The 214,790-nt window shown below is 61.7% G+C and overlaps 7 protein-coding genes and 4 long non-coding RNA genes across 41 annotated transcripts; 7 read left to right on the forward strand and 4 right to left on the reverse strand.

Annotated features, from left to right (window-relative positions):
• The first annotated feature begins 3,150 nt into the window (after positions 1–3,150).
• SNAPC4 (small nuclear RNA activating complex polypeptide 4) lies at positions 3,151–26,779 on the forward strand. 12 transcript variants are annotated; one of them, XR_015136122.1, is made up of 23 exons: positions 3,151–3,267; positions 4,285–4,425; positions 5,363–5,415; positions 6,497–6,664; positions 6,786–6,911; positions 7,270–7,348; positions 7,645–7,726; positions 8,414–8,518; positions 8,599–8,671; positions 8,887–9,051; positions 12,258–12,405; positions 12,565–12,671; positions 12,755–12,849; positions 14,688–14,782; positions 19,216–19,295; positions 19,557–19,943; positions 20,692–20,932; positions 21,365–21,467; positions 21,976–22,080; positions 22,682–22,709; positions 23,211–24,787; positions 25,716–25,839; positions 26,190–26,779. XR_015136122.1 is itself a non-coding variant. In XM_086324322.1 (23 exons), exons 2-22 carry the CDS (start codon positions 4,296–4,298, stop codon positions 25,830–25,832), a joined length of 4,032 nt encoding a protein of 1,343 aa, XP_086180448.1. In that variant the 5' UTR covers positions 3,151–3,267; positions 4,285–4,295; the 3' UTR covers positions 25,833–25,839; positions 26,190–26,779. The 12 variants fall into 12 exon arrangements, 11 of the variants coding, with proteins under 11 accessions (XP_086180448.1, XP_086180449.1, XP_086180451.1 ...); XM_086324322.1 differs by having other exon boundaries at positions 21,397–21,467; XM_086324323.1 differs by having other exon boundaries at positions 21,397–21,467; positions 26,596–26,779.
• A 1,510-nt stretch (positions 26,780–28,289) lies between these two features.
• On the forward strand, positions 28,290–35,406 carry CARD9 (caspase recruitment domain family member 9). 4 transcript variants are annotated; one of them, XM_086324337.1, is made up of 13 exons: positions 28,290–28,371; positions 29,553–29,738; positions 29,931–30,068; positions 30,602–30,906; positions 30,976–31,155; positions 31,234–31,377; positions 31,487–31,612; positions 32,320–32,511; positions 32,879–32,920; positions 33,194–33,239; positions 34,463–34,539; positions 34,988–35,070; positions 35,156–35,406. In XM_086324337.1, the coding sequence occupies exons 1-13, from the start codon at positions 28,365–28,367 to the stop codon at positions 35,253–35,255; spliced, it is 1,626 nt and encodes a 541-aa protein (XP_086180463.1). In that variant the 5' UTR covers positions 28,290–28,364; the 3' UTR covers positions 35,256–35,406. The 4 variants fall into 4 exon arrangements, with proteins under 4 accessions (XP_086180463.1, XP_086180462.1, XP_086180460.1 ...); XM_086324336.1 differs by having other exon boundaries at positions 30,976–31,377; XM_086324334.1 differs by having other exon boundaries at positions 32,879–33,239.
• A 173-nt stretch (positions 35,407–35,579) lies between these two features.
• DNLZ (DNL-type zinc finger) lies at positions 35,580–37,368 on the forward strand. The gene is made up of 3 exons (XM_086324338.1): positions 35,580–35,821; positions 36,236–36,375; positions 37,104–37,368. The coding sequence occupies exons 1-3, from the start codon at positions 35,621–35,623 to the stop codon at positions 37,270–37,272; spliced, it is 510 nt and encodes a 169-aa protein (XP_086180464.1). The 5' UTR covers positions 35,580–35,620; the 3' UTR covers positions 37,273–37,368.
• A 3,709-nt stretch (positions 37,369–41,077) lies between these two features.
• On the reverse strand, positions 41,078–82,339 carry GPSM1 (G protein signaling modulator 1). 6 transcript variants are annotated; one of them, XM_086324331.1, is made up of 16 exons: positions 82,066–82,339; positions 81,715–81,828; positions 75,697–76,057; positions 63,052–63,273; positions 62,124–62,259; positions 61,308–61,450; positions 60,958–61,081; positions 60,453–60,568; positions 59,967–60,122; positions 58,822–58,930; positions 57,726–57,849; positions 51,830–51,900; positions 50,967–51,146; positions 44,015–44,171; positions 43,504–43,712; positions 41,078–42,516 (listed from the first exon to the last, which is right to left on the reverse strand). In XM_086324331.1, exons 4-16 carry the CDS (start codon positions 63,270–63,272, stop codon positions 42,310–42,312), a joined length of 1,953 nt encoding a protein of 650 aa, XP_086180457.1. In that variant the 5' UTR covers position 63,273; positions 75,697–76,057; positions 81,715–81,828; positions 82,066–82,339; the 3' UTR covers positions 41,078–42,309. The 6 variants fall into 6 exon arrangements, with proteins under 6 accessions (XP_086180457.1, XP_086180456.1, XP_086180454.1 ...); XM_086324330.1 differs by lacking the exons at positions 75,697–76,057; positions 81,715–81,828; positions 82,066–82,339 and adding an exon at positions 70,393–70,614 and having other exon boundaries at positions 61,308–61,399; XM_086324328.1 differs by lacking the exons at positions 75,697–76,057; positions 81,715–81,828; positions 82,066–82,339 and adding an exon at positions 70,393–70,613.
• LOC147362332 (uncharacterized) lies at positions 70,633–71,761 on the forward strand. Its single transcript, XR_015136125.1, has 2 exons — positions 70,633–70,826; positions 71,501–71,761. It is a non-coding gene; the product is annotated as an uncharacterized LOC147362332 (long non-coding RNA).
• An 83-nt stretch (positions 82,340–82,422) lies between the features above and the next one.
• Positions 82,423–136,922, forward strand: CCDC187 (coiled-coil domain containing 187). Of its 10 annotated transcripts, none has more exons than XM_086324306.1 (25): positions 82,423–82,561; positions 90,060–90,565; positions 91,338–91,430; positions 94,483–94,578; positions 99,958–101,120; positions 101,321–101,415; positions 104,968–105,530; positions 105,851–105,938; positions 110,243–110,355; positions 115,077–115,129; positions 115,466–115,579; positions 115,791–115,912; positions 116,000–116,091; positions 119,424–119,503; positions 120,087–120,274; positions 121,761–121,848; positions 122,981–123,127; positions 124,029–124,186; positions 126,478–126,641; positions 128,557–128,645; positions 128,829–128,904; positions 130,450–130,589; positions 130,927–131,045; positions 131,555–131,631; positions 131,889–136,922. In XM_086324306.1, the coding sequence occupies exons 2-25, from the start codon at positions 90,100–90,102 to the stop codon at positions 133,739–133,741; spliced, it is 6,237 nt and encodes a 2,078-aa protein (XP_086180432.1). In that variant the 5' UTR covers positions 82,423–82,561; positions 90,060–90,099; the 3' UTR covers positions 133,742–136,922. The 10 variants fall into 10 exon arrangements, with proteins under 10 accessions (XP_086180432.1, XP_086180435.1, XP_086180434.1 ...); XM_086324309.1 differs by having other exon boundaries at positions 131,892–136,922; XM_086324308.1 differs by having other exon boundaries at positions 130,930–131,045.
• Positions 98,040–107,051, reverse strand: LOC147362334 (uncharacterized). Its single transcript, XR_015136126.1, has 3 exons — positions 106,831–107,051; positions 99,432–99,603; positions 98,040–98,322 (listed from the first exon to the last, which is right to left on the reverse strand). It is a non-coding gene; the product is annotated as an uncharacterized LOC147362334 (long non-coding RNA).
• On the reverse strand, positions 136,317–137,955 carry LOC147362335 (uncharacterized). The gene is made up of 2 exons (XR_015136127.1): positions 137,661–137,955; positions 136,317–136,940 (listed from the first exon to the last, which is right to left on the reverse strand). It is a non-coding gene; the product is annotated as an uncharacterized LOC147362335 (long non-coding RNA).
• A 4,315-nt stretch (positions 137,956–142,270) lies between these two features.
• On the forward strand, positions 142,271–167,135 carry QSOX2 (quiescin sulfhydryl oxidase 2). Its single transcript, XM_086324339.1, has 12 exons — positions 142,271–142,652; positions 151,435–151,535; positions 152,949–152,997; positions 153,521–153,626; positions 153,761–153,851; positions 154,592–154,737; positions 155,923–156,057; positions 156,296–156,425; positions 158,616–158,738; positions 159,651–159,801; positions 162,930–163,118; positions 164,849–167,135. The coding sequence occupies exons 1-12, from the start codon at positions 142,319–142,321 to the stop codon at positions 165,391–165,393; spliced, it is 2,100 nt and encodes a 699-aa protein (XP_086180465.1). The 5' UTR covers positions 142,271–142,318; the 3' UTR covers positions 165,394–167,135.
• A 1,232-nt stretch (positions 167,136–168,367) lies between these two features.
• LHX3 (LIM homeobox 3) lies at positions 168,368–177,266 on the forward strand. 3 transcript variants are annotated; one of them, XM_086324342.1, is made up of 6 exons: positions 168,368–168,628; positions 172,921–173,092; positions 173,679–173,881; positions 174,612–174,763; positions 174,878–175,049; positions 175,764–177,266. In XM_086324342.1, exons 1-6 carry the CDS (start codon positions 168,541–168,543, stop codon positions 176,180–176,182), a joined length of 1,206 nt encoding a protein of 401 aa, XP_086180468.1. In that variant the 5' UTR covers positions 168,368–168,540; the 3' UTR covers positions 176,183–177,266. The 3 variants fall into 3 exon arrangements, with proteins under 3 accessions (XP_086180468.1, XP_086180467.1, XP_086180466.1); XM_086324341.1 differs by lacking the exon at positions 168,368–168,628 and adding an exon at positions 170,476–170,707; XM_086324340.1 differs by lacking the exon at positions 168,368–168,628 and adding an exon at positions 171,061–171,623.
• Positions 177,267–196,422: 19,156 nt separating this feature from the next.
• On the reverse strand, positions 196,423–199,026 carry LOC147362338 (uncharacterized). Its single transcript, XR_015135707.1, has 3 exons — positions 198,598–199,026; positions 197,905–198,061; positions 196,423–196,788 (listed from the first exon to the last, which is right to left on the reverse strand). It is a non-coding gene; the product is annotated as an uncharacterized LOC147362338 (long non-coding RNA).
• Between the last annotated feature and the right edge of the window lie 15,764 nt (positions 199,027–214,790).

The raw sequence follows: 214,790 nt of genomic DNA on the forward strand, positions 1-214,790 counted from the left end.
CTTTGAGTTGCCTTCACCCACCGGCCCACAGGCCGGGCTGGCTGGGCAAGAGGCAGGGCGGCTTGAAGTGTTCCACAGTAAAAGAAGAAAAGAAAACCTCAGATGACAATTCACACTGGCTTGACTTTGTTGACCAGGTGTCTCTGCCTGTGGATCTGAACTCCGTGGGGGTCCAGACCTGGGCTATCACGTGGGTGCTGGGCGAGCAAGGGATGGACTGGCAGCTCTGCAGCCCCATCGCTGGCTCACCAGAAGGGCGTGGGCGCCCACCCATCCCGGGACTCTGGCCACGGGGAGGCAAATCCCAAAGAAAGGCAAAGCCAAAGGATGCTCAAACTACCACACAACTGCACTCATCTGACACAGTAGCAAAGTAATGCTCAAAATTCTCCAAGCCAGGCTTCAGCAGTACGTGAACCGTGAACTACCTGATCTTCAAGCTGGTTTTAGAAAAGGCAGAGGAACCAGAGATCAAATTGCCAACATCCTCTGGATCATGGAAAAAGCAAGAGAGTTCCAGAAAAACATCTATTTCTGCTTTATTGACTATGCCAAAGCCTTTGACTGTGTGGATCACAATAAACTTTGGAAAACTCTGAAAGAGATGGGAATACCAGACCACCTGACCTGCCTCTTGAGAAACCTATATGCAGGTCAGGAAGCAACAGTTAGAACTGGACATGGAACAACAGACTGGTTCCAAATAGGAAAAGCAGTACATCAAGGCTGTATATTGTCACCCTGCTTATTTAACTTCTATGCAGAGTACCTCATGAGAAACACTGGGCTAGAAGAAGCACAAGCTAGAATCAAGATTGCTGGGAGAAATATCAGTAACCTCAGATATGCAGATGACACCACCCTTATGGCAGAAAGGGAAGAGGAACTCAAAAGCCTCTTGATGAAAGTGAAAGAGGAGAGTGAAAAAGTTGGCTTAAAGCTCAACATTCAGCAAACTAAGATCATGGCATCTGGTCCCATCACTTCATGGCAAATAGATGGGGAAACTGGAAACTGTCAGATGCCAAGGTCCAGCCCCAGCTGATCCAGGGTATTCGAAGGAGAGACGGCCTAGGCGACTATTTATATGCTAATTAGAGATATAAAGAATAATAGAATGAGGATAGCTCAGTAGGAAAATTCAGTGGAGAAAAGAGGCTGAGTAGCTTGGTTTACGCGGGAGACCAATAAAACTTTAAGACAAGAAGTTTGCACCACTTACGTAGGCCGCAGGCGCCCTCTCGAATAGCGGAAGGTGCCTCACCCTAGACTCCTTCTCGAGTGGGTCTTAGAAGCCCAGGCATAATTAGTAAGCGTGGTGGGTTCCGCGCTCCAGATGGAGACTCAGCTGGAAGTTAAAGGGAAGAATGACATGGGGAGACCAAGCATTGGTGAGCAAGGCCCGTAGCTTTATTTTTAACAGGGGCTTTTATACCCTAAGTTACACATAGAGGATAATAGGGGATGCAAAGTCAGCAGTCTTTGATTCTTATCAAAAACCAGGGTTTCTTTCCTGCAAATTTATCATATACAAATGGTTTAGGTGATTTACATCATCTTCTGGCCAGAAAGCCTACTAACATTTTATGACTCTTGACAAGGACTTGTCAACAAAGACTTATCTTCTCTAAGAGTAATTATTTTAAGGTTTAGCGCCATCTTCCAAAGATAAAATTGCATTCCTATAGGGCGGATGTGTAATGGGTTTACAACAAAGGAAAGAATTTATTACCTTAAGGGTCTAAAGTTACTAACACCAAGGCCACTACTTATTTTTTCTACATACCAACTATATTAATTAATACACATTCAAGGATACAATTCAGGGGATGTGAAAACTTGGCAACAAGCATTGGCTCATCAATGAAATCCTTTACTAGTTTATTCTGACAGTTTCTAACTCTCTGAGAGGTTCTAAGCTATTTGAATATCTTAAGCTTCCCGTGCCTCTCGAGGCTGGGAGACTGTAAACAATCGTATGCATAGCTGTAGGAGTCCGGGTAAACTTGTCAGGCGAGTTAGAGAGCCATCTGAGGGGTTTGGATTTAAACACTCCTAATTGCCCAGGAACTTTATTAATTGGAGCTGTAAGTTAACTCTTTGACAGAGAGAGCGAGATGGTGGTAGGGGACAGCCCCCAGTAAAGTCAGAGGTGAGAGCACAAAGCAATAAAGTAGGCAGACTCTGGTTCTTTTGGGGGTAGATGCTCGAGAATATCCGGGCGGACTCCTGAGGCTCGATCCCGCCTTTGCGTATGCTAAGCCTCCTTCCTCATGACCTTTGTCACGAGTGGAATGCCTCACCAGCTCCCAGCAGTCAGACTAATTTTAGGGGGCTCCAAAATCACTGCAGATGGTGACTGCAGCCATTAAATTAAAAGACGCTTATTCCTTGGAAGGAAAGTTATGAGCAACCTAGACAGCATATTAAAAAGCAGAGACATTACTTTGCCAAAAAGGTCCCTCTAGTCAAGGCTATGGTTTTTCCAGTGGTCATGTATGGATATGAGAGTTGGACTGTGAAGAAAGCTGAGCTCCGAAGAATTGATGCTTTTGAACTGTGGTGTTGGAGAAGACTCTTCAGAGTCCCTTGGACTGCAAGGAGATCCAACCAATCCATCCTAAAGGAGATCAGTCCTGGGTGTTCTTTGGAAGGACTGATGCTGAGGCTAAAACTCCAATACTTTGGCCACCTCATGCGAAGAGTTGACTCATTGGAAAACACCCTGATGCTGGGAGGGATTGGGGTCAGGAGGAGAAGGGAACGACAGAGGATGAGATGGCTGGATGGCATCACCGACTCGATGGACATGAGTTTGGGTAAACTCGGGAGCTGGTGATGGACAGGGAGGCCTGGCGTGCTGCGATTCATGTGATCCAAAAGAGTCGAACATGACCGAGAGACTGAACTGAACTGAACTGACGTGGCCATGGCCAGGACAGTCCTGAGCACTCGGCGGGTTTTCTCCTCGGTTCCTCTACCAAAACCCTGGAGACAACTCACGGAGAAACAGCACAGACAAGCTCGGGGGCGGCTGCAAGAGGTCCCACCCCCGGAAGCGTGACCAAGGCACCCGGGACCCCAGCCGAGTGCCGGCGGACGCGGGCAGTTCCAATGCTGGCCGCGCGGGGGCACCACCGGCCCGTCCCGAGAGCCCGATCCCAACGTGCCTTGCGTTTCCGTCGCGGCCTTGGAGGCGGGACTTCCGGCCCGCGGCGACGTAAGGAAGCGTGTGCGTGGAGGCTGAGGGGCCGGGTCCCAGTGCAGGTGAGGAGCGGGCAGGGGAGGGCCGGGAGGAGGAGCGACCCGGGAGAGCCCGGGGGCGGCGGGGGAGGAGCGGCGAGAGGCGGCATGCCGGCCGGCTGAGGAGCGGGGTACGCGCAGGGCCTTGTTATCGCCCGGGCCCCGTCGGGGGCGCGCGGGCCGGGCGGCCGGACTACGCCGCCCGTCCTGGAAGCCTCGTTCCCGCTGCCCGCGAGCTGGGGGCGTTCCGGGTGGCGGCGGCGGCCCTGTTTGCCGCTCTGGAGGCCCCCGATCGCCTGCACCGGGGGGGCGTTGCGGGGCGGCCACGGGTGGGAAGGGGCTTCTCCTGGGTGTTTTGGCCCCTAAGTCTGAGCCTGTGTTTCCCTGGCGTTCCCGCTGCCGCCGGTTTATTCTCCCACTTGTTTATTAGACGTCCCAGACTGTTGTTTCCAAAGGAAAAGAGGTACCTGTTCCTTTCTCAGAGGCTTGTTCAGGCTCAGTCCCGAAAGCCAGGTGTTGTGCTGGGGCTTCAGCAGGCCCTGCCCTCCCGGAGGGGGCTTCCACCCAAGGCTGTGGACCCTGCCCCCCGGTGGGTGTGTATTTTATTTGGTGCCCGATGCCCTCTGTGTCCAGCTCTGTGCTGGGGGGCGAGCGGATGCACCTCGGGGTTATGGGCCTCGTCCTTGTCCTCTAGTGACTTTGCCACCACACTTTGCTTTTGATGCATTGGGTTTTGTGGTGGGAAGACAGACCGGGCAGCTGGGCGGTGTTGCTATCCATCACTGCCCTCCCGCAACCCCTGCCCCGGTGCTGGCTGCAGCCTCAGCGTGGCTGACAAGGCAAAGAGCAGGAGCTCACAGGGCCCTGGGGGTGCCAGGTAGGCCCAAGGCTCCCCAGAGATACCGTCGTCACGCCTGGGCTTCTCGGAGCCCGGTGCCTGCTCTGGTCAGGCTTCTGCCGTCCCCCTCAGGGCCGAGCGTCTGAGGGGCAGGTGGGGTTCCCGCGTGCTCTGGGTTTCTGACATCTCAGGATGTGTTGCAGGCGGGGCTGTCATGGATGTGGATGCTGAGAGAGAGAGGATCTCCAGGGAGATCCAGCAGCTGGAGAGGATCTTGGATCCCTGCTGCTCGAGCGTCAGCATGGACGTCTCAGAGTCCAGTCTCAACTCGGATTCAGATGCAGGTCAGCACCCACACTCCTTGGTCAGAGCGGCCGTGTCTGCCCTTGGACCACGGTCAGCCACAGTGCGTCACACCGCTGGGTCTTTAGTCCGCTGGCCAGCATCACCATGCTCTCTCATCAGCCCCTGGCCCTGCGGGCATGCATGAGCACCCTGCCTCTTGGGGCCGCAGGCTGTCCTGGGAGGGGGGCCCTGCTCTCCTTCTCAGGATCGGAAGGCTGCTGGCCTCAGCCCCCCGGCTTGAACAGTCTGCCACCGCTGAGACCCCTTGGATCTCTTCCTGGTGCTCAGGCAGCTGCCCTCTGTCGGAGGCCCCCGCTGCCAGGGCTCCCCTTCTGCCCACCCCATGTGCTCCCCTGGGCCCCGAGCACCCCTCCCGGCAGCTCTGGCCTGAGGTCTGCCTGCACAGACCGAGCCATCCAGGGCCCAGCCTCCCATCCCTCAGGCTCAGGGGCGGCCCTAAGGCTGAGCCTGTCACGGTTCCCAGCTACACGGGCCTTCTCTCACCTGATCCTGGGCCTCTGTGCGTGGCCCCCCTCCCCGCTCTGACCAGCTCCAGTTCCCCAGGGACAGAGCTGTCTCGCGTGAAGCCTGCCCTGGCTGTCCCTACAGTTCCTGTTCGCTCCATGCCTGGGGAAGCCCCACGTTAGGCTGACATCTTGTCTTTCTGGCTCATCCTACCCTCAGCCCAGTGCCCACTGCACACAGAGGGCTGTGCTCAGCCCCCCGGGCATAGGCGGGGGGTGGGGGAGGTCCACGCAGCGTGCATCCCACCCCAGGCCTCTTGTCCCCTGTGGACCTCCTCGCTTCAGCACCCCCCCCCCCGCCGCCCCCCAGTCTGTGGCTGCACTGGCCGGTTGGTTTCAGCACCTGTGGGGTGCATCACCAGCTGCTGCGTCCAGCGCTGGGCACCGACACCGTGTGCTTGCATTCCTGCAGATTCGCTGCCCGACGAGGACTTGGACTCGGACGCTGCTGGCCCACTGCTCTCGGTAACCTGCGGCCTGAGGTGGCCGTGCTCGCTAAAGTGGACACACCACCCTTCCAGTGGGTCTGGGGAGGGGGTGCTTGGAACTCACCTTGGCTCTTCTGCATTATTAAAGTCTCACGGATGTTGTCAGTCAAGAGAGAAGGGGTGTCATCAGAAGTACACACGTCCCTAGAGATAACCGTCATCACAGCTGGGCGTTCACTCCTCTCGCCTTCTCTTAGCTCCTGCCGGCCGCACTGACCTCAGCCAGACATGACTCGGGGGAGGCTGAGCGTGCTGCCTGGTCCTGCCCCGTAGTCACCGCTCCATGCGTCGGGGGCAGTGGCAGCCCCGGTCGGTGCGCGCGCGCTGGAGCCGAGAGCAGCAGCTGGGAGCAGAGGGAGCGCTCGGGCCTGCCGCTCCGTGCCTGCCGTCTGTGTATCTTGTGATTTTCTGTTAGTTTGGGAAATTTTTATAATTGCTTTTTGTTTTTCCACTAAGTCAATAGACATGGATTTGCTTCCTCTTTGTAGTAGCTGGGTGGTGCCCTGATACGGACTTACTGTAGTTCCGCAGCCTTCAGACGCGCCACCTTGAGGTGGCTGTTTGGCTCAGCTTGGTTTCAGTCTTGCCGGCGCCGTGGGGCCCACGTTCCCACTCCCTGCGTCTGCCAGCAAACCTGTTGTACAGCGAGTCCGAGTTTCTCGGGAGTTTTTACTGTCGACGGTGAAAATTGCTCATTTCCTCATTCTCTCACCTGAGGTGTATTCTTAGAGATGGCATATGAATCGGCTTTGTTTTTTAATCATTTTCTTTCTTTGTTTAAATTTATTCATTTTTAATTGAAAGGTAATTGTTTTACAATATCGCGTTGGTTCCCATCACACATCAGCGTGTATCAGCCATACATATCAGCCATACACATGAGCCTCCCTCCCACCTCCCGTCTAAATTGGACCGTTGTAAACTAGGAGACGTGTCCGGGCGCTGTGTGGTCCACGGTCAGGGTGGCGTGTCACCGGCCCAGCGGCCAGACCGCAGCTCACCTGCAGCCCTGCGTGTGCGCGTGTCTCCCTCACCTGCAGTTCCCCGCTTGTCTCCAGGAGGAAGAGAGGTGGGGTGAAGCCAGCAACGACGAGGACGACCCCAAGGAGAAGGCGCTCCCTGAAGACCCGGAGACCTGCCTGCAGCTGAACATGGTCTACCAAGAGGTGGTCCGGGAGAAGCTGGCAGAGGTCAGCCTGCTGCTGGCCCAGAACCGGGAGCAGCAGGTCAGGCGGGCCTGGCCCGGGAGGCGCTGCTGCCCGGCCCCGGGGCACCGGGCCCTGGGTCCCGTCCTCCAGGGGAGCCGCTGCTGGCCGACCCACCAGCGGCCCTGTGTGTCTGCTGCAGGAGGAAGTCATGGGCGACCTTGTGGGCGTCAAGGGCCCCAAGGTGAAGGACGACAGGAACCCACCCCCAAACCTGTACCTCGGACACTTCATGAAGCCCTACTTCAGGGACAGGGTCACGGGAGTGGTGAGTGGCCCGCGCGCTACTCGCGTCCCCGCGACCTGCCGTGGGCATCGGGACTTCCACAAATTCTCAGGAGCGTGTTCCCCGGCCTTGCTGAACTGAAACCCTGCCAGCCCCAGGAGGGAGCGGCAGGCCTGTGTCCTTGGGAGGGAGCAGGTGGCTTCGGCCCACGGACAGGCGGCGCTGAGTCCTCCCCGCGGGGGCAGCCCCCTGGCCCTGCTGCAGGTGGTGTCCAGAGCCGCTCCCCAGGCTGTGCTCTAGGGCCGGGCGTCCACGCACACTGGGGGCCAGGGTCCTGAGTCCCGGCGGAGAGCATGCTTGGCTCTGCCCACAGAGTGATCCGCCTGCCATTCTCCGACAGGGGCCTCCTGCCAATGAGGACACGCGGGAGAAGGCTGCCCAGGGCATCAAGGCTTTCACGGAGCTCCTGGTGACCAAGTGTACGAGCCCCGCCCCAGGAGTCCGCCCTGACCGCTGGCCTGGCCCACCTGAGGGCCTGCCCTTCCCCACTGAGTGGGGTCACGGGGTTGGTTTGTGAGGGAGAGACCGGGCCTCCCCGGGCTCTCTCTGTGCTCTCCCACCTCATCCCTGCTCCGGGGTGTGTGCTGGGGGTGAGTCCCGGGCGGCCTCCCGCACGGTCACTTCCTTGCCACGGGCTGGACAGGGTGGGCTGGGGGGTCGTCGCTGACAGGGTGTGACCCTGAGTTACCCCGTCCGCATCCTCATCTCTCTGCAGGGAAGACCTGGGAAAAGGTCCTGCTCAGGAAGTCGGTGGTGAGCGACCGCCTGCAGCGGCTGCTCCAGCCCAAGTTGCTCAAGTGAGTGCGGAGGCTCCCTGCCCTGGGGCGAGGCCCGGGCGGGCTGGCGGCTCCGTGGCCAGAGGCCTTGCGCGCGTCCTCCGCGGCAGCAGGAGCAGCACAGCCCCTGGCCTCTCCCTTGGGGGGGGGGGGTGTGAGGGCCAGCCCGTCGTCCGTGAGCCGTCGGCCTGGATTGGGCTGCGCTGAGAAAGAGAACTGTTGGCAAGACGGGCGTCCCACGTGTGCTGACAGGGTGGGATCTCCTGACCACGCTGCAGCACCTGGGGTCAGGCCAGCGGTCCCTAGGGCCGCCTCCCGGCTCAAGTGGGTCCGGGCTTGTTTTGGGGCAGTGGGGTCACGCCTCGGGTCCTGCTCGGCTTGTCCTGGAGGTGGTTGTCTCTGAGGGTCAGCACGTTTGGAGATCGGACGACGTGCCGGGTGCCAGTCGTGTCTCCTGTGTGAGCACCGCCGTGTGCACTGCCCGCGTGCCCGTCACAACAGCTGCACACAGGGCTGCGGCTTTCTCTCCGGGTGTTTGGTGGGGAGGGTCAGCCTTTGGAGCCTGTGCTCCCCACAGCCGTGCCGCGTGGCGTGCTGGCAGGAGACCAGCCCCGCGGGTGCCTGCCCAGATCCGTGGAAACACCAGGCCAGCTGGCCGCAGGCACAGCATCGCCATCGGTCCCACAGGCGCCTTTCCCTGCCTTTCAGGCTGGAGTACTTGCAGCAGAAGCAGAGCAGGGCCACAAGCGAGCTGGAGAAGCAGATCCTGGAGAAGCAGGCCAGGGAAGCGGAGAAGGAGGTGCAGGACATCAAGTGAGCGGTCCTGCCGGGGCGGGCATGGTCTGTGGGGAGCTGAGGGCTGGCATGACCCCGTGCCCCCGCCCTCTCTGCAGTCAGCTCCCGGAGGAGGCCTTGCTGGGCGACAGGCTGGACAGCCACGACTGGGACAAGATCTCCAACGTCAACGTGAGTCCCAGCGGCCAGGGCGGGGTCAGCACCGGTCATTGAGGCCACGACCTGCGTGGCCACTAGGCCTGCTGGGACTCCCTTTGGTCACACGCAGGTCCAGCAGCATGGATCGCTTTGGGGGCTTCCCCGCCGGCACTTCCCGGCAGCCTGGACAGAGACCCCACTCCCCGCGGCCCACTCCCACACAGACAGGTCTGTTTGTCTGTCTGCAGTTTGAGGGAGGCCGCAGCACGGAGGAGATCCGCAAGTTCTGGCAGAACCACGAGCACCCGAGCATTAACAAGCAGGAGTGGAGCGAACAGGAGGTGGCCCAGCTGAAGGCCGTCGCAGCCAAGCACGGCCACCTGGACTGGCAGAGTATCGCCGAGGAGCTGGGGGTGAGGGTCACGCTGCGTCCAGGGCCTGCCCTTGCAGCCGCCAGAGGGTCTGCTCGGGCCACTCGGGAGGGCAGCTGGAGGGTCTGCTCGGGCCACTCAGGAGGGCGGCTGGAGGGTCTGCTCGGGCCACTCGGGAGGGCGGCTGGAGGGTCGGCTCGGGCCACTCAGGAGGGCGGCTGGAGGGGTTGGCTCGGGCCACTCGGGAGGGCGGCTGGAGGGTCTGCTCGGGCCACTCGGGAGGGCAGCTGGAGGGTCGGCTCGGGCCACTCGGGAGGGCAGCTGGAGGGTCTGCTCGGGTCACTCGGGAGGGCAGCTGGAGGGTCGGCTCGGGCCACTCAGGAGGGCAGCTGGAGGGGTCGGCTCGGGCCACTCGGGAGGGTGGCTGGAGGGTCTGCTCGGGCCACTCGGGAGGGCGGCTGGAGGAGGTCAGAGGTTGCTTGGACCACACCACCTCCCACGGATGCCCTCCTGAGCAGCCTCGGTGTCCCGCCTGCTTGGTCCCTTTCCCGAGCCTCACCTCCTGCTCTGGACCGTGCTCTGGTGGTCTGGGAAGACTCTTTACCTGGTTCCTTTGGGTTTTGTTCTTTCTCGTCTCCTAAGGCAGGGACTGAGTTCTCACTCACCTCTGTCTTTAATGAAGATGGTGTTTGAGGTCCAGTTTTCTGAGAACAGCGTGGTACAAAATGTCTCTTTTTTATCGGTTTTGGAGTGACTATGGTTTTCATTGCCGCTTTGGATCTTAAATTATGTAGAAGTATGTTGTATCATCTTTAAACAGTGAGGTTTCTTAGAAAGCCTTTTATTCTTCAGTTTGAATTTTATGGCAGTTTTAAAATTTATTCTCGTTTTATTTATTTTTTTGGCCACTTCACGTAGCATGCAGGATCTTAGCTCCCCAGCCAGGGGTCAGACCTGCGTCCTCTGCAGTGGAAGTGTGGAATCTTAACCACCAGACCCCCAAGGAAGTCCCTAAAATCTCCTCTTTTTAATTTCTCACTTTTGTGACCAAGTGCATGGTTACAGCAAACTCAGCTAAACTTAGCAAAGCCATTTAAAAACCAAAGTGCATCCTTTGTCCTGAATCTAGGAGTCTGTGAAAGCCTGTTAAGTAGAGTTTGTTACATCTGTGAATTGTGCTCTGAAATAGTTGTGTTCATGCGACTAGGCTGGAACCTGGCCTAACAGTGCAGACAAGTCCTTCTGCCTTGTGTCTCTGTCTTGCGATTGCATTTAGATGCTGTGCAACTTAGTACGCACTCTTTTACTTACTTGGTAAATGATGCTCTAAAAAGTCATTTTATGCCCTGAGTCCTAATGACTGGACCACCAGAGAGTTCTTCCCTTGTCTCTACTTCCTCAGTCTGTCTCTTTTATTATTCATTTGATACTGGCTGTGTTGGGTCTTCGTCACTGCGTGTGGGCTTGCTCGAGGTGCAGTGCGCGGGCTTCTCGTTGCAGCGGCTTCTCTTGCAGAGACGGGCTCTAGGGCACACGGGCATCAGTGGTGTGGCACACGGGCTTCATTGCTCCAAGGCATGTGGGATCTCCCCGGATCAGGGACCGAACCCATGTCTCCTGCATTGACAGGCGGATTCTTTATCACGGAGCCACCAGGGAAGCCCAGTGTTTTTAAGACTGTGTTTTTGTTTTGTCTTGGCTGCACTGTGAGGCTTGTGGGATCTTAGTCCCCTGGCTAGGGATCGAACCCGCGCTCCCTGCAGTGGAAGCGCGGCGTCTTAACCACCGGACCACCAGGGGTGCCCAAGGCTGGTTTTTTTTTTTTTTAAAGCTGTTTTAGGTTCACAGCAAAGCCTGAGAGGAAGGCACAGGGCTTACTCACACACCCTTTGCCTCCCCATGGACACAGCCTCCCCTGTTATGAGCATCACTCACAAGACGGAGATTTTTTTTTTTCTTTTTTACCAGAGATAGATCTACGCTGACTCGTCGTGGTTCTCATCGATACGCATTTAAGGTTCCTGCATGTCTTTTCGTGGCTTGATGGTTCTCTTCTTGTTCACGCCGATTAACATTCCATTGTCTAGATGGGCGAGAGTTTTCCATTAACCTACTGAAGGGCATCCTGGGTGCGCTTACAAGACTTGTCAATTATGGGTAAAACTGCCAGTAACACCCACATGCAGGTTTCTGGGTGGAGGGACGTTTTCCTCCCTTTGGATAAATACCTGGGAGCACAGCCGCTGGGCCACGCGGTGCGGACGCGCTCAGCTTGTGAGAAAGCAGCTGGCTGTCTCCCACAGCGGCTGCGCCGCCCCGCGTCCCCCTCATCTGGTGCGTAAGGGTTCTGCATCTCGGCTGCTTTTGCAGTGTCTTGGGTTAACCTGCGTCTTCCTGGACGACTGTCCAGGGGGCACTTGTCCCCACGCACCTATCTGCCTTCCGTATGTCGCCCTTGGTGCGGCGTCTCCTGAGGTCTTGGCCTGACTTTTGGTCAAGCTGTTCACGTTCTGATGCTAAGTCATACGTGTGCTCTGTGTGACTCAGGTAACCGTCCGTATCACATGTGCCTTTTGCAGTTATCTTCTCCCAGTCTGGGACTTGTCTTCTGATTCTCTTGCCATTGTCTTTTTAACTTTGGTGAAGTCCAGTTTAGGAATTCTTCATTTTACAGATCCTGCTTTTGATGTCTCAAAAGACATCGCCAACCCCTGTGCTCTGTAACCAGAGAGCTTTCTCTGGGAGAGAAGACACGTCACGTCACCGCAGGGGGCTCGTGGAAAACCGCTTTTCCACAGATGAGTGAGGGGGAGGACATGCACAGAAATGTTTACAGTGGGCCCCGGGGGTCTGTGAGCTCAGCTGGAAGCTGGGGGGCCTTTACCTCGGAGCTCTCCCTGAGAGGGCGTCCCTGGACCCAGGCGCCACCCCAGGGACTCTCCAGCACCACCCTGACACGTGCATCTCTCAGCCACCCCTGAGGGGGGCTTCAGAGGGGGTGCCTAAGGGCCGAGGCCCGGCCTGTAGTGCAGGACGCTTCGCCGCAGTCCTGGCCAAGCAGAGGCCTCCCTTGGGAATTTGTGCTTGCGGTGATTTTGGTGTCACATCAGGGAGGCGACGTTTGTGGGCACACTTCGATGAGCTGATGTCAAGGGCCCTCTTCAGTGGCCCTGGGCCTTCTGTCGGGGTGCCCTCCGCCAGTCCCCCAGGGCGGCCTGGTCAGCCCCTGCCCCGCTCTGGCCCTGCAGACGCACCGCAGCGCCTTCCAGTGCCTGCAGAGGTACCAGCAGCACAACCCGGCCCTGAAGCGCAGGGAGTGGACGGAGGAGGAGGACCGCATGCTCACGCGGCTCGTGCAGGCCATGCGAGTCGGCAGCCACATCCCCTACCGGAGGAGTGAGTCCCACACCTGCCGGGCAGGGCCCTGGTCCACTTGGGGGGGCGGGGGCGGTGCTGTGACGTCCGGGCCACCTGCGGTCAGTTCTCTGTGGTCAGCGTGGCTCCTCTCTGGGGGACCCAGGAAGCACGGCGCCAACCAGCCCCCTCTGTCCGCAGTTGTCTACTACATGGAGGGGCGGGACTCCATGCAGCTCATCTACCGCTGGACCAAGAGCCTGGACCCCAGCCTGAGGAAGGGGCTCTGGGCCCCAGAGGAGGACGCGGTGTGTCTGGGGCCTGGGGCCTGGAGTTCGGGCTGGACTGGGCTGGGCAGGTTGTGACCGGCTCTGCTCCTGTCTCCCTGCAGAAGTTGCTTCAAGCAGTTGCCAAGTATGGGGAGCAGGATTGGTTTAAAATCCGGGAAGAGGTGCCAGGTAGGAGCGATGCCCAGTGCCGAGATCGGTGAGTGGGACAGCTCTGGGCAGAGGAAGGCTTGCTGGGGTTGCTTCCAGGTGGGCCACCAGGTGGGTAGGGAGACTGGCCCAGGGTGGCCTGCTGGCGTGGGAAGAGGGTGTGGCCTTGGGGGCAGGGAGGATGCGGATGGACCCGCTCAGGAAGCAAGATCGTTTCTTTTTGAAGCCAGACGTGTGCACGGGCTCCACTGGACATCCTTTGAGATCCCCAGGTGGCAGTTTCCTTGAGTTTTTTTTTAAGCAGTATTATTCATAATTCACGTAGAAACCATTCATTTGAAGTAGATAGTTCTGTAGGTTTGGGTGTATTTCTTGAGCCGTGTAGCCATCATCACAATTCTAGAACATTTTGATCACCCCACAAAAGAAACACTATTCCCTACAGAAAAAAAAAAAAAAAATTCAAGAATGGACCAAAGAGACTTCCCTGGTGGCCCAGTGGGTGAGACTCTGTGCTCCCAGTGCCGAGGGCCTGGGTCCCTTCCCTGGCCAGGGAGCTTGATCCTACGGACCACAACTGAGACCCAGCGCAGCCAAATAAAGAAATAAATACTTAGGGGAAAACAAGGCACAATGGGCTTGAACGCACGTTTCTCCAAAAGACGCATAAATGGCCTTGAGCACGTAAAGAGCGCTGGCGTGGTCATTACGGAAATACAGGTCAGCGCCACCGCAGGGTGCCGCTTCACGCACTTCAAGGTGGTGCATGTTTTATAAAAATGGGAAATAAGTGTCGGAGGGGATGCAGAGAAATCAGAACCCTTGTACACTCTTGGTGGGATTGAAACAGGGCAGCCGCTGTGGAAAAGAGTTCAGGGATTCCTAAAAAGATAAACGGAGAATTACTGTATTATCTTGAAGAAGGAACTGGCAACCCACTCCAGTATTCTTGCCTGGAGAATCCCACGGACAGAGGAGCCTGACGGGCTGCAGTCCATGGGGTCACGCAGAGTCAGGCACGACTGAAGCGACTTAGCACAGCATGTTGTCTAGCAATTCCACCCTGTACCCAAAAAATGGAAATCAGGGACTCAGACATTGTCCACCCCTGTTCATAGCAGCGCTGGGCACAGCAACCAAAAGGTGGAAACGAGCCACGTGTCCATCAGCAGATGAGCAGATAAACAGGCGCGATGCTGACGCTGCATGGACACTGAGCGGGGCTCTCGCGCGTGCCGCGCCGGGACTGAACCTTGGAGGCCGCGTGTCCGCGTGGCTGTGCGTGCTCGCTCTTCTCAGCTGTGCCTACGAGTGAAGTCACGGGGTCATGTGGGGATTCGGTTTAACCTTCCGAGGACTGACCATTTTCCAGAGTGGCTGCACCACCTTCAGGGCATCCCCAGCAGCAGAGTAGGAAGGTCTCCGCGTCCTCGCCGGCTCACACTTCATTTTTGATTCAAGCCACCCTAGCGGTGTGAGGCGGGATCTCTGCAATTCCGGTCTGCTTTTCCCAAAGGGTGTTGATGTCGAGCGCCTTTCTCGTGTGTTATTTGGCCATTTCTGTGTCTTCTCTGGAGAAATAGCTATTTCTGTCCTTTGCCCATTTTTAAACTTGAGTTATGAGGGTGCTTGGTATATTCCAGGAACAAGTCTCAGCAGACACATGATCTGCGGACCCCCTCTTCTAATCTCTGGGTTGTCTTTCACTTTCTTGAAAGTGACCTTTGAAACACAGAAGTCTGTAACTTCGTGCAAGTCCAGTGTGCCTGTGCTTTCCTTCTGGTGCCTGTGCTCTGGGTGTCACGGCTTAGAAATGGCTGCAGGCGCCAGGACAGCGGCAGGAGCGCGTGAGCTTCTAACGTCCCTTTGTTTTTATGTCGCCTTCAGATATCTCAGAAGGTTACATTTCAGCTTGAAAAAGGGACGATGGAATTCCAAAGAAGTGAAGAAGTTAATTGAATTGATAGAAAAATACGGCGTTGGTAAGCCCGGACTCCCGTGTTTGCGTACCGTTCACTCACGTGGTGGTGGTAACGTTTGCCCGTGTCATGAAGTGACCCTGCGTCTGGTGACCGCCCGTCCCACACACAGTCACCATAACTTACTGACCGCGTTCCCCACGTGGTGTGTCACATGCCGGGGCTGATGTAATTCTGTAATTGGAGGTCTTGCCTCTTAGTGCCCGGCGCTTGGGCTGTCCCCTGCCCGCCCTGCCCCGTGGCAGCTGCCCGCCCTGCCCCGTGGCAGCTGCCCGCCCTCCCCCGTGGCACCTGCCCACCCTGCTCCGTGGCAGCTGCCCACTGCTGCTCCATGCGCCCACTTTCTGCTTGTTTGGTGTACTCTGTTTTTCGTATTCCACGTGCAACTGAGGTCATACTTTCTCTGTCTGACTTACTTCACTGGGCATCACACATTCTAGATCCATCCATGTTGTTGCAAATGGGAAGGTTTTTTTTTCTTTCATGACTGAGGAATATTTCATTGTGTATATGCGGAATATATGTTACTTATTTTTCTTCGTCCATTCATCTACCAGTGGACACTTAAGTTGCTTCCATGTATTATTGTAAATAATACTGTTGTGGACGTTGGTATATTAACTCCTCTTCAAATGTTTTGGAAAAGTCACGCAGTCATCTGGTCCTGGACTGTTGTTTGTTTATAGAGTTTTATTATTATTGTTGTTGATTCAGTTTTCTTCCTGGTAATCAGTCTGTTCATAGATTTTATTTCTTCCTGACTCAGTCTTCAGCTCAGTTCAGTTCAGTCGCTCAGTCGTGTCCGACTCTTTGTGACCCCATGAATCGCAGCACGCCAGGCCTCCCCTGTCCATCACTAACTCCCGGACTTCACTTAGACTCACGTCCTTCGAGTCAGTGATGCCATCCAGCCATCTCATCCTCTGTCGTCCCCTTCTCCTCCTGCCCCCAATCCCTCCCAGCATCAGAGTCTTTTCCAATGAGTCAATTCTTCACATGAGGTGGCCAAAGTACTGGAGTTTCAGCTTTAGCATCATTCCTTCCAAAGAAATCCCAGGGCTAATCTCCAGAATGGACTGGTTAGATCTCCTTGCAGTCCAAGGGACTCTCAAGAGTCTTCTCCAACACCACAGTTCAAAAGCATCAATTCTTCGGCACTCAGCCTTCTTCACAGTCCAACTCTCACATCCATACATGACCACAGGAAAAACCATAGCCTTGACTAGACGGACCTTTGTTGGCAAAGTAATGTCTCTGCTTTTCAATATGCTATCTAGGTTGGTCATAACTTTCCTTCCAAGGAGTAAGCGTCTTTTAATTTCATGGCTGCAGTCACCATCTGCAGTGATTTTGGAGCCCCAAAAAATAAAGTCTGACACTGTTTCCACTGTTTCCCCATCTATTTCCCATGAAGTGATGGGACCGGATGCCATGATCTTCGTTTTCTGAATGTTGAGTTTTAAGCCAACTTTTTCACTCTCCTCTTTCACCTTCATCAAGAGGCTTTTTAGTTCCTCTTCACTTTCTGCCATAAGGGTGGTGTCATCTGCATATCTGAGGTTATTAATATTTCTCCCGACAATCTTGATTCCAGCTTGTGTTTCTACTCAGTCTTAGGTGAGTACTTTTCTAGGCGTTTATCCATTTCATCTGGATTGTCTAGTTTTTTTTGGAAATACAGTGTTTTGTAATCATCTTACCTTGCTATTTAGTCACTCAGTTGTGTCCAACTCTCTGCGACCCCATGGACTGTAGCCCACCAGGCTCCTCCGTCCATGGGATTCTCCAGGCAAGAATACTGGAGTGGGTTACTACTTCCTTCAGGGGATCTTCTTAACCCCTCGGATTGATCCCACCTCTCCTGTGTTGCAGGCGGGTTCTTTACCGCTGAGCCACCCAGGAAGCTCATGATGGTCTTACACGAGCCTTCACATTTCTGTGGTGGTAACTTCTTTCCATTTCTGACTTTAGTGATTTGGGCCTTCTCTTTTTCTTGATGAGTCTGGCTAAAGATTTATCAATTTCGTTTATCTTTTCAAAGAAGCAGCGCTTAGTTTCATTGAGTTTTTTTAATCTCTAAAGTCACTTTTTGTATCTGCTTTGGCCGTGCTGGGTCCCCGCTGCTGCGTGGGCTCCTCTAGCTGCAGCAAGCGGGGTCCCTGCTGCTGCGTGGGCTCTCCTCTAGCTGTGGCGAGTGGGATCCCCACTGCTGCGTGGGCTCTCCTTTAGCTGTGGCGAGCGGGATCCCCGCTGCTGCGTGGGCTCTCCTCTAGCTGTGGCGAGTGGGATCCCCACTGCTGCGTGGGCTCTCCTTTAGCTGTGGCGAGTGGGGATCCCCACTGCCACGTGGGCTCTTCTAGCTGCGGTGAGCGGGGCGTCCCAGGTCGCCGTGTGCAGGCCTGTTGCTGGGGTGGCTTCTCTTGCTGTGGGGCACGGGCCTCAGTAGCTGCGGTGCGTGGCCTCAGAAGTTACAGCTCCCAGGCTCTGGAGCACAGGCTCCGCAGTTGTGGCACGCAGGCTCCGTGGCACATGGGGTCTTCCCAGACTGAGGATTGAATCCGTGTTCCCTGCATTGGAAGGCGGATTCTTAACCTCTGGACCACCTGGGCAGCGCCTGTGTGTATCTCTTCATTCCATCTGGTCTCGCGTGTTGTTTAAGGCAGTGTTTCCTTATTGATTTTTTGTCCAGATGGTCTGTCCATGGATGTAAGCGGGATGGTAACACCCCCTACTGCGCCATGTTACCGGCAACTTCATTTTGCCCAGTCCTCTTTGTTTATTCCTAAGCATTAGATCAGTTAGGTCTCCCAGTCTTGGCGAAGTGACCTTGTGTAGGAGCTGTCCTCTGGGCCCAGCAGCACAGTCTTCTCTGGTCACCAGAGTGCTGTGCTCTGGGCGTGCCCCTGTGTGGGGTGTCTGGCAGGGTTGACTGCTGAGGTGCTGGCGGGCAGGGCTGGGCCTTGGTTTACTGGGCTGCAAGGCTGCGCCTGGCGCAGTGGCTCTGGGTCTGCTGCAGGGCAGGGCAGAGTTCCCGTGGGGTTGCCAGCACACCTGGGGTGCGGGTGGGTTGGTGTGGGACTCCTGCCAGCCGCTGGTGGACAGGGCCATGCTTCTGGAGCTAGGAGGCTAGACAGAGAGTTCCAGAAGGGCACCCACCCACCCTGGTGTTACCACGGCAGACTCAGCCCCCGGCAATGGCTGCTGCCAGTGTCTCCACGCCAGGGGCGTCCTGCTGCCTCCCGCCTCCGAGAGGCTCTCCACGGCCAGCTGCGTGTCTGCCCCAGGCGCCTTGCAAACCACTGTCTCAGGTCTCACGTCAGACTGTGTGCAGAATGGAGCCTCTGTCTCCCGCAGCCCTCGGCTCCCGCGCACGCCCGCCCTGCTGGTCTTCTCTGAGTGGCGCTAACTGTGAAGTGTCAGCGGGCGCAGGCAGGCTCGCGGTCTTCCCACTCCAGTCCCGGACACGCTTGCTGCCTGGGTTTCTCGCAGCTCTGAGGCCCTGGTTTGCGGTGGAGGCTGCCTCCCCGGCCACGGGCTCTCCTGCTCCACATGTGTCTGTGTCTGTTCACTGTGCCACGTGGCTTATGGAATCTCAAGTCCCCAGCCAGGGACTGAACCTCAGCACTGAGCTCACAGAGTCCCAGCCGCCAGGCCACTCAGGTTTATTACAGGAAGCTTGGGAGTGGAGACGCAGGAGAAGGAGAGCAGCACAGCGCCCCCATCCCTGGAGGCGGCTGCTGCCCGCGCCTGTCCGGTCCTCCCCGCGCAGGCGGCTCTCCTGGAGGCCAGCTCCTTTAAGCTGTCTTTCCGCGTCGCTGAGCAGCCAGGTCTCACTTTGCCACATGCCGGTACGCTGTCTGTTACCAGTGTTTCTCGTCTCTACCTGTCCTGCATCCTCGTCTTCTCTTCCACGATCACACGTGCTTTCTTGAGTACTAGCACGCAGGTTATTCACCCTGTCTTCTGACAGTTGACTTCTGTTGCTCATTTTCTGTTAGAGGGGTGGAATGGGCTAAGGGTTCAGTAGCTCTGTCTTTGCTTATGTTTGTAACATCTCCTTAGAGTAGACCCTGAGCTGTCACATGGCCAGGTTTGAGGGGCCTGTCACATGCAGGCCGGCCGCCCCAGCTTGCCATCCCACCCGCACGGTGTGGAAGAAAAGGCCAGATAACCTGAAACATCTGCCTTAGAAGCCTGGGCACACAGCTACTCCAGGGCCAGTCCACGGAAACTGGGGTAGCTCTTGAGTTATGGTTGTGCGTTTGCTAGAACCTCCCCTCGGGGAGTCAGATGCCGGCTTGTCATCACCTGCGCGGGCTGGGGAGCCCGATGCAGCCTGCGGAGGAGCTGCCAGTACGCTGCAGAGTGGAGACTTCGGACCAGTGTTGTCGAAGCCCGCCTGTAAGAAGTAACATCGTGTTGTTTTGCTCTCGTAGGTCACTGGGCAAAAATAGCCTCTGAACTGCCCCATCGGTCAGGCTCCCAGTGCCTGAGCAAGTGGAAGATCATGGTCAGGGTGAGGCTTTACTAAAAGTTGCCCCCCAGCTCCCCGCAGACGGGAAGCGTCTCCCCAGGCAGGACGAGGGGACAGCAGCTGGTGGGGCAGGAAGGAGGGACATCTGGTCCGGCCTTGGTGTCTCTGCTTCCGGGCACCCGAGCACAGAGAGACCTGGCCTCTTGCGGGGCGGTGGGGTCCAGCCCCGCCCCTGGCTCCCTGCAGGCGCCCCTGCTGAAGGCCTGCCCCCAGCCCCCCCTCACTGAAGCCCTCCCTTCACAGCAGCGGCAGCGGGCCCGCCGCAGGGCGCGCTGGAGCCCCAGCAGTGGAAGCAGCAGCAACAGCAGCTGGGAGGACTCAGAGCCTGAGGGGGCCCCGGAGGATGTCCCGGAGGGGGCCCCGGCGGGCGGCCCGGAGCCGCCGCCAGCTCAGTACGCCGTGCCGGACATGGACTTGTGGGTGCCCGCCCGGCAGAGCACAGAGGAGCTGCGGGGAGCAGTCGCCGGGGGCTGCCCACGCCCTCCCGAGGGCCCTGACACAGCCCAGGCCACAGCCCCGGCCCCCACAGGGCAGCTGGCTTCCAGGAGCCGGAGCGCCGACCCGAGGACCGTCGGGTGCCTGTGCCCAGCCACCGCTCACCGCTGGAGCTCCGAGGGGCTGCTGGGCAAGGTGGGTTCAGGGTGCAGCACGCCCCTGCCCGGGGGTCACCGGGGCTGCGCCCAGTGGCGGCAGCGGCCTGGGTGTGGGGCAGAGGCCTCCCCATTGCACGTCACGGCGCCCGCTCCTGGCCCCTGAGAGCTGCCCTGGACAGCTGCTGACTCCCTGGAGGCCGGCCCCCTCCGTCTCCCCAGCTTGCTTGCTTTCTCTTTTTTTTTTTTTTGCCCCATTCACAGCCTGTGGGATCCTGGTTCCCAGGAGTTGAGTCCGGGCTCGAGCTGTGAGAGCGCAGAGTCCTCACCCCAGGCCCTGCCAGGGAATCCTCCAACTCATTGGCCCTCAGCGCCCCAGGACAGAGCTGTTGGATGGCCTTAGGGACACACCGCCCTCCTCTGAGGCCACCTTACTGCAGGGGCCGTTTTCCTAGCAGCCTGGGTGCAGGGTGCTGTGTGTGCCCAATGGCAGCCAGCTTCGCGGGGGGTGGCTGTTCAGGGCACCCCTGGGGACGGGGCCGTGGGTGCTCGGGACAGGCCTAGCTACTGGTGCCAGCCGCAGCGCCCCAGGCCGCCAGGACCATCCTGACCCCTGCCACCCGCCTGTCTCCCCTCCCTGCCCCTCCCTGCCCCTCCTGGCCTGGGTGTCCCCCCGCCCTCTGGCTCCCGGCGTAGAGTAGAGGAGTAGAGGACAGTGCGGGCAGGCACATGGCAGCCCCACAGCAGAGCCCAGCCCGCATGCCAGAGACCTTTCTCTCTCCAAGCAGGAGAGGCTGAGGCAGCCTCACCCGCCTGGCTCAGCCCCAGGGCTTAGCCCTGGCGGCGGCAGCAGGGACGAGGCCAGGCCCCGCGTGCAGCCACAGTGGGCCAGGACCGCGCAGCGGCGCCAGGGACACGCCCTGCAGAGGAGGCTCCTGGAGCACAAGCTTCTGACGGCCGTGAGCCCGTGGGTGGGAGAGGTCGACCTGCTGTGCGCTCGCCCGAGGCCCGCCATGCGGCCCCGTCGAGGTACTGCCCGGGGTGCCGGGGGCAGAGGCAGGGGGCTGGGCACCTGCCCTGGGGCCACGAGGGGGAGGAGAGGCAGGGGGCCGGGCACCTGCCCTGGGGCCATGAGGGGGAGGAGAGGAAGGGGGCGGGGGACCTACAGGCATACCTGCCTGCCTGGGAGGGAGGGGCAGGGCCCATGCACGCAGTGTCAACCTGCAGGGGTTGCTTCCGCCTCCTCCTCTGTCTCGCTCAGCACGTGGCAGCTGGCTCTGGAAGGGGCCCGAGGCTCACCCTGGCATTCCCAGTGCGCAGGCGCCCACGGGCGGGGCATATGCTCCAGGGGGCGGGAGTCTCGGGCTCAGGAGCACCCGTCCCTGGCTGCCGCCAGCCTGTCCTCAGGGCCCTCAGCCCCTTTCTGGTTGAGTGCAGCGGCCGCTGGTGTGCTGTCTCCAGGCGGCTCTATTCACGTGTCCGTGTCCCTGCAGCTGATGGTATCAGGAGACAGCTCCAGGGCGCCCACCTGGCCAGCACCCCAGTGTTTGCCCTCCTCATTCAGGTGAGAAGCCCCCAAACACAGCTTTCTTCTCTTGTTCTTTACTTTTTGGTGGAGTTCTGAAGCCTGTGGTGGATTCACGTCTCCAGGTCCAGGCTTTTTAAGGCTGTGAATCCTTGAAAGTGGTCCTTCCGAGGCCCGTGACTCTCAGCAGTCGAGTCAACGAGGGAGGGGCAGCCTTGGGGTGTCCGTGCCACCGTCCCTGTGTGGGAGGGCCTGGGACTGAGGGGACAAAGGTCCTGGACATCCCACAGGGCTGGGCCAGGGCAGGGGGTGGGCAGCAGGCAGCCGGGAGGACCCAAGTCCAGGCTGGGCGGGAGCCACACGGCCATGGCCTCCGGGACTGTGCAGCCGGGCCAGGCCCCCCGGGTGTCAGTCTGCTCTGAGAGAGCCGCTGTGATCAACACTGGCCTGAGTCCCTCCATGGACAGCCTCGTGGGGCGGGGAGCCTCAGGACGGCGGGAGGGGCCTCCTGTCACGCGGTGTCAGCCGTGTGCCCTGCACCCCTCAGCTGTTCCAGATCGACGTGACTGGCTGCATGGAGGTGGTTCGAGAGAGGAAGGCCTGGCCGCCCGCCCTGCTCCAGGCTGGTGCCGGGGACCCGCTGCCCCTGCAGGTGAGGACTGAGTGAGTGCCTGGGTCCCCAGGTGCCCGCCACCCTTCCCTCCCATGCAGTGGGGGAGTGAGGCATTCCCAGGTCCCCGGAGGCTGGGCCAACGCCCGAGAGCAGCCCATGCCCATTGCTGGGAGAGTCTGCCAGTCTCCAGGGTGGGCCTGGCAAGTCCAGGGGGTGCAGGGCTCCACGGGCACTCAGGCTCGCCTGGCTCCATGGCATGTCTCTCCCTGGTGCCGTACTGCCCCTGGGTAGGGGGGTGGGGGGGGCCATTAGGCGCGTGCTGCCCTGGGCACTGGCATCCTTGGGCCAGGTCCCTGAGCTTGGTCACTGCTGGAGGAAACAACAGCAGAGCATTGCTGGCCGGAGGAGCAAGCGCGGTGCTGTGGTGCCCCGTCCAGGCCTGGGGCCCCCTGCCCTCCCGCCTAAGCAGCTGGACCCCCTGCCTCTCCTTGACCCCACCGACGCGCGTGCTCCCAAGGATGCCTTGGCATGGCCTCGCGGGACGAGGGGCCGGGCAGCCCTGCGTGTGGGGGCGAGAGGCGGCCTTGGGCGGCGTGGGGGTTGCCCTGAGGCGCTGACACCGCTCTGCTTTCTCTTCCAGGAACCCTCGAGTGCCCACAGTGCCCCAGGTACCGCTCGCCTGCCCCTCCCTTTGGGTGGTGTATGTCTAGACCTGTTCCAGGCTTTACGTTCCAGCGCCTCGTGGCGGGGGTCTCTGAATCCCACCTTGGGGTGGCCTGGCTGGCATGAGCGGTCAGCCTTTCCCAGCCTGCCGGGAGCAGGGGCCCCCTCTGGGCCCAGGCGTCGGGCGCAGCCTCTCCTTGCCTGTCCCCACGCCGGCAGGATCGGGCAGCGGTCCCGGGTCCTGGGAGGTGACCGCGGAGGGCAGGGTGACGGTGCCGGCAGTCCTCATGTGAGGGTGTTGGAGGCGCAGGTCATCAGGGCCTTTCCGCCGGGCCTGCCCTGGATGGGGCAGAGCATGGGAGCGAGGGGCGGTCTGGGGTGTGCAGGCAGATCGACAGCCCTCAGCCCGGATGCAGCCCCAGCAGCCGCCCCCGCCCCGCAGGCCCTTCCCTGGGACACAGGGCCCGTCGCCAGACGCGCTTCAGCACGCCTTCCGTCCTCCCCAGGCTGCCTCACCCAGAGCGTGCCAGCCCAAGGGGCTGCAGAGCAGAGCACCTGCCCTGAGGGAGGCAGAGGGCCGCAGGCCTGCTGCGCAGCGTCCATGCCACGGGCAGCCGCCCCGGCTCCATGCAGACCCCGGCCCAAGCCCAAGACCGTATCTGAGCTGCTTCGGGAGAAGCGGCTGCAGGAGGCCCGAGCCCGGAGGGCCGCGCAGGGCCCCGCCGTCCTCTCGGCCCGGGTGCTGGTCTCCACGCCTGTGGTCCTCCAGCCGCTGGCCCCCCCAGGCGCCTCCATCTCCAGAGTCGTGCTGTCTGGGCCTGGAGGCCCTCCAGTGAACAGTTCCAGTGTTTCGGGCTCCTGGGCACCAGTCAAGAATGAGAGAGCCCCGACTCTGCACGCCTTTGCCCTCGGCCCGGCCACCTCCAGGGCCCCTGGCCAGGTTCCTGCGAGCTGCCCGCTGAGTGCTCTTGGACAGTCTCAGGCCCCTGCCACGTCCCGGAAACAGGGCCTGCCTGAGGCGCCCCCGCTTCTGCCCGCAGCCCCTAGCCCCGTCCAGCTGCCTGTCCAGCCCCTCAGCCTGACGCCAGCCCTGGGCATGCCCGCGGCAGCCAGCACCCCTCTGCCCGTCACCTGGGTCCTCACGGCACAGGGGCTGCTCCCTGTACCCCTGCAGGCCGTGGTGAGCCTGCCACCGCCGACAGGGGCTCCTGACCCCACGCAGCTATCAGTGATTCTGCCACCCTCGCCCACTGAGACTCCAGCCAGCGGGGGCCCCAGGCTCCCTGAGCAGAGCCATCCTGGGCCACCGGCAGCCAGCACAGACTTGGAGCCAGAGCCTCCCTGCAGGACGGAGCCCTTGAGCAAGAGCCCCACAGAGGTGGCTGAGGCCTGTGGCCTCGCAGAACTCACCTCCCATGAGGAGGAGGCCCTGGTGTCTGGGGAGACGTCTGCACCCAGGACTCCCTCCCAGGACACACCCCTGGCCCACCACCCAGCAACTGGACCCCCCAGCTCCAGCCCGCAGCCCCTGCACGGGGCCCCAGGGGCTGCCTCAGGGCCCAGGGAGCCCCAACCTCTGGACCTGGAGGAGCCCCTGCTGCCCTGGCTTGGGCTGGAGAACGGACCCCTGGACTTGAGCCTCCTCTCCCAGGAGAGCGAGGTAGCCACGCAGGAGTGGCTGAGGGGGCAGCAAGGGGTGCCTGTGCCCGCCCTGGGGAGCCAGCTGGCCTACCAGCCGCCCACGCTGTGCAGCCTGCGGGCGCTGTCCGGCCTCCTGCTGCGCAAGAAGGACTTGGAGCATGGGGCCGCGGTCCTGGCACCGGGTGGGCCGGCCGGCACCCTGCAGGCCTCGCTGGGGCGGGTGCGCGAGCGGCTTCACGACAGCCCGGCCTACCTGCTTCTGCGGGCACGCTTCCTGGCTGCCTTTACCCTGCCCGCGCTCCTGGCCACCCTATCCCCCCGTGGCGTCCCCACCACCCTATCAGCAAGCACTGGGCCTGACCCCGAGACGGACAGTGACGACTTTGACCCAGAGGAGCCGGAGCTCACCGACAGCGACGGGCAGCCCGGGGACCCTGCCCAGGTAGGCTGTAGTGGGCACAGAGCCCTCGCCCACCCAGAGCAGGAGAAAGTCACAGCGCGAGGTGGCGGCTGATCTCAGGAGGAAGAAGCCATGCCACGCCGCCCATCACTTGTGGACTCCGGGCAGCAGGAACCTCACCGCCAGCATGGTGGGGTGAGGGGCCCACCGCCCCGGCCTGTGCCAGCAGGCAGTGGCCTGTGCCCATTCCCCCTGCTGCACACGCACGCCCCACCTGTGTTTTGGGGAGGTCAGTCCACGTGCCCATTTCGGCATGCCCACGTCTGCAGCCTTCTCAGCTGCAGAAGCCGGGCCGCTTTTGTTTCCAGACTAGAACCCAGATACAGACACAGGAAAGGGTCCCCTGCTACTGTGCGCTCAGGGAGTCCCTGGTCCCCTCAGGACACGGAGGGTCCTCGGGTCCCTTGCAGGCATTGATCCTCCCAGAGAACCCCCAGGAGCAGCCCGTCCCCATCATGTGGGGGTGACCACAGCAGTGAGGCTCGCTGCTGGATTTGTGGCCCCCCAGCCCCCCGCAGCTCGGCCCAGCCCACTTCCCTTCCCAGGGGCACGGCCTTAGGAGTCCGCAGGGTCTTCCAGGCTGAAGCAAAGGGCAAGCTCTGCTGGCCCCCGGATACTGAGGGTAGGAGAGCCGCTGTCCCCAGCAGCATGGGCAGCTTCCCTCAGGCCCTGCCCCCTGGCTCAGCTGGGGGAACTGTGGTATAGCAGGCTGGCTCTCGGGGGGCTTCTCAGCAGGGATCGGAGTCCCCAAGTGAAGGAGGGGTCAGCAGAAAGTCAGCCCCACGTGGCCCCAGGAAGACAGCACCTCCCGTCCAGCCCCAGTGAGGGGACACACTCGAGGAGCTGCCTGCTCCTCGCTGCCTGTCCCTCCGGGCTGGAGGGTCACTCTCGTCCTCTGCCTGGACTTCAGGGAGCCCCGGACCCCAGCCAGGGCTCTGCCCCTCCCTGCCCAGACAGCCCTGACAACCTGGACGTGCTGCAGACACGGCGCTCGAGGCACGTCCGCAAGCGGCGGCGGCTGCAGTGACCGCGGGGTGAGTGCCCGGGTGTCCCCAGCTCCCCTTGGCTGCAGTGCTGTCGTGAGGGGTCGGGCGTGGCACATGGGCCTCCCCTCGCCCACTCCCCTCCCCGGCTCTGCACCCCCGCCTTTGCTGCTGCCCTGAGGCCGGCCCCCCTGTGCCCCGGGGTCTTGGCACTGCCAGCTGTCTGCCTGGCCCTGTCCTCTTCCCATCTGTGAGGCCTGTCCCTTCCTCCATCTGGCTCTGCTTGGTGATCCATTCCTCAGACGCCCTCCCGGACAGCAGCCCCATCCTGAGGCCCAGCCATCCTCGTGGTGCCTGTCCTTCCCTGACGTTCATTCGTGTGGGTCCATTATCTCCCCCAGGACGTGAGCCCTTCAGGCAGGTGTAGGGTACCCCGTGACCAAGTAGGCGCAGCCTGGTGGGTCTTCAAGAACTGAGACTCGAGCCCAGGACGATGTTCGCAGAAGCAAGAACTGCAGCCTCTGAGCAGCGTGGACATGTGCGGGAGGTCCTTGGTCCTGGAGTGGACAGACAAGGGTGGCACACGGGGCCCTGGGTGGGTGGGGACTGCAGAGGGGCTGCCTGCACTGGGCCCACTCAGGCTCCAGGGTGTGTCCTCCACGTGGCCCCTCCACAGACTGCAGGCGGGCAGCACTCCTCGCTCCTCCCCGCCCGGCCCCCCAGGGCAGCACTGTGCCTTGGCCTTGCCGGCCGTGGGGCCCAGCTGGGGTCGGAGCACCCTGTCACGAGGGTCCTCGTACGTTCTAGGACTGCTCAGAGCTGGCCAGCCGATGCAGCTGACAGGCAGGGGGGCCCGTGCTGGACTCAGGCGAGCCCACCCAGGAGGGGGGCTCCGCCAGCAGTGAGCGCGTCGTCCTGGCTCGGCTGGTCCCCAAGGGCACCCAGAATGTTGGAAGAAATAAAGAAATGTCCTGTTTGTAATTAAAAGCAATCCATGGACTCCTTATGGTCTCGTCCAGTTCTGCACATGCTGGCAGTTAGCCAGCTGGGCTCCGAGGTCCACGGAACAGAACCCCTGCCCCCAGGGCCTCTGGGGCCTGGGATGGGGGAGCAACAGGTCTTCCTGCTCCTGGCTCCAGGCAGAGGGCAGCCCCTACCCACCCAGGGGCTCGGGGCTCTCCTGGTGCCACTGTGGGCAGGGCAAGCCCACTTCCTCCGCCATCCAGACCACACAGGCGGGTCCCAGAACCTGTGGCTGCCCGGCTGCCCACAGGCCCCCCCCGGCAGCCTGCACGGTGGCCACGGGCCAGCACTCCTGTGATTTCGTGCAGGCATTTCTTTGGCAGGAGCTTTGCGCCCCTCTCTGCTTCTCCGTCTGAAGGAGCTCGGGTTTGGGGGTCTGGTTATACCCTCCAAGGCTCTGGTTTCTCCCAGGGGCTCTGTTCTCACACACTGCTTCCTTTTGCTTTCACTTATCACGGGCGGTTCCCACGCAGAGGAACGGGGCCCCCGCCCCCCAGACAGCAGTCCCCGGGGTCACCTGACTCCCTTTCCTCCACGCCCAGACCCCACCGGTCGCGCAGCCACGGGCTGACTCACCCGCCCAGGCGTGTGCATTGGTGCCTGGTCCTCAAGTCACCAATTCCACTTTTCCTTGTGACTTCCTCTGACCTGGGGGTTAAGACGTTTGTTATTTGATTCCCAGATACTTAACTTTCAAGCACACTGTGAGGAAGGTCCCTCCACAGCCCCGCTGCACAAAGTGAGAGCTGTGGCTCAGCGAGGGCCTGGGCCCGGCGTCCTGCCTGCCACCGGTGTGCAGGGCCAGGGCGCAGCTCACTCCTCTCCTGCACCGGGAGGACCCCCCACCCCACCCCTGAGCACAACTCCCCCAAGGGGAGCCCACCAGGACTTCCAGGGATTAGCCTGCTGGGCCAGGAGGCAAAGGAAACCCCGGGGGCTGAGGCTCAGGACCCCCAGGAAGCGAGCACAGGAAGCCAGCAGCCGTGGTCAGGCTGCTGCCCACCAGCTGCGGCCCCTTCCCGGAGCTGGCGCTCAGCCCGGCAGCAGGCAGCTCTTGGTTCAGCCAGTAGGGCCGGCCTAGTGGGGCTGGGGGCCAGGCTCCGCGTCCCAGGGCCTGGCTGTCACCGTCCCCCATGTTGTGGAGAAGGGCTGCTCCTGGGAGTGGACGAGGCTGCCCAGGGGCTGGCAGGGATGTGAGGTGAGTGCGGCGGCTCCAGCCCTGTACCCGCCACAGATGCCAGGCTGCAGTCCTCACGGGAATACAGTGGGCTGGATGGTGGCTTGGCCTCGTCCAGCCCCGGGGAGAACCTTGGCTGGCCCTCCCGCCCGGTGCTCCCAGCAGCTTCCACTTCCCTATCCCCGCCTCCCGGGGCCGCCCTGCTCAGGGCGAATCAGGAGGCTGCGGGGGGAACGGTCCCCCCTGCCTCTGGGGTGAGTTGGGCCCGTCAGGAAGTGCACCCTGGGCTCTCCCCCCCCAGCTCTGCCCGCCTCCGTCCTGGCAGCCGGCACGGCACTGAATCCGACAGACAGGCGTGCAGGTGCCCCCCAGGCGGATGCAAGGTAGGCTGACCCAATGCCCTTCCCTCAGGTGGCGCCCCAAGCTCGGGCCTGGAGCAGGGGACGGGGTGTGGGGCAGACCCAGCGGGGCACCAGGGAGTCCTGGCTATGTGGCCTGTCCCTGCTCCACGGCCACCCTGTGCCGGCCTGTCGCTTCAGCAGAGGGAGCCGTGGGGGTCGGCAGGTGCAGGATGCATAGACGTCAGGGTGGGCAGGCAGGGGCCGGCCCGGGGGTGCTTTCATTCAGCGCCTCGTCTGCCCCGGGCAGGCGGTGCAGCCCGAACCTGCCGCCACCCTCGTCCCTAGGAGTGTAGCCCGTTCCCTGTGAGCTGGAGGCTTGTCCTTCTCTTGCCGCCACGGATCGGAAGCTTAGTGGGAGGTGGCGGGGTCAGGGTCTCCATCCCCGCTGCCAGGAGGAGGCAACCCGCGGCTGCCCCCAGCTCAGCCTAGCCCTGGAGAGAGGGGCTTCTGGACATGGAGCAGGAGGGAGGTGCAGTGGGCCGTTCCGGCGTAGGGGGGGTCTCCTGGTGGAGAGCTGGCTGGGCAGCCCTCAAGAGCGAGGCCTCGTCCGGGAGGTGTAGAGGAGCCCTGACAGCTAGGGCCCAGGGCCCGGGAGCCCACCCCTCCCAGGACACCCAGGCCTGCACCCTCCAGCGGGCCGTCCACAGGCACCCTTCCTGGAGGGCACCGCGTCGCCAAGCCTGACCCGGGCGGGAACGGCCCAGTAGCTGCTGGGCAACTGTTGCATCACCGGAAGAAGGGAGGCTGGGAGGATTGGACGTGAGGGCTGCTGTCCCGCGGGCAAGGAGGAAGTCCCGAAGCACAGCCTGGGGCCCGGGTGCCCGGCACTGGCCCCCTCCCTCACGTGCCTCCCGCCAGCCCCCACAGCACTTGGGGTGTCCTGGGGGGTCGGGCAGGGCCAGAGGAGGGCCGCGGGGCTGGCGACTGTGTCCTCCTGGACACCACCCTGACCCTGGAGCATCTCCACGCCACCCCTGACGCTTACCAGGGTCCCTTGGGAGAGAAAGCCCAGGGCGCCTGGAGGGTCGGCAGCAGGGCCTGGGGAGGCGAGGGGAGATGCTGGGTGAGTCGACGGCAGCAGGGGGCTCCCCCCGCCACGGCCGAGACGGCTGGCCTGGGCCCCCGCGGGCCCGCGGCTCAGCAGCGGCCGCCCCCCACCCCAGCCATGTCCGACTATGAGAACGAGGACGCGTGCTGGAGCGCCCTGGAGGGCTTCCGGGTGAAGCTCATCTCTGCCATCGACCCCGCCCGCGTGACGCCCTACCTGCGCCAGTGCAACGTGCTGAGCCCCGACGACGAGGAGCAGGTGCTCAGCGACCCCAACCTGGTCACCCGCAAGCGGAAAGTGGGTCAGTGCCACGGGCGGCCGCACTCTGCCCCCCACCCTGGTCCCCCGACCCTCACCCTGCCTCCGCCCCGTCTGCCTGCCACTATGCCCGCTCCCCACACGGCAGACGCCCCTGGGAGCGCCCCAAGGTGGGGCCAGGCTGGCCCCCTCTGCAGCCTCGTGGGCCACCACATGCGTCCTCTCTGAGTCACAGGAGTGCTCCTGGACATCCTGCAGCGGACGGGCCACAAGGGCTACGTGGCCTTCCTCGAGAGCCTGGAGCTGTACTACCCGCAGCTCTACAGGAAAGTCACGGGCAAGGAGCCCACCCGCGTCTTCTCCGTGATCATCGGTGAGCGGTGGGTGCAGGCCTGGGAGCGCGAGGGGCAGGGGAACCTGGTCCCCTGATGCGTAAACCGCCGGTGAAAGGAAAGGAGTGAGCCTCACGTGGGGGCTGCCAGCTTCCGGCCCTGTGTGGGCGTCCCTCCCATCCCGCCGGCCTGAGCTCGTGGAGGGGCAGAGGCTGCAGGAAAGGGAGCCCGAGCCCCAGGGTGGGGCCTGTGGGAGGGGGGAGGCACAGGCTGATGCTTGGCCCAGAGCCCCTTCTACCCAGAAGGCCCTCTGACCTCGCCGAAGCCCTGCCCGAGAAGCCAGCGGGGTCACGTCCTCCCACCTCTCCACCAAGACAGAATTAGAGAGGGATGGACGCCCAGACCCCGGGCTGTCCTGCCCTGGTGGGGTCGGTGGGGTGGGTGGGAACAGGGCCCGGAGGTGAGTCCGCGCCTCAGTTTATCCCCCGGGCGGGGAGCTGACCCCTTGGCCAAGCCGCCCCGGAGCCACTCGGTCCTCGAGTGGGGGCGCCATCTGATCCCGCCCGCTCTGCAGACGCCTCTGGCGAGTCAGGCCTGACGCAGCTGCTAATGAGCGAGGTGATGAAGCTGCAGAGGAAGGTGCAGGAGCTGACGGCGCTGCTGGGCTCCAGAGACGACCTCGCCGAGGAGCTGCGTGTGAAGGACAGCCTGCTGCGCAAGCTCCAGGAGCGTGTGCAGCGGCTCAAGGAGGCCTGCGAGGCGGGCAGCCGCGAGCTCCAGCGCTGCAAGGACGAGAACTACGACCTGGCCCTGCGCCTGGCCCGCCAGAGCGAGGAGCGCGACGCGGCCCTCACGGGGCACCGCGGGCTGCTGCTGGAGGTGCCTGGGGCGGGGGGTGGGGTGGGGCAGGGCCCCGGCCGACACTGACAGCACCCCCGCTCCCCGCAGATCGACCGGCTGAAGCACAGCCTCATGAGGGCGGAAGACGACTGCAGGGTTGAGCGCAAGCACACGCTGAAGCTCAGGCACGCCATGGAGCTGCGGCCCAGCCAGGAGCTGCTCTGGGAGCTGCAGCAGGAGAAGGCGCTGCTGCAGGCGCGCGTGCAGGGCCTGGAGGCCTCGGTGCAGGTGGGCCTCCGGGCCGGCGGCGGCGGGCTTGGGGGGAGCCGGGCCCGTCCCCCCACCACCCTCTCCCTTCACCCACAGGAGGGGAAGGCGGACCCGGGCCGCCCCCACGTCCAGGTGCCAGAGGAGGACTGGCAGCGGGTGCAGCGGGACCTGCAGCAGCAGGCCGCCACCATCTTCTCCCTGCGCAAGGACCTGCGCCAGGCCGAGGCCCTACGCACCCGGGTAGGCAGCGGGGCCTCGCGTGGGGGTGCTGTCGGGGGGCCAGCCGTGGCCGGGAGCTGCCCTCCAGCCCGGCCACTGGGGCTGGCTGTCTAGCTGACGTCTTCCGCAGAGCGCGGAGGAGAAGGAGACGTTGGAGCTGCAGTGCCTGGCCCTGCGGAGGGACTCCAAGATGTACAAGGACCGCATCGAGGCCATCCTGCAGCAGATGGAGGAGGTTGCCATTGAAAGGGACCAGGTAGGGCCATGCCAGCCTTTCGGGGGAGGCGGTCGTCAAGGCAGCCTTTAATGAGCTCCGACAGAAGCGGTTCCTGCTCCTTCAAAGCCATGAGCGCTGACACAGGGGTGTGTGGCTTAGCTTCAGGGATCATTGCTGGAGACAGAGGGTGGCTTTCTCCAAGTCTTCCTGCAGCCGCGGCCTCCCTGGCTGGTCACTTCGGGCCAGCTGCCTGGGCTGACCTCAGCGTCCCCATTGAGGAGGGCGGGCGTGAGAGCACATGGGGTGTTCACTCTGAAGAACATCACACGGCCGTCAACGATTGTGTTCTCGGTGCCAAGTGCGCCCGTGAAACAGGAAACGCGGGAGCAGGGTGGCCGGGGGCACTTCGGGGGAGGCGGTCATCTCCTTTGTTTTCTGAACGGTCCGCACTTCCCGTAGTGAACCTGGGTCGTGTTTACAAACGCCCCAAACGTGAGCGCTGTCCTCAGGGAAGAGGGGAAGGGGCCGCCGCTGGCCCTGCCTGGCCCCTCCGCAGCCTCGTTGCTGGAAATTCTCCCGGGAGCGTTGCTAGAAATCAGACTGTGCTGAGAAGTGAGAGATCGGGAGGGGAAATGAAAGCCAGGGGGAGGTGTGCGTGTGTCCTGGGGCGTGGGGCCAGGCCACGCTCACAAGGAGGCTCAGCAAGGGTCCCACCCTGACGCTTGCCCTGCCCCCTCTGCCTGCAGGCCACCCTGATGCGGGAGGAGCTGCACGCGCAGCATGCACGCAGCCTGCAGGACAAGGACGCGCTGCGGAAACAGGTCCGCGAGCTGAGTGAGAAGGTGGACGAGCTCCAGCTGCAGCTGTTCCAGCGCGAGGGCCAGCTGCTGGCCGTGGAGGGCAAGCTCCGGCGGCGGCAGCTAGACGCGCTCATCCTGGTGGGCCTCCGCAGGGTCAGCCCTGCCACGGGGGTGCTGGAGGGGGGCGGGGGGTGCAGCCACGCAGGAGCAGGTGTGTCCTGGAGGCCACAGAGCCCCGGGGAGGAGCCGCCAGGGGTCCCTGGCCCTTCCTGAGCCCCTCCTCTCTCCGGAAGGTTGGCTCCTCGCCGAGCCCCCCTGGAGGGTTGCTGCAGGGCTGGCGCAGCTCAGGGCTGGGCACGATGAGCGGGCAGGGAGGTACATTCTGGCCAGGCCCAGCCGGGAGGGGCTTCCTTGGTGGGGGGCCTGGCCCGGGACCCCACCCCACGCCCAGGAGTGGCTCGGTTCCCTCACAGCCTGCTGACAGACCCCTATTCTGTGACCGCAGAGCTCTGATCTGGAGGACAGCTCACCCAGGAATTCCCAGGAGGTGAGCATGACTGCAGGTCAGGCCCGCGCGGGCTTCACCGGACGCTCTGGGCCACAGCCTACGCCAGACCACAGTCCCGTACGCGAAGCTCTGGGAGCTTGGCTGTGCACTGCCTGCCCTCTGCTCTGTGCCCACCTGGGCAGCATAGGTCCCTCCCTGAGAGGCTGGCACCGGGGGACGGTGGTGGGGACCGCAACCCGGGGTGGGCAGCATGGACCATCAGGTCCGCTCCCGGCAGGGCGGCGGTCTGATCGCCCCATGTCTCTTGGGAAGTTCTTGCCCCCTCAGGATCTGGAGGATACCCAGCTCTCAGACAAAGGTGAGGACACCCGCCACCTGTCCCGGAGGAATCTGACCAAGGCCTCCTCGTGGTGGCAAGTTGGCTCCTGTCTTGACCTTCAGCACACACGCTGCATGATGCTGGTGCCGGGGGATGCGCGCCCCAGCCCTGGACCCATGACCTTCATGCCTCATTTCAAAGATGGGCACATTGGGGCTCAGAAGGATGAGCAACCCCCAGAAAGCGGACAGGACCCCCCTTTGAGCCTGGGGCCCAGGCTCGGTCAGCTTCCGCTCGGCCCGGGGATGCTGAGAGGAGGGGGACCCGCCCTCTGGAGCAGAGAGCGGGGCAGTGGCCACTGCCCGGGTGCAGCCTCCCAAGAAGTGGGGACAGACAGGGAAGGGGGTACAGCTCCGGGTGACCGCAGTGGGGGCTTCAGGTGGCGGAGGCGGGATCACTCTGCCTGCCTAGACACAGGGCGTGGGGTGGCCCCGGGGGGATGATGAGGGGCTGGCTCCGAAGCTGGGTGTCAGATGGGAATTTGGGAGGGTGGGGGCGGGGTGGGGGGAGGGGCGCTACCACAGAGGTAGCGTGTGAAGCCAGACAGACTTCCTCAGCGTCAGACCCCAGCTGCTGGGGGGGCGCCGAAAGAGGAAGAGGCAGCAAATGGAGAAGTGAGGACTCGGTCCCTGTGCTGCCGCCCAAAGACGCAAGCTTGAAGCCACCGAGCCCCCACGGGGGACGGGCAGGAAGGACCCACAGGCCACGAGTCGGCAGTGAAGGCCGCTGGCCAGCCTGGGAGCCCCAACCCTGGGCTGGCATGGCGCCTTGCAGGAGGTGGGGCAGGGTCCAGGGTAGAGGCCAAGGAGGAGGGAAAGGTGTGAGCTTCAGGGGAAGACCTGGGCCTGGGCCGCCCCCACCCCCATGTCCCTGAGACCTGGGATCCATACCCGCCCCCCACTGTGGACAGTTCTGGAGAGCCAGCCCATCAGAGCACTTTTTCTGAGGGTCCTGAGCCTTGGGCCCTTCCAGATATGGAGGGAGCCCTAGGACCCCAGCCCCTGCTTCCAGGGCACCTGAGCCGTCTACTCGGGGGGTTAGAAGTGAATGTTGAGTCCCCGTGTCTACACAATGGGAATCCTGGCAGGTCCAAGTGAGGACCCAGGAGGTGGCACAGGGCTGGCCCAGGTTGAGGAGGTAAGAGGTACCAACCAGTGTGAGCCTGGCAGCTGGGCAGGACCGACAGGCACTCTCCCTTCCAGGCAGCCTGGCCATCGGGGAGAGCCCGGAGCAGCCGTCTGTGGCTCTGCAGGAGGAACAGCTTTCACTGACCCCAGAGGTAAGGCTGCCTGGGGTCCCTGGGAAGCCCCTGGGGAGGTTCTCAGCCTGGACACCGGAGAGTGACTCCTCCACCTGGACACCCGGGGGCTGATCCCAGGCTCTGCCCACGGGCTCCTGGGGTGTGGGTGTTTGGAAAGTGAGGTGAAGCTGAGGCTCCCCCATTTGTGGACAAAGCTGGGCAGGGGGCAGGGAGCAGGCCAGTCTTCTGGACAGGGCTCAGCGTTAAGTGAGTGGAACTCGGCCTCCCTTTCCATTGCACTGAGCCCGACAACAAAAGGGGTCACCCCAGACACTGTAGTGGAAGGAACCCTGGCCTGGAGCCGTGGGCCCCCGGGCCCGTCGTGTCATCTGAAAAGAGGGACAGCGCACCCAGCCGACCTGGTCCCCAGTGCGCAGCCCCAGGGCCGGGAGTGGGGCCCACAGGCCGAGCCTCGCCCCTCCTCCAGGACGCAGGACTGAACGGCCGGGAGCCCCCAGAGAAGGAGAAGGGCCGGCGGCGCCTCAAGGAGAGCTTCGAGAACTACCGCAGGTGGGCCCGCGTGGGCGGTGGGTGGGGCTGCGGGCGGGGGCCTCACGCGAGCCCGCGCCCGCCTGCGCTGTCCGGTCTCCCGCAGGAAGCGGGCCCTCCGGAAGATGCAGCTCGGCGCGCGGCAGGGGGAGGCGGACGGAGAGAACACCACGGGCAGCGACAACACCGACACCGAGGGCGCCTAGCCGGCCCCCCGTCCAGCCCTCCCCGTCGCGGGAGGAGGCGCGGCCCCCCCAGGCCGCCTCTTCGTCGGCGAGCATGGGCGGGTTCTGTGGGACGCGCACACGTGCCGCGACCTTAAAGTGCAACCTTGTCAATAAACTACCGCGGTCCGGACATCGCCGCCTCCAATGGTCTCGGTCCAGCGCGCCTCTTTCGACGCCGCGCCAGCCGGCACGCGCCGCCGGCCGCCAAGGGGCAGCGGAGCTCACCGCCGGCCGCCAGGGGGCAGCAGAGCACTGCCCGCCACCGGCGCCGGAAGCCGGGGAGGGTCGCTTCCGCCGCTGCCCGCTTCCAATATGGCAGCGGGGCGGGGCGGCCGGCGGGAGGCATGCTGCGGGCGGCGTTGAGCCACGTGCCGATACTGTTGAGCTGCGCGCGGCCCCGCGGGCCCAGCCCGAGGTGGCTGTGGGATCGCCGGGCCCGCCTGCAGGCCGCGGGGACAAGGCGGGCCTGGGGGTGGGGCTGGCGGCGCTTGAGCTCCGAGCCGGGACCCGGGCCGGCGCACTACCAGCTTGTCTACACCTGCAAGGTGGGCCCGTGGCGGGGGCGGTGCCGGGAGGGAGGGGCCCGGACCCGCATCTGGTGTTGCGGAACTGTGACGGAGGGTGGGGCCATCCACAGGGGGCGGGACCTCCCTGAAGGGGTGGGGCTATCATTCGGGGGAGGATCCATCTGGGAGAGGGCGGGGACGCGCGAAGAGGTGGGGCTACCAGTGGGGGCGGATCCTTCCGGAGGTGGGGCTAAGATGGGGCGGGGCCTTCCAGGAGGGGTGGGGCTATCACTTGGGGTGACAGATCCTTCCAGAGGTGGGGCAAAGATGGGGCGGGGCCTTCCAGAAGGGGTGGGGCTATCACTTGGGGTGACAGATTCTTCCGGAGGTGGGGCTAAGCCTTCGGGGAGGGGCGGGGCCGTGTGGAGGGCCTCACTTTGGAGTCTCCCCAAGGTCTGTGGGACCAGGTCCTCGAAGCGCATCTCCAAGCTCGCCTATCACCAGGGTGTGGTCATTGTGACTTGCCTGGGCTGCCAGAACCACCACATCATCGCCGACAACCTGGGCTGGTTCTCAGACCTGGATGGCAAGAGGTGAGGCCTGCCTGGGCAGGGCTGAGGACAGAGGCCTGTATCCCCCGGGCTAGCCTGGTCCATCCTGAGTCTGTGGCCCCACCCACCGTCCCTGGGGCACCGCCCTTCTAAATGAGATTACAGAGCCCAGCTTCCTTGTCAAGAAATGCATGGTTGAACTTGAAATTCAGATGAACCATGATAACTTTTTGGTGGAAGCATGCCCCAAGTATGCGATCTTCTGCCCTAGGCCATCCCCCTTTGGCCCTGCTTCACTGCCTGACCTCTGCTCTCAATACCAGCCTCAGAGGCAGCAGGACCTGGTGACATGTCCCCCTACCCCCAACAGGAGGGATCAGACTAGGTTGACTCTTAAACAGCTTACCTTTCGCTTTGTGGTTCCTTCCTTGACCCTACAAGGCGCTCCTTCCTAAGTATCTGCTATGGGGTGGGGGTCCTAGCATGCACATTTCTGTCCTCTCTGAGGCTGGCAGGCTGCACCAGATGGGGCAGATGTGAGCTAGTGTGGTCCGGGGCTCTGGTCCTGCAGGTCAGCCTCGCCCCCTTGTGGAGAGCAGTGTTCAGTGAGGGGCAGCGCGCAGTGAGGGACTGTTCAGGGGCCTCTTGACCGGGTGGTCCTGATGCCACACCAGTGCAGGACCCACACACTTGAGCTTGGCCTGGGGTGCCCTTGAGGGCCCGAGACGCAAAACGGCCAAGAAGCGTTACAGCACCTCCCTCTTTCTCAGGAATATTGAAGAAATCCTGGCAGCCAGAGGGGAGAAGGTACGCCGAGTGGCTGGCGATGGGGCCCTGGAGCTCCTTTTAGAGGCTGCGGGGCCCCCCAAACCCACCACTGCTGCGGAAGGGGCTGAGGACCAGGATCCCACCCAGCCCAGCAAGACGGAGGCTAGCTGACCCGTCTTCTGCCTTGGAGAAGGGTGCTCCAGCCCTGGGCTACTCTGGACGTGCCTGTTTTCCATCAATAAACAGACTTCACTGCAGAGGCTGGGACCTGGGGCTCTCCTGTCATCCCTGCCTCTGGAGTCAGAGTGAGTCACAAGCACGCTGGAGGCCGCATCTGAGTGGGAGGGCTGGATGTTGCAGTCTGAGCCCTACCCCACCCCCACCCCCAGGGCTGCACTGTGTGGCCTTGGGCCGGTCTCTTTGCCTCTCTGAGCCTCTGTCTTCCTATTTTCTGATGAAGATGCTCACAGTGCCACCTTGTCAGGAGTTACAGAAGGAAAGACAGGACTCAGGCACAGGGTGGGTCAGCCTTGCCCCAAATGCCAGGACCCAACCGTGATGGCCAGTTAGCCACTGTTCTCCCTGAGGGGCAGAAGCCCCACCATGGGTCCTGTCCCTCTGGCCTTACACAGGAGGCCCCACAGGTCCTTCTGTGCCACCTAGACGCACCTGTGAGCCGGTGCCAACCTCAGCCTTGACCCTTGGCCATCAGCCAAGCAACGTCAGCCAACCAGGCTGCTCACTGTGGCCACAGACAAGCTGGACAGCTGTGGTGGCGAGCGGTTTGGGGGCTGGGGCTGCCGTGTGCTTGTCCCCCCGCCCCCAGGCTGTGTGATTTGTCTCCCAGCCTAGCTTGACTGCTTTCTCAGGATGTTCCTGTGTTTATGAAAGCGTGTTTATTTCCAGAAGTGTTCTGGGCTGTGTGACCTTCAGCATTAATCACCAGCCACAGTCTTACCGGATCCCCACAGGATCCGAGCTCCTGACAGCCGCCCCCGTGGGCACGGGCCTGGGCATTGTTCTCTGGGAGCTGGCAGCCCATGCTCTGTCTTGATTACCCACCCTGTCCTTCCCGTGGCGAACAACCCCCTATTATGCTGCCCAGAACCTCCTGTGACATTTGCGGAGTCAGTCCTGGAGGCTGAGCCAGCCCCCGGGCCTGCTTCTCCACAAAGGCCCTGAGGGATCTCTGGCCTTGGAGCAGCAGCGTGGGGGCAGGGCTTTGCTGCCCACGGAGGGTTGGGGGCCGATCTGGGGAGGCCCAGGGAGCCGACTGGACGGTGAGAGCGCACAGCATCCCAGGAGTGCCCCCAGCACAGACCTTCCTTCCCTGGGCAATTTGGACGTGTTTGCTTGCCATGCCCTTTCCTGTCTGCCTTCCGACCCTGAGCTCCTCGGTCTGAGCCTGGAGGGCGGGGCAGGCCCTGGGGACAGTAGGGCACGTGCACCCAAGGCAGGCTCCGGACAGCTCGTGGTGGCCCCCGCGCCCAGAGCCACTGAAAGCCTCCGCACCGCGGGCAGGCCTGTTGGTCCTGTCTCACTGTGCTTCCCCCCCGGAAACCCCAGGAAAAGCCCCTGCCCTTTTCCTCCCCCCGCCTCCTGACTGACCCCGGCACCCCCACCCCCCCCGGGTGGCCTGTGAGCATCAGCGGCTCCGAGCAGCCTTGTCCCCGGTCACTGGCCTCACCACAGTCTGGTCACCGCCACCCTGCTGTCCCTTCGCAAGGCGCCTGGCTCTCTTCCCTTCCTCATCCCAGGCCAGGACCTTCTCCAAAGCCTCAGTTAGGTTTCCCGCCTTGCAGGCTGATTCTTTACCAGCTGAGCCGCCAGGAAAGCCCCAAAGCATCACACTAGGGAGTCGAGTGTCTGGGCCACCCTCTGGTGGTCCTGTAATCCTCCAGGTGTGGTCTGGACGTAGAAAGCCTCTGAGGACAGCTGGCTTGGGAATGCTGGCTTCCAGGCCATCAGACAACCTTGTTCCTGCAGGACTGCCCAGAGCCTTCAGCGTTCTGATCTGGCTGGGAGCTGCTGAGACTCTGTGCCCCTGTGTTCCTGCTGGCCGAGTACCAGGCTTCCTGGGCACTGAGAACTCTCTCGGAGTGAGGGAGGGCTCGCCTTTCCCCGTGGGGGCCTCGCCATCCCCCTCCCTGCATTTTCTCCTCCATCAGAGTGTTCTGACCCCACCCTGCAGGCTCTGCCCACACTTTCCCCTCCAGCCCGGTTCCTCCTAGCCGACCCCAGCCTCCCCACCCCTGTGGGTGCCCCCCTTGCTGTCCAGCCTGCTGTGGCCAGTGTAGCGGGGCAGGGAGCAGCAGGTCACCGGGCTGAGGGGAGAGGCTTCTCGTGCCCGCTCCCCGGTCCCCAGGCCGGTTTCCTCAGTGGCGCCTTCCCAGGCCGCTTCGCCAAGCTGGCCTCTGCGGTGGGGGGCGTGGCGTCGGGTCTGCTGACCTCCCTTGCTCTGAGGTGGCCGTCGGGTGCTGGGCAGGTGGGCCACAGCTCTGCAGGCTGCTGGAGCCTGGATGGGAGCGGCCAGCCCCTGCCTGGGAGCAGTCAAGATGGAGCCACAGCACCTGGTGGGCTGGCTGGTGCCCCCGAGGCTCGGCCGGGCACCATGCTGCTGGCGTCCGAGGCTCGGGTGCTCTGCTGAGTGGGCAGTCTGACCAGGCCCACCTGCCCGTCTGCCCACCATGCAGGTGGGCACTGGGGTGGCTGTACCAGGCTGGCACCACCTGGTGGTCTGGGGCCCTGTCTGGGGCGGGGCCTCCTGCTGGCGCACTCTGCTGTTGCTGCTGCCTGCACTGAGCGGGTGGCCGGGCAGGCCTGCTGCCGTGGCCACGCCCGTGGGGAGAGGGCTCCTCTCTCCACGAGGCTGGGGTGCAAGACCGTCCTGTCCTAGCTCCCGCCTCCTGTGGTCCTGGCACCCACAGCTTCAGATGTGGCCAGAGGAATGGATGCTGTTCCAGGTCCCTGCCGGTGCCCCTCTGAGTGCCGGGCTCCAGTGCCCAGGGGTCTGGTGTTCCCCCCTCCCACGAAGCCTCCTGGACGCAGCCTGGGACCCCTCAGGCTCCCCCGCCCCCAGGGGATCCCATCGCTGGAGTGTTGTCAGGAGCACCGGGGCGGGGGGTCCTCTGTGTTCCAGGGTGGGTCTGCCTTTCCCAGCTGGCACCTCTCGGGCAGAAGTCTCCTGTTGCTCCCCGGCCTCCTGCTCAACCGCCCCCCCAGGTTGGCCCTCGACCTTGGCCTGGTAGACAGACCCCTGCCCTGGCTCTGGGAACACTTTCTCCCTCTGAACGCCAGAGGAGACCACACGGTTACCTCCCGGGCGTGGTCCCTGAGTGGACCGAGGTGGGGTCTCAGCTGGGGGAGTGGGCCCTAGTCAGCCTGGCCTGAGGCCTGGGTCCTGAAGGTTCCAGAATACCATGTCTGTAGCCAAGACTTAGGGCCCAGAGATGCAGGCAGGGAGCCCGGCAGGCCCCCGTTTCCATCTACCCTTGGTCAGCAACCCCTCCTGCATGCTAGGAGGTGGTGGGGCTCCCAGCAGGGCGCTGGGTCAAGGCCGGGGGTGCAACACACACCCAACCGCCTGCCGCACTATGTCCCCAAGACCTCTCCCCGTCCCCCGGTGGCACAGAAGCCCCAGGGCTTCACCATGTGGACCCGCCAGACCATCCTGGTCAAAGTGGCCTGGAATGAAGCCTTCTGGGCAGGGCCCGGGCTGCCTCAGCCCAGGAGAGGCCGGAAACACCTGGGCTCCAACCCCAGCGTCCCCACAGGCCGTGTGTCCCTGGGGCTGCTGCTTCACCCCCCTGAGCCCTGGCCCCCTCAGTGATGGGCACAGCAGGGACAGAACCCATGGCAGGGGTGGGTGGGAGGAGGGGCAGCCTGGGTGGGCCAGTTTGCTGACCCAGGTGAGGCCGCCACTGGGCCCCCAAGAGGACAAAGACCCTCGCCAGCTCCCATCCCAACACAGATGACATCCACTTGGCAGACTTTTATTTTTTCAGGAAAAACAAGAACAAATGTACCTTTTGGGTTGGAAAGGACCCGTTAACATGGCAAACACACGTGTGAGCAATAAATACGCACCTACGTTCAGGTGTGAGGGTGGCCCAGCCCTGTCCTCTGACCCCACATCCGCCACCCCACCCTCGCTCTTGGAGGCCCCCTGAGCTCCCCAGGCTGTACAGAGCGGCAGGGGTGCAGTGGCCTCCTTGCACTCACTGAGCAGGACCCTGGGGCTGGGTAGGGTGCCAACCAAGAGAAGGAGCCGCCTCGTGCCCGCAATGGTCACGGTCTCCCAGGGGGCCTGTCTTCTGCCCGATCCCTAGGGCGGCCCACCCCGCAGGAGAAGGGGGTGATGTCACTGGCCCTGCGAGGTGGGGTGGGGGCTAGTTGCTCCACCCGCCCTGCTGATGGCCGGTGGGGCGGACCTTTCCCAGCTGGTGTGCCCAGAACCAGGCCGGCTCAGTTCCTGGGCTCCTGGGCTTGGAGTTGAGGAATGTGGCAGGCCTCCCGGCCCCGCAGGCTCATGACGACATGCCTGGTGGGGCCCGGGGGCCTGTGTTGGAGGAGCACTGCCCTCTCAGGCTGCAGGCTTTCCGAGTCTGCCTGTGTCCTCCTCCTCCAGCCCCAGAAGGAAGCAGGGGACAGGGCCTGGGAGGGGAGCCCTCCCCAGGGGTGAGGCTGAACTGGGGTGAGCACGCCTGTGCTCAGCATACCAGGGACAGCTTCCAGAGAACAGAAATGCCTGTCACTGGTGGCCCCAGACAGGAGGCTTCAGAGACGCCTCTGGGGGTTGGGGGGGTGGTGGGCAGCAGGGCTTCACATTTGGCCGGGCGGGGGGCAGGGAGAGAGTGGAGAGGATCCGGACAGCACCGGGGCTTTGGAGCCGACATGCTGAAGCCCGGCCCGGGGCAGGGCGAGGGCGAGGGCAGGGCTGCAGGAAGCCGCGTACCACGTGGGGCGAGCGCGGGATGGGAGCGAGCCCCGGCCCGAGCCCGCTGCCCTGGGTGGGGGCACAGAGGGGGCTGGGTGCCCGGCGTCCGGCGCAGTGGGCGGGGCCGCGTGGCTCAGAGCCTGCCCTCAGCCGCGGCCTCAGGAGGCTTCTGGGGGGGAAGGGGGTGTAGGCATCCTGGACGTTGGTGAGCACACCCCACCCCAACCCCGTCCAGGACTGAGGGGTGGGGGCCAGGCCTGGCTGTGGGCGCCTTAGCTGGCACCGGGCTGGCACTGCTGCCGGGACTCCGGGGGCCCGCCCACCTCCTGCTCCGGGCTCCCGGCAAGGTCCACCCGCTGTTCGTCCATCCGCTTGGCCTGGACCCTCTGGATGAGGCTGAAGAAGTCCTCATCGGGCATGGTGGGGCCGCGGGGCGGCACGTCCGGGGGCGGGCAGCGCTGGTCGTCGATTCTGGAGGACTGGGCAGATACACACGTGCAGGTTGGCACCTCGCGTTCCCGCCTTCGGGGCCCCGGCCCAGGGCTCAGGCACCTCAGGGACCGCTCCAGGCGGGGGCCACTGTCCAGTGGCAGTGCCCGCTCAAGCCTGAGAGCCACTCAGGCCACCTTGGGCCTCCCTGGGCATCAGCTCCCGGAGGCAGACCTGGGAGCCAGGACCCCAGAACGGCCTTGCAGGGAGCCACAGGGTGTGACCGGGCCGGACACGGGGCGGTGCAGGCAGCCTCCCAGGTGTGCTCCTGGGGCCCCCAGGCCTGGGGTGTTCTCGAGCGGCAGGGACAGGGTAGGGCAGCGTGGAGCTCCCCAGGGCCCCGTGGAGTCAGGGGGCCCAGGGGGCAGTAGGGCTTCTCTGCAGGGTCTGGCGCAGAAGGGCTGGGAGCCGGCGCAGTCCCCGGAGCGCGCGTGCGTGTGGGCGGGGGGCTCGGGGGTTCTCGGAAGGGGCTGGTTTGGAGGCTCCGCGGACTCGCCCAGGGCGGTGCTGTCCTCTCCTCTGTGGGGATGAATGTCACACTGGAAACTTCCCAGCTTCCTGCATGGGTGGGTGTGGACGGGCGCTGTGGCTGCCCCCTCCCCAGCCACCTCCCCGGGGGTTCCCAAACCCCTGCCTGGACACATGGGTCAGACCCCTCGTGTCCTCCACACTCCAGGATACAGCCTGGCCCTCGGTTTTCTCCATCCAGAGGTGGACGGCTGGTGGGGTACCCCAGGCCATGACCCCGGGGGCCCGGTGATTCCTCCAGCTCACCTCCTGAGCTCGAGGGAGGGCCGGCCCGAGGTGCACAGGGCTGAGCAACCACGGGCACCTGGTAACACCAGCTGAGCCAGCCAGGGGAGGCTGGTCCCCCAAGACACCCTGAGACAGAAGGACCAGGTCCCCAGCCAGGAGGGGGCCTGGACTAACCCGGCCAGGGGCGCAGATGGGGCGGGGGACCCGGGCTGCAGCCCCACCTGGCACTTGATGAGCATGTTGAAGAACTCATCCCCCGGCTCCTGGGGCTCCCCGTCACCACGCAGGTGGCCCAGGTTGTTGTGGGTGATGCGCAGGCCGGGCAGGCTGCCCACGCTGGCACGCTGGTCGTCCAGCCGGCGGCTCTGGGAGCTGGCGATGAGGTCAAAGAACTCCTCGGTCTGTGGGGAGGCTGTCAGCGAGGGCTGGGCTGCAGGGCGCCAGAGGTCAGGCCGGGGAGGCAGGGACCCCGCCCAGGGGCCCCCAAGAGCGCCTCTGCCGACCCCAGACCCCGGCTGCTCTCAGTCAGCCCTGCAGGGGCCCCCACGGGGAGGGGGGAATGCAAAGAGCCCAGCCTCCCACGCCTGTTCCCTGCACGACCCGGCGTGTCCCGGGGGACGGGAGGGTGACAGGTTACCGAGGATTGCAGCCCAGGGCTCCCGGTGACGGGGGGCACTTTACAGCTGGCCCGCCCCACCCTCGGAGCCTGCAGCGGGGTGGGGGCCGACTCACCGACCCTCCCCTCCAGGGCTGGGGTGGCTGTGGCTTCGGCGGCCGCGGGCTGGCCGTCCTCCAGCGGGCAGCGCTGGTCGTCCATGCGGCTGCTCTGGAACTTGCTCAGCAGATCGAAGAAGCACTCCTCGTCGGGAGACGGGGCCCGGGGGATGCCCTGCGGGCCGGGCGGGCAGTCAGCTCTGGCTCCAGGCCAGCCACAAGGTGGTCCTGCTGTCCCGCGGGGACGCCCGGACACGGCCGGGAGGCTGCTCGGCTCGGACCAAGGTCCGGACCCTCCTCTCTCGCCTGCCCCGTGCCCCCAGCATTCTCCCCGACCTCTCCCCTCCCTCAGCCACCGCTCTGTCCGGGTCTCCTTCAGCCTCCCCAGATGCGACACTGGTGTGCCTCCCCGCACTGGCAGTCACCACCACCCGCCAGCTGCCTCCCTGTGCCCCGGGCCCCCCTGGGCACTCGTGTCTGCTTCCTGCAGTGAGCACCACCCGTGCCTGTATGCCTCTGGAGCCCTGGCACCCAGCCTGGCACTCACCACTGTCTGTTAAATGAACAGACGAGCAAGTGGGTGAGCGACTAGGCCCTCAACAGGCAGGAGCCTTTACAGCCGCTCCACACACTCCAGATGCCAGGGCCCTGCCAGTGACCCAGGAGGTGCCAGCCCCAGAGGCAAGGAACCCGACCTGGGGGAGCTGAGGGCGTGTTCCACCCCAGCCTCACTCTGGACCCGTTTATAAAATCTCCGATCAGTGGGCAGGCCCGGAGGACAGCTCAGGTGGGGACCGGGACCCTGGGCTGGGGCTGAGGTCAGGCTAGAGGTGTGGCGCCATCATCCCCGACCCCGTCCTCCGAGCACTGGCCAAGGGGTGCATGCAGCAGCCCGGGGTCTGCTCTGGGTCGCTGTGGCAGGGCGAGAGCCAGGACGCCAGGCTGGAGTCCTGGGGGAGATGCCCGCAGTGGGCATCAGTGTGCACTGGCGAGCACCAACGCTGGGGTGAAAAGGCCCCCCCGGTGGGGTCGGGATGGGAGGGCCGGGGCCACGGTTCTGGGCTAGGGGGTGGGATGAGGTGGACAGGCATGAGACCAGGTCACTGAGGCAAGCGGAGTCCCACCTGGCAGGGGGTGCTGGGCAAGCCCACTTCCACTGGCCTCAGTTTACACCCTGTGGAGGGCATGTCGGAAATGCAGGACCCCCAGTGCTCTGGACAGCCCGTCGCCCGCCCCTCTCATGGGGAAGAGGCTCGGTCCTGGAGTACAGCCAGGACTGCTGAGACCCGGGCTCTGGCTGTAGGCCCATGTCGGCCTCCACTGGCCGACGTGAGCGCGGTGGGGCGGGGCAGGAGCCGAGCGGGTGGCTCTCGAGGAGACCCCGCTGAGGCTCAGGCTCTCAGATTACCCGCTTCCTTACCCCCTGCTTGATCAGGGCAGGCCCAGAGCCAAGTCTGGGGGTTACAGTTCGGAGTCCTGCCTTGCAGGGTTCTGCTCTCCTGTGGGTGCCCACGGAGCCTGGAGGGAAGGGACAGCCCACGCCAACCAGCCCAGAGGGGCCCTGGCTGGGGGACTTGCTTCACCTCGTCAGGGCCTTGGGGACCTGCAGAAAGCGGCTGGGGGCCGGGGGCCGAATGTGAACTGGAGGGGGTTCCGCACAGGGCTCTGCTTGCAGGCCAGTGGGGGCCCCGGGCTGATGGGTGAGGGTTGAGCACAGCCCCGCCCCACTTCAGGGGACAGCTGGTGCTCCGGGCCCCCAGCCCGCCTCTGGCCCCGGCTGGGGTCTCCCAGGTGAACCATGGGCCAGGCCCCTCCCAGGAGAGGGGTGACCCGGGGGGGGTCCACGTCACTCGACATGTGTGCCCCAACACTCCTCCAGCCTCCTGCGGGCTGAAGCTCAGACTCCAGGTAGGCACCTGGAGTGGGCAGGTTGCTGAAGGCCCCTCCACTGTGGCCAGGGCTGGGCTAAGAGGGGCCCCCTCCCGGCTGTTCCATGGCGCCATCCCAAGCTGGGCTCCCCAGGCGCCGTGCCAGAGCCACCTCAGCCCAGAACCCGGGACCAGCCCGGGGCCTGGCAGCTGTCCCCCCCAAGAGCCTGGGAACACCTGTGAAGGGTGGGCGCCTCTCGAGCTGGACACTGCTGGACTGAGGCCACAGGCGGAGGGGGAGCCCGTGCCCTTCTCCCGGGACAGGACCCTGCACCCCAGCAGGACGCACCTGGGGACCTGGGCGCCCCACGCTCCCCCGCCCTCTCCTTAGCCCCACTCGGTCTTTCTGTCCAGAAGTCAGGGCTCCTTGAGGCTCACTCCAGCCCCTCCTGCAGAAGCATCAGCCCACCTTCTCCCTGGGAGGAAGGAGCTGGCCCTGGTGGCGCGAACCCTCCCCACCCCCAGCCCGGGTGGCCCCCTCCAGCTGCCACCTGCCCAGGACAGAGGGCGGGGGCCAAATGCCCTGGACTTGCCCCACGGTGCTGGCCCCCCGGGGAACTGCACTGGCTGACCATCCACCCGCCCTGGCCCCCAGGCGGGAACGCTTGGCCACCTGAGTCCGGTTCCCACAGGCCACGAGCCTCCACCGCGCTGGGGACCCCACACTCACGTGGATCCACAGCCGCTCCAGCGGCGGCCAGGTGGATGGGGCGCGGGACCACGTGGAGCCTGGGCAGGAAGCCAGGGTCCCTGCTGGGCAGCCCTGCCCGCAGTGCCCAGCGCTGCCTCACCGCCCAGACCCACCCAGCACTGTCAGCCTGATGCTTAAATAGGCCCCAGGGCGAGGGCACCTCCCCGTCCCCGCCCACCCCCGCTGCACGCACACACAGACACAGACACTCTCTCCATAAAAATTCAGAGATGGGGCTCGAGCGCGCGCACACACACACACACGCACACTCTCTGTAAACACTCAGAGATGGGGCATGCGCGCGTGCAAACACACACACGCACACTCTCTGTAAACACTCAGAGATGGATCTTGAGCATGTGCACACACACACACGCACACACATGCACACTCTCTGTAACCACTCAGAGATGGGGCATGGGCGCATGCACACACACACACACATGCACACTTTCTGTGAACACTCGGATCACGTGCGCGCGCACACACACACACTCTCTGTAAACACTCAGAGATGGATCACGTGTGCGTGCACACACACACACGCACACTCTCTGTAAACAGAGATGGATCTTGTGCATATGCGCACACACACACACACACATGCACACTCTCTGTAAACACTCAGAGATGGGGCATGGGCGCGTGCACACGCACACACACTTTCTGTAAACACTCAGAGATGGATCGCGTGCACACACACATGCACACTTTCTGTAAACACTCAGATGGATCACGTGCACACACACACACACACACGCACACTTTCTGTAAACACTCAGAGATGGATCGCGTGCACACACACACACACACACACTTTCTGTAAACACTCAGAGATGGATCCCGTGCACACACACACACACACGCACAGTTTCTGTAAACACTCAGAGATGGATTGCGTGCACACACACACACACGTACAGTTTCTGTAAACACTCAGCGATGGGGCATGGGCGCGTGCACACACACACACACACACGCACACTTTCTGTAAACACTCAGAGATGGATCCCGTGCACACACACACACACACACGCACACTTTCTGTAAACACTCAGAGATGGATTGCGTGCACACACACACACACACGCACAGTTTCTGTAAACACTCAGCGATGGATCCCATGCACACACACATACACGCACACTTTCTGTAAACAGAGATGGATCATGTGGACACACACACACACACACGCACACTTTCTGTAAACACTCAGAGATGGATCCCGTGCACACACACACACATGCACACTCTCTGTAAACAGAGATGAATCACGTGCGCGCGCACACACACACACTTTCTGTAAACACTCAGAGATGGATCACGTCCATGTGCGCGCACACACACACACACACACACATGCACACTTTCTATAAACACTCAGATGGGGCATGCGCGTGTGCACAAACACACACACACGCACACTCTCTGTAAACACTCAGAGATGGATCACGTGCGTGCACACACACACACGCACACTTTCTGTAAACACTCAGAGATGGATCGTGTGCATGTGCGCACACACACACACGCACACTCTCTGTAAACACTCAGATGGATCGCGTGTGCACACACACACACGCACACTTTCTGTAAACACTCAGAGATGGATTGTGAGCACACACACACACACACTCTCTGTAAACACTCAGAGATGGAGCGCGTGCATGTGCGCACACACACACACGTGCACACTGTAAACACTCAGAGATGGGGCATGCACGCACGCACACACACACACTCTGTAAACACTCAGAGTTGGATCGCGCGCACACACACACACACTCTCTCTCTGTAAACACTCAGAAATGGACCACACGCACGTGCACACACATGCACACACACACTGTCAACAGAGTTGGATCGCGCACACACACACACACACGCACTCTCTGTAAACACTCAGAGATGGATTGCGAGCATGCATACACACACACACATACTCTCTGTAAACACTCAGAGTTGGATCGCGCGCGCACACATACACACACACACATACTCTCTGTAAACACTCAGAGATGGATCTCCCTGAGCTTGGAGCCTCGGGCGGTCACTGCAGCGGGGTAGGGGTGGGACCTGTCTGGGGAGCACCTTCCCGCGGACAGCAGCCCCTGCTTCCTGCCTGAGCTGGCCCAGCGTGGGGAGGAGACAGAGGGTGGGGTCCTTCCCTGTCCTGGGCTTTGGGGGCCCCCTGCACAGTCGCCTCCCAATGCAGCAGACCCCTCGACCTCTGCCTGGCCTCAGACTAAGACCCCTCAGCCAGAGCAGACTCCTGGGCCTCCAGCTGCCCCAGGAAGCGTCCCTTTCTGCTTTTGGAGGACTCTGGGGTCAGTGTCCGCCTGGCCTGGGGTTGACCACCCAAGGTCTCTTGGGGAGGCAGCTGCGAGCCCCACAGGAGAGGCGAGGATGGGATGGGCACACCAGAGCGCCTTCCTGGGCCCCTCTGTCCAGCCCCCTCCACCGAGGGCTCAGAGCTGCTGCGGGGACTGGCCCTCCGAGGCTGCCTCTTTTTAGGTGCCTGCTGGACACGAGGCTCAGCCTATCGGGGTCCAGGCCTCCAGCCCAAGAAGCCAGGCTCTGAACTCCGAGTCGTGGGATCTTTCTTCAGGGGCACCGACTCGGCCTGCAGCCCCACCTTCTCCTCTACAGGGCCCCGCCTAGGGGTGTCAGGGGCCGATCCTGAGAAACCCCAGCCCACCATTCCCCGCTGGAAGCCCTCAAGCCATCTCCTTCCCTCCCAGGGGCTCAGGTCCCCTCCAGGGCTGCGGTGAACGGGCACCCGTGACACCCTGCCCCTCGGCGACCACCTGTCTGGCAGAAGGGATCCCCGGACTGCAGGCGTGCGGAGCGGCTGGACCAGTGGACAGGCAGGTCGGCTGGGCTGTGTCTGGGCGGCCTGTGCCCACCTCCTCAGATCCTGCCTTCGGGGCCCGAGGCTCAGGGGCCCCACAAGGGAGGGTGGGGTTTACGGCTTTGGCTCAGGTGCCTCCTGGGGACGCCTTCCAAAACTGCCCTTGTGCAGGGAGGCAGGTGTGGCTGAGGGTTCGCGAGTCAGACTAGTCTCTGCACTTCCTGCTGCAGGGGCGGGGGGTGCTGCTAAGCAGCTGGGGCGCAGGCTCTGCCCCCCACTCAGCCCCCGTCTCACAGCACGGACAGCCATCAGCTGGCACGCACAGTCCTGGGTGAAGCCAGGCAGTGGGGCAATGAGCAGAGGCCAGGCCTTCCTGCTCCTGAGCCCACTGTGGCTCCCCGGCACCCTGGCCAAGTCCTGCCCTGCCCAGCTCTCTCTGGCTGGGCCACTCCAAGATGCCCCCAACCTTCAGGGCTGACACGGCCCTGCTCCCAAACCCCTGTCCCAGGACAAATACTCAGTCCTCTCAGACCACCTAGTCAGACCCCGAAGTCGCTGCTGCGCTGGGGACAACATCCTTGCACAGCCTGGGCCCCAGGGGCCGAGGGGAGGGCCAGGGCCGGCCCCTTTCCCATGGGCAGCATCAGCAGCAAGCAGGCCCTCTCATCTGGGGCCCAATGGAGCCCCAAGCAGGAGTCCCAGCACCTTCCCCAGCCCCACACCCTTCCCTCATCCCACTCCACGGACACAAACTCTGGCCATCCGCCAGCCGTCCAGTGGGGCTGGGGTGAGATAGGGTCAGCGGAGGCCACCCCAGGCTCGTGGGAAGATGGGTGCAAAGCATCTAAGAATACCCAACACAGCACCCACGGCCTGCGGAGGCTGGGAGGTGCTGACTAAGCCCCTGAAAGAACTATTTTTAGACTAATTCTCAGAGATTTGGACCCAGAGGTTCTGCAAGGGGGGAGGGCTCCAGGCTGACCTCTGAACCCGCACGCATCGGGGCATGTGCCCCTCTGTGCCCCCTGCACCTTGACCAGACCCTGAGGCCCTGGAGAGGCCAGCTAGGCGCCTGGGCACAGTGGAACGCCTGCTCAGCAGCAAGAAGCCCGCCCCTCCCCCTGCGCCCCCGTCTGTCTGCCTCCCCCATCACCCGTCTGTCTGCCTACCCCATCACCTGGCCCGTCCATTCATCTCTGCACACTGTGTCCCCAGGACGGGGCTGCTGACTAGGCCTGAGGACCTGAGCGGCACCCTGAGCTGTCCTGCAGACCCTTCCTGGGCTGCCTGCAGTCCCTGCAGTGAGGCCTCCTTCCGGCCAGTGAGTCAACACTGCACTGAATGCCCTGGCCTTTCAGCAGGACCTTTGTCCACCAGGAGCCAGGGGTCAGCAAAGACCCACGACCTCAGCCCCTGGAGAGACCCCGGCCTGGCCTCCAGGCGGGCGGGGCAGGGTGGGCGGTGGAGCCCCCCACCAGCGCCCGGGGAGGGGTCACCTACCGTGCGAGGCAGCTGCACCCGGACGTCTGCGCTGTCCAGCGGGGAATGGCTGCCCTCCCGCGGCCTCCTCTCAGCCGTGTCGGGCCCTTCTTGGTACTTCCTGCTCCTCACGGGGAGAGGGAGCAAGTCCCTGCTGGGCCCCCGCCAGTCCCCCGCGTGGTGGCTGTCTCCATTTTGCTCCTGAGGGGGCAAGGCTGGGCATGGCCAGTGGTTCGAAGCAGCACTCCCCAGCACGGGATGCAGAGGGTCGCCGACCCAGGCGGAGACACTCAGGTGCCCGAGGGAAGATAACACGAGGGGCCTGGGTGGCCGGCAGGCAGGGAGAGGCAGGGCGGTGCTGCAGGAGCTCAGATTCCCCCCTCAAATGTCCACCTTCCCAGGCTGAATGCTGGGTGACCGTGGGCGGCCCTGAGCCTTGTCTGCAATGGAGACCAGCGTCCAGTACACTGTGGGAACCAGAGGCTCCGAGACAGCAGGCCATGGCTCCAGGGCCACACAGCACCCTCCCCTGGGGGGGTCCAGAGCGCCAGGGCCCACTGTTCCACCCGAGCAGACAGGGATGGGGGCTGGCCAGGCCGTGGGGGTTCTGCCACATTTAAGGACCGTGGTTTGACCCTGGGGGGTGTCGAGCCTTGCTGGCCGGACCAAGGGGAGGGTGAAGGGAGCCCATGGAAGCCATGGGGCCTCCGGGGGCCTCTCTGGGCAGGGGGGGCCCGTGCAGGGTCCTGAGCCGCAGAGGGCACATCGGTCTCCCTTGGCGAGGACCAGATGCGGGCATGAGTCCCAGCGAGTGTTTATAAGCTCAACACACACCCCCAGGCTGGTCACGCCCTGTCCCTCAGCGGCCACAGGTCCCTACTCACCCGCTCCAGGGGTAGTCTCAGCAGGTCCCAGGTCTCCGCGCTCAGCCTCTGCGTCCTCTTGGGTCTGGCCCCTGCAAGAGAGCAGGCCCGGTCAGCTGGCAGCAGGTCCAGGCTTCGAGATCAGCCAGTCTGGGGGCCAGGGACCACCAGCTCCCACCTCCTAACCCACGTGGGGGCCAGCGCAATGTCCACACAACCTCTGTGCCCCGCCTGGACAAGTACCCGGGTGTCCAGAGGGCGCTGACCGCACAGGGGCCAGGCAGAGTCTGGCTCGCCGGCCCATCCCACGCTCCAGTTTCCCACCGAGTCCTGGGCCTGGCTCTTCCCCACCGGCCTTTGCGTCCGCTGTTCCCTCCCCAGGACGCCCTTCCTGCGTCTGCACGGCCGCAGGCCTCAGCCTCCGCTCTGTGGCTCCCGCATCCTGCACCCTGCCCACACGGCAGAAAGCCCAGGTCCTCCCGGGGGGGCTGAGCAAGCACGCCTCTGAGGGCCCGGCTGGACAAGCCCAGGAAGTGCAGGGCGAGGGGCAAGCAAGGCCTCGGGTGGTGGTGGACACTCTGGGGGTCCCGTCTCTGGCCTTGGACCTGTTAACACCCTGTGGAGCTGGGCGCCCTCCTCCCCTTCCACGGTCAGACGGGCGGGCCAGCATGTTGCCCACCCCCGTGCAGGGGAGCCGTCTCAGATGCCCACTGAGCCGCAGTCATGACGTGGTGGGCTGCCCTCCGAGCCCCACAGCACCCGGCTCCCTGTGAGGCTGAGCTGCCCTGCGGACACCTGTGGCGAGGCGAGGGGAGCTAGACTCAGAGGCCGCGCCGTCCAGCCCCTCGTTGCGGCCAGGCGTGCACGCCACGGCTCATGGCCACGGAGGGCAGGGCGGGAGCCCCCAGCCTGGCACCCCCGCCCCCAAGCCTGGGCCTGGCTCCCGCAATTGCACCCACCGTGGGGGACACGGTACGCAGAGGGGAGCCGATTCTGGCGGCCAGTCATCCAGACCAGTCCAGACTGAACAAACGGAATGTCCGGAGCCTCACGAGGATGCGGCAGGCGTCCCAAAGCAGCTGGAGGCGGCGGCTGGACTGCCGTGCCCTCCTCCCCGCCCTGGCCCCCAGGGCTGGAAGAAGCTACCCCCATGCCCCACCCTCCGCTCCCCAAAGGCCGAGTAACATGCCGGCCAGGCTGGGGACACCAGGGGTCCTTGGAGGAGCATCTGTGGCCACCGTCCCAGAGCTGGGGAGGGAGTGGCTGCCGCAGCCCGACCAGCCGTGCCAAGGTGTCCGCAGGCCTAGGACCAGGCCGGCTGCCAGCCCCCAGCCCTGCTGCCCAGCCCCCATGGTCAGGCCAGGCCTGCTGCTGCCCCCGTGGAAAACGGCAGCCGGCCGGTGGGCCTCTGCCAGGCACCGAGCCAGAGGGGCATAGCCTCGGCCCACGGCTGAAGGACAGGAGCAGAAAGAGGGGACCCCGGCTGCCCATCACGCCCACACAGGGAGTGAACAGAGCCAGAGGGACCCCTGTCCCATGGCGCCTACTCACCCCAGCCGGCAGAGCCTCCTCTCAGCTGCCCTCACCCGACCCCCTCGAGGCCCCACGAGGCTTCCCCAACCTGGACGCCGGGCCCCAGCCCCGCACGGCTGCTCCTGTCCCGCCCTGGCCCCCACCACCAACGGCCCCTCTGAGCCGCACCCGGCTCCAGGGCGGGCCCCTCCATGGCCCATGTGGACGACAGGCGGAGGGCCCTCCGGCTGGGCCGGGCTAAATGCACCCTCTGTCTGCACAGTGCATTCTGAACCCGGCACTTCCAACGGTCCTAGGGCTGAGCCGGCCCTGACTGGGGACATTCAGGCGCCGCTGGCTGCCTTCCTGCCCTGCCCACCCAGGGGTCGGGCCTGGAAACTTCCCGAGGACCGCCCACCACCACCCAGTCTGAGCCCCTCACCCTCGTTTCTGTCCCTACTGGGCATCTCGACACACCTTGTTCCAACTCGCGGGCCTTTTAGCTGCCCAGCCCAGGGATCCTGCTCCGTCCTTGCGTCCACTCCCCGCTCCTGGCGGCTCCACCTTCGGAGTCCGCCCGGAACCGCCCTCCCAGCCCTGCCCCATGGTCCCTCCTCCATGCCAGGGCCCGAGAGGTGCCCGAGTTCTGGGCTGGGTCTTCCTGCTTGTGGGACCCTGCGGGACACCCCAGCTATGGGGGTGGGACTCATACACAGTCCACAAGGCCCCCGCCCCCTCCCCTGCTGCGGGGCCTTTGCACGGCTGTTCCCTCACCCAGGCTGTGGTTCCTCCCTGAGCTCCAGGCACCCTCCCTGCCCTCCTTCACGTCTTCACTTAAATGTTGTGTACAGATTGAAAGTCTGGGTCCCCCAGATTTCATATGCTGAAACCCCAGACTCCTAGCCAATGGTCCAGGGGGTGGGGCCTGGGAGGTGATGAGGGTAACTGAGGCTCACAGAAGACAGAGAGGCCCTCGGGGGGCACACCCCCTCCACACTCTCAGCCCCACCCCTACCCGTCTGCGATGCAGGACAAGGCCCCCCACAGGACCCCACCACATGGACACCCTACTGCTGGACGCCCAACCCCCAGAACCCTGAGAAGTAAGTGTCCGCCAGCAGGCCACCCTGTGTGTGGGCTTTCTTACGAGGCTCGAGCTGGCCGTGACAGCGGCCTCTGCGTGGCTCACCTACTGCTGTGTTTACGGCTACCCCCGCCCCACCCCAGATCCCTAGCCAGCCCCAAAGCACCTGTAACATGACTGGCTTTCTGCACGCGTCACTTTTTATCGCCGCTGCGGCCCTCAGACTCGGAGAGAACCCGGCACATAGTAGGTACTTTAAGAATGGAACAGGTAGCAAGCATTTACTGAGCGCCTACTGTGTGGGGCCGTGGGCAGCTTCACGCGCTGTCCCCTCTGGGCCGTCCCCAACAAAGAAGGTCCCGGCCATGGACCAGGACGTGGACACGTGGGCTCAAAACAAGGCAACAGCCTGGAGAAGGCCACAGAGCCCCAGGGCGGGGAGCCAGAGCCAGGATGGGCCATCAGGCCACAGGCGGGCCTGCATGGGGCAGTTGATAGGGCAGGAGGGCCAGGCTGAGAGGAGCCGGAGAGGAAACAGACATGGGGACAGGTGGGCACCCGTGGCCCCACAGCCCTGGTCTGTCCATCACGGGAGCCTGGGTGGGCTGCAGGCCACTAGCTGAACGCACAGACGGACAGAGGGCTGGTCTTCAGCCTCCCAGGACGTGAGACATGCCCTTGTCCCCACCCAGCCACCTTCCCGGGATGACCAGCCGGCCTGCTTCTCAGACGTGGACACGGTGGCTCAGCGAGGTTACCTGGTCAGCCAGGGCCAGAGCCCGCAGCCTAAGCACTCACTCAGACATGACACCAACATACACCCCCACCTCCAGAAATGGCTAGGCGTGGTGTCCAGGGACTCCAGGGGTTCTGGGGCCAGGGCACCCCGAGCAGGGCCCAAAGGGTGAAGGGACTGTGGTGGGCACAAGCTGGGGCAGCGGGGCGGATGGGCGTCCCGCAGAGGGGGCGGGCGGGCAGCTCCCCAGGGCTCGGGACTGACTCCCTCATCCTGTGCACCAACCATGCCGCCAGGGGTGCAGGAAACTGTCTGGCACGCCCCGCCCCCCGGGCGCCCTACTGGAATGGGCAGGGGTGGGCACACCAGGCACCTGGGGAGGACAGACCCTGACCAGGGGCACCGGCGGCAAGGAGGTGGCCCCGCCCACCCAGACTGGCTCTGGGACCTCTTTGCTGGGGTGGGGGCAGCGAGGGCCGTGAGGGTCACGTGCACTGAACCCAGCTGACCCTGGGTCCTGCAGCTGCACAGTGCCCCGGGCTTCATCAAGGCAGGGAGGAAAGGCCCTGAGGCCTGGCCCCCAGCCGGCCAGTGACCACCAGGCCTGGCACCACCACGGGCCTCGCCGGTGTCACGAGGCCATGCCCACCACAAGGGCTGTGGCCGGTCCCCCCGACCCTCCTCCTGGGAGGACGCCCCTCCACCAGGGCTGGTTACACCTCCCCTCACTACCAAGCTCTGGGTTTGCAGCTGTACCCCCCCAACACTCCCCATGCCCAAGACAGTTCCCAGAAGACAGTCTCCCAGCTTTCCGGAAACTGGGCCAGACCACCGCCGGCGCTCAGCATGCCCCGGAATGAACCGGTGAACGAATAAATGAACAAACGATGCCACTCCTGCAGACAGCGCTGCCACGGCCCCCGCACCCCTGCCAGGCTCACCGGACCCGGGGTATCCTCCGGGGCTGCCTAGACTCAGGGTGCTGGCCTGCCTCCAGCAGCGGCATCCCCGGGCCCCCAGATCTGCCTCTGCAGGCCTGGGCCCTGCTGCCGTCCTCCCGAGAGGACAGCCTCATCCAGCGTCTGCTGGCAGCCGGGCGCTGGCGGCCTTGGGGGAGGAGGCTTCCGGGGGCCCTGGCGGGGAAGGATCTGGCCCTGGGCTATGCAGAAGAGCAGGCGCGGGGAGGACAGAGGCCGCCTTGTTCCCGCCCCACCCCGCGGCCCCCTCTCCTCTGCCCGCCTGGAGGAGAAGGAAAACACCAGGAGAGCAGACGGCCGCTGGGCCGTGCCTCCGGGGGAGTCCTTCCAGATGCTGGGCCTGGCCCTGCCCCCACCCGCTGCTGGGGTTCCCAGAGGGCGGTCCCATAGAGCAGGCATGCCAGGGGGCTCTGGACAGAGCTGCCACTCTCCGGAGACCTCGCCTGCGGAGAAGATGTCAGCGTGCACAGGTTGGGATGGGGTGGGGAGCGAGAGGAAGGGGGGGCCATACTGCATCCCACCCTCAGGGGCCACAGTGCCCCCAGAATGAGGGCGGCGGAGGGTCCCAGAGCTTCTGCTGCTTCCCTTCCATCGCAGAGGGTGACGTGTGCCCCCGGCTTCCAGACTGGCCACTGTCACAAACCCGCCAGTGTTACAGCCCAGAGCCCCAGAGACCCGACACGGCAGCCAGACGGGCCAGGGGGCTTTGGAGGCCGGGGCAGGCGGGCCCCCAGGGAGCCCAGCCATGAGGGACTCAGGGCTGGACTCCCCGGAAACTTGAGAGCCACGGGTGGGGGACTCCGTGAGCTGGACGGGAGAGGACGGCTAACTGCCTGTCCAGCTCCCGCCCCACACCCCCTGCAGTGTGAGAGGAGCATGGGGCCACCCCTCCCCCTGCCTCTCCCCTCCCCCCTCCCCTTCCTGACCCCCCAACACACACTTTCTAATCTATCTACCTGGAGAAGTGTCACTGACCCACACGGGGCGAGCCCACCAGTGAGATTACAGGCTCTACAGCGATCAGCCAGCCTCAGCTGATTGGCACCAGGCCTCTGGCCGGTTGAGCCCCCCTCCCTCCTTCCAGCAGCCCCGACCCCGCTGTCCCTACAAGAAGCCCTCCCCCAGGCCCAGCCCCCCTCCCTGTCCTCATACCTGCCCTGGTGATAAACCTGGGGGGCTCACTCAGGGTGACCCCAGGCCCTCGCTGCCCCAGAGGCAGAAAGGACCAGCCCCGGGCCCCCTTGCCCCGCAGGGACCCTGTCTGTCTGTCACCACTTTCCATCTCTGGATCCACCTTGCCCCCAGCACCCTATCATTTCACCCACCCCCAACTGTGAGCTCCAGAACAGGCAGGTTCCGTCAAAGGCTGACGCCCCCTGGGCACAGGGGCTCAACACCTTCTGAGGGACCCCGTCCCTAACCTGGCAGCTCCGTTAAACGTTCTGCAGTCTGGGGGTAGACCCCACCGAGCCCCCCAGCGTGAGCCAGTGCCTACCGACTGCTGGTGGCCAGCCCGCCAATCCCTGCCCTCCCAGGCCCCTGCACCTGAGCTGAGGTCAGAGCCTGGGGCAGAAGGCATGGGACCTCCCACTCTGGCCCGTAACTCACCTTGGGCCTCATAGCCGGCCAGGTCTGGCTTCTCCGCGGCCGCCGGGCTGGCCAGCCGGCCCAGAGCCAGCTGCAGCTGCGCCACGTTCATGCGGGCCGTGAGCTCCCCGCTGCGGTCCCCGATCTGCAGCCAGGGGGGCTGGGTCAGTGGGCCCCCATGGGACCGCCACCACCCCAGGGCTCCAAGGGCACCGGGCCCCCCGCACCCAGAGGCTTGGTCTCCCGGGGTACGTACAGGAGCCTTCCCGTGAGCTGGTGGCCTTTCTCAGCCCCGCATCCCCGAGAGCCCTGGCGAGCACCCTCGTGGCAGGGAGGCCTCGTGCTTACCCGGAAGCAGGACACAGGAAGGGCAGGCGGGGGGCCCGAGTGCAGCTCCAGGGCCCCCCCAGCCAGGCCCTCCCCTGACCTGAGCTCCCCTGCCCGCCCCCCACCTCCTGGGCACCTGAGGGCCTTGCTCGCCCCTGGACACAGGGCGGTGGTGGGTTTGGGCAGCACTGGGGAGGGAGGGGACCTGGCTCTGCGCCTGGGGCTGCTTCCCAGGGGAGGGGTGGGGGCCGAGGAGCGGGAGGGGTGAGGCGAGGAGGGGCCGGCCGGGAGCCAGGGCCCACCCGTGCCCACCGACCCAGGGGCGACCCTGGTCACAGTGGGAGGGCCTGGGTGGACAGGCTCACTTCCCTAGGAAGGTGCCTGGTTGAGCGGTCCCAGGGAAAGACCCTCCCCACAGGGTGGCCGTGCCTTCATGCCCGGGACTGCCCCTGGCAGGTGACTTCCACTCGGCTGTTGGGCGCAGGAGTGCCGCGGCCCAGCCTGGCGCAGCTCCATCAGGGACAGGAGCAGCGGAGAGTGGCTTTCCAAAGGCAACACTAACACTCGGAGGGGCGAGAACGGGCCCCCGCTGCCCCCTCCTGACCATCTGGCTGCAGGAAAGGAGGGGCCATCAGGCCCCTCACGGGGTGCCGGGGCCCCTTCACAGGAGATGGCGACCGCCAGGAAAAAGTTCAGGGCACACAGAGGCAATGTCAGGAGCGGCTGGGGGAGGGCTTCAACGCTGGCGAAGGGCAGACTCAGGGCTGAGGGCAGGGCAGGCCCGGCTCACCTCCTGGGAGATCTCCAGGTGCTTCTTGGCAAAGGTCAGGGCCTGGGCCGGGCTCCCCATGGATACGTAGGCGTTCCCCAGGCTCCAGCATGCCCGGCCCTCGCCCACTCTGCCAGGGAGGGAAACTGAGTCCATGTCTGCCCACCAGGCCCGCCAGCCTGCCCACTCAGGCCCACCGTCCTGAGCCCCCAGCCTCCAGGTGGTCAGGGTCCCCACCTTGGGAGGTGGTGAAGGATGGGGAGGGTGGGTGGTCCAGGTGTGGCCTTGACCACCCCCTGGTGGCCGGTGAGGCTCTCACCCTGGTGGCAGCAGTGACTTCATTCCCTTGGCTCAATCGTGTCCGATTCTCGACCCCATGGACTGTAACCTAACATGCTCCTCCATCCATGTGATTTTCCAGGCAAGAATACTGGAGTAGATTGCCATTTCCTTCTCCAGAGATCTTCCCAACCCAGGGATTGAAGCCGGGTCTCCCTCATTGTAGGCAGACGCTTTACCATCTGAGCCACCAGGAAAGTCCTTGTTAATTTTTAAATTGAGGTAAAAGTAATATAACCTCAACCCCCGTAAAGTGCACGATTCAGTGGCTCCACGTACATTCACAACCTACAGCCCTTGCCTCAGACTACCTCCAAGACATCGTCACCCAAAAGTAAAACCACAGCCCCTTGTGAAGCCTCCTGGCAGGGCAGCTTTTTGGAAGACCCTTCCTCTCCTCCAGCCACGAGGGGCTCTGGCCTGTGGACTCTGAGCTTTCTTGCTGTAGCCACTACCCCCCAGACCTGCACGCACGGCTGTGAGCTTAGGGGTCTTGTCAGTCAGTCTGTGTCTCCGCAAAGACTGACGTGCACACAGATGTGGAAAGAGGGAGGCTGGAGGGGGGCGGGTATTGTTCAAGGGGGCAGCGAGCTGCGGACTGGGGCCCAGCCAGCCCAGCACCCAGGGGTCTCCCCACTCCCTCCCGGTGGGCAGCGCGGCTGACCTATGGAAGAAGACTGAGCCCCGGGGGGTCTCCTGGTGGTCAGAGGCAGAGCGGGGCTCAGACCCAGACCAGCGAGCCAACAGGCTGCTGTGGTCAGCCTGGGGCCCGAGGGGGCGGTCGGAGCCCTCCGTGGGCCTGCGCCGCCTGCGTCCCCGCTGCACACCTGTCAGCCAGCTCCTGGGCGATGAGCAGGTGCCGGAGGTGGTACTCCGCTGCACGCTCGTAGTCCTGCAGCAGCGTGTACGTGTTGCCCAGGCTGTAGCAGGCCTGCGCCTCCACCGCCTGGTCCTTGAGCTGCCGGGACAGCTGCAGCGTCTTCCTGGGGGGGTGGGGCAGCAGGAGTCACCCAGGAACGGAGGGGGGTTCAGGATTCCCCTCCGTCAGGGGCCGGGGCATTGCTCGCGCTCCCCAAGCCCCCTTCCAAGGGGTAGACAGGGGTGGGGGATGCGGATCCAGCCCCAGGACCCCACGAGGGCATCTCTCTGCCCCGCTGTGGGGTAACACAGCACTGCCCCCTCAACCCACGGCCCCGGGGAGGCCGGGCGGGCAGGCCTTGTGGGGGGCGCCTCCCTGGCCTGGTGTCCACGCGCCCTCGCCTGTGCCCTCCCCGGCCCACCCGCTCCCCAGCCGGGCAGTGGCAGCTGCCTACTTGTAGTACTCAGCGGCCACGTCAAAGCGCCCCAGAAAGATATGCGCGTTGCCCAGGTTGCTGTAGGCTCTCCTCTCTGCCGCTTTGTCTCCAAATTCCTTAGCGATGGCCAGGCGCTGAGGACGCAGATGCAAGGCCTGGGGTGGTCACGGGGCAGCCCGGCACCCGCCGCCGGTGGCAGGGCTGCACACCCGCCCGGCACAGCCAGCCCGACGTCCACGTGCCCAGGGGGCAGCCCAGGAGCCCCGGCACCCAGCCCAGGGAGAGCAAGGAGCTGGGGGCAGCCCCGCCACCCTGCCCAGGAGCCCCGGTACCCAGCCCAGGCGGAGCCAGGGGCTGGGGGCAGCCTGCCGCCCTGCTCACCTCCTTGGGCAAGCCATGGCCTCTGGGAAGCTGCCCAGCAAGGGGCTGGGGGCAGCCCGCCGCCCCGCTCACCTTGTGGAAGGCCATGGCCTCTGGGAAGCTGCCCAGTGAGGGGCTGGAGGCAGCCCGCCGCCCCGCTCACCTCCTTGTGGAAGGCCGTGGCTTCTGCGAAGCTGCCCAGCAGGTAGTGGGTGTTCCCCAGGTTGCCATAGGCCCTGCCCTGGGCCGCCCGGTCACCCAGCTCCTTCACCAGGGACAGGTTCCTCCTGGAGGCCCAGTGCGTGTGAGCCGTATCCCTGCCAGCAACACCCCGCTGCCCGCCCAGGCCAAAGGATGCTGAGCCCGTGGCCCCCAGGGGTGATGCCCCCTAATGGGGGCAGCTCAGTGCTGAGCTCAAGGACTCGTTTTCGGGCGCCGAGGCCCGTCAGGCCGAAGCCAGGGGTGGGTGCTGTGGGGAGGGGGGCCGCCCGGGGCCCCGCCCGCTCTGCTCACTCATAGAACTCGGAAGCCCGGCGCAGTGTCTCGCGGACGGCAGGCGGCAGGTGCCCCGGGTCCTGTGCGGCAGTCCAGGACAGCTGCTTGCCCTTGGCATGGTACACATTGCCAATGTTGTACAGAGCCCTCGCCTCCCCGACCTGGGGGTGACACCGAGACTGGGGCTGCCTCCAAAGCTGCAGTCCCAAGGAGCCGGGCACCCAGACCCTGCACGCACACAGCTGGTGTTCCCACGGCCTGATTTGTGGTCCCCCCTGCCCCTGGGGCTACGAGTGCAAGGGCATCACCTTGTCCAGACACTAAGGTAGGGGTCACGAGGAGGGGTCTGTCCCTCCCGGGTCACCCCTCTGATACTCCAACTAAGGGCTCCGGCTCTGCCACCTCCAAGGGGGCCCAGGCCGAGTCGGTGACCTCTCTGCGGTGGAGCCCTCCCACAGCAGTGATGTCATCCATACAGAGGAAGGGACGCTGACCCCACAAGGTCACCGGAGGACACTGAGCAGCCGTCAGGGGCCCAGCAGAGCCTCTCTGCCCAGGCTTCCTCCCAGAGCCACTTCCACCCCCGCTGCCCCCTGGCCCAGCAGTGACAAGCACTGTCGGTGGACTCAGCGGAGAGGTCGGTGAGAGGGGAGCGGACGTGGAAGACGGGGGCCCGGGACTCAGCCCCACGGCCTCTGCGTGAGCCAGAAGCACCCTTGTTTCTGAACAGGGACCGTCCCCCGTCTTCCTCCCAGCTAGGGCGCCCGGGACCCTGGGTGGTGTCCTCTGGGGCCCAGTCCCAGCCGGGGCGCCTGGCCAGCGCTGCCTGCCCACCTTGTCCCCCTGCTCCTGGGCGATGTCCAGGTGCCGCTGGCAGCAGACGACAGCCTCGTCAAAGCGGCCCAGCACCTTGAGCGTGTTGCCCAGGTTCCCACTGGCCTTGGCCTCCCCCATGCGGTCACCAATGGTCCTGGGGGGCAGAATGGAGTGAGGGGCTGAACCGAGGACTGAGCCCAGCGTAGACCTGCGTGAGGGCCTCGGAGGACCGGGGTGACCCCTGCAGTCCCTGGGATGGTGCTGGGCAGGGGTTCCGTGGCGGGCGGGCCAAGCCCAGGATGGACCCTCCACCAGGCCAGGTCTCGGTGAGGCCCTGGTAAAACCCGGTTTCAAGGCCGGGAACACCGGGAGCCTCGCGATGGGAATTCACCCTGTGGCAGCTCTGTTGGCGCACACGACCTCGGCTGGCTGGTCCCGAGAGCAGGGCTCAGGGCTGGAGGCGGAGGCCTGTGGCCAAGGTGCTCGGAACCGAGAAGCCCAGCCCCCGCCTAGGAGGTCTGGGGGCTGGGGTGGGGGGTGGACAGGGAGGGTCAGCAGGCGGCGGGGCGGGGCGGGGGGAAGCTCTAGAAGCCAGAGGAGAATGGAGCCCCTGGGAAAGGGGGGCGTGTGGGAGGGCGGGGGTGGGGCCGGGGCCTGAAATGGGCGGGGCCGGCAAGGGGGCGGGCCCCCAGGGGCAGGCCACTCGAACAAGGCGGGTGGGGGTGGGGCCGGGGCCTGAATGGGCGGGGCCGGCAAGGGGGCGGGCCCCTAAGGGCAGGCCACTCGCACGGGGAGGGCGGGGGCCTGAATGGGCGGGGCCGAAAAGGGGGCGGGCCCCACGCGGGAGGGAATGGGGGCGGGGCCGGGGGCTGAATGGACGGGGGCGGCAAGGGGGCGGGCCCCGAGGGTCGAGCCACTCGCGCGGCGGGTGGGGACGCCGGCTCACCGGGCCAGCAGCAGGTCGTGCTTGTGGTACTCCAGCGCTCGCGCGTACTCTTTCAGGTAGAAGTAGGCGTTGCCCAGCTGGCTGTAGATGGCACTCAGCGTCTTCAGGTCTTCGGTGCCCACCTGCACGGCGGCCTCAAAGAAGGCCACGCCTGCCTTGAAGTCGCCCGCCTTGCACAGCCGCTCACCCTCCAGGGCCAGCTCTAGGCACGAGGCCTCCATCCTGGTCAGAGAGGACGGGTCAGGGGTCCCAGCGGGCCCCTTAACGCCATCAGGCCGGGGCCCTGGCTCCTCCTCGCCACGACGGGGCCCCCCGGACGGCTGGGGCCCGGCTCCCTTTGGATGAACGCGCAGAGGCAGCTCTGGGTGGGGAGGCGAGCCCACCCCCAGGCCGGCACGCTGTGTGGCTCGCGGTGCCAGAGCCTCACTGCCCTTCCCCACCCGCCCCATCCCCAAGCCCGGGCCCCAGACTGCCGGGAGAAGGCATGAGTGCAGCTGCAGCCGCCCCTGCAACCGGAGGACACGGCCTCCATCCCGACTCCTGGCCGCTGGGCGGGGGGGCTGCCCCTGGGCCGGGTGCCACCCGCCACCCTCCAGAGGGGCACAGCGGCTTGGGGCGGGCCCTGATGCCCGCTGAGGACGGGAGGCTCACGGGGTCATGAGATGGTCGGGGCCACATCAGTGGGAGCTGATCCCAGCCCCTTCCCTGTCCTGCGTCCTAGAGTGGGGCCCAATCTCCAAGCTCTCGGAGGGAACTAGGCTGTCCCTGTGCCAGCCTCCTAACCTCTGGAGGCAAGGCTGCATCTGAGCCGATGTCCTGTCCTGGGGCCAGAGGGGGATGGGGGGGTGGCAGGCACAGAAGGAGTCTTGGTGGGGGGCCTGAACAGAGGGTGGGGACTCCTGCCGCCCCACCCCGCTGAGACAGCCCGCAAAAGTGCGCCCCGGAAAGGTGGGAGACAGCTCAAGAACCTGTCCCCGTCCCCTTACTCCCACCGCCTTTGCGTGTCGCCAGAGCTTGTGGAAGAGTAACTTAAAGTGTGCTCGCCAAACAGCCCGCTGCACCCCCGAGCTCATCCCTGCCTCATTAGGACTGAGCAACGACCAGGAGTTACCGGGGGAGCCAACGTTATTTCCCTAAGAAACAGGCAACATTTTCTAGGCCAGTGCTTCTCAACCGCCCTATCCAAACACCTCTCTGAGACAGATCACAGCGCCCATTCGCGCTGCCCCTGGGTCGTCGAGAAAACCAGGTGACGCCTTGAGAACAGGCTGGGACACAGCTGCGAACCCCCCGAGAAGCCGAGCCCTGTGCCCTGCACCCCACAGGCTCAAGGCGTTCCCCGGGCGGCCCCCCACATCGGGGTCACTGATCCTCCCCTCCCGGAGGGTGCAGGGCCCACGCCTGGGGACCCCAGCCTCTCCGAGACTCAAGCAGAGCCCTGCAGCCTCTGAGAGCTGGAGGTCAGGGACCCGGCCTTGAGACCCGGCTGTCAGACTCGTCAGCGTGTCCCGCTGACAACACGCCCGCCTCACCGAGCGCCCTGCCCTCCAGACGCCACATCACTGCCCACGGGCAGCGGCACCCCCACAGCCAGGGCCATGCATGGGGCTCCTTAATTAAGGCCTGCTCATCCCTGCCCAGCTGCTCGCCACACAGCCAACTGCCCTCTCCTTCCCGGGGACTCAGGGTCTAAAACGTGGGCGTTTCCAGAGCCCCGCGGGCACTGGCCCCAATCTGATCACAGGAGCCGCCCCCTCCCTGCCCAGACATGTGGCAGCAGTGGCTCAGAGCAGAGGTTTCTGGTGCGGGCAGGACCCTGGGCCTAGGCGTCAAGGGCGCAGGGGTGCAATGCCAGGGTGTGTGGCCGTCTCTGGGAGCGCCAATGGGGGGAGGCCTCCCCCTGGGGAGGCGCCAGGCAGGGGGTCCTGGGAGCCCCGCCCCCACCCCTGCAGGTGCCCGCCTGCCGCACCTCTTCCCCCGAAGGTCTCGCATCTTCTGCACGTACAGCCACAGCTCCAGGCCCACGGGCAGCAGCAGCGGGCGCGGGCGTGGGGCACCGTACACCACCTTGCACACAGCCTTCTCGGCCAAGCTCAGGGCAGCGGGCGGGCCCTCCGGGGCAGCAGCCGGCATGCTGGGAGCTCCGGGCCTCCTCCCCGGCCGGCTGCGGGGTCCCCTGCCCGCCCCCCACCCTGGCCCCAGGGCAGCCGGCTCCCACGGACCCCCCAGGTCTCTGGCAGGTTCTCCGCGGCCTCCCAGGGCCTGTGGCGGATCAGAGGATCAAGGGCGGCTCAGAGCTGGGATCAGCACCGTCAGCAGGGCGGGCGGGCGGGAGCCCCGAGGGAGCTTGTCCACACGCTCCCCTCAGGGGCTGGCACACAGCCGGGGGGGGTGCACAGCACCAGCGCCCCCCACCCCCAGACTCTTACTGCCCCCCAGCCCTGTGGCCGGTTCGGGGCCAGAATCCGGCCACACAGCACAAAGGAGCCTGGAGCACCTGGTTGGTTTGTGGGAGCACCGAGGACCCAGTGCGGGTGGCCCCCACCCCTGCCCCCAGAGCTGGGATGGGCAGGGTCTTCACTTGGCCTCACTTCGTCCTCCTGGACCCCTGCCATGTCCGCCCCCGCGCCCAGCCTGGCCTGCGGCAGGGTCAACGGGGGCACAGGGTCCAGGTCACCCTGTTAGTCCCCCGAGCCTCCGGGACGCTGCTGGGTGACCAGCACCTGACCGTCGAGTGAGCTCCAGGCCTCGAGTGTCCCCGGGTGCAGGGCCGGGAGGAGCCCGGGGCTGGGACTTGAGATGAGCAGACACCCTCCAGCCACCCCAGAACCTTTCCTGAAAGCTGCCGGCCCCTGGGCCGCCTTGGCAGCGCGCTCCCAGTTCCTCCAGCGCCGTGGCTGATAAGGAGGCTGGAGAGACCCTCTCTGGGCAAAGGGCAGAGCCTCTGGAGGAGCAGCGGTGGTGGGGGGCGCTCAGTGCCGAGGCCCAGCCCCAGGGCTCGGTTGGGCAGAGCAGCGGGGAGAAGCCCGAGGCCCCTCGGGGCACCGCAGTGGCCTACCCCTGCTGGGCGCTCTGTCCCCCCCACCATGGGCAGGCCCTCCTGCCAGGTCGCTCGCCCATCTCAATCATGGGCCTCGGCCGGGGAGGAGGCCTAGTGAGGCTGCAGCAGGGAACCCGGGACAGGGAGGGAGAGGCTGGGTTCAGGGGCAGTGAGACCCAGGCTGGGCCCTGACCCCCAAGACCACCTGTGTCTGAGCAGAGACAGGATGCGGGGGTGGCGGTGGGAGGCCTGGGGCAAAGCCGCCCGGGATACTGACCCAGGCCAGCATCAGCTCACCAGGGTCGGCAGATGCTGCTGCTCTGGCCGGGGCAGGGGGTGTCTGGGAGGGCGCTGGGCGGGTAGATCAAGGGTGCGAGGATGAGGACCGAGGCCAGCCGCAACCCGGTCTGCACCGGACCCTGCTTCTCAGGGGGTCCAGGACAGGGCACCCTCCTCCTGGCCCTGAGGCCTCTGTCAACCCCCGGGACGGCTCAGCTGAGGGGCAGGACAGGGCCTGGACCATGTCTTCCTTGCCCAGCTCCTGCCGATAAGCTGAACCCCCAAACTCTGCACCTTCATGTCAACCCCAGGCCCTTCCTCCGCCTCCTGGGGTAGCAGCCCCCCAACACCCACACCGCAGGCCATCCTCTCCCCTCCCCCACGAGACCGCCCACCCTGGCCAGGCCCACTTCCTGGCTCAGTGAAGAAGGCTCTGGAAGTCTGTCTCCCCACACCACCTCCGCAGGCCTGGAGGTATCTGTGGGAGCCATGTCTGCTGCGGAGGCACGGGAGCTGTGGAGCCCCGAGGCCACCGTTCAGTATCGGCCTGCCGAGCCGGCCTGCCTGTCCCTGTCCACTGCCCAGGACGCCTAACTGCAAGACGGCAGGGCCTCCAGCAGGCCTGTCCACCCAGAGGCTGCTGGGGCACGAGACGGGGGCTCCCTGGGGCCCTGGGCCAGACTGGCCAGGGCTTTCAGGGCCCGGAACTGCGGTCTTAGTTCCCCCTTCGCAAGCCTCACCCCTCAAACCCAGAGAGGGGCAGCCCATACACCTGGGATTTGCCACATGGGCTAAACAGGTCCCTAACTGCTAACCGACAGTCCCCCACAGCCTGGGGAGAGACCGGGCCCCCAGCCTCAGAGGCCTCAGGGACCACGCTGCCTGCCCCAGCCGGGCCACATCCACCTGTGAGATCCGCTCTCCAGCACCAGTGTGGCCCAGAACATCTCTCCTTCAAAGTGGCTGACCAGGGTCAGCCTTCCCAGCAGCCAGACCACAGTGGCCAGGAGGCAGGGAACCGTCTGCCAAGCTCCCGCCACCTGCCCACTGGCTTACCAGTTAATGAAGTGCTTATTGACCGCCCAGCGGCCAACCTTGCTGTTCCGGCCACCACGTCACCCCCGATACCTCTCCCACCCGTCCTCGGCGTCCGAGAGTAGCCGTCAGCCCTGGCCCCTACTGCCCTGCCCTCTGCCCACACAGGCCCCCATCCACCTGTCTCCCCAGACGGCCCAGTGTCCCCTGGGGGCCATCGCAGAGGCTCACCAGGCGGGGGCTGGGTCCCCATCGACCCCTCTCTGATAAAGGCAATCATTCCTGTCCAAGGCCGTCACCCACATTCTGGGTGCCTGGGCAGCCGCCCCAGGGCCCCCGCTCACCCCATCCTGCCATCCCCAGAGCGAAGCCACACTGACTCCCCTTCAGTCTTGGGGGTGATCTCAGAACAGCAGGGACAGGCGGCCTGGTGGGGGCAGGAATCACTGAAGGGGAGAGGCGTGTCTGTCACGAGCTTCAGAAAGCAAGCGCCTGAGGATCGCACGTCCAGGGAGCCCAGTGGCATGGCATCCCCTTCCGGGAGCCTGCTGATGGGGGCACCTCTAATGAGCCCCCTACCCCACTCTCCCCTCCCAGCCCCCACCAGGAGCACTCAGCTGCTGGCCTCACAGAAGGCAAGAGTTCAGAAGAGGACAGCCCACGGCTCCCCACTTTGGGGGCTTCTTGGCTACCCGCCCATTCTCCCCGGGCCCTCCGCCCCACACCTCTGCCCTGGGGAAACAGGCCCAGGGGCAGTGCACCAGGGTTCTCAGTATTAATCGCTCCTGTGAGACCCCACCCACTTCTGCCTACCTGACCTGGTCCCCTCTCCAGGGCCCCCTCGGGACATGGTGGGCTTGTGGACACATTCACGCTCAGGCTCCTCTCAGTGCCAGTTCAAAGCCCAAATCCAGGACCCACTTTGTAAGAACCGAACTCATCTCCCCAGGTAGGAACATTGGTGTGGGAAGGGGAGCCACCAGGCTGCACGGGCAGTGGGGGGGAACAAGGCAGAGGAGACCCGACCTGGTCCCAGGGAGCCCCCCACACGCTGGGGTTTCTGGGACAGCCACCCATGGAGTGCTCAGACACAATGGCTCCTGTCCGTGGGGCATCCACGTGCCCAGCTGCAGGCAGCCCTGTGCTCCCACACCACAGCGGGGCTCCCTGGACATTCAGGCTCCGAAGGGACAGCTTTCTGGCGGCCTCTGGAAGCCGGTTCCGAGCAGAAAGAACCCTGCGCACACCCAGCCACGCTCAGGTCCGACCCCCATCCGCATGGGCCTCCTCACAGGCCCTGAAAGCAGGCTCCTGGCCATGAGCTCGGACTCTCTGCCAGGTCTGCCCCCCCAACCTCCACCCAGGGCTCAGCCTGCAAGGAGTCCAGGCGGGACCCGGGGGCCTCTCGCGTGTTCGCTTTGCGCTCTGCTGCCCTGCCCACAGACGGCTCCCCCAGGCCACTGGTCCTTGTCCCTGTACCCACCCACACCCCAGGCTCCCGGGTCAAGCCTAGGGGGAGGCTAGCACAATGTGGACCGCATGCTCCGCCCGCGGGGTCTCCCAAGGCTAAAGCGCCCGGGGCCCCCTCCACCCACAGCTCCCCTGCACACACATGCACAGCCAGATCACCGCCTGTCATTCTTCCAGAACGTGGCCTCCACCGTGGGCAGACGTGGCCCGTAGAGCCCCCCATTCCCATGGGGGCAGGGGGTAGGGGGGTTTGCCATGCAAGAGTCCTCAAGGACAGGCCTCCGGGGTCAGCTGTCAGTAAACCCACTGGCAAGCTCCTCCCCCTGCGTGGGGCCCAGGAGTCAGGCCAGGGGCTCAGCGCTCCATTCTGAGACCACACAATGGGGGCTGTGTCTCCAGCCAGCAGCACAGACCAGACAGAGGTGGGAGGGGCCGCCAGGGCCTCATTCCACAGGTCGGGGTGGGGAGGGGTGACGGAGGGGCAGGGGGGGCACCCAGCGGAGGTTTGCGGCTGGGCTGGAGAATCCGTGTAGGCCACACTAGGCCCCTTGAAGAATCAGAAGCCCCCCAGGTCTTAAGGATGGCTGGGGGAACTGGATGAGGTCACTCCAAGGCAGGGGCCTGTCCAGACCATGAGGAGCCAGGCCTGCCTCTGGGATCCACAGCCAGGAAGCAGGCCCTGCCCAGCACTCGTGCCGGCCCCGCTCTGCCGGACACCTGCACATGAAGGCAAGCCCTGAGAGACCTGTGCCCTCCCCACCCCAGGTCAGGCCCAGGGCGTCAACTTGTAGCACACCCTTGACCAGCAGGGAGTCATGAAGCAGGCACGCGGCCCAGGGGCAGAGCCACCCCGTCATCCCTGATGGGCGCAGGGCGCAGGGCCCGGGCCGCTGGCATCACCCGGGAACCCGCCCCAGGCAGGCACCTTTTCAGGCAGGCACACACCCACCCAGCTGCCTGGCTCTGTAACCCCAGCCCAGCTGCAATCTGCTGAAGCAGGGGCACCTGGTGGGTGGGGGGTGACCGGCCCCACCCGTGACACACCCGTGGTCCCCTCCCCACAAGTCCTGTGGCAGTGGGAAGGAGGTGCCAGGCTGGGGAGAGAAGTCCTGGCAGCCCCCCACCACACACCTGCTGTCCTAGAGGCCAGATGCTGGCAGGGCAGGGCTGGAGTAGGGGCCCCTTTCCCAGCCCTGGACACTGTGGTGAGAGGGGCCCATCTTGCCCATCCCCTAGCCGCCCCTCCCTCGCCGGTTTCCAGGGGGTGGGCTGTGGCAGGCCCAGCGCCCCCAGCCTCGGACTCCCCTTCCTCCGCCCTGGGGCACCCTGAGCCCCCGACACCCTCCTTCGGCACCCCGCGTCCCCCCACCCCCGCCGGCCCACTGGGAGGGGCGTCCCCGCCACGTTGCGCGCCAGCCGCCGCCGCCGCCTTTGTTCCGGGCCGGCCGCTCCCGCCTCCTGCGTCGGCGGCCCCCGCCGCCCGGTCCCCGCGCGTCCCCGCCGCTCGCCCAGCCCACCTGGAGTAGAGGCGCCGGGCCGGGCCGGGCAGCTCGTCGGCGGCGGGAGGCGCCGGGCCCGCCATGGGGTCGGGGGAGCCGAGGGCCGCGGGCCGCGCACCCCACGCTCGCGCCGGCCCCCCGCGCCCGTCCGCGGGCCGCGGGCCGCTGTCCACCGCCCGCCCGTAGTCCGTCCGTCTGTCCGTCCGCGCGGGCGGGAGGCGCCGAGGAAGTGATGCGCGCGACGCCGCCCCTCCCGCCGTGGCCGTGATGTCACCGCCGCCCGCGGGGGAGGGGGCGCGGGCCGAGCCGCCGGTCCCTCCTCTGTTCGCGCGGGTGGGGGAGGGGAGACAGCGCCGGGGGTGGGGGCCCCCCGCGGGGCGGGGGCGGGGCAGAGCCTTGGGGGTTCCTCTGGCACCGGCCTGGAGGGTGCGCCCCCAACGACCCCCTCCACGGTGAGTGCGGGGGAGGGGCTGGCCGTCAGCCTGGCTGCGGGGGCTTCTGGGGCCTGGGAGGCCCCTTCTTCCACCCGGTTGGAGGCCCTCCTGCCTTTGTTTGGCAGGTGACCCCTCCTCCCTTCGGTGGTCCTCTGTCTTTCCTCTGGACCAGCCCCAAGGTGCCTCGGCCACTTCTCCAAATGGGCAGTGGGTGCAGGGCACCCCGGGGGTGCCCTCCGCACACTTTGGCGAGGCCATCCCCCACGTGAATTGGGGCACGTGGGAGTGTGGAGCAGCCTCAGGCAGGGCCTGAGTGTGTGTGTGTGTGTGTGTGTGTGTGTGTGTGTGTGTGTGTGTGTTGGGGGTCAGCTGGCCTGGGAAGGCAAAGATTCTGCAAGCCTGCCCACCACTCTGCATTTCTCACTTCTGAGACCTTGGTTGGCAGCCTCCCCACACCCAGCCTTGGTCTTCTCCGCTGTCTGTGAAAACCGAGGAAGGCTGCAAGGAGAGTGGCTGGCTGCCCACCCACCTGAGCCCAGCGTCCCAGCACCGGGCCGCCTCCTCTCCTGGGGATTCCTGGGGCCCCTGACGGGTGACGTGGCCTCGCCTCCACCCCCGGGTTCTGACTGCTCTGGGGTGGGGGTGGTCTCACAGGTTCTGTCCTAGACCCTTCTCAATCTCCGCCCTCCCAGTGCAGTCAGAGAACTCCAATCCTGGAAAAGTTGCTGTGACCCAACGGGACAGGGACGAGTCTGGGGACGGGAAATGGGCTGCTTTCCCCTGGGGGCACACTGGCCCCTTCCCGGAGCACTGCCCTAAGGTCAGGAAGATGCCAGCCAGCCAGGCCGCTCCAGCCAGACCTTCCGCTTCAGCCAGGACCCTCGGCAGAGTGCAGCCCACAGGACCCTGGCTTCAGGCAAAGGCAGCGTAAATAAACACGAGATTAAAAAAGGGCTCTTGGCCCCGAGCTGGTCTGTTTTTCCTGCGGAAGAGGCAGCGAAGATGAGAACCATCTGTGCCCAGAGCGCAGCGGCCGGCGGCTCAGCCCACGCACCCTCCCCTGGTGACCACAGGAGCTGGGCAGGGCCTTGTTCTCAGGCCTGGCTGCGGCCCCCAGCTGGCCCCTACGGAGTGCAGGGTGCTGAGGGCAGCTCCCCAGGCCTGCCTCCTTGGGGCACCCCTGGGCTGGCGTCAGAGGACGAGGGCCCCCTTCCTGTGCCAGGCCTGCGCTCAGTGTCCCCAGGAGGCCACCGCTCTGGCTCCCTACGGTCACCTGGGTGTGCAGCCAACTGCCGTGTGTCAGGAAGGCTGCCCTCATGGTGATGTGCTGTGGGGGCAGATGGGGGTGGTCCCTGCAGAAGGGTGGGGTGGGTATCTTCTCTCTTCCTTCCTGGGAAGGGGGAGACCCGTGGGAAGCTGGAGTCCCTGGGCTGGAAGGGTCTTCTATCAGAGCTTCCCCAGGGGAGCTAGGACCATCTTGGGGGTGCTGGGCAACAGGCCAGGCTCAAGCTGGCCTGAATCAGGCCCTGCCCACCCCAACCCTGCTGGGTGCCTGGCACAAGTTGCTTTCCCTGTCTTGAGTTTCCATTCTGCCCCTCAGGGTTCAGCGGCCCTATGCCGCTGGGGTCGGGAAGGATCGTGGGGCCAGACAGTGATGGTCACGGTGCTGGGCGGCAGTCAGAGCTCAGGGTGCCTACCGTTGGGACTGTGCTTCTTCCCCTCTGGGCCCCTGCAGGCAGTCCTTGGCACACGGCACGGAGGTGTGTCTTCTCCCGTCCAGGGACCCGACCGACTCTCGTGGAGAGGACCCAGGAGGAGGGTGGAGTGTGGACGGGCAGCACGTGGCCACCCAGGTGTGAAACTAAGTGTGCCTCAACTCCACGGAGAGCAGGGGGCTGCCGGGAGTCAGGTCTCGGGGAGGAGGGGTCCTGGGGGCAGCAGACCTGGCTCACTACCCTCCCATCCGTTCCGCTCACCCTCAGGGCTGCTCCTCCTTCCCCCCGGCCTCCCAGGGGGTTGGGGAGGCAGAGACCTGCTACCTGCACACACCTGCGCTCTGCATGTCCTGTCGTGTAAATTCTCCCCTGTGACGCTCGGAGTGCCCGCCCTGGCAGAGTGTTCCGACAGGAGGCCGTGAGCACACCCCCTCCATCCATTCCCGAAGGAGTGTAGGGAAGAAAAACAGTTTCCCACCTGGATCCTCCTTCCAGCCCCAGTTAACAGGTGGCAGCAAGACGATGCCGTGGGTGGCGCAGGCAGCGATGCTGGATCTTGTCCCCAGACGCACCACCGCTCTCGAGCCGCGCCCCCCTCCCACCGCACTCAGAGTACCAACCCTGCTGCTGGCGGCTGTCAGCAGCGCCGCCTCCGCCGGGGGGCAACTGCCGCGTGCCTGTCCACCAACACTCAGCCCTCCCTGGCATCCGCTTCATCAGCACGCCCTTCCCCTTGGTGAGCAGACCGGACACTGATGCCCTAGGTCACCAAGCTGGGTCTCAGGGGAACTGAGGTCAAGCCCGGTTTCCTAACTGACCCCTTCCTGGGCCTGTCCCCGAGACAGGCCAGCAGGGAAGTGATGCTGGACAGTTGCAGGGGTCTGGCTGAGCCTTTGGGGGTGGAGAGGCCTTGGGCCTCTGGAGAGAGGAGGGCACTCAAGGCCGACATGGGCCTCAGGTGAAGACCAGGCTGGGAGAAGGTGGTCAGGCTGCCCGGGGCCATCCCTGCACAAAGAACCAGCTCCGAGGCTCAGGCAGGACATGCGAGCTCTGAGACAGCCCCCACCCCCAGGTGTTTGCTGGGGCGGGAGGCAAGCTGAGGATGACCTGGTGGCCGGCGGGACAGCTCCCAGTCCCTGCCTCCTCCCACCCCCCCATGCCCCCCTTCCCCACTAGACTGCTCCTGCAGGGCCCAGGGGGGCCTGGGTCACCCCCAGGTACCACCAGCAGAGATGCCCAATCTGGGACCCGAGGCAAAAGGTAAACGGGGAGAGGGGAGAGACCCAAACACACAAATGCACGCACACACATGCGTGCACATATGTGCTTAGATAAAAAGAACACACATTTTTACCATCATTTCCAATAATCTCATAACCCTGAGAAAGAACTCGCTCTACTGCACAGCTCTGGGGTACATGCCATCCATTGCCCCGAGGCCCCCAAGACACCACCCGCCGCCACTTCCTCTCCTTGAGGCCTCGATGTCCCTGGAGTGGGAGCTCTGGGTGGGCAGTGGGTTTTTGCAAGAAGCCCGGAAGGAAACGGTCTGCCCACCCCAAGGTCCTGAGGGCCTCACGGGGAGAGGACACGCCCAGGAAATAGCTGGAGGTGTGCTCGGAGCCGCACGCCACCGCGTCATCCAGTGACACCCGGCCACACGGCATTCCTGGGCCACCGGCTGGCAGCTTTGTCACCGGGTTTGTGGCCCCGGGCCCTGTGGGGAGGAGGCAGGTGCCCATGGGGCAGGCCCGTGCTCACCTGTCCAGAGCGGGCTCACCCCTGGCTGATGGGACCGAAGCTCCCGCCCCCTGCCAGTCTGTGCCCCCAGGCCTGGCAGACACTGTGAGTGCTGGAGAGAGATGGAGGGAGAGAAAGAGAGGGAGAAACAGAGACAGAGAGAGACATAGGGAGAGACGGAGAGACAGAGAGTCAGGGAAAGAGATGGAGACGGAGAGAGGGGAGTGTATTTGGGCTCCAGGTTCTTCAGGTGGCTCCAAGCCCCCCAGGCCTTGGGTGTGGGGTGGGAGGGGATATCTTTTATCATCAGCCTAAGTGTGTTAGTTGGTCAGTCATATCTGACCCTTTGCAACCCCATGGACTGTAGCCTCTGTCCCTGGAATTCTCGAGGCAAGAATACTGGAGTGGGTTGCCATTTCCTTCTCCTGAGAATCTTCCAAACACAGGGATCGAACCTGGGTCTCCCACATTGCAGGCAGATTCTTTACCATCTGAGCCACCAGGGAAGCCCACCCACATCTTCGTAAACCAAACAGAATTAGGAAGTCAAATCCACTGCTTCAAATAAATGCTCGGAAGCCCCCAGGGGAACAGAAAGTGCGGTGGGTTTCTTCTGTTGGTGGGGTTCTACGCCCACCGGCATCTCTCCATTCCAGCAGCGTGACGGTGGGTGGTGGCCCGAGACCCTCTGGGGAGGGGAAGCCAGGCCAGGCTGGGTTTAACAGCCCAGATGCCTGGGTTCACTTTGGACCCGGGCCCACCTCTCTAACCCTTACCTCCCACACTGGGACAGTGACGGAGGCCCAGTCAGCGCTGGGTAAACACAACCTTATGGGCCGTGGCCTCTGTGTAGTCTCCTAGGGCTGTGATGACAAATGACCACAGCTGGGTGGCTTCAAGTGGCAGAAATTGTTCTCTCAGCTCTGGAAGCCGGAAGAATTTGGGTGCTGGTGGGGTCCCGCTCTGTGTGAAGGGTCCAGCAGGGGTCCTCCCTGCCGCTTCCAGCTCCTGGAGCTCCAGGTGTCCCTTGGCTTGTGGCCGAGTCCCTCCCCTCGCTGCCTCCATCCTCACGTGTCACCCCGCTTCCCCCTGTGTCTGTGCTCTCTGTCTTTCCTCCTGAAAGGACTTGCATGGGATTTAGGATCTTAATTTCACCTGCAAGGGCCCTTTCTCCCAAACGAGGTCACGCTTACCACTGTAGGTGGGTGTCTCTTTGGGGACCACCCTTTACCCCACTGCACTCACATCTCAGAATTGCACTTACAAGGCTTGCCCACAACGTGGGTCATGTAACACATGTAGTTCTGTAGTTTTCTGCTCTCAGTTAACATTATGTTGTGAGCATCATGGGGACATCATAGATACGGTCAGAGGTGGAGGCTGAGTGACATTCACCCTGCGGCTGTGTCACTGTCGCGTAACCAGGTCCTTACCCGTGGACACAGGCCGGGCAGGGTGCCTGTGTGCTCCAGGTGGGCAGGGACCTGCCGCGATCGCTGCAGCTCCTGGTGCGGGGCTGACGCTCAGGTGGTCACTGATGGAGAAGAGGCTTCTCTGTGCTGGGACCCCTCCCAGCTACAGCGCAGGGTGAGCGTGGGGCTTGGGACGCAGCAGGGCTGCTCATGAGCTGGGCCCCAGCCCTCCTCTGGGCCTCTCTCTTCTCCCTCAGATGGGAGCCCGGTGAATGAGGTCTTGCTGGGAAGCCCGTGGCACAGCCCTGGAGCACGGCAACAAGAGTCTCGTATATGGGGCCCATGGGCCGAGGGTTTGCCGGCCCCTCTGAGACAGCAAATCCTTAAAAAGACAAAAAATGTCTTCAAGAGATGGGAATACCAAACCACCTTACCTGCTTCCTGAGAAACCTGTATGCAGGTTAGGGAGCAACAGCTAAAGCCGGACATGGAACGACGGACTGGCTCCAAATTGGGAGCACAACAAGGCTGTGTATTGTCACCCTGCTTATTTAACTTATATGCAGAGTACATCATGCGAAATGCTGGGCTAGATGAAGCACAAGCTGAAATCAAGATTGCTGGGAGAAATATCAGTAACATCAGATATGCAAATGATACCACTCTAATGGAAAAAGCGAAGAGGAACTAAAGAGCCTCTTGATGAAAATGAAAGAGGAGAGTGAAAATGTTGGCTTAAAATTCAACATTCAAAAAACTAAGATCATGGCATCTGGTCCCATCACTTTATGGCAAATAGATGGGGCAAAAATGGAAACAGTGACAGACTTTATTTTCTTAGGTTCTAAAATCACTGTGGACGGTGACTGCCGCCATGAAATTAAAAGATGTTTTCTCCTTGGACGGAAAGCTATGACAAATCTAGACAGTGTATTAAAAAACAGAGACATCACTTTGCTGACACAGGTCCATATAGTCAAAACTATGGTTTTTCTAGTAGTGTATGGATGTGAGACATTAAAAAAGGCTGAGCACTGAAGAATTAATGCTTTTCAACTGTGGTGTTGGAGAAGACTCTTGAGAGTCTCTTGGACAGCACGGAGGTCAAACCAGTCCATCCTAAAGGAAATCAATCCTGAATATTCATTGAAAGGACTGATGTTGAAGCTCCAACACTCTGGCCACCTGATGTGAGGAGCCGACTCATTGGAAAAGACCCTGAAGCTGGGGAAGATTGAAGGCAGGAGGAAGCGGAGAAGTAGGCGACAGAGGATGAGATGGTTGGATGGCATCCTCGACTCAGTGGACATGAGTTTGAGCAATCTCCGGGAGCTGGTGATGGACAGGGAGGCCTGGCGGGCTGCGGTCCTGGGGTCACAGAGTCGGACAGGACTGAGCAACTGAACAACGACTGGGGCAGATGCTCCGTTTGGCAGCAAGGCCAGGTGCCCCTGGGGCCACGAGGCTGCCGTCAGGAGCTGGCCTGCTGGCTGGGAACATGGAAAAGCAGCTGGAGCTAGAGGAAGGTCTCTGAGCCCTGGGCCCTGCAGCAGGGGCCCTCACCCTTCACTACCCCTGCCCACATTCTCATTTCCCTTGACCTTCACCCCTCAGCACTGGTGCTCATCACCTATGTGTCACATGCCACGCCAAGAGTGTGGTCACAGAGGCTGGAGGACGCCTGGTTCCCATGATACCCGCTCACCCCTCGAGAGCCCCCTCATCCACCTGCCTGAAGGCCCTGCCCACCGCCAGGTATGGAGGAGGAGAGGCCCAGCCCCCACCCTTCCCCACCCTCAGACACCATCACTCTCGGGCAGGTCTGGGCTGCCAGGCCAGCTGGAGGGGGAGCGTGCCACCCCAGATCTGGGCCAGAGCCACATCAAGGGAGAACTGGGGCGCTCAGGGGATGTGTGGCGGCTTCCCGGGAGGAGGGGAGGGCGGGGTGGGCAGCAGGCAGGGCTCTGTGCTCACACGCACCCAGCCCTGGGGGCGCAGAACTCTGGGCAGAGCAGGGCAGCGGCCAGCTGCTCAGGGCACCCCGCGCTCCGGGAGCTCTTCACAGGTGTTCTCAAGAGGTGCTGATCACCCCCCGCCCATCTCCGGCCACCCGGGAGGCGGGTGAGGCCTGAGGCAGGCGTGCAGTGGCTGGAGGAGCTGCTCCCCTCAATGGAGTCCTCGGGCAACGTCTGTCTGTCCCAGCCCTGATGAAACAGACGGAAAGGAGAGTGGAACCACACCCTTGCCGTGCCCCACCCCCCACAGGGCTCCAGCCCAGGCAGCTCATGGTTGCCATGGAAACCCCCGCATCCCCCGGGCGCCCTCTCCTGGCTTTCTGCTCCTCTCCTAACCCTGTGCGCCCTCAGCCCAGGGTTAAGCAGTAAGCAGGGGGGGCGCTAGGGACCCTTCTCATGTGTTGATTCATCATGGGGACCCTGGGACAAGGACAGCGGGTCCTTTTCCTGATATCCGAGTCATCTGGTCAGGACCCCAGAGTGGGGGTGGAGAGGGAAGGACCCTAGGGACACCAAGCCCGATGGCCGTGCATGGTTTTCAGGTTGCCCTGGGGGTGGGGCTTCCGTATCTGTGGCCCTAAGGAATCCAGGGCTAACGGCTCACGTGTACAGGGGCAGCCGTCTGTGGAGCAAACCCGGTGGCCGCCGTGTGAGGCCCTAGGAGCCCCTGGTAGGAACAGCACATGGTCCTGCCACCCACCCCACTCCCCGCAGTCGGCACGGCCCTCCTTCCTTCAGACCGCAAACCTCTCAGGACGAGAGCATGGACCTTTCCCCAGAGAACCGCATCAGGCCCAGGGCAGCTAGGTGGGCAAGCTGCAGGAAGGAAGGAGAGGCGGGGGCGGGGCCTCTCTCCCCAGGGCCCAGCATCCCTCCCTCTCTCTGCAGGGCTGGTCAGAGCTCAGGATTAGGGCAAGGAGCTGCTGCGAACCGTCAGAAAGCCCCCTTGTGGGCTTACCTGGTGGTCCAGTGGTTGGGAGTCCACTTTGCAATGCAGGGGACATGGGTTCGATCCCTGGTCTGGGAGGATCCCACATCCGGCAGATCAACTAAGCCCATGTGCCACCACAACTGGACCTGCGCCCCAGAGCCTGGGCACTGCAGCTACTGAAGCCCACGGGTCTCGAGCCTGCACTCGGCAACAAGAGAACCCACTGCACTGAGAAGCCTGTTGTTGCTGTTCAGTCGCTCAGTCATGTTCGACTGTGCGACCCCATGGACTGCAGCATGCAGTCCTTTACCATCTCCCGGAGCTTGCTCAAACTCATTGAGTCCATCGAGTCGGTGATGCCATCCCACTATCTCATCCTCTGTCGTCCCTTTCTCCCGCCCTCAAACTTTCCCAGCATCAGGGTCTTTTTGAGTGAGTGGGCTCTTGCATCAGGTGGCCAAAGGATTGGGCCAAGAGTAGCCCCTGCTCTCTGCTACTAGAGAAAGCCTGTGCAGAATGAAGACTAAGCGCAGCCAAACAAAATAAATGTTAAAAGAAAAAAGCCCTCTTGGGCCTGCCTGGGTGGGCTCACCGGGCCCAGCGCCTGAGGGCTTGGAGCCTGGCCCGGTGTCTGTGTCAGGGCCCAGTAAGCGTGTCTCTTAGTCAGCTCGAGCTGTGTAACGAAACATCACCGAGTCTAAGATCGAGGCCCAGGCAGACTTGGCTCACGGTGAGGACCCTCGCTGTGTCCTCACGCGACCTTTCCTCTGGGCGTGCGCATGGGGGCAAGGAGAGAGTGGGAGCCCCGGGGTCTCCTCTTATAAGGACGCTGGATGCTGTAGGACCAGCCGCTGCTTCCCCATGACCTCACTTAACCTCCATTCCTTCCTTATCCAGACACAGCACCCAGGGCCCCGGGGAGGACGCAGAGCTTCAGGGCCAGGCGGGTGGAGCCCCTCCTCCGATGGCATGCCAGGGTGCGGAGCCCCGGCCCCACCAGCTGGGGCCCCTTTCCCGTTCCGGACCGCCCTCCAGGCCAGCGGCCTTCTGCACCACCTGGGAAAGGGCCAGAGTGCATCCCTGGAGGTGCGCCCTGCTTTCTCCAGAAGCCAAGAGGCTGGCGGCAGGAGGTGTGAGATGTAACCACTGGGCCTGGGTTTGGAGGGCACGCCCAGGAACGCCACCCTTCCCTGGACCTCTGGGACGTTCATGGTGCAGCAGTCTTGTGGTCTTCCCAAGTCCTGGCTGTCGTATCCGCTTCTGCCCGAGGCCCACCTCTAGGGTGTGCGTGTCACCCTGGGTCTGATCGGCCAGCCCGGCAGCATCGTGCCCCCGAGAGGACGGGCGGACGTGACGTGTGTGGCTCAGGGCAGCGGAGTCAGACAGCCCTGGGCAGGTCTGCAGCGGGCGCTGTGTGCCTCCCACATAGGCAACGCCGTCCGCCTCTGATGGGGCCGGAGACCGCCCCGCACCGTGGGGCCCTGTGTCCCTGGGGCCGCGTCCCCCTGCCCCGGAGACTGTGGTCGGCGTCCTGGGTCCACTGCATTTCAGCAGGGCCTGGACTAGCCAATGAAACGGAGGTGCGGGGACCGGCCTGCATCCTTCAAACCCTCCAGGAGGGCGCCGGGAGGCGACGCTCGTTTTGTTTCACTCTCTGGACCTCAGAGGGGAGACTTTTCATACCCTTGACCTTCCCACCACGATCACAACAATAGCTCCTAGCCCACAGAACATGGATCCAATGTGAGGGTGTCCAGCTCTACATCCACAGACTAGGGAGGGGGCCGATCACGGGAATCTGTGACCCCGCAAACCCGCTGTCAGGTGGGCCCCGGGCAGCACCCTGGTAACGGCCTGACAGGGGTCCGAGGGCATCAGTGTCTACCCGGCCCTGTGTCCCGACATCCTGATGGTGGCTGCCATCCCCCTGCCCACCGCACTCACTGCAGGTGCCTCTGGGGAAGGCGCTCACAGGTCACAGCCAATGAAGACAGATGACTGAGGCGCCCAGGGTGGCTGCCCTGATCAAAAAAAAAAAAGCCATGGTCACTGGCAGGGGTTTTGGCCCTGAGCCGGTTTTCAGGCCTGGAATCCACGCACTGAGGAGGTGGCCTGGTGGCTGGGAGACTTGTCTCAGCGTAGGAGCTGGAGCGTTTCCTTTCAATAAGGGGAAAAAAAGTGGTTTGTTTTCAGCGGTGGTGATCTGAGGTCTGCATCTCAGAACCCCTGAGGGAGGTGCTCTGCGCAGGCTGGTGCGGCCGCTCAGGGCAGCGACTGGGCTGGGCAGCCCCAGGCGGTGCCAGAGGCCCGGGGGCAGAGTCCGGACAGCAGGTGTGCTGCTGTCTGCCCCCCGCCACCCCCCGCCCCGGGTGGTGTCAGGGTCTTGTTTGCTTAACTTGGGATCGGGGGGAATGTTCCAGAAACTCCGAAGGAGGAACTTTGGCTCCTCACAGGCTCCAGCCCCCTTGCCCAGCCCTTGGGCCAGGTGGCTTCCCCCTGTCTCTCTGACACTGATGGGCAGAGCCCACCTGTGTGGACATGCCTGAGCCCATCCGTCTTCTGGGGCTGGGCTCCTGGGGCCCGAGGAGGCCCAGGCACGGCCGCAGGGCTCGCGCTCCACACCCGCCGGCCACAGGGTCGGCCCCTCTGGACCCTGAGTCCCAGGGACACGGCCACCTGCAGGGCGGTCTTTCCTGGAGGGTCCAGCTCCAGTCCGAGCTGGTGTCCGTCGGTGTCCAGCTCTCCCCGGGGGCCGAGCGGCTGTGGCTCCCGCATACCGCCCCCAGAGGCGGCAAGGGGCACACATGCCCCTGAGTATGTAAGAGGCCAGACTGCTGCAAGTTCCTGTCCCCTAAATCCCAATTTCCTGAACACCAAACGGCTTTCTTGGCAAAAGACTACTTTCTAGAGTTTTCTGGGTGGGGAGAAACATAACTGTGGGGGTGGGGTGTGGCAGGAACATCAAAGCCCTGTGGGACACCGCCCCACCCCCCGCCCCCCGCCGCACCCCCACTATGATGGGGAGAGGGCGCCACCTGCTGGCACTGCCCCATAGCCAGCCAAGTTGTTGGCAGGGGAGAGCTGGACACTTACCGGGCAGCCCCCAGGACACTTAGGCAGCATCCTGCCCCCACAGGCCTTCAATTGGAGCTGGACAGGGTAGGGATGGGGGGCTGGACACACCTCCCCCTCCACTCACCAGTGCCCCTAGTTGGAAAACCAGCATAAGGGCCACAGGAAAGCGTCAGATCCCAGCCCAGCCACCCACACCCCAAGACCCATCCGCACGCGGGTCCATCTTGTACAGGTCCCCAACACCCCCCACCACCTCCGGCCATTCCGGTGGGGCTGCCATGGTGACCCCAAGACCGTGAGGGGCTTTGTGGGCAGTGAGTGTGGTGTGTTGGGACCTCCCCTCCCCCCTACCCCCCTGCCCCCGCCCACCTGGTCTCCAGGCCTGGAGGGCTGCTCTGGAGGCGTGAGCTGCCCGAGGACCCAAACCTGCTGTCCTGTGTCGGAAGGGATGCCACCCGTCCACCTCCAGGGCTCCTGCTCCCAGAGCCCCGCGTGGGGGGTGGGGGCTCTGGGGAGGAGGGAGACAGCGGGCTGGATGGGCCCGCGGCCACACAGGCGGGGCTAGGGCAGTTCTGGGCCGTGGGGAGGCTGTCCTGAAGGCCCGCCTGCCTCTGCCCAGGCAGGGCGCTGGCCCAGGTGAGGCCCCTGGCGCCTGGCACAGGTCCCCAGGCTTCGCGCCTGGAGGAGGAGTCCCAGTATCAGACGGATGCCAGGGTTTCTCTGGCAACATCAGGGCGGCTTCCCTCCCAGCCTGGCACCTGGCCTCCTGAGGGCCCGGAGGCCTGGGTGCCCTGGTCCCCACGCTCCGCTTGCTGCCTGCCTCTGGGCCACGGCCGCTGCCCGGTGCCCTCCCAGCTTCCAGCGGGTGAGTCCTTGGGGGCTCCGCCTGAGCCCCGCCTGGCCTCCCCAGGCCCTTCTCCCTGGGCTGGGCCCAGTGCAGACCAGCCTCCCTCCCCCGCCCTGCCCCCAGGAGGGATCTGCGTGCCTGCGGCCCTTGCGGAGGGCCGAGCCAGGCTGGGCGTGTCTCGTCCACAGCCTCCTGTCTGCCGTCGCTGGTGCTCCTAGTCTGGGAGGGAGGTGGCGCCCAGGGCAGGCCTCCGGGCTGTGTGGCCGTGGGCAAGGTGATAGTGCCAGCTCACCTGGGGGCACACCAGGCCTGTGTGGGTCGTGTGTGTGCCGTGTAGGGTGTAACGTGTGTCTGTGTGTGGTTGTGCGGTGTGTCTATGTATGTATAGTGTGTTGTCTGTGTGTGTGTTATGTTGCTCGTGTGTGTCTGTGTCCCTTGTGTGTCTGTTTGGTGTGTGTGTGTGTGTGGTGTGTCCACGTGTGGTGTGTGCTGTGTCTGTGTGTGGGGTGTGTGCTGTGTATCTGTGTGTGAGGTATATGTATTATGTGTCTGTATGTGAGGTGTGTATATTGTGTGTCTATGTGTGCTGTGTATTGTATTTCTGTGTGTGAGATGTGTGTATTGTGTGTGTGGGGTGTGTTGTGTGTCCATGTGTGTGGTGTGTGCTGTGTGTCTGTGTGAAGTGTGTGTATTGTGTTTCTGTGTGTGAGGTGTATGGTGTGTATGGTGTGTGCTGTGTGTCCGTATGTGAGGTGTGTGTATTGTGTGTCTGTGTGTGTGGTGTGTGCTGTGTGTGAGGTGTATGTATTGTGTGTCTATGTGAGGTGTGTATATTGTGTGTCTGTGTGTGTGCTATGCATTGTGTTTCTTTGTGTGAGGTGTGTGATGTGTGTGGTGAGTGCTGGTGTATGTGTGTATGAGGTGTATGTATTATGTGTCTGTATGTGAGAGGTGTATATTGTGTGTCCAGGTGTGTGGTGTGTGCTGTGTGTCTGTGTGTGAGGTGTGTGGTGTGTGTGGTGTGTGCTGGGTGTCTGTATGCGAGGTGTGTGTATTGTGTATCTGTGTGTGGGGTGTGGGGTGTGTGTCCATGTGTAAGGTGTATGTATTCTGTGTCTGTGTGTGTGCTGTGTATTGTGTTTCTGTGTGTGAGGTGTATGTGTTGTGTGTCCATGTATGTGGTGTATGGTGTATGTCTGTGTGTGGTGTGTGCTGTGTGTCTTGTGAGGTGTGTGTATTGTGTGTCTGTGTGTGGTGTGTGTCTGTATGTGAGGTGTGTGTGCTTTGTGTCTGTGTGTGTCTGTGTGTGAAATGTGTGTTTTGTGTGTCCATGTGTGTGGTGTGTGGTGTGTGTCTGTGTGTTGTCTGTATGTGAGGTGCGTGTGTTGTGTGTCTGTATGTGACGTGTGTGTTGTGTGTCTGTATGTGATGTGTGTGTGTTTTGTGTCTGTGTGTGTTGTGTGTCTGTATGGTGTGTGGCTGTGGTGTGTGTGTGTCTGTGTGTGAGGTGTGTGTGTGTTGTGTGTCTGTATGTGTGTTGTGTGTCTGTATGTGAGGTGTGTGTATTGTGTCTGTGTGTGGTATGTATTGTGTGTCTGTGTGTGTGTGTGTCTGTATGTGAGGTGTGTGTGTTGTGTGTCTGTGTGGTGTGTGTGTGTGTGAGGTGTGTCTGTTGTGTGTCTGTGGTGTATGTGTATCTGTGTGTGAGGTGTGTGTGTTGTGTGTCTGTGTGGTGTGTGTGTCTGTGTGTGAGGTGTGTGTATTGTGTGTCTGTGTGTGGTGTGTGTTGTGTGTCTGTGTGGTATGTGTGTCTGTGTGTGAGGTATGTCTGTATGTGAGGTGTGTGTGTTGTGTGTCTGTGGTGTATGTGTGTCTGTGTGTGCTGTCTGTATGTGAGGTGCGTGTGTTGTGTGTCTGTATGTGACATGTGTGTGTTTTGTGTCTGTGTGTGTTGTGTGTCTGTATGGTGTGTGGCTGTGGTGTATGTGTGTCTGTGTGTGAGGTGTGTGTGTGTTATGTGTCTGTGTGTGTGTTGTGTGTCTGTATGTGAGGTGTGTGTATTGTGTGTCTGTGTGTGTGTGTGTCTGTATGTGAGGTGTGTGTGTTGTGTGTCTGTGGTGTATGTGTGTCTGTGTGTGTTGTCTGTGTGTGAGGTGTGTGTGTTGTGTGTCTGTGTGGTGTGTGTGTCTGTGTGTGAGGTGTGTGTGTTGTGTGTCTGTGTGTGTGCTGTATGTCCGAGGGGACACGTGTGTCTCTGAGCCTCAGGGCAGGCTGTCTGCAGGTCACTTCCCGAAGGGCCCAGGGCCTGGCTCAGCCTCGGGCTGGCCTCCTGCAGCCTCTTGGCCCCTGGCCCTCAGCCCCCCAGCCTGCTCCTGTGGAGACGCTCGGGCCCCGCGTCCCCAGGCTGGGCCGGCAGGCGGCCGGCGGGTGCCGTGGCGACGCGCAGGGCCGTGCCCACTGTTGCTGCTGTGCCTCCTCTGTGGTCTCTGCCGGGGGCCCCGGGGGCTGTGGGTGTGGTGGGCCGAGGGCCGCAGCCTGCTCGGGCTTGCTCGGGCCGGCGTTCCTGGGGACGCGGCGGGGACAGTAAACAGCGCAGCTGTTCAGAGCAGAGCCAGGCCGGCTTCCAGGAGACAGCGCCGTCCCGCCCTCTGCCAGCCGGCGGGGCCACCTGTCACGCCACAGCGGGCTGCGGGGGCGGTGGCCCCGGCCAGGGACGGCCCCGGGTGGCAGCGAGGGACAGAACCAGCTGCTCAGGCGGGGCACCGCTTTCCGGCCTGGCTGTGGGGGTCAGGCACGGCAGGAGGCCTGGGCTGGCCCGAGTGTGGACAGAGGCGTCCGCTCTCGTTTCTCACCGGGTGCCCGGCCTGGGGCGGGCACTGAGTACCAGGTGTCTTCTGACACTCATGAGAGCCCCACCGAAGGAAGTTGCTGTTGTGCCCACTCTCCTGATGAGGAAACTGAACGCCCTCCCCGAGGTCACCAGGGGGTACCTGGCAAGCCTGGAGTCGGGACCCCACCACGGCACCCACCAGGAGCCGGGCAGAGGGACCCGGGGACGATGGGCTTGCTCTTTGCACCAGCCCCTCCCAGCCGAGAACCCTGTCCTTCATGAGCCTACGCTGCTCTGATCAGAACCAGCGTGGCCCTGGGGACCCATGGGTGCTGTCTCTCCCAGCTCCGGGGGAGTGGCCGGCCGAGAGACTCCTGCCCGGCTTCCGGTCCTGCCGGGGCCAGGACACGAGACTGCGGCTGAGCCTGTCTGAGCCACCAGAGTGGGGCTCCTCCCAAGGGACCCTCAGTGGGACAGCTGAGATGAGACCCCCCACTCCTCCACACGGGGCCCAGCTGGGCTGGGGGCTATGGCTGCTGCTAAGTCGCTTCAGTCGTGTCCGACTCTGTGAGACCCCATAGATGGCAGCCCACCAGGCTTCCCCGTCCCTGGGATTCTCCAGGCAAGAACACTGGAGTGGGTTGCCACTTCCTTCTCCACTACATGAAAGTGAAGGGAAAGTGAAGGCGCTCAGTCGTGTCCGACTCTTAGTGACCCCATGGACTGCAGCCCACCAGGCTCCTCGGTCCATGGGATTTTCCAGGCAAGAGTACTGGAGTGGGGTGCCATTGCCTTCTCCGGGGGCTCCTGCAGCCATCTGCATCTGCATTCAGGCCACTGCTACCCCGTAGTCAATCCTGACCTGGGGGAGGGAAAGCAGACAAACAGGGCCCCGCTCCCAGGGAGGGGAGGGGATCTTCCTTGGAGAGTAAATCACGCCGGCAGGAGCCGGGAAGGGGTCAGGAGGGCGGGCTGCAGGCCCCACACCCGCTGGAGGGGTTCAGCTGAGATGCTGCGGGCACACCTGCAGGGGGGAGGGCAGCTGTCCGCCCCCCACCATCACCTCTGCCCAGCGGCCTTCTTGGAGCCGCGCAGAACGTGACCCCGGGGGGACCCGACTCTGCCACTCGTGGCCATCCAGCTGCAGCCCGGCTCAGAGCCAGGTGGCCGCCCCGGTGGAAACTAACAGTGTGGCGTGCAGGGGTGGCAGGAACGGGGGGCCCTGGGCCAGGAGCGGCCTGACTCCCGGGTGAGCGGCTGCGTCTGGAAGGGGCTCCGCAGCTGGGTGGGCAGGAGGAGAGGGAACTCGCTTGGGGCTTGTCAGAGCTCACAGGGTGACAGAGGCCATTGGGTCTGATTCCAAGTTCGCCCCGCATTCACGTCCAGGATTGTGCTTTTATCGCCAGTAGCCCCAATGGCTCGACAGGTAAAGACTCTGCCTGCGAAGCAGGAGATGCAGGAGGTTCGATCCCTGGGTGGAGAAGATTCCCCCGGGGAAGGAAATGGCAATCCATTCCAGTGTTCCTACCTGGAGAATCCGAGGGACGGAGGAGCCTGGCGGGCTACACTCTGTGGGGTGGCACAGTCGGACGCGACTGAGCACGCACACGCATGCAGCGTGCACACGGAGGGTTTGAAGTGACTGCCCCGCCGTGTTTGTGGCCCAGCTTCTTCCTGGAGAAGTCGGTCTCTGCTGACTGCTGGGGGCAGCTTAGTCCCTGCTAGGAACAAAGGGACACCAGGCTCATCTGTTAGGAGAACCTTCTCGTGTTGGGGCTCCTGCCACTTGCCCTCAGAGTGACCCTTTCTCTCTGCCCTCCAGAGGGGGCTGGGAGTCCAGAAGATGCTGGGAGGATGCCCCCCGCCCCAGGGACCCCAATTGATGGGGAAGCCTGAGGGCCTAGCGGAGGGAAGTCGTTCAGAGGCCTGGGGTCAGGCCTCTGCTCGGGTGTGTGATCCTGCGGCCAGAGCGAAGGAGGGGCGGGAAGGACTTTCATTCTCACCAAGGTCGCAGGGGGATTTGCCGGGGGGAGTGAAGGAGATGGAGCTGTCTGGGGGTCCTCTCAGCTGTCCAGACTCTAAGGGCTGTGTGGGGGACACCGTGGTCATTCCTGATGATGTCCCCCCGCCACCCAAACTTGCAGCCACGTCCTAAGACCTGCTGCCCCCCCTGCGTGTCAGGCACCGTGCCATGACACGCCGCGTCCCCTGTGCAGACCGGGGTCAGTGTCCCAGGGCCCGAGCCACTCCCAAACACCCTGAATGTATTTCAGCTTCACCAGGCGACGTCCCCAGTGGAGCGGGCCAGCCTGGGCAGGGCGGGACTCCGGGCCAGGGGCAAGGGGCAGAGCTGACCCCATGGTGCTGCCGACTGGGGAACCTGACCGCAGAGGGGCACCGTCTTTCTGGGTCACCAGTGTGTTTGAGGGCCCCAGGGCCGGAGGCTGGATCTGGGGTCCGGGCGGCTCTGTACCTGCCCCAACCCGGTGCCAACGGTGGGGAGGTTGAGTCGGGGCGGAGTGGGGCACCAGGCAGGGTCCGTCCCGGGCCGCTCCCGCTCTGACTGGCAGCGAAAGCTGGGGCTGTGTCCCAGTGACCAGAGCCCTGCTCTGCGTCCTGCCCAGACGGCAGCACCTACAGGCATCCCTGGCTCCCCAGGGGGAGTCCCTTAGAGGGAACCTCTAGGACAGGTCTCCATTCTCCATGCCTGCCTGGAATTACAGGGTCTGGGGTCTTTTGATGCAGACCCCCCCCCACTTTCTTAGGGGCCATTCTGGAAGGAGTGCCTTCAGGGCTATTGCTAACATTGATAAATATCACAGCCCCTGAGCTACTCCCAGACGGACCGCTGGTGAGTGCTGGCCGCTCTGCAGGGCCCTGCTGCAGGGGTGAACTCACCAGAGCTCACAATACCCAGGGGCGGGGGTGGGGTCCCTGGTTGCCCAAGGTTACCCTGCCGGCTAGGGCGGAGCTGGATTTGAACCAGCTCTCCTCCTGGGGGACCATGCCGAGCCCAGGGCCAGCAGACCGCAGAGCCCACGTCCTCCCCACCACGCTGCCCTGCCGGGCTTGTCGAGCAGGTGATGGGAAGCCCGCTGGAGGTGGCCAGGTGGGGACGCTCAGGCCTCCACAGCGACCATTTCTGTGGTCAAAGGGGTGTGCTGAGCCTGTGCCAGGGAGTGGGATGCCAGGCACGCTTCCCCGGACCAGTTCCCAGAAGCCAAAGTATCAGGGCCGAAGCTCTCAGCCCCTCGTCCAGCTGCTGGTGACTTGCCCTGGGCTGGCTCCTCTCCTGTGCCCGGACCCTCAGGCTGACCCCAACCCGGAGCTGAGCCTTGAGCCCGACACCAGTGTGCGGCTGAGCCCATGCCTGCCCCTGCCCACCCCCGGCCCTAGCCCCTCACATAATCCCCACTCTGGCCCAGGCCGAGCCTGACCCCAGCCCAGGCCAGCTCACCACGTACGGCAGCCGCTGGCCCCGGTGCCCTAGGAGGACCGGGGTGGGCGTGCTGCCTGGGGGCCCAGCAAGAGCTGCAGGCCCGGCTCTCTGCTGCTGCATGACACGGGGTTATTATGCTGTCATGAGGTCACCCGGAATTCTCACCCTCCACTGAGGGTCAGTGCATTGGGAAGCCCCACCGTCCCAGGCTTTTGCCAGTCCAGGGCCTGGCAGCCCACTGCACCCACCCCGTTTCCGTGACTGTCCTGAGAGTTTCCAGCATGGGCCAGGGGACCGGGACAGACCAGCACCGGGAGCCAGGCAGCGGCCAGCTCACCTTGAGCTGGGGAGGACGCCAGGCGGCCGAGCATGAGGCTGTGGGCCCACGGCTGCCCGTGAAAGCACCGTCTGGGCCAAGGGCAGGCGGTGACGGAGGCTCACTGGCTCCGCCTTCGCTCTCAGCCCTGCTGCCACGGCCGCCTTGGCCATGGTGATGCTGCCCGCCTGCGGGGGGACGTGATCCAGCCCCACCCCAAAGAGAGCCAGAGGCAGTGCCCCGTCTCCCTCGGGGCCGCAGGGGGACGGGCGTTCCGGAGGGCCAGCGCCAAGTCCAGGCCGTGTTTATGCCGACTCAGGTGCGCGTGTCAGCTCGCGGATGTTGAGGTGCCGTCAGGGAGGTGGCCACGCCTTCCCTGGGGGGAGCCGAGGTGGTGTGGTGAGCGGGGTCACGGGCCAGGGTGCTTCTGTGTGCCATCTCCCTGAGTCTGTAAATTGGGCTGACAGTGGTGCCCACCCGAAAGGGGTGTGGTTGGGATCCGAGAGAGAGCGTCGCTGCACTGCCACCCATGGAGGGGGCTGCATTTTATTGGCCCCTCATCCCTTTCTCCAGGGATCGAACCCCTGGTGGCTTAGACAGTAAAGCGTCTGCCCACAATGCGGGAGACCTGGGTTCAATCCAAGGGTTGGGAAGATCTCCTGGAGAAGGCAATGGAAACCCACTCCAGTACTGTTGCCTGGAAAATCCCATAGACGGAGGAGCCTGCTGGGCCACAGTCCATGGGGTCGCAGAGAGTCGGACACGACTGAGCAACTTCACGTTCACTTTTCATCCCTGTCTCACTCTGAGACAGGAAAACGGAGCGGGAGCGTCCTGGAGACAGTGTGTGGGGACGGGGTACTGGAGACGTGTTGCTCAGCACCTCCACGTCTCTGCGCCTGACAGGTTGTGTCTGCCTCTCTCCCCCAAGGGAAGACAGGCTCTGCCCACTGGCAGCTGAAGATGACACCATGGCGGCTGTGAAGTGGCCCGAGCCCCGCCGGCAGGCCGGCGCCCCGTGGGGATCTCCCGCTGCGGCCTGGTCTGACCACACTGAGGAGCCTGGCCGCCGGGGGCAAGTCTGCAGCGTCCCCATGTGGTTGACCGACGAGGAGGCCAAGGATGGGGACAGCTCCGTGTCGTCGGGCCGCCTCTCCGGCTCCTCGGGGGGCCACGAGTCGTGCACCCCTCCCCACAGGACTTGGACCGAGAGGGCCCCCCAGGTGCCGAGGCCACCGCGGCAGCCGAGAGAGAGCAACCCCCGGCTGGAGCAGCTGAGGGACAAGATCCGGGCCCAGGCCCAGCGGCAGGCCAGCTGCGCCTCGCTGGGCACCTCGACACCCTCCAGCGCCTCATACCTCTACAAAGCCCCCGCACCAGCGCCCCGGAGGAAGGCCCGAAAGCCGTCAAACCCCCCGCCAGCCCCGGCCTACCCAGGTCAGTGGGGCAGCTCTCTCCAGGGACAGGCAGGAAGAGGGGAGAAAGTGATGAGATTGGGCCAATGCAGGCCGGGCCCCGCCTGGGCTGGTGGCCCCCTGGGAGGCTGGGGCGGTGCGCCCCGCAGCCCTGGAGGGTCTCGGAGCCTGGGAAGCTGAGTGGAGATAGAGCCCTCCCGGGGCTGCGTGTGAGCTGGGTTTAAGCACGAGGAAGCATTGACTCATCCGGGACATGGAGACCGCCTGGTGGAAACAAGAAGGAGGGTGGGTGCAAGGGCAGGCACCTGGAGGCTGGAGGGTGTGCGAGGGGCATGGACAGGAGGAGGCCAGCAGAAGGCCCCCGAGGGGAGACTGCACTCTCAAACCAGGGGCTTTTGAGCGGCGGCCAAAGGAGGACCTTTCCTTGGACACTTCTTCACAGCCTCACCGTCCTCACAATGCCCCTTCTCCTGCTGCACCAGGCTCAGGCAGACTGTCTGCGCTGTGCTCAGTCGCTCAGTCATGTCCGACTCTTTTTGACCCCATAGACTGCAGCCCTCCAGGCTCCTCTGTCCATAGGAATTCTCCAGGCAACAATACTGGAGTGGGTTGCCATGCCCTCCTCCAGGGGATCTTTCCAACACAGGGATTGAACCCAGGTCTTTCGCATTGCAGGTGGATTCTTTACCAGCTAAGCCACCAGGGAAGCCAAGGCCTTGGACATGGACTCCGTAGTCCACGGGGTGGCAAAGAGTCAGATGCAAATGAGTGACTCACTTTTACTTTCACTTCAGGCATCCTGAGTGGAACTGAAAGTGGAGTTGAAGAGAAGGCAACCCCTGGCCAGGGGCGCGAGGCCTCCAGGGTCTCCCTGAACCAGATCTCAGGTGAGTGGCCCTGTGGCCAGCCATCCCAGCACCCCCCACCCCCCTGGACACTCAGACCAGGTGTGGGCAGCATGGTTATGGAGCCAGCAGTCTCCAGGCAGCCTCTCTCTCACTCTGTGGGATTGGCTCTGTTACCTCCCCTCACCGAGGAGGATACTGAGGGTCAGAGAGGACCCCAGCTGTGAAGGGCCCAAGCAGGGATTTGCTCTCAGCCCACCATTCTCTAGAGCCCACTTTCCAGTCACCAGGGAAGGAATCCAGATGGGCTCTGCAGGGCAGGCTGGGGCTCAAAGCACAGGGGCCCTGGGCAAGGACATCTGCTGGCTGAGCTGCTCTGCACAGCATGGTCACAGGCCGGCCACAGTCTGGGCTTGAGGCCGTTCAGCTTCCGTCAGCTCCTGGGCTTGCCGGTCCATTCTGCAGGCAGAAGGCATTGCTGACCTGTCCCACATATGACCTTGCCCAGCCTGGGAGAAGCTGAAGGGTAGACACTAGGCTGGCAGACTTCCAGATGGGGGAGGAAGGGTCCAAGTCCCAGAGAACCAGTAGACTCTGGCTCACTCAGCAGGTAGGAGGGGTGAGTCTGAGTTAGGGTGTGGGGGGCAGACTGGAGCTGCTCCCAGGGCTAAGGAACCTTGGCATCACCGCCGTAGGATAGTTGGAAGGTTCTGGGCAGGGAGACCTTGGCAGGTCTGGGCATTGACTGCTTGCTCAGTTTGTGGGGTGGGCACCGGGTGGAGGGGCCGTCTCTATAGTTCAGCAGGATTCTGGAGACCCCAGAAAGGGGCAGGGAAAGGGCTCAGGAGCTGAGGTCAGGCTGCCCTGGAGGCCCGAGGCTTCGGGGGTCTCTGGCCAGGGTTTTTAAGAGTCAGGCCCTCAGGATTCCATCACCTATCCTAGCGGTGCTGTGGTGGGTAGGGTGGGATGAGGGTTGGTCGACATTTGAGTCTACATCCTCTGGCTGGCAGCCACAGACCCACTTCCGGTCTGCCCAGCCAGAGGTGCAAGCCAAGTGCAGCCCCAGGTAGAGTGAGGGGTGCCAGCCGTGTGAAGCCAAGAAGCAGAGCCTCTCTCTGACCCAGCTCTGGCCTGATCGTGGACCCTGGCGGCTCCCCGGAAGTGGCGGTGGCCCGCGTGAACTCCCTGGTCTCTCCCCTTGGGGATAAAGGACCTCGATGGCATTGGCTCATCCCACAGGTCATTGTCCCCGTCCCCCCACACGGAGGCTGCTGGGACCTCTCGGCTAAAATCACGACCCGGCCATGGTCTCTCAGGGAGCTCAGTGCCCAGTGGCATCAGTCACCAGCCCCTCCTCGTTTTAGAATCCTCTGGAAGCCGGGCATGGGTCAGGGCCTGGTCTTTTTTTTTTTTTCAATTGTGGCAAAATACACATAAAGTTTAGAGATGAAGATTTGATCACTAGATTGGGAAGATCCCCCTGGAGTAGGAAATGGCAACCCACTCCAGTACTCTTGCCTGGGAAATCCCATGGACAGAGGAGCCTGGCGGGCTACAGTCCATGGAGTCTTAGAGTCGGACACAACTACACACACACTGAGTTTACCATTTTTACTATGTTTATGTACAAAGTTACTTTGTTTCCAGGGGTTTGACCCCTCTAGGGACTTCATATGAGTGAAATCCAACGGGGTTTGTCCTTTCGTGAGAACCTAGGGCTCAAGGCTGCTCCTGTCGAGGCCGGAGGGACGGGCCAAGGCCAGGACCCAGCTGCTCTGCAGAGGCCTGGGAATCCCTGGGGCCTGACTCCTCTCTTGGCATGCTCCCCAGGCCTCCTGGGGACACGCTGGGCTGGGCTGGGCCGGGCCGGCTCTCACGGCTCACCAGCTGGGTGGCCGTTTGGTGTTTCCCAGATGCCGCCCCCACCCAGCAGGGTACAGAGACGAATGAGGCCAAACAGAGCAGGGCCAGGCCGAACACTGGCCTTTGGGCAGCCGGCCCCCGTGCCTGCTGCGGGACTTGGTTCTCCTGTCCCCGCCCATCCAGGTGGGGCAGCCCCGCCGTGCCAAGGCCCCTCTGGGTCTGGTGCACACTGCTTTCCCTGAACGTTCAGGAAACTAAGATCATGGCTTCCGATCCCATCACTTCATGGCAAATAGATGGGGAAACAGTGGAAACAGTGGCTGACTTTATTTTTCTGGGCTCTAAAATCACTGCAGATGGTGACTGCAGTCATGAAATTAAAAGACGCTTGCTCCTTGGAAGGTTTGTCTATGACAAACCTAGACAGCATGTTAAAGAGCAGAGACATCACTTTTCCAACAAAGGTCCGTATAGTCAAAGCTAAGGTTTTTCCAGTAGTCATGTACAGATGTGAGAGTTGGAGCTTAAAGAAGGCTGAGTGCCGAAGAATTGATGCTTTCGGATTATGTTGCTGGAAAAGACTCTCAAGAGTCTCTTGGACTGTGAGGAGATCAAACCAATCAATCCTAAAGGAAATCAACCTTGAATATTCACTGGAAGGACTGATGCTGAAGCTGAAGCTCCAATATTTTGGCCACCTGATGCAAAGAGTTGACTCACTGGAAAAAACCCTGATGCTGAGGGAAGGAGAAGGAGGCAACAGAGACTGAGATGGTTAGATAGCATCACTGACTCAATGGACATGAATTTGAGCACACTCCAGGGGATAGTGGAGGACAGGGAGGCCTGGCGTGCTGCAGTCCACGGGGTCGCAAAGAGTCGGACACGACTGAGCGACTGAACAACCACCTCTCCCCGATGAGCCGATGTCCCATCTGGCTAGCTGCCTGCCACAGCTTTGCTTGTGGGCCTATCCAGTCATTTATTCACTCAACAAACACAAGTGCTGTGGGCCAGCTCGCATGCCAGGGGCTGTGCTCAGGGGCTCTGGGGGCTGGTGCACGGTCAGGGCTGTGAGGGAGGGTGAGGCGAGCCCAGCCCTGCAGGGGATTTCCCCGGGGGGCAGGGGGCGGCATGCTGGGATAGTCAGGGGCTGGAGAGCAGGCTGATCGTGTGCTGTGTCGATACTCAACCTTCTCTCCCTTGCCTCCCTCTCCTCCTCTCGGTGAAGCTGCACAGGAGAAAACCAAAAGGATGAAAAGTAATTCTTGCAAAACAGAGAAGGCACCCAAGCCGCCTGCCCCTAGGAGAGCTGCCAAAGACACAGGTAGGGTTGGCCCCCGCAGGGCCTGGCAGGGGTTGGGGACAGAACGTTACGGTCCAGGCTCAGGAGGCGGGCGTGTGGCTCGTTTCCAGAGCCCAGACAGCGGGTGCTGCACTGGCTGCACCTTGGAAAGGCGGGCGTGAAGTGGGGGCAGGCAAGGTGCTGCTGATGGACGTGCTTGCTTTCTCGTGACTCGGCATCGCCGGACAAGCCGTGGCCATTTTGCTGCCATCAACGGCGGGAAGCATGACTGAGGGATGAGTCTCCCTGTCGCCTGGTTTGGAATGTAGACACTAGGCAGTGAGCCCAGGAGGCCGGCTTCCCCCTGGGGTGCCTGGTGGGAGGAAAGGCCAGGCAGTGCCCACCTCCCACAACCCCTTGGGGAGGATGCGTCAGCTGCCTGGGGGTTCTGTGCAGGGGTCGTGGTGGTGCTGGGCCGCTCGGTCGCAGAGAAATTCCTAACTCAGAAGTCTCCCCTGAGGGTGGGTCATGAGGTTGTGTCCAGCGAAGACCCAGCTGCCCAGCTGGCCGGTTCGTGGGCTTGTGGGGTGAATGAGTTGGATGTGGGCTATGGGGAGCGGAGCGGGCAGCCTTCTTCTGGGCCTGCCTTCAGAACAGCCTGGGTGGGATGGGGTGACACGCTCAGGGCTGGGCTCCCTCTGCCCGTGTGTGCCAAGCACGCAGGCAACACCGGCTCATGTAAGTCCTCACAGCTCTCCTCGGAGGCAGACAGGCTTGCTCCCATTTTGTAGATGAGGAAACCGAGGCTCAGTTTCCTGCCTGCCTGGGGTCACACGGGCCAACCAGGCTTGGCTCTGGCCCTGTGCTCCCTGCCTGAGACAGCCCAGCTGTGCACACTTGGACCCGCGCCTGGAAACCTGCAGGCCCACCCTCAGGGCCTGGGCTCTGGGACCACCGCACCACAGACTTTGGGGACACCAATTGAGAGCCCCCCCAGGTGGGGAGAGCCCTGGGGGGCTGAGGTCTGCTCTGTGGGGACCCCGATCTTGCTCAGAGTCAGCAACACTGGTGTTGGCACTGTTTTTCAGCATCTCTGTGCCTCAGTTTCCCCCGGGCACGATATTGCAGTCCTGGAGGGGAGTGCCAGTGTGAGGTCTGCCCATGTCTTCAGATACCTGCCTCTTCTGCCCTTGGGCAGACCCACAGTTCCAGCGGGCTGAGTGACTGTCCTCTTTGCCTCAATGGAGGTGGGCCCAGAGAATGTGGGGGCACGTTGGCGAAACCTCCACTGGATAGAGTGAGGGGTGCCAGGAGACAGGCCACCGAGCAAGCACAAAAATAACAATTTTCCGCATCATGTTCCCCCTGCTCCTGGACTGTGGGGTTTGTTTTATTTTAATGGCTCCTTTGAAAAATGACCTGCCTTCTGCCTGACACTGGGTCAGAAGGGCGTGCCACGGGCTGCATTCATCACCGTGACCGCCGCGCCGCCCTGCCGGAGCTGACCATTAGTCTCTGTCAGTGATGAAGTCACAGCTGGGCTAAGAAGAGATGAGTCTGGGTTCAGAGGTCAGAGCCACAGGACTTGGGAATTGGATGAATTAGAAATTTGCTGTAGTTAACAAAAAATTAAATCACAATAGTTATAAAATATTCATCCATCCGGGCTGAGGGAAAATGAAGCCTGATATTTAATTTCAGATTATAGCACCTCACTTTGCATTTTTTATCATAGATTAGGTTGGCCCTGGAACTTTGACAGGACACTTGGGGACTTCATCCATTTCCACAGATTAAAAATCCTCTCGTAAAAAAATTAATTGCCATTAAACGGCTCTGCGGAAGGAAAAACGTGCCCACCAGGGCCCATTTATTGACCTGGACCCCTCTGGCCAGCTAATGGGGAAGCCAGTGATGTCGGGGCCTGCGGGTGGGGGTGCTCAGAGGGGCCTGCGGCCCCCTCCTCACCCAGCGTGGTCCCTGTTCAGGGCCCCACCCAGTGAGTGTGGCCTTTTTTGTGCAGAGCAACAGCTTTGGGATTCAGGATGCAGGACCCTCGCTGGGGAGCCCACCTCCCAGGTCCCCCTCATAGGTCAAACGCGGCAGGCAGGTGGGCAGTCCCGGGCTCAGCCCTGGTCAGCAGAAGCCTGACCTTTCTGGGAAACTTCTGCAGTGGGGGTGACTGCTTCTCTTTTTCATCCTTGTGGAGAGATGCATACAGATGGGGAAATTGAGGCACAGGGAAGTGGTCACTTGCTCAAGGCCTGTGGCTGGAGAATGGAGGAGCGGGGATTTAAATCCATGTCTTATGGCTCAGCTGGTAAAGAATCTGCCTGCAATGCAGGAGACCTGGGTTCGATCCCTGGATCAGGAAGATCCCCTGGAGAAGAGATAGGCTACCCACTCCAGTATTCTGGCCTGGAGAATTCCATGGACTGTCTAGTCCATGGGGTCACAAAGAGTCAGACACGACTGAGCGACTCTCACTTTTTCACTGGTTGGACAGGGGCTTCCCAGGTGGTGATGTTGGTAAAGAACCCACCTGCCAATGCAGGTGGGCCCGATCCCTGGTCGGGAAGATCCCCTGGAGAAGGGAATGACTTCTCACTCCAGTATTCTGGCCTGGAGAATCCCAGGGACAGAGGAGCCTGGCGGGTTATAGTCCATGGGGTCGCTGAGAGTCAGACAGGGCTGAGAGACTAACACTTTCCCTTTCCTGGGACTCAGGACACCAGCGTTCTCCTCCTCCGCTACCCCAGGAGCCTGGGGCGGAGGGCGTGGTCGCAGAGGGGGGCGTGTCTTGGAGGACTCTTCCAAGGGCGTGGCTTTGCAGAGGGCGTGGTCACGGCCTCGCTCCTTCCTGGGGCTTGGCCTCTAGGAGGCGTGGCCTCTGGGGGCGTGGTCTGCGTCGCCCTTCCCTTTCAGGGAGCTCAGTGCTCAGGCCTGTGTCCCAAGTCTGAGTCTGGGCTGGGGAGGGCGCCGAGTCTAGGGAGCAGGGTGTGCTAGGTGGGTGATCTCTGCGGTGAGGCGCCCTCTTCGAGCAGAAATGCCCCCAGGACAAGTCTTGGTCTGGGTAGTTTTGTTTTCCTGGGGCGCTGCCTGGGCTGGCTCCCTGCCGTGTGTGTGTGTGTGTGTGTGTGTGTGTGTGTGTGTGAGCGTGTGCGTGAGTGCTCAAGGTCAGCCACTGCTTCTGCCTCTGCCTCTGCCAGGGCCCTTATGGTTGGGTTTGTGATGATGGTGGGGCTGCTAATGGCATTTGGTGAGGGTGATTTGGGATTACGAAGTAAAACCTTGATAAATGATGTTTATGACGTGATGGCATTTATTAAAGAAAGTGTTTATGTTTGGGATGTGGCAGCTGTCTGTTTCCACACACTGTCCGGGCCCCTCATCCTGCCGCCCTGGGTGGCTTTGCTGCCGCCAAGATCTTAGCTTTCTCTGCCCAACAAAGCCTGGGCTGGGGAGGGCGAATAAAAAAGCCAAATAGAAACAGATGGAGCCAGTTTGTTTGGAGGAAATGGAAGGGTGGCTTTAATCCTCCGTGGGAGGAGGCGGGGAACACAGTAGGTCTGCGCCTCGAGAACTGTGCCCCACTTCCATGAGGAATCTGGGGATCGCATAGAGGAGGGCTCACAGTCAGGGGTCGGTGCTACGGAACAGAGACGTGAGGATCCTGTATTCTTCTTCCTGTTCCTCTTGCACTGTTTCAAGACCCGTCACAGGCTGGTGTCAGTAGCCCAGTGGCTGGGCCCTTTGTCCTTCGTGTGTCGTACTGTGACCTCCTTCCTGTAATGCAAAAAGAGACCTCCGAGAGGTGGTCTGCGAAAGAGTGCTGTAAAGGGGAGTACCAGGAACAGGAGATGATCAGCACAGCGTTAAAGGATAGTAGGGCTTCCCTGGTGGCTCAGACAGGAAAGAATCTGCCTTCTGCGCAAGGGACCTGGGTTCCATCCCTGGGTCAGGAAGATCCCCTGGAGAAGGGAATGGCAACTCCCTCCAGTATTTTTGCCTGGGGAATCCTGTGGACAGAGGAGCCCCGTGGGCTACAGTCCATGGGGTCACAGAGTCAGACACGACTGAGCGACTCACACTGTAGGATAGTAGGTTCAGAACGAGCTCCTGCGGAGTCAGAGGGCAGAAAAGCAACCTCGGTTACAGACTACAGTCTAGGGACAGCTGAGAACGCGGAGTGATCACGCCTGCTCACTGTTCTCTTCATCTTCTTTGTTCTCAGGAAAGGAAAGAGAAGTTCAGCCTTCTATTTCCCCTTTTCTCGGCAACAGCTTCCTTGATTCCCACCCTGATCCCCGCTCTCACCAGATTAAAAACAAATTAGTTTCCTCTGGTTCAGGGCAAGTGATTACCGACAGTGCCGCCCCCGCCCTGCGAGCTCTGGGTGTGCAGAGCAATTGTCTTTGCTTCTGACCAGCCTTTACAGAGCGCGTGCGGTGCTCGAGGGCCTGTGTTCTGTGTTTTACAGAGAAATCCATAGGGAGTACGTTTTATTACCCCTGAGGGCCAGAGAAATCGGGTCACACGTCCAGGTCATCCTGAGACTCAACTTTGCCCAGGATGCTGGCTAATGGCTGGGGTGTGGCCCAGCGCCAGAGTGGCCTGGACCCAAGTGTTTTCACCCTGTCCCCTCCGGGAGCGTGTGACCTGGTCTCCTGGCTCTGTGAGGAGCTGCCAGCCTTCCCCTCTGGGCCGGCACGCGGAGGGCCCCGGGCACTTGGCTGTATATGTGTTTTCTCTTTAAGATTCTGAGTTGGTGGGTATTCATGCCTGGAGGAAAGGACAAGCCCTGGTGAGGGTGTGCTGGGGCCCCCGCCCGCCCTCCCCAGGCTCCAGAGCAAGATCCCCTCAAGAGACCAGGCCCCTGTCGCAGAATTAGGTACCTCGTGCCTCCGCCTGGACTCTGCTCCGCTCCGTGTGGCATCTTGGGGGTGGGCGCCGGGGTAGAGACGCCCAGGTGGCAATGGCATTGGGGTGCAGGTGTGGCACCCATTCCCCCGGAGACCTGTCAGACACCCACCAAACCCACCAGCATACGGGGGCTTCCGGGACTCGCTGCGTTTAAAAAAAACCAAAAAGAGGGTTTCTGTCCCTGAGAAGCAAATTTCTGCTCCTGGAAGGCAGGGCATGACCACCAGGCTGTGCTGACCTAGAGAATGCAGGCCTGCAGCCACAGTGGCTCCCAGGAGACATCTGTTACCCGCACCCCCCGACACACATACTCAGTTTTCGACATGTTCAGAGAGGGTGGCTCTGTGCCAGACGCCTGGGCACAGCTGTGAGTCACCCAGACGTGGCATCTGCCCCCAGAGGGCTCCTGCGAGTGGATGTTGAGAGCAGAGCCAAGACAGGGGGTCTCTAGGGGGGCTCTGCGCCTCCTGGCAACCCCGCGACTGCCTGTCTTTGCAGATCACGGGAAGAAGGTTGGAGCCACTGAGAGCTCCCCTGTCCACCCCCAGACGCCAAGTCCAGCCTCTGTCCACAGTGACCTGCAGATGCCCTCAGACAACGTGCCCACCCTGGCTTCCCGCGATCCACCCGTGAACATCCAGGCTGCTATGGCCGTCCTTCGAGACCTCCGCCAGCAAATCCAGGCTGGGCTGGAGCTGGCCCGGACTCGCCACACGACCCGAGGACTGGAGCTGCATGGCCTGGCAGGGAGGAGGCGGCCAGGCCCCTGGAAACCCCCAGACGTCAGGGGTGCCTTCTGGAAGAGCCCTGGGGCCCCGACGGACAGGCTGCCCACCTCTGAGAGGGCTGGGAGCCTCCCTGCCGCACAGCGCTGGAGCCCTGTGGCCGGGTGGGAGTCCTATCCACACAGGACCTGGGTGGCCCCAGGACGGGACACCTCCTTCCAGAGATGCGTGAGCCCCACCGAAGGGCCGAACTCCTTCCCGCAGCGGCCCTGGAGCGCCTCGGCCAGGCAGGCCTCCTGCCCACCGAAGACCTGGGCTTTCCAAGGACGAGACCCCTACTTGCAGAGGCCCGGGAGCCCCCCCGAAAGGTGGGTCCCCTTCCTGCAGCGGTCCTGGAGTGCCTCGGCCGGGCAGGCTTGGGGTCCACAGAGGGCCTGGACTGCTTGTGAAGACGCGGCAGACCCCGCCCCGAGGCCGTGGAGCCCTCTGGAAAGGCCGAGCCAACCCACCTGGCGGCCCTGGAGCACCTCCTTCACACAGGGGCCCAGCCCCCTGTATCAGGGCAGGGGTCCCCTGCGGACCCCCTCGGGGGCCAAGCTCGCCTGGCCGAGGCCCAGCCAGGGTGCCCTTCGGAAAGCGCCTGAGAAGGAGAATGAGGTGCGGCCACCTCGGCCTTGCCCCAAGCCCCGGGGGGCCCTGGGCCCCCTCCACGGCTCCGAGTCCCTGCGTGAGTTCATGCGCCAGAAGACTGCAGCCTGGCGGCGGCAGGCCCTGGAAGAAAAGGCCTCGGCCATGCGCTCGCTGGAACTCAGAAACCAGAGGCTGCAGGGCGCCCACAGGAAGCAGAGGGAGGCCGTGCTGGGCAGAGCCGTCCCCGTGGTCTCCCAGACGACCCCTGGCATCGTGACCTTCGTCCCGCACGCGGCACAGTCCAGGGTATGTGGCAGCTCAGACACCCGGCTCCCCTGGCCTCCATGGGGCTTTGCGGGGACCCCATTGCCTCTGTCTCTGCCCGCCCTCCCCCTAGAAGGGACCAGCCTGTGATTCCCGCGGAGGCCGGGGCCAGCTCCGAGGCTGAGACAGGGTCTGGGGTCTTGTGGCTGGGCTGGGGCTGACAGCATCCTTCTTTGCTTTAGGATCTGGAAGCCGCTGCTGGGCCGGGGGCGCCGGTGCTGCAGTGGAGCAAGGTGACTTCCGGTATGGTACTGGGGGACCAGGAGGCCCCGGGCAGGTGGGTGTGAGGGGCCAGGGCTGGGCTTCCTGGGGGGCTCTCCTGGGCAGGGGTTGGCTTGCTCTGTCCAGAGCTGCACAGAGCCTGTGATCAGGGCTGTGCTGGTTTCCACTGAGGTGAGATTGCTGTAATGTAAAGTTAACGTTTATAAGCTGAGCTATTCAGGGGCCCTTAGCACATTCACAATATTGTGAAACCAACCACCACCTCCGTCTAGTCCCAAAACATTTCATCACCCAAAAGGAAACCCAGTTCCCATTCTCAGTCACCCCTCCCACTCCTCCCCTGAGCCCCGAGGCCCCTCCATTCCTCCCCTGAGCCCCAATCTGCTGTTCATCCTTATGGATTCACCTGTTCTTTCTTTTTTTCCCCCATGTACTGTACAGGAGGTCCTTGTTGGTTATCCATTTTAAATACAGCAGCATGTACATGTCCATCCCGAGCTCCCTAACTATCCCTTCCCCTCATCTTTCCTCCGGGCAACTGTAAGTTCATTTTCTGAGTCTGTGCGTCTCTTTCTGTTTTGTAAGTAAGTTCCTTTGTGTCATTTCTTTTTAGATTCCTCATGTGAGGGATGTCACACGATATCTCTCCTTCTCTGTCTGACTGACTTCACTCAGTGTGACAATCTCTAGATCTACCCGTGTTGCTGCAGGCGGCATTATCTTACTGTTTCATGGCCGAGTAACATTCCATCGCATATACCTACCACATCTTCTTTATCCATTCCTCTGTCGATGGACACCTAGGTTGCTTCCGTGTCTTAGCTGCAATGAACACTGGGTTGCATGTATCCTTTTGGATCACGTTTTTTTTTCCAGATAAATGTCCAGGACTAGGGTTGCCCAGGACTACGCTATGCCCAGGACATAGGGTCATATGGTAGCTCTGCTTTTAGGTTTTTGAGGAACCTCCATACTGGACTCTGTAGCGGTTGTACCGATTTACATTCCCACCAACAGCGGAGGAGGGTTCCCTTCTCTCCACACCCTCTCCAGCATTTGTTGTCGGTGGATTTTTTCATGATGGCCATTCTGGCTGGCTGGATTCACCTCTTCTGGTGTCTCACATCAGTTGAGACAGCACAGGGCCTCTGTGCCTGACTCCCTCCTCTGAGCGTGTTTTCCAGGTTCATCTGTGTTGCAGCCTGCGTCAGGACTTCCTTCCTTTTTATGGCTGAGTAATATTCCACTGGGGCATCCCCCACATTTTGCACACCCGTAGTCAGCTCATGGACTTGTGGGCTGTTTCCCCCTTTCGGCCGCTCTGATTGAAACATCTAAGCACCTGTTTTCAGCTCTCTTGTGCATGCACCCAGGAGGAGAGTTGTCCGGTCACGTGGTACCTCTGTGTCTCACTCACGGAGGCACTGCTGGGCTGTATTGGCTGTGACCACACCATTGTGCATCCCCCCGAGCAGCGCAGGAGAAACCGTGTCTCCCGTCCCCGCCACACCTTCCTGTGCTGCCCCCTCGCTGATACTTTCTCTTGGCTTTCGCTGCAATGTGCTTTCCTTTCTTGGCGGCAGCTGTGCAGGCGGTGCCTCCCCTGGCAGCATTGAAGTGCAGGGTGGGAGCCCTCCCGCCGCCTTTCTGGGGGACTGAGCGTCCAGGCTCCCCGGAGGCTGCCCTTCCCAGTGCTCGTCCCCACGGCGAAGGGCTGTGGGCAGTGCCCTGGGGGCTTCCGGCCAGAGCCAGCCACTTACTGGCCACCTGCCTGGTGACAAGGGGAGGGCAATGTGACGAGGAGCTCACAGCCGGGTTCCGGGAGTGTCATCCACTTGTGGCCGGGGGGGAGGAGCGGACCCAGAGGGGCTGAGGACAGGGTTCCCCGCAAGGCACCGCCCCACCAGGAGCTGCCTGCCCTGGGCTCACTCTGAACCTGCGTCCTGGGTGTGCCTTTGGCAGCCAGCGTTCTGGGAGGGGGCTTTGGGCTGAACCCCTTGGAGCTCAGCACCCACCCCTCTTTGCAGCCGCTCACCTCAGTGGATTGGACACCCTCCCCTGACCCCTGGCTCCTGGAAGTTTCTCTCTCTGGCTCCTTTTCGCTTCATTTGTTTTAAAAGTGCACGTCCCTGAGCCACATCCCCAGATTCAGGGTCCACAGGGCAGCCCGGGGCCTGCATCTCTTTTTAACTTCTCAGGGTTGGTGTCTGGTCACACCCAGACGAGGACACAGGTGCAAAGTGAACATGCACACTGAGCGTGCGTGTCGCCTGCTGCCCCTCGGGCAGCCCCCACCGGACAGGCTGCAGGGGTCCTCGCTGCGCGGCTCCTTCAGCTGGACACGACGCTGGGGGATGTCCATCTCCATGGGCGGGGCGGCTCTAGGTCCTTCATCTTGCTTTGCTGTGTCCTTTTTTTTCATTTACAAACATTTCACTTAAAATACACATAACATCCCCTTCATGGACCACAGCCTTGTCACGGTGAAGAGGCTTGCAAAACTCAGTGAAGCTATGAGCCATGCTGTGCAGAGCCACCTGGATGGACAGGTCATACTGAAGAGTTCTGACAAAACGTGATTCACTGGAGAAGGGAATGGCAAGCCACTCCAGTGTTCTTGCCTCGAGAACACCATGGACAGAATGAAAAGGCAAAAAGATAGGACACCAGAAGACGAGCTCCCTTGGGTCAGAAGGTATCCAATGTGCTACTGGGAAAAGGCAGAGGGCAATTACTAACAGCTCCAGAAAGAATGAAGTGGCTGGGCCAAAGCAGAAACAACGCTCTGCTGTGGATGTGTCTGGTTGGTGAAGGTAAAAAGTCAGATGCTGTAAAGAACAATATTGCATAGGAATCTGGAACGTTAGGTCCACAGATCAAGGTAAATTGGACGTGGTCAAGCAGGAGATGGCAAGAGCGAATATCAAAATCTTAGGCATCAGTGAACTAAAATGGACAGGAATGGGAGAATTTAATTCAGATGACCATTACATCTACCACTGTGGGCAAGAATCTCCTAGGAGAAATGGAGTAGCCCTCATAGTCAACAAGAGAGTCTGAAATGCAGTACTTGGAGGCAACCTCAGCAACAACAGAAAGACCTTGGTTCGTTTCCAAGGCAAACCATTCGATGTCACAGTCATCCAAGTCTATGCCCCAACCGCTGACATCAAAGAAGCCGAAGTTGACTGGTTCTATGAAGACCTACAAGACCTTCTAGAACTAACACTATAAAACGATGTCCTTTTCATCAGAGATTGGAATGCAAAAGTAGGAAGTCGAGAAAGCTGTGTTTTCATTCTGTTGATTGGGTCTTTTGACACATACATGTTTTTAATTCTGAAGTAGCCTGAGTTGCCTATCTGTTGTCTTGTTACCAGTGCTTCTGGGGTCATATCCAAGAAATCATTGCCAGCCAGGCTCCTTCCTTCTAATAGGTGTGCGCGGTCCGTCGTGATCACCACGGTCACAAACGGATGAAGTGAATAGACATTGAGCCTGGCCCGGAAGCTGCTTCCACATGCATCCCTGCACACGCGTGTCTCCCACGCACATGGAAATGATCACCCCCCTCCCAGGCTGACCCCTGTCCCTTCTCTCCCTGCAGCTTCTGCCTGTGTTTGAACAGAGCCTTGAACCCCACCAAGACTCTGGAGGTGGGAGGCCCCCAGGATGGCTGGGAGGGCGCACCCTTGCTGATGCCAGCCAGCTCCTCCCTGGGGCCCCTGAAGTTCCAGGACCTGAGTACGCACTGCCGGAGCCCGGGTCTCTGCATTTACCTGGACCCTGAGGAGTCGGAGCACCTGGGCATGCCGGGCCCCCTGCACTTCCGGTACAAGCAGGCCCGGCTGCAGGCCCTGGAGACCATGGCCAACATCCTGAAGCAGCGGATTGATGTCCTGACGGACAAGCTGCGCCGCTCCGAGGCAATGGACGCGCTGGTGGGGCCTGGCCCAGGGCTGCTGCCCTCCAGCTCCAGCACGCCGGCCTGCCCCGGAGCCCTGGTGCCCAATGTGGGCCAAGGGGTGCCTGGGGACTGGGCAGAGCTGCAGGCCAGGCCGCTTCTCTGCACCCCTGGCTTCCTGGACACGGAAACCGTGCGCTGGAGCCCTGGCTGGGAGCGGCTGCAGAGTGCGAGCCCCAGGACCCGCCACATCAGTGAGCCCATAGGTAGGGCTACCCCCAGGCCCTGCCGGCAGCCAGGGGACCCCCACTTTCTCCTTGCCCCGGGTCTCTTCCCCTCCCCAGCAATTGTCCCTCTGTGCCTGCTGTTGCCCCCTTGCCTCTGGAGGGGGAGGGGTGGGCCCCAGTCCTGAGGTTGATGTCCTGCCCCCTCCCCGCCCCGGCTCTGCAGAGGGGCGAGAACGCAGGACTCCTGTGCCTCCTGCCGTGGGGATGTGGGGGGACCATCTCACTCCCTGCAAAGCGGCAGCCCCTCCCCACCCTGCCGGCCTGTAGGAAGTGAAGTCCTGGTGCTTCTCTCTCGAAAGGTTTCACGGACAATGGACGCTCCGAGCTGGATGGGAGGCTGGCAAGAAACGTGGCTTCTTTCCAGGCCCTCAGCCCTTTCGCAGGGAGGTAAGGCTGGGCGCTGCCCTCAAACGCCCTTGTGCCCCTGGGGTGGGCGCAGCCGGGCCGGCAGGGTGACACAGCTCCTGGCCTGTCCCGGGGGAGACGCGGGCCTCGGACACCTCTGGCTGGGCTGTGCGCAGTGGGCCACGTGGGCCCCCAGTCGCCCAGGCGTTCCCGGGTGGTTGGCAGGCTGGTCGTGTCCGGGGCGTGTGGAGGCAGGGGGCCCTCCATCTAGGTCTCTTGCCAGTGTCAGATCCTCAGGATCACCTGCCTACAAGCCCTTGAACAGGCCTGTCTCCAGCCCTGACCTTCTCTGGGGCCACTTCACGCGGGTCCCTTTTCATCAGTGGTTACGGACGGATGACTGGCCGGGGGCAGGGGCACCGGGGGCCCTCAGCAGCCCCGCTATCCACCCGGCCAGCCCAGCCCGGGCCCATGAGGCCGCCTTAGCAGTCACCGTCCCGGGGACGCTCTGCTGGGCCCAGCCTCACAACCAGGCCCCCCAGCTGTGTGGCTGTGGCCACCCCTGGCCTCTCTGTCCCCCAGCTCATCGCTCCCCCCAGCAGCCAGTGTCGCTGCCCAGTGCCTTCAGCCCTGGGGCCATTGTTGGCCCCTGGACTTCACTGAGCAGCTGTGCCCCATCTCCTCCTGGAAGGACTGCCCGCTCCCACCCCAAGAACCATTCCTTCAGCCCCACTGCCTGGCAGTTCCCGCAGGCGTGGGTCCCTGATCAGCCCTCCTCCCCGGCCAGCAGTGCCCTCCTGACCCCCAGCCCCACTGGCCGCCTTCCCAGTGCTGCCCCAGGAGGGTCTCAGACACCCTGGCCCCGCCCCTCTGTCCTGGGGCAGCCATCCCCCTCCCGCCCCACCGGGCAGCCCCTCGCAGGATGCCCCCTCACCTCGTGCGGCCACAGGTCCTCTGTGACTTCAGGCTCCACGGCTCAGAGCCAAGGGGGAGAGGGAGTTCCAGAGGGGGTCAGGCCAGTGGCGGGGGGGTTCCCAGAGGTCTGGCCAGAGACACGGGGAGGGATCCTCACCACCCGCTTCGCCAGGCATGTCCTGGGCTCGGTGCCCGGTTTGGGGCTTCAGGGGGCCGCCTGGGAGTGCAGTGCTCGTGAACAGAGAGGACAGTGGAGGGTGGAGACTGTGGCCATGGTCAGAGAGCCAGGAATCCAAGTGGGGCGGGGGAGGCCCTCGCACGGGGCGGGGGGTGGTCAGCGCAGATCCCAGGCCTGTGCTGAAAGCACACGCCACCCCCAGCCTGCGTCCTCCCTAGGAGGTGGGGGCTGCCCGTAGCACCCGATTCCCCCAGCGCTGCCTCTCCCCTCCCTTCCCCAGCCCAGCCTCAGTCAGGTTGTGACTTTGTGCGTGTGCTCAGTCGTGTCCGACTCTTTGCGACCCCGTGGGCTGTAGCCCGCCGGGCTCCTCTGTCCGTGGGATTCTCCAGGCAAGAGCACTGGAGTTGGGCTGCCGTGCCCTCCTCCAGAGGGTCTTCCCGACCCAGGATCAAACCCAGGTCTCCTATGTCTCCTGCGTTGGCAGGCGGGTTCCTTGCCACTAGCGCCCCCTGGGAAGCTGGAATGGAATTGTGGCCACCAGTAGGGGTCAGCATTGGGCCAGACTTGGCCGCCTTCAGCCCCTGCCCTTCCCTCCTGCTCCTGTCTAGACCTTGAGAAGGGGAGGGGGGATGGGAGGCTCCAAGGTGGACAGCCTACATCTGTACGTCCCCGCTGCTAGATGGCCAGCAAGGTCCTGTGGGCTCATCAAAGGTCTCAGAGCCGGGGAGCCTGGGCACGTGGCACCCCCCAAGTCATAGAGCCTTCCCACCAGGCGCACGGTGCCCCCTCCCCACCACCTCCTGCAGCCTGCCCAGGCAGGGAGAGACCACAGAGGTGGAAGTCGTTCAGAGCCATGCCCTGGACGGCCCAGCGCCCTTGGAGCCCAGGATCGGGGCCTCCTCAAAGGCCCCTGGCCCGGCCCTGCCTTCTAAACTAGCCACTCACCGCTCCCCGGGGGCTGCTTTGCAGCCGTGCCTCTGCCCACCTCCGTCGGTGCCCTGTGAGTCCTAGGCTGTAGGGCACAGCTCCGCTCCCCAGGGCCTGGCCCATCCTGCCGCCTCTCAGGCCTGTTCCTGAGTCGGGGTGGATCTCCTCCACCAAGTCCTTTCCTTGCTGGGACCGCAGTGCTCAGTGGCTGGGTGGGGACAGAGCTTGCTACCAGCATCAGGCGGTGGGGACACTAGGGCTTCCCGTCCTGCCCCTCAACCCCCGACGGAGCGGGGGCCCCTGATGCCCACCGGTCCACCCCCAGCCCGTCTGGAAGGAAGGATGGGAGAGAGTGTGGCCCAGCTGTGTGCCCGCCGTCACCCCGCAGGCCTCCCTGAACCTCAGGCACTTCTTTCAGCACCCTGAGGGGTGTGTGCTCATCCCTATTTTACAGATGGGGAAGCTGAGGCTGGCGGAGGAGCAGTGACCTGCTTAGGGGGAGGACAAACCGAGGTTCAGACCCAGGGCTTGGACTCCAGAGCCCGTGGTTTTTCCGCTACACCTCCTCCCTGGCCAGTGGTTCTCAAATTGTTCCTCGGGAGCTCGTTAGAAAATGCAGCGTCTTCCATCCCATCCCGGCCCTCCTGAGTCTGATATGCTGGGGGTGGGCCCCATGATCAGGTGATTCTGGTGAGAACCACTGCCCTAGAAAAAAAGCTAGACCTGTGGTCAGCAAGCCACAGCCCCCAGGACCCACCAACAGTCTTTGTAAATAAAGTTTTATTGGCGCGCAGCCACACTCATCGTATTTACACAGCGAGCGTGGCTACTTTCCTGCCACAAAGGCAGAGCTGAGTGGTTTCCGTGGAGACAGAGACCCGGGGGCCCACAGAGCCTGAACACCGATGGTCTGTCTCTCTGCGGGAAATTCTGCAACACGTGATGTAGATAATGGAGGGTGACTGGCTTAGGGACTGATGGCCTTGGAGGACACGGCTCCGTCCTGCCCTTTGCTGATCCCAGGTGGGGGTTACTGCACCCCCCAGGTACTGGGTTGGGAAGGAGGAAGCAAGAGAGTCTGGAAAAGACCCTGCAGCCACCTTGCCCCCCATGCCTCCATGCCCACACATTCCTGGAGCAGCCCCTGTCGCCACTCCCTCTAGGAATCCTCCTCCCCTGACCGTCGGAGCCCGCGGTCAGTACTCCCGCCCCAGCACCGCTGGGGCCATCCCGGGATCAGCCCCTGGGCCAGCCCCTCACCTTCGCAGCGTCTCTCGTCTCAGTCCCAGGCCTGCCGCCTCTTGTGGAACAGTCTTCTTATGCTACCTCCCCTGCAGGGTCAGGGGCTAAGCATGGCAGATGCTCCGCAAACACCTGTGACTGTGGGCCCGGCGGGGCTGGAGGAGGCCGCGTCTCCATGGCCCACAGGCGTGGCCGTGTCTTTAGTCACTCGAGCGGGTCCTGGGTTGGGTTGCAGGAGAGAGAGGCACATACACTGATGAGACGTGAAGTGAGGCGGGCTGTCAGCACCACATGTCCGAGCCCAGCACACGCGTCTGAGCCGCAGGCCCCTAACCCGGGGAAGCTGCCGCCCACCTGTGCTCAGCGGCTCACCCGCCCCACCTGGGCTGCTACCCTCTCAGGAGGGGCCCAGGCCACGCCTTCCTCCTCTTCCCGTGGGCAGACGTGCCAGGCAGCTCGCCCTGATGGAGGGCAGGTCTCTGACTCCAACCAGACCAGTTTGACTCCAGCCTTCTTGGTCGCCCGGCCGGCTGAGGTCCCTCTCCGACCAGGGCGGCAGTGCAGGGCGCAAGAAGACGGTGGTGGAGTTAGAGCTCAGCTGTGGGCCCTGCTCCCCGTGGGCCTGGCGGACAGTGCCCCCTAGCTGATGGCCAGTGGGGCGAAGATGAAGGACATGCCCGTCATGAAGCAGATGAAGGACTGTGCCTGTCACCCCAGAGCAGGCACTTTGAGCGAGCAGACCGAAGACAGGCGAGGGCTTTTGGGCAAAGGACATTCAGACACGGGCCCCAGCCCTGGACAGTAACCGTGGACGCCAGGCGCTCCTGCCGGGAGCTGATCCCCCCGCAGGAGCGAGCACTGAGCCCCAAGTCACTGCTCACAGATCAGGCCCTGCTGAGCCAGGGGATCCTGCGGGGGCAGCCACCCCCTGGGCCTCCGGTCCCAGCCCCAGCCCCTCTTTGGGCCTTAGGTCTCCCTGGACGCTGGGCCTGCAGGAGCCCAGCCTCCTGGCCCTCCCCCAGCCCCCAGCTGTCTCCTGCCTCGAGGGTGTTCACTGCTCACACGGGTGTTTGTGTATCTCCAGCTCACTCGGGGTGCCGGCCACGCCGGACCCCCGCGGCGGCTCCCTGCGGCTGGAAGAGACGCACTCGGCCAGAGGGGCAGGCTTGGTTGCGCCCTGGACCCTCCGGAGCTGTGGTAAGGGCGAGCCTGTGGATAGGCCCTGGGCTAGCTGGTCAGGTGGCCAGGGAGGTCCTCTGGGGACCCCCTCCACTGCCTGATGCTCGGCGAGGCTCTGGGTGTAGAGGTCCTTCCTTACATGGAGCATATCCACGCGTCGGTATTAAAGCTTTCTGGAGGCTTTCGGGGCCGGCCGCTTGCTCTGTGCTCCTGCCACGCCTCTGTCCTGACTTGACCCTTGCCCTCATGAGGGTTGAAGGCTTGCTTCATCCACAGCTCTGCTCCTGGGGCCCAGCCTTCTGCCTTCTCTTCTGCCGCCAGAGGGTTTTTGTTTCTGGTTACAGCTGAGACTTGCCCAGAACCCTGGAGCTGGTGCACAGCTGGGGCTGTGGGGGTGGGGCGCCCGCCAGGTACCCTCCTGGGTTCAGGCCTTCGTCCTGGCAGCGTGCAGAGTAGGGCATGAGCCGGCCTGTGGGATGCTCTGCCCAGTGGGGCTCAGGGAGGGGGACAGATGGAGGGCTCTGGCCTGGCGCTGGGGACCAAGCGCTGTTTGGAGAGGTCTGGGATGTGCATCCGTTTTATCCTTTTTCAGTTGGTTTTCTCCAAAATAAGAATAAGACGTGCTCACATCTGTAGGAGAACTGGGCTCCTGCAGGTGCATTCAGAGTGAACCCCGACCCCTGCCCTGCTCAGGAGCAGCCCCAAATAAAACCTCCTTACGGGCCTAGCAGAGTTGCCCGTCTCACAAGGAGGGCGGTGAGGCCTGTGGGGTCCAGTGGCCTGTGAAAGGCCTGGGGGTAGTTAGCAGTCCCCCAGACCTCCCGGTACCCGGGGGAGAGGCGGGCAGGAGGAATTTCAGCCTTGCGCTTTGGCGTCCCACCGTCCTGGGCTCAGAGCTGCCACTAGGCAATGGGGGTGTGGAGGACCCCTCATGGATGAGCAGCTTCCCAAGGCGTTACCCGCAGCGGTGCCTCCAAGAGACACCTGCCCCTCCCTGGAAGACAGAGAGCCCCTGAGGCCAGGCTGGGCAAGAGGCGGGGAACAAAGCCCTCTGCGGACCAGGGGTGGGCACGTGTGAGCGCGTAGATACGTGTGTGTGTGTTGGGGGTCCCGGGCCCTCTGAGAAGGAGGGCTCTGTGTCACTCCATCCGGCAGTCAACCTCCCCCCACCGGCCCAAGGTCTGGGAGACCCTCCCAGCCTGGGGAGGGGGCTGCCCAGGAGCTCGCTAGTCTCTTGGCTCACCCTCCCTCTGCTCACTCAGCACCAGCTCGCTGAGGACCTGCCAAGCCTGGCATGGACCGGGCACCAGGCCCTGCTCTCAAGCAGCCTGCCTTTTAGGAGGTGGTGGGCAATCAAAAGATGCCCCAATGACCACTGCAGCTGTCAGATCCTGGGCAACCAATGCCCAGGGGGAGAGTCTGCCCAGAAGTGGGTGGACGCTTCCAGCACCAGTTTCCAGGAAGTGTGGCCCAGTGAGGGGCATGAGCTGTCTGGGTGCCCAGGACGGGCTGGGACCAGGACTTGGGCTCAGATGCCAGCTCTCTGTCCACCCCTCTCCGTCGTCTTGGCCGAGCAGGAACTGGGAGCTGGGGTGCCTCTGACTCGGGCAGCCCTGGCCCCTTGGGACCATCAGCTGTGCCTGGTCTGTCAAACGGGGTCACACTGGGACTCAGGGCCCGAGACAGAAAGCAGTGGGCTAGGCAACAGCAGTGCCCTTGGCCTCCACTCCTGCTGGTCTGCAATGCCAGCTGATTCTGTCCTCTCGGGCTGCACAGCCCATGTGTGCCCTGTACTTGTGTCTGCCCATGCAGGGTGGGCCATGCCTGGGGTGGTGGCAGGGAGGTGGTACAGTGTCTCTGGGGAGAGGCAGACCCACCCAGATCCCATGGGGAGGGCAGACAAGGGCATCCTCCTCTCAACATCCCAAAGGGAAGGGCCGTCCGCTGCTGGTGGACAGGACGACACGCCTGGACCGTGGAGCACATGTCAACGGTGGGAACGGTGCGAGCTTTCCCATGAGTCACCACTCGAGTGGGTAGCCTGGGTGGGGAGCCAGGGGAGGGCAAAGGAAAACAGATCAGCAGCTCCTTTGTGCCAAGCTACCTCTTCCCCAGGGGTGCCTCTCAGCGGGCAAGGGGCTGGGCCACAGACCTCCCGAGGAAGGAGGGGCCTGGCGCGAGGGTGCCTGGCTGCAGCCCGCCAGGGGGCCCCCGCTCCCCCGCTGTGCCCCCCAAGTAGCAGAGCCGAGGCAGGTGCTCCTCCCCAGCCCGCCCCCTCCCACAAAGACAGCCTCCTGGAGCCTCTGAGGTCTGTGTGGGCAGAGCTGTGGGCCAGGCCCCCATCCCCCACTTGGCTGAACCCCAGCAGGCCAGGTGCCAGGCCAAGTGCCGGGTCTTCCAGAAAAACCCGCTCCTCTCCCAGCTCTGCCTGCAGGCCGCCTTGCTGGGAGGCCAAGAGCCAAGCAGGATCTCGGCAGCCCACCACCAAGCAGCGAGCACAACCCAGAGTACAGGCGCTGTGCACTCCCACCAGACGCCTCCTCCAGGAAGTCTCCCGGATGACATGGGCTGGGTCGGGTGCTCTGCTCGCCCGTCTCAGCGTGCTTGGTGGGAGTGAAACTCACGTGTGTGCCTCTGTCTCTGTGGGCCACGAGAACCTGAGGGTCCGGCTCTCCTTGCAGCCCCGGCTCCTGCCTGGCCAGGTGCTCTGGGAATATTTGCTGAATGCGTGAATGACTTCCTAAAGGCCCCGAGGCCCCCTGGGCCTGTCTGTGTCACACATGGCAGCCCACTGGTGTCACCCTGCCTCCAGGCAGGTCCCAAGCTCATGCCCCTGTTCACGGAAGAGGAAGCCAGTGCCCAGAGAGGCATAACCCCCACCGCCTGACAGTGAATGGCAGAGCGGGGACTGGGGACCAGCCTTTCCCACTGGCAGCAGCGCCAGCCCAACAGAACTTTCTGCAGTGACAGAGATGTTCTAAGTTCTGGGCCGTATGATCTGGTGCCCAGCAGCCACGTGTGGCTGTGGGGGCCTCTGGGACACGGCCAGAGCTACTGAAGAGTGAAGTTTTACATGTTTGTTTCCTCTAAGTTTAAACGTGAGCAGCAAGGGAGGCTTGCCATCGGACAGCAAGGTTCCGGCCCCCAGGCACGGCAGCCTCTCGCCCAGGCAGGGCCCCGTCGGCTTTGTTTTGGTTTGAGGCCGCGGGCCCCCAGCCGCAGTGCGGTAGGGAGAGCTCACCTGGTCCTCATCGTCCCCGTCGCCGTTGGCAACAGTAACAGTTGCCACGTATGTGTTTAATCGTCCTGTTGGAGCCACAAGGCTGCCAGGCGCTCTGGGGTGGCAGGTCGTGCTGGATTCTTGGGGCCACTCCCCAATGGTCATCAGGAGTTGGGAAGTGAGGCCAGTACCGTCCTCTGCTCAGCAGGGCCAGCTGCTCGGCGGCCCGGGCCGCATCCGTCTCGGGGAACACTTGCTTTCTCCCGGATCGCAGCTCAGAGCTCGGGGACCCACAGCCCGGGGTCTCCCTGGTGACCTGTCGGGGTGCTGGCCTGGCCAAGAATAATCAGGAAAGGTCTGCACCTCTTGGAGCAGCAGCTCTGGGGGCCTTGGCTCTCTGAAGCTTCCAGGCCCCTGGCAGAGGATCTGCAGGAACTCAGTGGAGGACCGGGGCACCTTCTTTCCAGGCCACAAGCAAAAGCAAAGGAGTGGCCCCTTCTCCAGGGAACTGCCAGGCAGCTGGGAGCATGGGGGAACATGCCAGGCATCCCCCAAGTGCCGCGCATGTCAGCTGGCCGGAGCCCCCGCCCCTCCCCTGGGCTCCGTGCTGCAGAGAGTCCTCAGCGGCCGTGGAAGCGCCCGGGAGCCGGCTGGCTGCTGTTTACAGCTCTTTGGCCGCTCTAATGTGGGATGCTGAGCTGCTCTGTTCTGGGAAGCAGGGCGCCATCCTCCTCTCTGCACAGTCACTAGGGATGAAGCAGGAGCTCGTCCAAGAGCCACCAGGAGGGCTTGCCGTCCACAGACACGAGGCCTCTCCCCGGTGGGGAGCCCCCATCCTCCGTGCTGCCGGCTCTCACAGGGGTCCTGCCAAGAAGATGGAGGGCAGGGCCAGAGGAAGCAACGCTCGCTGCCCCCGCCTCTGACTACAGTCACCCCCCGCCACCCCAGGCAACCTCCGAAGGGCCAGGCTGGGTCCCTGGGGCCCCCACCGGGAACCAGAAGCCCTCGGCCACCTGGGGAGCCTGAGGTTTCTGAGCCTGCACTCTGGACAGTCTCAGGGAGGCCGCAGGGCTGTGCCCTGTGGCCTAGGTCACCGCACACCCATGGGGCTGCGACCCTTATTAGGGCAGCCACTAGGTATCAGAGCATCTTACCACGGGGTGTCCCCGCAGAGGCGTTCATGGACTAGCGCTTTTTCCAGTGCACCCAGCGAGTGAGTGATGAGCCAAGGCCTGTCTGGCAGCAAAGCCTGTGTTCTTGGCCCCAGCCGTGTGTCTGCAGCCTGGGGTCCCTGCTCCCAGGGGAGGGTGGCCGAGGTCAGGCAGGAAGAGCCCCCCAACCCCCGCGGGAGTGGGCAGGGTACGGTAAGGCAGCAACCTGTCTCCTTGCCCCACAGGCTGGGGGCCCTGCCCACCCTCCCTGGACGCGCAGGGAAGGGGTCCTCTCCCAGCGCGTGTCCTGCAGGCCCAGGCCAGGCCAGGCCAGGCCGCCCAGCCACCGCTTCTTGTGGTTTCTGCAGGTCCACTATCCGACGTCCAGCAGAAGTCGCTGAGCTTCCTGGAGTCCCTGAAGGTGTGTAATCTTTAGGCCGCTTCTGTTTGGGGGTCCACCGGGAGCAGCTTTCACCCCCTGAGGCTGAGTGGCAGGGGCCCCAGAGTTGAGATGGAGGGAGGGGAGCCTGGAGCAGGAAGGAAGGCCAAGGCCCCGGCCGGGCCGAGGCGGGGAGGCTGCGGGCTGGGGAGCAGGGTGGTGGGCTGCACGGAGTGGTCCTCCCGGGGGGACGCTCTGTAAGGGTCCAGTCCTTGGAGGTGACACTGCCTGCCCTCTGAGGCGGGGGCCTTGCCAGGGAGTGGGGGCAGCAGGCGGGGGCCCCGGGGAGTCCTGAGGCTGCTCCTCTCCTCCCTGCAGCCGGACTGGCGAGAGCAGGGGCAGGCGCTGGCCCTCCTTAGGCGACAGGCGGAGCTGGAGGTCTGGGAGACGCAGAAGGCCCTGGGGGAGCTGCTGTCCAGACCCAGGCTGGAGGTCAGCAGGCCAGCCTGCCCCCTGCGGCCCGGCCCAGCCTAGGAAACGCTGGTGGGAAGCGTGGGTCGGGTCAGCTTGGGGAAGGGGGCTGTGGGTCCCGCCCAGGCCGAGGGCCTCCGAGTGCAGCTGCCCTCAGGGTAGGCCCTTTGCTCTTCCTGGGACCCCGCCTGGTCCACCCTCCACAACACCCGCCTCCTTCCTGTCCTCACAGCAGCTGAGGGAGGAGCACTCGACCCAGGCCAGGCCAGGGGCAGCCTTGGAGCTGGAGCGACCGCAGGTGCGTGTGGATCTGGAGGCGAGGACGTCTCAGAGTGCCGCGGCAGCCAGACCCAGGTGTGGCCTCCTCCCAGCGTACGATGGGGCCGGGTAGGGGTCTTGGGCCACATGGCTCACAGTCTGCAGCGCTCTCTCACCTGGCAGCTCACAGCCACTCCCAGGCCAAGATGTGGCCGCGCCCTCCCTGAGTCCCCAGGACGGAAAGAAGAGTTGGGCGGATGCGTCAGCTCACGCGGGTGAGTGGTCTCAGAACCGACCCTCCAGCCACCCAGACAGCACAGCTTGTGCCCCGTGTGGGCCCCAAGGGGGCGGCTGGGTCAGGTGCCCAACAGAGGGGCCGGGGAGGGGGCGACCCGCCCATGGCCTCACGGGCCGGTGGAACTGGGGTTTGAAAGTATTCCGGTGGTCATGCATGGATGTGAGAGCTGGACTCTAAAGACAGCTGAGTGCCGAAGAATGGATGCTTTTGAACAGTGGTGTTGGAGAAGACTCTTGAGAGTCCCTTGGACTGCAAGGAGGTCCAACCAGTCCATCCTAAAGGAAATCAGTCCTGAATATTCACTGGAAAGACTGATGCTGAAGCTCCAATCCTTTGGCCATCTGATGCGAAGAACCGACTCATTGGAAAAGACCCTGATGCTGGGAAAGATTGAAGGCGGGAGGAAAGGGGGATGACAGAGGATGAGATGGTTGGATGCCATCACCAACTCGATGGACATGAGTTTGAGTAAACTCCGAGAGTTGGTGATGGACAGGGAGGCCTGGTGTGCTGCAGTCCATGGGGTCGCAAAGGGTCGGACACGACTGAGGACTCAGCTGAACTGACTGATGCCACAACACACCATCAGGTATCACTGCCTCCTGCTCGTTAGGGCAAGCAGGGAGCCAGGGAGCCAGTTAGCAGACACATCACCCCCACCCACCCAAACCGGGGGGCAGTGAGCCTGGACTACAACAAGAAAGCTTTCGCTTAGATGCTGAGTGAAACAACCCAACAGCGCGGGGCGTGGCCAAGTAAGGAGGCGTGGTGGGCGGGTCGTCCAGCCCTGTCTGTCCTGCTCTGGTCACCTTCAGGGTGACTGTCACCCTCCCACTGAAATCCTGAATACAGCCCATCTCTGTCCCTTGGGGAACAGGAAAGCCCACACCCTTCCCAGGTCTGCCAATATGCCCACCTCTGTCCCTCTGAGTGGTCACTCCTTGAGGCCTCTCAGGTGCTGGCCCCGTGCATATCCAGTTGGATACTGGATCCTGTGTTGGCAAACAGAGTTCCCTGTGTACAGGCTGCAGGGATAGCCCAGCACAACCTCTGGGAGTTTGAGCTGTGGCTGGGCTGGTGGCGGCAGACTGACCATGCTCCCTGGTGGCATATGATGGACTTATTTGCTCCTATGATGGACTTATGGTTTAATTTCCTCATGGTTAGTTCAGTTCAGTCACTCAGTCGTGTCTGACCCTTTGCAACCCCATGGACTGCAGCATGCCAGACCTCCCTGTCCATCACCAACTCCTGGAGTTTACTCAAACTCACGTCCATCAAGTCAGTGATGCCATCCAACCATCTCATCCTCTATCATCCCCTTCTCCTCCTGCCCCCAATCCCTCCCAGCATCAGAGTCTTTTCCAATGAGTCAACTCTTCGCATGAGGTGGCCAAAGTACTGGAGTTTCAACTTTAGCATCATTCCTTCCAAAGAACACCCAGGACTGATCTCCTTCAGAATGGACTGGTTGGATCTCCTTGCAGTCCAAGGGACTCTCAAGAGTCTTCTCCACTACAGTTCAAAATAATCAATTCTTCAGTGCTCAGCTTTCTTTATAGTCCAACTCTGACATCCATACATGACCGCAGGAAAAACCATAGCTTTGACTAGACGGACCTGAGCCCAAATATGTAGAGATGTGGATCTATCTTGGTGGATGTTCCGTGAGCTCTTGAAAAGAAGCCCTGGTGTTGAGAACATCATCATTTGGGATTACCCTGGCCCTTGGTGGACCCACCCCTTTAAAACTCCGCCCTCACGGGACAGCCCTCTGTCCCCAGCGACCCGCGCTGCTCCGCGGCCTGCTGTGTCTGATCCAGCCACTCCTGCGTCCCCACAGCTAGCATCAGACAGTCCAGCCGGTCTGTCCTCTCCATCCTCCCACTTGTAACGAACGTGTGTTTTCCTATTTCAAGTGTGTTTCTTGGAGGCAGCCCGTAGGTGGATCTTGCTCTTTTGTCTTATTATACAATCCAGCAATCTCTGCCTTTCACCTGGAGTGCTTAGCTATTTCCATTGAACAGAATTATCATTACTGTTAGAGTTTTTAAAGAATTTTTTTAATGTGGGCCATTTTTTAAAGTCTTTATTGAATTTGTTGCAATATTGTTTTTCCTTTGTTTCTGGAGTTTTGGTCACAAAGGCCTGTGGGAGGGATTGAAACCGCGTCCCCTGCATTGGAAGGAAAAGTTTTTTTTGTTGTTGTTTTGTTCCTTTCTCTTTTTTGTTTAGATTTTTTTTTTTTTTTTTTTGGAAGGCAAAATCTTAACCACTGGATGGCCAGGGAAGTCTCAATGTTGTTAGGTTTTGAGTCTATCATCCTGCTATTTTCTTTTGTCTCAGCTGGCCTTTTCTCCTTTCTTTTTCTGCGTTCTTTTGGGTCAAACAAGTATTTTTCTATCATTCGATTTTCTCTCTGTTGTTGGCTTCTGAGCTGTAATTGGCTTCAGTGGTTGATCTGGGATTTACAACAGCGCCTCTGGTGTATCTGCACGTGACATTCCACCGGCTCACCCAGAACAGGAGGACCTTACAGCCCTCCATTGCTTCTCTTCTGGACTTTAGGCCACAGTAGTCATGCATTTTACTTTATAACTCCACAATACATTGTTATGTTTGTAAACACTCAAGAAACTTTTAAATTTTATGTATCTATGTATCTACACAGACATACACACGTATGTATACCCGTATGTGTATATATGTGTGTATGTATACATCAGTTCAGTTCAGTCGCTCAGTCGTGTCCAACTCTTTGCGACCCCATGGACTGCAGCACGCCAGGCTTCCCTGTCCATCACCAACTCCTAGAGCTTGGTGAAACTCATGTCCATTGAGTTGGTGATGCCATCCAACCATCTCATCCTCTGTCGTCCCCTTCTCCTCCCGCCTTCACTCTTTCCCAGCATCAGGGTCTTTTCCAATGAGCTGGTTCTTCGCATCAGGTGGCCATAGGATTGGAGTTTCAGCTTCAGTATCAGTCCTTCCAATGAAAATTCAGGACTAATTTCTGTATTTTCTTTTCTGATTACATTTATTCTTTGATTAAAGTCTTTTTTAGATAAAGGCAGGTCAGGGACATGACTGGGATTGGGGTGTATGTGGAGGGAAGAACCATACAGTCCTGCTCCGTTTCATGGCCTCTTGAAGATTTGGCTGAACCTTTGTGTCTGGGTGGGGAGGGTTGTGCTGTGGTGGTGGTGGTGGTAGATTAAGTTGCCCAGACACCCTAGATTGGTGAAGACTTCCTGTAAAAAAGGTCCCTGGAACCTTATATGACCAGCCATGCCTGTTTTTTGTCCTCAGAGCCTATGCAGGAAGGGAGACCAGCCCAGCGCCCCTCCCAGCTGCCTCCAGCCAGGCTCTGGGAGGAACTCAGGTTCCAGGTACAGAACCCCAGGGAAGGGACTCACAAGTGGGCCCCAGGGGAGGCACTGGCAGGAGGTAGGGGACGCAGTTCTCCGTGCCTGGGGACATCAGGCGTTGAGACCCACCCCTCCTACAGCCTGCACCCAGGGGGACTCCGCTGCAGATCCTGTGTGAAGGGAGGCTCTCCCTGCCACGGGTACCACCCACCCTTCCAGCCAACATCCGCTCAAGCCCCTTCCTCAGGGCTGGGGTGGCAGGTGACATGGTTTGGGGCAGGGCTGGCCCAGGCAGTGCTGACTGCACATGTCAGGGAGGGGCCCAGTCTTTCCTAATCCATCCAGAGCACAAGCACGTGGCCGGCTTGAGTGCAGGGCCAACAGGGCAAGGACCCCACCCTGCCTTCTTCGGGAGCCCCCAGTTGGGAGGAGGACAGTAACGTGTCCCGGGGAAGAGGGGCACGACATGGAGAACACTGGGGCGGCCAGTCCGGGAAGGCTCCCTGGAGGCCGCAGCCTCCTCCCGGGGGAGTTGGGTGCTGCTCCCACTCGGAGACACTCAGCGGTGGTGGTGACACGCCCCGGTCGGCCCGCCCCACCGCAGGGGAGCCGGACGAGGCCCCGGAGCGCGGCGCCGGTACCCTTCAGCCGCTTCACGATCCAGATGCTGGAGCAGAGCCTGCGGGAAGAGGACCTGCGCGCGCGGCACCAGGCCGCGCTGCTGCGCCTGCGCGAGAAGGCGCTGGAGGAGAAGACGCGCGCCGAGCTGGCCTGGCTGGAGCATCAGCGAGGGTGAGCGCGTGCGCGCCGCGCAGGGCCCCCGCCCCGCTCCCACTCGGTACCCCCAGGGTAAAGCGCTGCTACCTAGGGTCATGGGCGTTTGGAGAAAGTTTGATGCGACCAAAAGTACCAAAAGGTGAATACAGTGGCTTTGAAACCTCCCCTAGCCCCACATCTGCGAGATCATCTCTGCCCATTTTCCAGGCTGTCTTGGCAGATCTTGTTAAGGGAGATACACAGATAGGTATTTAAACAGCATTTGGAATAGACTGCTGCTGCTGCTGCTAAGTCGCTTCAGTCGCGTCGGACTCTGTGCGACCCCACAGACAGCAACCCACAGGCTTCCCTGTCCCTGGGATTCTCCAGGCAAGAACACTGGAGCGGGTTGCCATTTCCTTCTCCAATGCACGAAAGTAAAAAGTGAAAGTGAAGTCGCTCAGTCATGTCCAACTCTTAGCGACCCCATGGGCTGCAGCCTACCAGGCTCCTCCATCCATGGATTTTGCAGGCAAGAGTACTGTAGTGGGGTGCCATTGCCTTGGAAATCAGTCCCGAATATTCATTGGGAGGACTGATGCTGAAGCTGAAACTCCTATCCTTTGGCCACCTGACGCGAAGAACCGATTCATTGGAAAATACCCTAATGCTGGGAATGATTGAAGGCGGGAGGAGAAGGGGACAACAGAGGATGAGATGGTTGGATGGCATCACCGAATCGATATGGACATGAGTTTGAGCGAACTCCGGGAGTTGGTGATGGACAGGGAGGCCTGGTGTGCTGCACTCCGTGGGGTCGCAAAGAGTCAAACACGACTGAGCGATTGAACTGAACTGAACTGACACGCCGTTGTAACTTGAGTTTTCGTTTAAAAGTCAAGAAGCCCTCTCCCTGTCCCTGCACGAGCGTTACAACACTCAGTGCACCCAGCGCAGAGACAGCAGCCCCCTTAGCCGCCCTCTAACTGGGCCTCTGGGGCGTCTCCAGCTCCGTGCCCTGAGTCCTGAACATCCCAGAGAAGAATTCCTTAAGGTGGATTTGTGGAAGTGGAATTCATGTCAATGAGGATGCGTTTTTTACAGCTACTTGTTATTCCCATGTTGGTCTCCGAATAGCTCATTCCAGTTAAGATTACTGGTGGTTTACAGTTGTGCCAGGCTGGGGGTCTTCTATTCCATGATGACTCCCACCTTCCCAAAAGGGCCCTCTGGCTGGGCTGGGGTGCCAGCATGGGAAATACGCTGTCCTCCCTTCCTCCCTCCAGGCCCAAAGGTGGTCCTGAGGGGATGGGAAGAATGAAGTCTGGACTGGGGCCACTGGGCCCCTCGGGGCTCCCCCGCCTGCCCACGCACGGCCATCTCCTCCCGATGGCCCTGCCGTGAGAACCGGGCGTGCCAGGTCCACCTGGATGGCTAGGGCTGGCCAGGACTGTGGTTTTCCACACCCACGGGCAGGCCCCAAGGTCAGCAGTCAGTCCAGTCAAGCCATCTCCTCTGCCAGGTATCTGAACAGCATTGGCAGCTACGCGGCGCTGGTGGCCTTGGCAGAGAAGCAGCACCAGGCCCTCAGCTACCTTGAGCGGGAGCTGGTAAGGGCGGGCTCCCGGCGGGCGACCCCCAGGGGCTCCTGCTGCTCTCCGGGGGCTGGGAACGCGAGCACCCCACCACAGAACTCCTGGGTGCTTGGCACCCTCCAGGGCTGCTCAGGGCTGCAAGGGGAGCGTTCAGAGCTGGTGGGGGCAGCGCGGTGCTCTGACCATTGCAGTCTCTGTACAGTGGCCGGGCCTCTCCAAGCCTCATTAGGGGAGAACTGCAGCCGTGCGTGTTTCGATGGGGTTGTTGGAGGGCTTGGCCCAGCTAGCATGGACCTCTGACCTCAGAGGGGACTCGCAGCTTCTCTGAGTGCAGTTTCCTCATCTGGGGTCAGGGGCCACTGTGCTGCTGTCCTTTGATTTCGGTCTCCAGACAGCCCTGTGTGGAGTGGGAGCTGGATGAAGAGACTGAGGCCGGGGCCTGGCGCTTGTCTTTCCTGGGGTCCCTCAGCTGCGACGGGAGGGGTGGTGGTGGGCTTGACCTCCATCCTGTGGGACCTGTGTGGACCAGGGAGGTGGGGTGGTAGGTGTGGGGCTTCCCAGGCGGAGGGGCAGCAGGAGGAGCCCAGGAGACCGTGAGGAAGGGATGGAAGGGTTCCAGTTATCAAATGAGGCGGGGACCCTGGGGTCCCTTGTTGTGGGTGGAGACGTTGGTGGCCTCTGGGTCAGGGCCCTGCCCACTGGGGCGAGGGACCCAGCCCTGCCGAGCCTTAGTTTCTTCCTCTGACCTGGACAGGCTGTTGCCTCCCCTGGGGGGGTGCGGTCCCAGCAAGGTGGTTCTGCCAAAGGGTGGCCATCAGAGATGCAGCAGGAGCCAGGGGACAGTCAGGGATAGAGCCTGGGACCTGGCGAGTGGGAGGGCGGTGGGGGATGGCAGGGGCACAGCCGGCTTGTGCCAGCCTTGCTTGGAGGTGCCCAAGGAATGAGCACCCCAGCTTCCCTCCTGCCTCCTGCTGGAGCCAGCTGATGGCCAAACCCAAGCGACAGGGGAGGCCAAAGTGTGGGGTTGGGAGGACCTCCTGACTGAGCAGGATGAGAAGGACAGGGACATCTGCAGGGGCCAGGGGTCCCCAGTGCCAGAGCTGCCCCGCCCCATCTCCGGGTGCCAACGTGTGCTCCTCTGGTTCAGAGGGGCATCCGGTACCTGCGGACCCTTCACCTGTCCTCTCACCGGGAGAGGAAGCTGCTCCTGCAGCAGCAGAAGGACATCGTCTCCGTGCAGAGGTCCGCAGCCCTCCTGCAGCAAGAGCTTCAGGACCGGACGCGGCTGCCTCAGGTAGGCATTCTCACCCAACCTGGGGGCTTGGCTCATGGCCAGAAACGCTGCTTACTGGCCGCTTCCTGGGCACGTGCAAGTCCTGTGTAAAACACCCGTGATCCAGGGTGGGAAGGGATTCGGAAGGGTCGGGCGGGAGGGGCAGCAGCTGCTACGGGGGCCAACGGGACTTTCCTGGCCTGGGCTGCCTGGCTGGGCCCGGAGGAGGAACCAGACTCCCCGGGGTTGGAAAGTGCTCTGGCCCGGACGTGGGGAGCTTAGTGAGCAGGGTTGGGGCAGTGTGGAGGAGGCTGGTGGGGCTGAGGTGGGGGCGAGGCAGGAAGGAGGGAGAGGCCCAGGCCCCTTGAGAGGCCGGCCCCTCGGGAGCTGAGTGGTGGTGTGTCCTTGCTCCTGCGGCCTGTCCCCACATCACAGGGAGAAGGAAGGCGGTGAGGACAAGCTCAGGCGCCTGTCCCCAGGCCGAGCGTTTCTCCCGCAGGTTGGGGATGGCGACTGTCTCACCGGCGGGCGGCGGAGGGTGGTGGACTGGGTTCTGCGGAGCAGCTGGGGTAGTTTAGCAGTCACCCCAGTCATCCCAGGCCAGCCCGCAGGAGAGGGGCCCAGGGCTGCCGCATTCCACAGCCGCCACCTCTGTGGGTTCCAGCCCGGCGACCCGGGCAGCCCCAGGCAAGGGCTCCCCCAGCTCTGGGCCTCTTGTCTGCACCTGTTGGGGGCTGTTAGCAACGGACCCTGGGGCTCCCGCGAGTTGAGGACCCCTGTTTCAGCCAGCCCGCTGCTGCCTCACGGGAGCCGGCTGCCTGCCGAGCCGCTGGCCGCCCTGCCGTGGTGGCTGCTACATGAAGCCGCCTCCTGCTTATCCTAAGGGGAGATGGACCAGCTCCCTCTGTGCTGTTTCTCTTAGAGTTCCAGCCCCGAAGTCAAGGCCAGGCGGGAGGAGGGCACCGAGACAAGCCCCCAGCAGCCGGAGGGGCCGGGCCAGGGCTCCTCACATGCCTGGCACACGCCTGGCAGCCCCCTCGGCCAGTACCCTCAGAGGAGCGAGAGCCCGCCAGTCCCACAGTGAGTCTTCATGGGCAGCCCTGGCCCTGGCACTTGCCATTAAAAGCCTTGCCTGCTGGGTGGCCGTGGTGTCACAGCTGCTGGGCCCTGCGCACCTGGCCACAGGGAGGAGAGGCGGGGATGCTCGGGGACTGGGAGGGGGGTCCTGCCCCACCAGCTGGCCCACGGGGCTGGCAGCTGAGGCCAGAACCTCCCTGGCCCGCTGGGAGAAGCCTGGCCCTCTGGAAGGAGCGCAGGGATTCCGGCTCATTCCCAGCTGGGCCACTGGCCGGGGCGTGTCCTCCCGCTCGTCTGCTGAATGGGGAAGGGGTGCCACCATCCCCAGGGCTGCGGTGGGGCACAGTGACACAGGGCACGTGGGCCTTCCTGGGTGGCTGGTGTGTGCCTGGGACCCCCTAGCTGCCAGGCACCCCCTTTCGAGGCTGGCACGGGCTGTTCCCCCAGTCGGGGCAGCTTGGCCTTTTCTGAAAGCCTGGATGCGGGGCCACTGGCCTCAGCTTGCAGCTGAAGGCTCCCGGGGTCGAGTCGTCAGGGGCAGGGGCCAGAGTCCTGGCTGTGGGTGGAAGCAGAGTGTCCTGATGACCCCGCACTGGGACCCCTCCTCCTCTTCTGTCTTCATTCAAGTGGCCCTTTAGAGTCCACGAGGCCCCCTTTCCTCCTAGCCAGCTCCCAGCTCCTCCCCCGAGGGCTGGCGGCCCGCGAGGCTCTAACCTCAGCGCCTCCCACCCAAAGCCGCAACCTGGGGGTGAGGCTGCAGAGGTGACCCCCAACCCTGGGAAGCAGCTGGCCCCTCAAGAGTGGCCTTCTCAGAACCCCTGCCTGCCCTTGGGGGCGCCTCTGCTGTCCAGCGGCCCCTTCCAGCAGCGGGGCACATTTTCATGCCTCTCCCAGGAAAGGGGGTCATCGCACACTCGGCCCCGGGCCCGAGCTCAACTCTGGGCCCTCTGAGAGCGCTTTTCACGTGCTGATCTATGGTTCACCTGACTCTTGATCGCCCAGCCCAGGAACCTCTGACAGGCCTCCTGGCTGACCGGACCCTCTTGGTACCAGGAATTTGTTTATGGAGCTGGGGCTGGCTGCTCACTCCGAGGGTGGGGGGTGCGTCCTGGAATCGAGCCCTTGCGGGGCGCGTGGCTCCTCATCACACCAGCGATGCAAGTCAGAAGCCAGAGAAGAGCTGTGTCTGCGAGAGAGGCTTCAGAGGCCTGGAGCCTCCCTGGGGGGTCCCGCCACGTGGAGGGACCGCTTCGTACTTTCCTTCCCTCAAGAGAAGCTCAGCAGAGCGCTGAGCTGCTCAGGGCCAGGGCGCATCCCTGATCCGGGGCCTGTGGGGGCCCTCGATGCCCTGGCTGGGGGCTCCGGGCTGAGACCCATGTGTACTGGGGAGGGCTGGGAGGGACGGGATGTCTTTAGGGAGGCAGGGGGCGGGGCCTTCCATTCTGGCCAGTTCGGCCAGGTTCTGGGCCGGGCACAGCCCCTCCCCGTCCTTTGCATCCTTGCTCTAGGGTGGGCCGGGCCCTGCATCTGGACACACTGGTGCAGACAGGTGCCTGCTACTTCTTGCCCCGCAGGTCAGAGCTCTAGCCCCCCGAGATGTCTCCTGCTTCAAAAGCCCGAGAACCGGTTTCTCGGCTAAGACAGCCCTCTGACCCCGCTCCCCAGCCCACACCCCCCCATGGGTGTCAATCCAGGGGAGGGAGACGCTCAGGGCCGCCCTGGGGGAGCAGCAAGCTGTGCCCAGTCGCAGCGAGTGCCTGGGAAGAAAGGGAACAGAAGGAACTCCCTGCTGCCCCTGAGAGCGGGAGAATGTTCTAGAGCAAGGCTCCCCGTGGGCATGACCTCAAACCCAGACGGGACCGGGAAGCCTGGCAGTCCTGTTCCCTGCCCCCTGCCTTGGGGCTGCGATGGGGGTGCTTTTCCTGCCGTCCGTGTGCCCGGAGCTCAGGTGGGACCCAGGCACGTTGAGTGCTGCCTTCGGGCTGGGGGGTCGGGCTCCACACAGACGTCCCGAGGGAACAGGGGCATAGACAGAGTCCCCCTCCCCGCACGTCCCCCGCCACCCCCAGCAGCGGCCCCGTTTAGGGGTGCAGGTCCTGCTCGAGAAGCTGCCCGGGCAGGGAGGGGCCAGGGCCTGTCTTCCTTCACCCGGTGCTGACCGCTTGGCCACTGCACGCAGCTGTCCCCTGGATGTGAGGTGGTGTTGCACTGGTGGAATGTTCTGGTCAGGGCTGGCCCCCTGGGAGTGGAGGGCAGCCGGGTGAGCAGTCACCCCACCCTGCACTGCCTTGCAGCCTGCTCAGCGAGCCGCAGGATGGGACACCCCCTCCAGCAGCTTCGGCTGCGGATGGTCACCCGTGTCCTCCGACGCTGGCGTGGGACAAGGATGCACCTGCAGTGGCCGGCCGACCTGATGCCAGAGGCCAACCCCCAGAGAGCCACGGCCGCACGAGCCAAGGTAACCGGGTGGGGTGGCAGTGGTGGCAGCTGAGGACAGACGCCACCCCCTCGGGGGCCCTGGCAACTCATGCCCGCTTCGGGCTTGCGGCCGGCTCAGGGTCAGACACACGTGTGTCCTGCTGGGCCTGGCTGGAGCTGTGTGCTGGGGGCGACCCGGCCTCCCTGTCCCTGAGTCTGGGCACTCAGGAGGGCTGCCCTTCCAGATGGCGGGGCCTGGCCGGGGTGGGAAAGGCCACGCAGACTGGCCGCTCCTCCTCCTGATGACGCGACGACTCAGAGCAGCCAGCCGGGCTACGGACGGTCGCCAGGCTGGTCCCCAGAACCTCAGACCTGCCCGAGGACACCCCAGGACACGCTGCCCGGCTGAGTCTAGATGTTTGTGATGCTGCCTCCACCAAGGGTGTGAGGAAGGCTCCTCCAGGCCGGCCCTGGGCTCAGGGCTGGGCAGGCTCTTGGATCACTCAGGCCTCCAGGCAGGGGACCTGTGCAGACAGGGAGCTGGACGTGCCCCCAGACTGTCCCCATCTCCCGTGCTGTACCCCACCCCAGCCCACAGACACCCTGGGGAGCCCCTAGAGCAGCTGGTGTGGCCCCCCCGCCTGGCAGGGTGCCCCAACCGGCTCCTCCCCAGCCCCTCTGTGCAGTGAGGGGCCTGTGGCCTGACAAATTACCCAACATCAGTGGCTTAAAAGGACAGAAACTTCCTGTCTCTCAGTTCTGGAAGCCACAAGCCTGAAATCCCCCATCTTTTCCAGTTTCGGGGGCCTCCAGGCCTCCTTCGCTGTGGCCTGTCTGCATCTGCAAAGACCCTAGTTTCACATAAGGGTTTGCAGGCGCTGAGAGTTAAGACTTGGACCTGCCTCTTAAAGGGACAGCCTGCCCTCCACCCCATCCCCTAAAAAGCCCTGCTTGCTGATTTCTCTGCACTCTCCAGGCAGCGATGCTAATGCAGAGGAGGTTCTATAAGCAGACAAGAAGGGGTGAGGGGATGGAGGGCGAATGCAGGGGGGCTCCGAGGCCCTGCTCACTGAGCTCCTCCGGCCCCCCAGGGTCACCCTGGAGAATGTCTCGGAACCCCAGGGTGCCCTGGAACTCCGTCTGGGAAGCACGGGGAGTGCTGAGGGGCCTGTGCAAAGAGACATGCTGGGCAAGTGAAGGAGAAGAAGGCGAGGAGGGGCTAGGAGCGTGGCACTGGGGCCCCAGGGGAACAGTGGGGCCTGGGCGTTTGTGGGACTGGTCTCTGAAGACGGAGGGGCAGGAGGACTGGAGCATCTGTGAGACCCTTCCTCGGAGACCAGCTCTGCTTGCTCTGCAGGTCTGGGGGCTCCCCCACACTCTGGAGGGTTCTCTACAGGTTCTGGGGCTCCCCTCAAGTACTGATGGCTCTCCCCAAGTTCTTGGAGGTCCCCTCGAGCACTGAGAGCTCTCCCCAGGTTCTTGGGGGTCCCCTTGAGTACTGAGAGCTCTCCCCAAGTTCTTGGGGGTCTCCTCAAGTACTGAGGGCTCTCCCTAGGTTCTGGAGGTTCCCCTTGAGTACTGAGGGCTCTCCCCAGGTTCTGGGGACTCCCCTTGAGTACTGAGGGCTCTCCCTAAGTTCTTGGGGCTCCTCTTGAGTACTGAGGGCTCTCCCCAGGTTCTGGGGACTCCCCTTGAGTACTGAGGGCTCTCCCTAAGTTCTTGGGGCTCCTCTTGAGTACTGAGGGCTCTCCCCAGGTTCTGGGGACTCCCCTTGAGTACTGAGGGCTCTCCCCAAGTTCTTGGGGCTCCCCTTGAGTACTGAGGGCTCTCTCCAAGTTCTTGGGGGTTCCCTCAAGCGCTGAGGGCTCTCCTCAGGTTCTTGGGCTCCCCTAGCTCTGGAGGGCCCTGCCTGAGGCCGGTGGAAGCCACAGTGTATGGGTTTGTATGTCTTTTAGAGCCAAGGGGGCAGCCTGGTGTCCCTCTGCCGGGCCTTCTGCAGGCGACCTCCCTGGACACAGGACGGCCACCAGGCCCAGCCTTTCCTGTATGCAACCCCCCAGAAAGCCCTTTCACCTCTTTGCCCACTTGGGGGGACCGCCCCTGTTCTTCCCACCTGCACCTGATCTTGGTGGGGCCCCGGGCTCAGTTCCTGTCCTGATGGGTGGTCCTCAGCGCCCTCCCTGCAGGTGGCTCCTGCGGAATGGCTGTCTCCTGTCCCCCCGTGTAGACACAGGCGGGCGACATGGAGGGGAGCCTCCCTGCTGCTCAGATCTGGTTCCTGCCGGTGAAGGAGCCGCCTCCGGGTAAGTCCTCCCTTGCGTGAGACTTGCCAGAAGCTCCCCCAACTCGGTGTGTCCCCCACAAGGCGGTGCCAGCCCCCAGACAAGGACAGGGAGGCCTGGGGGAGACCACTCGAAGCCTGGCACAGGTGGGAGACACCCCCGCTCTACGCTTCTTGGGGCGGCATGGCCCCTTTCCTGCTGAAAGGGGAAGCTCTAGCCTGCTCTGCTTGTTGTAGTCCCAACTTGGTTTATCTGGTACAGACCTTTAGTGACGTGGGAACCGGCGTGCCGGAAGTGTCTTCTTAGCTAAAGAGAGCTTTTTGCACGCACCAATTTCCAGGGTGGAGCAGACTCATTCATGGCTCTGGGGAGCCCCAATGGTGTGTTGGGGACAGCAGGCTGGACAGCCCAGAGGGGGGTGCCCTGGGGCCCTGCCTTGTCTCAATGCCTGGGTGCCACCTCGGAACTCTCCTTTCAGGCCTGAGTCCATGCCTCAGGCTCAGAAGCCCCTCTCAATAGCCACCCTCGGGAGCAGCAGATGTTGTTTAGACCAGCCAGTGTGTGTAGGGGGCTCCCTGTGGTCTGGCCTGGGAGAGCGTCCTCAGGACAGATCAGGGCGGATGGAAGGGGGATGGAACCACTCTGGGGCATTGGACTGCCTGGAGAGCTCGTGGCGGGGGTCCAGGGCTGGCGCTGACTCTGTCTGACCTGGCACTGAGCCTGCGCAGGCTCCCTGGGTGATGCCCCATCACAGTCCTTCAGCTCAACCCACACAGCACCTTGCCCTTGTGGCTTCCCGGAGGCTCAGTGGTGAAGAATCCACCTGCCAAGAGGAGACGCAAGTTTAATCCCTGGGTCGGGAAGATCCCCTGGAGAAGGAAATGGCAACCCACTCCAGTGTTCTTGCCTGGGAAATCCCACGGGCAGAGGAGCCTGGGAAATCCCACGGACAAAAGGGAGGCGTTCCCGTCGGTGGAGCTTCCACACATCTAAGCTTCAGCCAAAGAGCTCTGGTCCCCTCGGGCCTGTGGCTTTGGGACCGACATGGATCCCCGGGCCTTGCTGTCCCTGCCGGGTCCCAGCGTGGAGTGAACGTGTAGGAAGATGGTAATTCCCTGGGACTTCTTGGCAGAGACGCCACTGCAGCACCCCGTCCCCACTTTGCCGACCTTGCAGCTGTGCGGTGGTGACCTTGACACATTCCACACCTCCTCTCTCCCCGCCGGCCCAGCCCCCAAAGAGTGGACGAGGAAAAGAGCAGCTGGGCAGACGGTCTGCAAGCTCCACCCAAAACCACCATAAAGAGGGCTTTAAAATCTACATTGTAAACGCTGTCTCTAAAGTTCTTTCTGAGTCTTCACATCCGTAACTATCCAACAAGAGGGTAATTTTAGGAGTAGCTAACCATGTATTTTTCTGTTCTCACTCTAACCGAACACAAGCAGGTGTGGTGGCTGTTTGGGACGCTAAGGCTGTTTGCACGGGGCTTCGGCGTTCTGGGACCCTGTGCCCGCTGTGTCCTCTGCCTTCTGTGCCCGTAATGCTGATGGTCTCCGTGCTCCCTAGGAGACCCCCAGACCAGCCCCAGCCCCCGGCCAACAGAGGAAAAGGCCCAGGCTCTGACAGGAAGCCTAGCATCAAGCTTCCAAGGCCAGAGTCAACCCTCCCTGAGCGCAGGGCCTCCCCACAGCCCCCAGGAAGCCCATGTGAGTCTGGGCCTGGCCCTGTGCTGTCTGCGGGCTGGGCGGGGGCCCTCCTGCGTGGCTTTGGTGCGGGGACCCCTCGTCCATCGGACACAAGCTGTTGATGGGTGGGACCTCTGAGCTTTCTCGGGGATATCTCGTCTGCTGACAGGTCTTCAGAGCCCACTGGGAGGAGGGATATCTGATGGGTGGATCTTCGTGGCCCTCTTCGGGGGATGGCCTTTGTTCCTTACTGTGGTCACAAGAACACAGGGGCTCTGTCCACAGCTAAGGGACACAGCCTGAGGTCGAGCAGAGGCGGCCCCACCCTGACCGTGGCGTTTCTCCAAACTGTTTCCAGCAGGTGGCTGAAGGCGGCGGGCGTCTGGCAGGGCCGGAACCGGGGCTGGACTTTGCCAGCAGCTCTGCGGAGGGGCCTGCGGCGATGGAGGCTGCTCAGAGCTGCTCAGGAGAGCAGAGGTGTGGGGTCCTGGAGGGTGGCTCGGGCTGGGGGGGCACCCTGGGGCCTGGAGACAGTTTGGCCAGAGCATCCTGCCCTCTTGCTGGGAGACACTCACCTGCTCCTGGTGCCCTTCATGCTGGGCGGGGGCCTCCATGCGCCCCAGCCCACCCACATGCCCTCTTGAGTCTGACCCCCATCTTAGGAAACAAAGACACCCCCTGGTATGTCGGCCCAGGATACGGGGTGGGGCAGCTGTGGGGGTTCCTCGAGGGAGTGCTGCCTCTGGGTCTCTCCGATGGTGACTCCCAGCTGCCTGATCCAGGGGGCACTGAGGCCAGAAGCCCCTGAAGACAGACCTTGCTGGGGGAGTGCTGGCCTCTTCCCCTGGGGGACAGACAGCTGGCAGGAAGGTGTTTTAAGCATCCGCGGTGGCTGAAGGCCCCCTGCGGAGACTCTGGGCCTGAGGGGGAAGGTTGGAAGATGGGGCTCCCTCTGGGGGCACCCTAAGACTTCACGCTGTTTGCAGGGTAGAGACCTGTCAGCAGGAGAACCCCCACGCCCCTTTCTCCTGCCCAGAAGCTGCCCCGCTGACCATGTCTCCAGGTGATGCTCCCACCCCTTCAAGGGCCCCCCCCTTGCGTGAGGCCCAGGTAATGGACCAGTTTTCCAGTCAGAGCCAGCCCACTCCCACAGCCCCTGCCCTCCCCACCGCCTGGGCATTCTGTCTCCGCCTAGGGTCTTCTGCTTTTGATCCTTCGGCTTGGGGGCCGTGGGATGTGGGTTGTATCCTTCCCAGGGTTGGTGGAACGTCCTCAGCGTAGAGGTGGTGACATTGTCCCTAAACTCTCCTTTCTCTGCAGCAGCTGAGATGGCGGCACCCCCAGCCCCGCACGAGGGCGGCCCCCCGGCCCAGCTCGTGGCTCTGTGGGACCTGGGCTCCGAGCCTGAGTCCACCCCCAGCGCCTGCTCAGGGCCGTCTTCTCCACCGTCCACAGCCGCCTCCTCGGGGAGCCTCCCGTCCTGCCCTTCTCTCCAGGAGTTTCAGAAAGCATCCGCCATCCTGGTCCAGCTTTCCGAGAGCCCCACCTCCCTCTCGGATAGGGAAGCCGGGGACACTGTGGACACAGATCTCAGCTGGGCTGGGGGGCTCCCTGCTCCAGACTCCTGGGGGTTCCACCAGGGCGGAGGGCCGGAGACCTGGGAGGGGCTGGAGGGTACCGAGGCCCTTTCCGGGCACGGCTCTGGCACTGGGGCAGGTGGCCTGGCTCCGGCAGGAGGTCTCCCCGTTGCCCAGTCTCTGTGGTTGAGGTCAGAGCAGTCCGAGCTGTCCAGCGAGGTCTGGGGCCGGGAGAGCCCGCGGGACCCTGGCGCTGGTGCCGGGCCAGCCCCAGAGCACTGCTCGCCCGCAGGACGCACATCCCACTTGGAACAGGCTGGGGTGCCCCTTGCCCTGCCTCCCTTCCTGGGCCCAGGGGAGGGGCGGGAAGATTCTGGAACCAGTGGGAGCCCGACCAGTGGATCAGACACAGGAAAAGCCCAGCGGAGGTCCCGGGAGGCTGCAGGAGCGAGGCTCCCATCCCAAACCTCTTCCTCAGGTGATTTCCACCTGACCCTTTCCTTCCCCTCCGGGACCTCGGCCTCTGAGTTTCGCAAAAGAGGAGAGACGGGGCCTCCGCAGGCCTCAGGTGGCTGCCCAGAGGGGCCCTGGGGCACTCACCCGAGTCCTTCCACTGATGGGAAACCTCTACAGACCTCCTCTGAGCCTGAGGTCCTCTTGATGCCAGGGGCTCCTCCTGGGAACCTGGGTGGGCAGGCAGCCCAGACAGCTGAGAGCCGGGCCCCTGGGCGCGGGGGGAGCAGAGTGCCCCCTGTCCTGGAGGAAGCCTGCACTTCTCTGGCCGGCGGTGTCTTGCCTGAGATCCTATCCCCGGTGGACGAGGCGCTGTCCTACAGCAGCTTCGACCTCCCATCCTCCACCCAGAGGGACTCTCGCCTCCCTCCTCTGCCTCCCATCCTCCCAGCGGACGGGGAGGCCGACCCTGCCAGCCCCCACTCAGAAGACTTCCCCACCCCGCCCGAAGATGCCATGTGTCCTGGGGGCTTGCTGGACTCCCCAGGGGAAGTTGCCTCCCTCATTATGGGAGAGTGGTCCTCCCTGTCTGGGGAGAGTCTGTCTGAATCACCGTCCCTGGGGCCCCAGGAGGAGGCTGGGCTCTGCCTTGGGGTGGTGGGACAGGGCAGAAGCCTTGGGGGAGAATTGGGTGAATCAGGTTCTGTTGGGAGGGACCAGGCCACGGACAGCCACTTGTCTGAACCGGTCAGCTTGGGGTCTCCCTGGTGTGGGGGAGCAGGGGATGCCCTGGGGCAGCTCCCAGTGCTGTCAGCACAACCCCTGACCCTGTCCAGAGTGGCCTGTGCATCTGTGGGGAGTCTGGTGGCTGGGGACCCAGGGCTGCCTGGCTCCGGGCAGGGGGACCCTGCTCCGGCTCTGGGCGCAGGACCGCGCACTGCCCTCCAGGGCGTGGAGAGAGCTGAGGTGGTGGACCTGCTGTCCGCCCAGCTCAGCAGCAGGATCCTGAGGGACACCCTGGCCGTGCTCTCGGAGGCAGCCCCAGCAGGCAGCCTGGTGACAGAGGGGCCCGCGGGGGCCAGCCGGGTCACACGGGCTCACACGGCGGCCACTGGGCGGTCGTGGGAAAGCCTGGACTTCTGAGAAGACGGGGCGGTGGTGGGGGGCTGTGGGGACACAGACGCTGTCTGTGAGAGCCCCCTGCCTGGCTGGCTGTCGAACGAGGCCTCCTAGACACAGCAAGGCCCCGGACACGTCGCCACGTGGCTGTGCGTGAGCGTGTGTGTGTGTGTGTGTGGGCGTGCCGGGGGCCTCAGGAGAGGCCAAGAGGAGAGTGCGGCTTTGTGGGGTCGGGGAGGCCAGATGCTGAGGCTGGGGGTTGCGTCTGCGCTGACGCGCCCTCTCGGATTTGCCTCGCTGGGAAACCTTCGGCGGGGATGTTTGCCTGCCTCTGATTTCTGAAGGGTAAACCCGGCGCCTCCATGACATCCAGCTGGCGACTCCAGGCTGGGAGGTCAGTGTGCGTCCCCTCGTGCAGATTAGGAGGCGGCAGCTCGGGGAGAAGGTGATTTCGCCTGCAGCCAGGTGACCCTCCACCCGGCCTCTGGGCTGGAGTGGATCCCCGCCTCCCCGAGGGTGTGCAGGAAGCCTCCCAGAAGAAATGAGAGCCCCTTGCCAGGCTGGCTGTCGAACTGGCTCTCCTGGACGCGGCAGGGCCCTGGTGGGTTCCAGAGGCGGCGGCGTGTGGGCGCCTGCAGGGACGGCCTCGCAGGCATCCCCTTACGAGAGCACCTGTCCCCCTCAGCACCAGACTCAGGTGGGCGTCCAGGAAGTTGATGCTGAGTCAAGCATGAAGAGGGGTTCCCGTGGGAAGGAAGTGGGGAGAGGCTGAGACTGGGTGAGACAGCCGGGCGCAGGCCCGCAGGGACACGGGTCTCAGTAGACTGGGCAGGGACCACCTCGGGGTGAGACCAGGGCAGCTGACCTTCAGGGTCAGGCCACTGCAGCACTGACCTCTCCCCGCAGCAGCCACCCCACGAGCCGCTGATGGGCTCTGAGGGGTCCCTGGGGCCCCCTCCTCCCCCAGAGCCCTGCGGAAGCACCACCGTCGCCAGGGCACAGGCAGGTTCAGCCCGCCCCCCGCATCCTGTCGCCAGTTTCAGAGCGTTTTCTGCACCCACAGTGAGGGCCTGCGCCCCACCTTCCCCAGAAGGAGCAGAAGGCTGCATCGTGCGTGTGCGCGCGCGCGCGTGTGTGTGTGTGTGTGTCCGTTGGTTCTAATGCGAGAGCGCCTCTGAGCTTGTGCTCCAGGGAATTCACTGGGAACCAACACGGTGTCTTCTCAGCGCCCCTGCTCTGTCCCTGTCTGTCCGCGTGGGGCTGTTTCATTTCAATATTGTCAGTCTTTCTCTCCTGAATTATCATCTGAGCACTTGGAGGAGAAGTAGCTTTTCAATGAGCCCAACAATCAGCTCTTTCATAAAAGGAAGCAGGGACGTCCCTGGTGGTCCAGTGGTTAGGGCTCTGCACCTCCACTACGGGGGGTTGGGTGGGGGTGTGGGTTCAATCCTTGGTCGGGGGACTAAGATCCCACATGTCACACAGCGTGGTCTAAAATTAAAACAAATAAAAGGAACCAGCTTTCACGTCAGCTTCTAAACTTGTGACGTGGTTAGGATTTCTTGACTTAAGGCTCACTTACGCTGTGCTCAATCTCTCAGAAGTCACTCTCCATGTCCTACAGCAGGCTCTCTCCCCGTCTGTCATCTAAACCGGCCATCAGTTATCCGTATGGGCTTCCCAGGTGGTAAAGAATCTGCCAGCCACTGCAGGAGACGCGGGAGACCCCGGTTCAACCCCTGGAAGATCCCCTGGAGAAGGATGTGGCAACCCACTCCAGCATTCCTCCTGAGAAATCCCACGGTCAGAGGAGCCTGCCAAGCTACAGTCCATGGGGTCACAGAGAGTCCGGCGTGACTGAGCGCACACATCACGTGTCTACTGTCGTCTATTTATTGTCTGTCCCTCATCTGTCATTTATAGCACCTATCGATCGTCTGCCTGCATCAACTAGAGCATCCACCCAGCCATTTCCAGTTCTCAAACTGGAAAATATCTGCTGGACAGGGAGTCCAGAATCAAGCAGTTGTCGGCATGTTGGCCTAAGGGACATCGACGTCCTGGTGCTGGTCCAGGATATGACCTCCATGAGACCCTGGGAGGTCGGCTGTCAGGTCAGAGTGACAGGAGCCCGTCTCCTGCAGCCCTCACTGCAGTGCGGGGAACTCATTCACTTAGCATTTATAGGACCCGGGGGGAGAGACCCAGACTTCCCAGCACTTGTCGATGAGAGTGGGCGGCGTCTCCAAAGCTGGCCTGGCAAAGCCCCCAGTGCTGCCTCTCAGACCCTGGGGAGCCCTGCAGGCCAAGGCAGGAACCGCCTACCGTCGTCACCAGGCTCCAGCCTCTGGGGCAGCCACTCTGAGGGCCCGCCTCACCAGCCCAGCCAGCATCACACACCAGCTCACGCAGGACAGGATCACGGTCCCGGGGAGCAGCAGTCACGACAATCCATGTTGATGCGACGCCCGATGTCCCCAAGCCCGCCTGAGCGCACAGGAGAGGTTTGGGTCCACTGGGGGGAAAACGTGTGCATTCTCCATGTACGCAATTTCAGAACAAATTTTGAGCTACAGCTTTCTTATTGATTTCCCCCTAGTTTTCTGAACAAATTAGTCTGTGATTTTTTATTTTTTTTCTCTATTGCTGACCCTTTTGGATTTACGAGGCCGTGTGAGAGGAATTATGTATTTTACACACATCACGTTCGGTCATAAATCTCCCACATCGAAACCCGGCAGATTTGCCTCAGATTCAATAGTCTTGGGTCTGGCTGCTACGGGTGGGGGCTGGTAGCTGAGCACCAGACACGGCCATGCCCGCAGCTGGACTCGGGGCCCCCTGGGTGCCCAGCAGGCGCGTGTGTCTGGAGTCACTTTGTGGCCCTGTGGCCCCTCACCCTTGGAGGGAGTCTGGTCAAGGAGGACTTGTATGAAGACCCTGGCCTTCTCCTTCCCATGACGGCTGGATCTAGGGAGCTTGGGGTTATCCAGTGACCGGCCAGAGGAGGAAGACTGTCCACCAAAGCTGTCGGACACGCTTAATCTCCGCTGACGTTACGTGTGTGGAGCTGAGGGCTGTGGCGTTCAGATATATTGACCCGAAGCAAGACTTCAATTTCAAGATTGCTCCCTTCAAGGTCTCACCGTGCTCGCCTTGGCTCCAATCCCTGTAGCCTCTTGGGCCAATAAATCTTGATACCAGCCTCCAGAGAAGTCATTATCTTTCATAGAAAATGATTATTTCTCAGTTAAACCCCGCACGGAATTTTCCCATGATCTGTCTCCATCAGCCTCCCCGCTCAGACGTCCCCTCCTGCGTCAAACGCCCAAGACCTCACCCCCAGGTGAGGTAAATTCCAATCACCAGACGAGCTTTACGAGTACTTCTGATGCCTGGCCCTGTGCAGCCCTAACAGCCACATCATAAAATACAGACGAAGGCCATGGCAGCCAGCTGGGGCAGGCCACACGCCTGCAGGAGCACACAGGTCCTGTTAAATGGTTCAGGGGCACCTGGCCCTCAGGGTGGGAGGTGAGCACGCTGGCCTTCCGAGGGAGCTGGGGCCACCGGGTCAGGTTCGCCTGCAGCTGAGGGACAAGGCCATCCTGTGACTGCTCGACCAGCCGCATCTTAACACTGGCTCCCCTGCAGCAAGAGGTCCCAGAGGGTCTGCAAGTCCCACGTCTGTCCCCAGTCCCATGTCCTAGCCGCCCACCCCACTCCAGCTGTCAACTGCCAGCCTGCTCCTCTGCCTTGGGCCCCACCCAGCGGCCCCCTTGCCCCCAGCCCCGTCTCTTAACGCCCGCCAAGCACAGCGAGGAGTAGAAGTGTTTGCAACACGTGGCTGCAGGCTCAGGGGCAGAGCAGAATCATACATGCACCCGGCACCCCAGCCTCCCTCGGGGGCTCCCTGGGCCCCCCAACCTGTCCTGCCGCTCACCTGACAGATTAAGGGGCTTCCCCTCGGCCGTGTCCATTCAGGTGGCGACGTGGACATTTAACAATGCTGGGGCCAGCTCCATCTGTCCCTGGGCGTGTGGCGGGGACGCCCACCCCCGCGCCTCCATGACTACAGTCCCTGCCCTCTTCACGGCGTCATCGTGAGAACACAGAGGCCTGTCCCAGCCAGGCTCCGTCCCTGGCACGTGGCAAGCACTCAGGAATAATCCTCCTGTAAATTTGCTGGAGAACGGCTCGTGTCCTCAACCAGCTGAGCCTGAAACCAGATGCCAGCTGAGGCGTGTGGAGGCGGCACCCACTCCGGGGCCGGGCTGCAGGTGGAGTTCGCCTGTCCCTTCGTCCCCCAACCTTGTGCAGAACCTGCCCCGTGAGGGGGGGCTCGGAAAAGGAACAGTCAGCCCTGACCTCCAGGGCTCACAGCCACCCAGCTGGACACCAGCCGGCCTGACCGGGACGACTACCATGGGGGAGACTCGGGCGGAGGGATGAGAGTTCTGCCTGTGTCCCGGTCAGGGGCATCAGAAGAGCCCCTCGCAGGTGTTGGAGGCACCGGGGTTGGAGGGTGCCTCTGCCACATACACTCCATGGGTCCTCAACCACTGCTCTGGGCCTCCGACTTCCCAGATTTCCTCTCCATGAACAGAATGTGCGTGCGTGCTAAGTCACTTCAGTCGTGTCCGACTCTGCGACCCCATAGACTGTGGTCCGCCAGGCTCCTCTGTCTGTGAGATTCTCCAGGCAAGAATACTGGAGTGGGTGGCCATGCCCTCCTTCACGGCATCTCCACGACCCAGGGATCAAACCCATGTCTCTTACCTCCCTGGCGTTGACAGGTGGGTTCTTTACCACTAGCGCCACCTGGGAAGCCCCGTAAACAGGAATACCAACACCTCACTTCATCAGCTCTAAGATGCAAAACTTCTCGACATTTTACTCCCTTTGAAGTCAGCATCCATCTCACAAACCTGAGAATTTCCTCTGGTACCTGCCGACCGCCTGGCAGCACAGACAATATGCCAGGTGGGTCTCAGTGTCCCGAGAGCAGGCACCTCTCCCGCCGGGAGGAGGGGCACATTGAGGAGGGTATGGGGTGGGGGCACCCGACTTCAAGCGGGGAAGTGGGGCCTGGCTAACCCATGGACGGAGAAGGCAATGGCACCCCACTCCAGTACTTTTGCCTAGAAAATCCCAAGGACGGAGGAGCCTGGTAGGCTGCAGTCCATGGGGTTGCGAAGAGTCGGACACGACTGAACAACTTCACTTTCACTTTTCACTTTCACGCATTGGAGAAGGAAATGGCAACCCACTCCAGTGTTCTTGCCTGGAGAATCCCAGGGACGGGGAAGCCTGGTGGACTGCCTATGTCTATGGGGTCGCACAGAGTCGGACATGACTGAATTGACTTAGCAGCAGCAGCAACCCGTGGAAGCCGGTTCTCAGACACAGCCCACCACCTCGTCTGAATGCTTCTGCGTGAGGCTGTGGCTGCATTTCGTAACCGAGGCATGCTTTTCCTAAGAACTTTTCATTAAACCAATTGCGTGCTGAGGATTGGAGACACTGGGGTGTTGTTTTCAAGGTCAGCCTCCCAGTGCTGGGCTAAGCCAGCACATATGCCCACTGGCTGCCCCAGAGAGCCAGGGTCCCAGAGATGTTCCCTCACCCTCCTCAGCACCTGGACGGGGGACACAAGAGCCCTAGAGGAAGAGCTGGGAGTGACAGTGGGATTACACCTGGGGCTGGGAAGGGTCACAGTCCTTCCAGGGGACTTGGAGTGTCTGCTAAGGCCTGAACTGGATGGCATCATCGACGTAATGGACGTGAGTTTGAGCAAACTCCGGGAGATTGTGAAGGACAGGGAAGCCTAGCGTGCTGCGGTCCATGGGGTCGCAGAGTCAGACAAGACTTAGCGACTGAACAACAGCAGGGCCTGAACTGTGTCCCCCCCTCCACCCCACAAAGTCCTAATCCCGACGGGATGGCGTTAGGAGGTACCTTCAGGAGGCCATCAGGGTTTGATGGGGTCACGAGGGTAGGGCCCTCACGATGGGGTCAGTGACCTTATGAGATGAGACCGTGGAGACCCCTTCTCTCCACATGCAGCACAGAGGAAGGGCCAGGTGAGCACAGGCGAGAAGCGGCTGGCCATCTGCAAGCCAGGAATTGAGTCTTCACAAAAAACTGACCATGCCCGCCCCTGATCTTGGATGTCCAGCCTGTGAGAGATATTAATAGATGCCCGTCTGTGGTTTAAGCCGCCTGGCCTGCGGTGTTCTCTTACAGCAGCCTGAGCAGACGGACGAGGTGTTCAGAAGCTAAGCCCCTCCTGCAGAGGGAAGCAGGTGTGCAGGTGAGCTTAGACTCCCTCCCGACATCCCAGCCTTGACCGCCTTTACCAACCGTGTGACCAATCCTGGTCTATCTGCCCGATAATCACCATGTGGCTTGTGGTCATGCCTGTGGTCAGTGGTTGGGAGGGAGGACAGGGAAAAAGAAGCCTGGGCCGCCAGGGAGCCAACCACCCTTGACCCAGACCAGGCCCACTCACCGCGTCCATCCCATCCTGGATTCTCGGTCTTGATCTCTACGTGTCCTTCCTTCTCCCACTGCCCTCCCACCTCTCTGCTGCTCCTTCCCGCTCCCTCCTCACCTCAGCCCTGCATCTGGAGGCCCGGGGCTCAGTGTGTGGCCAGCCTTCTCCAGTCCTCACTTACCGTCTGAGCCCCATACTCACACAGCCAACCAGTGGCCTGGTGCCAGCTGCAGATGGTGCCAAGGTCTGCGGAACTCAGCAGGTCCAGGTGCACCCTGGCCTCCACTCTCAGCCCTGCATTGCCCTCCCAGCGCCTCCCCTGCAGCCTCTCATCTCAGCGAGGGCGGCTGCACAAGCCCTGCAGCAGATGCGACCTCCCGTCACACGCCTGTCCCACCTTTACACACACGCTAAGTCCCGCCCTTCTCACCAGCACCGCCACCCCCGTCTCGGGGGAGCCCCGCCATCTCTCGGAGGGCTGTGGCAGCCTCTCGGGGGCGCCCCCTCCCGCCCCTTCTAGCCGGCGGTCAGAAAGGCAGACCACACGACCCTGCTCAAAACCCTCCCTCGACCACCTTCGCACTCGGGGCCAGGGCCCTCCTCTAGGGAGGCCTTGTGGGGTCCTGCTCTCAGCTGCTTCTCCAGCTCCATGCCCCGCTCCACTTGCTGTCCTTCCAGCACACGCGCCCCTTCTGCCTCAGGGCCTTTGCACGTGCAGTCCTCTGCCTGGGCTGCTTACCTCTCTTCTTACCTCTCACCCGCAGTCTCCCTCTCTGGGAGGACTTCCTGACCCCCTGTATACAGCAGCTCCACCCTACTCGACTGCTCTTTATAGCACTTATCTCCACCTCACAGGCTTGTTTGTTTTGGGTCTTTCTCCCGGCCAAGTGACACTTGGGCTTGGCTTTGTATCCAGGGCTTGGGATGTAGCAGAAGCCCAGCAAGTGTTAGTGAAGAATGAATGAGGAGGGGGCACACGTGTCTGCACCAGGGGGCTCTAGTTTGGATCCCCTTAACCAGGGTTTTCTAACCTTCGAAACATAAACAACAAAACCCTTTTCAGACAAAATCTTACACACCATCCCACAATGCAAAGAGCAGAGGGGTGACTGCTTGGCTATCAAGTAGCTTGTGTTCAAATCGTATCATTTGCGTATGTAACTGTCGATCCCCTGTGATAGCGAGGTGGCCTGGAACGTGGGAATCTGAACTTCCAGGCCCACAGAGGACGGATGCTGACTCATGTCCGTTCTGTGGTCCACTTCCTTTCTTTTCTGTTTTCGGTCACACAGTTCAGAGAAAATCTGATATGCACAAAACAATTAGGAATAGCAATAGAAAAAACAGGTCTCGCGTTAAATTAAGCAAACAAATCATAGGAAGCTTTCTTTCCTAGGTTTGCAGGGCAATCAGTCGTGAAGGTTCTCAAGTTTAGCTCTGTAACACATCCACGGGGTTTGTGCGGTAAGTTTTGCAAGTTTTCCAAGAGTCAAAAATCTCAGATTAAAAAAAACAAGGTCAGGGTTGCAGATCCTCCGAAGCCCCAGGTAGGGTTGCCAGATTTAACACAGGAAGCCCAGTAAAATGTGAATTTCAGTTGAACAGCGAAGCGTTTTTAGTCTAAATGAGTCTCATTAAATTTGCATTCCAGGTATGATACATATTTAGACTTAAAAACACCTCGCTGCTTATCTGAAATTCACATTTAACAGTGCTTCCTGTACCTTCATTTGCTAAATCTGGCGACCCTAACCCGGAACGGGGTGGGGCGACGGGCGGTTTGAGAGGTGTCTTAGCAGCCCGTGAGGGTGGGGGCGGGGGCGCGAGGGGGGCGGAGCCTGTGTCTCGGAGGCGGACGTGAATGGGCGGAGCCTGGCCTCGATGGGCGGGGTCGAGGGCATGGCCATGGCGGGGCGGGGCAGAGCCTGGAGCTTGGGGTCCGAGGCCGAGGGGCGCCTGGAAGGCGGGGCCGAGACGCGCGGGGGCGGGACCCGGCCGCCAGGGATGGGGGCGGGGCGGGGCGCTGGAGGCGGGGCCCGGCGCGCGCGGCGCTCGTGACGGCGGTTGCCAGGGTGAAAGGTCAGGCGCGGCGCGGCACTCCCAACATGGCGGCGGCCAGGACGGCGGCGTCGGCAGCGCGCAGCCCGGGAGCTCCGGCGGCGGCGGCGGCGGCCCGAACCCGGCGCCCGCCCTCGGGGCGGCCCGCGAGGCTGCCCCCGCTGCTCGTGCTGCTGGCGGCGGCGGCAGGGCCGGGCGCGGGCGGCGCGGCGCGGCTGTACCGCGCGGGCGAGGACGCCGTGTGGGTGCTGGACAGCGGCAGCGTGCGCGGGGCCACCGCCAACAGCTCGGCCGCGTGGCTCGTGCAGTTCTACTCCTCGTGGTGCGGCCACTGCATCGGCTACGCGCCCACCTGGCGGGCCCTGGCCGCAGACGTGAGAGGTGAGGCGCGCCTGGCGCGGGGGCCCGACCCCGGTCTCTGGCCTGCCGCCTACGACCCCCGGATTCTCTCCTCAGGTTCCTATCCCCTGGCCCTCTGGAGGTGCTCCGCCTCGGCGGCCGCTGGCCTGCACCCTGGGTTCATCCCTCGTATGACGCCCCCCGCCCCAGTGGAGATATGGGAAGTTGGCTGTCAAGTCAGGATGACAGGAACCCCTCTCCCGCCACCGCCCTCACTCAGCTGGGGACACAGAGGCCTTCCTCGTTTGTCCAGCCCTCCAGACCCTCTTGTTGAGTCTCTGAAAGCTTCAGCAACCACCTCCGCCCCAGGTCTTTATCCTAGCTGTGTCCTGACGTTCATCTCGTCCTCAGTAACTCCACCCGGCTGCCTGGAATCCCGGTTCTTTGAGGCTCCCGTTCCTGTCCCGGGCTGCTTTCCCTGTAGGTCGTTCTTCATTCTCCTTTGGTTTGGAGAGCTGAGCATATATGGTGGCTACTCAAAGAGGTCCAGCTGTGCTGGAGACTTCTCTGTGGAAGCAGAAAAAGACCTTCCCGCATTTCATTGGTTGGTTCCTTGTGCGTGGTCACGCAGCCTTGGACCAATCTGACACCCACCAGACTTCTGGTCACGTTCCCACACTTTATTGATGCTTGGCACTTTCTCATCCCGGTGCGAATTGCTAATCAGCCACTAAGTTCTTGGCGTGCTGTACATTGCACAGTTGTAGCCGTTTAAGGGTTTTGCAGCAGTCTTCCTACAAGCTGGCAGCGCTTCAGAAGAGAACACGAATTGCTCTGAAGTGGGGGCCTGTCCCCAACAAGAGCAGGGTTTGGCAGGACTTTGCTGAGGCTGAGCTGACCTCTAATTATATATTTCAGAGGGCAAGAGAGTAACAAATGGGCTCTTTTCCTGAACTGCAGTTTTACAGCCAACCCTGTTGGGATTTTCTCATATCTAGACAGATTCGTAAGGAAACTTAAAAAAAAAAAGTCTAAATCGGGCTTTTGTATGTGATTGTGATTATCTTTAGCGGCTTCTCTTGCCTCAAGGTATTGGGACTTCTTGATTGTAAAGCGTCTGTTCTTCGATCTAGTGTTTTCTTGAGCCTTCGCCGCTGGTCAGAACTGAAGTCAGAGACTTCGTGAAATGGACGGTCTGCTCCATAATAGGTGTCCTTTAAGCCTTTGCTGTGCCATCAGGCAAGTACTTTTAATAATAAGAGGACTTGGCAGTTTTCTTTTGTCATTGGGAGGCAGCAACAGATACGGCAATTTTCACGCTCGTCGCTCTGGCAAGATGCTGTCATCACTTGTTTTGCACATTTTGATTTTTTTCAGCTTAGTGTGTGAAATACAGAAGTTGTCAGTAGGATTTGAATATTGCAAACCATTGCATGGTTCAGCCAGCATGTGAGGAGCCTTGGGCATTGTCCCTGCAACTCAGAAGGGAAGTTATTTTTGAAACAGAAACTATTGGTTGCTGAAAAAGTTCATTCAGGTTTCTCTGTATGTTCCCAGACACACTTTTTGGCCAATCTGGTAGTAAAATCTATTACCTAGTGATGTGATTAGCCTAACTGTTGGCTAAAGAAGATTATCTTAAGAGAGTTGGGGGTTTCCCAGGTGGCACTCGTGGTAAAGAACCTGCCTGCCAGTGCAGGAGGTGTAAGAAACGCTCAGTCCCTGGGTGGGGAAGATCCCCTGGAAGAGGGCATGACAGCCCAGTCCAGTATTCTTGCCTGGAGAATCCCTTGGACAGAGGAGCCTGGAGGGCAATGGTTCCTAGGGTCGCAGAGTCAGACATGACTGAAGCAACTTAGCACGCATGCCAAGTTGGGCGTTCTGCAAGTGAAGGCAGGAAGAGCAGGCCTGAGACAAAAGGAGATGTGACTGAGAGTGAAAAACAGCTGTGGCTCCAAAGACGGGGGGGAGGACGGGGGTCCTGAGAGCTGGACTGCCGGGGGCTCCCTGAGCACGAGCTCTGACTGGAGGCAGAGCCTGGGCACTGGGCAGTGTCCACGTCAGGTCCCCAGAGAGAGCTAACCTGGAGACCTTGTGGGCCCAGGCTGGGCAGGCGGAAGCAGAAGCTCTGGGCGTGAGGCCTGGCCTGTCAGCGTAAGCCCCAGAGGTGGAGGATCCCTGTCTTGGGGCCACTGACCACGCCAGGCACCTGCAGGAGAGGGCCTGAGGCTCGAGGCGGTGCAGGGACCCCACCCCCCACCCCCCGCCATGGCTGTCTGCACATAAGAACGCTCCACTAGAGGAACCTGCTACTCGGATCCTGGGCTCCCGCCTGACTGACCCAGGGTCCTTCCCGTGCCTCGTCTCTGTGAAGTCCCTGAGGAGCGTGTTGAGAAGAACTGCCCACACCCTCGATGAGGAGGCTAGTGCAGCCCCTCCGCCCAGCGCCTTGCTTCTGCCAGGGGCCCTCCCGCAGGGGCGGGGGTGCCCAGCGCCCACACAGTCCAGTCTGCGCGCAGTCATTGCTCCACTCTCACGGCTTCAGGCCCAGTCAGCCTTTTGTGAACAGGGGGTTCAGTGAGCCCCTGGGGCACGCAGACCTTGGCCTGGGCCCGTCAGATGCCTCTTCCCGTCAGATGCCTCTTCCCTCCCCTCTTGAAATGCCCTGTCCAGCCCACTCAGCTACTGTACCCTCCACTGCCACTCTCGACAGCAGCATGGCTTCTAGAAGGTGGCTGCTTACAGTACAGCCCCGGCTCCCTGACTTGAGGTTGCTGGCTGGGGCTGGTCACTGAGCTGGAGGAGCGCCTGCTGCTCCCCGCCCCAGCGCCTCCTGAGTGGCCTCCTCCACTTGCTCAGAGTGGGCAGGGGTCTGCAGGGGGCCAGGGCTCCTCCCCTTGGCGGGCCCTCTCTGTACACAGCGTCGGGGCACCTTTGTTTTCCTAAAAGATTTGGATTGAACTTGAGCTCTTTGCTGACATTTTTAAGATTTTGAAAATAATTGTTTTTCCTTCTATGAAGGTGGCTTAACAAACAAAAGAGGTGCTGTGGGTGCAGCCAAACGTCCTTCCAGCGTTTGTGTAGATCTGGCTTAGGCCTGTCACTTCTGAGTCCTTCACAAAACAAACCCTGCTGTGCCCCTGAAAATCCTCTTGCCTGGAGCTGTGATGTTAGCGCAGTCTCTGCGCCACCTCCTTTTGAGCTGAGAACTGAGACACCTGGTGGGGGTGGGCAGCTGCCACCTGGAGACGCCTTCAAGACAGCCACGGAGACTTCCTCAAGGCCCGAAGCGCCCGTCGGGGCTGCCGGGTCCTGGGCGTCTGTCTCCCGTGTCTCCTCCGCTCCGTCTTGGGGGGCACAGGGGAAGGTGTTCTGTCATTGGCCCCAGAATGGTTTTTTTTTATACAAGATCGTTCTTTTTTTAATGTAATTTTGTTTGTTTATTTCTGGCTACCCTGCGTCTTTGTTGCTGTGCAGGCTTCTCTCTGGTCGCAGTGCTCGGGCTCCTGACTGCAGCGGCTTCTCTCGTTGCAGAGCACTGGCCCTCGAGCGCAGGCTCAGTAGTTGTGCACAGGCTGAGTTGCTCCATGGCCTGTGAGATCTTCCTGGATCAGGGGTCAAACCCATGTCTCCAAGCAGGCACATTCTTTACCACTGAGGCACCAGAGAAGCCCACCCCCAGAATTCTTGATGAGAGACTCAGACGAAAGCAGGACCTGGCAGGCAGCACCACCGCACAACACCCATGTGGCCACGCCGTCGAGTGGCAGGCCGTGGGTGCCAGGGCCCCGCGGCACGTGCCTGGTGCATCCAGGGCTGGCCAGGCCCCCGCTTGCCTCACACCCACCTCAGTCACCAGCTAGTCTCCTCATTCGCATGGCTGCAGGCTTCATGCACGTGAACTACACCAGCTGATGGTCCCCACAGCCGCTCCCTGTCCTCTGGGAGAAGCCGGGGGGCTGAAGGGGGCAGGGTGCTGATGGAGCAGGACCCCACCTGGACCCTGGAGAGGCAGGTGGGCGGGGGCATGTCCCCCCACGGGGGCTCTGCCGCACTGAGATTTGTCTGTGAGACCCAGGCTTCACTGCAGCCGGACCCAGAGGGACAGCGCCGCCGTGTGCCCCTTGGGACACTGAGCAGAGGAGCCCTGCTGGCGAATGTTGCTGGCTTCACGGGCGGCCGGGGGACCCTGATCTCAGGGTGGTTCCCACCCGCGGCCTGTGCTGCGCGCCCCCGCCCCAGCCCACAGAGCCGGCCAGCACTCCCACGTGTGCTGTGCACAGTGTGCGTGCCGCAAGGCCTGCGGGACCACAGACGGTGCTAGCTTAAGCACACCTGCGTGCAAACACACCTGCGTGCAAGCACAGGGATGAGACAGCCCTGAGACAGTCGCGGCCCTCTGCCCCCGGAGGCTGACGCAGAGCGTGACTCCAGGCTGCTCTGGGGGCTGGTGGAGAAGGCGCGCTCCTTAGCACGAGGCTTCCTCTCTGCCCGGGCCTGTGCGTCCTGAACTTGGAGCTTGCCTGAAAGGCCCTTTGCTCTGCCTGGAGGGGCCTCACGGGGGCCAGAGCGCCCTCCAGCGGCGCCAGCGTGGGAGCCAGCGTGGCCGCCTCACCCTGATGGCCGGCCCTCCCTTCCAAGGGTGAGAGGACCAGGAGGCCGCAAGGAAGCGAGGGGCGGGGTTCTCTGAAACCCGAGGGGTTAATTAATCTGAACTGTAACCGTTTTCTTCAAGTGATGGATGCTTTACCATAAGTGTGACTTGTATAGACGTTCTATTAGAACTTGCCAAGTAATGGTGGGAAGTTTAATTCTGTGAGGATAAATAATATAGTTACTTGACAAGGAAACTTGAGATAAATTGTAAATTGTAGTTCTCTGTGTAGACATGCTTAGTTAAAAATAGATGGGCTTGTGAGCGGAAGTGAGGAGTGGCCCGGAGCTCACCGCTGCTCCCTGTGGAGGCCCCGAGCCCGGCTGGCAGCTGGGGGTGGCTGGCGCGGGCCTAGTCCTGAAAGCAGGCGATTTGCATTCAGTTGAGGGCGCTTCCCTCCTTTGTGTGTGGAGTCCCGACAGGTGGGAGAGGCAGGAGGAGGGGAGGGCACCAGCTGAATGAGCGCAGACCCTGAAGCTCACCCTTTGAAACGGTTTGCATTCTCCCTGATAAAACAGACCGGCTCCCTTTTGTGCTGCTGTGAAAGCCGCCCATCTGCCGGGATGCCTGTGGTGGCTGTTGGTGCCCCCGTCACTGAAATCTCCCTCATCTGCCTCCTTCCTGCGCTGCACAGGCGGCCTCTTTCAAAGGTGGTCAAGGACCACGTGAGGCGTCAGCAGGCCGGGCACCTGGCCCTGCCCCGGGCCGCCGCCTGGATGGGGTGCACACGTGCGGACCCCAGAGTCCTTGGCCCAGCAGGAGCTGTCCTGTCCCCGCCAGCTTGTGGTGACCTGTGTGCGTCTCAGAACACTCTCTGCGTGCGTTCCCTGTCCGCGTGGACCCCGTCCTTCAGAGGGGAGGACAGACAAGGCGCAGGAGTGCCAGCGGTGTGAACAGCTGGACGTGGGGGCAGGTCCTAGGAAGGTGAGTGGGACGCTGGGGTTGGCGCCCGGCAGGGCCGCTGGGCGAGGGGCCCGCCACGTGGAGGGCCAGCAGGTGCCGTGTCCAGAGGGCCCAGCCCCGACGGCCACACGAGCTGCAGGAGTGGCTTCCAGCAGAGGCCCCTTGGCCTGGTCTCTCCGTGGAGTGTCCCCGGCTGCTCCCTGCAGGACTGAGGCCCAGAGACTCGCTGGCCAGTGGGGGTGCTTGTGGGGACGGGAAGCACCCCGTCTCGCTTCGGTGGGGCGGGCGGGCTCTGAGGGGTGTGGGGGCGCTGGCTTTCCGGGACCGTCGGCCGTTGAGAAGCTGGTGTCAGCTTGTGAGCAGGAGGGACAGCCCTCCGGCTGGCTTGCGCCCTGGGGCCGATGACCGGGCCAGGTTGACCCCGAGCCGTCTGGGCTCCGGGGACGCGGCAGCCGGCCCTAACCTCACAGTCGTGCTGCCTTCCAGGGCACTGCCGTGACTGCCCCTGGCCGGTCACCGCCCGGGGGCTCGTTTTCTTCTCATTCTCCTGTTAGGACACATTTGAAACTTGAGCCGAGGTGGGGCTCGTGTCCTCTCAGTACCACACGGGCCTGCTCCCCAGGCTCCCCAAGCTGAGTCCCCAGGGCTGTGCCTATGTTGACTTTCGCTTCATGACCATTAGTTAAGGGCTCAGACCCAGGCTGCAGTGAACTCACAGACCTCACTGGGGAGCGACTCAGAGCGCTTCTGTGCAGCAGGAAAGGGAACCCGAGGGCTTCTTGCCCTCCAACGTCGGCCAGCTCTGTCCTGGAGGGCTAGTCCTGCTGGCCGTGGGCTCGGTCCTCTCTCACCCCAGCCGGGTCCATCAGTAAGCAGGTCAAAGGCGTGTGTGACTCCTCCTTCTGCAGTGATGAGTCATGCTCTTGGCTTTTTGAAAATTACACCCTGATGCTGACTTAGGAAGGACTCGGTGCAGGGAACCCTCACACTTGTAAATTTACGAAGTGTTTCATTTACTAGAGATGTCCCAGGAAAGATCAGTCCAGCGTAAGTTTTTCTTAAACACAGAGCGTTTCAGCGCAGTCGGACTGATGCTGGGGCCCTGCTGCTATTTCAGGGGACACCTCAACTTTTCACTGTTACCCTGGGAATAAGCAGGTGGTTAAAAACCTGGGGAAAGCCAAGGCCTTTCTTTTTGAAGCCACTGGCAGGTGTACCCTATTTTTAAGGGCAGGGCCCACCTACTGGGTGCCTGGGATACTTGAAGGAGTTTGGGAGGCTGGAAAAGCAAAGCTGGTACCAAGCGTCACCCATTTCTGCTGCTCTGCCCAGGGCATCTGTGGCCAGGACCCGGCGGTTCCCGAAGCCAGGCTGTCCCTCCCCTCCTCACCCCGGGAGGAGGGCTGGGCCTGGGGGTCGGTTGCATTTCAGGAGGGGCGCCTGGCTGGGGTGGCCTCGTGACCCTGAAGAGGAAGGCGGCTGAGCCCAGGCCAGTGGAGTGTCCGCCCGAGGGGTCTGTCCTGTGCTAGAGCGGCGCACGTCGTGGGGGGACTCCGGCTGGGGGGCTGGGGTGGGGGCCAGGCCCCCGGGGGCGGTTTGCAGGTCGTGTTCACCCCCGCGCAGGCCTGCAGGCCGAGCCCGGGATGGCAGGGCGAGCCCCTGGAGCCTGCAGTGCTCCTTCGCGGTCGGGGGCTGTTGAACCAGAGCCCGGGTGAAGCCAGTGCCCTCTGGAGTCAGGAGGGCCGCGCCCGGGCCTGGGGCCTCCTCTGCCTGGCAGCCAGTGCGCCTGGCAGCCCCGATGGGCGCTCTGTGGCCTTCTGCCCCGGAGTCCAGGGAGGCACAGGCAGAGCAGGCCGCGGGCCCCATGGTGCACAGACGTGGAGCACACGCTCCCCACAAGCATCCTGAGGCTCCGTGTTCTACATTTCGTAAGTAGCGCATGCTTATTGAGAAAAGCCTGAAAAACAAGAACGTGGGGCCAAGTCCCACGAGAAAGCGGCACCGTCGTGAGCGGCTCTGGGTGTCTCCCGTCTCTCTCTGCCTGGGCCCGGCTCCGCGTGTGCGTGGTGTCAGCTCCTGGGGCCGTGTTCTGTCTCCTCTCTCTCTCGTCCTGGAACAGCCTTTTTTTTTTTTTTAAAGATGGAGCAAAAGCTTGTCATGGAAATTCTCAGTAAGCCTTGATTCCCTGTGTTTGTGAGCTGGGAGGAGGTTGCAGAAGTGAGACGCTCTGGCGGGATGGACAGGCGCCGAGTGGAGAGGACGGGGCTCCCTGCTCACAGTCGGCCGCTGGGTGGGGCGCAGCGACCCGAGGCCGTGCGTCCTGCCCGCGTCTGCGCTCCGGCCTCACCGATGGGACGAGAGCGTTGACTGTTCTTCCTTAGTTCCTTGTAATTTGAGATTCCAGAAAGACGTGACCTGTGGTTCAGGAGGGCTCTGTGATTTCTTCCATCCTTTCAAACGCCTTCAGGATGAGCCAGCTTCACTGCGGCCACTTAAGTGGAGCACTGTTCTGTCATCGGTCGTGAAAGGTGGAGCTGTGTGTCTTGTGTGTTTTTCACTTGATCTTTTGCTTTATGTTAATATCAGTACATACTTTTTACAGTTGCAGAGGAAGAAGGCACGTATTTGTAAGCATAAGTGTAACATTAGATGGAACAAAAGCAATCATGAGTTGCCGATGTATACAAGCCTTGGTGTCCGTGTAGTACTTAGGCTGGCCTCTCTCCTTCCTGGCCTGTCTTTACTGTAACTCTGAAGTCTTAGTCTTAAGCAGCACTCAGAGAAAACTCATTTGCCATGACTTGTAGCAAAGTGAGTGCTTTAGACTGGTGGTGTCTGTCAGAACTCACCACAGCTCAGGGACGGACAGTCACAGGTTCCCCCTCAGAAGTCACCTGACTGCAGGACGCGGTGAGCGGAGCTCGGCCCGGCCCGTCCCCTTGGGCTCGTCCTGCTCGGGCACTGCTCTGCTGCCCTATGTGCGCCCGACCGCCAGCCCTCCTGCTTCCCCTGCAGGCTGTCCCCAAGCCCGCCGATGAGCCAGCGAAGGTTTGGGACTCTTACTGTCCTGGAGAAGGGAGCAGGTCTTCCAAAGAGAGACCCTCACCTGGGGGTGTTGGGGAGACCCTTCCTCTGAAGCTGGCGACTGAAGGTGACCCCCCGTCCTTGCCCTCGCCCGTGTGAGCTGCGCTTGGGGTCTCCAGGGCTCAGCTCCCCCGGTCCTCGCCAGGACGGGGCCCCTCTAACAGTCTCGCTCCTGCTTTTCAGACTGGGCGGCTGCCATCCGCGTCGCCGCCCTGGACTGTGCGGAGGAGAAGAACCAGGAGGTGTGCCGCGCCTACGACATCCACTTCTACCCCACCTTCCGGGTGAGCGCCGCGCCTCCGCCAGCCGCTCGCATGGCCTGGGGGCTTGGGGAGGGCGTCTCCCAGCTCAGGGGCTTCTGTGTGCAGGGGTCACCTCTCATTGCACCCCGTTGGATTGCAGGGTCACACTGGGACTGTGCACTTGCCTGCTCACACCCAGCGAGGCCTGCAGGCACGGGAGTGGCCGGCGCTGCCCTGAGAGCGCGTGCCCAAGTGAGGCGGGGCCCGCAGGTGCCTTGCCCGGGGGTGGGGGTCTGGTGCCTGCCAGCTGTGCCAGTAGCCGTGGCCGCCCTGCAGACAAGCCTGTCCCCATCTCTCCCGCTAGGGGGCGACTGGAACCTGAGCAGTGCACCCAGCTCTGTGTGTGTGTGTGTGTGCCTGTGTGTGCGTGCACACGTGTGCCTGTGTGTGTGTGCGTGCACGAGCGTGTGCACGTGCCTGTGTGTGTGGTCCCTCGCCTCACTGGAGCACATCTGAGGAGGGAAGCCGTGCCTTTGGAGGTGGCCTCTGGGAAGCTTCGGGGCCCCCTTCCTCTCAGCCCTGAACCCGTGCCCTGTGTGCACAGCGCCAGCTGCTTCTCCCCGTCATGCTGACCTGGTGACCTCGTGTGTCCGTCTCTGGCTGGGCCCTGCCCACCAAGGCGCCCTCCCCTGGAGCGCGGGTCCAGGCTTGGGTCCGCTCAGCGCCTTCCTATTGGGTTTGCCTGTTGTGTCTCGGCTTTCCCCACAGGGTGCTGTGCTGCGTGTTCGGGGGCCCCCCCTCAGCTAACAGGATGCTGCTGGGACCCCCACACGCTGGGTGTGGCTGGGGCCCAGCCCTGGCGTGCAGTGCTGATGGGGGCCAGGGCGTGGCCTCTGTTCGGTCCTGGCCCATCTACCGCTGTCCCACCTGTGTTCTCCGGGCTGGTGTACAAGCCCCGTGTGTCTTCATCATGCCCTTTTGTCCAGCTGTGAGAGGGGGGTGTTGTCACCCCAGCCGTCACTTTCTCCATTGTCTTCACTGAGTCTTTCAGTGAAGAAGGTTTTTAATGTTCACGTACAATGCTTGTCCTCTGCCGGAAGACCCCTGTCGCAGAGCCTGTCGTCCTCCCGGGAGTCTGTGCACTGGCGCACCACGAGCCTGTGGGGGCAGTGCCGGCCGCGGGGGTCCTGTCGGGGTCCCAGCCCTGTCGGGGCAGAACCCCTGTGTGCCCGGGTCTGGTTGGTACTGAGCAGCCCTCGTGAGTCTGGAAGAAACACTGCCTTGCACAGAGGCCCGTAGAAGCGTGGTTTCATCATCAGTCAGTGTGAAGTTCCTGGAGCAGTGAGAGTGACGCTCTCAGCCATGATGGCCGTCTTGTTGCTTGAAGATGAGACGGTTACACAGGCGCCGGGCAAGGCTGCTCCTTACTTGTGTTTGTTGGTTTTTTCCCCTCAGTATTTTAAAGCGTTTACAAAGGACTTCACAACTGGAGAAAACTTTAAAGGTAAGGACACACACGTCGTCCTTCACTCTCCTAGACTCCTGCGTCCCTCACAGCGCCCCGAGGGCTGGGCGGGCCTGCCCTCCCCCGCTTCGGCAGGTTCGCCTTGAGGCTGTCAGTCCTTTCTTCCCCGGAAGGGTTAAACAGCCACAGTTTCAGCAAGAATGTTTGCTTTTGGCAAATACAGTGGTTAAATTTTTTTTAAGTACACATTTTTGAAAACAAAAGTTTGGAAAAGTGCACGCGTCACAAGGGCACCGCGGTGAATTTTTGTGAGTGACCCCCTGCCCCCCGCCCCGGAGCCCACAGGTGAGGTCGTTCGGCCTGCCTCTGAGCTTGCTGTGGATGGACATGTGCCTGTGGCCTGGCTCCACGCCGGGGGCGCTGGAGCTCAGCAGTTCCCACGCTGGTCCCGTGAGGTGGTCTGCGCGTGACTCCACCGTGTGTGCCTTGCGCCCTGGGGGCCCTGGGATGGGGTGGGCGCTCGGCAGGGCCGACTTGCCTGTGACGGGGGTCCTCCCCACAGGGCCCGACCGAGAACTGCAGACAGTGAGGCGGACCATGATCAACTTCCTGCAGAACCACACAGACGGCAATCGGCCCCCCGCCTGCCCGTCCTTGGACCCCATCAGGTGTGTGCTTCTGTGGAAAAGGCAGCACGTTTCAAGTTGAATTTAATTTTGTAGAGTAGAGACGTGCATTGAGTGATGTGGGCGCTGGTATGCAATGGCCTTGAAGACACTAAAAGGCTCTGTCTTCTTAAAAGGCCCAGTGACGTCCTTTCACTCATCGACAAGCGAGGTGACCGGTACGTGGCTGTGCTGTTGGAAGATGACAGCTCCTACGTCGGACGCGAGGTACTGTCTGCGCCCCTCTCGTGTCGGCGCTGCGGTCAGACTCCGTGACAGTAGCGACTTCCGCCTCAGCTCTTGGAGTGTGTGTTCTGCACTCATTAATTCTCGGAATTGCCCATGTGTTATTCAGCAGACTCACTAGAGAAGGCTCGTTTACAGAGAAGACCGTTGGGACGGGGTGGGGGGCTGCCTCCCAGAGGAGACAGAAGCAACTCCCGCCTGCCGCCACCTCCCCTGGGGGGCCAGGTGGGCTCACGGCGGATGTGGTCCCCGGGACACACAGCGTCCCTGAGGGTGTCCTCTGTCCAGTAGGCGTTATGGTCCAGACTCTCTCTGCTGTATTCTGGACTCCCAACTTTGGCAAATCCAGTGCCCTTCAGCTGGCTGACTGGGAGGGGTGCTGTCAGCCTCCCAAAGCAAGCCCTGTGGGTGGAGGGGAGGCTGGGGTGTGGCCCCCACTCGCCTGGGGGTGACCGGCCCCGTCTGATGGGGTGGGCTTTGGAGGGGGTGTGGGGAGCACAGCTCTGACCCCTCTCAGGGTCTGCACAGCTGCTGCTCTTCCTGCCCTTGCAGCCCCGGGGGCCTGAACGTGCAACACAACAGGGGTGTCAGTGGCGGTCGGCCTTAGGGAGCAGCTGAGCTGAGAGGCTGTTAGTTTCTGTAAGAAGGCACGCTCGTCAGCGTGGCGTTTCCTGCGGACCCCACCACCCACCAAGAAGGTGACGTGCCGTCTCATCGCCCAGGTGATCTTGGACCTGATTCCGTACGAGAGCATCGAGGTGAGGCGGGCGCTGGGTTCCGACACAGCCTTCCTGCAGAAGCTCGGCGTGCCCTCCCTTCCCTCCTGCTACCTGATCTACCCGAACGGGTCGCACGGACCAGTCACCGTGTAAGTAGCATCTGCTGCCCTCCCGCACTGCGTGGGCACTCACTGGTCTGGGGGGACTCACCACCTGGTCTCCAGAATAGAAAGCGGGGGGACCGGCTCTGGCCCCACACGTGGCGGTCGCCTTGTGAGACCCACAGAAGCAGCAGGATGCCGCTGGCCTCTGCAGTGGGGCCCGTGCACCGTGAGACAGGCTCAGCTGGAAAGGAAGTGAGTTGAGTCGAGGCTGGGAGGGCATAACGGGTGAGAGGGGTGCCTCCTGGAACTTGAGCTGCCTGCCAGGCCCCAGCCACAGCCAGTGGCCAGGGCCAGCCCCACCTGCGTCCACGGAGCTCTCGGTGAGTCACCATGTGGACAGCGCCTCCCCTGCCCCAAGACGTTCACTGGGGCACTGAGGGCACCCTACCCAGGAGCCTCAGGCACGTGTGGTTCCTGGGCTGTCTGGTATTTTCTAAAAAACAATGGAATTCAGGCTAAGCAAAGAGGTCTCTGGGGCTCGCAGAGCTGGGCACCCAGCTCAGCAGACCTCCCCTGAATACACCCCTGAATACACTGCCATCTCACTTCAAGGAAAAACACTTGTTTTACATTGAAAGTGTCTCTGTAACCTCAGAATGAAAAGACGATGGTTTTAGCGATAGCTGCTATACCTTCCCTTTGGGAATGAAAACAGGCTCTGGACCCTTCGGGTGACCCCTGAGCCACCTCGGGAGGGTGGAGTCCCACAGCAGATGGGTTGCACCGCTGTGCTTGGGAGCCCCTCGCTGCCGGACCCCAGACGCCCCGAGTGGAGCTGGCAGCCTGCAGGCAGAGGGTCTGAGGTCAAAAACCACAGGTTTGGACAAAACTGATCCTGGCAGGTGCTCATACCAACTGTCCGGGCCATCCTAACCTCCCCAGCAAACAGGAGTGAAGCCTAGTGCTTTCACACCTGTAGGTCGGTGCTGTTTCTGGATTTGTCTTATGTTCCCAGGTTGGGGGCAGCTCCCTCAGGCCCGGGCTTTGTCACCATTCTGCCCGCCCCCTGCCTCAAATATCTGCAGTAAATGCTCAGAGAATGACTGGTCTGAGTGGACCACATCACCCTCGAGGGGCAGGGGGCTGCTCTGATCCTCTTGCCCTGAGACACCTCCCGATGGGCCAGGCCCTGGAGCCGGCTTGAGCCTGCGCCTGCCCCCCCTCTTGCAGTGGGAAGCCCCTCCGGTCGTTTTTCTCCTCTTACCTGAGGTCACTGCCGGGAGTGAGGAAGAAACCAGGTTCCCTTCCTGGGAGACCCAGCAGAGAGGAGAGCTCGGAAGCCGTGGTCTGGAGGGACTTTGACAGGCGAGTGTTCTTCCACAGGAAGCTGCGGGAGCGGCCGTGGGTAGGAGTTCGGGCCCAGGGCTCCTCTGGGTGGCTCGTTCAGAAGCCCACCGCCCGCCTGCTGGCCTCTTGGGGATTCTCCCTGTTGTCTGCTGGTGGGGTGTCCTGGGGGCGTCCCTCTGGGTGGGGTTGGGCTCAGGAACGGGGGGTTTCTAGAGAGAGGGGTGGGTTCCCCTGACCTGGCAGTGCTCGCTCCCAGGTCAAAGCTGTACACGGCCGACCTGGAGTCAGGGCTGCACCACCTCCTGAGAGTGGAGCTCGCAGCACACAGGTCCCTGGCCGGTGCCGAGCTGAAGACGCTCAAGGACTTCATCACTGTCCTGGCCAAGGTGCGTGGGCGTCTGACTTGGGGCAGGGCCCCTGGCCACAGGGAGCGGGTGTGCCTGGGGACGCACGTGGCAGGGACAAGAGTCCTGCTCAGGTGGAGTCCCTGTGTAGGGTGCTGGAGACGAGCGCTGGGTGGGGGCGTGTGGAGCAGAGAGGAGGGGATTGTGCGGGAGTGTGGCTCGGTGTGTTCTAAAGGGCTCAGTGGTGTAAAGGGCTTGGTGTGGTCTGAAGGGCTTGGTGGTCTAAAGGGCTCAGTGTGGTCTGAAGGGGGCCAAGCCAGGCCAGATGTGAGTGGGCGGCAGGCAGCAGGATGAGAAGGGAGCACGAGGGGAGCAGGGTGTGGGCGGGAGGCCTGTGTGTCTGGGGGTCGGTGGAGATGGAGGGTGGCGGTTTTACAGGGAGGAGACGCCTGTGGCCGGTGCATTGGGTGGGCCCTGGGGGTGGGCCAGGTTGGCATGCCCACCTTTAGTAGTAGGTGGGGCAGGGGTGGCTTTGTGCTTGCTCGGGTCTAGAAGTGAGGAGCTGTCGGGCGGCATCCATTTCCTGCTGAGAACTCTGAGCTCCCGAGCTAAGAGTCCGGGCCCGCGGTCTGTGGGCAGAGGTTCAGGCAGTCGGGTGTCCCTGCCCCCTAGGGCGAATCTGCACCCTGTTCTGCTGGCCCGGCAGCCCTGCTGTGGCCCTCTGCTCTCCGACCTCAGAGAGAGCCCAGGCCCTTGGGTCGCGCCCACCTGTTGGTCACCTTTGATCCTGCGCTGCCTCGGGAGGAATCTGCTTCCAGAGGCCACTCTCTATAGCCTCTGACGTGATCTGACAAGATCTGAGATACTGTTTATTATTGCCTGAGAGATAAGGAGACTTAGTTTGAAATGATTCCTGTTGCCAAGTGTGCAGCCCAACACATGCATGCACACACGCTCAGTTGCATCCAGCTCTGCGACCCCATGAACCGCAGCCCGCCAGGGCCCTCTGCCCACGGGATTCTCCAGGCAAGATACTGGAGTGGGTTGCCATTTCCTCCTCCAGGGGATCTTCCCCACCCAGGGATCAGACTCGTGTCTCTTGCGTCTCCTGCATTGGCAGGTGGATTCTTTAGCAGTGGCGCCACCTGGGAAGCCCTGCTGACACAGTAGCTCCTAAGCGATAATTTGGCTGGTCAGAGTTTACTTAGTAAGGTCGTTTAAAAAAGTAAAGAGCTAGAACTTATGTTTAAGGGAATAGAAAGCTACATGGTGTGTTGCAAATGAATAAATGGAGACTGTCGAGACGGTTCTCCCCCCACGATGACCTCAGAGGTCAGAGCTCTCGCGCCGTTCTCGTTCCTTTGAGAAAGTGCCCCCCTGGCTGCCCAGCTATTAGCGTGTCAAGATGGGGGTCTCGCTCTGCACATGAGTTCTTTGTCCTCGTCTTTTCTGGTGTCAGGCTGGAGGGCACGCATGGCCTATAAGATTAGCATAGCTTATTCTTAACAACTTTCTGAAGTTTACTTAAACTTGAAATGCTGGTCAGTTGATACTGATGCTCTATAACTGATGGAGGAAAAACCCAGACTTGGCAGAGTTGAAGACGGGGCATTTTTGGTCCCAACGCTGTCGTTAGGGCAGCGTCGGCCCTTAATTTGCACGTGTAATTGGCAGCATCTGAGCGAAGGTCCTCACAGGACAGCTGCGGGCTCCTTGCTCGAGGCCTCCCTGGCGCCGTGGTGCCGCCAGCATGGCCTGAGTGTCCATGTGCAGCTGAGCAGCGGGTGGCACTTGTTTGCACGGAAGCCTCGAGTGTGCGTACCTCTCCAGTCCAAGGGCAGAGCCGGTGGGGGGTGGGGGGCTGCTGGTGGTGGCAGGGAGTGAGGGGAGCAGCGGATGGGTGTAAGTTACGCTGAGGCACGCGGACTGAGCGAGTCGGCAGTGATTTCGGAGAGGCCCCCCGAGCCCTTGGCAGCGTGACGAATGAGGTCCTGGGTGGCCGTGGGCCTGTCGTCAGGTGTGAGGGCAATGGTGGGGCTGGAGGAAGGGAGGTGCAGCCCCCAGGCCGCCTTGTCTGTGTTCTGGAGAGACTCCCACCTGGTTCTCGGGCAGCCGGTGGGTCAGGTTGTGGCAGGCCAGGTCGGGGCAGGCCTGGTCTCGGCCCCTGGGAGGCCATGCCTGCCGTGGGGCGTGCTCTCTGAACAGTCCCTGAGCATGGTCCTTCCTGCCCAGCTCTTCCCCGGACGACCGCCGGTCAGGAAGCTGCTGGAGATGCTGCAGGAGTGGCTGGCCAGCCTTCCGCTGGACAGGATCCCCTACGATGCCGTGCTTGACCTGGTCAACAACAAGATGCGGGTGAGGTGGCCCCTTTGCAGAGGGAAGTCTGCCCGGGGGCCCCTCGCCGCCCCCGTGTCCCTGGTCTGCAGTCCTGGTTTCCATGACGACCTCCCGTTGCTCCCCAGGCCAGGGTCTGGATCAGCTGACTGAGACGATGAGGGGTTTCCGCAGGGAGGCAGCGCTAGGGTTTCTCTTTCAATTTTTAGTAAATTCATCTAGATCTCACACCTGGAAAAGGAGTAAATAAAGACAACATGTCCGGCAGGGATGCCCTGGTTGAGCTGCCTGGCCGCTGCAGCCGCAGGCCCAGGGTGTGGGCTCCCTGGGGTCTGCTCTGGCCGCCTGACAGGTGCCAGTGTCTGGCCTGGCCTCCCCTCCACGGGCCCCAGGCCGAGTGACCGGAAGGTGGCTGAGAGCAGGAGCATGGCCCCGGGGCCAGGCCTGTGTGTCGCCTGCAGGACCTGAGGGGCCGTTTGCAGCCTGCACTCATGGGCTGTTACAGGCTCAGGCCCATCAGCTCACTGCTCGTTAAGTGAAGATCCTGTTTGTTCTGGCTGAAAATTGTCTGACAATTGAATTCCTTTATTATCATTATTAGTCTTCTGTAAATCTCATTACAACTAATTCTAACCTGAAACAATGGCGGGCGTCCTGCATGCTTCCTCTTGCTGGTTCATCACGGCCCAGGTGGATGCTTCCCTTCTCCCAAAGATGAAACAGTGGGCCATGGCTCCAGGTTCTGAGAAGTCAGTAAAATAGAGACTTTTTTCTCCGGTTTGTTCCTGGATTTAACCGTACTCGTAGTTGATAAAGCTTTCAGACAGATACTCCCTGTGTAACCACCATGCAGCTGAGACAGGACAGTCACCAGCAATTGTTAATTTTAACAATTCAGTATCTCTCCTTCTCTCCACACCCCTCTCTGCCCAGATTTCTGGGATATTTCTCACTAATCACATAAAGTGGGTTGGATGTCAAGGAAGCCGACCGGAGCTGAGGGGCTACTCGTGTTCTCTCTGGAAACTGTTCCACACTCTGACTGTTGGAGCCGGGACCCACCCGAAGGCCCTGGATGGCACAGGTGAGCAGCCCCCCTGCCCTGGGTCACCTGCATGGGCACCATGCTGCCTGCAGAGGGTGCTGGGCCCTCGGGTGCCCGGGTCTGTGCCGAGGAGGACGGAGGCGTGTGTCTTTTCAGGAGCCCTGCTCAGCCCCTGCCCCAGCGCGGGAGGCACCCACATGCGGCCCGTCCATCTGCCCTGGAGGCTGGGGCCTGGCTGACCCATGGGCCGTGCGTCTCGGGGCTGGGCGTGTGCTGGCCAGGAACGCCTCTCGGTGTCGGTGCCTCTTTTTTTTTGTTTTTTTTTTTTTTTTGCTTTAAGGAGTGTGAGACCCGTTTGGGGAGGTGTGTGGTGTCTTATTTATAACAGGTCGCCTGGAGCAGTGCACAATTCGTACACACAGCGTCTGTGGGCAGGCGCTCTGGTGTGCCCTGGCCAGGGTCTTCCGTCTCAGGTCCCCCAGAGCCTGAGGGCAGGGTACCAGCCAGGGCTGGGGTCTCCTCTGAGGGCTGGCGGGGGATGATGGAGGGCTGGATGCCCTCCCCAGGCTCGCGCCCTGCGTGGGTGGCGGCTGTCCCTCTCCGTGCAGCCTGCCCACGGGCAGTGGCTGTCCTGGAGCCCTTGGGGGCCTGTCCGTCACCTCCGCCGTGTTGCTTCATTAGAAGGAAGCTCCCAGGCCCACGAGGGGCAGGGGTGACTCAGACAGGGCGGCAGGAGGTGGGGCCGCGCTGCGCCCTCAGGTCACTAACAGCGTGCTGGGCCTCTGGATCCTCTCTGGACCGTGTGGTGTGTGTGCCACAGTTGGCGCAGGGCCCTGGCAGCCTTGGGGTGTCTGCTTATCTTGTGGTTTCGTTCTTTAATCATCACTGACATCTGTATTGAGTCAGAGTGGAGTCCTTGGATCCACATGGTCAATATTCTTTCCAGTAAGATTGTAAAATTATTTTAGAGTTCCCCTTTGCTGTGTAACAGACAGACCCCAAATGCTATGGCTTGAGCCCAGCACCAGGTTTTTGCTCCAGGTTCTGGGCCTCAGATCTTGGGACAGGTCACCTGTGGGCCTGCTGAGCGTGTGGGAGCTGAGTGCTCTAGACTCGGAAGCTGGGGCCCCGGGCAGTACAGCTCCCCTGGGGGCCAAGGAGGGGCTTCAGGGCCTGGGTGTCACTTCCGCCACGGCCTGTGGTTCAGACACCCCCGGCCCGGGCTGGGGGGACATGGCCCACCTGTCGGGCACAGCAAGGGGGCCCACGGCCTCTTAAGGCATCCCTGCCCCTCCTCACTTCCAGGGGGCGTTGGACGTCTACGCCCCGGGGCTGGGGGTGGGGAGGTGCTTTAAACCATGGCTTCTCTTGAGAATCACACAGAAGAACGTGTTGGGTGTGTTCAGGAGGAACCTGGGGCTCCAAACAGCAGGTGAGCTCAGAGGCTTAGTGCTGCGGGCGGGCGCTGGCCAGGGCCCTGGAGCCTCCGCTGCCCGGACCTTGTGCTGACGGGGGACGCTCCGCAGAGGACACGGAGGTGGTGACCAAGAGGGAGGCCAGCAGCCAGGACGCTCTGCAAAAACACCGCGGGGCCGCTGCCCATGGCCTGTGGGCGGCCAGGGACAGGCGCACAGCCCGAGAGACCTCGGGCATCCGTCCCCTCGGTCGGTGTAAATGGAAGCAATATCCGAGGAGTCTGTCTCCCGCCGAAAGAATTGGGTCAGACTGAGACCCGGATTATGTCTTGGAAGGTTTTTCCTCTCCTTATTGCACGCTTAAACCCCATCGACTAAAAAGCCTGCCGCGCCTCTAATCCGCCCCAGGTAGGGTTTATGGTTCTTGTCCACTTTAAAGATTAGGGCGGCCCGAGTGTGCAGAGGTTCGGTGGGGACGAGGCGGGGAGGATTACCCACCAGGCACGGCAGATGTCGGCCCAGGGCTCACGGCTGGGAGTGCAGCCCGGCCACAGGGAGTCCTCAGCCCGCGCGGGTGGCCTCGCGCTGGGCGCCCCCGCTGCCCACAGGAACACGGCGCCAGGCGGTGGCCACGTGCTGCTTGGGGCCTTCTCTGAGGGACGCACAGGACCTGCCAGGCTGATGCCCCTGGGGCCTCTCCCGGCAGGCTGGCTCCCCGGCTCCTGCCGGCCGTGGGGAGAGAGGGCTCCTGAAGGCCTGCTGTTAAGACGATTCAGTCTCCGTAACTGCATCTCCCCACCCCCCCACCCCCCACCCCCCGTTATTTTGCTGCCTTTCTTCTAATGCTGACGTCTAATCTGTTTTAATCTCACGGTCTCTTGTGTGCACTCAATCCCCCGCGTTAGTTGTCTGGACAGGACTCTGGTCCCGCCCTGCGGCCACCGCCCGGGGCTCCTTGGGCTCGTCCGTTCAGCACGGTGCGTGCTGCACCCTGATGTCGTGGGGTTGTTTTCTTCAGATGGGCTGCCCCCATCCCCAGGGCCTTTACGCAGGCACCGGGTCCCATTAGGGTCTGTTGACACACGGGCGAACGCTGTCTGTGCGGCTGGTAGATAAGAGGGTTTCCTCACACCGAGAGGCTCGGGCTGTTTGAATGAGGGCAGGCCTACACTGGCCCGCTGCCTGGAGACCCGCTGCCTGGAGCCCGGCCGCTGCTGACCCATCCGGGAAAGACTGGCCACAAAGACTGGGGCTGGAGTCACGCCTGGAGGCACTTCCTGAGGCCGTGTCCACACTCGGGCTTGCATCTAGCAAGGATTTCAAAGCAAAACAAACGAGATTTTGAATGAGTAGCCGCCCCGGCGCAGGCCCAGCCTTGGGGGCTGCTTGTAGGGCAGGAGGGATGGCACACGGGACATAGACCCTGGCCTCTGGGCTGGTCTTGGGGCTGGGGGTCCTGGTGGACGTGGCCGCTCCAGGCTTCTGGCTTGTTCCCTGGGGACCAGCACGGGCCTTGGAGCAGGTCCAGCAGCTGGACACAGGCAGCCGCCTGCCCATGGGGTGTGCACGTTTGGTGCAGTGTCAAGAGGGTGAGCAGCAGCGTCTGGTGGCCATGGACACCTGGGAAGGAGCCGGTTTCTCCCTGGGGGCTGGCCCGCGGCCCGCGTCAGGCACTCACTCGTCCCGGCTCCCCTGACAGCTCTGCTGACCCTGAGGTGCTGGCCACCGTCGGGTGCCTTGGTCCCTCCACAGGTCTCGAGGACGACCCGCAGGCTGTGCTGCAGACCATCAGGAGGTATGTCCACGTCTTCTTCGGGTGTAAGGAATGCGGCGAGCATTTTGAGGAAATGGCTAAAGAATCAATAGATTCCGTGAAAACCCCGGACCAAGCGATTCTCTGGCTTTGGAAGAAGCATAACCTGGTCAACAGCCGCTTGGCAGGTGAGCAGAAGCCACTGGGTGGCCCAGCCTGCGCGGGGCCTGGTGTGGGCGGCGGGGGCTGCCTGCCCGTGGGGCCACGGCCGGGCAGTCTGTGGGATCAGGTGTCAGTCTCCTAGTGACCTTGCCAGCGGCTGGCAGGCCACAGCCGTCCCCAGCTCCCGTCCCCAGCTCCTGTCCCCAGCTCCTGTCCCCGGCTTCCCAGACGCTCTAGCGCTGCAGGGCTCCCAGCTGTGTGGACGTGGACGTGCCCTTGCCCTGGGGAGCCCACTAGGCCCCCAGTAAACGCAATGGTGGGAGACTGGGAATACAGTTCATTGTCAACAAGGGATTTTAGTGTCATTAAAATCTGCCCTCAGATCTTAGACCAAACTCCTCAGAGTGGTTTTGTTTGAAGAAAAACTGGGGCGCACATATTTTCTCAGAGTTAAGTAACTCAAACTGTTCCTAAATCACTGGCAGATTAAAATTAGGCTTAAACGTAATCCGCCGAGAAATAAGTCTTAATAGAGATGAATAGAAAATGCCACTCAACTGTTGGTTTTTATTTAATCCACTGTATTATAAAAACATATTACAACTAAAGCACTAAAGAAAATTGGTTTTTCTGGACGTGGGGCTGAGGGGCTGCGGGTCCGGTCACGTGGGAGTCGTGCCTCGCCCACGGCTGTAGGTGGAGGCCCGTCCGCCATGGCCCTGGTTCTGACGGCTCCACGTCCAGGGCGTCAGGGCCCTCCTGCCCCGGCTGTCCCCGCCCCCCGCCCTCACAGGGGCCTCGTGGTGACCCCGTCGTGGCAGCGCTCAGCCCTGGCGCAGTCGGCGAGGCCCCAGCCAAGCTGCCCTGAGCAGGCTCAGTGTGCCGTGTGCAGTGCTGTGTGAAGGCGGCCTGGGATGGGGTCGCTCCTGTGACTCCGTGTGTCCCCCAGCCCCTCCGTCCCGCCTCTGGGGTGAGGTCTGTGTGGTTCTGTGGAACACGCTCTAGCAGCCCCTCTCTGTCTCGGGGGGGGTGTTTCCAGACCCCAAAGGGGAGCGCCCGGGCCGTGAGGTCCTCATGGCCCTGTGGCTGCTGCCCAGCGCAGCCTGTCCTGAGCACCCCACTAACGAAGTGGCTCCTTGACGTGTGTGTCCAGAAGGACTGGGTGGCAAGGCGTGCCCGGTCAGGTCAGGGAATCCTGGGAGTCCATGGGGCCATACTTGCTGCCCCCTGGGCCTGTGGGAGCCCCGGGGTCCAGGGCCGTCACTGCATTGCGAGTGAAAGGGAACCGGAGGCTCATAAGTGCAGCTGTGCGTGCGGGGCCGCCCGGCTCTGCCTCCAGGTCTCGCCCCCAAACAACGGCTGACGGCCCAGGCCGTGCTCTGCCCGCGTGTGTGCTGAACAAGGGAGCGAGTGAGCCAGAGGGAAGGTGTAGGAGAGGGTCCTCTTGGAGGTCTTTGTACCCATGGGGCACCTTAGGGAAGGGAGGACCGCACCTCGGCACGGGCCAAGGTCAAGGGCGCTGAGCCGGGCACTCGCCCAGCCCCTTCTGGGTGTTTGGGGCAGGGTCTGGCTAGGGGAGTGGCAGTGCCCACGTGAGGACACTTCCTGTGCTGCAAGTGCTTCAGGGAAGTGGGCGGCTGTGCAGGGTAGGGTGGGAGGGACAGGGTGGTGGGCGAAGGGGGAGGCGGGCAAGGCCCCAAGGGTGCGGGACAGGCGGCCGGAAGATCTCTTCACCGCGGCCCTCCTCCTCCTCCAGGGCATCCGAGTGAGGACCCCAAATTCCCAAAGGTGCCGTGGCCCAGCCCAGACCTCTGCCCAGCCTGCCACGAGGAGATCAAGGGCCTGGGGACCTGGAACGAGGGCCAGGTGCTGCTCTTCCTGAAGCAGCACTACGGCAGGGACAACCTCGTGGACACGCACTCCGCGGACCTGGGGGGCCCCGGCGAAGGCGCCCCGGCCCCGGGCGAGAAGCAGGAGGGCAGCCAGGCTCCCCCGGAGCAGCCCCCCGCAGACCACGGTGCCGAGAGCCTGCGTCCGCCCAGCCTGCTGCCCCCCCGGGCTCGCCTGTCGGAGAGGTCGCAGCCAGGCCTGGACCTGCTGCTCGGGAGCCGGGCGGGGGGCGAGGGCCGCCGGGGCGCCGAGGCAGCCGCGGCCTTCCTGGGCATGGGCTTCTCCAGCCTGGACATGAGCCTCTGCGTGGTGCTCTACGTGGCCTCGTCCCTCTTCCTCATGGTCATGTACTTCTTCTTCCGCGTGCGCTCCAAGCGGTGGAAAGTCAAGCACCACCATCCTTCCGTGTAGGACGTGGCGAGACTGCGGAGCCGCCTCCAGCGGGGCTGCCGCTGTGCTCTTCAGATCAGGGACGTTGTCCACACTCCGGACCTGGCGGCGCCTCGAGGGGTCCTTCCGCTCCCCGCCTGCGTGGCCCAGATGTGTCCCCTACAGATCCTAGAGCAAAGACTTCACTCTTCCAGGTCTGAAAACGGAAGTGCGTGGCCAAGCCCCGGAACAGGACTTTGCACCCGCTTTCACCTCAAGTTCCTTGACTGCAGGGCCTCGCTCTGGGAGTCGGGGAGAAAAGCCCACACCCTCCCCCCGCCGCCGGGGCCCACCGCCCGCCGCCCTCTGTGGCTCCGTGGAGCCGGGCTCAGCGATTCCCTGCGTTTGCGCCTCTCAGATGCTGGTGGTCTCTGGGGCGCCGAGGCCGCTCAGGACCAGGGAAGGGAAGCCCCGAGTGTGGGGGGTGTGGAGGGGAGGCGGGCCCTTCGGGGGCGCTGTCTTTGTTGGCCAGCCTGGTGACACGAGGCTGTAAGGCGGTCCTAGTCTGTCCACCACGCGGACCCAGAGCGCTGAGCCCCACTGTGGCAGGGGGTGCTCTCTGGGGCCTCCGGAGGCACCCTCATCCTGTGCGGTCATCCCCTGGCACATACAAGTCCCCGCGAGAGCCCTGCTGTCAGTGGGAGGGAGATGGTGGCCCGCGGCGGGGCAGACTGTGGTCTTGGCCAAGCTTCATTTTCTGGAGCTGTTTCACCACAGGCTCCCAGGCTTTGATGATTTAATTGTCTAATATTGAATGGTTTTAACACATTATTAAAACCCAAAAAGCTTAGAAGTAAATTTGCCTCTGAAAATGTAAACTAAACAGAAATGACCACAGCAGGGAGCATTCCCTTTGAATGTGAGTGGGTGTGTGCGTGTGACACTGGTGGGTGTCACGGTGTCTCCCACCACGCCTGTTCTGCGCTCCGGTTCCTGTGTTTAGTGAGCACCCTGACCGTTTGACAGTTTGGGGAAGAGGGGTGGCCGACTCCTCGGACAACTGCCTTCAGCTCTGTGGTCCCCTTCAGTGGGAGGTGTGACCCGAGGCCTCTGGGCAGGGAACGCTCCACTTCTCTGCCGAGAGCTTTCTTCTGTTGGACACTTTTTAATTCCTGGAAGCCTTTGTGTTTTAAAAGCCACGGGCTTGTCTTAGTGGCTGAGCTGTGTGCCTGGGTTACTGAAGACACCTATTGTTTCTTTTCAACTTGAAAACTGGGCCAGTGTACACACAGCCCAAAGGAATGTGCTCAGAACCATTAATTAAACTGCCTTTGGTTTGCGCCAAATGTCGTTTTCTCCCCTAAGTACATTTTCCCAACAGCAAGAGCTGGGACGGTGCTGTGGGTGGGCGGTCTTGTGTACCTGACAGAACCCAGTGACGGGCGACATCGGCGTTCAGGGTTCCTGACAATATTCCAGGTTGAGGGGCGGCAGGTCAGGGTGGCCACGGCACTGTGTCCCGTCGCTGCTCAGAGCTGGACGCTCCCTTAAGGCAAGGGTTAAGTTCCATTTTCTAAAGTTGTAAGTATTGAGACTAATAAATATGATAGTTCAATAATTTAAATGTATATTTATTTTTAATGGAAGGATTTGGATTAAAAAGAAGCTAATTGACGTGGAAATGTCACTGAAATTTCTTACCTGCAAGAAAAATAAACATTTTGTATTTAAGTAAACTCTAATGTGCACATTTTAAAAATAAAGAAATCCGATATTTGAAAAAATTGTAATTGTTTTGAAGTAAAACTAGCTCTACCAGTGATGGGGTGTGTGGCAAGGGTGTATGGACTGGACCTCTGAAATTTCACAATGTCCAGTATTGAATCAGAAACTCTTTGGAAGACAGCTCAGGGATAGGCAGAAGGTGAAAGATGGGAAGTCCCCAATAGTTGATCTTCTCAGGGCCAAGCTGGACTGAGGGAGAGCGGGACCACAGCCCCTCTCCCTCAGAGGGGAAGAGGGAGGGGATGGCGACTGAGATGCCTGGGAATCCTGCTCACAGGTACCGCAGGCGCCAGTTCCAGGGAACCTTGAGGACCCGCAGACCAGAGTGCCCAGCAGCCCCTCCCCTCAGCTTTGCGCCTGCACCTGCTTACTGCCCCCGGTGCTGAACTGTTGATTCTTTCTACCGCCTCCCACACCTTGTTTTGTGGTGGAGAGGTCTCCAGTGGCCAGTGTAGCTTGGGGGAGTCCTGGCTAAAGTTTCTGTCAATTCGCCTTTCCAGCTGGGCAGCAGGCTCAGTCGGGGGAGGTGGGCGGCCGCGCCTCCTTCAGCACCGCGGACAGCGCCTCCACCCACCCACCCCGCCCTGAGGGTATGGGCAGCCCCCTGGTGTGCCAGTCGGACAGGGGCGTGAGTGACCAGCGGACACTCTGCCCCCCCCCCCCCCCCCCGCCCCAGCCCGGGTGTGTGTGGTGCTGGTGCCAATGTAAGTACCATCTGGTAACCCCTGTCACTGGGGTGCCTTGGCACTCTTTGCCCGTGGGTCCTTCTGAGTAGTTTCTGTTCGAGGCGCCCTTCCTCAGGCTGCCTCAGGGGAGTGGGAGGTGGCTGCGGCCTGAGACCTAGGGGCATTGCATGCTGAGGAGGTCGTGAGTGCAGAAAGTTCCTCAGGTTCGAAACAACAGTTGAACAGGGCAGTTCCTGAGGCCAGAGCCTCAGCGGGAGCCTGGACTGGAGGCCGATGGGGGTCTGAGGGTCGGCGGCCTGGACGATGCTTCCTGGAGGCCGCAAGCGGGAAAGAGCAGGAACTACAAGGTGGAGCACCCGCTTGGGGCGAATCCCCGGCCTCAAGGCAGGACTGGAGCTCAGGATGGAGCTGCCCAAGGCTGCCTCCCAGGGACGGGCGGGCGTGGGGCGAGCGGAGGCCCCGGGGACCTGGGAAGGTGGGGCAGCGGGACGTGGGGGGAGGGCGGACAGGAGGAGCTGAGGGCGGCAGGCGCGGTCGGGGGAGGTGGGCGGCCGCGCCTCCTTCAGCACCGCGGACAGCGCCTGGCCCAGCGGCTCACTTGTCTGACCACGCTCCGCGCACCAGGACACGGGGAGGGCCCAGCCTTCCCCGGGGGCGCAGAGGAGAAGGAAAGAGCGCTGCCCGGGCCGCTTGGGTCCGGCCTGGTCCGGAGGCCTCGATGCTCCTGGAAACGGATCTCGAGGACGACCGAGATCGGCCCCGGGCCCCCGCAACCGCCGGCCTCTGCACCTTGGGCGGGACCAGGGGTAAGAGCCCCGCATGGCCTCCTGCAGTCTCCAGACTGGACAGGAAGACCCAGAGGGGAAAGCGGCACAGATGGGCAGAGGCGAGCAGAGGGGCGAGGGAAGGAAGGCGTGCAACACACTAAGGGCAGGGCGGAAAGAGTCTGGGGAGGCTTCTGGTGGGTCCTGAGATGGGAACCTGGGCGAAGCTGGCAGACCCCTGAGTAAGTGGAAGGCCTGGAGCCCCCTTGTGATGGCCTGGGAAGCCTGGACCCATGCTGAAGGGCCCGCAGCTTTTCACAGAGCGCCTGGAGGACAGAAGGGACCTCGCAGGCATGTCTGGTGGGGAGGGGATGGGGCAGAGAAAGAGCTGCCAAGAAAATCCGGAGACCCCACGCCTCTCAGCTCCCACACAGCCCAGTCCTGCCCCCCCTAGCCAGCCCAACTGCACAGCGCCACAGCCCTGGGTTGGGTCTCCTGCCCAAACTGCACTCCCCAAGGGCCATTCGGTCACAAGGACGTTGGGAAATAATGGAGGCATTGTTGGCCAGTCGGCCAGATGCCGAGCGCATAGGCCCGCCCGCCCCTTCCCCAGTCAGACCACACATGGCCCCTCTCAGGCAGGCCTCCACAGCAGCTGACACTCAACGGCCGACACCCCTATGCACCCAACACCCGCTCAGCTCCCTGGCTTGGACGCCCTTGTCCTGTCCTGGGGAACAAACGTAGCACAAAGTGAAGGGGCACCTTAACTTTGCCCGCATGGGGCCTTTGCTCAAACTGAGATGTGGGGTCCGCTCGGAGCTCAGAGGGGGCTGTGTTTCTCCTACCCAGGTCCTTCCACACCGGCCTCCAAGTTAAGTGTACAGACCAGGCCACTGGAGGCCAAGCAGAGGCAGGGTACTATGGGGCATCACTGAGGGGCTCCCAGGTGGAACCTCCTGGAGGATGGTACCAACCCCTAGTCCCCCAACACTTTCTGGAGGCCCCCTGCTCCCGCCAAGCTCTGTACTGCCAGGACCCACACTGCTGTGTGCTGACTGTGGGTGACGCAGGGGTGTGGCCTGGCCTGTGGTGGGCACCCTCCGGGGTAGGTGTGTCTCTACGTGCAAGGGTGGTGGGTTCCTGCAAGCTCACCTATTTGGACTGGGGGTGGGGGGTAGAAACGGGAAATGGGGAAACGGTCGCCAGGGCTTCCTCCGGTGCTAGCGGGTGTGGAGGGAAGAGAGTGGATCCCGGCATTCCCAGCTCCGTCCCTCCTGACCTGGAGCCTTGGCTGCATCGTGGAGTCTGAGCCGAGGACTCTGGGTTCCATCCGGAGACTCGCCCTGCTTCCCCACTCCCACTTCTGGGCTGCAGTGCCCAGGATGGGGCCCAGAAGCTGCTCAGAGCAGGAAGGCCTGAGGTCGGGTCCGCTCCTGGCGGCTTCCCTGTGAGCCCGTGGGCGCCACACTCACCCTTTCTGGGTCTTGGGTCTCGCACGTGCCATCAGGCACTGTGACCAAGCCTCCCAGCTCGGAACCTCTCGGGCCCGAGCCTCAGCGGCGGTAGGATCCAACTCCCTCCCTGATCGGCAGGCTACCCGCGGGCTTTCGCGCCGGAGCCCAGGCCTCAGCCCCGAGCCGGCGCCGGGGCAGGAAGCTTCGGGGCCTGGTCAAGCGCTATCGGGCAGCGCTGACACGGCTCCTCCCCTGCGCGTCCCTATCCCTGGGCCGGGCACTCGGGGCGGTTTCCCCGCACCGCAGTTCTCCCGGCAAAGGCGCGCAGAGTCCGCGGACGCCAGCGGCGCGTCTCCGCGACCCCGGCCCCGCCCCGCGCCGCGGCCCCGCCCCCCCGCCGCTCCGCCTCCGCGCGGCCCGAGGCTCCGGGCCCCTGGGCGGCCCGCGGGCGCAGCGCCCAGCAGCGCCGGGAGTCGTGCAGACGCCGGCCCGGGGCCACTGAGGCCGTGGTCTCGCCGAGCCCCTGGAAAGTTCAGGACCGGAGAGCCTCGGCGGCTGGCGGCGGGACCCATGGAGGCGCGCGGGGAGCTGGTCCCGGGCCGGGAGTCGGCGGGCGGCGACCTGCTGCTGGCGCTGCTGGCGCGGAGAGAAGACCTGCGCCGAGGTGGGTGCCCCGGCCGAGCGGCTGCGCCCGGGAGGGCGGACCCCGTGGAGACTCAGCGGTCCTCGCTTCCTTCTCAGCCCGGCCACGGAGGCGGCGGGAGCTAGGGAGCGCGGGCGGGAATGGGTATGAGGGCCCCAGCACTGCGCGTCCCTACCTGAGCATCCCAGCAGCGGGTTCGCCTCTGGGCCCCTGGAGCTGTGTCGTCGGGCGTTTCGTCGCGGCGCTGGTGCCTCCCAGGCTGGGGGCCCTCTGGGTCCCAGGACTGGTTTGGAAAATACTCTTCCTTTAGGGAGAGTGTGCAGAGAGCAAACGTGTGTCCCAGTGTCGATGGGGTAGGAGAATCTCCATGAAGGCTGCCTGCACCCAGACCGGCCACACTTTCCAGGCGAAGTCAGACACAAGGGCCAGCGTGGAGCTGGACCCCGGTGGCTGAACTCCCTTAGCTGGAATCTTGGTGTCTGCACTCACATGCACCTGCTCCATTGGCAGGGCTGGTCCTCTTGCAGGAAAACCCCCAGCTCACCCCCAGCGCCTTGGCTTCCCCGTGAACTGGGATGGTCCTCCACGAGCTTCCAAGCAGGCGGGAACCGCAGGATGGGATGGAGCTGGCCCTGGAAGGGTGGGCAGTGGCGGGGTGAGAGCAGGTGGGAAAGGGGTTACATCCAGGCTGTGGGGTCTCCTCCGTCTCCTACTTCTTTATTTATTTATTTTCCGACGGTTCCTGGGAGGGGTGGCCACGGGGGCTGGGAGGAAGGGGTGGGAGGGCGAAGAGACAGGAAGGGAGGGGTGCGCGGGCTCCGCGTGAAACGTCTCAAGAGAGCCGGAGGGGATCGGGCCGGCAGGCAAGCGCAAGGCTGTGCTGGGCCGCCAGCGCCGAGGGTAGGAGACCCCGCCAAGGCTGGAGTCGCCATGCAGCGTAAGGCCCGGGTCGCCAGGGCTTCGCGAGAGCGCGAGGGGCGCGGCGGGAGAGGCTTTTGCTCGACGCGGGGCTCCGCGGGTAGCGCGCGCCGGGAGCTGTCCGGGCCGCGGTGCTGAATCCGCGCCGCGCGGGCCTGTCCAGCCACCAGCTCTAAGACGGGTGTCCTCGCCCGCCGCCCTGCCATCGCCGCCCGGGGTTGGGGAGCCAGGGCAGGCAGCAGATCCTCAGGCTCCGCACCCAGGGCCGCGGTTTTGCCCGACGCGGGATCCCGTCCTTCATGGTGCCCGGGGCTGTAGGAGGGAGGTTGATTCCCTCTTCTCTCAGCATGGGGCAAAGGAAGGTCCCTCGCTGGCCCTTTCGCCGGCTGCCAGGCCGGCCTAGGGCTGGAGGGGGTCCACTGTCAGCGAGGTGAGTGTGCTGAGGTGGTGATATATTTAAGTAGGTTCCAGCTCCTGCTCGAGGCTCTCTGCCCTCGGGAGACTTTTTCTAAATTAACAGGTAGTCCTCATGCCCTGAACACCCTGCAAAGCACCCCCATGGACCTGTGCCTCTCAAAGGCAGGCCTTGCATTTCCCCAGCCTGGTTCCCGCAGAGGCCTGCAGCCCCAGGGGAATAGAACACAAGTGTCTCTGTGGGGAAGGCAAACTGCCTACTGTGTGTGCTCAGGCATCGATGTTTGAGCAAGAGGACAGAGCATCCATACGTCCAGTCTACACACAAGTACCCCCAGGGCCGCCCAAAGACAGGCAGGGCATCAGTATTCATTTTGGTAGCCTAGGGACAGGGCCACGGGGCTGGGCAGCCACACCTGCCACAAGTCTCTGGCTACCATGGCGCCTGATTGTGCGAGGAAAGAGGGCCATTGGGTGGTGGATGCCCCATGGCCCACGTGTGCCGGGCCTCTGGTGATGGTAAGGACCCGGTTTCCAGTCCAGCCTCTGAGACAGCCCTGGGGGCGAGGGTTTCATTTGAGCTCAAAGTGCATCCTTCGGGCACTGGAAACGTTTTGCAGTTGAGGGTATCTGAGGGGGTGGCCTGGGTACCCTCCTGCCCCTGGGTATGTTTCTAAGCCTAGCTTCAGTTGTCCTGGATTTCCGCTGTGGGCCAGGCACGGACTTCCAAGCCACACTTTCCCTGAACTCAGGGGAGCTGGGTGGCCACTCAAGCTGGCTAGGGACAAGGGTGTGCCGGGAAGGGGGCCTCCTGGCAGCCCGGTCCTGGGAGCTGGGTGGGATGGGGAGGCCTCCGGCTCTGTGCGGCGGCCCTGACCGCGGTGGCTCCTCCCCGCCTGCAGAGATCCCGCTGTGTGCCGGCTGCGACCAGCACATCCTGGACCGCTTCATCCTCAAGGCTCTGGACCGCCACTGGCACAGCAAGTGCCTCAAGTGCAGCGACTGCCAGGCACCGCTGGCCGAGCGCTGCTTCAGCCGTGGGGAGAGTGTGTACTGCAAGGACGACTTCTTCAAGTGAGCCCGCCAGCTGCCTGGGGCGGGTGGCACACCCAGGGGAGCCCCGGGGCCCTCACCGTAACCAAGTCTGGAGCCCTGAAAACCCCCATCTCCACACCCTTCCTTTTCCCCAAACAGGGCACCCCCGGGGCCTCTCTGTTGGCGGCTGGGCTGGCCCACTAACAATCTTTTAAAGTAATTAATTTTGTGAGTCATTGAAGCAGTAGTTAAAAAGATAACCCCAAATTTGTAAAGCTCTATTGGACGTGCTCCCTCTTCGTTTTGGTCTTGTATTCGTGCTTAATGGTGGGGATGGGGCTCCTACCCGGCAGAGGACTCATGGGTTTGCACGTCGGCCCCGGTGGCCAAGGCCCTGCCCTTCCGAATTCACCTCCCCCATCCGGGCACAGAGGACAGCTGTGTGCCCCAGAGCATCTGGATCCCCTTCTTGGTAGTCCCTGCGGGTAGTCTCTGCGACCAGGGGCAGGGCCCGGGACGCCTTCCTCCAGGAACCACCCTGCGCCAAACCGCGTTAGCGGTTCTCCGACCCGCTCCGGGCGAAGGAGCGGCGGCCGCTCTGAGCCGCGCCCTGTGCGTCCCGCAGGCGCTTCGGGACCAAGTGCGCCGCGTGCCAGCTGGGCATCCCGCCCACGCAGGTGGTGCGCCGCGCCCAGGACTTCGTGTACCACCTGCACTGCTTCGCCTGCGTCGTGTGCAAGCGGCAGCTGGCCACGGGCGACGAGTTCTATCTCATGGAGGACAGCCGGCTCGTGTGCAAGGCAGACTACGAGACAGCCAAGCAGCGAGGTCAGTGGGAGGGGGCGACGGTCACGGGGCTCGGCCTGGGCACGGCCCACCCTCCCCTTTCCTTCCCTGCAAAGAGGGGCTAAGGCCCGTCCGGGTCGGGTGTGGAGGGATCCTTCCCTCCAGCGTCCCCGGCGAAGCGCTCACAAAGCGGCGAGAACTTAAGCGTCTTCTCTCTGGGCGGGGGCGTTGGGGAGCCCCCGCCTCCAGGTCCGGGAGCCCGGGACAGTTAGCAGACCCGCTCTGAGAAAGCCGGGTCTGGGGTCTTAGCAGCCGCCTCCTTCCCGGGCGCAGGGAGATTGGCCTGAATTACGTGGATTAGCTCTGCGGGTCTGAATTATCGTCCTAAATCCTTGACCGTGAAGATCCGATCCTACCCGCGCCCTTAGAACAAAGAGGAGCGAGGGAGGGTTGGGGGCGGGCAGCGCTTGTCAGTAGGGGGCCAAGACTGGAAACGCCTGCACCTGGATCCAGGGCGGCTGGGTCCTTAAAGAAGGCCGCCGCAGGGCCGCCCCTGGCTGGGCCGGAGCACCGCCCAGCGCGTTTCCTCCATCGCTCCGGGCACCCGCGTCCCGCAAAACCCTTTGGCCTTCCCGCCGCGGCGGCGAGGCTGGCGGTCGCAGCGGCGGCGGCGGCGGCACCTCTGGCCCCGACGTGCGCGCGCCCCGAGGGAGGTGGGAGCGCCGAGCGGCCGGAGGAGCAGGCCCAGCCTCACGCCTCCCCCGCGGTGCAGAGGCCGAGGCCACGGCCAAGAGGCCGCGCACGACTATCACAGCCAAGCAGCTGGAGACTCTGAAGAGCGCCTACAACACCTCGCCCAAGCCCGCGCGCCACGTGCGGGAGCAGCTCTCCTCCGAGACCGGCCTGGACATGCGCGTCGTGCAGGTCAGCGCCCCGGCGCCCCCGCGCGCCCTGCGAGCCGCTGGCAAACAAGGGCCACCCCGGGTCCCAGAGCAGCGGCCACTTATCGGCCCCCACCGCCCCCCACCCCACCCCCAGGTGTGGTTCCAGAATCGCCGGGCCAAGGAAAAGAGGCTCAAGAAGGACGCGGGCCGGCAGCGCTGGGGCCAGTATTTCCGAAACATGAAGCGCGCCCGAGGCGGCTCTAAGTCGGACAAGGACAGCGTCCAGGAGGAGGGGCAGGACAGCGACGCGGAGGTCTCCTTCACTGGTACGGCGGAGTTGGGAAGAGCGTTGGGTTGATTGACTGCCGGAGCCTGGGAATCAATGTTCCGGTCCCCGTCTCTGTAGACCCTGGCGCCCATCCCCAAGCCCTGTGATTTGGCCACTCAGGACCATTGCCCTTCTTCTGAAGGGGGACAGAAACCCCGTGACCTGCATGCGTGTCCCTTGGCAGGCTTTGTCCTGGAGGGAGGGTCTGACCATGCTCCCCCCTGCCCCCACCCAGGGCACTTGGCACTTACAGTGATTTTTTAGGGAGGCAGCAGCACAGTCTTGGGGTGATTAAAGGTCCTAGCTGCTTGGCGTTGGAGGAGGGTCCACCCTCGTCTCTGGAACCCAGTTACCTCCTTTTTCCAAAGCAGAGAGCCCCTCCCCCACCAGCTCTTAATGTCCATCCTCAGAGAGTTTGTTTAGGAGATTGTTTGGCTGCATTGTGACCTTAGGCTACTCACCTAGCCTCTCTGAGCCTCAATTAACTTGTCTGCAAAATTGGGTAGCCTTGGGATCATACTGGATCCCAGCACAGGAGCCCACAGTTTCATAGGAATCAGGTGGGATGGAGCTGAACAAACTCAGGGGTGAAAGGGTAAGAGATGTGGGCTGACCCGCCCTGGTGGGGCACACGGCGCCTGCAGGGGGCACCGAGGAGCACCAGAGGTGGCAGCAGGTGTGCACTAAGCAATGCCCTCTGCTTCCACCGCAGACGAGCCAGCCATGGCCGACATGGGCCCCGCCAGCGGCCTCTACGGCAGCCTGGGAGAGCCTGCCCCGACTTTGGGCCGGCCCTCGGGGGCCCCGGGCAGCTTCCCACTGGAGCACGGAGGCCTGGCCGGCCCGGAGCAGTACAGAGAGCTACGCCCCGGCAGCCCCTACGGCGTCCCCCCTTCGCCTGCTGCCCTGCAGAGCCTCTCTGGCCCCCAGCCCCTCCTCTCCAGCTTGGTGTACCCCGATGCCGGCTTGGGGCTCGTGCCCACGGGAGCCCCAGGTGGGCCCCCACCCATGAGAGTGCTGGCAGGGAACGGACCCAGCTCCGACCTTTCCACTGGGAGCAGCGGGGGCTACCCCGACTTCCCTGCCAGCCCCGCCTCCTGGCTGGACGAGGTGGACCACGCTCAGTTCTGACTTGAGTCCCCGTGCCCTCAAGCCTCGGACGTGAGGAGTCTGGGCAGCAGCTCTCCTGCCGGAAGCACGGACTTCTGCAGGACGCGGTGCCACGGGGAACAGGATGCAGACTCGGGAGGGTCATTTCTGGGAGTGCCCTCTCCCACCCAGGCAGAGGGACTCTCCGGGTTCGGGTCTGAGAGGCTGCTGCTGCTCAAACTGGGGGCCTCTCGGCAAGCCTTGTTTTGTAAGCAGATTTTCCCCTTTATCGACCAATTAACCCAGTGCTTGCCACCGTTTCCAGACAGGAAATGTCACCCTGGGGAGGCCAAGCCTTCACTCCCTTCAGGGGCCTCTGCCCAGACCAGCACAGCCCTCAGGCTGGAAGATGCTTTAATTTCCAAAATTAAAAATAATTCTAATTGTGCTTTTGTTTCCCAGGTTCTATATGTCTGAGTTCTCTAGCCCCCTGCTCCACCTCCCCCCCAACCCCCTCTTTTAAGTCAGAGATCAAGCTGTCCGTCCAGGCAGGAGGTGGCTGCGGGGAGGCCACACCTAACTTCCTCTTCCTCTGGGGGCCTCCCTGCCACCAATTCCTGTCTTCCCCGGGACCCTCCCCACCCCTCCCCTGGGGCCATTGGCTCTAGATCTTTCGATCCTTCTGGACCCCACTACCCTGGGGGGAGGGGCGGACTCTTGGAACGCTTAAGGAGCTTCCTCCAGTCCAGACTAGGTGTTCGTCCCTGCACCCCCTCCCCTCGACCTGTCACAGCTGCCCTCAGAGCTCAGGCCAAGCCCAGCCCACCGATTTCCATTGCCAAACATCCCCCAGCTCCCGTTCTCCCTGTGGGCTCCGACTGCCCATGGATTGGACGCCCCACAGGCAAAGGAAGGCCGGGGCGGGGGCTCCTCCGAGCTGCCTCCCTGCCAGATGCTTCTGCCGCTGGCCACCACGGACACAGAGGCCGGCCGCGTATGGATTCAAGTTATCCCTCAAGCCTGCATCCCCGGCTACCTGTTGTTTCTGTGGCGTTCCCCTGTCTTTTATTTATTCTCTGACCATTGGGTCTCTCCCAGACTTCAATAAATTCGTCAGTTACAGTCATTGGAAGGCCTGTATGTTCAGTGAGGCTCGGGGTTGGGGGAGGAGAGGGCGTTGGGGATAGAGATGGATCTCTGAAAGCTGGAAGCCCTGTTGGAGTAGCTGTTGGCTTCTTGCCAGGGACGACACCTGGTGTGGATCGGGGCCCCTTTGTCCCAAGATCTCCGCCAGGCTTCCGAGCACTGGACGGAGACTTAGGAGAACAGACGGTCCAACCGTGGGTGGAGGGGCTGGGCCTTCCCACTCTGTCCCTGGGAGAGGCGGGCGCTGGGGTGGCCAGGTGACAGGACCAAGCAAAACTGCTTGGAGCAGGCTTCAGCACGGGGAGGGGGACTGCAGGAGTCAACTAGTCTGGAGATTCAGGAACTCGGTCACCGGGGGCTCTGCAACTAGGATTCCAGTCCCAGCGACCTGCTAATTTGCTGTGAGAAGCTGAGCAAGTGACCTGGCGAGGAGGAGGGGAGCTCCGCAGATGTCCCCCCTCCCTCCCCGACCACCAGGCAGCCCAAGGGGCTTTGGTCAAGCCACTCGCCCCCCAGTCCCGCCCACCCCAGCATGGTCAGCTCCCTCACCAGCACCTGCTGTTGCCCTGAACCCAGAGCAGGCCCGCCCCTCCCCCCAAGAATGTTGCTGGCAGCCGCCAGGAAGAATGGCAAGGAATGGGGGAGGCCCTCGGGAGGAAATTTGGGGAATCGATGGGAGACGTGGCCCCATCACCCTTCAGTTTGGGGGAGCGCCCAGGGAAGAGCATGGCTGAGCAGAAGTCGGGGTGGGTGGTACTTCAGTGCCCCGGTGAGCAGAGGCCTAGTAGCTGGAAGTGAAAGGTGTCCCAGGCTGGCCTGGGGGTTGGTGGTCCGAGATCTCAGCCTCCCAGGGGTGTGGCCGAGCTGAACGTGGGGCACGGTGCTGGAGGGAACCACTTTGGACTCTGTCCTGCAAGGGGCGCCCTCGCCCTCGAGGGGAATGAAGGCAGCCTGTCTGGGTGGGATTCAGCTTTTGGGGAGGGGGCCTGGCTGAGGTGGGACCAAGGCGGCCACCTGCGGCAGCCCAGGGGGAGTATAAATCCTCCAGTCGCCGTGCCAGGCACCACCCCCAGCCTGGAGACCTCCCCCCAGGCCGCCTGGGACCTTTCAGGCACTGACAGGTTAATAAAGTGCAAAGTGTGCCCGAGGGAGCCTCCGCCTGGTCGGGGGCTCCCAGCTGGCGGCGCGTCCAGGCGGCAACCGGGCCCCAGACCCCAGTCCTGGTTGGGGTGGGGGAAGAGTGGACCCCGTCGGGGCCGGCCCGTCGCGTCCCGGCCGGCCTTTCAGGGGAGCGCTCAGCTGAGTGGGGCTCGCGGTCAGCCGGGCAGTGGACAGTGCTCGTGTGCACACCTCGCGTGTACACCTCGCGTGTCTGTCTCCCCAGTTGGGCGGAGCGCCTGGCCCCGGGTGACCACCTTCCCGCGGCCCCGAGCGGGCAGACACACGGGCTTCCAGGTACCGGCGCAGCTCAGTCTGCGGACGTGACCCTGGACTGGGGCGGGGCGGGGGGGCACGGTGCCAAAGCCCGAACCAAGGCCCAGTGAGGACGCGGGCGGGGCGGATCTCAGGCCGGGAGGACCTCGGGCGGGTCCGCAGAGGAAAGTGGACGCCCATCTTACGGGCCCCTGCGGGGGTCACCTGGAGACCACGACGACTTATTTCCCATGATGGACCCTGTTAACCAGGCGGGGCATCTAGAGGCGTGTGGGTGTTAGCGCAGGATGCGGGTTCCGGGCGCCCTGTCTCCCCGCGGATACAGGCGATGGGCGCCCAGCTCAGAGTCCAGGGGCGCGCCCACCAGGGGTTTTCCCGCCCAACCGGCTCCTGACAGCCAGGGCCCTGCGAAGCGGGTGGGCGCAGGGTCTGGGGGCGGGGCCGGGGGGCTGGGTGGGGCTGCCTTCCGGAGGCTGGAGCTGGAGCCGGGTCCGCCCCGGACTCCCTCCGAATTTGCGGCCAGCCGGGGTGGGAGGGGGGCTCGGGGTGGAAAGCACCCTGGCGGGGAGGCGGGACACACCTCAGCATTTTTTTCCTGAGGGGCTAGGGCTTGTTCACTTTTGAAAAACAGTAACCTCTGTAACGTAATACTTAGAACTTTAAATTTTAACATAAGCGGAATACTCATCTTGACCGTGTTATCACGTTCTTTTCATTTTTGAACCCGACGATTGCATACATTATCAAAGGTAAACACCTGAATGATAAAAAACAATTTCGACCAGTATGTAAAAGGACTTCTTTCCTTTTAAATATAAAATTTGCTCAGGGCGGGTGAAAGCTCTGAAATCAGAGACACCCCTTCTTCCCCCCACCTCTCCTGGAGACCTGGGGACCCACTGGCGTCTCTTCCGCCGGCAGATCCGGCGGTTGTGTCTTGGGAACTGGCCCCCGCCTGGGGCAGGAGGGGGTTGGGGTCCCAAATCCCAGGAGCTTGCCTGGTTAAGTAGCAAAACGATAAATCAGTGGGTTTTCAAAGGACTCAGTCGGGAGCTCTGAATCCCAGGGGTTGTAATGATCAATTCTTTAAGCCCATAATTGTTCAAATTACTCTGAGCAACATAAAACATTAATTTTAAGAAATTTAATAGAAAAAAGCTCTTCAAATCCGCAACGAGATAAATGACACCCAGCATTCCGACCTTTTTCCATACCTTGGTGACATTGAATAATCTGAAAGGTATTTACATTTTCATTCTTCGTGGGAAGTGTTGACAAGCTTTTGGCCGTGGGTGAGGTGCTCAGTGGCACGCGGGCCCCCCTCCCCCCTAATTAATGGGGGAGCAGCGACTTCATAAGCAGAATTTTCATCAGTCTGCCTGGGTGACCTGCGGTGACGGCTCCCACCCCCCCGCACTGATGCAGCGTGGCTCATTTTTTACCATAAAAATATTCCCTTCTGACCAGCAGAGCCCCCCTCGGCATTCAAAAAGAGATAGGAGCCTAAGAAGCAGCTGTCTCGGAGGGCATTGCAGGAATGCAGTCCAAGGCCAGACCTGGGAGAGAAGTATGCAAACTGCAGACTCCAGAGTCAGGGAGACACACGTGTGCGTGTACGGGAGCGTGCGTGTGTGTGTGTGTGTGTGTGTGTGTGAGAGAGAGAGAGAGAGAGTGTCACAGCGGGTGCGGAGGCCATCCCCGGAGGAGTGGCCATAAGCCCCCAGATGCTCACACAGTCCTCAGTTCCACATGCTCCCAAGAGCTCGTCCAGACAGTGGGACGTGCCCACCGGGGTCACACCTGCAGAGGTGGGGCTGGAGTCAGGTCCCGGGGAGCATGAGGGACACAGGATGAGGATGCCCAGGGCTCCCCTGAGCCCCACGCCTGTGGTTAAGGACCTGGTGGAGCACACAGGCTCCAGCTAAGGGACCTGGGACCCTCCCCTCCATTCTACTTAATTGCTGCAGCTCTGTGACCACGGGTGAGCTGCTCACCCTTTCTGAGCCTGAGGAGTAGCACGTATAACCTGCTCTCCGGGTTTGCTAGGACACTTTCCAAGGCAAAGCCGGAAGCAGGCACCACTGAAGCGCCCCGCGCACCGTTCTTAGGGCAAATCCCATTGACCAGGAGGTGGTGGGACCCACCAGACCACAGGGAGCCGCACACACTCGGGACTCGGGACACAGAGCTCTGTGGGGCACGGATGCACATGCCAGCGACACTCCTACGCACACACCTTCACCCCCTCTCCACACAGCTCACACTCAGCCCCCTGTGCACCCATGCTCTCTGAGAGCAAAGGCACGTGAACCAAGGTCGGATGGGGGGATCCCAGGCTGTTGTTCCAGAGGTCAAATGCCTGCCTCGGTCAGGCTTGGATCAGACCTGCCCCAAGGCAGGGGCGTGGACAGGGTCGCCCCAGGACCATTCCCCTACCTTGTGGGTCTGGTTGTTGTGAGGGGAACCCCACTTCCCTCTCAGGTTCTGGAAGTCCTATGGTTCCCTGGGATGCTTTTTTTTTTTTGATGTGGACCATTTTTAAAGTCTTCATTGAATTTCTTACAACCTGAAGCTCTATTCCCAGTCCCGAATCTGTGCAGCTCCCTTGGGTCCAGTGGGTACCACTGCCTCCAGGTCAGTGGGATTTAAAACCAAAGCAGGCTTTATGCTTTGTTATTTGAGGCCAGGAGGCATGTGGCGTCTTAGCTTCATGACTAAGGATTGAACTTGCACCCCTTACATTGGAAGGTGAAGTCTTAAACCACTGGACCAGACTGCCAGGGAAGTCCCTCTGTGCTTGAGAATGGAGGGGCAGGGAAGCCAGATGGAGTCAGGGGTGGCTCACGCCCATCTGCCCTGCTCCGGTCAGTGTCTGCCCCCCTGCTCCGGTATGGAGTCAGGGGTGGCTCACGCCCACCTGCCCTGCTCCGGTCAGTGTCTGCCCCCTGCTCCGGTGGCAGGCGAAGTGAGGAATGGCTGGAGGAAGTCCTTGTCCACTTGGACCCCATCCTAGAACCTGGCGGCGTCCGTGCTGTCTCAGATGGTAAAGAATCTTCCTGCAATGCAGGAGACCTGGGTTTGATCCCTGAGTTGGGAAATCTCCTGGAGAAGGGAATGGCTCTCCACTCCAGTATTCTTGCCTGGAGAATTCCATGGACCGAGGAGTCTGGTGGGCTATAGTCCACGGGGCTTCAAAGAGTCAGACATGGCTGAGTGACTAATACTTTTGCTTTCACACTTCTCACACTAGAACCTGAGGGCCGGGAGGGACGCCGTGGCCCAGCCCCACATTGTGGTCCCTGCTCAGCACAGCGGCAAGCCCTGTGTCCTCATCCATCAAAGGGATGATCCTGGTCATCGCGCCCAGGAGGAGGTGCTCACAGTCCCGGCTCCAGGGAGACAGGGATCAGAGCCCTGGAGATGCTGCTCCACGCGGTCAGGATGCTGGGAGGGGAGAGATCGGAGCCCCGGGCACTGCTGGTGGGAATGTCCACAGAGCAGCTGAGGAGAACTGCTTGATGGATCCAGAGATGGAAACCTCGAATCACCACGTGATGCCGCCGTTTCACTCCTAGGTCAAATCCACAGGATCCAAAAACAGGGACTCAGACAAGCAGCTGTGCAAGCGTGTTCACTGCAGCCACAAGGCGGAAGTGGCCCAAACATCCATCCATCCGTGCGTGAACGCTGACAGTGGGCCACCTCTACCGTGCGGTGGGGCACAGACTCGCTGCAACTCGGGAAGTTAGAAAGGCCGTGCTGCCTGAAGGAATGAAGTGAAAGTCGCTCAGTCGTGTCCGACTCTTACCAGCCGAGCCACTAGGGAAGCCCAAGAATACTGGAGTGGGTAGCCTATCCCTTCTCCAGGGGATCTTCCTGACCCAGCCAGACACAAAAGGCCACACACTGTATAATTCAGTCTCTACCAAGTGTCCAGAACGGGTGAATCCATAGAGACAGGAAGTGGATTCGAGGTTCTGGAGTGGGCGGGATAAGGCGTGATTTGTCCCGGGTTTCTCTTCGGGCAGGAGGAGGAGCTTTGACTCAGGTGGTGGCTGCACCTTGTAGACTTTAAAATGGGTCATTTTATGTCGCGGAGATTTCACCTCAGTTATGCAAAGGGTGCCCACTCACCCTCCCAGGCAGGGCTGGCTCACAGCTAACACGAAGAACAGGAAATCGTGGGATTAGGAGAGCAAGGGGGGCCACGTTAGAGCCCCCTCCCCTCCCCCTCCCCAGTCCAGCCGGCTCCTAGGATCAGCATCAGGGTCCCACCCCTTCAGGCTCTCCCTCTCCCTCAAAGGCCCTCCCAGAGCCCCTCCCCTCTGCCCCCTCCCCTCCAGGGTGGCGCACACAGAGGGTCCTCAGCACCGCTGCGGGGACAGGGGGCAGTGTGTCTGTGCCCTGCGTCCCCGGACCCCACCTGCAAGATAGCGGCCTGGCCGCAGGGGCACGCTCCCCAGCTAAGGACGGCAGCCTGTGGTCACCAGCTTCCAGCAAGTGACGAGAATGGATGCTAATGACCTGTTCCCCATCCTGGAAAGGGCTTGTCAGGACCAGCTCGGAATGTGGAAGACCCCACTGCTAGGGGGAGGCCTTCCAGGCCTGCTGGTCATTCAGGGAGTGGCTCACTTGTGTCCCCTGGCCATTGTCCCCAAGGCAGCCTGCCCTGACCGCCAGCCTAGTTTGACCTCCAGAAAGGTCAGAGGTTAAGACCTGTGATGTTCCCGGGTGATACCGTGACATGGTGACACAGATTCTCTTCACATTCTGCCCCCCGCCCCACTTTCTTTCTTTGCTGGGGAAACAAAGCTGGCTGAGGCTGGGTGAGTGGCCAGTGCTGGCAGTGGCCGCTGGGCTTCTGCACTCTGGAGGGCAGGGGAGGCCAGCAGCCAGCCACGGCCAGCTCTGAGCTGCGGGCACGGGTCCCCAGGTGATCGCAGGCGGGTGAAGGGAGGGGTGACGGGAAGGAAGGGGTCCTCAAGCCTCCACGCTGCTTGGTCACCTCACATGACACTTACTCCTCCCAAAAACCTGTGGCTGGAGTGTCAAGCCTGCAGACGGGGCCCCCAGCCTCATTGTGCCTGGCATCCGGATGGGGTGTGGAGAATGCGTTCCCTCCACGGGGGGCCTTGGAAGCCAGGCTCGTCCTGGGGCATGCATGCTCAGTTGCCTCATCCATGTCTGACTCTTGTAATCCCGTGGACTGTAGCCCATCAGGCTCCTCTGTCCATGGGATTCTCAAGGCAAGAATACTGGAATGGGTTGCCATTTTCTTCTCTGGGTCATTTTCCCAACCCAGGGATCAAACCTGCATCTCTTAGGTCTCCTACATTGGTAGGTGAGTTCTTTACCGCTAGCGCCACCTCGGACGTTCCTGACCTGGGACAGGAGTTTCCTAAACCTTCCGGAAGATTCCATCTTGGCTGGTCAGCCAGAAGCTGCTGAGGCAAGACCCTCAGCTGGCCTTTTCTTGCAGGGAGGGGGGCTCCCTCTCTCCATGACAAATGCTCTCTGTTCAGAGCTTGGCTAATCTTTAGAATGACAAGGTTTAAAGTTTAATTAGCAAGTTCCTCTTATGCAAACTCTCCTCATTAAACTAAGTGCCCTATTAGTTAAAAGGACACCCGGTGGGGGTGGGCTCTGAACACACCACTGGCAGGGCTGAGGGGGACCAGGAAGCGAGGAGTTTTACGAGCTGCTGCGAGCTGCGTGAGGCCTGAGCCTGAGCCTGAGCCGGGTGGTAGCTGAGGTGGGCGGAGTTCTCCCCTCAACCTTCAGGTGACACCAGGCTTCAGAACAGAGCGGGGTGGGGAGGGTGGCTGGCTGGCAGGGAGGTGAAATACGGGGGCATGGGGTACCTGACTGCCTGGAGAGATGATGTCACCCGTGGGGACCACCTAGCCCGGGGCCCTCCAGGGATCTGAAAGACGGCCGGCGGGTGAGAGCTTCTGGGGTCCTCCCTGGGGTCTCCTGGGGGCCCCTGGCCTCCTGGCCCATCTCCTAGGTCAAGAGGGCAGAGGCTGCCCCCCCGGGCTTACAAACTAATGCCGATGGCTCATGCTGTGCTTAGGAAAGTGGTGTGTGCTCATCCTCAAAATTTGACAAATGTAGAAAAACAAACTTCACTTCACCCTCCCAGTGCCCTGAATTCCTCTAACTGAAGATGCCATGTTGGTGTAGCTCCGTCCAGACTTTGTTCACTGTGGCTCGTGTGTCTGGGGGCTGTCGCAACCATACACAACTGCTTCGTGACCTGCTTCTTCTCTTTGGTGTCACAGCCTGGCCGTTTCCTGGGCCACGAAGTCTCCTTTCTGAGTTGTGTCTGCTGATGGCCTTATCTGAGGTCTGACTGGCCAATCAAGCCCCTCCCGTTGTTTGTACTGGGCTCCTGGTGGGTGTCAGCTCCCGGCAGAATCGACAGGGTCCAGTCTGGGCAGGAGGGGGCCGCTCGCCAGGCTGGCAGGGCCACACTGGCACGGCTGCCCCTCCCTGTACGTCTCTGAGTCCAGGACCCACTGGGGAAGGGTCAGCCTCTTCCTTCTCCAGGGGCACCTCCCTGACTGAGGGACCAACCCTGTGCAGACTTCCTCTCCTTTTCTAGAAGGTTCCCATACCAAGGCTACTCCCATCCCCAGCTATTAATATAATCTTCTTGTCTCTGATGGGGCTCTGAGCACCGTCTGGGGGCTCGCACCCACTCCCAGCTCTCTCCTCCCCCACCGGGGGTCCCTGGCTTGGTCCCGCGGAGTTTCTCCACCTTCAGTCCTGGGACTGCTGTCCTCAGAGGCTCCTGGGTGCTCTGCACAAGCATGTAACTGTGAGTTGTGCCAGTGTGGTGGCTCGGGCCTGGAGGTGGGTGAACATGGTTGTCGGCTTGGGGAGGATCTCGGTTGGTGAGGGGCGGGTGCTGAGAGGAAGCAAGGCTTCTCTCTCTGGGAGCAACTGGGTGGACTCCTCCCGGTCAGAGGAGGTTCGCATCTGGGGTTAGACTTTGGGTTTGGGCAGCTTTCAGCCACGGTCTCCGGAGGACACAGAGATGGAAGGGGCGCCCTGGGGACCAGCTGGGGAGCGGGCAGGAGGTGGGTCCAAACCAAGAAGGGTGGGGGTGCAGAACCATGAGGCAGCCCAGGACCGAGCTGCTGCCGCTCCTCCGGGTCACCCGTCCATGCGACGCCGTCACTGAGATGGCCCTCACCTTTCCACGTTTCCCCACCTCCTGCCATCCTGAGTCCCATGGAGTTTTCCCCTGCTGGCTCCCAGCCCCTCCTCCAGCCCAGACATACGAGCATACGGCCTCCCTGCTGGCTGATGAGCTGGGGCCTGCAGTGGGTCTGGGAGCCCGTGCAACCCCTCACCCATCCCGCGGGCCTGCGCCGTCCACCCCTCATCTGGCCGTGCATCTTGTCCATCTGGCGCTTTGTGCGTGGGCTGGAGGCGGCCGGTGGGTGGGCAGGCGCCCCACGAGGGTCTAGGCCAATGGGAGCCCCCTCCCCAAGAGGCCCGGCCGGCCCACCTCCTGGCATGTCCTTTAACAAACACTCTGAAGGATTTTTTTCAATGGAACTGTCTCCTAGCTTCCCCCAGTCGCTGGCGATGAGATGAGAGGGGTTAATGTTCACGAGGTTGGGGTCAGGGGGCAGCTGTGGGGGTGGGGGAGCCCAGGCAGCCTTAAGGGGCTGGACGAGGCTGCCTCCTTCCTCCTGCACCCTTCCGTCCTGGGTCCAGCTTCACCATCCCGGGGCTGTCCGGAACAGGGGGACAGAGACCCAGGGCAGTGGCTGAGAGACGGGGGGCCACCGCGGAGCCCACGGGCTCACCACCTGTGTCTTCAGGAAGGGAGCAGCTTCAAGCCAGGAAAATGCAGATTTCCATGTGGACTGCTTTCCCGATTGGGCTTCAAGGAATCTGCTACTTGCTGTTTTCTGGTTTTAATCTTGGCCCATCAGTCATCAACCAGCTTGTGATTCCAGCTGATATGTTTAATTAAATGATGGATTCAGACTTTTAGATCAGTCTCTTACTGACTTTGTAAACAGCGTTGGAAACCTAAGAAGACATGAGTCGCCCTGTTTCTTAGTTTACTATGTTTTTTATTTTTTCTTCATTTTATTTATTCATTTTTGGCCACATGATGCACAGCATGTGGGATCTTAGTTCCCTGAACAGGGATCGAACCCTTGCCTCCTGCATTGAAAGCACAGTCTTAACTACAGGACCATCTGGGAAGTCCCTGCTGTGATTTTTAGATACATGATGGTTTATGCTTTGGGGAATTTTTCTTTGTTATGTCCCAAAACCAAAGTTATGAACGAGGAGATAAAATATTAAGGCTGTAAGTGGAGTTTAAATGTTTGAGGGAATTTCTTAGAGTTGTAAAAGTTTCTTAACATTTTTCTTAGAATTTGCTAAGCTCCATAATAGAATCATATTTGTAAACTGAATTTACAACTTAGCAAACAGCTGGAGTTTTGGTTAATTGAATATTTGAAAAACCAAATTACACTGAATCATCTTTTCTATGGAAAAAAAAGCATTCAAGAGCACAGAATAAATCAAATTTTTGTTGCCCAGCTTCACTCTCAGGCTATTCCTTCCTCTGAGTGTCCTCTGTGTGTGAGGTGGCAGATGTCCCCCCCACAGCTGTGGGCTGAATCATGTGCCCCCAAAACAGAGGGCCACCTCCTACCCTCGGCACCTGTGAATGGAACCGTATTGAGAAACGGGGTCTTTGCAGGCGCGACCGTGTTGAGAGGAGGCAGGTGGGGTGGGCCCTGACTAGTGTCCTTCAGAGATGAGGGAACCTCGGACCTGGGGACGTAGGGAGACCAGTGGGAAGATGGTTCTGGCGTCTACAAGCCATGGGGGGCCAGGGACTGGGAACCCCACCAGAAACTCAGGAGAGGCCTGGAGCGTAGCATTCCGTCCCGAGGACTCGGGCATGTCAGGCCTGTGGCTTCCAGGGCTGGGGGGGGCACGTGCGTGCGTGCATGTGTGTGTGTGTGTGTGTGCGTGTGCATGCGCGTGTGTGTGCGTGCATGCGTGTGCACGTGTGTGCGTGTGTTACTGTGCACGTGTGCGCGCGTGCGTGTGTGTACGTGTGTGTGTCCTCAGGGCCCTGCTCACCCCGGGAAGCAGGGAGAAGTGAGTCAGCTGGGAGCGGGGTTGGGCCCCGGGCACCTCCAGGGGCCTCTGACTTTCCCCCACCTGGTGCCCGCCTCCCTGCCCCTGCTTTGGCCACGTGGCCTGGGTGGACATCTGCAACCTCACCTCCTGCCCACCGGTGCCCTCGACTCCTCTGTCCCCTTGTTACAGGCAAAGGGGGTGGGAAGCAGGCCCCTGGCCACCCCCTCTTTCCCCAAAGGCCCCAGCAGCCCTGCCCAGCCCTCCCAAATCCGCCAATATTAGAAAGGATTTGTGTCCCCGATAAATAATGCAAAGTTAAATTACATCCGCTCCGGCTTAAATTTTCATATTCCTACGTCTCATCTCCATAAAGAAATTCTCCTTGCTGGCCTCGCAGGGTGGTCTCTGCCAGCTGCCAGGGCTCCTAATGAAATTGCTCCTCCAGGCTGGGTGCCCAAGGGGCGTGGGGGCAGCCCGCCTGCTGGGGGAAAAGGTAAAAGGCCAGAGTTCAAATTATTTATCTCCCTAATAACCAAGCAGATCGCGTGCCTTCTGTGGTGGAGGCCAGAGCTGCACGCGGGGCGGGTTGGGCGTGATATATGAGGGGGCGGAAGGGGGAGGGCGTGGCATCCTTCCACGGCAGTGACCCCACCACAAGGGCACAGCAAGGACGCGCCTTTTCAGCATCCCCAGAGCCAGGGGGACCCACTTTCGGTGGGGGGAGGAGAGGTGGGGTCAGCCCGCCCCTTCCAGGGCCCAGCACATAAGCACTGACCCCGTGTGCCCTTCGTAAAGGGTGGGGTCGGGGTGAGGGCTGGGTTTTGCAGACCTTGTATGGTTTTCCCCAGCGTGGGACACAGTGGGTTCTTTGAGGCGTTGGGTTTACAATGTCACCCAGGGGCCTTGAAGGGGCTCAGGGAGGAGGGATGGCCTGGGCCTGCCTCGAGGGGCCAGGGGTCGAGGCAGTATGGACTGGAACCCCAGGCAGGGCCAGAGAGGCCCAAATGGTTGGCGTCCATGGGAGCCAACCCTTGTGTGGCCTGAGTGCGGGGAGGAAGTGGCTGAACAGACGGTCGGACAGCTTCGGAGACCCTAAAACAGCAGGACAAAGATCTGCAGCTGGGTCTTGAATCCCTTGTTACAATTAAAAACAACGGTGCCACACAGAACCCATTATGCAGAGTGAAGTGAGTCAGAAAGAGAAAAATGCCGTACTCTAACGCATATATACGGAATCTAGGGAAATGGTACGAAGAATCTATGTACAGGGCAACAACGGAGAAACAGACAGAAAGAATAGACTTACGGACATGGCGGGGGGAGGAGAGGGTGCGATGCATGGAGAGAGTAACTGGGAATCTTACATTACTGCATGGAAAATGGGGAGCCAAGGGGATTTGCTGTGTGGCTCAGGAAATTCAAACAGGGGCTCTGTGTCAACCCAGAGGGGTGGGGTGGGGAGGGGGGTGGGAGGGAGGGTCAAAAGGGAGAGGAGAGATGTGTACCTATGGCTGATTCGTGCTAAGGTTTGACAGAAAACAGAAAAATTCTGTAAAGCAATTATCCTTCAATAAAGAATAAATTAATTAAAAAAAACGGGTGCCCCCTGTTCCCCTCAAGTGTCCTCTGCCTTCCCCACCTCCGAGGGATCAGGGTGGGTCAGGGGCTGCTCACCCAGCTGAGCCCCATATTCGCTCTACCCGGGTCTCACCCAGCTGAGCCCCATGTTCGCTCTACCTGGGTCCAGCACCTCTGGTGACCCCCTGCCCCCGGGGCCCCTGAAAGTCCCAAATGGCCAGGCAGCAGGCCCGGTCTTCAGCTTCCTCTCCGCCGGCCGCCCCCACACCTCACATTTATGGCCACTTAATCTGTGTGAGCCGCCGGCCCCCAATATATCTCCAAGTATTGATCAGCTTTAGGCTGATAGAAGTTCAAGCTCGTGGGGTCCCGCTCTTTGACCCCCAAATAGGGTATGAATTTCAATCGAATAGACTGGGATCTACACGTGGCTTCTCCCCGGGCTGGGAGCTGCGGGGAAAAAATCAATGAAGCGTGCTAATGACTCACGATTTATAGAACACCTGCCATTTTAATATCAGAATAAATGTTATACTGCGCAGGGAGGGGGACGCAGGGGGTCTCCAGGAAAATATTTCTTAGCCTTTTCTGCTGGAAAATGATGTGCGTGGAATTTTATGAAGTCAAATTTATGGACCTCATTTAGGCTTATAATTTAAAACTCCTTATGAGAAAGACATTAAGTAGAGTGCTGGGCGTGGGGGAGGCAGGGGCTGGACAAGTGGGTGGTCCCGGAGCTGTCGGGAGGGAGGCCCAGGGTGCGGCCCTGCGGGGTGGAGCAGCGGGTGGGGGGCCCGCTGGGAGGACCAAGTCTTCCCCTCTCCCAGGGGTCTCAGGACTCCGGAATGTAAGGCCTCGGGTGCCTGGTGAGCCCCCTTGCAGGCATCCGCACTTGCCCAGGAGAGTACACACGCTCTCATATATGCGACTTTGGGCCCATGCTGATACACGTGTACATGGCCACATCGTGGCCACTCATGTGCCTGGGAATGTGTGCCTGAACATACGTGCCCATGGTGCACACCCCCAGGTCCGCACACGTGAGCACCCAGGCACACGCACACCCCCTCAGCCTCCCCACCATCTCCTGCTTTAGAGCCGCTTCTCCATTTTCCCTGCTGGAGGGGCTCAAAGTCACCGGGGTCCCGGGCTGGGCAGAGGGCAAAGGGACACCCGGCACGCTGTCATTTGGATAAGCCCTGCTGGGTGACTGGGGGGCGTGCACTGTTTGGTATAAATGGGTCCTGATCAAGGGCAGAGCTTCACCCCCAGGGCTTAGACCACGGCCAGAGAATGTGCGCAGCCTGGCCAGCAGGCAGGGGCTACCCCTCATGTCTGCAGGGGGCCAGGGGGCCAGGGCCAGGGCCTCACAGGGTCTCTGGAGGACACTTGTCCCGTCCCAGCCAAGGAATCACCTACAGTGGTCTGTATGTCTGCAGGGGGCTGCTCATGGCAGAGGGAACCCCACCCGCTCTGGGCCTCAGTTTCCTAGCTGTAAGTGGAGAGGTGGGAGTCGGGCAGTCTGAGAGCCCTTGACTCCTGCCAGGGAGCACCAGGATCTCAGATCTCCGGGAGGCCTGGCCTGGGAAACGGGCATTTCCTGAGGGCGGATTAAGGCCGGAGGGGCAGGGATTAGCTTTTCTCCTAAGGCTGTTGTCTTCCCAGACAGGAGCCCTCGAGGTCAGGGGCTTTCCACTGAGAGCCGGGGAGGTGTTTCCAGGGGCAGGGGGGAGCAAATGGAACCGGGCAGGGGGGGTCGGGGAGCCCCTGCCCCATCCCCCACCCAGGCCTGCACCTTCCTGCCCGTTCCAGCTCCGGGCAGCTGTCACCTAAATCATGGACACCAGCCGTGGCCTGGGAGGTCCCCTCTGCCTCTCTGAGTCTCCCCGGAAGGACGGGGTGACAAGAGGCATATGTTACTTCCCTCCATAAACTCATGGGCCGCTGCCCACAGCGCCCGGCACCCGGGTGGGATGGGTGTATTTTACATTTTCAACTTTATTAAAGGAGCGAGTGTGGCTTGGGGATGTTGCCTTCTCTCCGTGGTCAATTCCACTCCTGGAGGCGATAAATCTCCCCGCCTGTGATTTGTGGCTCCGCACTCCCAATAAATTAAATCTTTCTTGATGAAAAGGTTGGTGCTCCCGGCTGTGCTTTAGGTCACAGTGTTTGTCCAGAGTTAGTGGCTGAGGAGGGGCGCCGGCCGGGCACCCCGCTCCCACCAGCCCCCTTCCCACCACCGGGAGCAGGGCCAGGAGATGGTGCGGGAGCCTGGGGCGCCAGGCAGGGAGGACGCGCCTGGTTGCGGTCCAGCTGGGTACCCACCCCTCCCCCCACCGCAAGGACTTGCTCCCAACTCATGGCCGATTCCTTCTGGTCCTCCACCCCAATGGACATGTTGGCTTTTGGTCAAAATTTTCTAGAAACCTCTGTAATAATAAAGGGCTTGTCCTTCTTGCCCTTCCCAGAGGCAAGGTTGCAGGTGGACAGGAGCCATGCTAGCAAAGCCCCTCGGAGTGCTTCCCGGCCCCGCACTGTCGTCAGCCTTAGGACTGTACCAGGTGTGACCCTCCGGGTGTCCCCTGTCGCTAGTGGGGCCATCGTGGGGAGTGGGATGGACAGAGGCCCTGGGATCAAACTGGGGGCTCCCGTGGCCTCCCTTGCCTGCTCTCCAAGCCTCATCTCTCATCTAAGGGATGAAGATACAGCCACTAGAGAGAAATGGCGTGGCCCTCGCAGGCAGGGAGCGTTCAGCCAGCTGACCTGCTATTATGTGAGGAAGGACTTGCGACTATTTCAGAACAGATAGGGCTGGATCGTGAATGCCAACCCTCCACACGGCGGCTTCCAGAACCATCGAGGAAAGTGATACCCCTGCCAGCTACTCTGGCCAAGATTGGAGGGGGCACCTAGGACGATGGCCCTGGGCAGAGGGAGGCCTGTGTCCTCTCGGACCAGGAGGGTGGAACTGGGCCTCGACCCCGGGAGGGTCCTTGTTGGCTGTGGTGCCCTCGGAGGGGGGGACGGCAACCTTGCCACGAACGAAATTCACCAACTCATCTAGGACTTTGAACCCCAGCCCCGGGATCCCTGGTCTAGTATGCTGCAAATCTGTGTCAGAAACCAAAATTAATGAGGTCTGAATTTTGGAAGAACAAGACTTATGGCCTTGGTGAAGAGCTGATCCCAGGGAAAGTGCTAAAGAAATTGCTGGGCCGCAGAACAGAATCCCTCAAAGCTGAGGGGATCGGAGTCGTCCGAGTCACCGGGGCAGAGGCGTTGGGTTTCGCTTCAGGTGCTCCACTGGGCCCACATTCCTGCCGGGCAGGGGCTTAGACGCTGGCACCTGTGACAAAGCCCTAACCCGGCCTCCAGCCTCGCCGCAGAGCCATTATGCTGATGAATGAATGTTTCCCAGGCGCTCAGGCCTTTTTGGCTGATTGCATTTGGACAGCCCGTTCCTCCAGCACCCCCTCGGAAGCTCGTCTATTTATTTTATTTAGTTTTGGGTTGGGAGGGGGTGGGGTGCCATCCCTGGGTCACTGGGAGTGGGGACGGGGAGGCCGGCAAGTCTCCACCCATCTGAACAATAGTGTCTCTGTTGAGCCCAGGGAGGAAAAGGAGGCAGGAAGTAGCCTGGGCATGGGTCAAGGGTCAAGAGGCCCTGGGGCCTCCTGCTTGGGGCCTCAGCCCCCTGCCCCGCAGAGCTGCCCTTGGGAGGGAGGTCAGTCCTCAGGGCCCTGGAACCCAGGCACCATGGGTCTGCCCCTGGCACGGCTGCCTCACTAGACAGCCTGGGCGAACTCAGGTGGGCAGGAAGTCTGGACCAGCTGCCCAGATAGCCTGTGGGGCCTCTTGACTGGGGCTTTTGGCTGCCCAGGGGCTGCCCAGAGTGGTGACCTGGAAAGGCCCCTCCCCTGGCTTCCACAAGGGTCTGTTCACACCTGTTACCTGGCTCCCAGGGGGCCCCAGGCCTGCCCTGCCCTCAGGGAGCTCTCACCGGGAGCAGGTGTGCCAGCCAGGGGCAGCCACTAGGTCCCTGAGGCCAAGAGATGAGAAGGGACTGGGCGGTCCCAGGGCTGGGCTTCTTTCCCGTCCTCCACCAGTGCTGGGGACAGCGACCCACCTCCCACACCCCGACTCCGCCCCACTCCACCCCGGGGACCCGGCTCCTTCTGAGTCTTCAGCCTCAGGACCTTTGCACCTGCTGTGTCTTCCGGCTACACACTTTCCACCAGCTCCCCGGTCCCCTTCCACATGGCTGACCCCACTTGGAACCACTGGAGGGTGGTCGAGGCCTTTGCTGGAGAGCTGGGTGCCCTTGGACCACAGTGGGAGTGTCCGAGGCCTGTGAGTGGATGAGGGACTGAGCAGGAGCCTGTGATGGGGTTCGGGACACAAACCCCAAAATATAGCACCTGGGCTTATGAATGTTAAAGCTGAAGGAGCTGGAGAAAACTGTGGAAGCAGGAGGGTCGTTCTGACCTTTCCCTACCTTCTTTTTTCCCTCATCTCCAAAGACCGGGCCCCCGAGTGGAATCCTAACTGGCAGGCCTTGCTAAGCTCCCCGTTTGCTCTGCTTGCCTGACACTCCTGCCCCTCCTGGTTCTCCCAGGACTGCCTGCCCCTCACACCCAGTCACCCCCAGGGCTCACTGCCTCTCTGGATGTTCACTTCCTCAGCAGGAAAACTTACACGAAATAGGTTGTTGGCTTTTCTCTGTTCAGCCATCTTTGTCATTTCACTGTTTAGATCCGGCCAGGGGTCCTAAGATGGACAGGAAACGCCCTTCTCCCCCGATTCCTGCGGCAGTGGGTGGGGGAGAGGGTGGGGTGGGGGTGGGGGGCTGGAGGAAGCGGGGCACAGATGCTTAGTCGGGATGCTCCTGCCCCGGGTGCAGGGAGGTGCTGTGGCTCAGTGTCCCTGATCCCTGGTAACAGATGCCACAGGCTGGATGGCGGAAAACAATGGGAACTGACTCTCTCCCAGTTCTAGGGGCCAGAAGTCCTAAAGGAAGGTGTGGGCGCAGCTGCGCTCCCTTCGGAGGCTCCCTCCTGCCTCTCCACCTGCTGCTGGCGGCTCCAGGTGTCTCTGGCTCGCGTCACTAAAGTCTCTGCTCCCCCTTCACACAGCTTCTCTGTGTCTCGAATCTCGCTCTGATTTTCTCCGATGAGGACAGCAGTCACTGGATGTTGGGCCACCCGCGCCCAGGACCACCTCAAGCTCCTGGGCTGATCACTTCTGCGAGGACCCTGGGTCTGCCGCTCTGGCTTCCATGTGCCTTCTGGAAGGGGATGTAGCTGTCCTCCCTGAGAGCGGGAACGCCAAACTCAGGGCTCACTACAAGGCCGCCTGCCCGCCTACGTGGACTCGGGACCCAGAGGAGTGCCCTGGGTCAGCTCCCTGTGCACCAGCTCACTCAGGGCTGAGCTGGTGATTTCTGCTCTCCCAAGGGAAGGATTTCGGGCTTCCCTGGTGGCTCAGCTGGTGAAGAATCCGCCCACAATGCCAGAGACCTGGGTTTGATCCCTGGGTCGGGAAGATCCCCTGGAGAAGGGAAAGGCTTCCCACTCCCGTATTCTGGCCTGGAGAATTTCATGGACTGTGTAGCCCATGGGGTCGCAAAGAATCAGACACGACCGAACGATTTTCACTTTCACTTTCAAGGGAAGGATTTCAGTGTCAAGGGTGTCTTTACTGACGTGTGTTTCCAAACATCCCTGGATGCCCCTGGGTCCAGCTGGCGGGAGGCTTCTCGACCAGTGAATATCCAGCTGTGCTTGAGCTGTTGAGGCATCTGTGTGGAGGGGGACGCACGATCTCATCCGCAGTGACGCCAGGGGGTGTGCTCCCCGCCTCCTGGGTCGTCAGAGGGGCTCAGGCAGACTCCGTCTGCAGGAGCCAGAGGGCCCTGCCCTGGCCGCATTCCTGGTTCTCACATGTGGGGTCTGGATGGGGGCCCGAAGCTGTGCTCAGGCCCCGCCCTCACCCACCACCACGGGAGGGACATCACATGCCCGGCCCAGCACTTCTGACCCCAGCTGGCCCACCATAACCCCTCGGCCAGTCTAGAGGCTGAAGCCCAGAGGGGCTGCGTGGTCAGCACTGGAGCAAGGCCAGTGATGCCTCCCTGTCGGTGTGGGCGCCCGCCCTCCAGCACCGCCAGCAGTACCAGTGTGGGGGTCCCCTTCCCACTCCCGAAAACCCCCCCGCACCTGGGGGCTTCTCAACTCCGTCACTATGACCACCGCCACCAGGCACAGCTTCCGGCCAGGCGGCCAGAGGCGGCCAGCACCGGGGTGTGGACGCCTCGGCCAAGCCTCCTGACAGTCAGCGCCCGGGGCCATCACCCCGGCGACTGGTGAGTAAACTGAGTCTCCCAGAGGGGAGGTCCTCAAGTTTCCAAGTAGCTTCAGGGTGGGGTTCCAGGGGGTTGGCCAAGCCCAAGGCTGTGACCAGCTCATGTCAAAGACATGCTGCCCCCTTGCTCGTCTTCATGCCCCGCAGCCCCGTGGGAGCCCCAGGGTGGCCAGTGCCTGCCTAGAGGCCCCCACCAGCCAAGCCTGTGCAGTGGGGGTGGCAGACAGGCTCCTGGGCATTGCCTGGGAGCAGATTCCAAGGGCCCCTTGAACACTGTGTGCACGAGGAGGGGGCCTTCCACAGCCCGGAGTGCACCCCCAGGGACCCCTCCTCTTGTCTGACCACCCAGTACCTGAGGGGCTGGGGTGGGTGCTGGGTAGGGTGGGGGCGGGTGGGGCGCTGAGCGGGGGTAGGTAGGGGTGTTAGACAGGAGTGGGTGGGGGTGCTGGGTGAGTGAGGGGCGGGTGGGAGAGCTGGACAGGGGTAGGTAGGACCGCTTGGCGGGGGCGGGTAGGGGAACTGGGCGGGGGCATGTGCAGATGCCATGTCCCATCAGGGGTGGCTCTGCCAAGAACCGTCAGTGCCAACCCCAAGTAGGGGGACTGTCCCCGGTTCCCAGGGTGGCATTAAATTGCACAGGATGGAAATCAGACTCCAGGCAGCCCACACCTGAGAAGGGACCTTCTTTGTCTGCTCTTGGGGGTAAATTCCGGCCTCCCAGCACCCCGACTGCAATTCTGTCCACTTAATTTGGCTTTTGTCTGGGTGGCCCCCAGAGGGGATTACCCAGGGGTCCTGTTACAAGGCCCCCATCTCAGCCACTAATGAGTTCTGGGGCGGGCGGCAGGGGCAAGCTTACGGCCTGTTTCCACATCGTCCTGGTAACCACGGGCGGCCGCCGCTCCCAGGGCAGGGAGGGCGGTCAGCCGGCAGGCCAAGGACGTTCCTGTGCTTGCGGGGCGGAAGGTCCGCACGCCGGGAGATGTGTCAAGTGGTGACAAGTGCTGTAAAAAAAAAAAACACAGGTGGGGTGAGTGTCCCCGGGACAGGAAGGAGGCCGCCCACGTGGAGGACAGAGGACAGAGGGAGGTGAGAGCCGGGAGGGCAGGTCAGAGACAGGCGACTAGATGAGGCTCTGCGGGGGGGTGGGCAGGCTTGAGTGGGCTGTACCTCATGGAAGAGGAAACTGAGGGTCAGAGCGGCTCAGAGGCAGTGCCCTGGGGTCCGTCCAGCTGACAGGAGTGGGGCTGGGTTCTGATCTTGATCCTGGGATTTCAACCTGCTTTCATGACCGCTTTGGCCTGAGTCCACCCTTCCGGTGGCCCCTGACCTGAGCAGGAAACCCCATCGCAGGTTCAGACACAGGACTCCCGAGGCAGTGGGTTCCCCGGGGAAGGCACACAGTGGGGTCTCAGCCCCTGCCCTCTGTGGCTGGCTGGCCTCTGCTGCCCCCTGGCTGCCACCTTGGCGGGGCCACGCGACCCCATCGTGTATTACCTGGAGGCTCCAACCAGCGCCCAACCTGGGATTTTGCAAACAGGTTCACCAAATTGTCAATTAAGTGAAAATCAATCCTGAGTCATTCATCACAGGCTGCTCGGGCGGCGCATGGGCCTCCATCGATCGGGGCCCCCGGGGAGCGATTGAGGCCAAGTGCAGCCCGCACCCGCTGCCTCAGGGCAGCCTCTGCGATCCATCATCCAGAATGGCCCTGCCCCCCACCTGGGGCTCAGGGCCTGCCTGGGGGATGGCCGAAATGGGCCCAGGGCCCTCTGCTCCAAACCCGGAGGCTTGTCTCCCCGTCAGCACCCCGAGCCTTGCCCCACCCCCCTACCCAGCCTTCCCTGGGGACCCAGCCCCTCCCCCCAGCACCACTGCTCCAGGAAGGCTCCCCTATCTCTCCCTGCTGGCCCCCGCAGCCCTGCCGTCTCCTTCTCCCAGCACCTGGGGACACTGGGGTCTCCTCCTTACGAGGGGCCATCAGGGACCAGGGGAAATATGCAGAGAAGACCGCATACCCCCAGCCTCAGCCTCCTGTTTCTAGCTGGCCTCCCTGCACTGGGCACCCTGACCTTGCCCCCTGACTATTGCCCTCCCTGCGGCAGGGGGCTAGGACTCGCCTTCAATGTGCTGAGCTGCGCTCCAGGCCCCCCTGTAGGGACAGAGTCCAGTGGGGTGCCCGCCTAGGGGCAAGTCCCTGGACAGCAGGCTGGGGTGCTTCTCATGACACCAGAGCTCCTGGATTGCCCCGTGGCTCCCTGAGCTCAGCCAGGAAATCTGCAGGTCCAGAAAAGCCTGAACCATAATTCCTTTATAATGCAGCACTCAGGCCATCATTTTATGTCAACAGGAAATAAAGCTCCTTCACCCCACCTGCAAACAGGCTGTCCCCAGCCTCCTCTCTCAGGAGCTGAGCCCAGATTTCTGGAGCCTCCCGGCAGGCACTTCAGGGCCTGAAGAGCTAGGACTGAGATCCTGTGCAGCCAACCCGTGGGGGCTGGGCATCCTGCCCTCTGAGTCAGTGGTGCCTCGCTTGACTGGAGGCCAAGCATGTGACCGGGATGCCCTGGCTGTCCCCACTGGGCAGAGGAGCACAGGTTGAGGAGAGCTCCCAGCCCTGCTTCCTGGGCTTAAGGTGGAAACCAGCAAGGGCTCACCACCACCCAGAGCCCCTCCTCACCTCCCCTCCTCCCTAGAGCACAGAAGTCCAGGCTGCATGTAGGGATCGTTCCAGGGGTTTTACAATTGTCCATACTGGTTGACATTCCAGTTGTACTTCTGGGGGTCAGTTCATAGCCAGTATCCCTGCCTACCTGGGTCAGACGTCCCAGCCCTCCTGGAGCTGAGGCAAGAGCAATCAGCCTAAGTAGGAGGAAGGTTCTCTGCTCAAAGGCAAGCTCAGAGCATTACTCATTCACTTATTCATTTAATCACCTAGAAATATTCATTAAACCATTGGAGGACTTTTGCTTCTAACTATGAAGGAGTAACGGGGACTGAAATGTCCTTCATGTGGGGAAAAAAAGAAAAACCGAGAGCAAAATATGTAAAATGTGTAAAACAATGGTTGTCCAACACTGGAAGGTAGGCATTGGCAGATAGTGATCCCCAAGAGAGGGGGAGCAAGCAAGGTGAAGGCTCAAGGACCAAGCACCACAGAGGTGAGGGCTGTGTGGAGAGTGGGGGAGCCCCAGAGGGCCGTGTGGAGAGTGGGGGAGCCCAGAGGGCCGTGTGGAGAGTGGGGGAGCCCCAGAGGGCCGTGTGGAGAGTGGGGGAGCCCCAGAGGGCCGTGTGGAGAGTGGGGGAGCCCCAGAGGGCTGTGTGGAGAGCGGGGAGCCCCAGAGGGCTGTGTGGAGAGTGGGGGGAGCCCCAGAGAGCTGCAAAGTGGCTCCTCGGGCCCCAGGGGAACTGATCAGCACATGGGCATAAGGAAAACACTCAACCCTGGGAAAGAGCCACGGGAAAGGAGCACGAAGAGTAATCCTCGGAACTCTCCCTGGGAGTGGTTTACATTTCCACCACCTACAGTGGGAAGGTCCCGCAACACATGTGACATCTGGTGGGGCACTCGAGCGGGTACTGCCTCAGGGTTGCTGCAAAATCATCCCCAAACTAACAGTGTTCTCGTCGAACTGACTAACAGAGCTCAAAGGCCAGCCTCCAAAGGGGCAAACTCTTCCCAATAATGTAAGCATACCCTGGGAGAAGCTCAAGAGGATCTACAGGGACACAGAAATATCCAACACACAATGTCTGGCACGCACGCAAAAGTTACTAGACACGCAAGGGCAATGTGACCCACGACGGGCAGGAAACTCACTCAGCAGGAGGACTCGGAAATGACACAGATGAGTCACTGGACACGACCATTAAGGCAGGTGTTATCCTGCTCCCTCCTTGCAGAAGGGAGAGGGGAGACTGAGCACGCCATGGACCAACTTGGATGATATAAGAAAAGACCCTCATCAAACTTCTAGACATGAAAAACACTGGATGGGATTAATAGCAGAGCAGGCACCAAAGAAGGAAAGATGGCAAGTTAGCCTGACGACATAGTGAGAGAATCTGCCTGAAATGAAACACAGAGGAAAGCGACCAGAAAAGTGGGGCTGCTGCACCTGTCACCGGAGCCCTGCGAGAGAGCAGGGGGAAAAGCAGGCACGTGGAGAAAAGGAAGTACGTGGAGAAACAGTGGCGAAGCGTCTCCAGAACTGATGAAACTCGTAAACCCACGGAGCCCAAGAAGCTCAGGAAACCTCAAACACAAGAGATAGGAAGAAACCTACACTGAAGCACATCGTGTTTCTTAAAACTGACGACGAAGGATGGGCTCCCGGGTGGCGCTGGTGCTAAAGAGCCCGCCTGCCAGCGCAGGAGACGCAAACGACGCGAGTTCCATCTGTGGAAAGATCAGGAAGATGCCCTGGAGGAGGGCACGGCCATCGACTCCAGGATTCTTGCCTGGAGACCCTCATGGACAGAGGAGCCTGACGGGCTGCAGTCCATGGGGTCACAAAGTCAGACGCGACTGAAGTGACTTAGCACAATGATGAAGGTGACATTTTAAGAGCAGTGAATGGGGAAAGCACATAAGGGACAAAGGAAGACAGATGGACAGACAGCGACTCTCCAGAAGCAAGGCAGGTGGCTGACAGTTGAGCAGACTCCTTCAGGCTCCGGAAGGAAGAGAAGGTCCATCGACGCTGAGTTTCTGTGACTGCTGACGACTCTCGCAAAAGTGAACATGAGAAGCTTTTCAGGCAGACGAAAGCTAAAAGAATTCATCACCAGCAAACACACTCTACAAGAAATGTTAAAGGAAACCCTTCAGACAGAAAGAACATTATTCCTGATGGAAAGAGAGGTCAGCACAAAGGAATGACGAGCTCTGGAAACGGCAACTGCATGTCCAAGTATAAAATGCCTTCTTTCTAGTTAAAAAAAAAATTAGAAAGGAATTGATTGCTTAAGGCAAAAAAAAACTGTGGTAATGCATTATGGGGGTTTGTGACATAACATGAGAGTATGGAAATGGAAGTCTACTGCTGTGAGGTTCCTATGTATACCTGAAGGGGTTTAGCATCATCTGAAGGTAGACTGTGATAAGTTAAAGATGCGTAATTCTTAAAGGAAGCGCCAAAAACACAGAATAAAGAGTGACGACTAATAAGCCAACAAAAGGGATAAAATGGAACAGTGAAAATTCTTAGTTCACCCACAGAATGATAGAAAAAGAAGAAAAGGGGAACAAAGAGCTGCTGGGAGGAAGATAAAACAAACAGCAATACTGATAGCAGTAATCACATTAAATGTAAATAGTGTAAACACCCAACTCAGACAATGATTGTGCTATTGGGTCATAAAAGGGCGTAACATTCTCACATGGGCTAAAGTTGATGAACCTTGAAAACATCATACTAAGTGAAATAAGCCAGATATAAAGGCCTTATATTGTAGGATTCCATTTATATGATGTACCAAGAATAGTCAATTTTATAGCAACAAAAAGTAGAAAACAGTTATGAGGGGTTGGGGGAATGGGTAGTGCGTGTTTAATGAGGACGGGCTTCCAGACTGGGGGATAAACACAACGATAGACTTCCAGGTTCAGTTCAGTTCAGTCGCTCAGTCGTGTCCGACTCTTTGTGACCCCATGGACTGCAGCACACCAGGCCTCTCTGTCCATCACCAACTCCCAGAGTCTACTCAAACTCATGTCCATTGAGTCGGTGATGCCATCCAACCATATCATCCTCTGTCGTCCCCTTCTCCTCCCGCCTTCAGTCTTTCCCAGCATCAGGGTCTTTTCCGATGAGTCAGTTCTTTGCATCAGGTGGCCAAAGTATTGGAGCTTCAGCTTCAGCATCAGTCCTTTCAGTGAATATTCAGGGTTGATTTCCTTTAGGACGGACTGGTTGGATCTCCTTGCTGTCCAAGGGACTCTCAGGAGTCTTCTCCAACACCACAGTTCAAAACTTTCAGGTTGGAGGGATAAAAATGAGACTTCCAGGTTTGGGGGATAAAAAAGTTTTCAAAAGAGAGGTGATGGTTGCATGACATAGTGACTAAGTAATGCACTTGAAGATAGCTAAAATGGTGAATTTTATTTTAGTGTTTTTGAAGCATCCTTTTTTTTTTCCCGTTTTGGCTATGCTGGGTCCTCGTTGCTGCAGATGGTTCTCTAGTCATGGTTAGGGGGCTGCTCTCTAGTCGCAGTACACGGGCTTCTCACTGCGGAGGTTTCTCTTCTTGAGGAGCGTGGGCTCTCGGGGAAGAGGGTTTCAGCAGTTGCGGCTCCTGGGCTGTAGAGCACAGGCTCAATAGCCCCGGTGCACGGGCTTAGTTGCTCTGCATGCGGGATCTTCCTGGCTCAGGGACTGAACCTGTGTCTCTTGCATTGGCAAGCAGATTCTTTACCACTGAGCCACCAGGGAAGCTGTGAACTTTATATATATACACATATATATATGTATACATATATATATGTTACCACAATTAAAAAATCAGTAATGTAATACAACAAACCTCATGGAATTTTGCAGTTTAAATGGGTGAATCGTACGGTATATGAACTATATCCCAATGCACTGTTTAAAAGGCAATGATTGCCAGAGCTGATTTAATTTTTTAACACATTTTTATTCATTTATCTATTTGGCTGCACTGGGTCTTAGTTGGGGCATGCAGGATCTTGTTCCCTGACCAGGGGTTGAACCCGGGCCCCCTGCACTGGGAGTGAAGAGTCTCACCCACTGGACCACCAGGGACGTCCCCAGAATTGATTTGAAAAAACCCTGTGCGTCAGGCAGTGCTGTTGATAGTGGGGACTGAGTAAGTACCCCCAGTCTGGGCCCTGTGAGCTCACCTTCTAGAAGAGACAGACGATGAAGAGGGAAGGCTGTGAAGAGAATTATTGGGAAGCAGGGATGGGATGCGAGTGATGGGAAGAGGGAGACTTTGGAGAGGGCTCTGGGGGGAGGAGAGGCAGCCCCTCGGGCATCAGGGAAAGAGGTCTGCAGCCTGAGCAGCCGATCTTAGGAACATTATTTATAATAGCAGTGAAATAGCAGCCTCCCAAATGTCTAAATGTCAAGGAAACTATTAGGGGTTTTATGCTACAACCAATCCATTGAGAATTTTGCAGCCATTAAAAAAATATTTTTCAAAAAATGTGTCGAAGAACTTGGGAAAATGTCTGTTACAATGGGTAAAAAACAGGAAATAAAGCCAACCGTGTGATACAATTATAACGGGCACAGGCAGTGCGTGTGTGTGCGCACACACACACACATCACACCACACATCTGACATCTCCCCTGTCTTTGCAGATGAGGAATTAAGGCCCAGGGAACGTGACAACTGCTTGACCAGGGCTGGCCGGCAACCCTGAGTCGGCCCTGGGTTTTTACTCCCAAGCTGCCTCCTGCTGGGTTCTCCCAAGGTCAGACCAACCCCATTTGGTGACATCTCCCCGCGCCCCTCCACCACCCCACTGCCCCAGCCACCCCCGCCAGGTGCCTGCAGCCCTGCTCGTGGCCCTGTGTAAGGGCAGGTAAACAGCAGGCACTCAGCCGTGCCCTCTGTACCCTAATCCCACGTCCCAGGGACAAATGAGACTCTTGCTTGAATCCTCATAAATCGTCCATTCCTGACAAATCAAAGGAAGACCCGGGCAAAGGAGGGTGGGGGAGGGGAGAGAGCTGCGTCCCCTGCTAATTCTTTCCAACTGCTGTTTATTGAAATGAGGCACCAGGGATAAACCAGAGCCGGATCAATGATGCCCTGTCTAATACAATCAGCTGAGGGCCGCCAGCCTCCTGCCCCGCCTGCAGCTCCTCCTCTCAGGTGATGGCCTGGAGAAGAGGGGCCCTGGGAACCACCCGCCCGCCCGCCCACCCCATTCCTTCTGCCATCATCTCCCACCCAGGGGAAGCTGCCGCAAGGCATCTGCAGGGTCCATCTGTGGACAGAATGAGGCTGATCCCGGCTATCTCATCCCCCTACCCTCCTGCAGGGACCCCCAGAGAGGAGAGCGTGTGCCCCAGGCCCAGCCACAGGTGCGTGGGGATCAGGGCTCCGACTCAGCCCTCTGGCTCCTGTGGCCCCCAGCCAGCCTGCACCCTGGAGCCGGCACAGGTCTCCACCCAGCATCTTTTCCCACATTACTTCCCAGTGCTGTAGCCCCCTGGTAACCATGGGGTAGGGGGTGGAGGGGGATTGTGCTGTGACCTTGTGTCTGGGGCCCTCCTACACGAGCCCTGTGGGCCGACCCTCAGCCCGGTGCCTGGCCCCTGGGAGGCATCGTGTTGAGTAATCAGAGGCTGACAGGGGACTCAGCCCGGCTTGCAGGTGGAAGAATCACCAGGAAGTTTTAGCAAATATGGGTGCCCCGGAAACCGACCACACTGGGAAAGCTCCCCCGCAGGGGGTGGCAGCTGGGGGGACTCTGATCTGGGGAGGGGCGGGCGATGGGCTCACTCAGGCTCCCATGGGGGCTGTACCTCCACAAAGCGGATCTGACGGTGGGGCTGGCACAGGCGTCCTGCTGCCCTGTGCCCACCCCCCGCATGGGACGTCCACCAGCTCCTGAGAGGGCCAGGCAACCCCACCAGCCTCCTGGACCTGGACACCCACGGGCTGCACTCCTGGGCCCCAAAGAGCCCGGGAAGTAGGCAGATGTGGGCTCGTCGAGGCACCAATTTTTGGGGGGTAGAATCGAGATGCACCCAGCTCCCAGCTTCCCAGTGAGGAGCCTGTGTTCTGAGCGCCCCCCTCACCTTCACAGCTGGCATCTGAAAGTAACTGTGATCAGTGACCTCGGCCAAGTTGAGAATTAGTCTTTTTAAGAGTCTTCTTGGCTCCACCCATCAGGTGAGGACCATTGGAGGTGGGAGGAGGGACAGAGGCGCGCAGGCATCCACAGGGTGATGGACAGACTAGAATTCGCCTTGGAAACCTTCAGTGGTTTGAAAAACATGCCTGGGTACGTGGCCAGCCTCGCCCGGCTGCAGACTGGCCCCATGCCCTCATCTAGAGACAATGGAAATGGACCACAGCGCGCAAGGTGCCCACACCCCCCAGCCCATCCCCAGGGTGAAGAGGCGCTGGGCACACACCCACCAAGCTGGGCCCATGGAGCGTCAGCCCATGGGGCTTAGTCCCTGGAGCTGCTCCTGGTCGGGAGCGCTGCTCCTTCCTGGGGAAACGGAGGGGGCTGCTAGAATCCCCCATCCTGCCCCGTGGCAGAGTCAGGCCCCCACTGCTGCCAGGACCCCTGCGTGGGGGGGGTCTCTGGAATGTCAAGTACGAGGTGGGTTCACTCACTCAATCAAAGAAGCCTGGTCCAGGCCTCGCCGGAACGTGGCGCCGGGATTCCACGGGCCCTTGACCTTGGCGGGCGAACCACTCGGAAGTTTTATCACCAGTCGCGTCTTTCCAGAGACAACTCCGTGCCTTCGGCTCAGGGGCACAGCCTGGCTTCCTGGCTGCAAAAGCTAAGTGGGTGGGATTGCCACCCCCACCCCCAGGTTTCACATCTGCAGACACAGCCTTTCCTGGGGGCCCAGTGACCGGGAGCAGGGTTTGCCCGTGTCCCCTCTGCACAGCTGGCCAGCGAGGCAAGAGACCTGGCCTTCACAGGGTCCCAGTGCCGCCGCCCAGCACCCCGGCCCCCGGCTCTCCCTTCCTCCAGGACTGTCCTCCCCATGGCTCTGACACACGCCTCCCCGCTGGAAGGCTCGGGACGGTGGCGTCGGAGACACCCTGCGACCTCCAGGAGGGAGGAGGCTGTCGGGCCACCTGTGACCCCATCACCTACCTCTCGGCACCTCTTCTGGGTGCCTGGACTCCAGGGCCTCTCCCTGAAGCCCCTCCCACAGGCTTCAGCGCCGGGACCCTGAGAAGCTGGCGGCCGCCGCCCGGGTTCAGGCATCAGCACCGGAACCCTGCGAAGCTGGTGGCCGCCGCCCGGGTTGAGCATCTGCAGCAGCACCCTGGACTCTTCCCCACAGCCCTTCACGACTCTGGCCTGAATCCTACATCCGCAGATCTGCGGTGACGTCCAGTGAGGGGATGTCATGGTGTTCGTAGGACGTGCTGGGCAAGGGGCTTCCTTGGGGAGCGTGGGCCACCTTGCCCCCTCAGAGACCCCAACGCAGGTGGTGGACCCAGGATCTGCGGTCCCACGAGCTCCAGGAGGGGGCAGCCCTGACTCGGGTCTTCCCGGACCCACAGCTCTGTCCCTCCCAGAGGCTTTGCTCAGGCAGGCGGGGGACTATCCAGGGACAGCCCCTTGGGGCTGGAGACCAAGGCTGTATTCCCACCTTCCACAAAGCCCAGCCCCAACCACCGGGTATAGGTCTATTTCTGACTCTTCCTGACGACCCTCCACTCAGGCCTCAGTCTCCCCAGCCACTGGGACAGGGGTCCGTGCTGAGGTGAAGCACCAATGGGATCGGTGTGCAGCAGGCAGAAGGGGAAAGGTAGCGTGGTCTCTGCCAGCTCTCCCAGGAGACACTGATTTGATTTTGTGCTTCATTTTTAAAAGTCCCCAGCTCGGGGGATACCGAATGGGAGGGCTGGGGGCCACGGGGGGCAGCCGAGATGGGCTCTGTCCACCAAGGAGAGCATCACTAAGTAGCCCTCCAGACACAGTGTGGACTTAGCCCCAGCGGACAGGGGGCTCGGGTCTCCCGGATGGGGCAAGCCTGCCCCACGCCCTGCCAGCTCCTGGGCTCCCGCGCGGGGAGAAGAGCGGCAGAGACTAAGAGGAAATCAAAAGCAAATTATTTTCGGGATTATAGCGCTGGAGCCCTGGCAAGATCGTGCCCATTTTTCATAGCAGACAAAAACATTTTCCAAGGGATCAATTTTGCCTGTAGAAGTCGCCTTCTTTCAACCCACAATCCATCATATTTCCCCATTTGCAATTTCTCGGTGTCTGAGTGTTTTAAGTTTCCTATGAATTATTTTATAAAGCTTCCTCTCTCCTGCTGAAATGAGGTGCCCTGGCCCAGCTCAGTGTGGACCGAGGGTCTGCCAGTCCAAGGACCTGGTAGGCCGGGCTGGAGGGACGATGGGCCTTCCCATCACGGGGTCCCCGTCACCCATCAGTTTCCCCTGGGTCTGGGCGGGCTGCAGCCGCCAGAGCCCCAGGGCGGACGTGGGCCCAGCTGGGTGGGTGGGGAGCTGGTGGGCCTGCCGGTGGGGGGACGGAGAGGCCACCAGCCACGCAGGGGCAGGGGGAGGCGCTCAGGAAAGTTTCTGAAGAGATTTATTCTGATGTGCTGCTGAGGGAGGGTCATCCTTCAAGAGGCAACGTGTATAAAAATCTCCCGGCCTGTTGATTGGTCTGTCACAGTGATTTGTGGCGCTTCCCCCGAGGTGGTGGGGAGCAACTGGGCCCGTGAAAGGCGGCCGGACAGATTGCTGAACAGAGCAGGAGGGAGGCTGCGGCGGCCAGCAAGATTTATTGACCTCGACCCACCGAGGTCCCTTCAGCGCTTTTAATCTGGCCTTTCAGCCTGTCATCCGCACTGATTACCACCCGGCCGGCTCCCCGGGGCCCCGCGGGGCAGAGGCACGGGGAGGATGCCCCCCGGCGGCCCTGCCATCTGCCCGGCCGCCCCTGTGGGTGCCCCTGACCCGAGCGGAGGAGAGGGGCTCCATCCACCGCTGCCCCGGGTCTCCATCAGCTGCTGAAAAGATTTAACCAAAAAAAACTTTCTTGAGACGTAAGTCACGTCCTGTTCCATTCCCCCACGCAAAGCGCGCACTTCAGGGGTCTCCGGATATTCACAGAGTTGTTCGACCATCACCACAGTCAGTTTTAGAACTTTTTCATCACCCTAAAAGGAAACTAGAAAACAATTTGGCAGTTTCTTACAAAAATGTACCCTTAAAAAAAAAAGGTATCTATTTGGCTGCGTGGGGTCTTAGCTGTGGCAGACAAGCTCTTTAGCTGTGGCATGAGAACGCTTAGTGGCGGGACCTAAGTCCCTGACCAGGAATGGAACCCCAGACCCCCTGCACTGGAAGTGTGGAGTCTCAGCCACTGGACCTCCAGGGAGGTGCCCCCGGCAAAAGCACTCTTAACCGTATAATCCAGTGATCATTCCCTTTGGTATTTACCCAAAGGAGTTGAAACTGTGTCCATACAGAGCCCTGTGCACGTGCTTTGTATAGCAGCTTTATTCCCAATTGCCAATACTTGGAAGCAACTGGGATGCCCTTCAGGAAGCGAATGGATAAATAAAGCAGAGTATCCAGATGACAGAATGTTGTCCAGCGCTAAAAAGACACGTGAGCCCCGCTAACACGGGCTCAGATGCCGAAGAATCTGCCTGCAATGCCAGAGACCCAGGCTCAATCCAGAACAAAATAGCAACCCACTCTAGTGTTCTTGCCTGGGAAGTCCCGTAGACAGAGGAGCCTGGCGGGCTACAGTCCATGGGGTCACAAAGAGTCAGATGCGACTGAGCGCTCAACACAAACACAAAAAGACATGAGCCATCCAGCCGGGGAAAGACACAGAGGAGCCTTACATGCTATCAGTCACTCAAGGAAGTCAGTCTGAAAAGGCTACATCCATGCAAATCGAAAGCACAAGGGCTGTGACCTCACACCTGTTAGAACAGAGATTGTTAGAAAGATGAGACCTAAGCGTTGGCGAGGATGCGGAGAAAGAGGGCCTCTGTACACTGTTCTGCGCACTTGTGCGGCTTGGTCGCTCAGTTGTGTCCAACTCTCTTCGACCTCGTGCACCGTAGCCGCCCAGGCTCCTCTCTCCGCGGGATTCTCCCAGCAAGAACACTGGGGTGGGTTGCCATTTCCTTCTCAAGGGGATCTTCCCGACCCAGGGATTGAACCTAAATCTCCTGTGTCTCCTGCCCCGCAGGCAGATTCTTTGCCCCCTGAGCCTTTCGCATTGTTGGTGACAATGAGAACTGGTGCATCCCCTAGAACAGTATGGTGGTTCCTCAGAAGATTAAAGGTGGAATTACCACACGATCCAGCAGCTCCGCTCCAGGGGACAGGCAGACCTTGGTGATGTCACGGCCTGGGTTCCAGACCACAGCAATAAAACGAGTCACACACACACACACTCATATCTATATAATAGACATATAGTTTTCCCAATGCATCTAAAAGCTGTTTACACTATACTGTAGTCTATTACATGTACAATAGCATTATCTCTGAAAAAACAAAGTATAGATGTTAATTTAAAAATATTTTATTGCTAAAACAATGCCCAGATGGTTATAATAGTCACATCAAAGATCACCAATCGCTGTCACCATAATAAGTATGATAATAATGAAGTCTGGAAACGGCAAGCATTCCCAGGATGCAATACAGACACACAAACGCTGATGGAAAACGGTGCCCAGAGAGGGCGACCCGAAGCGGGGCTGCCGCAGGCCCGCAGGCGGTAAGAGACACAGCGACTCCGAAGCACAGCAAAGCGAGGTCTGCCCGTGCTCATCTGAAGGAAACGAAGTCACTCTCGAGAAAAGAGCCTCACCACCCGCCATGTTCATTGCATCCTGTGTGCAACAGTCGAGACGTGGAACCAAGTGGGATCCATCAATGGATAATGGATAAAGAAGATGTGGTGTGTGCACACACACACACACACACACACACACACACAGGGGAGCATCACGCAGCCATAAAATGGAAGAAACTCCACCATCTGCAATGGCCTGGATGGACCTTGAGGGCGTTATGCTGAGTGAAATAAGTTAAAGAAAGACAAATCCTGTATAATCACACTTACATGCGGAATCAAAAAAACCAAACTTAGAAGAACAGAGAACAGATTGCATTTGCCAGAGGCAGGGCTTGGGAAGGAGCAGCTTGGTGAAAAGGTATAAGCTTCCAGCTGCAGGATAAACAAACAGTCCTGGGATGTAATGTGCACCATGGCAACTCATTAACATTGTACATACTTAGGTCAAGAGAGTAGACCTTAAAAGTTCTTATCACAATAAAAAGAAAGTTGTAAGGATGTGAGGTGATGGATATTAACTAGACTGACTGTGGTCATCTCTTCCCAATACATACATGTATCAAATCATCACCTAGGACTAATACACGCTGTGTGTCGATTGTTTCTCAATAAAACTGAGGTGGGGAAAGACTACGGACTGTATGAATTAAACTATGTGAAATTCCGGAAAAGGCAAAACTATGGAGACGGTGAAAGGCTCAGGGGTTGCTGGGGGTTGGAGGGAGGGAGGGATGAGCAGGCGGTGCATAGAGGATGCTCAGGGAGTGAAACTGCTCCGGGCATCGCTATAATGGGAGGTACTACGTGCGATTATACTTTTGTCCAAACCCACAGCCCGCAGGGCAGCAAGCCCTAATGCAAACCACGGGCTCTGGGTGCTGGTGACATGTCAATGCAGGTTCATCGGTTGTAACAAAAGGACCCGCTCCCGTGGGGCATGTTGATGGCGGGGAGGCGGGCGCAGCAGGGCAAGGGGTACCTGGGGAGTCTCTGGACCTTCTGCTCAACATTGCTATGAACCTAGAACTGCTCTTAGTCTTCCCTGGGGGCTCAGACGGTAAAGGATCTGCCTGCAATGCAGGAGAGGCAGGTTCGATCCCTGGGTCAGGAAGATCCCCTGGAGAAGCGAATGGCTTCCCACTCCAGGATTCTTGTCTGGAGAATTTCATGGGCAGAGGAGCCTGGTGGGCTACGGTCCAGGGGGCCGCAAAGAGTTGGACAAGGCTGAGTGAGTAACACTTTTCCACTAAAACAGCTCTTAAAAATAAAGTCTATTTTTAGGAAGGAGAAAGGACTCTTTACTCCTGTCGCCCCTCGGCGCCCGCGTCCATCTCTGTCAACGTGCGATCTGCTTTCTGTCCCCGTGGACGCTGGTCCTGAGCAATCCGCACAGAGACCATCAGGTGGGTGTGCTTTTGTGTCTGGTTCCTCTCCCCAAGCGTGACGCTCCCTAGGTTCTCGCATGTCTCGCCCGTGTCAGCGCTTCATCTTGTTCGCGAGGGAATCCTGTGCCTCCTGCGGACGCTCCACACTTTGTTTATCCGAAACCTGTCGACGTTCCCACCTCTTGACCCCTGTGAACAGCGCTGCCTGAGCAGTCCTCGTGAGCATTCGCATGGAGGGAAGCTGTCAGCTCTCTCAGGCGCGTGCACACCGGGGGCGCTGCTGGCCCCTTGCTCTCTCAGGCGCGTGCACACCGGGGGCGCTGCTGGCCCCTTGCTAATTCTGTTTAATCCTTGGCGGGACTGCCGGCTTGTTGACGGTTTATTCTTCCGTTCGTCCCTCATGATCGAAGTCAGATGTGTTCATCGTCCTAAACTGAGAAGACACAGAGAAGTGTCAAAAAACGAAAACAGCAAAAGCCCCCGCGTGGGACCCCCCTCGTTTTCTGGCGGGGGGAGCCCACATTCACAAGCCAGCACCACTCGGAGCGCTCCCCTGCCTTTCTTCCTGGAGGTTAAATATTTAGCATAAGGTGTTCCCTGTGGTGGTGAAAACCCTCCTACGTGCCGTTTTAAACTGTTTTCTGGGACTTCCCTGGCAGTGCAGTGGTTGAGACTCTGCACTTGGTTTGCAGGGGGCACAGGTTCGATCCCCGGTCAGGGAACTAAGATCCTGCAACCCATACAGTCAGGCCGTTAATAAATACATAAATACCCGGTTTTCTGGTGCTCCAGGCGGGGGAGGCCCAGTGTTTACTCTATTTGCTCTGGAGCTTCTGGGCGCAAAGAAGATCACGTGCTGGGGGCATCCGAGCAGAGGCTGCCCAGCAGGCGCTGTCCACCCCGTCATAGCCACCTGCTCAGGCCCTTCTGGGGGCCACAGCCCTGGCCTTGGCATTGGCTGGCTCAAGGGTCCAGGGATGGAGATCAGGAGAGACCCTCGGGGCCTGAAATGTGGCCCAGTCTGGCCGCTGCCCAGCCGTCTCTCCAGGAGCAACCTGGATCCACAGAAGTCCCTATTCTTCCCTCTGGGTCCCCAGCTGACCCTCAGGGGGGTCTGGGGGGCACGATCAGCTCTCCCAGCCCCACCCTGCAGGCCCCCAGGAGGTGAGAGGCAGCGGGGAGGGGCTGGCCTGCTCCCTCCTTGTCCCCAGCCCAGTCCTGGGGACACGGCATCCCCAGCTTCTGAGACTGGCCCCAGAGCAGATTCCACTGTGCCCGGGAGGAGGGGGGCTCTGTCTCTGGGACGTGTGGGGATGAGACCATGCTAGGATCAGAGCCAGAAGTGCCAACCCAGTCTTCCCTCACTCTGCTCCCTGACCTTGACCATAAGAATCCCATGGACAGAGGAGCCTAGCGGGCTACAGACTATGGGTTCGTCAAAAGTCAGACAGGACTGAGTGACTCAGCTCCGCACAGCACGGAGCGCATGTGACGGTGGCAGCCACGAGAGGGGTGCTGATGTTGCCCCCAGTTCATGCATGGGACGACCTGTTCAGAGCCTCAAGACTGGCTGGAGACAGAGCCTTGGAGGGCCCTTCCCTGCAGAGTCTAGGGGCAACGGTCTGCCACCTACCAAGTGGCCCTTCAAAGAGGGGGCAGTGGGCCTCACGACAGTCCGGGCCTGCAGCTCCATCGGAGCCTGCAGCCCACCCTTGGGGCATACAGGGCCTTGAGCCAAGCCTCCAGCCCCAGGTGGAGCCCCGATACCGGGGGGAGGAAGGCGCTGCCTCCTGTCATGAGCAGAGCTAGGCAGGGTCCCCTCAAGGTTGAAGGACAGTGGAGCTGAGTCCACGGGGCTCCGAGAGTGACCCGGGTGTCCAGAGAGTAGGTCCAGATGCCCCCGGGCAGTCCTCACCCCTCAGTCCTCTCTCAGGGCCTCACGTGGTCAGGGCCCCCCTGCTGAGTCAGCTCCAGGGACAGCCCACTGCCCCACCTGAGACGGGGGCCTGGCTGAGGACAGCTGCCCCGAACCCCGGGGGAGCCTGGTGGTGGTGGTTTCAGCTGTCTCAGTCGTGTCCAACTCTTTGTGACCCTGCGGACCATAACCCACCAGGCTCCTCTGTCCACGGAATTCTCCAGGCAAGAATACTAAAGTGGGTAGCTGTTCCCTTCTTCAGGAAATCTTTCCGACCCCAGGATCAAACCTGTGTCTCTTATGTCTCCTGTGTTGGCAGGCGGGTTCTTTACCATGAGTGCCACCTGGGAAGCCCCAGGGGAGCCCTTGCCCCTCTAATCCAGGTGTGCCGGGCCCTGAGGCCACGGGTCTAGTATGGCCTTGGCCCCATGGAGGATGGACCAGGAGGCTGAGAGCAGCCCAGAAGGCAGGGTCCCATCTGTCCCGACCTCTCAGGGTCCCTTCTGTCCTGACCTCCCAGAAGGGAGGCTCCTCCACAGCCCCCAGGGTGAGGGATGCACTGTATGTTGGACGAGGGGGACTCTTGCACTCCAGATTCTTGGGGAAACGGGGAAGTCAGGGGATGATCCATCTGTCACCTTCACAGGGACTGAATTCCCCTTTCTCTGGAAAGCTGGGAAACCTCTAGTGTTTAAAAAAAAAATCAATAATAACTCCTGCTAAAACCCAGAGCAGGACAGAGACGCTGAAGGGAAGTGACGCGGGGTCCACGCTCGTCGCCTCCCTTAGACACTGTCTCCGTGGCTTCTCCTGGTGCAGGCATCCTGCGTGCCGCAATCTATTCCGAGTGCGCACTTGGAAATTAAATTCCCTTTAGCCGAGGCGAGCCTGGCTTCAATCAGCCCAGGCACGTTTTCTGTCCCCAGCCGGCCCCTCCCTGCCCACAGCATCTTTTAAGTATGCAAATGGGGACACCTTGCTAAATGGCCAGCAGATTGATCCTGCTGTTTCATCAGGGAAATGAAATTAAAGTAGAACCGGGAGCTGCCGGGCCGCCCCACGCACCCTGCCCTTCAGCAGCGCGGATATTCGTCCGGACATGGCTCTCGGAGGCCTGCCTGGCCCCTGACCCCAGCCGTCCGCTGAGGGCGAGAGGGGAGCGTGGTTGTCAGCGGATGGTCCTGACCTTGAGAACTTCCGGAGGGTGCAGGGTCGGGGGGCGCCTGCTGCAGGGCCCCCCGCTGGGTCAATCCCACCAGCACCCCTGCCCTAGCATGGGAATGCAGGCCCCTCAAGGGTCCCCTCCTGTGGCCTGTGGCCCCGACTAGACTAGCTGATGAATGTGATAGGAATTCAGGCCCTAGACTCCAGGATGATGCTGGAATGGGGTAGGGGGGTTCTGGGGGCCCAGTGCCCGCCCCGACCATCCTTTCTCACCCACGCGCCCATGTCATTCCGTGGACGCCCAGGGCTCCTGCCTGAGCCTCTACCTCACCCTGAGCTGATCAGAATGTGGCTTCCCCAAGAAAGGCCTCCAGGGAGGGTGGGTGGGGGGGCTTCAGGACCCACCAGGACCGCTCTGAGGTGGGATTTCAGGCTGGGAAACCGGGGTGGGGGCACTTGTGGCTGAAGCTTCTGCCCAGGGGCCCTGCCAGCCACCCAGGGCTCAGGGCAGAGATAGCTCAGGACCCGGTGGCCACTGGTCCCAAGCCAGAGCAGGCCCCAGGGGCTCATCTGGGGTCATGACCTCACGCCTCCCTGCATGGCCCGCCAGCCAGGATGCAGCTGCTTCTGCAGGCCGGGGATAAGGGTGGCTTTTGAGGACATGGCCAGCCTTTCCTGAGCCACTCTGGGTATCCTGTCCCCACTCAGGCCACCCTGGGAGGCTGGACTGCGCAGGCCCAGAGCCACCCGGGGGCCACAGCGACAAGGCCCCGAGATGAGGGGCAGAGGGTGGAGGTGCGGTGAGCCTGTGCTCGCTGGGGCTGGGGCAGGGGGCAGGATGATGGCGGCCCACCCCACAGGGCTCAGTGCAGCCAGCCTCTCAGCCCAGCCACCCTGGCCACCTGGTGCCTCCTGTCTCCACCTCAGGGCCTTCGCACCTGCCACTTCCCTCCCCCAGGGCCTCGTGTGATGCATTCCTTCCTGCCACTCAGGAATCAGCTCACAGGCCACTTCCCAGGTGGCGACAGG

The sequence above is a fragment of the Bos grunniens genome, chromosome 11 (genome assembly GCF_055505025.1).
Source record: "Bos grunniens cultivar Pamir isolate PY7600 chromosome 11, Bosgru_T2T1.0, whole genome shotgun sequence".
In the NCBI taxonomy this organism is placed as follows: domain Eukaryota; kingdom Metazoa; phylum Chordata; class Mammalia; order Artiodactyla; family Bovidae; genus Bos; species Bos grunniens.

Coding starts and splice junctions, on each gene's coding strand:
- SNAPC4 (XM_086324317.1), top strand. CDS start 4,296: ATGGATGTGGATGCTGAGAGAGAGAGGATCTCCAGGGAGATCCAGCAG. Junction 4,426..5,362: donor CAACTCGGATTCAGATGCAG/GTCAGCACCCAC, acceptor GCATTCCTGCAG/ATTCGCTGCCCGACGAGGAC. Junction 6,912..7,269: donor GGGACAGGGTCACGGGAGTG/GTGAGTGGCCCG, acceptor ATTCTCCGACAG/GGGCCTCCTGCCAATGAGGA.
- CARD9 (XM_086324334.1), top strand. Junction 31,613..32,319: donor TTGCCATTGAAAGGGACCAG/GTAGGGCCATGC, acceptor CTCTGCCTGCAG/GCCACCCTGATGCGGGAGGA. Junction 35,071..35,155: donor AGCTTCGAGAACTACCGCAG/GTGGGCCCGCGT, acceptor GGTCTCCCGCAG/GAAGCGGGCCCTCCGGAAGA.
- DNLZ (XM_086324338.1), top strand. CDS start 35,621: ATGCTGCGGGCGGCGTTGAGCCACGTGCCGATACTGTTGAGCTGCGCG. Junction 35,822..36,235: donor AGCTTGTCTACACCTGCAAG/GTGGGCCCGTGG, acceptor AGTCTCCCCAAG/GTCTGTGGGACCAGGTCCTC. Junction 36,376..37,103: donor TCAGACCTGGATGGCAAGAG/GTGAGGCCTGCC, acceptor CCTCTTTCTCAG/GAATATTGAAGAAATCCTGG.
- GPSM1 (XM_086324333.1), bottom strand. CDS start 65,184: ATGCCGGCTGCTGCCCCGGAGGGCCCGCCCGCTGCCCTGAGCTTGGCC. Junction 61,082..61,307: donor CGGGCTTCCGAGTTCTATGA/GTGAGCAGAGCG, acceptor CTGGGCCTCCAG/GAGGAACCTGTCCCTGGTGA. Junction 51,147..51,829: donor TGAGACTACCCCTGGAGCGG/GTGAGTAGGGAC, acceptor TTGCCCCCTCAG/GAGCAAAATGGAGACAGCCA.
- CCDC187 (XM_086324306.1), top strand. CDS start 90,100: ATGGCGGCTGTGAAGTGGCCCGAGCCCCGCCGGCAGGCCGGCGCCCCG. Junction 130,590..130,926: donor ACAGCCCCCAGGAAGCCCAT/GTGAGTCTGGGC, acceptor AACTGTTTCCAG/CAGGTGGCTGAAGGCGGCGG. Junction 131,632..131,888: donor CCCGCTGACCATGTCTCCAG/GTGATGCTCCCA, acceptor CTTTCTCTGCAG/CAGCTGAGATGGCGGCACCC.
- QSOX2 (XM_086324339.1), top strand. CDS start 142,319: ATGGCGGCGGCCAGGACGGCGGCGTCGGCAGCGCGCAGCCCGGGAGCT. Junction 156,426..158,615: donor TCATCACTGTCCTGGCCAAG/GTGCGTGGGCGT, acceptor CTTCCTGCCCAG/CTCTTCCCCGGACGACCGCC. Junction 163,119..164,848: donor GGTCAACAGCCGCTTGGCAG/GTGAGCAGAAGC, acceptor CTCCTCCTCCAG/GGCATCCGAGTGAGGACCCC.
- LHX3 (XM_086324340.1), top strand. CDS start 171,176: ATGCACCTGCTCCATTGGCAGGGCTGGTCCTCTTGCAGGAAAACCCCC. Junction 171,624..172,920: donor GGCTGGAGTCGCCATGCAGC/GTAAGGCCCGGG, acceptor CCCCGCCTGCAG/AGATCCCGCTGTGTGCCGGC. Junction 174,764..174,877: donor TGGACATGCGCGTCGTGCAG/GTCAGCGCCCCG, acceptor CCCCACCCCCAG/GTGTGGTTCCAGAATCGCCG.